This window comes from Tachysurus fulvidraco, chromosome 16, assembly GCF_022655615.1.
Source record: "Tachysurus fulvidraco isolate hzauxx_2018 chromosome 16, HZAU_PFXX_2.0, whole genome shotgun sequence".
Taxonomy (NCBI): domain Eukaryota; kingdom Metazoa; phylum Chordata; class Actinopteri; order Siluriformes; family Bagridae; genus Tachysurus; species Tachysurus fulvidraco.
Window position 1 is genome coordinate 9,804,367 of NC_062533.1, and position 226,148 is coordinate 10,030,514.

Sequence of the window (226,148 nt, forward strand, 5' to 3'; positions counted from 1 at the left end):
GAACCAGGTACTGAGCAGCTCAGTGGGATTTCTGAGCACTTCAGAATCAGAATCAGAAACAGCTTAATTGCCAGGCATGTTTTCACATGCGAGGAATTTGTTTTAGTGACAGAAGCTCCACAGTGTAACAGAATGACATATACAGTGTAGACGAAATTGTATGTACACATTTGCAGTGGGGTTTCTCCTGAAGTCCACTATCATCTCCACTGTCTTGAGTGTGTTCAGCTCCAGGTTGTTAAGGATGCACCAGACAGCCATCCGTTCAGCTTCCAGTCTGTAGGCAGACTCGTCACCGTCCTGGATGAGGCCGATCAGTGTGGTGTCGTCTGCAAACTTCAGGAGCTCGACAGAGGGGTCATTAGAGGTGCAGTCATTCGTGTACAGGGAGAAGAGCATATTCAGCAAAACGTCAGAATACGCGAAAACCCGAAAAATATCTTGTGGTGTGTGCTGCGGAATGTTCAGCAGTTCATCTCTGGTGAAATTGATTGGGTTTTCTTGACAAAGAACAGGAAAAACTAACAAAAACAGAACAAACACTGCAGAGCTAATCACTTAGGCTGCCATTCATGGCGCCATCTTGCTTATATATCTTGGCTGCTTCAGCTAATTATGTTTTACTGGAAGAGCAGAGACAGGCTGGAAAGGCTCTTAATGGTATTAATTAGTTTATGTTAAGGGGGGATTTCGTTGCTCCATTGCTGTGCCTGTTTACTCTAAGCTCATTTCAATTCAAGTTTATTTGTATAGCGCTTTTTACAATAGACATCGTCTCAAAGCAGCTTTACAGAACATAAACATAAAGCAGAAGGTAGACATAATTAATGATAAAGGAAATAACGAATAATAAAAGAAATAAGAATTAACAGAATAAAAATTCTAGATTATTATTAGATGTATATAGTTCACAGTGTGTATGTATTTATTCCCCTATGAGCAAGTCTGAGATGACTCAGGCAGCAGTGGCAAGGAAAAACTCCCTTAAATTGGTAAAGGAAGAAACCTTGAGAGGAACCGGACTCAAGGGGGAACCCATCCTCATATGGGTGACACTGGGGGTGTGATTGTAATATACAGTCAAACAAATGGTGTATTGGTGTGAGGTTTAAGGACTTCTGATCTTCTGAGTACCACAGAGTCTAACTGGAGATGTCTCAGGATTCTTAGAGTCGGCCTCGGCTGAGTGGATGTCCAAAGGCTTCGTCCCACAGAGGACGATGGGAGCTGGTACAGTGTCTGGATGCCTCGGGATGGGTACAAAGAGAAAAGCAGTGGAAAGGGATTAACATATCTGCCGTTCATAAAAATGTGCTGGTCTGATGTACTGGTGCATGATATTATGGGATGTATTATGTGTACGCCTGACTAAAGAGATGAGTTTTTAATCTACATTTAAACTGGGAAAGTGTGTCTGCGCCCCGAACACTATCAGGAAGACTATTCCAAAGTTTGGGAGCTAAATAAGAAAACGCTCTACCACCTTTAGTAGACTTAGATATTCTGGGAACTACCAAAAGCCCTGAGTTTTGTGATCTCAGAGAGCGTGAAGGATTGTAACGTGTTAGCAGACTAGTTAGATACATGGGAGCTAAACCATTAAGAGCCTTGTACGTAAGTAGCAGCAGTTTGTAGTCAATTCTATACCTAACAGGTAGCCAGTGTAGAGATGATAAAATTGGGGTTATATGGTCATACTTTCTTGTCCTAGTGAGAACTCTGGCAGCTGCATTTTGGACTAACTGTAACCTATTTATTAAAGATGCAGGACAACCACCTAGTAATGCATTACAATAGTCCAGTCTAGAGGTCATGAACGCATGAACTAGCTTCTCAGCATCAGATACAGACAGGATGTTTCTCAGCTTGGCAATGTTTCTAAGGTGGAAGAAGGCTGTTTTGGTAGTATGGACGATATGATTTTTAAAAGACAAGTTACTGTCTAATATAACACCGAGGTCTTTCACTGTCGAGCTACTTGTAATAGTACATCCCTCTAAATGGGAGTTAAGTTGTGAGAGTTTATGTGCACTGGTTTTTGGACCTATGAGTAGTATTTCAGTCTTATCGGAGTTTAACAATAGAAAGTTGCAGCTCATCCAGTCTTTTATCTCTCTAAGGCACCGAGTTAATTTGGACACTGTGGCTATTTCATCTGGTTTTGATGAGATATATAACTGTGTGTCATCAGCATAACAATGGAAACTAATCCCATGTCTTCTAATAATGTTCCCTAATGGAAGCATGTATATAGAGAAAAGCAGAGGTCCTAGAACTGATCCTTGAGGGACCCCATAATTAACTGGTAGTAAACTGGAGGATTCACCATTTAATTCTACAAAATGGTATCGGTCAGACAGATAGGATCTAAACCAGCTTAAAGCCTGACCATGAATACCTGTGTAATATTGTAAGCGATCTAGAAGAATGTTGTGATCTATAGTGTCGAATGCAGCACTAAGGTCAAGTAGAACTAATAGTGACATACAGTCTTGGTCCGAAGCTAAGAACAAGTCGTTTGTAACTTTAACAAGTGCAGTTTTTGTGCTATGATGGGGCCTGAAACCTGACTGAAACTCTTCAAGGATATTGCTCTCCTGTAAGAAGGAGCTCAGTTGAACAGACACAACCTTTTCAAGTATTTTAGACATAAACGGGCGGTGTGAGATAGGTCTGTAATTTGATAGTTCATTAGGGTCTAAGTTAGGTTTTTTGATGAGTGGCCTAATAACTGCCAACTTAAAAGACTTCGGGACGTAACCTAAAGATAACGAGGAGTTAATGATATTAAGAAGAGGCTCACCAGCTTTATGTAACACTTCTTTCAGTAATTTAGTTGGGATGGGGTCTAGTGAACATGTTGTTGATTTAGCTGTAGTAATAAGTTTATCTAACTCTTCCTGTCCTGTACTTGTAAAGCTGTGTAAAGCCTTAGGTGAGATTGTGTCACTGGTTGCTCTCATATGTTGGGCGTCACCTATTTTATTCCTGATACTTTCGATTTTATCAGTGAAGAATCTCATAAAGTCCTCACTACTGAAATGTGATGGAATAGTGTGTTCAGATTTCTGTTTTTTTGTTAAACTAGCCACTGTGCAAAATAAAAACCTGGGATTGTTCTGGTTATTTTCTATGAGTTTGCTCAGGTGCTCAGCCCTAGCAGCTTTTAGAGCCTGTCTATAGCTGGACATACTGTCCTTATACGCAATTCTAAACACCTCTAATTTAGTTTTTCTCCATTTCCGTTCGAGGTTACGGGTTTCTCTCTTGAGGGTGTGAGTATGACTATTATACCACGGTGCAAGTGTTTTATCTCTAACCTTCTGTAATCTGACTGGGGCAACAGTGTCTAATGTGCTAGTGAATATAGCGTCTATGCTGTTAGTCATTGCATCTAGGTCGTTTGAGTTTGAGGGTACATTAAGAAGTCCAGACAGATCAGGCAGGTTATTTGTGAATCTGTCTTTGGTGGTCGAAATAATGGTTCTACCGAGTCGATAACGTGGTGAGACACAGTTAGTCTGTTCTATAGGTAGTGTGTACATTATAAGGTAATGGTCTGTGATGTCATCACTTTGGGGTATGATATCTATATCAGTGACCTCTATTCTGTGTGATATTATTAAATCTAGTGTGTGGTTACGTCGGTGAGTTGCACTAGTGATGTTTTGTTTGAGCCCAAGTGAGTTTAGTAAGTCCATAAATGTGAGTCCTAAAGCGTCGTTTGTGTCGTCAACATGAATGTTAAAGTCTCCTACAATTAATGCTTTGTCAAAGTTAACTAATAGGTCTGAGAGAAAATCTGTGAATTCTCTAAGAAAAACTGTGTAGGGCCCTGGGGGTCTGTACACGGTCGCTAGAGCAAGAGACATCAGGGATTTCTTCGTGTGCACGTGCGATAGTGTAACATTAAGGACGAGCACTTCAAAAGAACTAAATCTAGGCTGTGTTCTCTGGGTAACAGTGAGGTAATCACTAAGGATAGTGGCGACACCACCTCCACGACCAGTCAGACGAGGTTCGTGCTTATAGATATATCCTGATGGTGTAGACTCGTTTAGACTGATGTATTCATTTGGTTTAATCCACGTTTCGGTGAGGCAGAGTGCAGTAAGGCTATTATCTAAGATCATTTCATTTACAATAAGTGCTTTGGGTGCAAGAGATCTAATGTTCAGAAGTCCAAACTTTAAGAACTGTTTTTGTTTGTTTCTTTGGCATTTTTCTGGTCTAATTACAGTAAGATTATTTCGAGGACTTCTCGTGTATTTACTTTTGGATCTCACTGCTCGGGGAACAGACACAGTTTCTATAGGGTGAGCTATGAGTGCATTTTCTGTGTCAATGTGCTGAGGTGAAGGATGGCTATTAAGATTTAAATTTAAAGAGTAGTTTACCAGTCAGAAGGTGTTCAGCGCCCTGGAGATGTGGTCCGAGAGGATCTCCGCTCCAACTCTGCTGGGGTGCAGGCCGTCAGCACGGAATAGCCTAGGACGCTCCCAGAAAACATTCCAATTTAAGTTCTAAACTTTACCACCAGATTTGAAAGTAACTTTTACACCCTCCTCCAGCTTTAGGTCTTGTTATAGCTGCTCTGATTTCCTGATCTACTGTTTACTGACTTCTAATTCGACTGTTTGAAGTGAACTGCTTGAGAGTTTTATCAAGAGGAATTAATAAAAAAAAAAAAAGCATGTGAAGCTCTTTTTGTACATTAGGCGCATTATTTAAGAACATTAAAATATTAAGCTTGTCTGTGTCAATGGGGATACAGTCTTTTAGAGAATACTTAGGCTATAATTGTATGGGTTTTTCAAAAGGAAAATGTTTTTAACTGACAAATAGTGTGGTTTGGAATTCACTCAAATTTTCAGACACGTGTTAAACTTCTGTTAATTGACGAGTTATGAATGTTTTGTTTATTCTTTACTTCCTCATACCATTTTCAGTTTTCAGTTGCCTGTAAAAATTCGTCAAAAAACAGAAGCCCTTTTTCTTTTAAAATATTCAATTCATGGAATCACATGAATTTCTTTCCAGATGCCTTTCCAGATCACAACTATAAATGCCACTGTACTGCCACTTTGAATTTCAGTAATACAATATACAACACTATTAAAATGTGTGGGATCACTTTTTATTTTCAGGCTTGTTTTCCACACTCTGGGTCCTCACAATCCTTTTTCTGTTCTGGTTAGAACAAGTTTGTCCTGTTCTATGAAGGGAGTTGTTCATAGCATGGTATGAGTAAATTATGTGAACTGTATAAATGATGAATAAAATAAAATAAATCACAAAAAACGATTGATTATGCATATGTATCTTTCAATATAATTAACATTAAAAGATTTTCAATAATAGACAGAATAATTTCAACAAAATCGATTTACAAAAATTTGTTTTGGAAAATGCTGCTATTTTAATACTAAACTTACAATAAAAAATATCATAATTATTGGAAACCTTCAAGAAAAGCATCATACAAAAATGAATAATAACTCTTATTGTGAGAATAAGTAATATGGTACAATAGATAAAATATCTTAATAGATAAAATGTCTTAAGTTTTGCCTCTATGCACAGTTTTTCAATAACCTTGTGGTCTTATGTTTCTTCATAGATTTCTAATAGAGTTCAAATGCTTGCAATGATCTGATCTTTTTCAACTATTTCTGTATTGACTTCTATAACTCACTGGCTACATGTATGAACATATAATTTACCACAATAATACTTGTGCTTTACCACTAAAATGAATATATATGTTTTAAGGCCATTTACTACTTTTAAATTTGTAACCTTTCTGTTTGGCCTACTTATTTTGCATAATAGAAAAATTACCTTCTTCCATCAACAACATCTTCCTGTGGAGAGTCAGCATTTTAAAAATGGGTTTTCTTCTCTGTGATTTCTAAAAGTATCCTGAACCATTTTTGGCTCCAAAATCACACACACACACACACACACACACACACACACACACACACACACACACACACACACACACACACACACACACACACACACACACACATATATATGTGTGTGTGTGTGTGTGTGTGTGTGTGTGTGTGTGTGTGTGTGTGTGTGTGTGTGTGTGTGTGTGTGTGTGTATATATAATTTTGGAGTGTGCTAATGGATATTTGTGTTCATCAGCCACAAGAGTGTTACGAAAGGCAGGCACTGATGTAGGTGACGTAGGGTGGAGTCAGCGTTCACATTCATCCCAAAGGTGTTCAGTAGGGACATATAGCAGGAAAGCTCAGGTAACCCAATACTTTTGGAAATATAATGTATACCAAGTGTATCACCAAGGCCATATCCCAAACTGTTTGGAGATTCCAGCTCTGTCCTTGAAAACAACTCAAAATTATTGTGATGTTTTACAAATGACAAAATTAATGTTAATTAAATTAAGCACTTCATGTTTTTTGGGTTGACACCAGGGGCAGTTCTAGGGTTTCATCTTTAGGGGGCTTAGCCCTCGGTGAGAATTTAAAACAAGAAGAGTTCTATATTATATATTATATGACAACTCTGGTAATAAGAATAGTGACATTTCACTGCTTTTGGTTGCAATGTACTGTATATATGCATCACGGCAAACCCAGCAATCTTAGACCCATAAGTATACAGATGGTTTATAGTTTGTTTATCATGTGTAGATCATGTAGGCAAATGAGACGTTGAACAGAGGTGATTTTGGCAATGTTGACAAAGACCCTATTAAACCTGCTTAAGTAAAGCTGTCTATTTGGGTTATAGGACAGGTAGGCTTTGAATGAGCCAAACGCCTTAACCAGAATGTATGCCACAGTGAGAGTAAAGCCAAGATCGTACATTGCCTGCTGTAGCATGCACCGATGGGGGCTTGGATTGGCAAAAAATGCTATTACACTTCCAAAACCTACAGACAGTCCAGCATGCATAAAACATAACAATATGAAGAGCTCCACTAATAGTATAATGCCTATTGCTGTTGCAATTAGAACCACAATAGAATGCAGTGCTCACCACTCCAAAATCCCCACAGTCCACTCCACACATTCCGTGGCACCAGCAGGAGACGTTCCATTTAAATACTTTGTAAAGATTGCTTGATCTGTGTGGAGAAAAAGTAGTTTTGTGTTTTTTTTGCATAAAAATTATCCCATTGCAGTGACACCTGTGAATCAGTGGCAAGTATTAGGCAACAAGTGAACAGTCGGTTCTCAGAGTTGATGTATTGGATGCAGGAAAAATGGGGAAAAAAGGTGTCAAAAGGATCAGAGTGACTTTCACTATGGCAAAATTGTGATAGCTGGAAGACTGGGTCAGTGCATTTCCAAAACGATAGGTCAAAACCTAAAAAAACCAAACTTTTGGCACACATTTTGATCAGTTGGTCTAAGATAATGCATTGTGGGCAAATGTTTCCCAGTTGTTCATAGGTTTTCATGCCATCAATGCAAGGCACCTGAGCAGATCTATGGAAGATGAAACCCTTGTGCATTGGAACACAGAGTATGGGCTGAATATCCAAGTGATGTATGCCCTCGCAACAAAATTTTGCACACCGAACTGCACCTCTCAAATGCATAATTACAAGTGCCCTTGTTGGAAAGATTATGCAAATGTCTGAATATTACCATGTCAAATAGACTGTTATAATCGATTACTATTTGGTATTGGTAAAAAAAGACTGTAGATCAAAGTGTAAAGCACAGCTCAGCAATGGCACTATATACATTACAGGATAGGCAAAATTAAAGTTGGATCCTCTACTTCATACAGCTGGACAATTCCACAATGTGGTAAATAACTTGGTTACAGTTAAATCATGGATGTGGTCTCATTTATTGACACAATGGGAATGCAATGCATGCCCAGCATGCTTCTCAAAATCCCTTGTTCAATGCTCAAGCATTATGTCATTGTTCTGAATCATAAACAAATAACTTGATGATTTATCTTTTGAATGTTTTGTGTATGTCCTTAAGTACAAAAAAATAGAAAAACCGGTAAGTATAAATGTCACTACATGTCGAGGCACCTGATTAAAAATAGCTACTGTAGCATGTTGAAGCATTTAGAATGTGGAAGTAGATACAAGGAATGGATGTGTAGTGAACACCGCAAAGCGCTTTTAATCGTGTCTAATCTTTCAGCTTCAGTAAAAGCCGTCACTGGGAGTATTGGGGATTGGTCCTCCAATACTCCCAAACACACCTTAAATGCAGCTTAAAGGTTAAAAGGTTTTGAACATATGGAGTTTTCCTTACAGTATGTTTTACCCACTATTTATCCACTATTGGAATTTTCTTTATTGGCAGCTGTATTATATTATCAATGGCAAAGTCACTTTACTGCACCAGAAAATGTACTGGAAGAGATTTACCACTGTTACAAAGGACTGAAACATGAGACTCATTTGACACATTTGATACAAACTGTTAAACATGCTGGGTATTAACTCAGCCCAGTAGATAACCTATAATTTATGCCTTAATTGCAAGGGCAAAGGGTAGCCTTTTTTCTAATACCAAGTATATACAAAGATATTTTACCTTGAGGATCCAGACATTTTAGACAGCAAACATGTGACATGTTCTATTCATCTATATATCAGTATTATCACGGGAGAAATGCCACGTACTCTAAATTAATAATGGAATTAAATGAAGCATAATGCTTTGTTGTGATGGTTTACCAGTGAAGATGGATAGGACAAAGATTGCGCTGTGCAAACAGGAAGACAAGGGAGACCACTTCCAGAAAGACCTGCCTGGGGAACAGGAGGCCAAGGAGGAAGTTGGTGGAATTGTAATAACACAGGTTATAATAATAAGCGAGATTGTCCCTATAGGGGGCACCAGGAGGAGTCATGGATAATAAAGGAAGGCAACAAATGCCTGCACCCATGCTTCAACAAACACGGCCGCCAGGAATGTAGCAAGCACCTATGGTAACACCACAAGGAGCTGGAAATTGGGCAGGCCATTGTATGGGCCCAGGATTCCAAGGACAATCCCCAGCTCCGCCAGGAGGGAGCCCAATGGGGCCAGCTCCTGGGGGAATGTGAAGAGGCCTAGAGAAGCCAGAGGGGTAGCTGGTGCAGTGTATGCAGTGTAGTCTCCTAGTTCTACCTTGTTATGTGGCTCTCCTACTGTAGCAACACCTGTGGATATGAGTCTGTGGACATGGGTTAAACGTGTTACATAATTTGATATTTCGCCTTCCACTTGTTCCAGCGACGGGTCCTTATAGGGTCCTTGCGTAAATGCCAAAGGCATTGGCCTGCCTGTCACCATCTCATGCGGTGTCATGTCCGTTGTACGATTGTCATCAGTGCTAATGGTGAAGCCTGTACCCAATTCAAGCTTGTGCTAGCGCATATTTTTGCAATTTTTTCCTTTCAACACACCTTTTGCTCTCTCTACTCTTCCTTGAGAACTTGGGTGATAAACACATCCCATTTTGTGTTTGATGCACAATGCTTGTTGCAAATGTACAAACTGAGGTCCATTGTCTGAACTCAACTGATCTGGAATGCCAGATCTAGGGATTACCTTTCTACACAAAAACTTAGATACTGTCTTAGCATCATTTCTTGCACATGCATGCTAATGCCTTAACTCATCCTCAACCTACACTTCACTATGGCAAATTTTTTAGGTAGTTGTATAGCTGCTATACAATTATCCTCCATATATATCCATATCCTCCATATATACCCTGGTGCTCCTAGGCGTCCCACCTGGTGACCTTCCTCACATCCCCTTGTTTACTGAATTTGCCCGCTATGTTTTCACCAATTTCCCCTTATTTTTCCAGCACCTTTCACCCATATGCCTATTTGTAGATTTTCCTCCCCTTATTTTGCATGACCCAAGACTAAACACCTGGGCCTTCTTCAGTCTGCACATCAAGTTGTGAGCTAAGGTCTGGGCAAACACAGTGATAAAGTAAACACAGTGATAAACAGTTGGCATTTCTGTATGATCTAATGTTCCTTAAAATATACAAATGTATATATAACAAAGTAACAAGACTTGAGATTTTAAGCGTTTTATTACATCCAAACACACTTCAGAGTATACATCATGATGTAGTTTAACAATTCAATTAAAAATAACCATTAACTTTAAATCAATATGTTAATTATGTGTCAATATGTGTCATATGTTAAAGTATACAAGTAAATATCACAAGGTGAAAAACGTTTGAAATACAAACAATAATAATTTATATGTTTAGTTTATTTGAGAGAAAAATGTATATTTATTAATGTTTTTCATCTATAAGCTGTCTCCAAATTAATTTAGAAATATTTTTCATTGTCCCCTCTCAGAATTAGCTGGAATTACAATTAGAGAGGAAAAAAGAGAAAAGCTTTAATCCCTTTTATCTGTAATCTTGTGCTCGGCCTCCTGCGAACCAGACACTGAGCAGCTTAGTGGGATTTCTGAGCACTGGGCGATTTCACCTAAATATTCTTTCCTGGAAGAGAGCAGAGACAGAAGTAAGGCTGGAATCTTGAGACATGTGGTGTTCATGCTGTGCATCTACATTTTCAGATTTGTAATTTCTAGAAAATAAGGTGTGCCTCTGAAGAAGCCTCTGTCATTTTTTTTGTATCTATCTATCTATCTATCTATCTATCTATCTATCTATCTATCTATCTATCTATCTATCTATCTATCTATCTATCTATCTATCTATCTATCTATCTATCTATTTTTTATTTTCAATGGTTTTCGCTGTTAGTTATGTCTAACAGCATTAGCTTTTTCATTAGCTGTTTTCCTGATTTCCTGATTTATACTCACTTTTAATTTGATTAAGTGCAGTAAACAGCTTCAAACCTTTATAGCATAAAGCAGAATTAATAAAGGAAATAATGCATTAGCTCTTTTAGTATATTAAGCACATTATTTAAGACCATTAAAACATTAAGCTTGTCTGTGTCAATGGGGTTGCAAACATTAAATATTGATAATAAAGATAACAATAAAGCGAATACTTAGGCCATTTTTGTATCAGTTTTTCAATAGAAAAAAATGTATGTGGTTTCGAATTCACTCAAATTTTAGACACGTGTTAACCTTTTTTCAATTGATGAGTTATGAATGTTTTGTTTAATCTTTAACTCCTTATACCAGGTTTCAGGTTTCAGCTGCCTGTAAAAATTCTGTGCAGAAACAGAAGGCCTTTTTCTTTTAAAAGATTCAATTTATGTAATCACATGACATAACAGCACTTAATAACACTACAAAAAAATGCTTTTAGGCTATTTACATATGTTGCTCTTAGTGAATAAAATGTTTTTCAACTTTAATCTGATAATTTGTTAATGGAAATATTGTAAATACATTGCTTTCAATTTATTTATTTATTTATTTGAACAAACAAATGAACTCTACTTGTTTTCCTCACTTGTTTTACTCTGTCATGAATATTTCATGACTGTAATCTTGTAAGAAATGACATTCTTGTAAGAAATGACAAACTAATTTCTATAAGCTGCTGTATATAAGTGAAAGACACTTGACATAATATGCAATCTAATGTTACAGTCAGACCAAGAAACAGTTAGAATTGTACAAATGTTTCATTTGCATTTTTAAAACAATTTTATATTGTATACATTCTATCACACAAATAAGTAAAATTAACACTGTCAGTTACAGAAACATTAAAAGTAATTTATATGGTTTTAGTAAAGGACTTATTTACCTCCCGTTGTCTAAAGTGGTAGATTCACTGTCCTGGTAGTGGGGCTCTGTGACACTAGATAGCAAGAGTTGGTGGTCAGTAAGAGTGGGCCTGAAAAGTATGCTCCTCCTGAACGTCTGTGGTGGGCAAGTATCTTGTAGTCTCTCTCTTGAGATCTTTGACTCTCCCCATGGTCTTGGTAATGTAGACCTACAGGATGGCTTGACACACTGGGAGGCTGATTGGTTCTTGTGACAAAACACAGAGCGAGCATCATAAAATGACTTTGAACTAGAGGCAGTTATGAAACCATTTTCATCATTGCGGTCTCTTGAGGTCCGTCTCTTGATTTGGGAAGTAAATAAAGCTCTGGATGTCTCCCCCTGACAATTGACAGGACAAGAATGGGATGGAGGTAAAGGAGTAGGAATTGGAACTCTGTGACATGTAGAATAACTTGAAGGTGGGAGTTGTGCTCTGGAGACTGGTAGAGTTGTTTGAGTGTAGATGCTAGAATAAAAGTTTGATGCTTCTCTCTCAGCTGAGTCCCTGTTTCCCATTCCTGCTATTTCTCCCACCCCATCAGGTAAAGACATTTTATTATGCCAATCCTCCGGGCCCAAGTTTGCTAAAATGTCAGTGGAATGACACATCTGATTGATTGTTTGAGAGTGCTGGAAAAGAACAATTGCTTCATTTTTTTCTTTGTCTTCATTTCCATTTGTCTGGTCACCATCTTTCTCTAGATGGCCATCATCATTAGTATCCTGTCCATTAGGACATGACTCTAAAATATTAAGGGTGTCCCTTGATATACTGTCCCGACTGAAGAGAAAAGCTACTGTCTTCATTGTTGCTCCTGGACTCTGGGAAACATAACACCTTGAATTTTGGGTTTCATTGCCATATACATCACTAGAATGACCTTTATTTTTTTCAAAGGAGTTCATCAGTAATTCAGGAGGAGGAGGTGGAAAGTTGTTCACATCTATATCAAGTGGATGACTGTTGGTATTCTTGTTGACAATGGAGGAAACACCCACCCTGCAATTGGTTAGCACAGGCAAAAAGCTCTTTTTCTTTCCTCTAAACCTTGAGGCCCCAATAAGTGGCTTTTTGTTAGAATTGTCACAAACCCCCTGACTAAATGTATTAATGAGCCGTTTGACAGCATTTTTGCCAGGGGGTACAGGTGCAAATGCAGTCAAGCTAGGTGTTAGCCCTGGCTTATATTGGCCATTGTTTCCATTTTGGAGACAATAGAATTGTGATGGATTTTTTCTTTTGGTAGTCCATTCAGGTTTCTGGTTATCATTTGGAAATCTGTTCTTTCCTTGTACTGTGTCATATTTCACAGTTCTACATAAACAATCTGCTGACTGTGATCGCTGTGCACCCCACAAATGAATAGGTGTCTGTTTACTTTGACAAGATACAGATATATCATCTGCAGTTTTGGTTCGTCTGATGTTTCGGTCTTTTTGTTTACTCCATTCAGAGGTCCTATTATTTGATTTCTTGTTGACCTGCCGCTTGACTTGGAATGGATACTCACTAGGGTCTTCCTGAGACCAACTAAACATCTTTTGGTCTGTCAAATCACTTTGTTCATATTTTGGCTCTTCATCATTATTGGTATTTTCAGAGTCAATATCTTTGTCAACATCTTCAACCTCATCCACATTAACACAGGCCTGGCATGATAAATTACCTTCAGGAAAGCCATATGATGACTGAGTGCTAGCTCCTGATCCAGAACAATCCTGGTAGCTGCAACGTATCACCGGACCATTTTGGAGCTCGTTCTCTACCCCAATGCCACTGTCCTCACTGTGCAGAACACTGTCTTCTGAATCCAGCTTTCTCAAGGCATATGATTCTACACAATCCAATACCTGTTTCAAACGCAATTCCACATCTCTCTTTACCCCCATCTTTCCTGCCAGCAGCTTGGAGTGTGAGCCAAAGTAGTCACCTGTTTCTTCTAAGGATGTATCTCCCAGCCTTTTTACAGAATCCCCTACTAACCTAATTTTTTTAATCAAGTCATGAAGCATATGCTGCAGCAAGTCTGAGGAACCTTCAGTTAAGTTCCTCTCAGCCTCTGGTATATCTGGGCTTAGTGGAACATCATTTTGTGCTGTTGGCAAGACAACTTGGTTAAAATGCATTTCCAGCATCTGTTCTCCCTCAGTTGCAATTTCATCTAAAACCTGGTTTATCTCCTCATACTGTAATGTTAATAACGTGACAATAGGCTGTAAGGAAAGTTGAGTCTGTGTTGCTTTTTCCAAGAGCCCTAAGAGGGACTCATATTTAGGAATGTTATGTGTCATATAAGCAGAAGCTGCCTCTTGAGCTTTTACTGTGACTTGCAGAAGATCTAAATTTGAATGCATGTAGACTGTTTTTCTTAGATTCTCTCTCTGTCTGCTTCTTTTGAATCCGTCTTTTTTCATTCTTCTGTCATTTTTGTCCTTGCTTTCTTCCGTCAGTAATTTCTCTTGTGAATGTACATTTGTCTCTCCTATATCAACACTTCCACTAACACTATCACAAACTGTAAATCTTTTACGTTGGAGCTGTACAATAAAATTCTCTTCTTGTCCTCCGGAGGCTATTGCTGTCTCTGTATGGCTCTTAATCTCTGTCCCACCGCAGTTGATTTCACATGATCCAGACTGCAGAGCTTTATCTTGGTGGGTATAGATTGCTGTAGAGAGTTTACCTTTGGAAGGTGAGCAGCCCATTACAATGATCAGAATGTTCTCCGCCTGTTGAGGAAGACAAAGAAAACAACAACACAAAAAAAAACCAAAAAACAAAAAACAAAACAAAAACAAAAACTACAAGTCCTTAATAATATGTATACTTTCTCCAATTTAAGCACTGGTTCTGTCTGCATTAGATGGAAATTTTTACAGTTTTTAGTCCCCTTAGAATAGAACCAGTGCATTCTCTATTGAATAGTCAAGTGACTTAGAGGATAAAGGAGGATTGGAAATCCTTGCTCTTAGGTTGTACAGATGGCCATGCAAAGAAAAAAAGTGTAAACGTAAGAGCCTAATCTCATAAAAAAATCAAGGTTGCTGTTGGTTTACTAATGCTGTTGGTCCTAATTATAGCTAGTATGTAATACTCTTAATACCTAATGCCTATGCTAAATACAGGAACACCTGTGCACCTGTACACATATGCAGTTGCAGTATGTGGTTGTGCATTTCATAAACAACTAATCTCATTGGATTTTCACCATTTACTTTTGAGAACACACCAGATCAAAACCCATTTATACAGCAGATTATTACATTTCCTTACACTTCAGGAGTGTAAACATCAATTTTAATTTTAGTTTTTATGTCAAATGTATAATGGTAAAAGAAATATTGTAAAAACCTATTTACAATAATTGTTAAGTAATAACTCTGAAGTAATTTATACTGACTTACGTGTCCCTTAGTGACACTTGTTTTTGGATTGCATAGGAAACCCTTCCACAATCCCACTAAGGAATGTGTCCTAGATTCAACAGGTTAGTTTTGAAAACACAAGATCAACTAGCAGAGTTCAGGTCTTACCTTGAACGCAGGTGTCATTCGAAGTCCCTCGATCTTCTAACAAAGTATCCTCTTCAAGTTCTACCTAATCTATTGTTTGAATCTGTAGATGAAGGAGTCAGACTTAGATCTTCTTGCCTTTTCAGGTTCCTCACAATGGGAGGCCTTGTTTTTATTAAAAGCAATGTAATACAGATAAATGTGTGTAATATATGTAAAATAAAAATAAAAATAAAATTACAAATAAGATCTCCTTCAAATAATCAAACAGTATTAGTATAAGTAAAAGTAATTAAAATGCAAAGATGAAAACAAACCAAGAAACACTCTCCAAGTGTAAGTTTGCGTTTGTTCTCTGATGCCCACACTATTAGCAATAACTGAGTATAACACACTAAGCTTGACTCTAGTTGAATGCACACTAATAACTGGTTCTAAAACCTTTTTATACCATTTATTAGTAAGTTTCCTGACGTCATTATGCTTCTCAACAACGTTATGCTTCTCAGCAACATCCTCTCTTCAACACCATCATGCTTCTCAAAACATCTTAATACATCTTGGTCTAAGCAAATAGCCATATAAGGGGAAATATTTGCCGTTGCTTACCATGTGTGCTTAAGCTGTGGTTGATCAAGTGGTTGATCAGATCAAGTTTCAATGTCACTCACTGTCTTGACATTTAAACATGCTGCTGAACATCATATCATTTCCCGAGCATAAAAAGATTACATAAGATCATTTAAAAGGTAAAGAAAACATTCTATAAAATGGCAAAGAAAACTTATAGCAATTTCTATAATCTTCTTTCAGCAAACTGAGTCTTTATCCAACTGTCTAGGTACATTGTCTGTTCCTCCTGTTTTTGAACCAGCTTCCTTCTGGATCTCTTCTTTACAATTTAATCAGATATTCAATTTCTTTATTTCATTCAACAGTTTCCCCATTTCCTCTTGTTTATTTTCATAGCTTCCTTCTTCCTTGCTTTCTGTCTTTGTTGTCTATTTCTATTTAGTTTTTCTCTTTTTGCTGCATTAATTTCACTTTGTCTCTTTATTGATTTGGATGAGGTTGTCACATAAAGATAACCAGATGCAAGTGGTATGGTAGTTACTCCACTCCTACAATTTCTATCAAAAACTCATATTGTGAGATTAAGTACTATGGTACTATGGGGCAATCGTAAGATTTGCGTCAATGAATGCACATTATTTCAATAAACTTCACGCATTCTTATTTTTGTTCATATAGACTGTCATTTTCAATTCACACCAAATATTTCCAATGGAGTTCAATTTCTTGCAATGATATAATCTTTGGGGAACAAAGCCATGCAGATATTTCTGTATTGACTTCTATAATTCATTAGTTACATGCATGAAAATACTATTTATCACAATACTACTTTTGCATTACCACTAAAATATATTCTTTTTTTAAGGTAATGTACTTTTTTGTAACTTTTTTGTTTGGTCTACAAATTTTGCCTAATGGACGCAACGTCTGTCCATCTGCCTGTCAGCAGAGTCAAAAGAGTGAAATTGGGGTTTCTCCTCTCTAATTTCTAAAAATGATCCTGAACCATTTTGGGCTGAAGTGACAGATCATGACTGTGTAGTTGGAGACCATAATGGCAGAGAGTTGAAAAATGTGCCGCTTATTTTCCATTAGGAAATAGAATGGAATAAAACAAAGCCAGACAAACAAATGAAAGAGCATGCTGAAGACTATAGGCTCATTCTCATTCGCTCTCCCTTTGAAGGCGAACACGAAACATAACACAGCCAGAACAGCAATGTATATATGCATCACAGCAAACCCAGCAATCTTAGACCCATAAGTACATAGATAGTCCATAATAACTGGATCGTCTTTAGATTGTGTTTTGTTAACAAAAACAGGATCAAATATAAACCAGAAGAGGCAAATGAGACCTTGAACAGCTGTAATGATGGCAATGTTGACAAAAGCCCTATTAAATCTGCTTAAGTAAAGCTGTCTATTTGGGTTATAGGACAGGTAGGCTATGAATGAGCCAAACGCCTTAACCAGAATGCATGCCACAGTGAGAGTGAAGCCAAGACCGTACATTGCCTGCTGTAGCATGCACTGATGATGGCTTGGATTGCCTAAAAAAGCTATTACACTTCCAAAACTTACAGCCAGGCCTACATGCATAATACATAAAAATATGAAGAGCTCCCTCACTATTCGGTGTTGTCTGTATTTAATGAAAAATATAATTGAGGCCACTAATAGTATAATGCCTATTGCTGTTGCAATTAGAACCACAATAGAATGCGGTGCTGACCAATCCAAAATCCCCACAGTCCACTCCACACATCCCGTGGCACCAGCAGGAGACGTTCCATTTAGACATTTTGTACAGGTTGGTTGATCTGTGTGGAGAAAAAGTAGTTTTCTGTTTTTTTGGGTTTTTTTTGCATAAAAATAATTATCGCATTGCAGTGACACCTGTGAATCAGTGGCAAATATTAGGCAACATGTGAACAGTAGGTTCTCAGAGTTGATGTGTTGGATGCAGGAAAAATGGGGAAAAAGGTGTCAAAAGGATCAGAGTGACTTTCACTATGGAAGCATAAATTTGATTAGTTTGTCTAAGATGTTAGATATAATCTAATGAATTATATAATCATTAGCTCTGTTAAGCTACTACTGTTTAGAAGGGCAGGGAGGTCTTTTGGGAAAGCTAAGCTTAGGCCACCTCCCAGTAAATACAAACAGCAGTATCATAGCAATTGCTAATGTTATAACCTTTAGAAAAACTGCCAACCATAACATGTTATTAGGTTCTGATGTCCTTCACTTTAGGAATGTTTTTATACACTTTTATGTGTACTCACCCTCCTGGTCAGAATATTCTCCAGCAGCACATCTGATACAGGTATAGCAGCATGTTATATTTAATATGTTCTTGTGTGTGCCTGCTGGACATCTCTTTGAACACCTGGATTCATGAACCTTGATGTGAAGAGAGTTGTATGCCTTTGTTAAAATATAATCCTTAACAGTTTAGTTCTTCTAATTATAAACATACTGAAGCTTTATACTCATATGATGTTGCATTCATTTTTCTCTCACCGTATTGTTAAACCATGAGATTTTTTGCTCGTAGACAGTGACACTGTTACTGCTTATAATGTATTTCCCAACAACGTCAAGTATTCTTTCATCACCATCCTTCTTCCACGTGATAAGATCATAACCATTTTCAAAATCACCTTCTTTATTAAAGAAGTATGTCTGGTTGTCCACAGTGAATTTCATGTTACGAAGAATGCTTATAAGCTGTACAAAAAAAATAAAATAAATAAAAATACTTTTAAATTATAAACAACAAAGTTAAGAGTATTTAAAGATCATATTTGTGACTATTACCTTCCAAGGCAGAAAGTTAGTGTCTTCAGAACAGAAAGTGTCGTCACATTTTAAAAGCTTCTTGATGGCATGAGCAATGGCATAAACTGCCACTCTCTGACCATACGCCTCTGTTAGATCGACAGTGTGAAGAAGGAAACTATCATCTGTATTGTTGCAATACAAAAGAAATGGGTTCTGTATTTGCTGAGTCTGAGTGCAGTTTGACCGCATTTGTTTATACTCTGTGATGAAATCATTCCTTGCCCCTGGACTTGGTCTAATGTTCTGCATGTAGTCTTCAAAACCAGGAATATCCCCAGTTATAAAGGTAAAACCAAATATCTCTCCCACTTTGTTAATGTCTTTCATCTTCATTAAGAAGCGTGCTGTGGACCAGGCATCGCTAGCAATCCAGACCCGACTAACGTTTCTCATGATCATCTCCTGAAAGATCATCTGCACAAGTTCTGGTCTTAGAATAAGCATAACAACTGTTGCATTTGAGGATTCAATTTGATCAGCTATGTTTATTATTCTTTCTTCTATATCTGCTGAACCTAGGTAATTTGGTAAGATTTTCTGGTAATGGAGACACACTTGCTCTTTCTGTGCATCCTGCACAAAGTTCTCAAGGACTGCTCTACCATATTCATCATCAAGTGTAACCACCCCAACCCAGTTCCAGGAATAATGGCTCATGAGCTTTACCAGTGCCTTAGTCTGGTACAAGTCACTTGGAACAACGCGAAAGAATGATGCATAGCGTAATTTGTCACTCAGTGCTGGTGCGGTAGACGTGCAACTGATCTGTTATGGTAAAAATAATCAATAAAAAAAGAGAAATTAGTTAATATGTTACATTGAATTGTTGTATATCTATGTTCATTCAAACTAAATTGATAAACAAGCATGTCAGGATCACATCCGGACTTTCTACTTGTGCCATGTGTTTTGTTTACGTTTGTGTTTGCTTGTCTGCCCCACCCAAGCCTTGATTTTAAACAATTGCAGTATATTTTCCAAATTGCAAATTTGAACTATTAGCAAAAAGCAAAATCTAAATATTGCAGAATTTGTGAATACATGTAAATGATTTTCCCAAACTTTAAGTCAGGTCAGGTTTACTAAATACAACACTGCAGAAAAGCTGATAAGAATAATGTTTTGTTGATTTTACCTGGGGAATCATGTAGAGACTAAGGAGTTTGGCAATAGGAATCGACAGTTCTGAGTATCTTTCACCCAAAATTGCTTTTATGGGTGAAGTGAAGTTTGAATAGTCAGGGAGGCGAGCAGGTGGTTCATTAACTGCAAGCATGCGCTCCACACAGTCTAAAGCTTTGGTACCATATACACAAGCATCACACATCAGATATCCAAGTTTAATGCCAGGAAGGAAGCTTGAATTATTGATCTCTTCAATTGTGTGAATTGCAACTAAAGATGTCACAAATGGTATTTGATCAAAGCTAAAAATGAACAGAAAAAAAATAAGAAGTTCTGGTTCAAATGAGGCATAATCAAAATCAGAAAGGTATTGGAGTATAGCTGATATTAAAAAAACAACAACATTACATTCCTCTATACTCACTCTTTGCATGTATACGGTCCTGGCCTTGTCCGATTTTCAAGGTCTTGTACTTTAGAATGAACTGATACCACAATTCCAAGGACAATGTCACCAGGCATATATGCTCCAAAATGTGACTTTATAAAATCACAGCGCACTATAGACACTAGCATCACTATCCCCAGTACATAAAGGTACAGATGAGAAACAGAGGGTGCCATGTTACAAAGTGAAATAAGTTACTTGTGTCGCACAAGCTATATACATATACATGCAGCGATAAACAGCCTCTGTTTTTCCAGAATTTGCCAGAAAACAGGTAGAACAGGTACAACAGCAAGTGACGTACTGTTAACCCTTATTGTGCAAGTACTTACTGTAAAATGGGTATTAAAAACTGTTACCTCATCATCGAATAGAAAGCTGTAAAATGTTCTGCTTCATGAGAGTTTTACGTGATGTCAGTAACGTGTATTATGGTTCATTCTAAAGTTATTGAAGCTCCAGGGTCCTTAGTTTAATTTTGAGCTGGAATTCCTGTCTATGAGGAGTTCTGCATGTTTTCTCAGAGGCACCAAAGATAAAGTTGAATGCTGGATGAATATTGGTGAATATTATAATGCAACCAAATCTTATTTTAAAACAAATAGTTAGAACTAAATTAAATAATTTCCTGCTGCAAACAATTAAATGCAGACAGCATAGACCACATTTAAACTTACATTTAACATTTAGACTTTTATGTTCATTTAACATTCAAATCTATGTTTACAATGTATCAGTTATTACACTAAACATAAAAACTGTTTTTTAACATGGCTTACTATATAAATGTATTAAAAAAAATCTGAAACAGAAAAGAAGCATTGACCTTTCACTCTTGCAATAAAGCAGTTACTAATAAAGAATGAATTCTTACACAAACGATTGCATCGACAATACAGATTTAGCAGTGGTAGTGAGAATCTGAGTCAGTTTTTATCACAAATGACAAGTGACAGAATCTTGTCACCATGCAAAACTTTGTGGAATGTAGAAGTTTAAGTTTGAATTTAAGCCACAGTTGTGATAGAAAATGAAACTTAACAGTGACAAAACTTATGTAATGAGTCTTTTGTGAGAAATGTGATCTTATTTAAATATTACATGTACCCTGCACTTTTTCTACATAACATATATTAATTTAATATACATTTATTTCTTATATGAAGGTGTTTCCTTTTACACTAATTTAATTGACTGACAGGAACAGTCAATTTTATAGAAGGCAGACTGTGGACTAGTTGGCATATACCAAGAATTTTGCTTTTCCTTACTTTTATATGTTAACATTATTAAACAAACATTTACATTTTTTTATTAAGCATTATTTATTCTATTGCTTGTCATTTTTGATCTGGAAATACTACTTTATTATTGTTTGCCTTTTGTCTTATTGAAGACAATACATAACATTCGTATATTCGTATATAACATGCGTATTCTATACGCATCTATATTTCCTCCCCTGGTCCAAAGACATGCATGGTAAGTTGATTGGCATCTGGAAAATTTTCTGTAGTGTGTGATTGTGTGAGTGATGGTTGGCACTCCATCCAGGGTGTATCCTGCCTTGATGCCCTGAGATAGGCACAGGCTCCCCGTGACCCGAGGTAGTTCGGATAAGTGGTAGAAAATGAGTGAGTATTCTATACTGTTGATTGGAATTACAGGGTTCAAGCTGAACAACTGTCAAAATGCCATTGTTGGGCCTCTTAATTGTCTCTGTTCCAGAACAGATGCTTGTATTATATGTTGACCCAGTGTTATGATACCAACTTCCTTAGCTGCAATATGTGAAGAAAAGAATTTCTTCAAATTCTTCTTTTAAATATATAACATCCACCCAGCAGCAGGCTAAAATTAAGGCTTAAAGGTGACTCTAACTCTGAACATTGGTGATAAGGTACAGGATATCAGACTGACTGTGGGACTAACAAAGCAAATGTCTCCATCTGCTGGCTACAACTACAGTATCTGTAGATTATTCTACAGGGAAAAAAAGCACCTACAGGGCATATAATCGTTGTCAGCAGTAACAAGAAGTGTATTGTGGACCAAAGTTTTTTCTATTCTTTCTGTGCAGCCAGGTACTACTACAACTACTACTACTAATAAAAACATAATGACTTATGTACTGGCAGCAGTCAGTGGTTCTAAGAGATGGTGGGATGGAGATTCAGAATGGATTTTTTACAATTATTTTGTCCACAATAACGTAAATGACCAGGAAGATATAATGGTTACACATAAATCACGGTTGAACAAAACACAGAAAAAACATACTTGCATATTAAATATGGTTGGTATCCAGATTTTCATATAATAATAATAATAATAATAATGTTAATAATAATAATAATAATAATAATAATAATAATAATAATAATAATAATAATGTTAATAATAATAATAATAATAATAATAATAATAATAATAATCTCTCTTTCAGCAGTCAGTGTTGTGATGACTGTATCATGATAATGCAGTGCAAGACACGCCTTAAAATTGTAAATTAAATAGTATAGCGCTGTATAGTGAACAGAATTATGGGTTTTCAAAATTATTGGCTTTCAGATGGACATACTACCGAATGCTTCACATAAAAAGAAAAACTTAAAAAAAAAAAAAAAAAATCAGGATTCGTCTTTTAACTTCAGACTGTTTAAACTGTTTTAAAAGTCAATAAAAAAGCAAAGTGAAAAAAAAAAAACCAGTCCATCACGTAAAACAATAAAACAATAAAACAAATACAAGAATACAAGCATGTTCTCAAACATAATGCTCTGGGAGAATAAAAGTTAAATGACATTACATTAAATTTAATTTACAATACATTACAACATTTTTTATTCTTATACCGGACAGTTGTATAAAGCATTTCACTGCATATCGTACCCTGTATGTATGTGACAAATAAAATTTGATTTGATTTGATTTTGATTTGACAATACATTACATTTAGTTGGTACAATACATAATTCGCATACTCACTAGGAAACACATTCATTACTTGTTCAGTTATTATTAGTTATGTAAAAATATTGTCCTTTTTTAATTAAAGAGGCGTTTCCATTATTTAATTTGAGAGCAGGAAGACGTTTTTACTTACTGTTTTCTTAAAGTTACAGTGATTGGTTAAATAATTAATTTCATGCCACATACATGCACACACTTTCACACACAAATGCACATATTTACATGTCAAATGTATGTCAGTCACACAGATATAAATTCGATAAAAAGAAAAAACAAAACAAATAAAGTATGTTTCAGTAGGAGTTCCAGCTTTAAGACTGCATTAAGGGCTGTGTGGGAGGGGTTTCAGAAAATCCGGAATGGGCAGTTCGTCCAGACTTTTAAAAAATTGATGAGTAGGTAGTTGAAACAGAATTCTTTGCATAGCTTTGAGAAAGAGTGTCCCTGGAATTCTTCCGACCAGGTAGTTAAATGTCTTCTCTCCCAGAACTTTGGACCAGTACTGTGGATCATTTTTCAGTGAGCTCTTCATTTTGAACCGCACTTCAGGCATGAACATGAGCAGCCTTTCCAGGCACAACATCTTGCCACCTATGTTCACTTTGGAGGTCCGTAGCTTCATGAGAATGAGATCCAGTGGTGTCATATCATTGTGATCCTCAGCTTGTGGTGAAGCCCCACTTCCCAGTAACATTATGACAGTCTCCGAGTGTGACAGCTCACATGCCAGATGGAGTGGAGTTTTGCCATCCTCCATATGATTGCATCCTCTTCGGTTCACGTAGGACTGCAGAGTTGGCATTCTATGTGCCACATGAAGAATGAGAGCCATTATGTCCTTCCTGTTGTAGCGGATAGCCATGGCTAAGTGTGGAGCAGATGATGGACAGCAGCAGAAATTCTCACCTGGCATGGCAAGAGCACCATCTGAGAACTGATTCAGCAAGTACTGTGCGTAAGCTTGGTGGTCGTGCACGATGGCATATAACAGTGCCTCAGATGGAGTGTATGTCAATTGCCGGCTGCCTTCTTCCCAGTGAAATATCTCCAGGTTTCGCATGTCCTCCAACATCTGCACAGGTCCATGGTCCCTTACAGCTCGGTAAAAACGAAAAGATAGGAGTTTGTGTTCATTGCGCGTGTCATCCATCTTGCCAAGCTACAACAGGTATTATGATACATATAGTAGAGTATTATGGAAATTCTAGAATTTAGAACAGAATTTAGATTTAGAAACCTTCATTCACTACAAATACGTGCACACATTCATAACACCTACTGTAGTTACGTGAAAAACATCACATCAGAAGTCCTTTCCAGGCATTCTGTCACTAACACAATAATGATGAGGGTGATGATTATGATGTCGCTGCAGTGCCGGCTTGGTGCGCATGCTCAGAAGCAACGTTCTTTATACACGCAAGTGTCGCTTGTAACAAATTTTATTTATTTACTATGTAGTATACTATTTTTATTTAAGATTGGCTTTTTTTTTTGTCTTCTTAACTCCGAGGGGATGATGGCCAAAAGTACGTGGACACCCAACCATCACACCAATACAGTGTGTTTTTCTCAAACTTACTGCTAAAGGCCACAAAATGCTAAAAACAATTGTGTATGTAAGCTGAAATATTTTTCTTAACTGTTGTTTTGAAATTGAAAAGTTGTTGTCGTAAGGAACTTAGTAGGAACCCTAATTGTAAAATTAAATGTGAATATCTTTGGTTTGTGTATGTAAACATTTGGCCTCTGTACACTATATGTGCATGTACAACTACACAGTTATCAGAAAAATAAGTGTATGTAGTGTATGCAAGGTGAAAGACTGTTCATTGGGCATCAGAGGACAGTAGTCACAGACATTTAAAATGGAAACCATTTGTATGTAGAAGTAGAACCTGCATCATTAAATAAATAAAAATAAATCATTTACTAGTTAAATAATACTGAAAAATGCTGGTAAACTAAAACCTGCATAATTAATCACTTTCTTTGCTGGGCCTGATTTATTGCCACCAACTGGTAATTATGTAAACATTATTTTTAAACGAACAAATCACAATTTCATACAAGTCCAATTAAGCATGCTTGATTCACGCTGTGACTCATTACAATATTATAGCCTCACATAATGGTTTTGTGCCACTGAAAATGGATTTCAGATCAGACAAGTAGAACATTCAAACATTTGCATACATTTACTCATAACTTGCTTTTATCCAGGTACATTACAAGTGTGATAAATTTCAAATGCAAACAAAGGGCAGCTAAGGATCACAATCTTCCTAGCATAAATTACTAACAGGTTTCTGTGTCATGATTGCAAGTCCATACCAAATTGTAAGTGACACATTAAGAGACAATTGTTAAAGAAGGTTATTCATCTGTGCATTTTTGGTCATTTATAACTGAAGCAAGTAATAAAACACAAACATTTAATGAAAAGCTGCAACTGCTTCTCATGCATCACATTTAACAGTGAAATGAACTGAACAAAAAACAATAACACTTAAGATCACATATGACAGATGTTAATTTTCAAGATTAACATTTTGTATTCAAAATCACTCCCACCCAATACGAATAACGCAGGCATGTATATCTAACAAAGTAATATCACTTTCAAAGATTAGGGTGAAGGGATCTTACAGTAAAGGGAATAGTATTCAGGCACATTTGTTTTTGTTATTCAGTATACACCCATTGCATATCATTATTTCAGGTTTATACACAGAATGTCTTAAAATTAAATAAATATCTATTCTTTCACATAAACAATGCCATGTTTAACAAAATTAAATTAACAGGAAATAATTCATCCCATCCTAAAGAAACCTGCTCTGGATCCATCAGACATCAGTAACTACAGACCGGTATCACTTCTCTCATTTCTTTAAAAAATTCTTGAACGCATTGTCTATAATCAACTGTCTATCTCTCACAGAACAACCTCCAAGACCCCAACCAGTCTGGCTTTAAAGTAGCTCATTCCACAGAGACATCCTTTTGGATGTCTCTGAGAAGCTACATGCTGCTAGATCAGCCAAACTGTCATCCATCCTTATCCTCCTTAACCTTTCAGCAGCGTTTGATACGGTCAACCACAAGACTCTCTTATCCACCCTCAAGAGTCTTGGGATTTGCGGATCAGCTTGGGAATGGTTTGCTTCCTACCTGGAAGGACGCTCATATCAGGTAACATGGAGGGGAGTGACATCTGCTCCACGCAGACTCTCCACTGGCATCCCACAGGGCTCAGTACTTGGTCCTCTTCTTTTCCCCCTGTATACTCACTCTCTTGGTGAAGTTATTTCATCACATGGGTTCTCTTACCACTGCTATGCTGATGATACACAACTTATCTTCTCTTTCCCACCCTCGGATGCCACAGCTTCTGACCGGATCTCAGCATGTCTGGGAGAAATTTCATCATGGATGACCAATCATCAGTTAAAGCTCAATCTTAGCAACAACTGAACTGCTGTTCATCCCAGGTGATTCATCCCCAGGACATGATCTTGCTATATCCTTGCACAATGATCTGATCTCCCCTTCAGCCACAGCTCGCAACCTTGGGGTAACCATGGACAATCAACTGTCCTTTTCCTCTCATGTTGCTAATGTGACTCGCTCATGTCGGTTTCTTCTCTACAGCATTAGAAGGATTCGGCCATTTTTGTCCACACAGGCTGCTCAGGTACTTGTTCAGTCTCTTGTCATTTCTAGACTGGATTACTGCAATGCACTGCTGGCAGGTCTACCTATGAACGCAATCCGTCCTCTGCAAATGATCCAAAATGCAGCTGCCCTTGTTTTCAACCTGCCAAAGTTCTCGCATACCACCCCGCTGCTGCGATCCCTCCACTGGCTTCCGGTAGCTGCACGCATCAGATTCAAAACACTGATGCTGGCCTACAAAGCCAAAAATGGACCAGCTCCCTCTTACCTCAAAGCCCTCATCATTCCTCGCAGTGCACCCCGCAACCTCCGATCTACCAGCACTGCTCGACTGGTTCCACGATCTCACAGGGTAAGAGTCAAGTATACTACAAGACTCTTCTCTGTTCTGGCACCAAGGTGGTGAAATGAACTTCCCCTATAGGTCTGGACAGCTGAGTCACTGGCTATTTTCAAGCGGCGGTTGAAGACCTACTTATTCAGGAAACACTTCAACTAGCACTTCTTTCCTTATCTTTTGCATTAAAAAAAAAAACAAAACAACCTTTGACACTTTTTCATTGTAACTTTGAACAAATGTTTTAAACTCATGGTATCTTAAGTATGTAACCTAGTGAACCAGCATTAATGTATTCAATGTTAGAGATTTAAGCACTTATGTATGTCGCTCTGGATAAGGGCGTCTGCCAAATGCTGTAAATGTAATGTAAATGTAAATAAATAAACTTTGAACAGTGATTTAGGCTCATGGTATTTTAAGTCTGTAGCCTAGTGAACCAGAGCTTATGCATTCAATGATAGAGACTTAAGCACTTTTGTACGTCGCTCTGGATAAGGGCATCTGCCAAATGCTGCAAATATGGAAAATGTAAATGGAAAGCTGCTTTTAGATAATGTCAATTGTAAAATGCGCTATACAAATATATATGAATTTGAATTCAAGTTAAAATTCTCATTCATGTGGCTGCAAAAAATTATTCTTTCTGTGCGGCTCGGTACCAAATAACCCATGGACTGGCACCAGTTCATAGCCCTTGGTTGGGGACCACAAGCCCTAAGAGATGGTAGGATGGAGATTTAGAATGGATTTTAAAAAAGAGATTTATGTTACTGTGGAAAAAATAAGGGTTACATGAATTTTAACCCTTATTTTTTTCATAGTAACATAAATGACTTGACATAAGAATGGTTACTCTTAATCATGGTTGGACAGAAGAACACAGAAAAAATCTCTCTTTCAGTAGTCAGTGTTATGATTGTATCATGATAATGCAGTGCAAAACACCTTAAAATGTTAATTTAAATAGTATAGCGCAGTATAGTGAACAGAAATATGGGTTTGGTATGTGTTTTAATGGCCTTTCAGTTGGACATACTATCAAATGCTTCACATAAAAAGAAAAACTTCAAATCAGGATTCGTCTTTTAACTTCAGACTGTTTAAATTGTTTTAAAAGTCAATAAAAACAAAAAACCAGAACATCAGGTTTTCCAATAAAACACATACAAGCATAAAAAACTCAAACATAATGCTATAGTAGAATGTACAATAAATAATTTGCATAATCATTAGAACCACTAGGAAACACATACATTGCTTGTACAGTTATTATTAGTCATGTAAAAATATTGTCCTTTGTGATGTGATAGGTTTCAGAAAAACTGGAATGGGCAGTTCTTCCAGACTTTTTAAAAATTCATGACGGGGTAGGTGAGCAAGAGTTCTTTGCATAGCTTTGAGAAAGAGAGTTCCTGGAACTTTTCCAACCAGATAGTTAAACATCTCCTCTCCCAGAACTTTGGACCAGTACTCTGGATCATTTTTTAGTGAGCTCTTCATGTTGAACTGCACTTCAGGCATGAACAAGAGCAGCCTTTCGAGGCACAACTTCTTGGCACCTATGTTCACTTGGGGGAGCCGTAGCTGCATGAGAATGAGATCCAGTGGTGTCATATAATCGTGATCCTCAGCTTGTAGTGAAGCCCCACTTCCCAGTAACATCATGACAGTCTCTGGTTGTGACATCTCACATGCCAGATGGAGTGGAGTTTTGTGATCCAACAAGGAAATGCATGCTCCTCGGTTCACATAGGACTGCAGAGTTGGCATTCTATGTGCCACATTAAGAATGAGAGTTATTATGTCCTTCCTGTTGTAAAGGATAGCCATGGCTAAGTGTGGAGCAGATGGTGGACAGCAGCAGAAATTCTCATCTGGCATGGCAAGAGCACCATCTGAGAACTGATTCAACAAGTACTGTGCGTAAGCTTGGTGGTCGTACACGATGGCATACAGCAGTGCCTCAGATGGGCTGTATGTCCGTGGCCGGCTGCCTGTTTTCCAGTGAAATATCTCTATGTTGCGCATGTCCTCCAACATCTGCACAGGTTCATGGTCCTTTACAGCTTGTTGAAAAAGAAAAGGGACGTTTGCGCTCCTTGCATGTGCTATCCATCTTGCCAGGTTATAACAGTTATTACGAGACATATTGTATAGTAATTACAAAATTCTAGAATTTAGAACATACGGGATGCTTGTGAAAGAACATCACGTCCTTTACATGCATTCGGACACAGCTGTCACTAACACAAATAATGATGAGGGCGATGAATTATGATGTCGTGCAGTGCCGGCTTATTGCGCATGCTCAGAAGCAACGTTCTTTATACACGGAAGTGTCGCGTTTGCCTGTAACTATGGTGACGCTATGCCGCCAATTTTAACCTACCATGTTATAACATCGTTTCATGTGGTTCATTCCATTTAGGCTCGCTGGCGTAACGAGAAGCTTGCAGAGTTATTGTGTGAGTACAGCGTTCACAAATAAGCCAACACAACCCTGTTTGTGTCATTTTATTTATTTATTACGTATCATACTATTTTTATTTAAGATGGGCTTGTTATCTTTACCTAATCATTCATTCATTTTCTACCGCTTATCCGAACTTCTCGGGTCACAGGGAGCCTGTGTCTATCTCAGGCGTCATCGGGCATCAAGGCAGGATACACCCTTGGACGGAGTGCCAACCCATCACAGGGCGCACACACACACTCTTATTCACTCACACACTAAGGACAATTTTCTAGAGATGCCAATCAACCTACCATGCATGTCTTTGGACCGGGTGGGGAAACCGGAGTACCCGGAGGAAACCCCCGAGGCACGGGGAAAGCACGGGGAGAGCATGCAAACTCCACACATAAGGCGGAGGCGGGAATCGAACCCCCAACCCTGGAGGTGTGAGGCAAACGTGCTAACCACTAAGCCACCGTGCCCCCGTTTACCTAAACAGTAACAAGATAATTAACAAATGCCTTTTTTGATGTCTGAAGGTGCAAAGTAAGAAATAAAATACATTCTTAAAAACTCCGAGAGGATGGTAAAGAAATGACTTAATAGTAACTAATTGTTCTAATGTTCTACAACACTGAATTTAACAATAAGATTAATTTTAATTAAGATTAGTGCTCAAGTGATTAAAACATGAACCCCATGAAAATACACTGTATGGCCAAAAGTACACCCGACCATCTCAACAATACAGTATGTGTTTTTTTCTCAAACTGTCTTCACAAATCACACAATTGTACTGGTTGTTTTTCTCAAAACACCACCAGCTTTTTGAGGAAATGTTGGTTAGATGAAACAAAAAAGATTAAAGAACTAATCATTGGCCATAATGACCAATGTTATGTGCAACTGTGAAGTGTGGTTTTGCTCAAAAAATGTTATTGTGCAATTCAAAAAATAAATTACAACAAGATGAAGAGCAGAAGTTAAAATAATAAAGTAAACCTAAAGACATATACTTTAATTGTACCAGCTCCGATTGTCTTCCATGCCATGAAGACTTTGGACCTCCACTGAGATGAGGCCGACTCTGTGAGGATCTTGAGGCACCTAGAGATCTAACAGCTTCAGTTAGACTGATCTGAAACCCATAATACATTTGTGGATGGAACTGAAAAAGCTTGTCAGACCCACAAACCTGACTGAATTACACCTGTTCTGTAAAAAGGAATGGGCTAAAATAGTATTGTTAGGAGCACGTGGAAGGATACACTAAACTTTGATTCAGGTTTAAAGCAATAAAAATGCTACAAAATGTGTATAAAAGATAAAATAAGTTTCTTAACTCTTGTTTTGAAATTGTGAAATTGTCTGAAATTGAAAAGTTGTCTAAAGGAAAAAAGTAGAAACCCTAATTGCAAAATTAAATGTGAATATCTTTGGTCTGTATGTAACCTTTTGGCATGTACAACTACAAAGTTATCAGAACAATAAGTGTATGTTTATTTATTTTTTACCTTTTGACCAAACCTTAAAATAAAGAAAGGCTGTCTATGCAAGGTGAAAGTCTGTTCATTGGACACCAGAGGACAGTAGTGCACCTTGTTTACTGCTTTCCTTATCTGAGTCACATTTAAAAAAAGGAAGCCATTTGTATGTAGAAAAAGAACTTGTGTTTTGCGTAATTGTAAAATAATTTTGAATGTGAAAATAAAAATACCTGTATAGAAACAAAATACATCAAAAGTGCAAAGAGTCAGTAGTAAGTAGGGAAAAGTACTGCTATAACATTTGTTGTGCAGCTTTGCAAGAAGCCCACAAGTGTGTATGTTTGGCTGCTGCTCCTTTTGTGGTCTTTTTTTTTTTTTTTTTAAATCATTCTGCAGAACAGTAGATGACGAAAGCACACAGCAAAATTTGCACTTTCATTTGTTGACTTTTAAAATATTTTCATGATTTTTTTTGCCTATTTCATTTATTTATACCCTTTATTCATAAACATTGTATAAAACCCTGAGCTTGATTTTTTTAAACAATACATTGGATCTCATTATCATTGTAGAATTAGTGCTATTCATTAACCTTTGGAGAACTTTAAGAAGCATTATTTTAAAATATATTTTTATACATCCATACATATTTTCATACATTTTCCCTAACAAATTCTTGTAAGCCACAGGGTTTTCATGTAAGTTCAGGTTTATTTAAAATTTGTTAAACATTTGGAAAGGGTTGTTCAACATGATATTCATGACTGTGACCACTGGAAGAGTAGAAGATTGGCTTTGTTTGTACTCTAAGCTTTTGCTATTACTATAACTGCAACGAAATCCCATTATTAAAAATACCCCGACTAAAGCCATTAGCTTTTGATTTATTCATATTTTTTTATGAATTCTACTCACTTTGAACCTTGAATTTTGCATGAGATTAGCTTAGGTAGCCTAAGCTTCTATGTTTTAACACAGTGTGTAGATCCGTTTGACTGAAGTTCCCATACAGTGGCATCAATAAAATAGCTGAGATGCTTTCCAAAATGCATTGATTTCCTGCCTTAGTCTGTGAGAATGAGAGAGAGAGAGAGAGAGAGAGAGAGAGAGAGAGAGAGAGAGAGAGAGAGAGAGAGAGAGAGAGAGAGAGAGAGAGAGAGAGAGAGAGAGAGGGAGAGAGAGAGCAAATACCAATATAGACAACTGGATGCTAAGTATCACCCTCAGTGCCAAGAAGTACTTCAAAGAGTCAACTCTCTTAAACGCATTGGAATTGCAACCAAGAACATTTCCATTTTACTGCAGCATTTACAAAGTCTGAAGTGCCTTACCTTACAGAGGAAGGTGTGAGAAGAATAAAATTGATTCCTAAGTGGAGAATGCTTGGCTTTGAAGTAACCTATCTTGAGAAAATTGTGGCTCAATTCCAATAGAAGTGGATAAGAATAAAGTGAGTATAATGAAATAATCACTATGTCTTATAGAGCTCTTACAGGAGCTACTGAGAAATGCCAGTTCAAGTGAAGAAAGTGGAAGACCCCAAGAAACACATGTGGACCCAACAAGAATATACTGTATTAAACACCACAGAATAAGTACCTGTGGCTAATGATTAAACCACACAGCTATGAGGTGGCAAGCCTGCCTGCTGTGCCACCATGTCACCCTGAGCTTGATTTTTTTTTAACATTACATTGGATCTCATTATCATTGTAGAATTAGTGCTATTAAGCTCAATCAAGATAATCAGTTACTACAAGCTTACCTAAATAAATCATTTACTAGTTAAATAATACTGGCAAAAATAGAAATATTGGACATGCTGGTAAACTAAAAGTGGCTTAATTAATCACTTTCTTTGCTGGGCCTGATTTACTGCCACCAACTGGTAATTATGTAAAAAATAATTTTTAACAAACAAAACACAATTTCATACTTACTTAAGTTAAATCAAGGATGTGTGATTCACGCTGTGACTCATTACAATATTATAGCCTCACATAATGGTTTTGTGGCACTGAAAATGGATTTCAGATCAGACAAGTAGAACATTCAAGCATTTGCATACATTTACTCATTACTTGCTTTTATCCAAAGACATTTACAAGTGTGATAAAATCAAATGCAAACAAAGGGCAGCTAAGGATCACAATCTTTCTATCATAAATTACTAACAGGTTTCTGTGTCATGATTGCAAATTCATACCAATTTGTAAGTGACACATTAAGAGACAAGTGTTATAGAAGGTTATTCATCTGAGCATTTTTGGTCATTTATAACTGAAGCAAGTAATAAAACACAAACGTTTAATAAAAAGCTGCAACTGCTTCTCATGCATCACATTGAACAGTGAAATGAACTGAACAAAGAACAATTAAGTGAAGTGACATACGGCTAAGTATGTTGAACCATACCCAGAATTCGTTCTCTGCATTTAACCCATCCAAAGTGCACACACACACAGCAGTGAACACACACACACACTATGAACACACACCCGGAGCAGTGGGCAGCCATTTATGCTGCGGCACCCAGGGAGCAGTTGTGGGGTTCGGTGCCTTGCTCAAGGGCACCTCAGTCGTGCCCGGCCTGAGACTCGAACCCACTACCTTAGGATTACTGGTCAGACTCTCTAACCATTAGGCCACGACTTGCCTGATCAGTTAACTTTGTACTGAAATATGTATACAAAATCACTCCCACCCAATAGGAATAACACAGGCACGTATACCTAAAAGCTTCTTGACTTCTTGACTTGACCTACAGTAACAAAGTAATATCACTTTCAAAGATTAGAGTGATGGGGTCTTACAGTAAGGGGAATAGTATTCAGGCACATTTGTTTTTGTTATTCAGTATACACCCATACCATAATAATACATATCATATCAATGCATATCATTATTTCAGCTTTACACACATAATGTCTTTTAGAATGACATAAATATGAGCAAAATATCTATTCTTTAGGATAAAAAATGCCATGTTTAACTAAATTATACATATACAGATATAAAGATACAATTAGTAATAATCTTAAAATTAAATGAAAAAACTAAGCCTTAGCGAAGAGCTTATCCGTTTGCTACAATTTTTTCAACTTTCAACTTCTGAAGCATTTAACTTTAAAATTAAATGCTAAAATTAAATGCTTTAGAAGTTGGGCTCAGGTGCATGCAGAGGTAGTTTGGTGGTGCTGGAGCTTGAACCTTAATGTCCCGATCAACAACCCAGAACTCAGAACCACTTGAGCTTCGACTATTACTAATGATAAGCAAGGTAAGAGAGAAACCAGCCAGCAATCAAAAGTGTTGCAGTATGTGCTGAAGGCAATAGAAAAAACAGTGAGTCAAAGAATTATAATGTAATATGCCACAATAATATCCAGAATAAAACTGTATTTGTTTATGCTTATGAATACATATTCTTTGTTCATTTTTACAAATAATCACAAGACACTGTGTGGAAACTTCTGATGTATATATGCAATACAAGAATAACACGTGAAAACAAAAAAATACTAAAAGCTAAAAATATCCCCTCACTGTAACATGTGTGTTTCATGTCATATGTTGAATTCTAGGTAATGTCAATGTATTGCACTTTCTCCACCTTTTGATGATGGTCTTTACAATTTCAAACATGGTTCATCCAATGTCTTGGAAATTTCTTTGTAACTCTCTCCTGATCAACACCTTTTAACAATAAGATCCAGTACAGGCTTTGTACGATCTTCATGGTCCATGACTTGAGCAGTCAGTTAAAGCCAAGAAGATGTCAAGAAAATCATACAGCACCAGCATGGGGAAGTCGTGGCCTAATGGTTAGTGAGTCTGACTCCTAACCCTAAGGTTGTGGGTTCAAGTCTTGACCTGAGCAAGGCTTCGAACCCCCCCCTAACTGCTCCCCGGGTGCCACAGCATAAGTGGATGCCCACTGCTCTGGGTGTGTGTTCACTGCTGTGTGTGTGTGCACATTGGATGGGTTAAACGCAGAGAACAAATTCTGAGTATGGATCGCCATACTTAGCCGTATGTCACTTCACTTCACTTCACTGATCTTGATCTGGAGTTAATGAGAATCACTTTATTGAAGATGGCTGTATGATTCTGAGTGTGATTTGTGAGCAGAGTCACATGCTTTATTATCAAAGAGTGTGCACATACAGTATATTTATGTTATCTTACTTTATTCTTTTTCTTATGTTTTGTTTTCCCCTTAAATTTTGTTGATTGCTTTATGACTTTAAAGGTAGAAATTGATTTATCTTGTTTTAATTTTCACACCACAGAAACCTACAATTTGAATCGGGGGACAGGATTTACCTTTTATAACCACTGTACAGTATATAGATTTTTTGATTGGGTGAGAACTGAGAATATCAGTAGATATCTAGTATCTAGTAGGCAATCCATCTTAATCAGTCTTGTTAATCAAAATGGCGATAAAACTTGTATAAGATTATCAGTAGTTTGACTGGTATAGGATGTTCAGGGAGGGAGTATCATTGATTAGTATATTTATTTCACTTTCCAATCACGTTTTTCCTTCTCACACATTTCTTCAAAGCTGCTGAACATTATCTATTCTGTTTTTCTTTTCTAAAAGGCACTGAAATATACATATGCATAGACATATAAGTAGACATAAGAGTGGACAAATCTGAAGGTAAATACAACACCTTTAGAAACTATGTAGATAAAAGACATAAAGGACACGATGTAGACATCACCATGGATTTGCAAGACCTTTACTTCGATTAGCATTATAATGATATTGGATATTGGTACTCCAGCTTCACTAAGCATCCCTGATAAAATAATCAAATCTTAACAAATGTATCGATGTATAATTTAGTTTCTCTCCAGGACCAGGAAGAAAGATCTGTGTGTTTTCTTCCGGTGTTGTTTTTTCTTTACTCCAATTTCTCAAAATATCTCTGACTACAAAGTTTAAAGAGCTTGATTTTTCTGTCTCTCTGGCAATTTTCAAAGCAGCATCCTGCTCGCTGCACAGAAGCTTGTTTACTAATAGTACTTTTTCACCACCCAATGTGGCACGGCTCAGCAAATTCCCCATAATCCCCTGTGTTGTTGCTATTTCCAGCATCAAGTGATCCATGCCATGCTTAAGTACCCATGCTGAATTTGATTACCATTTTCACTCAGGTACGGTGCTGGCCTAGCCATGACATATGGACATAGCTAAAAATAGTGCAGACCATCGACTGATCTGATGCACAGACATCCTGATTAATGTATCTGCCTTATGTTTCTTTACTGGCACAAACTCTTCAGTAGAAGGATAATGTTTACTTTCACTTTTTCAAGTGTCCTTTTTTGGGTGGATTTAAGAGACCTGCAATTTATTAATACAGAAAAACACATTTCAACCAAACCTTTACAATATTTATTTATTTATTTTACCCATAGTGATGTTTATCACTTTCTCTGTTTTCTATCACTATTTAGCCTGTTGAGCTTAATAGTTTATTGTCATTCAAGTAAAACCCGTAATCTTCTTGTTAGGGCAAATCTGAATCACTTTGTTTGACTCATATTAGAGTATAACTACTTCACCCAGCTCAATGATAAAATGTTGCTCTACTGAACAGAAAAATGTGAACTTAAATCCCAACACTGCCAAGCTGCTATGTCTGGGCCCTTGAGAAAAGTGAGATAAATATCTTATAAAAAATCACTCTGGATAAGGGCATAACTGCTGTAAATATATTTAGTGCTCATAGAATCAGAAAAGATTTGACTGCCATGTGTGTATGTGTGTGTGCATTTAATGTTGTCATGTGAGACATGATTGGCATGCTTGTTTGAGTGTGTCTCACATCCCCTTTAAAATAAACTTATTGCCTGACGTTTAGGACTTCATATGAGAAATGCACATGCATTTTTATCATCAAATAAGAGATGCCTGGTTTCATTTCCAAATAAATTATTTGAATTTCTAGTAGCTTAATATTTTACTACTCATACCTAGTACCTTGTATCAGTAAGTGCCAAATAACCTCTATACAAAAAGCTCATATTTTTACAGGTAGAATTATTTGATGAAAATGACACGCAGTCCAATATAAAGATTTGAGAACACTAGTGGAAATGCTTCTATTTTATATTCTTTTCTAATTTAATGCAACAATTTTTAATTATAAATTATATCAATGACAAAACCTTGAGTATATATCAGAGCTTCTTAGGATTTGCTTCATACCATTTTTATATAAATGTGCACTCGAGCTGACACACACTCCACATGCATATGCATAAACGTATGATCCATTTTAGGTAAAATCCTTCGGAGTGTTGTCCGAACAAATGTCTAAAAATATACAGGTAAGAGATTATGCATGAGAAAAATACTTACAATTTACGTTACCCATGACAATTGTGAAAAGTTGCAAGCAGTGTTTCACTGTTTTGACTTACCTGCTTTCATGGCAGTTTTCTGATATAGAGAAATGTTACACACACAAATACCATAAAACAAAAAATATGATCTGAATTTCAAACTGAGTTATAATTAATATTTAAATATTATCAAATATTTAGTATATATTTACTTAGATACAAGACCATCAAATCGCATACAATTGTAGATGTAAAATTATTCTCTGCTGTTCACTGTCAAAAACTAAACAAATATACAAACAAATGCTTTAAAGAAGCATAGAAATAATCTCCAAAATATTTTATAATCATATAAGTACTTTTATTTATAGATTTATTTATTCAATTGTATAATTTAGTTCCAAAACATTAGTCAATGAAATGACAGGACGGAAAGAAAGGATTTATGTAATATATTTTTGTAGCAAAATCAAAATGTGATCTGATCGATCAAGAAAACAGTCTCACACTTAGCAAGACTTGTATCAATACTGCAACACAACACAGTGAATATAGCCTTCTTTAGATATTGTGTCACATAAGAGTAAAATGCTACTGTACAATTTCCTTTTTACACACGCTCACCTATGTGTACAAAAAAACACAAGTTTTATAGTATCAAGCAGCCAGTCTGAATTATGTGTGAATGACTGTGTAATTGTGTGATTAGTGGATGATAAAAACCTGCTAGTTCTCCTAAAGTTGAGAGAAGTCTACATATGAATTCAACAAGAAAACAAAACACCACTGCATCTCAATCGTGCACAGAATTTGTAGAATTAAGGGTGTAAAGCAACAACACTATCTGCTGAGTGATACCAATGTCTGTATCTACTGTATATTTGGATTCAAACCTGGGATGTCAGGGCCTAATCAACGATTTAAATATGAACCCTACCACACTGGGGAAAAGGGCACTGCTGTCATCAGGGTCTATGAATTCTGAAGTTTTTTAAAAAAAAAAAAAAGCAGTTCTTAGTAGCATTTTCTAATACTGAATTTACTTGGTTCTATATCCTAAAACATAAGCAAACTAGTGGCGGAAGGTAAGCCAATGTAACCACCATCCAACAATATTAAGTGAAAGCAGTTTATAACTAGCATCCCTAGGATCCCAGTGATGAATCATAGCATTAATTTCAATCTTCCCAGTAAACTTTCTTAAGCAAATAAAAACAAAAAGGTGTGCACCTCCTATTCATATCGGTTTATGACAGTTTAGATCTCAATCTGTTCAATCAGCATCACTTTTTATTATTTTGTTAAATTACAATTCTACTACAGTATGTAAGGCTGATGTATGCCTATAACATTTCCAATTTATTAGGTGTACCTATCTCTATAACAAAGTAAAGCACTGGAAATGGACAGCAATTATAAAAACACAGCTGTGTATGCTATATGTATGAAGTTTGAACTAGAGCTACATGCACTAACCCAAACATAACTCTAAGCTTAAAAAGTAATTTTCTTAATACTTCCGTTTCTCTAACAATTCAATCTGAAATCAAGTAAAAACCAATGATCTGTTCTATTATTTCATATTTGGATTGTACTATATATGCTAATGTTAACGGTAACGTATATGAAAGAGATGAAATGCTTAAGTGATTTTAAAAAGCAAATTTGTATGAAATGTTATAAATGGTTAAAATGTGATATGAGTAGATATTCTTAATCCCATTCTTGTATGCAACATTTTTTTACATTCTCATTACATTTCTTTTTTATTACATTCAACTAATTTTGAATAAACTGGTACGGATCAAGTGATATGGTTTTAATAGTGTTATTAATGATGTCCGAGTCCTTATCATTTCAGAAGCTGCAGGTTTCATTAGTAAGTAAGTAGATGTGTGGTTTTAGACTACATCATTTTTTTTAATAAAAGCAGTTGTTCTCAGTCTCCATCGTGAAGATTAATGCTACTTATTGACAAATAATAAGAAATATAAGAAACATTTTTAAAGCATTGCACAACAATCCCATCACTCTGAATGTTGTCAATCAGCCAGATACTAGACAGTTCTATCACAGGTCTTTCAGTGGATCTACAATTCCAGTGCAGCTGACAAATAATGTTAGGGTGTCATATTCACAGCCTTTACAATAAATACACACTCAAAACGTCAAATACAGTATTTGATCCAACTAACATTGTTAAGCTCCATAATTTCATTTTAATGCTTCTCATTATTATATTTACACTGCTCAAAAAATTAAGGGAACACTTAAATAACACATTGGATCCTAATGAACTAAACATTCAAGTTAAACATTTTTTCTTTTATGAATTTTGTAATTCATTGAGAACAAAATCTGCAATAATTTGTCAAATACAATAAATAAATAAATGAATAAATCACTGAGGGCTGGATTCAAAATCAGTGTAAAAAATGTAAAATATAGGTTGATCCACCGTGAATTTCATCACAGCACAGATTGCAGTTGGTGTCCTGAGGATCTCCACCTAGCCCTGACCATCAGTGAGCTCCTGGAATGTCCGTGGTGCTACCTGGTGGTTTTAGATGCTCCAGTGCATAATGTGTCAGAGGTTCTCAATTGGATTTGGGTCTGAGGACTGAGTGCCTACACACTCAGGCCACATGAGGCCAGGCATTGACATGTACCAGGAGCAACCCAGGGCCTATTACATTAGCATAAGTTTTAATAATGGCTCTGAGGATTTCATGCTGTTACTAAATAGTAGTAGATTTCCATTGGCTATCACATGAGCAACCCTCCAAGGATATTATTCTCCAGACCATCACTGACCCACTGACAAACTAGTCATGCTGAATGATGTTGAGGGAAGTATATCTTTCCCCTACAGAATCACCAGACACATCTGTAAACCTGTTCTCATCCGTGAAGAGAACAGGGTGCCGTTGTCAGACCTATCAATTTTGGGCTTCTCTGGCAAATGCCAATCAAGCTGCGTGGTGCTGGCCTGTGAGAACAGGTCCCACTAGAAGGTGCTGGGCGACACACCAAACCTCCTTGTGACTGCACAAACAACACACAATATATAATGAGGAAGACTAGCAAGCAATTGTCTGTGGCCACTGTCTGCAAAACCACTCCCCTTTCCAGGTCATTCTGTTGTCTCTTCAGCGCACATGTTGTCACGTTTATTTGCAGCAAGGTAGGTACTGTAAACCTGGTTCACAATCACTGTTATGCTTCTGGACAGATTGAAAATATATACAGATTTCCCTTGACTTGGTGTTATACTGTGATAATTAATATTTCCCTTAGGTTTTTCCAGCAGTGTATAATACTAGATAAATTATTTCCGATGTTGTTTATGGATAATTAGGTTTGTTCGTGATGTAAATGAGCAAATGGAAAGGTTTGCAAAATAGCCCTGAAAGTCCACATATGCAAAATGAAGACAAACTACATTGGCATCTTTAACATCCATTTGTAATTGAAGTTGTCTTATCCTCAAACCTAAAAAAAAAATCTAACATAGGTCAACAAACATGAGAAGATTTTGAGCAAGGAGAGCATTGTGTTCACACTCTGTTAAGAGGAACAATATGTTTAAGTCATTTGTAATAGGAATAACATGTTACGACAGGAAAATACAGCAAAATATGCAGTGCATACAGTCCTCACTCCTGGGACTAAGAACCATGTCAATAACAGCATAATAAGTTTGGCATGGCATGCTAATTTCTTGGAAGCATTACACAGTTTGTTCTTGCTTTACTCCAATCCAGTGTCTGCCACTTCCAGCTAATTTTGGACTGTGACATTTTCACACATCTATCTGACACATGATTAGATTGAGATGATTTGCATTGGAGTTATATCTCACTGGCTTGTGAAGGTAACTCTAAAACATTTAATATTACATATACCAAATAATTCAAAAGCAAGATTGTTGTAGTTTTCTTGATTAAAGATTTGTCAGACATATGTAGACTTCTCAAATATATATGTGTAGCTGTGTTTATGTTCTGTTTAAATAAGAGAAAATTGTATTTGACAGGACATCACAAAAAATGTATGCACTGTGCCAGAGCTTGATATGTGTTTCTTGATTTGACTTCCTTAGAGGAACTTAACACTCTTAATGTACATAGGCATTATTTCTTATGGCAATAAGAAAATATCAGGTATTTTCCAGCTCCTTTGTACATAGGGGAACATTCATTCATTCATTCATTCATTCATTCATTCAGAGAAACATTATACTTGCTATGTGACAGAAAATGTTTTGGGACTTTAGACTTTACACTTAATCAGTATGAAATAAATGTTTAGAAATATTTCAACAGAAACTTTCAAATTCTGCTCTTTGCACATGATTGATTTAGGACATGCATTGGATAAAAAGAAGAGAAAAGGAAGTGATACAAAAAAAATGGTATGAAAGTTCTGTGACCTTTTTTTAAACTCTTCCTTTTGAGAAAGAGTGATATGACACCATTGAGATAAAAATATAAAACTTTAACTTCATTCAACTTATAAATATTATTTGTAACACAGATATATTTCTGTACAGACTGAAGTTGCAGTACTATTCAGTAGAGAAAGTGTAGGCAGTTTTTTATTCACTGTGATTTAACAGTCATGTATCTGTCCACACTATAATGACCCTGATAAATGGCAGACTCCCAAGGGTATATGACCTAAACTTTCTCAGCAGAGTATCTGCTCAACACATACTCCATGATCTCTCTCTCTCTCTCTCTCTCTCTCTCTCACACACACACACACACACACACACACACACACACACACACACACACACACACACACACACACACACACACACACACACACACACACACAAACAAATGCACTTATTCACCAAAACATAAAGCTTTTAACTGCCTGTCCAGTAAAGCAAGTTGTATAGTGGATATATGTTTTAATATTGGATGAACAGATATGTAATTCCATGCAGGGGAAAACAGAGGCTTTATTCCCTTGATTTTACTTTGACACAAGGGCAGGGTGTCAGCTTGAATGTGCTGTATCTACACAGTGCTCTCCATCACCCACTCCGAGCTCTCCAGAGTGCCCCTGCTGCTAGCCATGTCATCCTTCAGCAACATACCATTGATGGAGAGGCTACGTTTGGTCCAGACACCACTGATCGATGTTGCAAACTCACCAGCATCAAATGAGTGACTCCGCCTGAACTTGGAGTCTAATGTCCGGCCCAGCAAAGGCTCCTTATCAGTAGGGGGGTCTGCTGATGCCATAGCACGACCAGATTTGGCGTTTCCTGATGGTGCCTGGCCCTTAAGCTCCAGAGAGTTAATGGCCCCCAACAGATGGTCCAGATTTCCTCGCGGTTTGAGTGACGCTGACCTCAAGATGTTGGCCAAAGCACTGTTGGGGCTACAGGAGTGCAAGGCATTCTCAGAACCAGCAGATGAGGAGGATGAAGATGAGGAAAGGGAGCTCATACTACTCTGAAGAGAGCCACATTTAAACTCCACCACCTCATCTCGTAGACTTACCTTGGGTTTGGCTTTGAGTTTAGCTTTGGAAATTGAAGGGGGCAAAAAGACTCCATTCTGCCCCAGACACCCATCATTGGGCTGCGAATAGGTATCACCAATGTCACTTAACTTGCTAACAGGAAGCTCAGTCCCATCAGCAGTCATTGACCCACCTTCCCCAGCCTTATAGCGCACCATTAGGATGACGATGAACACAAGCAAAGTAGCCACAATCACACCTCCCACCACCAGGATCATGGTGCCACCCAACAGCTGCCCATGCAGAGAGTGACACTGTGGATACTCATCTCTGGTGAAGAACTCAACACAACCCACAATGCTAGTGGCTGTGAGTGTAGTAGCTGAGTCATCCCAGGCTGCCAAAATGCACAAATCGTAGCGGGTTCCAGAGACCAAGTTGTTCACTAGGAATGCCTTACTGGAAGCAGGGATCATCCTTTAAAAAAAGAAACATGATTTTTTAAAACCAAGTACAATAACACATTCTGTCAAAAAGAGTTTTATATTAGCATGCAAGGATGCAAAGCACTGCTGCATTAACTATGCAAAGAGGTCTTTATCTTTCCATTAACACATAAATGGAATTTCAAATGAATATACAATAGCATTAAAATAATATCTTTACAAGGTTGCCTTAAACAGCTCTGGAAATCTTTGTGAGGGGGAAAAATCTCAGAATAGAGGAATATTTGACAATATTATTTTGCTAAAATGTTTTTGCTATGTCAGTGCTTTAATGTGCTAATGTGTTCCGTATTAATATGATCTGTGGTGATTATACAGGATGCATCTTAAAAACATGAGGTGGTGACATGTAATGTGTCTAAACTGAATTTAGCTTTGCCTGAAGAGGAAGTTAGTGTCGTCTGTTCTAAGCTAGATGACCACTTTCTTACTTCAGGCCGCAGGCCACCTCCATGCAGGCGGCTGCCACTTTTCCCAGAACTCCATGCTGAGGTGTCGAGGTCTTGGGGAAATCCCTTTTCAGCACGTTTTTCCCCCCTGCCATGTCTGACGTTTTGGCCATTATAGAGCTTGAAAGTCATGGGTATGGGGCGATGCCTGGGATTGAAGAGACTCTTGCGAGCTGTATCTCTCCTTTGTTGCCCACTTTGAGGAAGCCTGCGCTTCCATCCAAGCCTTGTAGAGCTACTTCAGCCCTTGCAAGTAAGGCCTATACGGCAGCAGGCCAAGCAGGTGCAGCACTGGACACCATGGCAGTTTTGCAGGCTTACCAGGCTGACCTGCTGAAAGAGCTCGACGGGTGAGAAGCGTTGGACCCTCAGGTGGTAGCTGAGCTCCACCGAGCGAACGGCCCACTCCATAGGCTATTCTATGGCTTCGCTGTTTGCCACGGAAAGGCACCTGTGGCTAAACTTACAGTAACAGGTATTAATGATAAAGATAAGTCCTTTCACCTAGATACCACAATTTCACCTCAGGACTTGTTTGGCAACGCAGTGAGTACTGTCGTCCACAGGCAACAGGAGGTGAAACGCCAGGTGGCGCAGTTCAGGGAGTTTATCCCTCACTGCGACGAGCAGCCTGGGCCATCTTACAGAGGGGCCTTACGTCCGTCATATGATGCCCGAGGGCTGGGGCTCCTAGGAGCATCTTTTCCAGGTAGGCTTCCCCTACTGCCCGCCCCGCTGACTCCAGAATTTTGGGGAGCAGTGGAGTCTGTGCTTGCTCTTCTTCCTTAATCTGTACCCTGGGTTAGCACCTGCCAGTGGGCTGTTTCAGGGCACCTGGGAGACACCACCCTGGTTGACACCACTCTCAGACACTCTCCCATCTTCTCAGAAATAAAAGAGAATCATCCTCGCAGACATCACCTTATGTTCATAAGGGTTACGTGACATGGGCTTCATAGCCTTCTTATGTATGGAATGAACCCAAGTTCTGGCCTTGGTAATCAGTAATCACTTCGTCATGTGCCCTACGAGCCATTAAATTGGCGTGTGTGCACACAGAAACAATTTCCTCACAGAAGCATTCTCATAGTGTCAGCCATAACATAGCATCTCATTCCCTTCTTACATAAACACTTATTGCACTAAAATCAGGTGGTATTTGTAATTGTCCATGATTCCCTTTACCTTGGTAAATGCCCCAGTTCCTGCTGAAGAAAAACAGACCTAAAACACGATGCTGCATCCACAATGCTGCACTGTGGGCATGCCATTAATTTGAGGTGATTTAGCCTGCATTATTTTTTTTGAAGGCTTCCAAGTAGCCCCATAACTTGTCACATATTCATTTTATACTTTTTGGAGGGATGTCCTATACTGTACATGATAAATTTATTTGTTGATGTTCTTTACAGAGTTCTAGGGTACACCTACTGTAATGTTTTGGACCCCTCTTCTGATTGATGGCTTTCAAATAGTGAGATACTTATGAAACCAGATAATTAAAATTTTTCTATTAAAATGTTTATGATTAGAGACCACATCTCTACTTTCACAGCATAGTACTATAAGAGCTAAATAGGATGTGAAAATGCTGCAAAACTTCCTGGCTTCTGGTGATTAAATAGATAGGCTACATTCAGAATTTCCTGAATATCTCTGGCTCAGGCTCCCTGCATGGATTACACATTGATTTGTCCAGCTGTTAATTCAGTTTAATTCAAAACCTCAGACAAATTGGAAACCTGATGGGACATGTTTGGTTCCGCTTATCATACTAGTATGGAAAATAAGTGATAGTTTAGATGAAGTGAAGAAATAGCAGGACTCCAGCAATGAAAGGCAATTTTGGAAGATCAAGATTTTGGGTTTTCAGAGACTGCATGAGGCCCTAACATTATTAACAAAGAGCACAAATCTCAGCTAGCAGGAAACAGCTCATATAACAGTGAGCAAATATTGGACCACTTTTCCCCTAAGAACGTTATAGACTGCAGCACCTCTGACACCTTTTAAGTTTAATAAAACTTACCAACCAATAAACAAATCGTTCTCTTCATTTTTTCCTTCGTCTTTCTCCTTCTCTAATCATCAAACCATTTTGTGGCACAATATTACTTCCTTATTTCTTATTAGGTGATTCCAGTTTCCGACATACAGTAGCTGCTTATTACACTGGCCAGACTCCTTCTGGAGTAACGTCGTTCAAAAATACTCCTGCTGCATTGATTCCTCTATGGCAAGCAGATCTGATTGTCTTTATGCATACAAAAATAGTAAATGGGCCTGGATCAGGAACAGAGAGAATAGAAAGCATGCAGTGTGAAATAAATGGGACTTGACATTTGTCTGGTCTGGCAGATAAGCTGACCTCAAATACAGCACAAACATCACTTGACAATAACACTAATTGATTGATGGATGCATTATAAAGAAATAAGAATTTATGGAAAAGCAGGCTCTTTCTGTGTTGGTGCCAGAGTGTGTGTAATGGGTTAACCAAACCAAATAAACCTATATCAGAATGATAAACATCACAACATAGCAACAGATATTTTCAAGGAATGAATAAATTCATAAAGTTAATGGGAGAAGGTAATTTATTCCTGAGGTCGAAGAAACCTCGTAATTTAATGTCCTCCCAGCAGTAAATACCCAGAACATAAGCTGCTAGTAGTGTTTTCATGGAATAACACTTGAGATTCTTGCTTGTATGACAGTCATGCTGTATCATGCTACAACTGAGTTTAATAAAATGACATGATGTCTTTGTTTATTGTCAATCAAAAATGGGCTTTAATAAAGCAGACAGACCCAGAGCAATGAATAGCCAATGAGCAAAGTTCCCTAGACAGCATGGTGATATATATCACAAAAGGAGACAGACAAGCACACTAAATCGCGCAGTGAGGTGACGTTATTGACAATGAAGGATAAAAAAGATCATAGATGCCTTATGTCAATCAAGGTAAAACATTACTATGGCTTTCCATATAACATCTCACTTCCCATGTATAGTCTACTTATATCTGCCCACCCTATGGCAGTATGCTAGATGTAGTATGTTCCCTACTTAGCAATGTTGTGTTCTAATGACCTCAACATTATACAAATGCAATTTACATTACTGTGCAATCTGCTTTATTTACATTCTCTAAATATTTACCATAACTTATTCATTCCATCCATCTACATGTCCATCTGTCTATCCATTTATCCATCCACAACAATGGTGTTAGTTGGAAACAATGACAACACCTACTAACAACACATACTGTATATATTATACACAGTAAAATACACCTACATTATACAATTATATGCCAATTTTAACACATAAATATATAATGCCCTATGAAAAAAGTGCAGATTCCCAGGCAATGGACTTAGCAGAAGGGAGGGAGCTGTCACACATTTCTCCAGATACTAATGGATAAATGATTTAAATGCCATTAAGTAATGGGATTTTTTCTCTGCTTGGGGTTTTCTGCTCCTCTTGCTCAGATTTACAGCACTATTCTTGTATGCTGTAAAACACTTTATATCATTATCGTGGGGACCAAAAGACTCAAATGTTACTCATGAGATTTGAGGACTGTAGAGAAATAAAAGCAGAGTTGAGGAAACAGGAAAAGAAAGCAAATGTTTTTCACCAACACTAGGAAAGTGTCAGTAATAGAAAACTGCATAATGAGTGACATTGGACACAAGGGATTATTCACACTGTGCCAAGTTAGGAGGATGCCTGATAAAAAACTGAATTATTGTTAGTCAGGAAAAATAAGATAAAAAAAGCTCTATGATTCACTATTTAGAGGACCTAGCAGGGGATGATGGATAGATCGCTGAAGAATGCAACAAGGTTAGACTATCAAAGATCACACTGTTATCACCAAGGAAATTCATCACTTTCTGGTTTAGCTGGAGATGTAGGTGTTTGAGTGAATATAAAACCCTTTATTTTATAGCATACCAAACCTGGCAGTGGCTTCCTTTCCATATGAATCAAATCATAGCAAATAAACACTATTTTCCTACTTTTCACTACTGCTATTTTGAGTCTATAAGATTCTGATATTAACGTGTACTGAACCCATGATGTGCCTTTTTTAATGCTGTACCTGTAAATGAGCACTTCATCATCAGAGCAGTTGTACTGCAGCTGGTACATTTTCACTTTGGGAGCTGCTTTGCTGATGGACCATCTGATGAGGGCAGAGTCCGCGGTCACCTCAGAAACCCAAACTGGTTTTTCCTTTTCTGGTTGGCCCTTAGGTGTTGCTTTCGAGGTTCCCGTGATATCAGAGAGGCGTGATTTAGGTTGTCCTGTTCCGTTGTTAATGTGGGGCAGCTGAACAATTGACAGTTCTACTGAAGCAGTGGATTCACCAGCAACATTGGCAGCAATACAAGTGAATGTGCCAAAGTCTTTTGATGTAGTAATGGTAATAACAAGGGTGCCATTGCCATACACTACGAATCGAGAGGAGTTGCCAAGCAGATGGTCATCAGGGGCCACCCAATGAATTGTGGGAGTTGGGTCTCCAGTGGCCTCACATCTCAAGCTGGCTGTTTGACCCTCTAGAACCAGCATCCTGTGTGTGTGTTGGGTAATAAGAGGCTGCTCACATATAAACTCATCCTCCCTTACAGTCCAGAAGTAACGACCCTTCAAATTTGAAGGGGAAGCACAAGTTTCCAAGTCATTTTCACGGTCCAGCCTTCTAAACCAAAGCAGCTCGCAGTTGCAGTGCAGTGGATTGCCACCAATGCTCAGTGAAAGCTGTGGTGCAAATGGTGTAGAGACTTGCACCAATTCCTGCAATGAATCTTGTGCCCGGGCAAAAATTGGGTCTGGAGGAAGCTTCCGGAGGCGATTGGATGTCAAGTCCAGACGTGCAAGCTTTTCTAGGTCAGTAAAGGTACCTTCGGGAATGTACTCCAGCAAGTTGTGGTCCAGAGTGAGCTGGTGCAGGTTGACCATCTGACGCACTGAATCCCAGGGCAACGTCTGCAGGTTGTTGTATGACAAATCAAGATCCTCAATTGCTGGCACCAAGTCCTGGAAGGCATATTCAGAGATGTGGCGTAACTGGTTATTGTTTAGAATTAGGTATTGAAGATTTACAAGTCCCCGTAGATCATCTTGTCCCAATTCAGCCAGCCGGTTGTTGTCCATGTGCAGCGAGCGCAGTGTCTCAAGGTCAGCAAAGGAGAATGGTTGGATGGAACTGATGCTGTTCCGTGACAGTGTCAGATCTACTAATTCACTCATATTGGCAAAGTCCTGCTGCGTAATGCGTAAAATGAAGTTTCCACCTAGACGTAGCTCTACAGTGTGCCGATCGATGTCAGTGGGTACGAACAAAAGGCCTTTAGCAGGACACAGTGTCCCAAGAGACTCAGACAAGTTCTGGCACACACAGTATTTGGGACACGCATGAACAACCACCACAGTCATAACCAGGACCAGCAGCTGCCAAAGCACACAGTCCATGGTCGATTCATAAAAAGGGGTCTGTAAGAGGAAGAGAAAGAGAGAAATTAAAAATTAATAGTAATTTAAAATGCTGTAGATATAATTCCAAATCTTATCTGATACTAACAAATGACTGAAAAATAGCATTGTGGAGCAGATCTCCGTGACAGATCTTCATTTATATGGTTTGGCTTAAGCAAAGCATTGTGACAATGTAGAGTCACACAAGTGGACTAGGAGAGGAAGGATTTAAAGAAAAATGATATGCATCAGCTCTCCCTTTTCTGTCTCACAGTGACCAAGGACCATTTCTGCTCTACTTATCTTTTCATTTCTGAATTATTTTCCCCACACATACACACATCATGACTAGATGTCTGCATGAACATGCTAGAAATTCTTTAAAAAACATGAGTACATACAAAAGAAATAATTTACTTAACAAAGTAATTTGTTAGTTATTAATGTGTTAGGAAAAGTTATAAGTAGTTGAGGGTTAAAGGCCCTTTTAATGACAAAAAAGTGACCGTTTGGCAGAGAAGGAATCTGACTTCTAATCAATAGATCAGTGGCACGGAACATTGAATTAACCATTATTGCCTAGTTCTTAGAAGTTTGCTTTGTAGTACATCAATAAGTTTTCTCTTTATAGCCGGAGAAAGACTTAATGCTACATAAGTCAGACAATATATCTAAGAAGGTTGCAGCTTGAAATAACGCAAGCAGGAACTTTACAATTAAAAGTACCTAGTCATTTGGCATTTCTGTCTCTAAAGGAATTTTGCTGGCTGTTAAATGTACTTTAATGTAACATATTCTGTACAATATAATTTCATGTTCATGAATAAATCATGTAGTATTTATTAGGGGGTCAACTACTTAACTTTTACTAAATTCACTCATGTCAAAACAACATAAGACATTCAAGTTATCATGCGCTTCCTGGAAAATCATTGCCGATATCGCAGGATTAAAGCAACGCCTGACTTTGTTAACCACTTGAATGAATTAAAATGCAAATGAAATCACTTCTAACTCAGTGCCACAATTTGTCCTCATTGTGTCATTAGACGTTTTTGTTGCTAATCAACTTGTTGCTAATAAACAATGCAAAGTTCACTCGGCGATTATTATTAGCATAGCAGACTTTAGTGTCGGTAACAATGTTAGCAGTTCAATTTCATAACATAATGAGTTTACCTGTAAACTAATTTAAGTAACCAAAGTTGTTCAATGTCCACATACAGTATGTTCCAATAAATCACGCCGCTGTTTTAGATTAATAGTCATATTAGCGTTGGCTTGACTATGGCTTGACTAAACCACGCATGTGCCAAGCAGTGCCAAGCATGTGCCAAGCAGTTTTACTTCATATACATGAAACCATAACAGGAAAAATGCAATTTAATATTAGTGTAATACTACTAATAATGATGATCATAATGTTTTTATTCACTGATATTAACTCATCTGTCTCTGTTTATCACAGCAACTGTTTACTGCTATAACATTCTGATCCATCTGAGTCCATCTGCATCAGTCATACAGGTTACAGGCATAATTTGCTAAATTCAGATACTTGACTGAAATGTTTCTTTTTATTACATTTTTTTTAAAGAATGAATGTCTTTCTGAGGGATTTCAGTAGGGGACCAGAGGGAACCATTATTGCTCAGGATCAGGATGTGGAAGTGAAACGAATTCAATATATATTTATCTACTAGATATGAGCTACTAGATGGTAAATGGTTCAGATCTTATTTGAATGATCGTTATCAATTTGTAGAAACAACCTTTTCACTGTAGATTCAAATGTTTTAATTAGAATGTACATAAATAAATCATGAAAAAAAATTCTATGTGATTCAATGGCTCTCTTACAGAATTAAGAAATTTTTGATTACTTAAAGTTTGAGTGACTTAATTCAAAATAGTTGGACCAACCCAAAAAATAAGTGGAACCACACATAAATTAAATGTTGAATCAACACCATTAAATTGTGTTAACCCAGGTTAAGTAAATAAAGTTGAAAAGAACACTTAGTTTAAAAGTTAATTCACTAGGATGGATCTATCACTGGACACAATCGTTCTCACCCACTATACAACACAATACAGAGTCAGTGGAGCTCTTTGTCCAAAATACTCAATTCAGATATATTGTCACAGAGAACATAAAGGAGGTGATTCTCACTATTCACAATAACATTTTACAACCTGTGTGTGTGTGACAGAAAGTGTGTGACACTTTCACATTGCACTACTACAAACATTAACATAAATATATTCTAGATTCTCAAGGTTCTTCATATTCATTATATAGAGCCAGTTTGAACACATGTACTGTAATGTAAATAATTATGTAAATAAGGTTAAATCTACAACTGTGTTTCATATCTTCATTTCTAGGTTTAACTTAACGGGGCATAGAAGTCTTTATTACCACCACATATACATTACAGCAGAATTTTCTTCACATACCCCAACTGAAGAGGTTGGGGTCAGAGTGCAGAGGCAGCTATGATACAGCACCCCTGGAGCAGGGAGGGTTGAGGGCCTTGCTCAAGGGCCCAGCAGTGGCAGCTTGGCTGCCCTGGGCCTTGAACCCCGATCCTCCAATCAACAACCCAGCGAATTAGCTAGTTGAGCCACCACTGCCAATACTACATCATAAAAGATTATAACACTTATAGATATAAACAGCTCAAAAAAAAATGTGTGTGGGTGTGTACAGATGTGCATGTGTGAATAGGTGTTTCTGTGTACACATGTGCATGTGTGAATAGGTGTTTCACATTCAGTGCATGTGTGTTTGGGCGTGTGTTCACAACCTCCCAGGGTCATCTCTATGGCTGCTAATCCTGCTCTTCTTTGATATCGGCTGTTTCATCTTTTTTTTATTGTGTGTCTTACTGTGTGTGCTCAAAAGCCGCACATGAACCGGGGAGTTCAACAAAGCAGTGCAGCCGAGCAATGTGACTTAATGTGAGCTTCTCAGTGTAATGCTATTTTTTCACACCTTGGTCTTCGCCTTTATTTTTACCCCTAATATCATAACTGAGACTTCCACAAGCCTCAGAGAATGTGCAGCAAAGCTGAGCATCTCACAATAGCAATGCTAAAAACAACACTGGAACATTTAGTAGTGCTATACATGGTATTGCTATAGTGAGTAAACACACTGTGTGACAGAGATAAGGAGGAAAATGTCAGCATCAAATAAGCAAACTGCCCACATGGAAAAAATTGCAAAAGAGAAGAGGCAGAGCCATTAAGAGGAGAGGGTAGTCTTTCCACACAACTAGGTAACTACTGTAACATGACAAGAAGTTGCACTTACTCTTGCATCATCTCCTCACTAGAATGAGCGCATCACTGATCCAACGTTACTCTTTCAGTCACTGCACACACACCAGTTTTAGTTTTAAAATAAGTTTGAAGTGTATTTTTTTTTCACTCTTTAGATTTATGTTTTTCTCCACAATGGAAGTTGGTTGTTGGTTGGTTTGGGTGTTATAGAAACTGCTGTTCTATAGCAAATAGGGAAAACACCTAAAACATCCAGTTTGAGATAACAGGAAATCTACATTGTCTCAAACAATTACTCTTACAACCATGGTGTGCAGGACATCATGTCAGAATGTACAACAGGTCACAAATTTTAGAAAATGGACTACAAATGAAGATCACACTGGTACCACCCATGTCTGCGCTAAGGAAAATAACTTGTTGCGTTAGTCAGTTGTATAAATTGGTCTTTATCAGCAATCATTTGAAGACTTTGACAGGAAGGAATTAGTGCTGGGTCCATGGTGAACTCAGAGTTTGCAATGACCCATTAGTTCCTCAGGAGCTCTCTGTTACACTATTATAAACTGTTGTGGAAATGACATTATTTACATTTACATTATATATATATATATATATATATATATATATATATATATATATATATATATATATATATATATATATATATATATATATATGTGTGTGTGTGTGTGTGTGTGAGTGCGTGCGTGTGTGTGCATTATTTTTTTATATATATATGTGTGTGTGTGTGTGTGTGTGTGTGTGTGTGTGTGTGTGTGTGAGTGTGATATATTTTATATATATATAAAATATATATATATATATATGTGTGTGTGTGTGTGTGTGTGTGTATATATATTCTCTTCTGTTTCTGTAAAGCTGCTTTGAGACAATGTGAATTATTAAAAGCAGTATACAAATAAATTGAATTGAACGGAAGAGTTGAAGATAGGAAAAACATTGCCTGGCCTTTTTCCAAAATTCAGTGGTCCAGTTTTGTTGAGGATGTGCCCGCTGTAGCCTCAGTCACTGTCACTGAGTTCCTATTCTAATGTGTAAATTAGCTGAAGCTCTTGACTTGTATCTGCATGATTTTATACATTACACATAATTCGTTGATAGAATAAATACATTAATGTGCAGTTCTACAGGTGTCCCTAATAAAGTGGTTGATCAGTGTATGTTAAGGGTGTAACACAATGACGCTGCTTGTGTCTGTGTCTCCAAATGCCTGTGTATGTGGTTACTGTCTAAATTGGTATTAAAGGTTCTTTTTAATTAAATATAAACCCTATCATTATGGAAGACACTGGGGGAAAAACAAACTGTTAGAAATACTAGAACTGTCACTATTTTTTTTTCAGTTCATGAACGTAAAAGGAGATTTTTTGGTCTAATCATGATTGTGGATCATGATTTTTGCTTGCTATTTTTTCTAATGAATTTAGCTGTTGATTAAATGATTTATTCATTAAAATGATGAAAAGGAATTGTTATGTCTTCTTGAAAATAACAGACAATAGGGAGCAACAACACCTACAGGCATGGGGTAGTGACAAAAAAGATATGCAGGAAATATCATGAAATGTGATCAGTGAAAGACATTAATTTTTGGGTGATAAAAGTAACCCCATCATTTGATGTAGTATGTTTATAAATAAATTTGTTAAATTAAAAGTAAAGGGTTTGGATGCTGTAGAGACACACAGTGACTGCCACCCCATAATTTCTCACAACTAAATAGGTTCATTTGCTGAAAGGACAGTACAAGCCAGTTTCTGCCACCCATGTAGCATAAATCACCGAGAAATCACAGGCAAGGACACGGAGGCTTTGGCAAATGGACAAATCTCCCATGACCGTTTAATTTGAGGCCTGGATGTGGATATCCACGTGCAGACACACACACACACACACACTCCTCCTACTGGGCTGGAAGCATTTTATCAGCCACAGATAGAACAGGATCAAAAAGAGCTTAAAAGTCCTGCTCACTAGTTGAGAAGAAGCTAATCCATATAATTTTCACTCACTTTTTTATATTAAAAAATATAAACAGCAGTGAATATCTGTTACATTAAAAGTGATATTGCCAATAGAAAGATCTGTTTGCCTTTCCATACTGTATCTAACTTAAATTTCTTCTAACAGTAAACAAGTAGAAAATACAAGAGATAAAGACAGAAAACCTCACTTTTCTTCATGTTCTCAGTAAACAGGGATGGTTGATTATCATAATGACAAAATCAATATAAGTTAAGTAGCAGGTGGTGTAGACCAATAAATACAACAAAGTTCGTGCTATAACAGAGGATGAGGGAAAACAAGAGATAACAAAGGTTAACAAATTTCTCATTCATATCCTGACAAAGTGGATCTGAAGCCTATTTTTGGATCACTAGGCTCAATCACTCAACACTGAATACCACAACTAGAGGTCATTTATTTTAGCCAATACACCAACTGGCTTCTTTTTGTATGTAAACAAATAGGAGAACCCAGATGAAACCCACACAGACCCTGGGACTGTGTGATGGCAATGTTCCCCACTGCACTGGTATGTTATCACCCATTATAGTTATGTCAGCATCATCATTTCAATCCATCATCAAAACAATACATTACATCAAACTCCTTTCAATCTCTCCCAAAAATTATACCCAATGTACAGTATAGACCAGGGGTGTCCAACCAGTCAGAGACCAAGAGCCACATTTTTTACTGTGTTACCGCAAAGAGCCACATCATACACATGGGCAAACTTTCACCTTTTTTCCCTGCCATTTAGAGATCGAACTTGACACAAATTGTTGACTCAAATGATCTTGCTCCTACTGGGAAACTTTGAGGTATTTTCATCGGACTCACATGCACGTTTGACGAAAATACTGTATTGAACTCAATCGAAGCAAACACGCATATATAAAGACACACATACAAACTTCGGTTTGAACGTAAGAGCCGCATGAAACCGGGCAAAGAGCCGCATGCGGCTCAGGAGCCGCGGAATGGCCACCCCTGGTATAGAACATCTAGTCACAAGCTTTCTGTTACCAGCAGACATCACAGCCATCTACCTGAGCTCAGAACCTCAGGGTCATTAGCATCTCATCTCTTCAAAAAATTCTTGAAACACTCAGCGGCATATCTCCCATAATGCTCCTCTGCTGCCTGATAGTATTGGTTGGGAGTAAGCACTTTTGTGCTAAAAGAGATAAAATGTAAAAACGCCCCATAAAGCATCTGAGCCATGAAAAAAGTTGCTGTAAGATGTGTTAAGCTGCTTCGAAATGTCACTGAACTTAAGGAAGAACCGGATTAGAAGAGCACTCAATATCCCCACATGTTAGCAGCAGTTTGCTCATAACTCCTCTCACCAGGGAGCATATGAAATATAAAAGCAAGTGAAAACATAATATTTTGAATCTCCAGAAGGAATTAGTAAAACAATGGCATGAAATGAACTGAAATTCTGCTTTAGTGAAATGTTTTACTTCAAACACCAACATTTTGGAGTAATTGTTAGATATATCACACATGTACTGTATAGTTTTGATGGTTAAGAGGTGTTTTGCTCAGCAGTGCTACTAATTAGAGCAACAGAAACGAATGAATTCATTAATATTACAATGTGGGAGTTCACAAAAATGCTACTCTTTCCATATCCTAGCTGTATCGTGTTAGGGAGCAGGATACACCACGAGACACCACTGCTGGAGCAGAGATTGTTAACTGTGGCAACTTGGAACTGTTGAGGCTTGAATAGTCTGAACAATGGTACAGATCCTTTAAAATTTGCGTTACCACTAACACCATTGTCATCAAGATGAGTTGAGTTCCCAGACAATACACAGCCAGCTTTCTTTGTTTATGGCAGTCATGCTATAAACAACGTTAGCTGTATAATAGTTAAACTTACTAACAAGCTGAGATATGCAAGAAAACAATTTTACTGTAACGTACAGTATATGTAATAAATAAAGATGAATTCTTATTCTGAAGTTTGTGGATTTCTTTGTCTCTCAGTGGCCCTCAACTTGAGCAAACTTGAGCAAAGATCTAATATAGGACAATTGTAAAATATTCTTTCATCTTTCATGGTTTTTATGATTAATGATGTGTGTAGATCAGTTTTATAGAGACAGAATGTGGTTATTAGACATCGGGCCCATCAACGTACAGTAAAACCTGACTTTTTAAATTTTAGAAATATGACAAAGAAACACAACACACACACACACAAAAATACCTCATGTACTCTGTCAAATGTGTGCAGTTAAATATATAGTTCTATTATAATTTACAACATCAGACTGGTAAACTAATTACACATAGTTCCAACAAAAAGGCACAGTTTTTTCTTCATGAGGTAATGACGCACTTATGTTTAAGTAATACAGAGACATGTATTTGGGTTCAGTTTTCTATGTCTATACAGTATATTGCAGTGAATATGAATATATATATATATGTATGTATATATATATATATTCATATTCACTGCAATATATATATGTATGTATATATATATATATATATATATATATATATATATATATATATATATATATATATATATTTCTATGTCTATACAGTATATTGCAGTGAATATGAATATATATATATACATACATATATATATATATATATATATATAAACATATATATATATATATATATATATATATATTTATTTATATATATATACACACACACACACACACACACACACACACACTGTAACAAGGATGTGACAGTGACAAGTAACAAGGATGTATTTTATTAAATGTACTGTAGACCCAATTTTATGCAAACTTAGCAGATATTTTATGGTGAGTTAATAATATAAACTCAGCACATTCTTTTTCAATGCTATACTTAATCTATTTTCTTGAAAATCAAAAGGGAAGGTACTTATTTTGCTGTTTTCTTATCTACTCAGTGAAACAGTCTAGTTAACTGATTTTATCTATATTATTAGTCCACCTTAAATTATTTAAAACTCATAGTTTTAGACATTTGCTAAGCATATTAAATTAGGGCTACACAGTGTCATGTGGCACACAGAAGTTGGTCTGTTACTGTACAAGGCGCGTGTTTAAACACATTGATGGAAGAGCAGGTTTTATTAAACACATTTGAATTGCAAACATGTCAAAACACAAGACTAAATAGATATCCAACAATAAGGCAGTTATCAATAACAGGGACCGAGGACAAAACTAAACAAGAAACACGAAACAAGGATTGGGATCATGATCAGGATTGGGATCGATATCAGGACCCAAGGCTTAGTTTAGAGTATACCACACTGATATTTCACGCAGATGTGATACAATAGGGTTTAAATATCTTAACAAATAAAAGTGAAAAGCCGTACATGTGTGCATAATTAGGACACAATTGGGAAACAACAAATAGCTAGACAGGGCAGGAGACAAGACATGAATCATAACAAAGACACGTGACACACAAAAGAACCGAGAGGTACAGTACATGAACAGAACACATGCAGACTCTTGCGGCATGTTGCTGAATGTGTGTAAACTTACGAGTGTAAATTTAACATTTTTAAAGAATATTAGTTTTATTCTTCATCTGAGGATATTATTGAAAACGTTTTATTTTATTTTATTTTATTTTCAAAATGTCATGCAATAAAGGCCTGTGCAACCCTAAGCAAACCCACTTCTTGCCCCGATTTATAACAAAAATGTCACTACTAATCCACATGATACTAAATCTACTAAACGCATGTGTTGTTTTATTTGTATCACACTAAATCATTCAGTCATGTACCAACACATCTGAAAATTTTAATACTAAAAATGCCTAATATCCATTGTTACTGTACCTTAATGCTCTCCATGTATAAGACTTCAATTCTACATGCTATAGCAGCTAGGTATATTGTTAGCCACAGCCATTAGCACGTCTGTGCTCGCTGTCTCATTTTCACTGAGGTGCTACCTGCGTGACTGAGTGGAGTGTACTCGCCACACTGCGCTCATTTATCAGCGGTGACAGTAAACTCATTTGGCTTATTGAGTGAAAGAAAACACTTCTTTTGCTCTTCTTTTCTGGTTGAAATCACTCGTCTCCTACCTGTCTGCTGCCTCTTTAGCGCCATCTTTAAGTGTTAATAGCCTTTAATTAGGGATTAATTGGGAATGCAGAGGTGACACAACCTCTGATTGCAATTATCCACACTGGACACACACACACACACACACACACACACACACTCACACACACACACAGTATGAGGTTACATTTTAGCTGCTCAACATGTGACCCTTTATTTATTAGAGTGTAGTATAATAATAATAATAATAATAATAATAATAATAATAATAATAATAATAATAATAATGTGTGTGTGTGTGTGTGTGTGTGTGTGTGTGTGTGTGTGTGTGTGTGTATGTGTATGTGCGTGTGTAGGAGTACTTTATCAAACTATATATTTATATTAACATAGGTCGTACTGACCTGCTGGTCTGCCTCTATGAATAAATATATAGTTTGATAAAGTACTCCTACACACACACACACACACACACACACACACACACACACACACACACACACACACACACACACACACACACACACACACACACACACACACACACACACACACACACACACACCAGGCTGCAAGCATGTGGTTAAAATAATTCCAATATCTCCAGGATTCTAATTCAGAAGATTAAAGAAGAGCATCACTGGTTAAATTTTAGGTGGCTCAATATGCCAAAAATAATATTACAATACTGGATACCTAATACATTAGGGTTGTGGTACAGAATTTCATTCCAACCAAACAAGTCGTGGGAAGTCGTGGCCTAATGGTTAGAGAGTCTGACTCCTAACCCTAAGGTTGTGGGTTCGAGTCTCGGGCCGACCATGACTGAGGACCCCTTGAGAAAGGCACCGAAGCCCACCAACTGCTGCCCGGGCGCCGCAGCATTAATGGCTGCCCACGGCTATGGGTGTGTGTTCACTGCAGTGTGTGTGCACTTTGGATGGGTGAAATGCAGAGAACAAATTCTGATTGTGGGTCACCATACTTAGCCGTATGTCACCTCACCGCAACAAGGACCACATGTAATAATTTAATAAAGATGCAGGTACATTTACAGGATTTGGCAGACAACCTTATCCAGAGCAACTTACATTTAATCTCATTTTATACAACTGAACAATTAAGGGTTAAATGTCTTGCTTTAAACTCACAACCTTCTGATCGGTGGCCCACTAATGAAGGTGTATTATGCTTTAGACTTGATCTACATATTCTGCAGCACATGAAACATGCCCAGCTTTGAAAAATAGTTGTTCCTATGTGTTTTATGTAAAGGACACCAAACCTTACAACTTCATTGTGGTTCCATGTCCTTCATAGTGGTCAGTAAAAAAGGTGATTATTTGAAGTAACTCACCATACCTCAAGGAATCACAGATATCCCTGAAACCATGGAAATGGAACTAAACATTGACTATCCATCAGACTTGGTCCATAGGTCTCTGAGGGAAAACACTGTACCATGGCTGCAACAGTACAGCTGTTGAAGCTGCAAGCTGACTATCAACATTTTTATTGATGTAAAAAGTGTCAAATGAGTGTCATTAATGTTGCACTTGCTCCTTCATAGAAGATAATATGGTATCAGGCTTGACATAAACTAAACTTCTTTCAGTCTTTCTTTTTCATAAAACTGTAAAACCGTGCTCACACATGAGATGCCTGGATTTTTCACAAAGTACTGAAAAATCGTTGATCTTATCTGGCTGGGTTTTCCTAAAAAAAGAAAAGAGAGGCAAAACATATTTTCACTCATCTGATAAGTTACATAACCTTTTCATTCAGAGATGAGAGATTTGGGGGTTTCCACCCAGAGGCTTTCACTGACGTGGTACCGCATTGTCAATCAACTCCTAAGGCACAAAAAGTCCTGGCAAGGTCGCTTGCACTAGCAGATAAGACTTTTATAAGTTGAAGAAAATCTTATTTGCCTGGAGAAGATCGATGAACTTCGCAGCATGCTTTGTGATGCCTGGCTGCTTGTTAAGCTTTTTTCTTTTTTTTATGTTCCACAAGCAGCTCAATGGGAAAAAGGATACAAGAATGGCAGCATATAGTTAAAAGTTGATTTATTATCCAATAAACCACAGAAATTACCATTAGGGAACAGAAGCATACTGTTGTAATGAGTTTGAATAAATCCAACAGCGGTATTGCCAGAGAGTGATATTACTCCACTGGAGTTTGCCAATTAAAAAACTGATATATAAGATAAATAAGATATAATAAATCTGCTTAAAAGCTTAGATAGCATAGAGAATACGTCACTAAGAAAAAGAAAACAATTTCCAATGGTTAAGATACTCAGTAAAGCTGGCACTAATTTGAATACCTGTGAGCTTTTGCAGCTGCCTGTTATTTTGCTAAATTAAGTGTTGATTGTTAGTTAAAGAATGTGAGTTTGTGTTATACCAGCATGTTGTTGTGTCTGCCGTCTAGTAGAAGTCTGTTTTTTGTTCCCCCTTGGCAATCTCCCTGGCTAGTGCATTTCCCATTGCCTGTTGCTATTCTGCTACTTAAAGGTGCAGGTGCATTGTTTTAATGATGCTTCCTAAACAACTTTCTTCCTTGCCTACACAACAGTATAAAATCCCATATTATTTTATCACATTTGTGATTTAAAACTCTTAAAAGTTTAAAAATCAAGCAATGAATAAATGCATAAATAAAATTAATAAAAAGGGTTAGAGTTATGAATAGGAAAAAAAGAAATGTGATAAAAAAAAAAAGAAATTCCATACACAAGCAGAAGATACTGGTGAGATGTTTAGCTGGACTATTGTCGTGAGTATACATGATTGACATCCTTCACTCCAAGACTCCCAGCGTGTTCTATTATCTCAGAAAGAATAATAATGGCACATGTAGTGAGGAGCATGACCCAATCTTTCCTTAACCTATCCATTAATGATGGCAGTTAGTACTTTGCAAGTTATTATTCCCTGAGCTTTTGCTCACTCTTATTTGCACGTTCGCTTCATTATCAGCTTTAGTTTTAAAGTTTGAGGAGAGAAAGTCTGTTACAGAATATTGTAAAAGACTGTTACCCTTGAAAATTCAGCTAGAGGAAAAGCAGACTTTTGTATTTTGTACTGCAGCTTGTACCCACAAGACACAACTCATAAAGCAGCTTGAGTTTCCTTCACAAAGTCTGTATGTAATATGATTTTCCAGAATATATTTCACCACTTTCAGTCAATATGAACACATTGTTTGGGAATGATATTAGTGAAGACTGATGGGGTTTGTTTGACAAGTGTCATTAACTGTAAAACTAATAAAAATCAGCACTGAGTAGTGGTTTCAGACTTTCAGAGCCGACAGTATGTTTGCAGTAGGAGTGATGGAGAGAACATGGAGAGGTCAGGGAAGTGTGATTGTGTTGTCTCAGTGAGGAAGAAGAGTTATGAGGGCTGCACTTTCTATGACATATATACGATAAAGCATAAAACCACATTGCAATCCCAAGGCTCAATTGTACAGAGAAAGCAGTCAGCATGAAGTACAGTGCAGAAGTGCAAGTCTACTCACTCGACCAGGGCTTTTCAGTTAGAGGCCTTTTTACAAAACCTGACCCTTGAGCACATTTGTACTGGAATGTTTTTCAGCTAATTAAATAGAACATTTTGTAGGCCTTAAGGATTTCTCATGTAGAAGGTGACAATCACTCATCTGCCATTAGTTTTCATTAATAAGTGGCTGGTATCAGGCAGCAGGAACAACTGGAGGTGCAAGTAGAAGACTATCATTACAACAGTCAAACAGATCTAAATCATGATGCAAAATTAAAGTCGGAATAAACAGGCAGTGATCAAGTGATGAAAACATTAAGATTCAGATACCAGAGAACAAAGACCATAACCAAATAAACGATAATAGAGACTAAAGCTTGGTATGTCAGAAGACAAGGACACACTGACTAATACTTCACTCTGACTGAATGTTTAAGTGTGATTTATGAACTGTTTGTGCTTCTGTGTGTGACTGAGTTCAGGTGTGCTTACATCGGGTGTGCAGCCCATGGTACAGAAAGCAGATTCCAATACAAACATACATTCCACTAACACACTGAGGAGGTATATGTGTATGTGTGTGTGTGTTTCTTTGCTGGCTATTAAAGGAGGAAATAGAAAAACAGTCCCAGAGAAACTGGTGTTAGGGCATTAAATGACCTCCCTCTCATGGCAGACAAACTTGGTTACAGCTTAAAGGTTAGTTCCAGAGAATATAGGGATAAGCCTGATAACTGTCTAGCATCTCCAATAAAAGTCATGACTCTATCAAACATAACACAAACACTCATATACTAAGTAAGTGTACACACTTGTGCCATATACTAGCATACATCTGAAACATGGTTGCTTAGACCTGGAAGGCAATAGTGAGGAGGAGTATATAAGAATTGTTGGCAGACTGAAATTCCTGTTGTTGTGTGTCAGAAATATTAAGTCAAATCCCCTACCCTCTCGCTATCCGTCTCCCCCTCTCTCACTCATTTGCTGTTCTTCCACCCTTGCTGGCCACTGAGTAATGAGCATAGCCATCTTTCCCACAGCAATTATCCATAATTATCCTCAGCTCTTCTGCGTATGCTTGGCAATGTGCTGCGGCACAGCAATTCCTGAGGCATAAGTACTGCAGAGACTCTCAAACAGCGGAAATGTACTGCAGAAATGATTGAGAATAAATGAGGGATCACATCTGACATCATAAACAGCTCTAATAAGACAAAGTACCTAAAAGTAACACTCAACTATCTATCTATCTATCTATCTATCTATCTATCTATCTATCTATCTATCTATCTATCTATCTATCTATCTATCTATCTATCTATCTATCTATCTATCCATCCATCCATCCATCCATCCATCCATCCATCCATCCATCCATCCATCCATCCATCCATCCATCCATCCATCTGATTACTAATTCAGGTAAGTGAATCAATGGAGGAAAGGAAAAACAAAGCCAAGTACACAAGTATTAGGCACAGCAAATACAAGAATTTAGAATGTCCAGAAAAAGGAAGAATCTATCATCACCACCATATTGTGCAGCTGATTTTAGGATTATTCTTATAGGCAGTTGCCTTCTATCATAAAAAATGTGAATGTTGGTGAAGCCTAGAAGTTGCATTTTGTTGAATATTCATAGCTTTAGATACTTGTGTAAATGCATCGTTTTAATCCTCATATGGAACCGAGCCGAAATATCTCGCTTCCTTGACAGTATTACACTATATGTTATACACTATATGTGTTATGAAATGTTAATGAACCGTAAATGACTAAGTTACATAAAATCAAATGTATTATTATTAAGCACAGTGTGCATTGAGTGTGTTTGATAGTGGGTGTGATTGAAAAGCATACATAAGGGAAGCCCACTCTTTTTTGTCCCAGGATGAATAGCACACCTAGAAGAGCGAGTGTTCCTCCGTGTACTGCCACCCACTCCCTTTAACTGCTTGCATGGAGACTGAAATTACAATTGGCAAGGATTAAAAAGCACTGCACATTTTAGCACCAAGGAAAACAGTAGCTAGGAGAAAGGAGTGACGAAGCCCACACACTCTGCTCAGGGCTTCAAATAAACTAATCCCTTTTAGCAGAAGACCAGGCATAAAAAGAAGGACGATGGGAAAATTAAAGCTTTTCAAATTACACACAGAAGAACCAAACTTGTAATCAAAACGCACAAACTTTGAAAAACTGGTTAGGTTTCAGTTACCGAATATTTGCTGTGTCCCTCGGCAAAATCAGTTTTTCTGAGCAGAAAAAACTATTTTGCAGTTTATAGACATTATTCTTTGGCAGTATTTCTACATTATTCTTTGGCTATCGATGAGCATCAGTGAGAACTGTCAGTTACAGAAGAAACTAATTCAGGAGGTTGGTGGTAATATACTTTTCCTGATTCATTATTAAGGTGATTGAATCAGAGCAGGAGAAGAGAGACAAAATTGAGGCAGCAAATGAAACTTTCAAGAGAGCACGCTGTATTTCAATTCTAAACATCTGCTTTCATTTCAGGCAAAATATTTGCTATGCTAATCTTACTGCACAAAATAGTCAGTAAAATGACGTTCTCCGTGATACTCACAGGGATGTCACAAGTCTCTTAAAAAATGTATATAAAAATCTTTAAGGTGAAGGTGAAAGGAAAAGAAGTGCATAATATAAGTGCAATACAAATGCAGATTTATTTTGTGAGAATTTATTTTGAGTTCATATTTTTTTTTAATATTTAAAAGTGATTTTTCATTTTTCATGAAGACACTTAAAGCATGCTGCAACTGCAAATGCGATTTTCAAGTAATCATCACACAAAAAATAAATTTTTTAAACACCCTTCAAACCATAGTGAGGTCAACTGCTCACAAAAGAAGGGAGGTGGCAGGAGGAGTCGAATGCAATTTGTTTAACAGTGTACTGAATTGGGTCATTATGGGCTGAACCACACCCTAAACTTTTCACACTGTTCCACCACTTCTACTGAACACTTACAGTTAACTATTAAAAAATACAAACAAAAAATTTACTATCTCCTGTGAGAAATAGAAAAAGCTTTCAGGATATATAGCAATAAAAAAGCTAAGAATGGAATCAGGAAAGGAATGAGGGAAATGATCTGTGTGCTTTTCCACATTAAGATAAGCAAGTCACAAACAAGAATATAAAACAGGCGCAGGTTGAGCCTCAGACAGTCAATTCCTCACAGACGCATCGTACACTTTTCCACATGACCTGATTAATAAAAAGAAGAAAAGTAGGTCAGATGCCATCTTGTACATCTTTAAAAGGTATCACTGATTCAACACTCTGCTTGAATATTTTAATTATTTATGTATATGATACACATTATAGCAATGCTACTTGACCTGTGGTAAAATCTTTTAGATGTGATATATCCATCATTATGGAGGATACATCTCTAATCATGTATTTACAATACTATTTGTACACATCAGTTCCTACATCCAGACTCCTTCACCTGACTCTAAGCTCATATTCATATTCATTTTGACATTTAGCAAAATGGATGTTTAATCTTGGATGAAATCTCTTCAATGTTACAAAGCAGTCAGGCAGGCTTTATAGGTTAGGCTAAATATTATCAAAGTATGATAAAGTGTCTGCTGAGTTGAGAGACAGTCATTGGCATCCCTCTGGCTACAAACTCAGCCTTGTCTACCTCCTGGGACAAACACTCAAAAACACCAAACAAGACTGTCATTTTTTCCACAGAGATCCTTTAGTCTAGTAAGCTTTAGGACAAATAAATAACCCAGATTTTTTTGGCTTTAAAACTTTAGCCTAAGGTTTCTATTTTACTGTGGATGCCACTCTGAGAAACATTATATATATTCTAGCTTAGAAAACCCAAACATTAAGCCATAGGAGACACCTCCTCCTGTCTGTCCACAGTCACAGTCAGCCTCCTGGTCACACCAAAGCAGTTATGGGTTAAAACAGAAGCAGGAACTGTATGGGGCATTGACAACCCTCTAACCCCACAGTTAGAGCACATATAAAAGATGAACCAACATGGGTTCTAACAGCATATACTTTTCAATGAATTTTAGCCCAGGCTTGAGTTTCTATACAAGTTTGGTTTCAAGGAAAGAAGCAGGAACACAGGAAACAAATAATAGCCTCAGATTTGTCCCATACTGTAGCAGAATGGAGTGTAATTGTATTAGAAGTCTGAAGATACTCTTCACAAACCATACAATAAACAATACTCTTGACAGCAGCCTAAGACAATCGGTTGAATTGAAAGAATTGAAAAGAAGCACTGAAAGTTTTTCATATATTCGTTATTTAGAGAGCCTTATTAAAACAACAGAGCCTGAGGACGCACTCTTAGTGCACACTCATTCTTTTTACATCCATGTGTAAGTGATTTTTTTCTGCATTACACGAAATGCCCCTCTTTTAAAACAAAATCGATCTGCAATTACTTTTAAAGAGGAAAGCTTTAATGGAATTGTGCTGTGGATTACTTCAGCATCTTGCTGATGATATTTTCTGGAGGATCACTTTTGATGCTTTTAATCTCTCTCTCTCTCTCTCTCTCTCTCTCTCTCTCTCTCTCTCTCTCTCTCAAAAAAAAAAAACAAAAAACAAAAAGAACAAAAAACCCATCAGATATATTCATCTAAAACTGGACATGAAATGGTACATCAGGGCCAGAATGGCATAAAATTCACTTATAACAGATCGAAGATCAAGCATCCTTCCATTATAACCACTCGCTTACTTGAATAAAGGTTATCTCCAGCAGTAACTGAAAATCAATTTGAAGAAATAGTTTTTTTTCCATATAGATCATTTTCTGAGAACCTGACAGGCATTTGAAATGCTTGGAAATTATTGTAAACAGATTGCTGGGATTAAACTCCCTCAGCATTTGGATTTTGTGACTGGGAGACCACAGCCTGTATAGATCTGGATCAGCATCTTCAGGACCAACACAAGGCTCCGCCCACTGCTGTTCACTCTACTGACTCAAGACTGTGTAGTTCCCCAATGAAAAGATTATGGTGGGTTTCAGCAGCAACAACGATGAGTCTGCATACAGAGCGGAGGTGCAGTGGCTAACAGCCTACTGTAGAGCCAGCGAGGTTTTTTTAACCAAAAAAAAAAAAGTTGTTGACTTCAGGAGAGCACGTAACAACTACTCTCAAATGACTTCAATGGTTCCACTGTGAAGATCATCAAGAGCATCAAAGTTCACTTTGTTCACTTTGAGTAGAAACTCATCTGGCTCAAACACCAGCTCCACGGCCAAAACATCCAGGAAGCATCTCTACATTCTGTGAAGGCTAAGAAAAGCCTATTTCCTACCCCATCCTTAACATATTTTATAGGTGGAATATTGAAAGCTTCCTGAGCAGATGCATTACTGGCTAGTTTCGTATTAAGACCCTGTTGAGGATAGTTAGGACTGCAGACATTTACACCACATGGTGCATCTGCAAAGCCATTTTCATTGTGGATGACCCCAAGCACACCTCACACAAACTATTCCCCCTTCTGCTGTCTTTTGAAAGCTACTGAAGCACTCATGCTCTTTATGTCTCTAAGATCTATATTCCTCTCACCATCTTGATTCAAAATCAAGGTTAATTGGACCTCCTCATCATTTTTATATATGTCAATAAGCACAGTAGGGTGTTCATTTTTAATTATTTCTTGAAGAACACCTGTCTGAAAGACACAATCCTTATTGTTATTATTATTATTTTTATGTTTTTTCAAAGAAAAGACAGTTTATTAGAGATGCAGTTCTGAGAAACCAACACCCTGAACTGAGAAAGTGTTTGGACAGTTATGACTATTATTACTAATTTTAACCTCATCAGTCTGCATTTGCAGTTGATTTATAGGTCCATATTTTCTGGATTCTTTATGAAATGTACATATATTATCTGGATTCTTTATGAAATGTACATATGCTTAGTTTTATGAAATGTACATATGCTTAAATACAATATAAGATAGCTGAGCATGTTTTAATTACAAAGTGAGTAAAATGTGCTAACCAGACCATTTCTGAGAAAATTCTTAAGTCACATTTTGAATGTACTGTAAACCAGTTTCACTAATAATGCTAGCTAGCTGCAAAGTCATCACTTCTTCGCAAATTTGACCTGTTTAGACTATTACCCAGTTAGCTAACCTAAAATAAAATTAAATGATGTTTATTTCACACTGCATAAAAGCTAATAATCTTAACTGTTAACACAAAGTGTCTTAGCATTAGCTAACAGGAGGTCTGTACCCTTGTTTTGAAATATGCTGCTATTTTTGACAGACTTTCATTTGAACCTTTTCTTCTGTACGGTCATTCTAACTGGCAGTGATTCCTGTTGGGTGCAACACCACCTGTTCTGGTTAAACTGGTGAGATTTTCTTAGCACATCTACTTTATGAAGCTTAAATAACCTTTCCCTTTCCTGTACCAGATCTTTGAACAGTCTGAAGACTCTGCAGTAGGTATTAATTACGGCTATGTCAGAAGTCAGCACTAAAAACCGACAGGTGGAACTCAGCACTAATTAGAGTGAACTGTGCTTTCTTAATGACCACAGACCATAATTAGTTTTCAATCTGAATACACCTCTCACTTACTAGGATTAAACTGTAACATTTTCATTAGCACAGCATGAAAATACTGCATCCTGTAAAGTTTGGCTATCTATATAGTGCTTGTTTTAGACCAATATTACAGGATTTGCTAGACATCTGTACTCACTAGCCTGCTGATGTCTGATCTGTAAAGCACAAATGAATGGATCAGTTTCCACCATTCAACAGCCCAGACCTCTTAGGCTCCAGATCAGCAGGATTTGAAGTGAACAGGGTCAGACAATCCCTTGCAACCCCGAAGAAAAAAAAAAAGGCAAGCTCAGGCTTTCAATAAACGGATTCCTCACAGATTCGTTCTAAAACAGCAGGGCAAATTTGGTCCAAGTAAACCTCAAGACCTGGACTTTTAGGTATCAAAAAAATTGATGGGATTCTGTTCTGTTGAAAGTGCTGAAGTAGAACTGGTATGCCTCTTGTACTTATAAAACCTGGAAACGCTTCCAAAAATCCACTCTCGATACAACGGATCATCACTGCAGGATCTTAAAGCAATATTAGAGTAAATGAAACAAAATAGTCAAGATTAAATAGAGGTCCTAATGGATCATTAGTCTGTAGACTTTCTTTATAATCAAGATGGTTGTGTGAATGGATTTAATACCTTATTTCATGGAGTTTTATGCCAATAACCTGAAAATTAATGGTAGTCCTATACTCTCTCACCAACATGCTTCTTCAGTAGTCATCATACACAAGCTAGCTATTTTTAGTTTAATGACTTTAATGATCAAAATATCTTCATTCCAAATTGGCATAAAAGCAGTGCAGGTTTTAACAACTGTTAAATGCTTTTTTTTAAATTTCTGAATGCTTCTTTTTCACTGCATCTCAGAATATTGTAAATTAGCATTACTGTAATTAAAGTTTATGTATATAAAAATACATTTACCAACAATCTAATAAAAGAAGCTTACAATAGTAAATACACATCACCGACATTCTACTTAAAGCTGCTCATCTGCTCTGACTTGCAAACTAAGCATTTCTCTTGAAACACAGTCAACGTCTTTATGGGAAGCTCAACTTCACTATACATATCATGTAGTTAATACTAAACAAGGATATGAAGTCTTGGAAACAATGATAAGGAAAATCTGATATGGAAAGACACATATAGAATTAAATCCTGGCATGCTATAGAATGCTGACTATAACATTTTGAAACAAATGATATCAATCTAGACGACTAAATATCTAGCTGACCAAAATCTCATTTCTCTCTCACCTGATTGTTTGCTGGTTCACAATGCTGTCTAAAATCTGTCATGCAACTTTTTTTGTCTCCTGAGTAATCTTTTCTATTTAACAAACAAGCAAAAAAATATACAATGCCAAAAACCTTAATCATGCAAGTTGCTCCCATTTTTTAAATTCATGGTTGTTATAATGTGATGCCATTTACTGCAAAGTCAGAGCTTTTTGATTTCTCAACTGAATATTATAAGTTTGTTGAAGATTTTTTTATGTTTTTAAGTAACATAATTCTGGTATAAAAGCACAAGCGTTTGGCTTGATGAATCAGCCCTATACTGCTAAACATCTCATTGCCTGCTGTTTGAGAGCACTGAAAATTTAATTTAAAGAAATTAGACAATGCTCTAGATGTTTACCTGTATTGTACTGCTGCTGTGCCATAGGTTCAGGCTTGTCTTCAAAGACTGCCAATTAAATCCCAATTACCTCCAACCTGCGCTGTAGGATGGATCGCTAACCTTGACAAACGAGAAGAGAGAAATGTCATATCAGTGTTTTATCTGAATAAACATTCTTTACACAATCCCCAATATTGTCAGCCGATGTTCTCTATGATCTCTATCTACTCCAAAAGATCTATATCTTACTTTAGAAATAGGTATGTGACTTAATATTTTTGCTTTTGAAAATCTCAATCTGTCTATTGAGACAATGCTCTAGGCATCAGATATTGAATCTCGAACCCACCACTTCATATTTTATTTTGACCTTCAGTTATAAGCACTTCAATACTTTTGTTCAATCATAACACACTGTTTTGGAATTAACACAAACAGCTTGATTGTGGCTTATGGATTTGAAGGTCTCTGGCAGATTTTGTTTAAGATAATAAAAGCTTTTTTTCATTAACCAAAACTGTTTCATTTCTAAAACTTTGTCGTGTTCCAGGCCTTTCTGGTCCTATGCTGTTTGGGTATGTTCTCTATCAGACTCTAAGGTTGGCTTGGAACACATTTAAATTGGGATCAGCACCAGACAGGACAGACACGCTCTCCAGAGGATGGTGCGATCAGCTGAGTGTACCATTTGCACCGAGCTCCCTGACCTGAGGTCATATACAGCAAGCGGTGCTAGGCCAAGGCCAGAAAGATCCAAACAATGGATTTTTTTTCTCTGTTGCACTCAGGGAAGCACTTCTGCACCTAGAAGGTGAATGAGGAGTAGCTTATTCCAAGAGGCCCTCAACCTGGTGAACACCTAGAGCTTGGACCTCTTTCTGGACTTTTCAAGACTAGACACAAAAACCACTACCATAACCGAACATTTACACATTGCACAATTGCACTACATGTATATGTCCTGCACTTTAACATTTATATATGTCCTGTTTCCTTTTATGTTTATATATATATATATATATATATATATATATATATATATATATATATATATATATATATATATATATATATATATATATATATATATATATATATATATAGTTTCCTTTTATGTTTGTACTCATGCATATCACTGCATCACACTACCTCTGTTCTGAGCCATATGAGGCGTGAGAAAAATGGAAAGCTAGCACTTGTGGGAAGCTAGCTGACCTGTGCCTTATATTTATTCCTATATTTTGTTTATTCTTTACTATTGGCTTTTTTTATTCTTTTAGGACAGTCGCACAAAGCACTTTTGTCGTACTGAACGATTGTGTATGTGAGAAATGAAATTTGAATTTGATTTGAATTTGGATCATGTGGCACATTAACTGCACACAGGTAAACTCTAATGCCATTGTTTTTCCTTTTTTGACTCCATATATTATTTTAGGCACTGGGGTGAACACTTATGCAGCTTTTATAATTTATTTGCAAATAATTTCCCTTTAGTTTGTATACATTCATCAGTTAAGATCATTTCAGTTTCAGGTTGTAACACTATAAATGTGGAAATTAAAGACTAAAGAAAGACTAAAGTTTTGTTCAGATGAAATGTATTAAATCTTAAAATGTTATTTTTATAGTTCATATTGTTATTAAATTGGTTAATTCACTGTTTCATTTAAAACATTTTTGCAATTCACTTTTAATTATATTAAAAAAAAAAGTGTAATTCAATCTAAGCACAGACTTGTTCAGTGACCCATAAATGGCTCTCTAGCAGTCCTGGAATTGGACACACAACCTCTTGGAATCCAGTAAAGAAACGTAACGCTTGAGCTCTAAGTGCAAGTCACGTAGCTTTAATCCATATTTTGATGTAAAATATTCTTTGTTATTTATGTGTGCTCTGTGCAGGTTGTAAATAGTTAAAATTGTGTTCTTACACTTTTGTGAAGCAGAGAGAAAAAAATCCACAACCACTGGGAAACCAGTGAGTCTGCAACAACGGACCGTGTCAGATACTTGATTAATTAGGTGATCAACTGATGTCTCAAGAACACCTCTACTGTATATGTACGCATCATCATAACAGTGACTAAGTGAAATAAAACCTCCCTCAGTTGGTTGTCACTGCATTCAGACTATCATAACATTAAAGGATATGCTTTCTCCCTTCCTTATTAAATTATTGATTATTTGACAATAATTGCCACCAGACACATCTGAAATTGGTACAATATCTGGAACAATAAAATGACACAGTGACCCAAAAGACCTTCAGACATCCAACATGTGATTAAATTAAATTGACATGATTAATGTTCAGCAATGGAGATTCATTGTTTTCTAATGAATTTGATTACAGGGATAAAGAAGCTCAGAATTGATTTTCAGGCACCACGGTCACCCAGGTGGCAAAATGTGAGTATTTAAATCCTGTTTTTTTTTAAAGCTTGGCAAATAAAGGATTGTTGATAAGAGGGTGATTATGAATAACACTGTCAGCTCATGCTGTTTACCGGATCATATTGTAAGATGGAAGTAAGAAAATATGGATTTTTGATTTTAATACCCTCAGATTTTCAAGACATGTAAAAAAAACACAATCCTTTGTATACAAACAACAAAGAGGCTTTGTGATCAAATAAAATTATTACTATCTCAAAAACAATGAATGAAATGAAAACAATGTAGAATTGATTGGCTAGTAAAGCTGTTTCCAGAAAAAAATCAGAAAATATTTATTTGACTGGATATTTCGCATCTGGTTAAGCAAAGCGTACATTATGTTCATTTGATTTGTGCCTAATGACACAGACAAATCACATGAATCTTTAGTGAGGCGTGTTTAAATGGGTCATTTCCTGCCATTAACTCTGATCTGTAGCAGATCCTTATGCATCATCCACATCAGTTACAGAAAATACAGCTCAGATTCACATGCTGGTAAGGAATCCATCTGTTATTTCAATGTGATCACACATTTCTCATTTATCAGTGTCATCTTCACACTTTTAAATCTGGACTAGTTTTTTTTAACACATCAAAGGACCAGAAAAAGGAAAGAAAAGATCATGATGGAAAAAGTAATGTCTAAAATATTACTGCTGGACCCATCCCTCCTACAACATCTTTCAGCTTCTACCATCAGGAAGAAGGTACAGGAGCATCAGAGCCCGCTCCGCTAGACTGCAGAACAGTTTCTTCCCCCAAGCTGTGAGAGCCCTGAACTCAAACCTCCACTGCCACCCCTGAATCTACACAGGCCTCCTGTGACGTGACCCACCTGACTGCCACCAGTCACACTCTCCTCAGCATTAGCACACTGACACTGGCACATCAAAAATGTTTAAATGTTTACATGCTCATGTTGCACACCACATCTTGCACTAGTCTGCTACCAGCTGCTGACCTTGAATGCCTCCTGTTGCACATGTACAATATCAAGGAAGCATTGTAGTCTTCATACATATATTTACTGCTTGAGACTATATTCTTTTGTGTATTTAAATTATAAATGTCTTTTTTAATTGTTTAATGTCTGTATGGATGTTGCACCGTTTGACCTGTGAGACACGACATCTCGTTCCATTGCATGTCTCAACATGTAGCGAAAATGACAAATAAAGAAACTTGACATGACTTGACCTGTGCCAGCTGACACTATTTCCTGCTAATAATAAATGTAAAACAGTATACAGTCCAGGTTAGCTTAAAATAGTACAAGACAACATGTTTTTTGGTATACATTTTGAAGTGGCATGTTGTTATTGGTACTTATAGTTATAATGCGGCAATTGTGTTTAAGGCGGAGGTAAACAAACTGTCATGTGTGCCGACAAATAAAAATACAAATAGTAAAGAAACTGACCAACAGAGAAATGAACTGAACTACTCTCTTAACTGCTATTAACTGGCACTGGAAGCCCGCCCCATAGTAGTAGTTACATTTTAACTAGAGTAAATGTATCTGATAATCAAATAAATAGAAATATGTTCTCAAGAAAAAAAATAAAATAAAAAAACAACCAAGAAGTTGGCTGCATGGATTAGGTTTGAATACATTTGATCTAAGTACCTTATAACTGGCCTTTGGTGATTGTAACAACAGGATATTTTACATTTGCCAACCTTATACAAAGTAACTTACATTTATCAAATTTTTACTGACCAGTTGAGGGTTAAGGGCCTTGTTCAGGGGCCCAAAAGTGTCAGCTTAGTCAACCTGGGATTCAAACTCAGGTCCTTAAATTGGTAATACAACACCTTAACCTCTAGGCTACTACATCCCCAAATACATATTGCATTTTTTTGCAACTCTTTATAGATGATAGCATTGATTATGTCATACCCCACAAGTGCAAGTAAAGATTTAAATGTAGAAAAAGCTTGCCAGCTTGCTAGCTAACAATAGAAGAAAACGGGCAGATGAAATCAATCAAAGATTGCACACAAAGTTACACACAAAGATGAATAAAGCCCCAGGTGTATCCCTCCTTTACCCTGTTCACATGATCACAACCACAGGAGAGGGCTAAAGTCACAGAAGCTTGTATGCTTGTACAGAATATCCTTAATAGACTCACTTCACTTGGTGTATACTATAACATGTCAGTGACGTGACATACGGCTAAGTACGGTGATCCATACTCAGTATTCGTTCTCTGCATTTGACCCATCCAAAGTGCGCACACACACAGCAGTGAACATACACACACAGTGAACACACACCCGGAGCAGTGGGCAGCCATTTATGCTCCGGCGCCAGGGGAGCATTTGGGGGGTTCGGTGCCTTGCTCAAGGGCACCTCAGTCATGGCTGGCCCGAGACTCGAACCCACAACCTTTGGATTACGAGTCAGACTCTCTAACCATTAGGCCACGACTTGCCCCAAGAGGTCTTGTTAAGAATTAGAAAACATCTGAAGCATTATATATTTTAGTACTGGTTAATTAGAATCAAGCACTTGCTGCCCACCTACATGCTGCACGCCATACACACCAGATGGTGTGTGTTCATTGTGAAGACTTTGCTTGCACAGCTGATAAAAAATATGCAGACTGGATTTTAATGTACATACACAAATGTCAGACAAATAGGCTTTCACTGAAGGAGAACATAGCGTAATATGTTTCATCCTCAAAGCCAAAAGCAGCAACCTGCTACAATTTTACTGTTTACTTCAGAGTGCTTGGAAGGAAAAAACAAATTTGCTGTTTTACCGAGAGTTAGCCCACTGTCACTGTCTTACTGTCACTTCAACAGACCATCTGTGTTGTCAGGGCTTTAAAATGTCAATTTTGACTGTTTTGGTACATAAATGTTGAATATTAAATACATTTGGAAAATTGTTAATAACGCTAATATGTGGCATTTCAACAAGGGACTGAGAATGGAATTAACCAAACTTAAATCGCTAGCTAACATCAACAAATACTAATATATAAAGATATTAGACAATTACATGATTGTAAATAGCCATTTGGCTAACATTAAACTAAACTTTCACAGCTCCTAAAATTCAAAATATTAGACACAAAATATTTGCTTCTTTTGCACATCTGTAATCCAAATGCTGAACCTAAACCTAAAGAGCCTAATTTCCAGGGAGAGAAATCTCCATTCCACCGACTGAGAATATGCGCAGCTCCATATGTGCAGCATTTATTATGGTCTCATCTTAGTGGTAACAAAAAGGCCAACCTATGCATTAATAGAAATAGTGATACAGCAATTCCAGCTTCTTACAGATGATAGCAAAAAAAAAAAAAAAAAAAAACAATCAGTGAGTGAGCTGATGCCGAAATATTAAATGAAAATAAAAGGCAACCCCTGGAGATTTTTCTCCTCAGCAGTTGGATTATGCCTTCCTGGAAAGTGTTATTGCTCAAGAGCAAAGGCCAGAGGCGCTTCCTGCACTACTAATAAAGTCTTCCAGCTTCTCGCAAAAGGAATTTTACTTTTAGTAGCCCCAGACCTGCTCTTTAAAGGATGAAGCCAGACTCTCTGCAGTAATTCTAAGATTGACAAATAGACAACTGATCAAATATCTAAGAAAAAACACACAGAAACTCCCAATCAGACATCAGTTTGAATCAAAAACATAAAATAGTGCATTTTACTTTGAACGATACTTTGAATTTATATGCGCTATCTTGCCACAGTGTTTGAGGTTGTATGATTAATTTGATTTTAGATAAATATTAGGTTTCCTTTAAAAATGAAGATGATGAAGAATCCTGATATCCTTGTATTATACACTATGTAGATGCACGATAGTCTCTTTCAACACAATCATGTCTGAGTTACCTTTTTAAGTTTTTTATATGAATATAAAAACTCTAATAAATTGCTAATGCTGTGTGTACTAAGGCACATCAAGGACAGTGACATTGAAGTTCTCCCAAAATTTAAGTAAAAATAGAGTGGGTTGATCAAAAACCCTTACTCACTCCAATGATCATCAGAAGACCAACAGTGGCCTGCATTTTCTTCCCCTAAAATAACTACTATCATGGATAGTCATACCCAATAACCCAACGGCTTAAGCACTAAAAGCTTCTCCATGATATTATGAGGCCAATTTACCTTAAAAACATCACATACCTGTGACAACTCTGAAGTGGTAGGACATACTTTCATTTCTATATAACACAAACCTTTGGGTTTTACTGAGCAAGAGTTCTAACAGATTCAGGTAGCTGAAGGATGCTGCCAGATGCCTTGTTGGGTTTGAGAAGCCTTCAGAAGTTTGGATGCTGCATAGTAATGAACTGTATATGGTATTTCAATAATGTAAAGTGATTGTTGGTCAAATCTCCAGCAGATTTAGGATAGTGTTTGATTGAGATAGTTCTCTATAGGATTAATTAACAGAGGGCAAGATGGTAACAGAAACTGATTTCTGAACTTTATTTAGTACTTTATTGCTGCAGATTACATACACATGTCCACACTGTATTATATTCTACAATAATGGCATGTTTGCTAAATTCATTGTAGTGTGCACATTACAGTTTATATAATGTTCTCTGACAAGTGAAATAAAACGTTTCAGTAGTTCTCAGAGTTAAAGTATTAAGAATTAAAATAATCGGAAATGAAGCCAAAAAACGAAACACAGTGTGATAGCATCACATACAAGATTAAATCCATATTGGTGGTACATTTCTAGACAGACTTTTTTATTTTCCTACATGGATTAAAATCCAAGGGAAAAAAAACTATAAACCCTTCCCTGAAATAAAGCAGTAACCTTCATTTATAATGTGATTCTTTACAGTAGCATTAAATTAGGCCTTGGGAGCAGGATGCAAAAGCTTTTTCATATATAAATCAATTCCAAGGACAATTCTCGAATACAGATAAGTACTATTAACAATGTCTTAATCCTTGATATAGAATAAGACTACAGAAGGTGTCTTTAAATTTTGCCTTAAATGTTCAAGCCCTTACTCAGGATCAGTTCTGGCCTAGTTAGTGGAGGCGTGTCAACCCAGATTTTTCTGCACTTTTTACATCAAGAAGGAAAAAATAATAATAATGATTTTATAAAGTTTCATGAGAAGCACATTTAAAATGAGCAATATATCAGCTTATAGGTTTACAGAGTTTTAAACTCATAAAATTCTGATTACTGCATTGCAACTGTGTGTATTTCTTCAGACATTAAATGAACTCCATCCATCTTCTCCACAGTCCACAATGTTCCTGACCAAAATGACAAATGACAAATAACAAGTTTGTGGGAGTGGATCACTTTCTTGCATGGTTTAGTCACACTCATGTTTACTTTAAGTGAACGATAGAGTTCTCTTCTTACATGTACCAAAAATCGGCTTTCTGGACTACACATTGTGTAACCCAGCTTTCACACATGAACAGATTCAAAGCAAAGCCAGCCTTTGAAAGACACATATTTGAATAAGGATAAGCACCATGGAGTCAGGAATATTTATAAAAGGATCAGATCCATGGACAGATACAGTCATATACAGCTCAATATCACTATATAGAGACATTCATATAAGCTTCTGCACTGTAAACTGAGACACCTTGAGCTGCAGTACTGACATACTAACACATAAGAAACATCAGTCCTAGTGTCTGACCATTATGCAACTGAGGATGAAGACAGAAGAGCATGATTTGAACTGTAGCTGAAATAGACTCCATGTGTGTCAATTGATCTATGTTGAGCTGCCCATGACTATCATTTAAACCTACCACTCACTAAAACTGCTTTCAGAGTCCAGGGTCCAGACACTTACCTCTCACAATCTCAATTTTTCTGTTTCCAATACGATAACAATTTTTAATGCCTCGGAGCTGTTAACATCTTTGGGTAGACCGATACACGAGAGAACTGTCTTATAGGCTTTTTTGTTCCCCTTGACTTCCTAGTATTGATTTTGGACTGTTGAATGCAGAACAATTTCAGCCCTTTATTACCCCCTTTCCTGACATGAAGCCAATGGTTGGGATGGAGTGCCACTCTATCTTTTTTCTTAGTGATTTGATACTAGGGCAATTTCAACAGAATGACATAAAACAACAATCAGGATAGATCATGTCTTTTATATTTATATACCTTACAGATGTGCCTGACATTACAACAACGTTTATCATTCAAAGCCAAAAATTCTTTTGATATTACCAAAATATTTCTCTTTCGCATCACTGAGTGCTTTCTATGTATTTAATTTGTCTCTCTATGAGGTAAGGATAGAAGCATAAGATGCAAGGATTGAGGAATCAAGGTGAAGTATATATTCTTGAAGGAGTCATTTTTGTGCACTGGATCACTTTTAAGTCATATTGTTTGAAACTGCACGACAGTTTAATCTCCCGTTACAGGCCACAGCGAGTCTGCAAATCAGTGCCCATCACAATTTGATTGCAAACTGGACAGACTTCAATAAAAGCAATGGAGCGTGTTCATCGCATATACTGTAGATGATTTTTCCCCAAGACTAAACTCAGCACTTGACTACTAATAGGAGCTTTTATTTCAGACACATCTAAAAAAATTTCAGGATTATTTTTTTATTGATTGTTTGTAGTTCTTATTTCTGCATCATTAACCAGACCTTTATTTAAACTGTAGGCTTCTGTGCCATTCTACAATAAAAATGACTTCTATGTAGGAAGTGCATTTTTGACCTTACGCTCTCTTTGTTTCTTGATTCCTCTAAGAATGAACTGAATGCATGAATACATCCATGAAGATAGCTTCAACAGAATCCCGGGTCACAGACCTTAGCATCAAGGCAGCAATGAGTCATTAGAATATTAGGAAGCATTGTTTATATTCTTTCTATCTTTTAAAGAGTATTGTCATTAAATTATCAAGATTTTGCTAGATTTCACTTTAAGGTTTAGGATTACATCTTGGTAACTTGGGATTGCACCTTTGTGACTGTTACTTGGTGCTGCTTTACTGTAGATCCAAATTTGGTTAATTTCAGAATTTGGCTTCTGCATTCTGCTGATTTGTATTTTACTTGCTTCACTTTTAATACTCTTAATAAACCCTTTGCATATGGATCAACACATCCCTGTTGTGTCAGCATTGTAACTACTATCTTTGCATGTTACAGTATACTAGTTAATGTCAGGATCCAGCCCAGACTTTTGGCCATGTGCGTTTGTTTGTTCTGTGTCATGTGTCTGCCCCGCCCTTGTTTGCTCCTCCCCATCTCTGCACACCTGTTCCTTATGTGGTTAATTGTTGTGTCTATTTAGCCGTTGCCTATGGCAGTGTGGAATCCTTGTCGTCTTGTGTTCCAACTTTTGTCATCTCTTGTCATGTCTGTTGTCTTGTCTCTGTTCCTGTTTTGTGTCTTTTATTTAATCAACCAGTTTATTTTACACTATCCTGCATTTGGGTCTGTTTTATCATCGCATTGCTGACAGTTAATGCAAGTTGCAAAAATAATATAGCATGATTTAGGTATTTCGTTTAAAATAGCATCTGTTTAAAGATTTCTTATACCTCCCAGTTAGTAGTATTTCTTGAACTATTCAGTCACAGTTTTAATGAAAATTCTTTTTCTCACATATGTTCATAACCCTTCTCATGCACTTATCTCTATTTTGCTGTCATGTAGACAACTTGAGTTGTTGTCATAGTGATAAAATAACCTTATCCCCATCCCAGCACCTGACGTCACTACTTCTTTGGTTCCAGTCCAGCAGGTTTCAAAGCTAAATTTGCCGGCTGAGAACCAGTGAAAAAGCGTGGAACGGGTCAAGATTAGACACCTGCTCCAGCTCTGTGTCAAAGGGAAAGGTAGGTGTGTGTGTGTGTGTGTGTGTGTGTGTGTGTGTGTGTGTGTGTGTGTGTGTGTGTGTGTGTGTGTGTGTGTGTGTGTGAGATACTGCAAAGAATCAGGTGTCACTCACAGGGAAATAGATGGTAATAATTAGGTGTCCCTTTGGATCACTCTGTTGCGTTTCTTAGACTTTGCTGCTGGATTCATGTAGTAGAAAAAACACTCCTCCTACACCAACACAAATACTCAGTCGATATTATAGATTTACAATTAGCCAGGTCCTGTAGCTTTCTCAGCTTTAGGCATTCTGTTGATATCTCCATGCAACACCAGGTTCATTCCAAAAATAGGAGAACAGTTGTGCACCTGTGACAGCAAAAGTTGTTAGTCTTGGAATAAATAATATTTTTATTTTAGCGCCATTGTCACAGCCAAGGTCACTCACAAAGTAAAAAAAAGAATGTTAAGGAAAAGGAGGAGATGATGCAAAGGGAAAAAACTGCACTCAGAATAAGATGAACTCAAGGTTTAATGTGAATGATTTCTGTTTCACTCAAAATTGAGGTTAAATTAAAGGGATAAATATAAAGTAATAGTTAATTTTGTTTCATATAATTATGTAGTTGAACTTTATTTGCAAACCTTAGAAGCCTCAGTCAATATAAATAAAGCAGGTAGGCTGAGGTTTGGGATGGAGAACCTGGAAATTATTAGGCAGGAATCCAGGAAATTATTTGCTCACACTGGACTTTAGCTCTGTGTCATAATGCTCACAGTCGCAAAAATAACTTAGCTAGCACACTAATTTACGACATTCTTGCAAATATCTGATCCCATCAGTACCATCAACAACCACATGAACGCTGGAAAGCTCAGAAACGGATTCTGGAGGGAGTGAGATGCTAACATCACCCTTTTCCAAGACTCTTTTGTATGATTTCTGACACCATTGGCTAAAATTTACTAAATAGGATTTGTTATCTCACATCTGACTTATTTCCCCTCTTCAATCTGACAGGAATTAGAATGAGGGATAAGTTCAGGACAAGCTGTAAGTGAAATATGGCATCATGCAGACTCATTCAGGTAATAATGTGTGAGGTTTTACATGTGATACCAAAGGCATTATTTTACTCAAATGACTACAAAATATTTCTTAAATAATTTATATCACTTATTTACTGGTATAACACTCAAAATAACACCATAAAAAACTTTTGTACTGTCTGTCTTTCTTTCTTTTAAAAATGTGTTACAACAGTCAGAAAGTATAAGCATGCGACCTAAAATATACAAATATATATTTTCTGCACTATAAGGCGCACCGGATTATAAGGCGCAGACTCAATTACAGGGTCTATTTCTGTACTTAACCCATACATAAGGCGCACCGTATTATAAGGCGCATGCTAAAACATACGGTCTACAAAAAAGGTAACCGAAGCAAAACAGTGTTTAGTTGAACTTTATTCTACTATTTAACAACACACACATTATTTTTTAATCAATCTTCTCCCACAAATCCATCAAAGTCCTCATCTACTGTGTCTTCTTAACTTGGCGCAGTACATTTTCTTTCTTCCTCCACTTCCGAACCATAGCTACATTGATGCTGAATACTTTCAGCTGCTCTATTCCCATTACAACCGGGTAACTGATAGCCTGTAGTTTGAATTGTGCCTCGTAAGCATCTGATTTTTATTGGCGGATGGCAAACCAACTTAAGGTGCATTTACCGCCACCTACTGGACTGGAGTGTGGAGCGCATAATGGTTAGGAAGAAACAAATGTTGTTTTGCAACATACCGGTAGTATACCTACCGGAGGCGTGGCGGAGGTAAGTGTACGTACTGTACGTATTACGTAATGTACGTATTACGTAATGTCCTCTGATTGGTTTATCGCTGCCAGCCCTGTGTCAGCGGGAAATGGTCCCACAGTCAATCAAGCGGAGCGCTTACCAAAGTCACACAACATTTTGACAGATTTTTGGAACTCGGTGCACACATAAGGCGCACCGGATTATTAGGCGCACGTCCGATTTTTGAGAAAATGTAAGGCTCTTAGGTGCGCCTTATAGTGCGGAAAATACTGTACTACAGAGGATAATATGGTTAAATTGATACAAATTTTCATATCTAAATATTTTAATTGCTAAAATTAAGTAATTTCATGCTAAATGTTGATTTATTACATAAATAAATCTGCCATAATCTCAGTACATTTGCTGGTTATATGCAGACATGCATACTATATGCTATACTTATATACTATATGTAATTTCCATCCCAAACATTTCTCTGTCAAGACACCAGAGGGTCACCACCCCTGAATCCTAAACATTTTTTCTGTTGTCATTCTCATTTCCTGTCAGGTAACCACATGGTCTCCACATGGACCTAGAACCTGATGCAAAACCTTGCATTGTCCTCTGAGTTCTGAGTTGTTTGTTCTGGACAGCATTGACGTGTATGACCTTTCTTGCCTCGCCCTGTCTTTGCTTTTGCATAGCCCTTTGGATTTGATAATATATCTGATTTCTATTATTCTGATCATGCCCTGTTCTGTGATTACATTTTTTGATTATGTTTGGGATTGGAAATTTCCAGAACTTTATTAATGAATGTTTTGTCCCTGCCATTGCTATTGATAAATCTTAAGCAAAGGGATCCATATAACATGTCTAATAGCCTTTTGGTCCAAACGGCTTTGACTTGGATTGTAGATGTGTCTCCTTTTCTCAAAAGTGTCTCTATTGCCTGGGGGGTCAGCTGGTTGGAATTCTTGCTTGGCATCTCTAGCAAATTTCCTCAACATTGGTAGAAATCATCTGGGTGTGTGTTCTTGGTGAATCCTTTAACATTCGAATACTCAACCAAACATCTGTCATGTTTGATATGGAATTACCAGAAGTCTTCACCTATCCAGAATCTGGGCAAGATGCTAAAGAGAGACTTTCACTAAACCAAGATACACCATCCACAGCAGATAATCTTTTGTACTTTGGCTGCAGAAAGCAAATGGATTTAGTGGCTATTAACACCCTTTTTCAGACAAGGCCTAAAAAAAAAACTCCAATCTGAGTTGGCATACAGGAATGACTCATTCTCTTTCAGTCTGCTCAGAGTCTGGAAACCTTGTCAAAATTCCCTCTCCAGTCCCAGAAACCCAACCATAATGGTAGACACAGAATCCAGGAGCATCATAAGAGATTCTGTTGTTGTATTGCTGGAATAAAGGGCAACTTGCACTCCGAGGGCTTAAAACAATACATGTAATCAGGTGAGCCAATCGAAAATAAACATAATACTCTTCCCATAAAGCTTTCATGGTGTTCCGAGTCCCATGTGTTTCCCTGCACTAGGTTACTCTGGGGCAGCTGGTAATTTCATGGATGAAACTATGGCTCAATTACCTTATATCCCTCTTGTCCCTCTCAAAGGCTACTTGACAGCACCCCTTCAGAAGTTTAAAAAAATCGAAAATGCACACAAGCATATCGCATGTTGAAATGCTCTCATTGATGATAACAAAATCTCTAAGCAGCCCCCTTATTTTATATTCACCATAGATCTGCAGATATCCTGGAAACAAAGTGAGCTAATCACCTGCGGATAAATCTTGTTATAATAACTGACCTTCTCTATCATGGCTCTAGGTCCATACTGAAATCCACTTGCCCTTGGGTTCGCACCATAGACCCCCTGGCTGTTACTATGCCCCTAGGGTTAATGCTTACTCATTGTCACTTCCAGAAAACAAAGTTATGGAACAGTACTGTATATCTTTGAGGCACTAAAACAGACTTACATTTTACCTCAACCTTACCAGCTGCAGCTAGCTTCTTCTTTGTAGGGAAAAAAGATGGCAGACTTTCACCCTGTATAGACTATCAAGGTCTAAATGCAGTCAAGTACCGCTACCCCTTCCATGAGTTCATGACCACTGAGTTGTGAGCTGCTTATAAGCATCATAGAAGCTGATTTATCTCCAGATCACTATAAGTATTATTTAGTATGTCATATGACATTACCAGGTATAAACTTGATATGGGGAACTACTAGCCATCTAGATTCCTGTTTCTGATCCTCACAGACTATAAGTAATAAATAATAATAATAATAATAATAATAATAATAATAATAATAATAATAAAGCTGAAAAACAACTGAACCCTCTCAAAGGCAGCTAGACCTACTTTTTCACAAGATTAAACTTCAACTTTACATATAAGCCTGCTTCTAAAAGTAGAGAAGCCGATGCCTTGTCAATTTTATCTGAAAATTCCGATTAAACTAAACATAACCCTTAAGACCCTTATCATTTTTCTGTCATGCATAAGCATTCTTGATGACATCCTTAAAGCTCAACAAGAACAGAATGTCTCAGCATGCCCAAATCCACATGAAACGCACTTCTTTTCAGCTACACATTGGGGCTCTCTGAATCACTTCTGAATGACCCTGGTAGCATGACCTGGAATTTATTACAGGCTTCCACAATTCACATGGTAATACCACCATACAGATCCTCATAAACAGACAAAGGAGATGCCTCATGGCTTATCTATCCAACTGTGGTCACGGCAGATGATGAACTGATTGACAATTCTTGATAGTGTATTGTACATCAAAGAATTTGATGATAGACTGATGCTAACTGAGCCCAATCTGTCATTAGCTGAATGAGAGAAGAAGAGACCTTTAAGATTTGTAACAGGTACATTGAAAGTCTAAATAAACATGTAAGTAGTAAAATAGTGATTCTTTTCTCCTTGCAATTTGTTATTAAGTAAAAGTATTTTTTCATTAGGGACAATTGCTCAATACCTCAGCATATTAGCAAATATATTTAAGGAATTAGAAGTGTTTTATTCTCATCTATCCAGAATAAAGTGCATAAAAGTTCATTTTACAGTTATAAATCATTCTAATGTGATGAACTCTCCATACTCCCAGACTGATTACCACCCACACACAGTGCAGTAACACAACCCACTCCATCAATTTTCGTCTGTATATTAAATCATGTTACTCCATTGTGTTTTTCCTTTGCTAGTCCTGTTAATTGTATTTGTGCAAATGTAAGAGACTTTTAAACTAGACAGCTTGTAAGCCATTTCTGAGTGATGCTTTCTTGCTTGTTGGTGTTAATTCATCTAAAAAAAATAATACAATAATAATTGAAATAATAATTGAAGTAATCTTGGAAGAAACATTATTTCTAGTTTGTGATAAGCAGAGTTATTTAATCTTGTATCAATGTTGGCAAATAATATTTTATTTTCTCTACATTTTCCCCGTTTTTTTTTTTTTTTTTTTTTTTTTTTTTTACAGGGTTTTTCCACCATCTAACTGCAGGTAAACAGTTTTACCACTCCCATTCCCAGACATGCATTTAGAACCATCATATCATAAGTAGCACAAAGATTCAAACCTGTCATTAGAAGATACTGAACTTAAATCCATTTACAATTTACCAGTTACATTAAATCTGAGTACAATTACAGGCCAGTACTCATAAGATGCTCTGACACTGCACCAGTGGCTCTCAAAGAGTTGTACCAGGGACCCCAGTTGTCAATGAAGCACAGTTAGAGATTGTGTTTTTTTTAGTGGTGAGAAATCATAGGTGAAAAAGTTTTTATTACGTATTATGTAATGAATGGTTTTTTGTTTGACTGTTCACTTGGACTGAATAGGTTAAATTCAGCTCTGCATAACACAAAAACTATTCAGCGTGTACATGCCAGCTTGGATCGAACTGTGTACTGGAATAAAAACAGAAATAAATACAGGAATAAAAACTCTGTGGCACCAATAAATACCTACAATAATATAGGATATGGTCATAAATAAAGAAATTTTGATAGATTTTGGTTTAAAATACCTGGTTTTATCTTTACTTGTGGGAGTCATGGTGACTAAATTGCATTATACAACTTCAGGCCCTGTCTTCTATCACTCCTCTCTTCCACGTCCCTGTTAAAAATGATTAATACAGTAGTATTTCAACATCATCAGCTGATAAAGTTCATAATTCTTTTCAAAGAAGATGTGTTGAAAGAAAGATGTTAGTTAGACACCAGCTAGATGATGCGCTGTAAATTGAGGGTGGATCTATTTCAATCTATCTGTTTATAGAACTATTGTATATAAGCAATATTAAATGATCAAGAGTGTGGTTATACTTAGTATTGCCATGGCCATGATGAGCTGTGAGTACAATATTAATTAATTAAACACCTTCACCATACAAAGGTTTAGAAAACACACACATTGACTTGAAGGCAGTAATATATGGATATTTGAAAAGGCTGTAATTGATGTAATGGATTCCTCTTGATGTAATAATTTCCTCTTAGCTGCAGGTGAACACTGATTTCTAGATGGTGAGTTTTCCATGGCTTTTGTGTGTGTGTCTGTGTATGTGTGGGCGATCCTGGCATTATTGATGTGCCCTAAATGCCCCCTTCTCCGTGGTCTTCTCTTCTTATCTTAACAGAACAGTATGTACCATATCTCTATAACTTGCTTTCCTGAAAGACAGCATGAGCGATCATAGAGAGAATCAAACTGACACTGCAGCAGAGTGGAAAATCTTGTTAAAGGACCAAGGCATGCATCAATTACACACTGAATAACACAGAAAAGCACTCACACACCTGCAGCGTAACAGTAGCTATTATGGTTATCCCTAAAACGCAACAGAAAATAAAGTGAATAATTCCCTTATTAACTTAAATGTAGACATCATGTGACTCGGTAATATTTTTTTCTCCATGAAATAGCAAAATAGGTTTGTTGTAAAAATTAACCAAGGACTGCAGCATAGTTTAAAGATTGTTGCTACCACAGTTCTTTGTTCTGTGGTTAAAAACATCCTTTGCCCATTTTGCTGATAACAATGTATCAGTACAATGTCAAAAATGACTGAGACTTCAAGATAATAACAGCCTGATAACTAGAGCAAAGACTAAAATGCTACAGTAAGGCTTGTTTTACTTGGCAGCTACATCAGACTTGTCTTCCAGTGCAGCCTGCAGCCTGAGCCGAAGCCTGAGCCTAGTCACTTTCAGGGACTAAATGTGTGACTCAGCTCATACACACTCACACACACACACACACACACATGCGCACACATGCACACACAAACACACGCACGCACGCACGCACACAGAGCAGCCTCACTGGTGCCTGGAATCCATCCGTCGAATAGATCCGTCAATTTACTTACAATTCCCATCTGAACAAATGAAAATTAAAGTATGTGGATGCAAATGCACCTGCTCAGCAAAATATGCATCCTTCTTCATGTGCGTAAGAAGAATAGACAGAGAAATAATAGGAAAAAATCAGTATTTAGCATGTGAAATGTTAGATGAGCTCTTTCTGTGACTGGGCTGTGTACTGAATATAGATGAAGTCTTAAGAGCCTGAGATGAGGCAGGGATTTACTATGGAAGGAAAAAAGCAGAAGAGAATGAAAAAAATAAAAAAATAACTCTGGCACATATATTTTTTAATTACATTTCTAGGCATGGACTATGCAATGTTGATTGTATTATCAGAACCAAAAAATAAATACAAAAATATCAACGTTAAACACAGTTTTAAAACAACTGAAATGGCTTGACCGATTTAAAATGATGCTTTAAGCTCATCCAGTATTTACACTTCTCTGAGACACTGCTGAGAACAAAATGCACAATAGAGTGTTTTTATTTTCTCTACAACTCCAGTCAAATATGGTTTTAGTTATACATATAAGGGTCAGTGGTAAATGTGTTGCAGTTCTATTAAGATGTGAATCCATACTTTTGCCTTTCAGTATTGAATCTGGAAATGCAATATCACTAGCAAGAAGCATATGAAGCATGCACATAAATGTGTTAAAAGGCTTTGAGAAGCAGTGATGTTTAGCTGTCCCCTGTCTCAGCAATGCACATGACGAACGGATCTTTTCTACCTTTGAACTTCTGATTCACGTCTTAGATTTTTACTTCACAGAATTTCACTACTGAATCATCTACCAGTCTGTGTGATACTTCTATTGGCTTTGTGTAATCAGAAGCAAATACAGTATCTTTTAATTGTTTGTAAAATAACAACAAACAATTTGAATCAACTTAGTAAATAAGAAATGGCCTAGGCAGTGATTACCAGGGTGCCACCAATTTATTTATAAGTTGCTGATTACTTGATTATCTTTTTTTTTTTTAATATATAATTGTTCCTAATGAACAAACCAGATGCAACAGTGGCATGAAAAAACCCCTCATTTTGGTGACACAGGACAGCATGATATAAATGATCTCCTTTCTGTAACTGAACGCTACTAGTCAAGTGCAATTGTGCATCTAGAAGCATTTAAAAAACGTATAAGTATGACATAAATTCCTTCCTGCCAAAGCCACCAAATATTCCACCATAATCTCAAAGTGGTGCTATCCACAGCGGCCGTATAATATGGGCCAGTATATGAAATAGCAGTAAAACCTACAGCACAGAGATCATAGCTAGAGCATTACTTTGATCTTCTTTATGCTTTTAGTTACAGTTTATTATTACTAAATGCAGCGTACTTAAAATTGACCTACATTCATAGCTAAACAGATGTTGCCTTTTTTCATTCATCTTGGGAGTGAAGTGTACACCAGCTGTTCCCTGTGAAAATGAAGAGACAATAAATCACTAAAATAATGATGGTGGACATTTCACAGTATTCAGAATCTGGGCCAAAATATCCTGAACATAACTAACCGTATCTAATATTTTGTGTGGAATTCAAGTATAGGCTCTAAGTGCTCCAACTGTAAGTTCATGCCTCATATACAGTACGTTCATGAGCTCTGAATTGTGATTATGATACGGCAGACCAGATCAGTTGCCAAGATGAAAATGGTGTGATGTGGTATGTTTCTGCTATGCTGGAAGCAAATGAGTACAATGATGATTCTTTTCTATTTGATAGCAGGCTTTGATTAAATTAAAGAAGAGTGGGTGAAGTACACAAAAGGCTCAAAATAAACAAATAGGGTTTCTATTAATAGAAGCAGCACAGAGCCTTGGATTAATATCGGATTAGATGCTATCCCATGAGTGTATGTTGCTTGTGAGAAACTGCCATGAGTGTTTGTGATGGAGTATTTGAGGGGAAAATGGGCTAGTGAAATACAAGATCTAATTGGGCAAACACTCAAACACATATGCGCACACACACACACACACACACACACACACACACACACACACACACACACACACACACACACACACAAGCAGACAGCTCAATATGTCTTTGATCCATAAAACATGAAGTTCATTAGGTTCACACACACACACACACACACACACACACACACACACACACACACACACACACACACACACACACACACACACACACACACTCAGCACTGTGCACTAATTAATCGTGTCAGAAAATGGGAAGGAAATGTCAGCAACAACAGAGACAGTTGCAAACAACAAAAGAATGTTTTGCTGTTTGTGAACACTATACATTTTTGAATGAATCCTCATTTGGAAAAGTCAATGACTGATAAAGTTCTCCAAATTTATTAAGCTACTGTATGGAATTTAAGAGTCTTGTATTTTTGTTGGCTCTGAAGTCATTACTCAGTTGATGTCATCCTCCTCCATATAGTAATTAGCATTTTCTTTTAAGACCACGGCCCACAGAAGTCTGTATTCACAAATGACAAGACAAACCATGAACAGGTGACCCCACATTAAACAGTTTATACAGGTACAACATGTAGAGCATGATGTTTCCACACTTTTGTGACGAGATAATGAACACTCAGAGTCATCCTCTTAACCAGTCTCCTTAATAAATATTCTAGCACTTTCCCCTCACTGAATAACTTAACCCTTGACCTGCTCTAAAGTGGTACATTTTTTAAAGCGTAAAGTCCTCATATTAAAATAGAAGGTTTAAATGTTATACAGAGATGCACTGAAAACAGCTTTTACTGTTAAGCAGCAAGCAGCATGACTTTTACTTGAACCCATAAAAATCAGTAAAATGGATTCAATACATCTAGCAAAGACAGCAAAAACGGATTGCAGGATTTTATCACACAGGATGTAAACAAAGACAACAACAACAGATTAAGCTCATTGCACTAACATTTCAGATCTATGATGTGATATCTTTTTCACCAAAGACATAATTTTCTCTAGGATCATCCTAGAGGCTCAAAATTCCAAAGCACAGCCTGGTCACCTCCCATGTTTCCTTCTGATAGTCCATCTATCTCAGCTCTTGATCACTTGTATTTGTTGTTGGGTTTAGTGCTTCTGATGACACAGTGTTACCCTCATGACTGTTCTGGATCTCAACTGTTAATAAGCTAGACCTGAAATATTCTCTGCTTGCACTATGCTTACCTACAGTGTTTTGACCCTGCTGTGGTTCCACCTACTTCTTAACTTTGTAGAATAACTTGAAATAAATGCAATGATTCTTCAAGTGGACCAAATCCAATGCCAAATACTTTCATTAAAAATCTAACAAAACATCATAACAAAATCCACTTGATACTTTTTGAAGAATCTTATGAAAAATGTAAACAAGGCCAGGTTTAAACAAGGTATAATATGCTTACAGTATATAGTAAATGAACAGTATGGAAGTGGATGAAGTGATGAGTAAGAAGTAAAGTGTGTGAAGAATTAGCCTTGAAAATCCACTCCATCATAAGATAACATAATCTTTTATATTAAATAATTATTCAAATTAAAGGCAGCACTCTGGCCTTGATGTGATTTGTTAATCTTTCCTCACATCTGGAAGTTGTACATGTTAAACTCTTAACGGTTTTCATTAACGCCGTCTCCCATTTGAGCAAACTCCATACGTCCCTCTTTCCTCACTCATTTCTCTGCCAGCCCTCTCCCCTTCCTCTCCCATTAGCTATAAACATCACAACTCAATCAATGTGTCTACTGCAAACATACTTATGTATGCCCCAAATGAGTGCATTTTAAACGTTAAATGTTCTAAACTACATGCTACCATGCTTAAAAGCTGAGACGTTTCTTGCTATAAGTGAAATAAGCTGTAGAAGGCTCACTATTTTAAAAACAGATACAAAAAAGGTTCATGTGAAAAAATGTTAATGTATTGGGTCATGACAGGGTGGGGTTGGATAAATATAGAAACTGCAATTTAGGTCACTAATTTATGTAATGAACAAAATTTCAGAAGGTCATGACGATGCTATCGTGAAGCATTTGGCAAAATTCTGTCAAATTGTTTTCTTGCTTTCACAGGTCGATGTACTTGAAATTTTAAATGTTATTGTCTAGCTAGCTTTTTAGTAGGAGCTAGGCTAACACACTGTTTTTGTGGACAATTGTTTGTGCAATTTTTCAGCCTGTGTACATTTTTGCTAATGTGTTCTGTGAGGATTATTGCCCAAGTTGGATTAATGTTGGATGTTTATATTGGCTGATCTTCTTTCTCCTGTCCTGAGGTTTTTGTTTGCACTTTGCCCTCTGGCAAAAGGCTATTATTAAGCACCCTAAACCTGATTCATGTCTGGCGTCCTGCATTTGGGTCCCTTCCACTCACCTCCTATCAGTCCTGATCAGAGTCATTGTAGATCTCACACTTTAGCATAACTATCGGTTAATTTAGGTTAACCGGTCCATGCATGTTTTACGAATATGGGAGAAACAGATGAAACCCTTGAATCAGGTCACCCTCAGAGATTTGACTTTGCAATTTGTTAATAATAGAAAAGGTTTGGAAAGTCAGCATGGATAAGAACCAGAACACAATCATTCAAAAATCTGATTCCCTTGATCTCAAAGTCTCTTTATCCATATGCCAAATTTATCTACCTGCCTCTGACATGCAATCTCTCAGCTAAGAACTGCAGTAATGGAGGAGCATTACTAATCTTGCTTTCTAATAATCCAGAGCCAAATTCTCCTGGTGAAAAGCCTAAAGCACTAAAGCACAATACATTTGAATTGATTGAGGGAAAGTAGGTAGGGAAAAAGAGATTCATTCATGGAGAAGGTCGATCTTTAGCATGAGCAGATCACTCAGGTTCAGCTGCTGGCAGAGAGCATTAATAATGCAGCACAAAAGCTGTCTCATAACTGATAGTTTCCTAATTTTTCCTGTTTAAAGCTCTATCAGCATGAATAGAAAATTCACGGGGAGTGTTAGACGTGCAGGTCAGTGCAACCTGATAGCGTGCACCACTGCATTGTAGAACTTTAAAGACAGCCAATGGGGATATTTTTGGAGCAGTGAGGGCTGGTGGATGATTTTAAATTCCTTAGAAAAATCTGACTGATCAATTCAGTCCTGAACATTAAGTGTTGAGCTTGAGTTTCTAAAAGGGAAATATACTGTTCCCCATCCTGGGTGTAGTCCCTAATGTCCACACGCAGCCAAATCACACTCCTCACACGACTACCGCCCAGGTGCTAAAATGACAGTGCCACTTCATCACCCATATTGTGGAGAGCAGGGAGCACATGGCTGCAAGGCAGGGCAGCAGAAGTGCTAAAGGCCAACAACCAATCAGAGTGATGACAAAAGCACTTCAGCTTCAGTGAGAATCTGGGAGAGTATAATAGTACGCAGTGCATAAAAATGTTCTGCATCACTTTTCCCACCACCTTTCCCTTCTCTGTGTCTGTGTTCTCCACATACAGCATGACCAGTGTTCCCAGGATAGACTCTAGAACCAGTGCAACTCTGACCAAAAATTTAAATAAATAGGAAATTTAAATAAGTAAAATAAGTTTAAATAAGTAAAATTTAAATAAGTAAGATAATTTTCCAATGTATCTTATTAGTAACACTAATCATAATAATCAAAATTTCTCACTCTATCACTTTCAGCTTTTTGTAAGAACCATACATTATTATTCTTCTGCCAAAAATGTCCCGCCTCTGTTCATTTCAGGTCAAATAGTCCCTTTCACTTAAAGTGGAACAATATCAAATAGGACTTTTATGTAAAATGACATTTTAAGTACATGACCCATCTTATATTAGATGCCATATTCCACTGAAAACTGCAATTACAGCATTTAGCTACATTCTCAAATACGTGTAAGGAGGATACATTATTACAATATGTATTAAATACATGAAATATGTGCCATTAAAATGTTCAAACAAGGATTATTTATACAGCAAAAAAAAAAAACTGAATGAAAATAAATCCATATATAATTTACTATTTTGCTGCTAAGAATTCATATTATAATGGAAATGCTGGATGTTTATAAAACAACATGAATCAATCACAGAAACTTAAGGCTGGGATCAGTCAGAACACCAGAACAATACACTGTGTAGCTATAAAAATGCCTGTTATTATAAATAAATGAAAGTGTTTGTCATTATGAGATGATAACATTTAACACTGTGTTATAAATGTGCACTGTCTTACCTTTTGAATAAAATATACAGCCTCACATTTTGACAATTTGTAAGAAAACAATACAAGCAAATGCTGTAGGAGATTTAGATAGATTCAATTTTATCGTGAACGTTTCTCACATCAACAAAGAATATTTTAGTTTTAAATAAAAGATTCTCCATTAATAAGGATCAGCTGAGTATGACAATGCCTGAGGGGACTGTCAACACTGACAACGAATTTCAGTCCTCTCAGCCTTATTTTTCCTGGCCAGAAAAGGTAATTGAACTCGGGCAGGATCTGAGTCTGCTGATTAAAAACAAAGATGAGTTCACAGCTTTGATCAACCCCTGCAGCTTCCAGCCCGGCTAATGGATTCCTCCTTTAACAAGGTCGATATGAAGAAAAGAAACATTTGCTGCTAAGCTCCAAACTGATTCCCTTTTAGGCAAGTTTAACCCCTTGTTGGATTTTGATATTTTGGGATTATAATGATATTTGTTGTCATATAATCTCATGTTTAACTATTTAAAATTCCTTGGTCAGAAGGGGCAACACTGGTTTCTGACATTCTCCTTTTTACCACACTGGTTTCCTTCAGGTGATAAGGGTTTTCCCAAAAACTCCCAAATATAAATTCATGGCCTGGCTACTCTAATCTGCATTGTGTGTGTTAGTGTGTGTGTTAGCGTGTGTGTTAGAGTGTGTGTTATTGTGTGTGTGTGTGTGTGTGTGTGTGTGTGTGTGTGTGTGTGTGTGTGTGTGTGTGTGTGTGTGTGTGTGTGTGTGTGAGTGTGTGTGTGTGCAAGTGCACACATGATGCCCTGTAATGGTCTGGTCTCCCATCCAGCATGTATTTTCACATACTCACCCCACACCCAGTCAGCTCCACCATGACCTTGATCAGGATAAATCACATTTTGTGAATAAACTAATGAAAATGCACATATGAATGTATGAAAGATATATCTATTTACTTCTTAAGTTCTGTCAATGAAATAACCACAATAATACGCTTCTAATAAATTCACATATTGCATTTATATTTGTATCTCTCTCTCTCTCTCTCTCTCTCTCTCTCTCTCTCTCTCTCTCTCTCTCTCTCTCTCTCTCTCTCTCTCTCTCTCTCTCTCTCTCTCTCTCAGTGTCTATCTTATTTATATAGACCATGTCAGGTTCCCCTTCTGTCAGCCAAGAACACAAAGCTGAGCTGCAGTGAGCAGTCCAGTTTGGTGGGGGTGCTATAATGCTGTGGGGAATGTTTTCTTGGCACACTTTGGGCCTATTAAAACCAATCAATCAATGCTGCTGACCATGTGCATTCCTTCATGGCTGTAATTTACCCTTCTTTAATGGCTAATTTCAGCATGATGATGCACCATGGGAGATTCGCAGCATGATAGTGTACCTGAAAAGTCTGCAGGAATTGCTGTGATGCAATCAGGTCAAGATGAAGCAGAAGTGTTTTTTCACCAACACTGACAACATTTTATTGCCATGCCAGTTTAAATGGGTGTGCATGTGGCTTCATAATTATGAGCTTATGATCTGGATTAGGTGTGTGTGGAGGGGAAAAGTTTAAAGATACAGGTCAGTTTTCTAGCTGTACATACTGTATTTAGAGGTACTCTCCACTGTAGGTGGCCTAGTTCATAAGCCCTATAGTTTTTGAAAATATGTCTAACTCTAAAACATAGAGCAACAGTGAGTCTACAATATCTACAATATATTGTTAAAAGCTTTAGACCGATATATTGGTCTTCCTCAAACTGTTGCTACTAAGTTGAAAACATTCAATTGAACACGTCTTGCTGTAATTCTGTATAATTACAATTTCCCTTCAGTAATTCTAAAACATCTAGCCAGAGGTTATATGATTCAATGTTTTATTGAAGTGGACTGCAAAGAGCCCTGACCTCAATCCCATTAAACACATTTGAGATGAATTGGGATGGCAACTACAAGCTCCATTTGCTAACACCTGTGATTGGACAATGTCATTCTGTTCCACAGACAGAGAGAGAAGGTCGTTATTCAAATTCAGAGAGCAGAACAATCAATGTCCTGATTTTGCAGATTAACAAGTGTACTTAAATCTAAATAAAATCTACGCAAATTTTGACCACAGTCATTAAAGCTGCATTAGATTAGATAGAGCAAATAATACCAAAAATTTCAATGTCATGCTAGCCAATGTTAAGTAGAATGTTTTGTTGATGTTATACAGTAGGAATAAGATTTGTGGCTAAAACTTAAAAAATGCCATTTCCATGCTTACTAGTTCCCCTAATGCGAAGGAATGGTAACCTGTTTCATATATAGATTTTTCAAAATAAGCCCTTTCATTTGCCCCAATATAGCATTATTTGCAGAGAATGTGTCCTGTTACACTCGATCCCAGCAGCCCTGTCTACTTAAACACAGTGAAGCAGGATGTTGCCAAATGCCTGATGTTTTATCCAAATCAGTTTCACAGAAAAACATTTACATATAACTTATTTGAAGCACTTTGTGTATTATGAATATCAGTGCTCTTACAAGCACATTGCATATAAAGATTTTAAAGTTTAACAAGAAAACCCTCTAGCTCACACCCTCCACTACGCTATTAGAATTGGGTTCATATTTAATATACTTCATCCCGCTTTTTAAACATATTGAACAAAGCCAATTTATTTGAAATCATAGAAATAATCCTCATTTCTCAGCTTTATTAAGTATTCGGTATTGTATGTAGAGTACTCGCATATGTTTAGACATCAGTTTAGGATGTGTTTGTTTATTATTATGATTTGGAATAGGATCTGAGTGACTCTGATCAGACTCACTTCTGTCTCACAGCTCCAGGGTTCCCAGTTTGATACAGAGATTTGATTACTGTCTGTGCAAAGTTTCTGAGTTTGTATGTTTGAGGTTTTCCCAAAACATGCTGACTATACAAAGCTCAACTATTTTCATTCCTAAAAAATACTATACGAATAATCCAACACAAGGCAGCAGAATTCAATATGCTGTAATGTTCCACCTTGATGGCCCTGCACAAATATATGGCTGCTGGAGGCAGCAGGTATTTTGCATTTCCACTTGATAAAATTAGGGCATGAAAGATTTGTCTTAACCAAGCAGATCGGTTAGAATGTCTCAGTTTGGCTCACGGGTGTGAAATGAGGCAAGCTATCTCACACACTGCTTTAAAACTCAATTACAGAGGTGTGATGTCATTGCAAGCAAAATATGTGCAAGTTAGAGACAGAAAAGGAGTGTGTGTGCGTGTGTGTGCATGTGTGTGTGTCAGTGCCTGTATGTATTTGCGCATTAGAGAGAAAGAGAGATAGAGAGAGAGAGAGGGTAATAGAGGATGAGTGATGAAAAGAGACTGGAGAGAGTAGGAAAGAGAGAAGGGTATGAGAGTCAGGATGAAGGAGACAGAGAAAGGGGTTAAATTATGGAAAGAATAGATGGACGGAGACAGATAAGTGAAGATGGAATTAAATGAAATGGAAAAAACAAGTAGAACTTGTTGCCAGGGGTGCCAACAGTGAAGTCATGTCTACTCTTGTAAGCCAGAAATACCCTAAATATTCTTCAAACTTGAGGAAAGCTATTCTCTTACAACAAGTTGCATCCACCCCTCTCACCGACTCATCACTCCTCTCACCAACTCATCACCCTCCTGCCATCTGACAGAAGGCATGAGAACATCTGAGCCACCAGCATCTCATTCCACAACAGTGTGCTCCCTGTGGCAGTCAGATTACAATGCTGCCTCCCAGCGCTCATCTAGTCAAAAACCTAACCCAGAATAACTCAATACCTCTGCACACTGCAATTTACACAGCTGCATCAGACACTTTTTTCTTTAGGAAACTTGTTTTTGCTGCTAATTTTGCTGCTATACTTATTGCTGCTCTTCTACCCAATAGTTTACAGCTCACAGTCAATGTTATGTGCATTTACTATGCTGTGTACTTATTGTCCTGTGTATCCTTATTTTGTTTTGTGTATTTATTGTCCTGCACTTCTTAGGCTTAATTCTGTGTACTGTTATTTGTTGCACCATAATTTGGTAGACATGAAATTTCATTTTTGAAAAAGTTACTCTGACCTGAAGAAAAATTACTGCTGACATTTGACCTTGTTGTGATCTTAAGACTTGAAATGTTCATCTGCTGGTTACAATGAATAAAAATCTGAGTATAGTCTACAAACCTTATTTAACTATGGTACTCTTTTTTGAGATATAGCACAAACTACAATTTCAGACAAATGGACAGACAGACTGACATAAATAATAATGAAATAATAACATAGATAAGGAAAAGAGGCAAGCATCAGGATGACAGAGCTTGCATGATAAAATAAATAACTATAAATGTTCTCTGCTCATTTTCTTAGTCACAGTATGATCATACTGAACATCCCTTCAACAACTTTTTGTCTGTCCTATTTTACACTTATCTATTGTACTTGTTTATAATTCTACTGCCTGGTGTCAGTTAGAAGAGGGTTCCCAATTAAGTCTGGCTCCTCTTAATGTGTCTGGCTTCTGTTAGTTCTCTCAATAGTTTCTTTATGTGCTCTCAGGGAGTTTTTACTTGCCACTGTCACTACTGGTTTGCTCATTAAAGAATTCTGGATTTCTACTCAGCTGTTTTGTGACCATATCTAATGTAACTGCACGGCACTTCCTTATATCTACTAACACTGCTTGACTGGTCCTACAATCTCTTAGGGTACAAGGTACAGTAGGTCTACATCGACTCTTTTCTGTTCTGGCACTGAGGTGGTGGAATGAACTGCTTACACCTTTAGATGTCAGAACAGAAAAAAGTAAATAATTAAATGTTGCTCTGATTGTATCATTAGTCTGTAGCCTAGTGAGAAAAATGAGCTAGATAGTAATGGTAGAAGAAAAGCCTAGAAAAGAATGATTAGAAGAGAACTGTTGGGAGGATTTCATAAAAGTGGCATGAGATACCCTGTAAATTATATTGCAGTAAAACTTCACATAACCTAGCTTGTTATATATATATATATATATATATATATATATATATATCTAGTAAACACTACATGACTCTCCAGAATCGGCATACTGTTCTTATCATATAGCTGTAATTATTTCTGGTCAGTGTGCACACTATACAAGCATTAGCAGACAAGGCTCACACACTTCTAGGTATTTCACCTGAAGGGATCAAAGCGTTTCTGATCCTGCTTTCTCTTGAAAATAAACATGAGCGCTGTCTATAAGTTGATTTTGTCACAATTGAAAGTAAGACACTGTGGTTGGTTTTTTGTAAGAAAACAAGATGAAAGAGAAAAATGTGGAAGCAAGACCAGTTGGGAAGATGCGGGCAGTGAGGATGTTGTCTGCAAAAAGACCTTGAAGTATATATAGTGTGAAGAAGAATAGCTATTTTTATACTGTTTTTCACTAGTAGTCATGTTTGTTTGTTTTAATTTTTGCTCTGCCTAACAACCATTTGGGGATGGCATGACAGATTGTTTCTTACTGAAGCAATATTATTTATATGCTGACAAGAGTGGGACTCTCATTGGCTGTGGATCATTGGATGTCCTTACTACTTGTCGGAGAAGTGCTCATTGACATGACTGAAAATAACAGCGCATCAGAAAATCATACTAAACAATAAGATTTGTCTCAGTTCCACTCAATTTGTCTTCAGCCTGGAGTGGGGGAGGGGGGTTGAAAATGGAAAATGAAGTTAGCCATAGAAAGGAAGTGAGAAGAAGGGTGAGAAGATGTGGGGAAATGTGGTAGAGAGAGAAAGCATGGAACAAAGAGGAAGTGTGAGAGAAAAGAGGTGTAGCGATAGAGGCACTGTGTGTGTGTGTGTGTGTGTGTGTGTGTGTGTGTGTGTGTGTGTGTGTGTGTGTGAGAGAGAGAGAGAGAGAGAGAGAGAGAGAGAGAGAGAGAGAGTGAGAGTGAGACTCTAGGACAGAGAGTGCAATAATGAATATGAATTTCTGTTTGTGTGTTGGAGTTGTTAACTCTGCTTCCAGGCATTGAATTATAACCAGTGAAGAATAACTTGTTAACATGTCATTAACTGATGCCTTTACACTGAGTATGTGCCTACAGTATATGGAAGGTGTATTATGGCCTTCTGCATTCACCACACTCAGGAAAACACATGATTAATATATGGTTTGCTGTATTATTAAAAGCAACATCGCTAGATCATGACCTGAGTAGCAGACATATCAAGCAGAGAGGGGTGTGTGTGTGTGTGTGTGTGTGTGTGTGTGTGTGTGTGTGTGTGTGTGTGTGTGTGTGTGTGTGTGTGTGTGTGTGTGTGTGTGTGTGTGTGTGTGTGTGTGTGTGTGTGTGTGTGTGTGTGAGTGCACATGGTGATGCCTTTGATGCCTGGGTGTGTGTGAGAGTATGTGAGCAGGAAAGAATGCCCCAACCTGCATCTCTGTACTCCTCCACATTCATATGGCTTTAAGGCTCATTAAGACTGTTCAATCCTCACTTCATTTCACAAACACATCCTGATTTTTAAAGCCTCAGGTTAAATGTAACTAATCACAAAATTGATCATATATCACTACAATAGTTCTCTAACATTAGCTTGCTTGTAAATTTGCCTCCATATTATCCCAGTGCATAAGAACTCTCTCAGCGTCTATTTTCTCTTTTCTGTACATAATTCTATTCAAAATATTTGATTATATCTTTTCATGTGACAACGCTGAAGAAATGACACGTTGCTACACTGTAAAGTAGTGAGTGTACAGCTTGTATAACAGTGTAAATTTGCTGTCCCCTCAAAATAACTCGACACACCTCCATTAATGGCCCAATTTGGACATTTTCACTTAGGGGTGTACTCACTTTTGTGACCAGCAGTTTAGACATTAATGGCTGTGTATTGAGTTATTTTTATGGGACAGCAAATGTACACTGTTAAACAAGCTGTACACTCACTACTTTACATTGTAGCAGTCATTTCTTCAGTGTTGTCACATGAAAAGATATGATAAAATATTTACAAAAATGTGAGGGGTGTACTCCCTCCTGTGAGATACTGTAATTCATATTTTTTTCCAACATATGCCACTGACAGTCCAACTTTGTTATGCTAGCTCACTTTTTTATGCTTACAAAACCTGACCAGAAATGTGTTTTAATACCAAAGTTTTAACTTTTTAAAAATCTTGTTATTTTATTTCTGTTACAAAATTGAAGTGTACATACAGTATACTGTATAAGTTAAATATCAAAGGAAAAACCTTGAAGGAAAAAAACACCTCTGGGTTAATTACTGAATCAGATGTATAACTAAGAACAAACGAAATAGGCACTGTATGAGTTGTGAGGATTAAATTTGCAACCAATCATTAAAAAGATATTAAATGATCAACAGATCTCTGTCAGCTGTCAATCACAACTAGATGATCAGCAGCAAAGGCCATGGCACACGCTATTTGTAGAATGAACTATAGAACATGCAGCTGATGCTTCTAAACCAGGCCACAACCTTTTCATGGTGTTTCCTCTATGGATCAAAATATATTATCATATAGCGGATTTGTCCTTGCTTTGTACTGTTATTTTTCATTTTAATTTTATCAGGTTCCTCCATCCATTTTATTCTGTTGTTTAAAGGTAGTCCCCATGACACACCTATTTATGTTTTGTTATGGTGCTAATTTGTTGGTTGTTAGCAACTTTCTGCTGAGCTGTCATCTACATTTACATTAATAGCATTTGGCAGAAGCCCTTATCGAAAGTGGCTTTAAGAAGTTCTTTGAAGTCTCTGTCAATAAATACGCCCTGATACTGCTCATGGACCAAGAATAATATTAGTCTAAAAAAGATGGTTATGGAAGTAATATAGGAGAAAAGCAAATAGACAGCTGTTTTGTTTTGTAAATAAAGTGTTAATTTGCCACCTAGGAGTATTGATGCAAGCTTTCTTTGTACCTTGCGTGGTACAATGCAGGATGTGATTAGAGACAATAATGAAGAAAAGGGAAGGATGCTTTTGTAGTCAATGTATGCAATGATATGTTCCCAATTATTAAGACTTTCCTCTGAATATATTGTACTGCATTTTACCATAGAAATCACCCTGGTATTTTAAATGTTAGACATAAGGTTTAATTGCTAATAACTAATACTAACTAACTAATGCTTTATAACTAACTATAAAACAATTTAATTTGATTCGTTATATAGTTGTAGATATGTTGAAAACTCCACTACATTTGATGTAGGCAGCTTCATGCTGTAATGGTAAATTAGGCCAATAAAACTGTCAAAAACTACTGTATACAGTATGTCTGTCAGCTAAACTCTATTCTCTCATAACCAGAATGAGTCACACTGGAGGCACTGCTTACATAACTGCTGGAAAAGTGTAATTTGTTTGGGCATGACCCCAATCCCCTCTCAGATCGTGAAGCTTTAAAGACATGAGGTTCAGCTAAAGCTCAAAGAGAATGCTGATTACAGCCACTTGACTCATTTTTAAACCGAAGCCCTCGTGTTTTTAAATCCATTACTCATCCATCCCACCAACTCTGAACTCCCTTCCGCCTGAAGGATGTCAGATTTTTTGAAGATGACAGAAGTATTCCAACTTTACTGGCCATCTCATTTCTTTGGAGGATTTTGAGGACTTTGGGATTTTGACTCAGGCTTCATCTCAAAATACAAGAAGACTGGTCAGGGTGTCAAGTTGTTTTCTCACTTAGGATGTGTTAACGTGAGGCGGGGCAGTGGGCAATGAGAGCTGTGTTAAGAACTTAAAGGTAATAAGTTCAAATGAGTGCCATGGATGGCCTTGAGCTCTTTACCAATATTAAGACCCTTAATCATTATTGAGCCTGGTTTATGAGCCCTTACAAACAGAATTAAAAAAAGCCTTTCTGGGCAGGAGAGTGAGCTTTCAGACAGTTTGATACTGATGAGAGTTTAATACTGACTGTGTTGTCTGGCAGTCTCTACCCTTCGTCTTACACTTTCTCTATAGCTTACAGATAAATATCAGGGTTGAATTCAGAGATGATGCTAAGAAAATGAGAGTTAGCTTTGAATTGGGTGTGTAGGAAAAGAATACACACATGTAAAGTAGATTAAAGTGATATCCAGCTCCTTAAATAATTAGGGCATACAGCAAGGTCACTTCCATTTATTATTATGTACTTTTTATTAATCTGTTCCCCATTTTTGAGGGACAGCCTGCAAGATCATAAAGAGTTAAGAATCTTGCAAAACACTAACAACAAAGACTTTTGTGTAGCTCTCAGAACTAGTCCTCTATTTTCGAATGTGTTGTGTAATTGGTCACCATGGCATTTGACCACACCTTCCCTTCAAATTGCAGAACATTTACATATACAGCATTTGGAAGACACCCTCATTTATACAGCTGAGCAATTGCTCAGGGGCCCTTGGATTTGAACTCATTGAACCTTCCAATTATTAATCCAACACCTTAACCACTGAGCTGCCACTTGCCCTATAGTATGTGAGACATGAACTGCAGTCATAAGAACCAATATGTCTAAAATATCACTCAAATTGATAGTTTTCCATTGAGTGGCAAAATTCATACTGTTTTCTGTTTAATTGTAGTCAATGTGTGTTGACTGTCTTAAGTAAAATGCACTTTATCTCTTATTGTCTGTTACAAGTTTCACAAATTGCTTAGCACCAAGAATTTCTTAGCATTAAGAGGCTTAGTGCTTAAACCATATCTTCTGATCCATTTTGTGTAGAAAGAACTTTTTTACCATTTGTGAAGTTTTCACCAGTGGCAAACCACTGGCAAAATTTTATATGCTTCCACTGGCAAACCATCACTCTCCGGTGTGAACACAGACCTAGAAAGACATGCTGATATATGACTCTGCATAAAACATAATTTCCATTGCAGACTGTGCATATGTTTTGTGCTTGCATCATATGGGGTGTTTCTAAAAATTGTGAACATGTCAAAATTCTGGAGTTATTCGTATAGACCAGACTGTTGTGCCACATTGTCCTGTGCATTTGGAATGTCAGGTTCAGTCTGATAGCAAACAAAACCATGGCCTGTTTGGCCAGAGTGGTGCTATTAATAAACCAGCTGCACAGTCACACTGCAGTGTCATTCACGGCAGCAGCATTAGTGGAAAAGCTTACCGCTGTAGATTTGGCGAGTCATGCACCAACACACCCTGGCCTAAAGCATTTGTCTCTACTTTGCCTGCTGGGCCTCATTATACTGAACAGTCTGCATAAGAGTCAAGTGTCTCTATTCATGACTAACTTTTAGTCCCAGTACTTTCGAATATGAGATCAGGAGCTTTGTCTGTCTCATCACCTGCTGTTGTCTTCACAGCAGCCCAACATTGTGATAAGGGAGTATGCACAGATCCTGGCACACCAGGAGCTCTATAGTGATTTGCATAAACTTTGAGAACACACACTGTGTGCCAGGGCTAACACTAAGCAAAGGGCCTGTATTTTACAACAATTAGAATGCTGAAATGTGTTTGTCAGGTCTATAGTCACAACCAGTAATTTTTGTTCGCTGCTCGCTGTACTTCTGTAATGTCGTGGATGAACAATTTAGAATTGTCCATAAAGTTCTACACACTGCATGACATAAGCAAAATTTGTAACATAAACAAAAAGCACATCATATCGGTACATATAACATGTAAACATATTGTACATCACTTTCTAGTACCTCTTTTTCTTCTTAATCATTTTAATTCATTTTTAGCTTAGCTTTAATTTGAACTTTTTTTTTAGGAATTGTTGGGTTTTCATTTCACTGTAAGTTGTATACTGTATATAAATATATACATATGTTGAAGCATTGTGTCAGCCTAAGCTCTGATGGTGCAGATTTAACAATAACAAAACGAGCAAAAAATGATTAATTACAGCAGGATATGTAACATCTCTCAGGCCACTTGACCAGACAAAAATACTAAAAAGACAAGTGTGATGTAGCTGAAACCTTTTAGTTACTTCATAAACAATTATGCAAGCATAGTTCAATTAACCATTGTGACAATCCTAAACATGTAAGAATAACGCCTGGACTTTTTACCTGTCGGAATATTAGGGGGCGTTCTGGCAGTTGGCACACCTGTTCCTCATGTGTCTAATTATCTTCCTATTTATCCCTTTGTTATTGTGTTTTCTTTGTGGTCTCTGTTTTGTCTTCATGGTCTTGGTTTTGTCTTTGTGGTTTTTGTTTTGTGTCTCTGTCTTGTTTCTTTTTGAGTTTCGCTTTTCTTTTCTTTTTTCCAGTGTTTCCTGTTTTTTTTTTTATCGTGTTTCTTTTAGCTATCCTTGCATTTGGGTACGGGTTTTATCCTTGGAGACACCTGTCTTTTCTGATAACATAAGGAAGTTTAATTGTTATTCAGCGATTAAAGACCTTCATGTTTACAACTGCTTCATCTTCTACATTCTTTTTTTATTAATTGAATTACTTTGTTCAGAAAAAATCAACAGTACATCACTGTGATACTGTATATATCTCATAGGGCTTAAAGTTATTGATGATAACTAAAAAAAGACTGAAAGGCTCAAAATAGACTTGATTTTTTTCATATTTGTTCCTGTGGTGCATGTATAGTAATCCTTCGGGAAATAAATATATGTCTGACCTGTCTTCAGTGGATGGGTTTTTGTCAGAAGTGTCCTCACAGTTGCACATATAAACTGACATATAGTGCAGCTGTGCTGATATTTCTGGCTTTCTGTGTCACATCTGATTTCACATCAGAGATTCTCCATCTTGTGCCCTTTCTCAGAGAGAGTGCACTGAAAAGTGGCTGTTACTTCCACAGCCGAGAAATCACTCAGCGTACCCTGTGCAACGTTGCTTGCTGTTCATGGACATAGATAATAAGCTGGAAACATTGGGTCATGAACAATATTTAACATGACTGAGTATAGAGGAAGAGAGAGAGAATACCTGAGGAAACTGTAGTTAAGGTTAACACTATTTTAGGTTTTCCATTTCACGCATCAAATACTACTTCTACTAGTTATTACTTTATCTGTATGTCTGCTCCTTTCAGAAATAATGTACAATAACATTTGTGGTCCGTCTTCTACTTTGAACATGGCCTCTATTAAACTCGTTACTCTTCTTAACTGACATTCCTTTAGAATGATAAACGCAGAGATATTGAATATTAATCCCTGCGCTAATGCACATTCATTCATGCTGACAGTCTAGACAGGAGCTCCATTACACTCAGGTCAGAAGTGTGAACTGGACATGGGGAAAAAAAGCATCGGTGAAATGGAAATATGGAGACCAAACAATGAACACCGCTCCCTCCAAGGTCCACACCATTATTTAGTAAAAAGCTGAGAGTGAGCTGAGGATTTTTTGACCCCTATCGTACTAAATTGGAAAGGTGAAACAGAGATGATGAACAAGTGTCCCAATTTACACAGTGTCAGGTCTGTCAGCGGGTTAAAAATTAGATGCACTTTTCTCAGAGAAGCTGGAGAAATTAGACCCGATGCGGATGGATTGCCATCAAATGCAAATTGCACTAACAGTAAATTGGTCTGAGACCTTTCAGAGCAGAGGCAGTTATAACACCACAAAACATGCCTTGTTAGAACAGTTCTAAAGAAAATTGTTACCATGTCTCCTAACTTGTATGAAAAAGCAATATATTTCAGTATCTATTTTTGAAATTGAATCAAATGTTTGATACAGCTTATATGTAAAAATATACAGCATTAAAAAGATTTGGATGATTGTGAATGATTGTGAATACATTTTCTCAATATACAGTATATGCCAATAAATGTGATATATTTATATGTATTTATTCCAAATGCAATATTTATATTGTGATACATTCTTCTAAAATGGACTAATGTCAAATATTTGCATATAATAAACCACTCAAACAAACACACAGACACGCACACACATACACACACGCAAACCAACACACAGTATGAGAATAAGAATTCTTAACCCTCGATTGTATAATAAAATGAGATAAATTGTAAGAAGCTCTGGATAAGGGCATCAGATAAAATGCTAAAAATGTACAGGAAAATGTTATCCAAAAATCCAATAACTAAACTGCATGCTAATATGCAAATCAGCTGATTACATTCAAACACCTTACAGTGGTGTTTATGTCACATAAAATGACTAAGTATAAATAGGATGTTAGTGGAATGATACTTAGTCACAGTTCCAGACAAAAATCTTAAAGTCTCATCAGGATTAAAGAAGTATAAATGTGCTAGGTGTAAATGGAATCCAATATTCACAGATTTAATCCTGTTAAGGAATTCAGGCTTATAATGACAAAAGTGGAAAAAGGAAAGACTGCTGTGTGTCGATATAAAAAGATAAAGCACAATAAATATATTTTACAAAACTAGATGATAAAACTGTGATAAAAATAATGATTTAAACTGTCAGTTTCTAGCCCGGACATTTTGGCCATGTGCTTTTTGTTTACGTTTCATGTTTAGGTGTCTGCTCTGTCCTTGTCTTTTGTTGTCTTTTGTTTTGTCTTGTCTGGACTGTGTTTGGTTTTGTTAATAAAGCGTGGTTTTTTTTGTTTGTTTTTTTTTAACTATACTGCAATTGGGTCTGTTTTTATCTCGCTTTCCCTGACATAAATATTGAGGAAAAATTATTGTCATTGTTATTTTAGTCATCATCCCTAATTCTTGATATTGTAAACATTTGACCTGTAACCTCTATACACTGCAGATAAACATATTTTTGAAGGTATACAGTATAACATCAGGGCAAACGACTTATACTGCCATTAGAGACACATGAGATTATCCTAAAGCTCCACGCCTCATTCAATGCATATTATTGACCAGCTCGCAAGACACCATAATGATCCTGCTATATGAGAAGGCATGGGCCAATATTAAACCTTCATATTACAGTGATTATAACATTTTATACTATCATATATATTATTAAATTACTTTGTGTTTACCAGTAGTTGTTCTCAGAGGGCATAATTTCAGCCATCCTCATTTAAGCTTCTTATCTATGTGGTGGTGTGATGAGGCCTCTTTATTATTTTCCTATAATAGCATGTTGATAATTATTAAATTCCTGTTAAAATGCTAACACATTTTTAATAATTAACAAATGACAAGTTAAGGTTTTTTACTGTTTATCGCTTTATGCCTTGTTTTAAAGCAGATATTTATAGATGATCTCTTATCAGCATGTTTTTCTCTCTGTCTATGGATACAAAAAGAAAGAGCAGGTTGTCATGTTTCTGAGAAATTGCTAAATCCTCTATACTGTTTCCTGTGGTGGAAAACCTAAAGGCACAGCTTGAACGCTGACTTATTTAAAGCTTTGACAATGTAGACTCCTACCATAAATGATAAATAACATCAACTGTCAAAATTTATTTTATAATGTTCTAGAAGTGCATCACATCTTTAGATGCTACTTCAACTACAGTTACAAACTTAGTTAATGGTTCAGTTAGTGAAACGAAAGACTTTTAACATGGCTAACATAGCTAGCTAATATTAAAATAATAGCTTTTAACATGGCTAACATAGCTAAAATAATAATAATAATTATAACAACAACGACAACAACAACAACAACAACAACAATAATAATGTTAGAGCCTAGGGTAAAGGTTTACATGTTGGTTTATGAATGCTGCAACTAAGTAGGTTAAATACTGTATCTAGGTTAAGTACAGGTTAAATCATAGAAACACACAAACACATACACACACACTCATAAATACTCACACATGAGTGTGGGGTAATGAGACACATCACAGGGAACACAGCAGGTGGGTTTAAGCCACGCACTCACACACACACACACACACACACACACACACACACACACACACACACACACACACACACACACACACACGCACACACACACACACACAAATTCATTTAACGGAGGTTCCAGGCTGTCTGTCTCAGTCTAACATCCATTTTTTGTCTTCCATGTCCAGAAGGAGAAGACTGTCGATGCATATATTCTATCTCTGCGTTTTTTCTTCTACCAAACTGGGTTTCCATCATGACATACAGCATCACTGATCCCCTTAGGCTTTCATCACACATCACACACTCCTTCTCAATAAAAGCTGGCAACAACATGAGCTGTAAAATCCCACCTCCCTTTCTTGAAGAACAGGAACTGATGTTTGTGATGAAGGCAAAGCCATCCAGAGAATAAATATGAGCAAGAAACAGCTTTGCATTTGCTCAATGAGTTTTAGTCCATATTTGCATAAAATAACCATACATTTTTCCTTTGTCCTGTAATAATTTAAATGAGTTGTGGAGGACCCTCTGGTCCACAATTAGCCATATACAGTACGTACAGTGTCTTTAATACATCTGCTTAATTTGATATATGGTAAGTGAGGTTATTTCAACCCTAAAAAATATACATTTTACCCTGTAAGGTTATTTTAATGCACTCTGACCGCAATAGGAAAACCTCTATAGAAAGCATACAGCTAGAATAATATGTGAGTTTCAAAAACTTATACGTAATACATAGCAGGTTTAATTTACTTCTTGCACTTGGGTTAATTCAGGATTAATTCAAGTTTTCTCAAGTTTGGATATGATTGCTGTGTGTCCCAAGAAACCTCATCATAGAGCTACAGTACATACTGTACACCATGGTTTCAAACAAATCCTATGCAATAGCTCGTTATAGTTATACTGTTCTCACTTCTACTTCACTTCACCAGTGTAGTGTGGGCCTTGTCCCAATCGGTTCACACTGTGCTGCTATGGAGGTGTTAAGTTGCGGAATTTATTTTCTAAGTGTTATTTTGACGCAGAATGTTATCTGACTACTGTACCCAATTGCTGATTGCTACAATTCACTCTATACTAAAGGCATTTTGCAACTGAGAGGAATCAAAATGTAACATTGAATCTCTCAGTCTGTTTAATTCACCCCAAAATGCTTGCTAGTGCATTGAAAATAGCCACTGAACCAGTTGGCAGTGACTGAGCAGTGGTGAACATGTGCTTATTGTATCTGTGTCTCTCTGACAGCACACAGAGTTCAGTAAATAAACCATATCTTCCATAAAGCAACATACTGCAGCATCTTATCTGTTCTATTGATGTAACTTGAATGTTAACTTCATTCACTAGATTTGATTTGCACTGCTGGCAGGGTAGGCTCTCTGTCTGTAGATGTCAAATTAGCATTTTCAAATTCCTGCGCTATTTCATCTTGATTTTCTTATTCCTTTTATTCATTTCCTCTGTTCTTACTGTATCTATAACTGTGTGAATGGAGCCCCATGGTGTATTATGTATTCCATCCTGGGGACTCGGTATAGGTGTATATGGAAGGCATGATAATGATGAAAACAGGCTGCACTCCTCCCCTAACTGGTGAATTTCTGTATCTTTCCTATCATGTTTGCTGTGGGAGAGACAGCATGATTGCTATAAAATCTACAGTTTTGATCAAATACCCACTGGCTTTAAATGACCCAAGAAATACCTTCACTTCCATAGTGACACAATCAGTGATAACGTCTATATACTGGACAAAGCAGATAAACAGCTTGAGAGCGGAGTCAAGGACTCTGTCTATTTGAAAGTGGAACAAACTGTTCCTGAAATCAGAGTGAGGTCTTTCCATCCTTACACCTCCACAATCCAGTCTCATGTAAACCAAACAAACTGCATTAATTCAATAATCCAATCAGCCACGAGGCATCATCACAAAGTATAAAATCATGCAGATACAGGCAAGAACATTCAGTTAATGTTCACATCAAATGTCAGATAAAAGATCACAGTCTGTGCAAATTCTATACATGTTTGTATATCAATAGGCCAGAAGATCGGGATTTTATGAACTACTCACTCCTTAACATCTGTGGCACCAAATATAGCATAGTTAACTGAGATCAAATGTCTTTTCTGAGATCACATCTTCTCCCAGAGATCACATCTTCTCACTGAGATATCTCACTGAGAACACATCTCCTCACTGAGATCACATCTTACTAAGATCACATCTTCTCCAAGAGATCAAATCTCCTTATTAAGATCACATCTTCTCATTGATATCACATCTTCTCCCAGAGATCACACTTTCTCACTCAGATCACATTTGTGATGTTTGAAGTGAACATGTTTTTGTCACCTAATAGCTGTTAAAAAAAATAACACAAAAATGATCTAAATTAACTAGTTTCCTGCTGTGTATAACCATTTGTTGCGTTTAGGCAAGTGATAAAAGCATTGTTTTTTTCTTCATTGAGACAAAGGATAAAAGTCTTACAGATGAATGCATCCTCATATGTAGTCAAGGGCAAAAAATGTGAGAACTGAAAGCAATTAAAAGCTATAGGATTTTTTTTAAGGATAACAACTATGGCTGTTTCAAGGATTAAAAAACATTATTATTTAATGAAATAAAAAAGACAAAAGATAAGAGATTTGAGGCAAAATTGCATTGTGTATCGCTTATTTTATTCTAATCTTTTCAATCTTAAAGGGTGCCAATAAATCTGGATATGACAGTTCATAAACAGGTATAAACTCCCGGGTTTGCAAATGGACAAATGAATCTGACATTTAATGTGGTCTGAGAGCAGAATAAAATATACAGATTCTTTTTATAATATCTGATATGAAGTTAACCATCCAAGACAGGTTTGCTGTCTGTGATGTACCTATTCGATGTAACACTGGAGCAGAAAGGCTAGTGTAGCTAACACATTAATGCAAATTACTGTCAGGGATTTATAGCCCATACAGCAAGCCTACAATTACACATTTCTGAGTGTTCAAATTAGTACCTATGTATAATTAAGTTGGAAAAACTATATGTATATTATTGATACTGTTATAAATATTGTCATAAATTATATCACAATACAAGTCGGTATGATTGTTTTTGTTTGTTGGCATATTATTGTCTGAAGCAGCTGAGAGACATAGCTGGTGGTGAATATTTGTTTGAATAGGACTTTGTGCAGCACTTTAGTTAGCTGATTAAAAAAAAATGATTGATATTTTAAGTGTAGTTATACATATAAGTTCTTTGTCCTTTCAAAATGACACAAAATTTTTATATTCATTAAATAAAAGTATCATGAAGTTGTGCACAAAATTCTTTTGTTAATGCAACACAAAAACAGTTTTGCTCTTTGTTATCAAACCTGTTTACATGACACATATTGCATTCTGTAGAAATGTCTCAGAGTATTGCCTGTATATTCATAATCACACCCTCCAGTGTCACCCGAATGAGGATGAGGTTCCAATTGTTAAATGTGCTATACAAATAAATTTGAATTGAACTAATTTGAATATATTTTATCGCCCACAAGTCATCTACACTTTGACTGAATTCCAAATGAAGAGCGCAAACAATGAATTCAGTTTTGAATGAAATGCAGAGAACAGCTTTATAAACGTTTGGAAATGATTCAGCTCTGCATTATAAGCCAAACTGAGTCAAACACCACAGACTACACCGAGTCAGTACAGCAGATTTTATTTTTGCAATTAACATTTAGAACAGTTTTATCTGACACTAAACACTGCAGCAAACAGAAGACAAATAAGAAGCCTGGCTGTGATATATACAGTATGATAAAGAGAGTTGGTATATCGGCGCATCCTGCAAAACCCATCACCTTTCCAACTCGCCACATCATCATTTATTCAGTACACTCTGTTTCCACCCCACCTCAATGCTATAGTATTACTTTAGTTAATCCTTTTACACAAATGAACTGATGGTCTGTGCTAAAAATCTTTTACAATTAGTACAACACTGCAGTAGTGTGAAATTTTATTTACAGGATCATTTGTTGCAATCATTGTTTATCTCCCACATTTTCTCTTTCACATCTCACACCTCAACTTTTACACCTCTCTCTTTCTCTCTCTCTCACACACACAGACACACACAGTCATCTCAAACCACCTACTACTCTACGCAGCAGTAGGCCTTGTCAAAATAGTTCACCATCTGTGGTACCTTTAATATAACAAATAATGTTAGTAAGCTGAGCAGTTATCAGCATCATAAAACTCTCAGTTACTGTAAGCATTTACTCTGTGTATGGCAGTGTGTGATAGTATGCCATAATACTACACCACTACACTGCACTACAATGTACACAAAGAAATTGACTATTAATTTAGTCAATTCACTATTTACTATTTAGTCAATTTCACTGCGGTTTACAGTGAAGGAGCTGAAACCTACTGCTGCTTGCTTTTTTTATTTCTGTTTCAGCTTAAGCTCAAATCTAAAACTGGCTTTAAAACCCTAACAGAATCCAGAGTCTTGCTTTTCTTTCTCGCAAGAATGGACTGAAACGGTTCTTTCCTACATGATAAAGTACAGCAATTGTTTGCTGAAGGGAAAGTGGTTGCAGTCTGAAGTGCAACCGAGAATAAGAGAAATGTGTTATTTGAAAGCTATAAAAGGCACCTGGGAGAACAAGCGGGAGAGTAAACTCTAATTATTTATACAATTTGGCCTACAGGATATCTGGATTGATAATCATTGTGATTTGACTTAATACTGGAATTATTTACAAATCCATTCTTTGCACATTTAAAGATCATGATGGATAGATACGTTTTAGTTATGACATAAAACACACATACTCTTACATCCCTTACTGTTATCTGTTAGTTAATTTGTTTAATCACTAAAAATACTGCTTCTATATATAAAAAAAAAAAAAACAACACACATGATAGACTGAAAAATGTATGTGGATGCAGATTGCTGAGAAAAAGAATTTGGACACTCCTGATGGTGTCAACTGCATTTTAAATGAACTAAGGTAGACAGACCAAGAAAAAGAAAGAAATCATCACATCAACATGATTAAAAATCCAGGGTGTTAACAATATAACGTTCCAGGGATGTGTGTGTGTAAATTGTCCTGGACCAAAAGTGTTGTTTCTTTAATAAACATATAAACACACATCAGTCAAACATTAGACTAGAATCACTCATTTTGATCAAATATATCTGAGTTTGAAATACAAAAATATACCAAAACATTTAGTTACTACTGTATTCATAAACCTTTATTTAACTATCTATCCATGTAGCCAACTATTTTCTACACTTCAATAATAAAATACAAATTTTTTTTTAAAAAAAAAAGATATATTTAATGCATAAATAAATGATCATACTGTCTATTTCCACACCTACTTAAAGATAAACCCCTGCCACTTCTTATTTTCAATCCTTCTTTTCTTTTTTGCCTTCTGCTGCTTTCCTGTCTTGACTCTATGATGAAGTATAGCACTTGGTGTAAGTTGGGATTATTTTAATGATATATGGCCTTCCTGCGCAGATGGGGTTTGACCCTCGCTGCCAAGCTTGATTGGACATGTACAAATTTTGCAGTGTGTGTGCGCGTCTGTGCGCTCTGAGCTCAGAGATCAAACATAGGGCTGACAACACAGTGAGAAAGAAAGAGAATAAATGAAGTATACCCTGCAACACAGCACAGGTTTTTTATCCAAGAATATTTGTACTTTAAAGTGTTTGGTAATGTAGGCCACAGATTGAGCAATTGGTAGTAATATTTAAAAGATTTAAAAAAAGATGTGAAAATACAGGTCATTTGTCAGTGTACAATTTAGTAAATCTATAGCGAACAAGTTTTTGACAGAACAAAACACTGATCTATCCTCATTATACACCTAGTATCACAGCTGGACTGTGGAGAGTCAAGAACCTTTCTGAATTCAATTATAGATGATAACTTGAGGTATATCATTAAATGGGAAACAGCACATTAAAGGCAGTTTCTTGTGATAAGAAACTGTGAAATGTTCAATATTATATTGAATTCTTCAGGAAAATCCTTAATAAAGGAAACATTTTTACAGCATTTTACTACAGGACGCTGTTTCTGTTATTGTGCAAAAAAACAATTTGTTGGAAATTAACCAGTAACTAATACTTTTTAATGTTGATTTAACTGCCTGTGCACATTAAAGCTAGTGGACGCAAAGGCACTCTTCCTGTCAGCCCTAGGAAAGGAACTATCGATCCCAGTGAAGAAGGTGAAAGCCTATATGCAATCAGTCACTGTGATGCAAACATGACCACTCATTCCTGTATATTTTACTTTTTTCACAATCCTTTATTATACTTTACGTTGTAGGTCTCTAAATTATATCACATCAAGTCATAAATAAACAAAAGTCTGAAATTCTGTGATGACCCTACATGAGATGGAAAACAGTTCCTGTAATGTTGAGACTAATCAATGCCACCATGTCCAGTAAACTCAAGGAGGTCAATAAAGAACTGTGATCTAATTCCGGATAATCACATTTCATAAAACCGAACCAATCGTGATTCACAACTGGAGCATTAAGCATGTGTCTGAACTTTAGCTGATTAAATACATGAGGCTGAATCAGAGCTCAATGTGTCCTGCTGCCAATTATTATCTTAAACTCATGCAATGCAAAATGTCTTTCTATCCCTATTATCAAATCTTTACAACCACTATCCACATCATGTTATTCTCTTCCTCTTATTCAACATTTGGCGAATGCAGAGACCTACAGTGAAATTGTATTATTTTTGCTGTGTATGTGTGTGTGTGTGTGTGTGTGTGTGTGTGTGTGTGTGTGTGTGTGTGTGTGTGTGTTTTCATGGCCGAGAGACTAAAGGGAATCCCGTTGGCATGCTTCCCGATGAGCAAGGGGTCACTTGGAGGAGTTCACTGGAGAGAGCAGTCGGGTTTCCACACAATCATGCAGTAATTGGAGAGATTGGAGAGATTCTTTCTCTCATATGAGTCTATTGAGGCCCATAATGCATTGCAGCTACTGGCAGCAGACATCAGCCAAAATGTGTCTGGTAAGTGCTGTGAGTGTGTTGCCATTGCAGCTTTACAATATGAGCAGATAAAGCTAACAACGAGGAAGTAAAGCATTGTAAAGAATTTCTGTGATAAATTAAATCATATCAATGAACATTTATTATGTTTCTTGTTTATTTTAGATGGCTGTATAACAAAAACCTAACCTGAGAGAATATCTGAGAAAACGTTAGCTGGCTGAATGCAGTGATAATTCTGCATTCAAGGCCTGTGTGTGTACTCGGAAACCCTGGAGTGTTACACACATCTGTCACACTTAAAGATGCTACCTTTATGTTACTTTTTTTTTTTTTTTTACCTCATCTATTGTATTAGTTTTCTGTTTGGCAAGAGCCTTAGGAAGCAAAAAGCAATATCAGAGGACTGATGCTATGGTGTTTATAAAAAATAGCTGATAGTTCTTTAATAAAATGTAAAACTAGAAGAAAATGATGCACAGTGTGTATTTCACACCAGGGAAGGGTGGATCATTAACTCTTCGGCTCTCTGGCTAAAACTTAAGACATATACCTATCCTTAGTAGCATATTCTGCTGTACTGTAGTGCAAAGCTACTCAATTCTGTTAAAAGTGCAAGTCCAACAGCGCAGAGTAACAGAATCTGAACAACTAGACATGAATTTTAATTTTGTCTATAGTTTGGAAAGAACATTCTGGAAAATATTGGTGTTTTTCCTTTGTGGTCCATCATGCAGAAATACACTGTAATGTCACTTATAAACAGGATCATTGGCTTTACTACAAAATGACTTGATATTTATATCAGCCAGCATACTGTAGTGAGCTCTTTCCTCAGCTAGCACAAAATGTCATAGAGCATACTGGCATTTATTCATTAACACTTGGAAGAAACAAGCTTGCGGAAGAATCTGCTCCCACACAGTATATCTTTATATACATCATTTATATCATACAAGGCCTAAATGTACTGTACTATACATATAATTTATATGAAACACACTTCAATTTATGCAAGTGATGAGTAGGGTACAGAATAGTGGTACAAAATAGGGATGGATGGACTACAACAAGAACAGGAATAAGAACACAACAAGAACAAGAACAGTCTTGTTTATATGAGATACAATAACCTTAAAAATGTTATTATATCCAGTTTTTGAATATCTTTATTAATTATGTTTACATACAAGTTTAACATGTGCAATTGTGATTTACTTAAATTAACTTATTAAATTTACTTAAATTAATAATCACCCTGAGATTATTTTGATTACTTAATTGCAAACTGAAGTTTAACACACGAGTTTTATTATGTAAATTACACGCATCGGTATTTTACCATCAGATTTCACCATATTCAGCATTTCCTGTTTCTTGGCCAATTTTGTTACTGACTGGTTGAGTCTGAGCCAATCTTCTGCTTTCCAGTCACTTCATGAATAACTTCTTCCGAGTCCATGTCTGCTAGAAAGAGAATTCTACACATTCTATGCTACTTTAAGTTCCTATGCTATGCAGGAACAACTGGCAAATGTTGGTTATAATATTAGACCTCAATACTGCCAGAGAGCCACTACTGCGCTCGCACGTGCTTAGTCACTTCGGATTGAAGTTTCTGCCAAATAAATAAGTGCAAATGTCACGCCATGTTTGACTCATTCCTCAAATTTTATTTCATAACAGAGCTTTAGGTCTCGGTAGCCTTAAGCTTTACTTCTACAAGAGGCCAAAAACTGCTTACAGAACTAAAAACATGCTCTGGCAGGGACAGAGGACTGTACAGAAATATAAGGTTGAATTATATGTTACTATACAGTAGTTCAGTAGAGGAAATAAAGTAATTATGCACCATTTTATTACTGAGTAAGGATAATAATGATTACCATTGTGCAGCACATTGTGCTACGGTATGTTAAGACCTATAAAATAGATTCATTAATTCTGCTATCCTGAAATGATCTCAGTGAATAACACCTGATACTACCTAAGTTATGCATTATTTTCGCTTCCAATTCCCTTCTCTCAATAAGAACGCACCAAAATGTGTTTTTGGAATTTTGTTAAAGAAAATGTCACTGACATTGTTATTCAGTCGAAAACCTAATCTAAGTCTAGATACAGACTAAAGAGAGTACTGTATATCTTGCAAACTACAATGTCACATCATCTGTCATAATTAGTTATTTTATACTTGCACCACTGAACAACTTAATAGTTTTTCTTACTTCAGAGGACTTATAATCGAAGTCCACTTTATAAGGAGAACCTGTACATCTGCACATTCATGCAGTGATCTAATAAGCCAATCATGTGACACTGGGGCAATACATAAAACCATGCAGATCCAGGTGAAGAAATTCAGTTAATGTTCACCTCAAAATTACAGTGTGATCTCTGTGAATGTATTTTTTTGTACCAGATGGACCTGTTTGAGAATTTCAGGAGTATACACGGAACTGTGTGAAAAACACAAAATAAGATAATACTGTAGTTGATAGGACAGGTCTGAAGAAACTGTGACAGATTGGTTCAACCTACAGTACCAAGAAGAATTTAGTAACTCATAATCACTCTTTACAATCGTGGTGAGCAGAAAAGCACCTTAAGGTGGATGAGCTTAGTGGTCTGTTTAATTCTGTATAAACTCCTGAGATGGCCTATCTGGCACAGATATCACATTTCCCTTCTTATTCTGATGTGAACATCACCTGAAGTGCTTGATCTGTACTTGTATTATTTTCTGCATTGTGCTGATGCCACATGATGGCTAATGGGACAACTGCATAAATGAGCATGTGTACAGGCGTTCCTATTAAAGTGACCAGTGACTCTATAAAGGAAAGCAAGCCATAACTTATATATCGTATCAGTATTAAGCACAACCTAAATAGGATGGCATGAAGCATGAAGTGATGAAAATCCTGTTATTTTTCTCAGAGGCGGAGGTGATTTGTATTCCCTGGTTGCTCTCTGTAGCCTTGGCATTTTGTGAACTGCAGATTAAATTCTTGGAAGCTGGCTTTAATTCTGAAGCCAATAGGTCTTATACATATTTCATTGCCCCGTACGCAGTAACACGATGGCGAGTGCTCAGCTGCTGTTTTCTCAAGGCTCACGAGGGTGTAGAGGTTTGGCATTGGCTTGCCAGCCTTCCCTATCAACCAATAAGCCGTGATGTGACTAAGTAAAGAACAGAGAACTACATCAGCACTTGGGTAGGGGAATCAAAATTGTCGTTTCTAAACAGGGGGCGTGAATGATGTTATAAATTCCTGGTGTAACCCAATGTCAGAGCTTTAAGTGGCTTCTACAGCTATATATTCCCAAAAGGGAAAACAATAAATAAATTTGAATTCTTTAAAGCTGGTCACATGTAGTACTACAAGACAAACAATGATAACAAAATCAGAAATCATCTAACACTTTACAGCTTTTTGATTAGACATAGATGTTACATATTGAAGATTTTCAGTCAGTGAAATCACAACATTACATCACACAACATAATAATAATGGATCCAGAGGTACCGTATGGTGTCTAAGCTTTGTAGACAGAAGCCATAATCTTCTCTCTGCAAGTCCAGCTGTGGTCATTTGTATATGACATCTTATATCTGATTAAAGATCTGATTTATCCATCCATAAAGCATTATATGGGCACCCATGGATGTTCCAAGGTGCCAAAGACTCCTTTCTTCCTGTTTTTTCTTCTGAACATGCAGAATTCTTCTTCTTCTTCTTCTTCTTATTATTATTATTATACATTTCTCAAACATATTTCCTATTTTTTCTCTGTCAGCATTGAATAATTATGGTGATGAACAATTATGGTTTCATCAGGAAACTAAAAAAACAACCAAAAAGGAGTCTGTTAGTGACCAGAATTGAAGTTAAAAATAAAAAAAAGAATTGGGTTAAAACACACCTTCCATTTCTCACTGACAAGACCTGAGAGCATATGTATTTTTAACCTTGACTCTTATTAGCAAGTCCAATATCCAGTAACTACATGCCAAATTCACCTTGAAGTCTGAAAAACAGATTGTCTCAAGTCTGTGGAGAGACTCTTGATGTTGAAGAATATGATGCAATGCCAGACTTTATCATCAGCAGATCTGTTGGGTTCAGTAAGCATGTGATGTGCATATGTTATAGCCAGATAGAAAAGGTGCTCAAATGATTTTATGCCAAAAGATGTTAAGGTAATGGGTCTGAGGTCACTGAGGCATCATGCTTTTAGACATTTGAACCTCTAGTGATGACAAGTGTGTCTCAGTTTATTTAACTTCATTGAATTTTTCGTTATTGAGACGACCAACCACATAACCGTCTTTGTGGCCTGTTTAGAAGTGACGATGTCTGTACAGTACACACAAAGCCATGTCTGTTCAAAATGATCACAGCACTACAACTAAAATCTAAATGGCAATATTGACAGAATATACTAATAGACTATATTGCAAAATTTGTTCTGTAAAATTAATTCTAAATTATGTAGCTGTCCCTCTTTAAAGATTTCACTGAAAGATAGATGCCAGAACATTAGCACAGTGCTAAAGTGTAGAAGGAAAGAAATGATCAGGACCAGCTGCCTTTCCTGTACTTAAGCTGTCAAAAGCAGCTTTCACCTCTGCCTCTGACATGATGAATTGTGGAGACAAGTTTAGCAGGTCAGGGTCAAGGATAGCAAAGAGGTGCACCATTCTGTACGGCATATCACTGGCAGTAGTCACAAAGACTAAGAGTAGGTGATTTATAGGAAAAATAAACCAAAACAATAAAGCTCCTAAACCTGTGAGAATCATAAACATTATTGAACTTGATTCTTTGATTAATTATTGGAATTGATTCTTCGTATGCAAAACAAACAAAACTTATGTAAAATGTTGTTACAATGAAAGAAATCTTAAAATGCTGATGCCAAATTTGTTTTCTTTTAAATGTCTAGCAACTAAAAAGTAATGGATTCCATATAATCTGTGACATATGTTTAAAAAAAAAACCAATACTTTTATAATTAAATATTCCTCTCCTCACATCTTTCCTTTAAGTGACATTATTCATTAGTATTCCTTTTCTGCATTTACTGAATATTTTTTCCCCAGCAGCCAATCAGCTCTCATTTTTTTCTATTAGGAAATCCTTAATAGACATCCTGGTTAAAATGTCTCAGAAAAAGGTAGTGCCTCGTAAGAGAATTGTTGGTCATAAGAAAAAGTGTCTGTAAGTGAGGATGATCATAAACCTGTATCATTGCGTTATTTTCTGCTGAATTTTCTTCTTGTCCATTACAGTTATACTGTATATTTGTTTAGAATCCATGGTTATCATTTTTAGATAGATCCTAATCACCCATAATATATACAGAATATTTATTTGTAATAAAAATGTCTGGTTACTGAGCTTCTGTTTGTCAGTGCTTTAAATTTTCAGTTTTAATATGAATTTCAAAAAACTCTTTACAAACTGTAGACAAAAAACATTTTTGACTGCAGGTTAAGTTGTGAGGTGTTTGTTGATATGTCAAGAGGATTAGAGCACCACAGCAGGGATCTCTTAAAAGCTGACAGGACTGAAGTACAACAGGGGTCAAGAATAGTATCCTCTCTCACAGTAGGCAGTTTGACAGCCAAATAGAAATAATAGACAGGTTGAATTCCCATCAATAGCACTTTTGCTTAACAACCAGTGCAGAATTAGGAAAGGAATTCTGAACTTAGGAAATTATCTCTAGTCGGTTGCCATATACCAGTGCTTGTGTTTACCTGTAGATGTACAGTATTGTACAGTAAGTAAATAATGATACAAAATGGCTCAAAATAAAGTGGGACTGTGAATTACACTGGAAATTTATATCACAGTTAGATAGAATGTGTCCAATGCACCACTGGGTGATTAATTATTAAACAAATACTACTGCATTTGGATTGAGAGACAGGCTGGACAACCTGTCCAGTCAGTGAAGGGCAAAATCCTGTGGGGATTTACTTGAATCCAGGATAGTATGTGCTAGATATAGTAGGAAATTATTCTGGGGGACAATTTACACTATAGGGACTCTAGAATTGGTCTGCTGATTGATTATTCATGTCATTATTAATTTGCACGAAGCTGAGGAAGTCTTAAATCAAATATCATTATCATTAGACGTCAAAATATGGCCCAGTGTCAAGAACTAGCACAAGCAAATGAACAAGGCTGAAATGAAAGCAGGTGTAAGTCGTCTTCTGAATCTTTATAGCATAACAGCATATCATGTGCCTGCCAGCCTTTTCAGTTTAGAACAGCAGGGTGTTCAGTTTTCTGGCAAAAAACTCCTTAGCTTCTATCTGATGGTCTAGTTGAGTGAGAAGTTCCCAGTGATAAAAGTGATGTAAACCTATGCTTTGCTCAAATCAACCAGACAACTGTAAAAGAGACCATTAAATTCTATTATATTCTTTTAGAATGAAATTAATCTATTATATACAAGTATTGTATCCCTGGCTGACATATAATTTTCATGTTGTTTTAATTTCTTTTAAACCATTTTAGAAAAACAAATCTTAAGGTTTAAACATTCAGATTTGTTTTAGAAAAACAAATCTTAAGGTTTAAACATTCAGCACACTGCTACCTAACTCAAATGAGTTATAAACAATGGCAACTGAGAGTAGTAAGATCCCTCTATCCATCCATCCATCCCTTCAGCCACCCATCCATCCATCCATCCATCCATCCATGCCGTCTCTCAGTCAAAGCATGTCGTCATGGTTTAATATTTTAGATGCTTGCTTTATACTCCACTATTATTTATTGGTCCATATCTAAGTAGATTTACAATTCCTCCATAAAGTTTTTATCCCCAGTGATAAACATTTATCTTTTTACAGTATTTCAGCATCAGATGTAAGTATATTAGAACTAGATTAGTTATTTTTAGTATTAGTATTACTCTAAATTGGGACTAATGTGTACACATGTTTATACTAAACCTACTTGTGTCTAATTGTAAACTTGCAGGTACAATGTGGGCGATATCAGGGCTTCACAAAGCAATGAGATAAAGTTGTTATAAAGAAGTTTATTAAACGCAAGCTAAATATGATGCAACTGTTTGAAAATATATGCAAATTGTTGAAAATCTTCTCCAAGTCAAAGCTCAGACTTAAATGCAACCTTAAAAAGTTGCTGTCTACCAACAATCTCCAACTAATTTGATTTAGAGAAAACGTATACTCATACTTGTGTGATTTCTGTGTGTAAACTTTCAGTCATTAGCTAAGTGAACTCTTTTCAAGTTGCTGGAAGGTTAGGAATTCAAATCCTAGAAGTGCCGCAAAGCTGCTGTTGTGTCCATGAGCAAATGTTTGGATTTGATTCTGTCTCACTTATAAGTCACTTTGAATAAAAGCGTCTGCCAAGTGAATAAAAGCAGCCACTCTTCCATCTGACAAACACTTACGAATCAGCTTCCACTTCTGATTTTCACACCAGATGCCTCGTTTGTTGTTCTTGCCAAAGCTGATTCTGCTGGCAGGCTCCAACTGCTGAGAGCACACACTACTACACATTTTCATATCAAAGTTGTAAGTGTGTAGTCTCTCTGATCGCATATGTGTTTTAATGACAGTTTGGCAGAAGCTTCTCTGTCCTGACGCAGTATGAGCGCCAAAAGTTCCAGATCAAAAGGCGATGAGAGGTAATTTGCATATTAGACAGCGTACGTGTTTTATACTTAATGGTTATAAATGCCATTAATAATGTCTTGTATTTTCTGAATAAATAAAGTTATGTTAAGGTAGGTATGTTAAGCATTTCTCACAGGAAGCATAAAGTAGGTGCGTGTGCATGCATTTAGGCCACATATTTAATACATTGAGCTGCATTACTATTTTTGGCTCTGATGGCACAAATGGAGAAGCATTGCACATAGTGGCTGTGTTTCTCCCAGCATGTGTTGATCATGCAAAATAATTACTTTAAGTGTTGCTTCGGTCATCATTAATATTTGATACAAGCTCTGAGTGTGCAGTTATTAATACTGCAGCTCAAACCGTAAGATTATGTTGAATTATTGTTTTAATGTGACACATTGGCAAATAAAGTATTTTTTTTCTTTTACTTCTTCTCATTATTATTCTCCTAGCAGATGTTTACAGTAGGCTTGTGCATACTTTCACCTCTTCATCAGTCTCACACGGTGCTTGTCAGCATTCTTTGAACATCAAATTAATTGGGTAAGGCTTTAATGAGAACAAAATTGTCAAAACGACATCAGCATGCACAGCATTGCTCTTTATGTTTCTGAAGAAGTAGAAAATTCTCGTTTTTAATTTTTAGCACTGCAGAAATGTAGTTAAATAGCCAATTTTGCCAAAAGAAAGTGTCATTTGGGAACAATGTCTACTTACTGTAAATGTAATCAGCTGTCTGTGTCAGAGGTTTGCATATTGCACTGGAGCTGAGTCCAGTCTTCATAACAAGCCAAAAATCTGTTCTGCAAGCAAATTTTCATATACTTGATATTTCAGATTTTCAGATACCTTGATAGGCTTCATAATCAGATAACTTGATAGGCTGCATAATTTTCAAATATACATGTTTATAAAATAGCAAAGACAATCCATTTGTAATGATTTAGATTTACATCTAAATGAAGTATAAACTCTATTTTATTTTTGTGCTACAGGAAATATCCCACATCATTCTTTAAACTGCAAAAACAAGATGTGTTAAAGTGCTGCATTTGCACTTGCATGCTTTGGCAGTGTAAATTGCATCTCAGTTGCACAGTTTAAACGCAGTCTATGTGACCCATACCTTCTCTTGAAATTCCAGTACTCTACTGGCTCATCATCTCCTCTTGGTTAAATCCCTGTTATCATCTTAAGGGCTGCATGACTTTTTCAGCTTGAGTAAAGTGTTCTATAAAGGTTTGAATACACATGACTGTCAACTTTAAAGCCTCTCACTCACTTTCTGATGCTGTGGGTGGTCATAAAAGATGGCACGTCTCCAAAACACTCTCACCCTGCCTTAGGAACATAATCTCACCTGGATACTATAGGCACGTTCTTGTTGACATGAAGGGATGCTGTAATCTCAGTACTGTTTAACTTCATTGTATACTGTTTTAGTTTAAGTGTAATGATTTTTAATCTGTTACTATCCGCTGTCACAGAGAAGAGGTTCGATTTTGAGTCAGGTTACTCTCAAAGATTCGACCTCACCAGAGATGTCGAGGTGTCAAGGAACAACTCCTTGTCATCTTTGGCTTGATCAATGATCTAAATCTACATGCAGATTTCTGTAAATGTGTTATGCTTTTATGTCTACTGTTAAGAGACTAATAGAACTGAATTGAATTACAAATAAGGCATTGTTATTTTGCAAATTTCTTATTCAAAATAAGACTACAAATTATCATAGTACAATTGCATGTGTTACTGCTTTGCTTTTAACTGTGTGGAAGTAAAATAATTCTCAATAATAATAAAATAATAATAATAATCAATAAATAACAACAACAACAACAACAACAATAATAATAATAATAATAATAATAATCTCTTATTTTTATTATTCCTATCATCATTATGCAATGCTATGATTTACATTTCCATCAAATGATAGTGCTGGAGCGTTCACACTTCTCTACACGCCTCAACTTTACCCCTGGCTCTAGTGGATAAAACATTTGATTTACACTACATATAATGCTTAACAAAAAGAGGCAATAAACTGTCCCTGTGCAAAGCCTATTTCTGGACCATTTGGTGGCTTCCCGCACACTCAGCCCTGCTTTTCTTATTTAAAGCAGCTGACTGGACAAGAGCAAGATCGCCTGCTATGAATAGCAGAAGCATTATTTTAAGATGTGAAAGCTGGTATGTAGGTTAATTCCCTGTGTGACATCTACTCCACTTCAAAGCGCTTTCCTTTATTTTCTTAGCCATTATCATCTCTTTTCAGGTTGAACAATTTAATTTAAAAATGGGGGGAAAAGATCTATAATTAGAAATCTGATTAAACAAGTGCTCAAGTGTCCCAATGATCCATCCTGACAGCTCGATAAATCTCAGAATAAATATTAATAAATGTGTTTGCATTTCTTTTTTTCTTTCTCTCTGGCAACTTTCTTCATTGTATTTTACAGCAATGTTTTAAAACTCTTCCAGAAATCATTTCTAATTTTGTGACTGATTGCAATAGCAGGGTGGGTGGAAAGTGTAGTTCAACAGGTTACAGCGACACTGAAGTAAGAAATGACAGTCTACAATGCTAGAAATGACAGTCCATCATTTCAGAGCTAGAGACTGGAACAGCGTAGCTAAAGCATTCACGGTAACATTAACAAACAAATTGGCAAAAATGAAGAACATACACTACAGTACAATAAAAAGCCTGAAACAAACCATAACCTCGTTTCAAAACACATGGTCAGAAGACAAAATATGATGCTAGCCTGACTCCAGTGGCATCTTTTATCAAACTGGAGCACACATGCAATGCTAGCAGAGATTACAGAACACAGCTAATAGCCAGCTAATAGATATTTTGTCATGGGGGAACTTCAGAGTGCTGCTCATCTGTCATTTATCAGTTCATGACTCATGTTATCAGTTCATGGATACATGATTTTGTTATTCGTTTGGCTTTGTTTTCTGTTCCCTTGTAAGTAAATTTCTTTCATCCCCTTTAGTTCAGTTTATTAGTTCATGTTACCTGAGCCTAGTTTCTTGTTTTTTTTGCTTTCTTCATGTTTGTGATTTTCCCCTGATTCATGTTGTCTCATATTTATTCTGAGTCTTATATGTTGTTATATTTTTATTAAACCCTTGTCATCAGTTTTCTGCGTGTTTTCACACATCACTTAAACTATGAGCAAAGTGCCACAATTTCCAGCTTGCAATCAAAACCGCTTATAATTCAGTTTTACAAAATCCACTAATTTGTAAAACATCCACTATTACAAAATGTGGATTAAAAAACTCAAAACGATGTTAGATGTTAGTGACATGAAGTGAACATTTTATGTTTGTACCTAAGTAATGTACAAATGAATCCAAGGCATTTAAAATACATAATCAATTTTATACTGATACTGAGTCTTTCTTCCATGAAGCACTATCACACAACTAACATTTGTTTTGAAGTATGTTTGTAAAAGTATGGAAGCATGAGATACAGAGAGAAACAGATACTGTAAACACAAACATATCCAGACAGGTGGAAAATACTTTGAGAAAACAGCAGGTGATTGCCAACATTTTTTTTCCGGTGTGCTATGATGTCACCATTAGCCGCATGCAGTTCCTCAAAAACAAAACCAATCTGTAAGTAAATCTCTCCAAGAAAATTTTACACTTCGCGACTTCATCGGTTCAGGTTGCTAACGGAAACAAAATGACAAATCTGCTGTGATTTGTGAAGGATGAACTCATCTGAATGACATTTTAAATTCAGGCCTATTTGATGAGTGCTTCACAATCCCATTTGTAGTTTTCTTGTTTTTTTTTTTCCTTTTTTGGCTGCATTAACACAGCCAATGAACAACTCGATAATTAACTGTGATGATTTCATTTGAATGTTTTGGAGTCTAGAAATGGCATTTCACAAACAATAGACTGGCTGCACTATTTGTAGACATATTTTAATGTTATTCAAAATCAGATGCAGTATATTTTACATTTTATTGTGTAGTGTTGTGTTGTCTTTTTTATGACCACTATGTTTTGCATTTATGTCAACATGGACCTTCCAAGGATTTGTTTCCAACATCTTTCCAACATCTACATACAACAGACTTTACAGACCTCTGAATGAGGCATTTCATTTCACAAGTAGAGGTTTTACTTTATTATATGTAATAATGACCATGTTCATAGTGATGCATGTACATGCATAGTCCCATCTCTAGTCGTTGACATCATGCACTTTGACACAAAGTCTTTATTTGAGTTTAAGGCCTGGATTGTCACTTGTTCAAATGTAAAAAACGTTGTATTTTATGTATTATGCAGGGACAGAAACATGCTATGGATCTTTAAAAAAAAAGTGTGAAGTCTGTTTCAGATAACTTATAAATTACAGCTTTGTCATCTATTTCCATATAACTTTCTGTTGAATTGCTTCAAAACTACTTCATATTGTATCAAGTAGGTTTTCACTTGTAACAGGGGTACAATCTGTTGTATTGTCATAGTGCAATATCCTGTCCTACATCTAGCTTTATGAAATTCCTTTGGGAAAGTCCTCTAAACATCACGTGACAGTGTAGAGCTTTGTTTCTTCAAGATTGCCCCATTTATGGCAGATCTCACCCAGCATAAATCTCGTAAACAGCATCAATAGGAAATGTTGCATCTAGGGATTTATATCTATGGTTTTAAAAGCAAAGGAGGCTCCTACCCACTATTAATATGGTGCTTGTTTAGATATAAAAATCTCTAACACCCAAATCCTCATATCGTCTACACTGTGTAGCAGGTGGGAGTGTGGTTTTGCAGGTTTCTGCAGCAGGAGGATATGATTTAGGGGGTCGATGGTTGATGCCACACACCTGTATATTACATCTGATGCCCTATTTATGTTCTCTCTCTCTCTCTCTCTCTCTCTCTCTCTCTCTCTCTCTCCCTCTCCCTCTCTCTCCCCCCCTCTCTCTCTTTCTCGGAGAATGAAGCTAAGCATGAAGATAAGCATTAACTGAGGTGAATGGAATAAACTAATGAAATGGATTAACTTAGTAAACTTGAAAAAAAAAAAAGCAATCTGATTCTAAATTTGGACATGTGAAATAGATATAAATGATCATTTTTCAATTACTTACAACTTTCATCTTCAGAATTGTGAAGGCGGGGCCTATACATCAACCTGAATTTAAAAAATAATAATAATAATAATAATAATCATTCCAGTTGTCCGAAATGGCTGCCACTTTAACACTCATTTTCATTTGGTCTGTCCCAAATCACATACATGTTCACTATTTTTTTACACCATTTTCTAGTATAAATATTATAAGCAATGTGTTCATGCTGAAAATTTCAACAGGAAGAAGTGCTCTTGAAGCACTTGACAGACTGGATTATGCAATGAAAAAATTAACCGCAATCTTGGACACTTCTTTCACTCAACACTCACAACTTTGCTTACATAGTGGATTCAGCACAGAGCTACCAGGCACTGATGCTGGAGGAGAAAATAGGACACGTAACACTGAACAAAACATCTTAATTTAAAATGTCTTTTGTTGTATAATTTATTTTAAAAATAATTTTCTCTGCTAAGTCTATCATCATCAATGTGAATCGGTGAACACATCCACTTAGTAAAAAACATTTCTGACGATATCACCCATCTTAAATTCATACACAATAGAGTAGAGTGCAGAGTGTGAGTACATAATGTGTATTATGTCATTTGGGATGCAGGTGGTTTTGTAGCCATGTAAGCATATAAAATCAAACTAGTCAATAAAACTTGGCCTTTTGGAAGTGCATGGTGAAGTGCAATAATACGGATACCACATTATCCTAAAACACATCTGAGTGAGTGTGTGACATAACTGAAGCTTAAAGCAACATGGTAATTAATTTGATATAGATCAATGAATTTATAAGAAGCTATTTGGGTCAGTGGGCTTTCATTAATTCTTAGCAACATTAGCCTTGTAGCTCTAATGCAACCCTAAAGAAGCAGATGTGTCCTGGTTGATGAACTAATTTGCCCTATTCCAACTGGGAAACCAAATCAAATTGATTCACATAAGACGAAACCGACACTCTGCACTACCCAGTCTAATGAAACATCCAATTTGCTAACTGTGTGACTAAACACAGCCTCTCCGCACCTGCAGTGATGAATAATTGATTAAACAGCGTCTGGTGATTGAAGCCCTCTAGTTAGGACACATTTTATTAAATCATTTTCTACATGAAAATTCTAAAAGGATGTGTAGTGAAAACACCACAAATAAAAAAACCCCAGACATGACGTTGTATTGTGGAATAATAAGATGGTGTGATAAACAGGAACCGTCACAGATAGTTTGGAATAAACAATGACAGAGTGAGTGTGTGTTAAAGTCACACCATCAGTATGTGATTGGCTGACGCACTTTTTATTACAGACGATGAATAATAGATTAAATTGTGCATGGTTTCTAGAGCCCTCCAGTTAAATACTGGTTTTATTTGAACTGTTATGTGTAGAGTGGATCAGGTTGTCTTAGGAAAGAGCTCAGACAAGGAGAGCAGACTCAAGTCTCACAAAATAAAATTTTCTATAAGCCCTGAGTGACAGTTCCACTTAAATTTGTGCTGAACTGTGAAAGCAACAGGAGCCTGAAGACCACAAACAAACAAGCATTTAATAATACCGCATCACTAAGATGCAAATGATTCTTGATGAATTTCACAACACTCTAGATTAACGCATCACCAACATGCTCTTTTCTCTCGAGCACAAAAACAGTAAACATAAAATATCCTTTTTTTTTTGCCTTCACAGCAACAGAATTTATGCCTCAATACAGATGCCATGTTGAGTGTGATAATATTATACTGATGATCGCACAAGAAAATTCTGTCTTATCAAATATTTCATTCATTCATTTCATTCATTTTCTACCGCTTATCGAACTTCTCGGATCACAGGGAGCCTGTACCTATCTCAGGCGTCATCGGGCATCAAGGCAGGATACACCCTGGACGGAGTGCCAACCCATCACAGGGCACACACACACTCTCATTCACTCACACACACACACACTACGGACAATTTTCCAGAGATGCCAATCAACCTACCATGCATGTCTTTGGACCAGGGGAGGAAACCGGAGTACCTGGAGAAAACCCCTGAGGCACGGGGAGAACATGCAAACTCCACACACACATGGTGGAGGCGGGAATCGAACCCCCAACCCTGGAGGTGTGAGGCAAGCGTGGTAACCACTAAGCCACCGTGCCCCCCATCACATATTTATTTATCCAAACCAAAAACACACACGGTGCCATGCTTTCTTATTTGGCAACAGTTTGTAGTCAAGGAAGTGCGTGGTAGAGCGGAGAAGCTAGAGGTATGACGACATTGCAGTACCAGGACTTCCAGCATTAGTACTGTACCATATAGAATTGGTAAAGATTTATTTATTTATTTTCGTTAATGTTTGGATTTTAATTACCCGGTGAGATTCAAAGGTAACATGCAATACGTGTACATTGTAAAACTCGTAAGATAGTAAACTGTGTTGTGTTAACAGATTGTTTGTGTACTGCGCAGCTCCACTCCAGTCATATTGTGGACACGCAGGCTGTAGCACATGACCAACAAAGAAATCAACTGGAACACAGTTGCTAGTCTGAATTTATTCAGCATATTGTAATAACATGCTTTCTCGTAGCCCACAGCCCATGTTAAAATTAAAAGGCAAAATTTGGCCAATGAATAAACCTCATTTGCATTCTGGTTGCCAGTGATTACTTGGTGACAGTCTGTATAATATTGTATATTGACCATGAGCACACCTAAAAAAATCTTCAGACAAATATTTGAAGTCATGTGGATCAGTCATATGCCCAAGTAATGAATTTTAATTAAGCTTAAACAATAACATGGAAAGTCACTATGCTAATAACAATTCTAATGCAAATATTAATAGAATGTCACATTGAATTGTAAATAAAGATGAAATAATAACAAACATATTTAGATGGTATTGCCAGTACCAAGAGTCAAGACAGGTGAGTTACGCAAGTTATACAGTATATAACGTCTATAAAGCACAAATCTAGTCTAGGTGCAGTTTCTATGGATATACTGTATGGGTGGTGGTAACCCTAACAAATGCCCCTTGCAAACTGAAACATATGTAGAAGCCATTTATCTTGTAACATTATTGATGATTCTAAACTAATTCTAAAGTTTTTTTCATAGTAAATCAGATACATTTACTTAAAGCCACCTTCCACTGCACAGGTTGGTAATGGCTAATTATTGCCTTACAGCACTTGATTACTGTCCTTTGGCTGAGAGAGCACAGGTAGCTTTAAAGGTAGCTGTGGTAGGATGAAGAGACTATTTTGCATTTGCTGATCAAAGAGGGAGAGTTGAAAAAAAAGTACTCTGTAAGAGGATAATACAGTATGTTGCAATCTAACTACTGTAACACCATTCCATATACATTGAAGCAAGCTACAGTAGCTAATTCATTGCAATTTAACAATAACTATCTATACAACAAGTTACTTAAAACTTCTTTTATTTTTAATTTATATGAATTTTATTTTTCATATTTATCATATTGCTTTCATACTTTTTACTCAGTTTCCAGTTTTTTTTCTACCGTATTTCATTAACGGTACAGGGAAAAATGTACGTTTCACTTGCATAAAATTGGTTTCCGCTTGTCTGCACTACAGTGGAACATTAAAATCTCACGATAAATGATGTGTATAAGTTTTAATTAGTTACAGTGTGCATTAATTTGAGACGGTTGTTATAGCCTATGTAATTTGTTTTAATGAAACAATCCTTGGATCATAATTGCTTTGTGGATGATTGATACATAGATTAGACAGATTTCTGAGAAATGATTAAAGATATTAAATATATAACAAAGCTGTTTTCCCCCAATATGCATTTTTTTTAACTTAATTTAAAATATATCAGAAAGCATACTAATTCATACTTCAATCCCCTAATGTTCAAACCAAACCTATTCCTTAGCCCAAGTCTACAGTACATACTCTATAATCTACATCCATCTACAATCTGTGGGAAATATGGTCTAACTATATATATAGAATAGAATTTATATTTCATATTTATTTTATTTATATTAGAGAATTTTGAAAATCTCTTATTTTGTTTCATCTTCCTATGTTTTTCCTCTCTTGTGGGTCCATGCATTAAGTGCAGGCTGTATTAGTTTCTTGATTGGAGTCTAATTTACCGACAACAATATTTTATTTTATTTATTTTATTGGATAGTTGGCTGTTGTTCATATTTGCCTGGTTTCAGTGACACTTGGCACAACTCCTGCACCACTAAATAGTGTGTCAATGAAATATAAGAGCAATTGGATTATATCAATGATAAAATTGACAAAGAACCTCAGACTGGGGGTGGCAACATTCCCTTCCCATGCTTTCTAATAAAAGCATCTGGCTGAACTAATACTTGAGAATTTCTGTCACCACAAAAGTGCTGTTTTTATAGATATCAAATCGTTCACTTTTTTGAATTCCACATACTATTTGTCTGGATTTCTGCACAAAAAAAAAAACTTGCCTTTATCCCTCAGGCTGTTTTTGTTTTTGATTATTTACATGGCCTCTGTTCTGATTGGATGGTTTTACTATAGACATGCACATACCCTACTCCAAACACCTGCAGAACTGTTTAGGAGACGGTGGTGAAATGATGGAGGAAAAAATTCCTTGGAGTAAAAAATTGGCACACTGATTAGCATATTGAAAGCATTTTTTTAAATGTATTATTATAATCTGCCCCACATTCAGTGTTCATACTGAATTGTTCTGGGTATATAAAATATTAGAATGAAATAATGCTATTTACTGGTTGTTGATCTGCTGTCAAGTCCAATATTGCCCCGGCCTTCTACAGTACTGTAGCTTTTGATGTAGCATAATGAATAATGCCTATTACTGTATAACATGCACAGGGAAACCGTTACCAAACAGTAAAGTGAGTTGGATGGGGTTAATCTGCTGTAAAGTGAGTGGACAGAGTTAACCTGCTGTAAAGTGAGTGGACGGGGTTAACCTGCTGTAAAGTGAGTGGACAGAGTTAACCTGCTGTAAAGTGAGTGGACGGGGTTAACCTGCTGTAAAGTGAGTGGACAGAGTTAACCTGCTGTAAAGTGAGTGGACGGGGTTAACCTGCTGTAAAGTGAGTGGACGGGGTTAACCTGCTGTAAAGTGAGTGGACGGGGTTAACCTTCTGTAAAGTGAGTGGACGGGGTTAACCTGCTGTAAAGTGAGTGGACGGGGTTAACCTGCTGTAAAGTGAGTGGACAGAGTTAACCTGCTGTAAAGTGAGTGGACGGGGTTAACCTGCTGTAAAGTGAGTGGACGGGGTTAACCTGCTGTAAAGTGAGTGGACGAGGTTAATCTGCTGTAAAGTGAGTGGACGAGGTTAATCTGCTGTAAAGTGAGTGGACGAGGTTAATCTGCTGTAAAGTGAGTGGACGGGGTTAATCTGCTGTAAAGTGAATGGACGGGTTCAACCTTCTATAAAGTTACTGATTAGGGCTTACCATTCTGTGATGTCACGGAAAGAAAAAAGTAATCCAAACTGGGCTATAACAGTTTCCATAAAATTACTTTACAGAAGGGGAAGTTTCAGCATTATACAGATATTGTCAGGACTTTTGCTTCTGTCAGGGGAGGCGGGGATAAAAGCAGACCGGAGGGATAACAAGTTAAAAAAAATTTATTAACAAAAGAATCAGACAGGGGACATAAATTCACAAGCACAAAAAATGGCAAAAAATTATACAAAAACCGACACACAAAAGCGAAGCTACACACAACGTGGGGGAAACAAATAGAAATAATAATGAGTCCATTGCAACTGCTGACAAGACACGTGACACAAAACACACTGCTGGAATGCCCCCTAATGCTCTGGCAGAGAATGTCCAAGCAAAAAGTCCTGACAGATATGGAAAAAATATATTAAGCTTGTTTTTTTTGTGTTTCGATGATATAAATCCTATATAATGTCTGTGATTATGTAATAACACAGTGCTCTGTAATCTTATCTGTGAAGGAATGGTGTGGCTGTTGTAAACCAAGACAGACTGATTAAACAAGTGGAAACTGGCATGGCTCCTGCTTGGTTGGAATTAACACCTGCAGCCACACTGGCCCTTTGTGTATAAGATTGAAGACCCCTGCAATAACATCCAACCAATAAAGTAACAAAATGCTCTATAGATGTACAGCAAGAATAGCAAATATCCTTTATACCAGTCCTGAAATACTATTTATACTATTTTCTGTTATTTGGTACATGATTCTTTTTCAGTACTGAAATAAAACTATCATAGTATGACAAATGACACAGTAATATACAATCCTTCAGTTTTAGTGCAATGTTTATGACCATCTTCATATAAACGGCTGATCTATACTGACAATTTAGTCGTATTTATGATATATTCTTTTTTATGTATTCTGCTCCATTATGTAATTAATTTTACCTGCTATAAAGATACTGCTGCTTTATAATGATGGTGATTCATTTGATAAATATCAAAACTGTCCAATTCCCTTGTCTTATTTAATTTCTTCCTAATAGTGATCACCAAGTTCAGAACAGACAGGGGGATTTTTATTTAAATGCTACGGTTGTATTTTTACGAGAATACAATTCCTGAGACAACTGGGCACAACATGGCTAGGAACTTGGATTAAGTAATTTGGAACAGACAGGATGCAAAACTCTCTTTTCAGATCTCAGAAGGAGACAAAGAGTGATGAAGTGAACAAATAGAGTGAGCCAAAAATTTGTAATTGGCACGGCATGGGCCATTTGTGGCATGCCGACATCATCTGATACCCACTGCCTCTACAGCAGACCCGCTAATGAGAATCTTAGGAAACTTGAAATCACTTTCACACCCTCAGCCTTTTTTGTTTTTTATTGCTAAACTCTCTTGTTCTCTCTTTCACACTTCATCCATCTTCTCACTTTTTCATTCTCTCATCTGCATTCAGGTTACAAGGCACCATCTTGCTGATGTTTGTTTGGTCGCTTGTTTTTTTTATTTCAGACTTCTTCTGGCTTCCTGAAAAAAAAATTCACCATATAGCTTAAAGTTCAGGAACAACCTGACGACCATGCTCATGGTTTCTGGACATCCCAATTTAGATTTAGTTTCCCTTTGCAGTTATAATAAGCTCCACTCCTCTGAGAAAGGCTTCCCTGTAGAGTTTGTGCCTGTGAGAATTCTCCTCATTCAGCCACAGGAACTTTTGGGAGATTGGGTACTGATGTTCAATGAGATCTTGTGGTACAGTCAAAATTTCAATTCACCCCAAAGATGTTCAATGGGGTTGAGGTTAGTGAGCTCTGTGTAGGATACTGAGTTCTTCCACTCCAACCTTGGCAAAGCAAATTCAAAAATATATCGGCATATATTTTTGCACCACATCACAAATAATTACTATATAATTGACAATATTAAGAATTAATTTGCTAACGTCATCTGTCCTTTTGCTGCTTGCTAGAGTAAATGGAGGTTACTGTAGATTTATATCAACATGCTTTCATCTGGACTTTCTTATATTGCTTTACATACATACGCAATCTATGGCAAAATTCCAAGATAAATTGTGCCCCAAAACACATATGTATGCCCTGCTTTATGCCACTTTCTTGGTACACAGTTAAAAATTCTGAACAATAAACTTGGATCAGAGATAGATTTTGGGAGTTTCTTTTTTAACTTAGACTTCAGCTGGTGTTGTACTCTAAAGTGGTGTGGTTTAGACTAGATCTTTACTGCACCTTGCTGCATTACCTTGAATTCCGTTTTGAGGAAGGTAAAAGTACCATTTTCCTTCATAAATCTATTATTTTTTATGTTTGAGGGATTTTCAGAGATTACTGATCATGTTTGTATGTAGTAGCTTACTGGTTAAGGCTTCAAACTAATCATACTAATCATAAGGTTGTGAGTTTAAATCCCAGATCGACAAAGCTGCCTCTCCTGGGCCCCTAAGCAAGGCCCTCAACCCTCAATTTGTCAATTGTATGAATGTAAGTCACTCTGGATGATGGCGAAAATGCTGTAAATGTATTTGTGTTTTTTTGTAATTATCTTCACCTTATTTTCACCAATTTTAGTGTTTTAGATTTTTTAAAATGTTATTATTTAAATTAGCTCTAATTAAGAGTTAAATCTATATGTTTGTAGAATTATAATGCCACATGAGTTTATATTTAACTGCTGAAAAGAGCTGAGCTCCCACAAAAGACTTAAAATAACTTTGTATATTTGATGGTCACGCTTGTACACTCAAATGTAGTTGGAAAAATCCAAAAGCCAGAATTTGCTGTGAGAAGTGAGTTCACACTGAAAATTCCAACAAGTAGTATTACACATAAATTACCAAGATGATGCGCTTATTCAGCCTGGAAAATAAAGTGTGGAATGTTGAACATCATGAGCTTCGGTTACATCGCTAAAGAGTGGCAACGCTAAAACATGCTCATGCTGGATAAGAAAACACGGAAAAACGGCTGATGACACTGATGGACAAGACAACATAGAAAATTTTACAGTTGAATTTTACAAATGTAAGTACCGATTTTCCAAACCAACTACTACACTGCATACTGCACACTGCACAACACACTATTATATAGTCAGACTGCTCATTCGTACATACACTGCCACAGTAATTATGACCACTGTATATTTTTATACAAGCACTATTACGACTGCTCACCACACTTCACTTCTTATGGCTAACATACAGTTTTAAACCTGGCAAATATTTTCCATACAGTTAATCTGTACAGAAATCTCAGTCTATGTCTGTAAATAACTTACAAAGTGTCCATGTCCATCAGGTCTTTCTTATTTGTGGTATTTTGTGAATTTATTGTGCACATTAAGTGTTGTGCTGTTCTTGTTAGGTCGTCGTGCTACTCGTTGCTCTTGTGACACCAAACTTTCCCCGATGGGAATTAATAAAGTCAATTCTCTGAAGTCTTCTTAAATAGCCCACAATCTGTGATTTATTTTTCAGAAATGGTTAGAAATGAATCTTATATATTTATTTTAATATTCTTGTTGAATTAAAAATATTATATTATTGCTAAATGTGGATATTTCGTAATGAAAAAATGGTGTTTAATGAAAAATGTTTAATGAAATCTTTCAAAATAACCTTCTTCTGAGTAATGGTTGAAGAATATAAGGAATATATGTGTAATTAAATGATAAGCTAAGTTAAATTGTTAATCTCTATATAAATATAGATGAATATGTTTACACACACTGACTGCTACATTTATTAGGGAAAATCTAATTAATCTGTGTAATTAGCTTGAATGAGTAATTAGACAGATTGTTAATGGTATATTCAGTAATTACTTGATGTGTTGTTCATTTCAATTATTTACCATATAACTATATTATTTAATAACCCATCAGGATTGGTCAGGATTTCTCCTTAAATTCAATACTAAAGCAGATCCACCACTTCATATCACACACAATTCTCAAACTCAGACTGTAAATAACTGGGAGATTTCTGTGTATCTATATGCATTTTTTCATTTTTGTGTTATTGTGTGAGTTTATTGTGCACTTTATGTATTGTGTTGCACGTTAGTTAAGTATCTTCATCCTCACTCTTGCTGTCCATTAAAAACTCTCAGAAAAAAAAGGAAAAAAAAAAGAAAGAATATATATAATAATACAGATAATACTAAAGCAGATCCACCATTTAATAAAGCAACTAAAAATATCAAATAGTACAGACTTTTCATACAAAACACAAACCACTCAGAAATGACACAAATATACAATCTATCTAAACTTTAGTGGTAAAGTGCTGGTCCTTAAATTAGAATTCTATAAATGAGTTAGTCTAGGCAAGATATGTTAAGGTAAAAAGACAGCAACACAGTGATAACTCTTTATAATTTCTTTTCATACAATTTAGCATATTTTTAACTAAAAGTTTTTTTTATTATTAATAGTTAATAATTACTACTAGTTATTAAGTTATTGGTGACTAAATCACTGTACCATGTATTTAACAACTGATATGCGTTTAATTCAACACAGATCAAAACACAACATGACATGTAAATAAAATAGCACCTTACCTGAATCCCACAGCTTGTTATTCTATAGCTCATTTTCTAGCCCAAGGCAACCTTACCCTAAAAAAGAGAGGACAGAGTGAAATATATTGCCTTTAATAATACGCAGCTTAAACGAAAATGCAAAACCAGCCAGAAGCAAAGAAATGACTAAATCGGTACAGTGTTGTGCAGAGAGCTCACTGGACTTCATGGCTTAATTTTTGGTCTTATGTGCACTGTGAATTGTTGGACCCACAAGTGTGTGCTTTTCTCAATCATGTCCAATCAAATGAATTTGCCACAGGTGGACTCCAGTCAAGTTCTAGAGACATTGCAAGGTAATTGAAGCAAACAGGATGTACCTGAGCTCAATTTAGAGAACTTCAAGGTAGATTTACACTGTTTGACTCACAGAATTCTACAACATATAATATGTTGTTCATGTCAGATTACACGATGAAGACAGTTACTATGTTCTGCCCTGTTGGATGCAGCACAGGTGTGTTGCTCCTCATCTGGAAGCATGCAATTGTTTCACTGTGTCACCATAGTAAATAAACGTGATGAACATGATGAATGCCTGCATGCTAATTATCTACAAACTAGAAGCAGGAATTTATTCTTTGTTTCTTCCCCTGTCACGTTTTTTTTAGTCCTGTTGTGGTATAAGGGTGACGAGACATTACAGAGATAGAGTTTCTTTTAAATCCTATAGAATTTGTTTATGTATTACCATTGCCACTAGCGTATTTGTAGCCACCCTGTGAGATTTGTGTAATCATATGCCGTGCTCCTATTGGTAGCTTTTAGACAGGTAGCGTAGCATAGCTCACACACTGAGATTTTAATCAAAATTTTCTGACCGTGCCCAGGTAAAGATTATCCTTCATGTTGTGTCATTGTGTATACTATGCAAAGTAAAGCCAGCTTTAGCCAAGAGTCTGAACAAACATCCAAATAAGAGGTTTCTTATAAAAGATCTTTTAAAAATTGGTGCAAATATTTTTGTTATATTTATATTTATGTTAATATGAATTAATTAAACTTTTAACAGAAAATCACACAGTGCATATTCTTGCTTTCATCTGCTGTGTTTTCCATAAGCAAATAATTAGTGATTAATTATCTTTAGTGTTTAATTAATTTTTAGTATCTTATTTGCTGCTGTAAATCCACAGACTCTTGTTTATCATCTTGAAATAAACCAGCTGATAGCAAAGTTGCCATTGATACAGATACCCAATTTAAGAAGCTAAAATCTTCAGGTTTCTATGTAAAATAAATTTATAGAGAGTGTGAAAGTGTTCAGTTTGTGCAAAAGACCCTAAAGTTTCAATAAAAAAGTTATAATTTCAACTATATCACAACAATATTTTGCGATTATGTTTAGTTTGTTTTAAGAAATGGTGATTTGTGAATACAACAAACATTGGATGGCCTAAAACAAAGCTGTCCAGTCTCATTAGCAGAAAGCTGATGTGGCTGCCGAACCTGACTGAACATATTTAATCAATTAGTCTCGGTCTTCAAAAAGCTGATGAGCTGTACTGTGGCTTCTGCTTGGACAGAAAAAAAGGTAGCCACGTTGGATAAGTCTGGACACCTCTTCGCCAGAATTTTCCTTTAAAGCTGTAAGTGGCTATATTTCCTTGGCTCTGCACACTGTAGTGTGTTTCCTGCTTCAACACATTTGATTCAGCTCATCAGCTCAATTACACAACTGGGTGCTGTCAACTGTGTTAAAGGAGGGGTCACAGACACAATTAGGGTTGGAAGCCAAATTGGTAAAAATGCACAACAAAGGGGCCACATAAATTCATTTGAACACTTGTCATTAAAAATATCTGTTTAATTGTATACCTTTTACCAATAAACACAATACAAATAAACTGCTGAAACCTCTAGAATCATTCAAACCCTCTCTATTACTGAAACCTGACTTGGCTTTTAGAGCTGCTTTACCTGTTCTCTCTTTTTCTGCCCAATACACTTGTCATACATTTTGCCATGATTGAGTACATAGCATCTTCTAATATTGCATTCTTTAGGCACAGCCACTTGCTGGGAGCAAATTAAGATTCTGTCTTATTTCCCAGAAGAAGCATACAGTTGTCCTTTCCTCTGGGCAACTTCCATTTGGGAGACAGACATTTTTTATTTTGACTAATAATGCCAAGAATGGACATCTAGCAGGTTAATTATTAGCAGAATCTGGGTGTCAAATAAAGCTAGGTGAAGATAAACAAATAAATATATTAAAAACTGTTATTTATGTTTTTCAAATATAAAAGTGAACCTTATTTATTTTCAAACTTAAAATTGTTTATTAGCTTTAAATATGTCTTGATTATGGGCTCATTGGTCGATTGGCCTCATTGGTCGAAACAATGCTTGTGCAAATTCAATGCATGCCTTTCAGTGATAATCATTTAATAATAATAATAACAACTGATTTTCAAGAATTGAATGTCATGATTAATTGATCTATTTGCATTATCCTGCATATCACATCTCTGGTAAGACATTCCTCAAAGTGCATACGGATTAAGACAAGCACACAAAACAAACAACACATGCTAATTTGGTCATGTGAGAGACACAGTCCTCTGTAGCTCATTGCTTATACATCTTTCCACACATGTCTTTTCACACATGCAAACATGTGCTAAATCTAAGTTTGGAAGTTTATCTAGCTTTAAGTGGTGTTTCTTCAGCACCTTCTTACTTAAGCCTGTGGCCTGTTTATCACCGAATAAATTCTACATTCATTAAACATCTCCACCCCTCTAAAAATTTTTAATTAAATTTATTAAGAAAATGAATAGATTTAATAGTACTTGTTTATTCTTTTAAAGAAGAGGATACCTGCTTGGTGGTCAAAAAGCAGTTCTCTTTTCTAATATGCTGCTAAATTGAAGCAATTAAATGCACGGCAAGAAAAAAGTATTGAGAGGGAATTGGGTTTAATTATGCAAACAGCAAACGTGACAAGATTTGAGGTGGTGATTCTACAGTATAAGCTGCACAGAATAATTTCTAGCACAATCAGAGACCGGAGCCTAACATATGGCCTGGGAATTCAGTGAAATAAAACCCTGACCTTCATCACGTCCCAGTGGTCATATAAAAGCCTTTGGGCCAATAGCCTCAAGCAGGGATGGAGTAAAGAAAGATGAGAGACATAAACAGAAGCCAGAAGTCAGGAAAAGCAAGAAGTCCACCGACTGTTGGAAAGCACTAAGTGAGCATAGTAGGATTTAAGGAGTAACTAGATCTGAGTGACATATGATGTATTGTTTATAGGCAACAGATCAGAGCTGAAATTATTATACCGACATTATATGGAAATCTGAATACTCGAGCATTTATACAGTAAACAAAACAATAAAAGCCATTTGTGTCTTCAGTCTAGGGGTGCAAATATGGCGATTATACATGATACTTCTTTATTAAGGTCAGTGTTAACAACCGAACATATATCTAGATTTGTCAGAATGCTGTCAGAAAAGAGTACGGATAAATGCCTGGATTGTTATATCTCATCTAAATATTTTAGACTTCAGAACACTGGCAGATAACAAATACGTTGTGCTTTCAATGAAATGACATATACTAGCTAGAATGCTAGAATCTCAAACATATGCAAATAACAATACTGAAAAAAAAATGACACTTTCTGTGCCTAACCCTTTCCTGTGATGTCTAAAAAGGTTGGACACACTACAGTTGGGTCCAGTAGAAAACATTGCTTTAGACCTAGAATTTTATTTTCCCATTTTTTTCTTTATTTTTCCTATTATAGCACTCATTTTGCTTAATATTTTACCATATAATTTTTAATCCATCAACGCTACTACAAGACCAGTGACCTTCACTTATTCCTATTAAAATGACCCTGAGCACTGAGCCCTTTCATGTACAGCAGGATAAATCATGCCTCCCTGAAATACATTCATGTCATATCAGCCATTTTGATGTATCAGAATATACAGATGGCTGACTAAGTAAATGAAAATAGGTGTCTCTTGCAGGCATTTTGCTGAGTGGAAAGGGCCACTACAAATCAATACCAAGTTACTTTGACGGATCACCTTTATCCTGGGATGAAACATTTATAACCTAATGGGAAAACTCTTTTCCAGGATGTCAGTGCCTCTATCCGCATAGCACTAAGGCTCACTGAGGTATTTGGTGAGTGTGAAAATGATAAATCACATTCTAAGCAGTCATCATATTTACCCACATGAGCACCTACTGTATACGAGACTGGTGTGTTAAAATGAGCTCTTCACCACCATCATCAACACAGATCCTGATCCTCAATTACATACAGTATTGATTTATAAAGCTCACTATTGTTGACAAAGGGTACTTTAATATATTAGGCTTATTTATCTTTGTATATTCTATATTTCTATATGTTTATCACAGAGAGTTTTAATTCTCTCATCTGATTGGTCAGATGATGTGCATTATTTTATTTAATAACAGCATGGATCAGACCATATTCCTGAGTGGAACACGAAATATAATTATTGTGCTTGATCTAAAGCATTGTGATTTCTATAGTAACAGCTTATATAGAGTTGTAGGGTGGATGCTCCACCTAAGCTCACTTATAAGGTAATTGGTAAAAGGAACTAACTTGTCTTCCCAATATACCACATCATTAACTATTAACTATTAACTATTAAAATGTGTTATTTATAAATGAAACATTGCTGGCAAATCACTGTGTTATAAGTGGAATAACACACACAATACCATTGGCCATGACTAACTGTTTCACAAAAGCATAATATTTACCACCAAATTAAAACAAATATACCAAAAAGTCCATTCTAAAATTATAAGGAACAATATTTGCCCCATCAAGTGAATTTTGTGTTCCGAACCCATCTAATTAACCATATGAACTAATTAATCTGACCCTTGTTAAACAGGAAAAAGATTAGCACATTAAGGCTCCAATCACACTGATAACAGCAATTACACTATTAAACACTCATCTGACAATTCTGCTCCAGTCTTCATATGCAGCACTGGCTATCGCTAAACATGTTGTGTTGCTCTTTTGAGCTCAATTTAAATTTCCTGCACTTACTCGCTTTGAATCCCAATTAAGAATATTAATGCGGTTTATATAGTTTACCTTGAGCACAGTCTGAATGTACATGATACATATATTTAAATATATTTATTATAAAAACATGATAAACATGTACTCGGGTTCAGGGGTGTGTAGGCATAATAAACTTAAACTATAATGCTATTTCTAAAGCAGAAAACATTTTGAAAATAACAGCCAGTGTGGAAGTTAACAAGTAGAAAAAAAAGATTGTTTGCTGTAATCTGGTGAGATTTTGCTAAAAGAGCTTGAAATGAGGTTTTATTTATACATTATGCAGAGTAGTTTCAGATAACCGTGAGAGCAGTTTAAACAGCATTATAATAGTAATAGCCTTTTCAACCAAAAGTGAGGCAAGATAAGCTAAGTGAATCCTAACAGCACAAGCACCCAGCAGCATCTCTCTAGCAGTTGTGGGATTTCTTACAATGTTTTAGCCATGAACACAGAACTTTAATTATAAATACTTTATTATTAGTCTGTCTTTGATTCAGTTAAATATTCCAAGTCTCAAGTCTATTTTTTTTTTTTTTTAGAACCATTGCGATTTGCATGTGCTTGTTACTACTGTACTGTTTAGCATTATGGTGCAAGATAAACCTGTATAGTGTGCCATATGGCCAAAGGTCGACCTTTAAGCTGGATTTCCTAAAGCAGGCAAGCAGTTATTCCAGACAGCAAAAGAGTGATATCCTAGTGCTTACCACTTTCCACTTAGTGCTGTAGAAAAACAGTGATGTTTAATTGTAGACATGCACTAACATATCAGTAAATAACTGTAGCAATATAATCCAAAAAGGTAACTATATCTAACAGCCAAAAAAAAAAAACTCTGCCTGTGGTAGTTTAGTCATAAACAATAAAATCTATGATGCATAATTTTTTGTTGTAAACAGACAGCAGAATTGCAATTGGCAAGCTACTAAAAATATATCTAGGCACTGCTAATAAACAGAATGAAGGGTTTCTAAAAGCTGAAGCAGGGATCCCACTGAGGCAACGTCAATCACAAGCCAACATTGTAACATTAATCCATCTGGATGGCAAAACTAGTGAACACTGGCAATAATATTTAATTTATTACATTTGTGACTGAAACATTAAATGTGTTAAATTAAATTAATGCTAAATAGAGCTTGTCCTAAAACATGGAAGAAATGCTACCAAACGAATGTCCTGTACTGGCTTGCTATATGTTTTGTCAGTGCATTACTGTTTAAGGGTGTAATAAGATCATTTTTTAGTTAGATTAAGCTAGATGTTTGGAAATCAAATCAAATTAAATCTCCTCCCTTCAGCGTTCATTGCCAAGTCACTTACTTGCACAGCTTCAGTTTGAACCCCTGACGTGCTTGTTGAACTAACAGAAAATATGACTGGCAGGAAAACACAGATGCCTACTTGTCCTGAATGGTTGGTTGAATGTTGGTGGTACACATTTGTTTTTTCCTACTGTTTACAGAGTCTGAGGCACCATAGAGACCACATTCAGATCTTGATGAGATATTTTACTAAAGCTGCTGAAATGTATCTAGAATTTTGCTAAAACCGCTTCTGCTTTAAAATAGCTCACCCCACCTTTATATGGAACTGTGAACAGCCAAGAAGGTTTTTTGTCTACCATCCAGAGCAGACAGCAGATGATTCTGGGTCAAATACTGCTGCATGGCGATGGTGTATTGTGTATTAAAACTATTCTGACTTTTGAGCTGATTGAAGCGGTTTACAGTCAGGTCAATTTTGGTCCACAATACAGCCGTGCCACTCAACCATGCTGCATATAACCCAGAATTTTCTGTGCTGGACATTGTGTCTGTGCCTGAATAACAGTATAAAGATACATGGGGACTGATATACACCTCCCACCTACACAACATTGTCATAACCCAGATTTAGTGCAGAGAGGAAATATATATCGTACCTGACTCAGATATGCAATGAAAGCAATTCAAGGTGTTAGATCAGCTCTGAGTGGAAAAATAGAAAGGTATACATTTCAAAAAGGAAAAAAAACAAGTGGTATATCAGAACCTACACTATGTGGGCACAGACAATAACCAGACTGACTATTTCTGCATGGTATAATGAGTGTAAGCCTACAACCATTCTTGCAATGATAGTGAAATCTGAGCTGTGTAGGAAGTTATTGCACAGAATACAAAAGCATACCACTGACAGTAAACTATCCACATTTTGCAGGTGAAAAGTTCCAGTTGTGTTGTGCTGTTTTCTTCCCCCCACAGTGATCTGGCCATAAATCATGACCGTCGCCTTTTCGTCTCATCCAAGCAACCCAAATGAGCCTACCTCTGATCTGCCCCCAGAGCCATGATGATCCGCCGGTGCGCTCCGGTACAATTATTTAACACCTCTGATAAATATCAACATCGGCATGTTATTCCACGTCTTTTCCCAGTCGGAAGATTCAATCCATGACGAAAATGGCTGAGAGAAAGCGAGCAAGAGAGAGAGGGAGAGAGAGACGAAACCGGATCTGGGTCTGTCAGTGCTGGACCCCTGGCATCTTCTATAATAAACCTCAGATAATCACGGACCGACCACTTTATAAGAACCGAGTCGATTATTTTGCACTAGACTCTAACGATGCCTTCATATCTGCATAGGCTTCCTTCATCACCAGTTCCTGGACGCATACTGAAAATGTATTTAAAAATAAATAAATAAAATAAAATAAAAATACACAAACAAATTCTAGTCACAACCGTATCAAAAGAAATGCATAATATAACTGCAACGAGCCCAATTTCTGGTTCTTGGGAAAAAGAAAACCGACCTAGTCTGTGATATCTTGAAACAAAAGTAAATCCGATTATTTCTCGTACTGGAGAGACAGGAAAGTGCGCGGATCCGTGTGGAAAGCCATAACAGTCAGAAACGCCGAAAACGTGCGTCAATAGAACTCCATGAAACTTAACTGTGTAATGTCTGAATGTCTGTTTCATACTTTCCCCACCACGATGATTATTTGTTTGTTTGTTTGTTTGTTTTGTGCTAAAACAAATAAAGAAATAAATACAAAATTGTGACGTTACAGACCATCAAACAAGTACACAACTGGAAACTTATGCCATATCACCTTGCCATTCATCCTGGGAAATTTGGCATTGCATGGCCACTACCTGCCTTTAGATTATATAAAAAACATTAGACTTTCATGTCTTCAGTAAAACCTGAGACTTTCCAGTAAGATGTTTGGCTGCCTATTGCTTAAAATAATGCAGTGAAATATCTTCTAAAAAAAAAGTGACAATTGTATTCTCTGTCTACATTCACAATTTAGACATTGTTTGTTAGCTAAACAAATTATGTCATTGTTATGCCAAGTTATGTCGTTGAACTACTGATCGGAAGGTCTTGAGTTCAAATCCCATGTCCACCAAGCTGCCACTGCTAGGTCTCTAGCCCTTAATTACTCAGTTGTATAAATTGAAATGAATTGTAAGTCACATGGATAATGGTGTCTGATAAATACCGTAATTGTTATACAATGGTTAAAATCAAGAGGTTATATAGTGTGGGTGTCCAATTTTAACAACAATGGCTAGTGTTGGTCTAGGTTTTATTTCCAGTCAAGCAGGAACCAGACATGAGTCCATTTTTTTTAAGAACAGACTATAAAATAATCCTGAAGGAATAAAAACCTGAAGCCTAAACGGCCCTTTGTGAAGAAGGTTGGAGTGCTCTGCTATACTGATTGTGTAACTTGATGGGTGCTGAAATCACCAAGTAATTTCAACACAGACCTGTTTGGCTACCCATTCTATCTTGATAACTATGATAAGTAGTCTATGAGGACCATTTGGTTTTCCATACAGTACATGCTCTGCACTAGGTGGGATTTCTCCAGACTAATATAGTTTCCAGAGTTTCTTTTCTCCACTTCAATGCATTGCAGGTGCAGTTTTTCATCAGGACTCTATGTTCTTCATCTAGATATATGTTCTTCACAGTGTAGATAAGAAGTCATTTTAGTAGGGACAATTAACCAAAAAAACAAATAGTGGTGCAATACATTAAAATTAATGCGTAGCTCATTGTACTACCTTTTTTGTAAGTTATAAAATACATATATTTTAAATTTACTTGTGTATATGTGTGTTAGTTATGGTCATTTCTCAAAGTTCATGTCTCAAATCTTTTGATTTTGTTCACCCAAAGATTTGTTTACTGAATCGTTCAGTGACTCTATCCATGAGTTACATCATTACACCAGAGGTTGGTGCCAGAAAGTGACTTTTAAGGTATAATTAAGTTATTAAGATAAGTTTAATTTACTCAATACATTCATTTCAATATGCCAAATTTTTAAGTATCAAGTATTTAGTATTATGATTTATTGAAATTTTCATGTCAAATTATTTACTTTATTTTCAGGAAAGGCATTTTGGCCAGTGCAGGTTAGTTTTGAGTGATTGTTCACAAATAAGGATTGGAATAAAAAAAATTACTACAAAGTAGTTTTCAATAGTACAATAGTAAAACAAAATAGCAATTGTTTATGCCGATTATGCTTGGATCAGCACAACACATAGGATTTGTTTTAGTGCTACACACTTTTAAAATGCAAGGGTGGTGAACTGAATGAACAACATGCATGTATCAGCCAAGCCATCATCAGTGAGTCAGTAGATTCTTGATAATTGACGCAGTTTGTTCATTTGGTTCACAAACTAAACACACCAGTTTAAATCTCTGCATCAGATCTATCACTATTGTTCAGGCTCAAAGTAGGGGTAATCAAAGTAGAAGTAATCTTCATTCAATATTTTCAGCCAACGACATTCCCGCAAAATAAGCAGCAAAAAGCTAGTGTGTGTGTGTGTGTGTGTGTGTGTGTGTGTGTGTGTGTGTGTGTGTGTGTGTGTGTGTGTGTGTGTGTGTGTGTGTGTGTGTGTGTGTGTGTGTGTGTGTGTGTGTGTGTGTGTGTGTGTGTGATGTGAGTCAATACATGGAAGTGAACAAGAGCAATTTGCTTGTTCAAAAAGACTTGTTCACAAAAGACTTGCTCACAGTTGAAACACCGCTATTGTGTGTTTGTGTGCGTGCGTGTGTGTGTGTGTGTGTGTGTGTGTGTGTGTGTGTGTGTGTGTGTGTGTGTGTGTGTGTGTGCTTTCATGCCTAATTTAACAGTATTATTGTAGATGATTTCAGTGATGGTGAGTAAATGTAGCACATTCATTTTACAGAACTGTATTAACATAAAAATGTTATTAATGTTATTTAAATGTAACACTGAATAGAGTATATACACAATATGTGACTGACAGATCAGAATTCAATGCATATTTTTATATCGCAATTTACTGTCCAAGCACATGTCATTAATACACCATAAGTCAAGGGCTAAGGTAAGTGGACAGTTGACCACCACACCTACAGTTGTTGTTGGGAGTTCCTATTTCATATCCATGGGCATTAATACTGTGCTGTATATGCAGTTTTCAAATCGTGTGTGTTTATATCTTTCATATTCCCCTCTAAAGGTGAGCCATGGATATACAGTACATTTTTAATCAGTCTCCAAAAAGGAAAAATAAAAACTAAAACTCAATAAAATGAGTTAAACAGAATTCTCAGTTCAAGCTGAAAAGCACTACTTATCATGAAAAAATAATAACTACTGTGATATGGTTTGAAATAGAGCTTTGACTGCAATGTCAGATGACTAAATGCAATAAAATGCACTTCAGTGGGTGGTTTAAAAAAGCTGAAAGTATTAATATCACACCGGACCTTTTGCTGTTGGATGTAATATGAAACTAAACTTTATTATACATTTTTTTAATGTATTCTATTATTTAATGTATTCTTATTTAACACGTTTATTTAAAAAGTCAAATGAATATAGTGATCTACAATGTTTTGTGTGCTTCATGGTAAGAAAGTGTGTAATAAATGACAGTGTCTGTGTTTGTCATCGCAAAGTGATGGCCTATAATGGTTTTCATTTATTATTTACACACACAAGGCAATGTAGAAAGGAGCAATTTTAAAACTGTCTTAATCAAACTATTAAACCATTCTTCACCCATTGTTTCAGTACCGATGTTGTAGCATGTATAGCAGACTGCAGTGATGCAGAAATGCACATAATCCATATCAGAGCTCTAATGGATGTTAATGAGGAGCCTGGCATCATGTTAATGGCAAATTAGCTGCAAAGGTCACTTTATCCTGATGTTTAAAGAGCATTACCCATGACAAACCCTACACATGGTTAACTGCTGGCTGATGACACTGACAGCAAAATTACTACTATGAAGGTTAGGTAAAGAATGCTAGGATGAGAAGAAGAAACATGGACTTTATGTCATGAATGACATGATGAGGGCAGTTCATAGCAGGTATTTAATGTTTGACATTTCATGTACTCAATAGCCGGATGAGGAAAAGATTTCAAGATGTTTGACAACAATCTACTGGACTGAACTTGTTAAAATTGAATAGAAAATTATTTTATACATTTTTCTGAATATATTATTTGACTGTATTCTGCTAGCGACATCACTTTTTTTGGAAAACAATATTGACAATAATAAAACAATAATAATAAAACAATAATAATAAAACAATAATAATAAACAATTTGAGATGTTACACCATTCTAAAATTCATATACTAGATTTTATAGTGTAAGTGTGTAGACCTTCATTTTGGACACAGCTTTTATCTTCCTCATGCTTCAAATCACTGGGCGCTACTGTAATGAAGCACCTGTGGGCTGTTAATTACAGAGAGAGAGAGAGAGAGAGAGAGAGAGAGAGAGAGAGAGAGAGAGAGAGAGAGAGAGAGAGAGAGAGAGAGAGAGAGAGAGAGAGAGAGAGAGAGAGAGAGAGAGAGAGAGTGCGAGAGAAGACATTGTTAAGTAATCACCCAGGAAGTCCAGCAGAAAAATCAATGGAGACACATCAGCCTTCAGCTCCTTCATCCTCAGAGACAGATTCAAGTGCAAAGGCTGTTTATCTAAGCTAATCTAATAATTGCATTCGTTGTTCATACCATGGAGAACAGAGGCAAACATGTGCCCATTAAAACCACACGAGAGCATGCACAAAATCACTTTCATTAATGTACCATCATCAGTTTGTAAACCATTTGGGATACAGACATCCTCTTTGCAGACATGGCAGTACTTGATACTTAAGATCTCAAAGTAAACTTAGGAAAAAGTTCCCCAACATTGAAAAAGGCCACATCTCAGTGAGAATGCTAGAATATCACACCAAAGTGTATCAGACATTATTATGCTTGCGAGTCAGATCCAGCTACGGCCACTAAAACCTGGAGGTGTGAGATGGCAATGCTATCCTTGCTGTACCACCACCACACCAAGCAGAAGAAATAGTACATTTTTAAAATATCACGACTACAGAGTCCGACCTACAGAAGCCATTTATTTCTCTCTGATCTAAAAAGGATACTGCTGCCTCCTGCTACATTCTTTTTTACACATAAATGGGCAACTAGAAAGAGTTAGAGAGCCATTGTGGCTGAAGGAAAGTTCACTGATGACAATTACAATCATCTTCAAAAAGAGCAAAGGCTGTCAGCGTCTTACAAAAAGACTATTCTAAGTTACTGCTAATTAAATTTCATTCTCAGTTTTTCTTTTAGTTTCACTGTGTGAGTGTGTGTGCGTGCAAATGGCAGATGTCTTTTGTGATGGAGCCCTCTGGGCCTTAGTTAGTAACAATTAATCATAATCACAGTGTGTCAGCTGCAGACAGATGCAGTCTAAACATTCTGTTTGTGTGCGTGCGTGCGTGTGTGTGAGCAACTTTACCTTATACCTTGAGAATAATATGTATGTTCTATGTTCTAATTAGAACACAAAATTATTTCCTAGAATAGTTTGTGCTTGAAATAAATATAAAACAATGTATTATATATGTAAATATAAATAAATTTATGTAAATAGATATAAGTGTAAAATATAAATAATAATAAATGTAAAACATGAATATAAAAACATGTAGAAATAACAATCAGAAAATATGAAAGATGAGTTAGGAACATGTAAGTATGACTTTTTAGTACGATTGGCATCTCTGGAAAAATTGTCCATAGTGTGTGAGTGAATGAGAGTGTGTGTGCCCTGCGATGGGTTGGCACTCCGTCCAAGGGTGTATCCTGCCTTGATGCTCGATGACGCCTGAGATAGGCACAGGCTCCCTGTGACCAAGAAGTTCGGATAAGCGGTAGAAAATGAATGAATGAATGGTATCTCAAAAAATGAGAAGTAATTTTAGAGATGTTTTATAGAAAATATTTTTAACCAAAGCATTTGATTTGATAGTTTGAGGTTTGGGAAATGTTTTAACTATTATTGAATTGGAAACTGTCAATCAAATGAATCATCCCTAAGTTCTTCTGAAGCCTGAAGCGGTGCACTGCCTGATCTTAACTTTCCTTTTTTATAACTATTGTTTCATTCATGGCAACACGGTGTGCACATAATGTATGGATATTGATAAGGATGATATGGATATGGCACAGGAAAGTGAAAATATTCACAACAACAATAAATATAAAAGATGAAGATAAAGAAGCATTAGGAAGTAAAAAGAACCACAACACAAGAATCTGGATTGCGTACATCAGGAGCACACCTCCAGCTTGGAGGACCAACAAAAACAGATTGATTTTATAGAAGAATCAAACTTAGCTAGCTGAAGACTCTTCAACAATAATTGAAGAGGCAGAAGGCATCACAGACTTTAAGGCACCCTGAGACTTCAGCACCCCTTCACTCCAAGAACTTTTTTTTTTGGAGTGCAATGATACAGTGAGAACAACTTGAATGCTGCGGCCCAATATTGCTGCAGTATAAGCTTGATAATGTTGTTCAGGATTTGTTTCAACCTCGGGGGCCTGGGGCCAGTACGACCTAATGGACAGGAAAGCCCTGATTATTACAGTTTAAATAGGAGCCTCAGGAAACTTCTTTGAAAATTGAAACTGAAATGGGTTTGGCACACTCCAAAAATGTAATTGAAGCAAGTAAAATATAAGATACACTCACTGTCCACTTTATTAGTTATACCTTTAGACCTGCAAATCCGTGCAGTTATCAAAATCAGCCAATCATCTGGCAGCAGAACAATACAGAACATTCAAAAAGATACAAGTGAAGAGCTTCAGCTAATGTTATAATATCAGTCATCAGAATGAAAAAAATCTTATCTCTGCAGCATGGATGTTGAAACTAAATTGATTGCTTAGAGTATTTCAGAAATTGATCGTCAGATACTGACCATGGGTGCAGCGGTTGCTCAAACTCAAGCCCCAGCACTGCAAAACTGCTACTGCTTGACCCTTGAGCTCTCAACCCTCCCAGCTCCAGGGGCACTGCATCATGGCTGTGACCCAAATCATTCTCTGACCCAAACTGAAATATGAAAAAGAATTTCACTGTGTGTAATGTATACAGTATGTGATAAAAATAAAATCATCTAATCACCTGAAATTTCACCTCTAGTGTTAACAGAATGGTCCGAAATACCGAAGTACTTTTAACACTGTGTGTGGAAATGCCTTGTTTAGTAAAAAGTCAAATGGTAAAAATGAGGAAAATGGCCAGATTGTTTCGAGGTGCCTGGAAGAATCACTTTTTACGACCATAGTGAGCAGAAAAGCATCTCAGCAAACATAAAACATCAAACCTTGAGCTAGATGAGTTACAACAGCAGAACACATGTGTACCCATAGTGAGTGTGTACTGTATACTGTATAAGATTATTCAACCTGTTAAAGATTTGTACTCATGTTAAGCTTGACATGTTACATGATGTTACAAACCCTTTTTTTAATGGTCATTGGAACATTATGTTTTAATGGAACATTAAAACACTGAACTTGTGCTGGAAAATAATTACACACCATTAAGTCAGCAACGTTTTTGTTTATTTTAGTGAAATCCAATACCAACTAATCCAAAATATAATAATTTACATAAAGTTACAAATTATATAAATTCATTAACCAAACCAAAAATAATTCACAAAAGAACGAGAGAAACAAGAGAAAAGAACAAAACCGTACCAAATCAAAGAAAGAAACAAAATATAACCAATCTTACTAAACAGAAAACAAAACTTCTAATCTAACTCAACCTTAAAAACCCTACATTAAACAAAAATAAAAATATTCAGCGTCCAGGACGCCCTAAATACACTACACTTACTAAAACCAAAAATACAAAGAGTGGCACGTGTCTAAACTAGTGTACTATACAATGATTGATAGCTCAGTGTGGCACATGTGTATCACCTGATATCTATCTCTTTCCCCGTTTTTAGTAATGTCATTTTATCAACCAGATAACAGAAATGGCGAGAAACACCTGAGAGAAAAGATCAAATGGGCCAATAACACTGACTTATCAAAGAACACAGACTTAACTAACAAAGATTAACACAAAGATGGTACAGGGCAGAACAAATACAACCACCAAACAACAAAAGAACGTGGGGCGTGACAGAGACCTCCCGCCTCCTGCACAGGTGCGCCCTTTAATCATCAACTAGGGCGCCCTCATTGGTGAATCCACGTGTTGTCGTCAAGGTGATTGTCAAAAGAAAATTGACCACTCAGGTACCCGCATCACCCTGCTAATGAGAGTAAAGACAAAGAAAAAGAGAAAAGGGAAGAAAACAAAAACAAAATACCATTCCCAAAACAAATAATAATATGGGATGTAACATGTTTCTGTTTTAAAGGCTGGACAAATGTGTCATTAACATTAGCTCATAGCTATTTCCTGTTCAAATGCTTGGCTATATTCCTGTGTGTATGATTGACAAGGTAGCAATAAATTTGTAGTCTGGCTTTCCTTGATGCAAATGTTAAATGCCTTTCTTTTTACTTGCATATGCAGATAATCAATGATGTAGCTGATTGTGGTGAACAGTAATTGATGACATATGTTCAGATATTCAGTCATGAGGCATTGTTTTTCATTGGACGTCTTAAAGGGATTACTGCAATAAACTGAAAACATCATTAAATGCTGCCATCAGGGCAGCCTGGGGAGAAGAGGAAGCTGATTTTTTTTAATGAGTAATAACTTCACATTATCAGTCTTATCTACAAAATCAATGATTGCAACTTTGCCAGGTTAGTAGGATGAGATATGCTGGTATAATGCTTAAATATATTCGACCAATATTGGAGTATTTCATAATAACTTAAAGACAGAAGGAATATAAGGCAGGGAAAGATATCCGATATGATTAAACAGATATCCATATAAAATAACACAGCTAGGCAATACTATGAAAAGGGTCAGATGAAAGTAATGTGGATGGACTAGAGCTTAACCTAACCACAAACACACACACACACACACACACACACACACACACACACACACACACACACACACACACACACACACACACACACACACACACACACACACACACACACACACACACACACACACACACACACCACACACACACACACACTGAGTGGAGTGGAGTGAGACTTGGCAAAGAGTTTGCAGCCTGTGCTGTATATAAAAATGAGTGTTGTTTGGGTGTTGTTAGTTTTGTTAGTGATTTCTATAGGAAAGGCCGTGATATGTCCTACATAACAAGACTGAGCAAGACCTCAGGAATCAGGACAAAATACATTCTCTCCCAATAGATCAGTCCAGTTTGGCTCCCTGAATTGGTTTCTCTCAGAAAATGAGACTTATTTCCTACCTCCATTTCATGCGTTTCTTTTAACTTGTGTTGGTGTTGGGAGAGAGTTGTGGCTCATTAGGTTTAATACAGTGTGGGTGTGTAGGAAACCTTCCCAGAAGGCCTTACTTTGAGTTTTGGCTGGCTGAGCTCATGATGACTACATTATTTAAATTAGGTGGCTAATTGGATGGATGTAGATTTAATTTAATCCCCTGATATGTCAAGGGCAATTTTACATTTGGCCTCAGACATTTGTATAATTTTTTGGTCAACCTGAATATCCCATAAGAGCACCACTACAAAAAAAAAACAATACATAAGTGGTCATCATCTTGAGCATAATATCAATGAACTTTTATCATATAATCTCAAAATAGTGTTAATTGTTAGAGAAAATTGCAACAGAGCAATATCAAATTTAATATGAAACACCAAGCAACATTTCACATTTCACAGCTCAACATTCATCCTGCACAAAAATCCCCAGCTCAGGTGATTACTTTAAGACTACACGAAAACACTACAATTTCAGTGCAATGCGGCAATGAAATGTTTATCAAAGTGTATATTATTTATCAAGTTTATTGGAATTCAATTTTTGACTTCCATATCTCCACTGAATCCTTCGTCTTCATTTGATCTTCAATATTTCGAATCAAAGGAAGAAATAGCTCACTTAAATATTGCTCTGGTTATTAATCTAAACATTTCCCAGTAACTGCTTGTGGGAAAATCTCCTTTAAAGCCCACAACACAGAGCTAATACACAGCTGCTGAAGCATGTGTAGCAATCAGTGTCTATTAGTGTTTGTGTACTCGCTGTTTTAATTGGACAATCATTGGACAGCTGTATTTTAAAGCTTTATTTTGAGCTCGGACGCTCGGTTTCCCTCAGTGGTAAAGCGTGCACTTCATGATGATTGATAGAAATAGTCTATGAACATGACTGACGATTCAAAGTTTAACAAATCAACTTGAAATGTCAGGAGGCTTTGCTAGGAGGCTTTGTATGATTTGCAATATTTTAAAAACCTTAAGTATTAGCGTCAAATGCACAAGAACGTTAGAATGAGTACATTAATATAATCCAGTCATGTTATCTGAAACATATGAAACATCTTTGCTACACTATATTGTCAAAGGTTTTGTGAGACACAGTGGGAGATTTAGGCATGGGTGACATGGGCATACGCCATACGACATCTTGCTAGCGGGCGGCACAGGGCGCCCACATGGAAAAAAAAATTGTAGGCTAATAATGGCCAAAAAAACGGCCAAAACTATCAGAAGCCCTATTCATAAAAAAAGAAAAGAAGAGGAGGAAAAACACTCGAAAAATAAAGGAATGTTTAAGACTAATCATTTTGTTTAGAGTATGTAGCATGTAATGAATCCTATGTAGCTATTGCTAATGCTACTACATTGATTACCTTTGGCATATATAACAAACAGAATATTATAGAAATAGTATAGAAATTATCTTTTGTTTTGTATGTTAAGGCTGCTTATATCTTTGAAATGAAAGTAGTTCTTTTTGTGTTAGTTGATAAACTGTACAATGTGCATAAATGACATGCATTCATTGTGTATTTACAGTAATTGCGCAACAAATGCATTCAGGGTGTCTGATTAATATGTTTTAATTTGTGCAAATTCAGGGGCTCTTCTGAAATATTTTGGAGCACCTTCTGGTACGAGTCACGTTGAAGAGCCATCCACTTCTTCCTCAGCCACACAGGTGTCTTCACATATGTTGTGTCTGAACCTGCATACGAGGATCAGGATTCCACTTCTCCACGGCTCTCAGGATTTGTCTCACTCTTCCAGTGACCGTAGATGAAGTAGAGTGGTCCTTTTCAAAGCTGAAACTGATTAAATCTTACCTAAGGTCAATAATATCTCAGATGATGCCCCAGTGGCCTTGTTGTTATCAGCATTAACCACACAACTGCTGGACAGATATGCTATGATGATGTAATTGATGCATTTGCATCACTAAAATCAAGGGAGGTCATGGTTTAGTTTTCAGTTTTACAGTTAGGCTGTTGAGGGGTGCTGAGAGGGGTTGTTGCCCAAAGTGCCATTCAAGCTAGAACTACCACCCCTCCAAATGATTGAATTCAGGTGTTTCAATCACTTTCATGGCCACAGGTGTATAAAATCAAGCACCTAGGCATGCATACTGTTTCCACAAACATTCAAGTGTATTACCATGATAGGTTGCCACCTGTGCAATAAGCCCATTCATGAAATTTCATTAGTATTAAATATTCCACGATCAACTGTTACTGGTATTGGAACAAATTAGAAGCAATAGGGAACAAAAGAGCAGTGGAGACGTGTTCTGTGGAGTGACGAATCACGCTTCTCCGTCTGGCGATCCAATGTTATGGTCTAGGTTTGGCAGTTGCCAGGAGAATGGTACTTGCCTGATTGCATTGTTCCAAGTGTAGTTTAGTTTAGTGTGGTTTAGATTATGCCGTGGGATTGTTTTTCAAGAGGTTTGTGCTTGGCCCCTTAATTTCACTGAAAGAAACAATGCTTCAGCCTACCAAGACATTTTAAACAATTTATGCTCTGAAGTTTGTGGGAACAGTGTGGGGATGGCTCCTTTCTGTTCCAACATGACTGCGCACCAGTGCACAAAGCAAGGTCCACAAAGACATGGATGAGCAAATTTTGGTTTGAGTCCTGAGATCAACCCGATAGAACACCTTTGGGATTACTTGGAGTGGAGACTGTGAATCAGGCATTCTTGTCCAACACCAGTGCCTGATCTCACAAATGCTCAAATGGTCAAAAATTCCCATAAACCCACTCCTAAACCTTGTGGAATTCCTTTCCAGATGATTTGAAGCTGCAAAGGCTGGACCAATTCCAAATTAAACCACACGGATTAGGAATGGGATGCCATTAATGTTCATATGCATGTAACGGCAGATGCCCCAAAAGCTTTGGCAATATATTGTAGATTAACTGCTAGAAACGTATGAATTAACGAATTAAACGAAAACGAATTACCATGAGCGAGCTAACTAAGGAACCTAACAAGCTACTGAAACCCCAACAACATTTGGCTAAATTTCTGTAGTTGTTAAGCTAACATTACTTTATTTTATATTTTGTTGGTAATTGAAGTGAAGGTTACTTCAGTATAGCTTCATTGGTTACTTAACACAACAATGTTGTTTAAAAATGTATGCCTGAGATTTCAGAGAAGTTCAGAGAAGTTGTGTCAACTGACAACTTACTTTTTGTCGGATGAATTATCACTAAAGCAGCAGCACTTTTACTCATTGCCAGTGTGCTTTGCTATAAAATAAAGTGCTGTAGCTTCTAGCCATAAGAAGGTGGGTGTGCCAGTTTTGTATGCCTACAAAGTTTATTCAGTACCAATATTGTTGAAGATATAGTCTTTTTACCTAATGTGTAACATAATAACTTTGCACACATTACCAAATACCAATATGTGGCATTTAAATTTGAGCCATATTAAAAATGTGGTGGGAAAACAGCCCAATATTTCATTTTGTTTTAAGGTTATCCCTGTTAAAACTACATTTACAACTAGAATTCTATATTTTTAAAGCCACTGAGATATTGAAGAAAAGAATTGAGATATTCATTTAAAACTCAAGCAGTGATAAAGATGTTCCTAGACATAGTAGTCTATTAGAAATAATAATAATAATAATAATAATAATAATAATAATAATAATAATAATAATAATAATAATATCTTTAACATGAAAGAATTGTAACCTGAATTGTAACATTTTTGGACATTAAAAGATTTGTTTGATTTTCTGCATTTTGTACATTCGTGAAAGGAAAAATGTAACTACGCAAATGCTTGTAAATATTTCTTCTTCTTCTTCTTCTTCTTCTTCTTCTTCTTCTTCTTCTTCTTCTTCTTCTACCGCTTATCCGGGGCCGGGTCATGGGGGCAGCAGTCTAAGCATGGATGCCCAGACTTCCCTCTCCCCAGACACTTCCTCCAGCTCTTCTGGGGGAATACCGAGGCGTTCCCAGGCCAGCCGAGAGACATAGTCCCTCCAGCGTGTCCTAGGTCTTCCCCGGGGCCTCCTCCCGGTTGGACATGCCAGGAACACCTCCGCAGGGAGGCATCCAGGAGGCATCCGAAACAGATGCCCGAGCCACCTCAGCTGACTCCTCTCGATGTGGAGGAGCAGCGGCTCTACTCTGAGCTCCTCCCGAGTGACCCGAGTGGGCGCTCCCTATCTCTAAGGGAGCGCCCAGCCACCCTGCGGAGGAAACTCATTTCGGCCGCCTGTATCCGGGATCTCGTCCTTTCGGTCATGACCCAAAGCTCATGACCATGGGTGAGGGTAGGAACGTAGATCGACCGGTAAATAGAGAGCTTCGCCTTGTGGCTCAGCTCTTTCTTCACCACAACAGATCGGTATATCGACCGCATCACTGCAGAAGATACACCAATCCGCCTGTCGATCTCCCGCTCCATCCTTCCCTCACTCGTAAACGAGACCCCAAGATACTTAAACTCCTCCACTTGAGGCAGGAGCTCTCCACCAACTTGAAGGGGGCAAGCCACCCTTTTCCGACTGAGAACCATGGCCTCCTACTTGGAGGTGCTGATTCTCATCCACGCCGCTTCACACTCGGCTGCAAACCGTCCCAGTGCACGCTGAAGGTCCTGGTTTGAGGAAGCCAGCAGGACAACATCATCTGCAAAAAGCAGAGACGAAATCCTGTGGTCCCCAAACCAGACTCCCTCTGGCCCCATACTGCACCTAGAAATCCTGTCCATATAAGTAATGAAAAGGACCGGTGACAAAGGGCAGCCCTGCCGGAGTCCAACATGCACCGGAAAAAAGTCTGACTTACTGCCGGCAATGCGAACCAAACTCCTGCTCCGGTCATATAGGGACCAGACAGCCCTTAACAGAGGGCCCCGGACCCCATACTCCCAGAGCACAGTCAAAAGCCTTCTCCAAATCCACAAAACACATGTGAACTGGTTGGGCAAACTCCCTTGAACCCTCCAGCAACCTGGCGAGGGTATAGAGATGGTCCAGTGTTCCACGACCGGGACGAAACCCGCATTGTTCCTCCTGAATCATAGGTTCGCTTGGCCCTTCGGAACCTATCAGCTGCCTCCGGAGTCCCCCGAGCTAACCAGGCTCGATAGGACTCCTTCTTCAGCTTGACGGCATCCCTTACTTCCGGGGTCCACCACCGGGTTCGGGGATTGCCACCACGACAGGCACCGGAGACCTTATGGCCACAGCTCTGAGCGGCGCGTCGACAATGGAAGTGGAGAACATGGTCCACTCGGACTCAATATCTCCAACCTCCCTCGGGATCTGATTGAAGCTCTGCCGGAGGTGGGAGTTGAAGATCTCTCTGACCGGAGACTCTGTCAAATGTTCCCAGCAGACCCCCACAGTACGTTTGGGTCTGCCAAGTCTGTCCAACTTCCTCCCCCGCCATCGGATCCAACTCACCAGCAGGTGGTGATCAGTTGACAGCTCCGCCCCTCTCTTTACCCGAGTGTCCAAGACATACGGCCGGAGGTCAGATGAAACAACCACAAAGTCGATCATCGACTTCCGACCTAGGGTGTCCTGGTGCCATGTGTACTGATGGACACCCTTATGCTTGAACATGGTGTTCATTATGGACAAACTGTGACTAGCACAGAAGTCCAATAACAGAACACCACTTGGGTTCAGGTCGGGGGGGCCATTCCTCCCAATCACGCCCCTCCAGGTGTCACTGTCACTGCCCACGTGAGCGTTGAAGTCCCCCAGTAGAACAACGGAGTCCCCGGTCGGAGCACTTTCCAGCACCCCTTCCAGACACGCCAAGAAGGTCGGGTACTCTACACTGCCATTTGGCCCATAAGCACAAATAACCGTAAATATTTCTTATACATATCAATACATTTCAATAGTTTTTGATGTTAGACAGTAACCTTTACTTACCCTTCTCTACAATTTTGTAATGTAACTGGAAATATGGAGGATGAGTTATTGTCATTTATGTGTATACAGTTTTAATAATACAGCTCTTCTAGAATTTAATATCAGAAACTAAAAGCTCAACGTTGCATGCCTACAGATGTTATAGGTTACTAAACAGTCACTACATGCCTGCAATAGGCAAAACTGTAGCAATAAAAGAGACATGTTGTTTGATAGTGTGAACACAGAGTTAGTTTTCACTATCCTACTGTACTTCAACCACTATTCTGATAATGACTGGGACAACTGGATCTGGGCTGCTTTAAGACACATAAGATGATAAATACAGCTGTGATGTTTAGTGGCCAGTGTTTTACTGTACTGACCACTTTCCTCAATGATATATCTTGTCTGATTCTGTCAGTTACGCGAGATAAAAACGGACCCAAACACAGGACAGCTAAACGAAAACAGGGATTTATTAACTTAAAAAACCACGAAACAGGAAAGACGAAAAGACAAAACCAGACATGAAGACAATAGGATTCCGCGCTGCACAAGGCAACGCGGCTTAACTAAATACTAATAGTAATCAAGACACATAAGGGACAGGTGTGCAGAGGCGGGGAGGAAAAAACAAGGGCGCGGCAGACACGTGAACATCAAACATAAACAAAAAGGCACATGGCCAAAATCCGGGCAGAGTCCTGACAGATTCTTACACTACAATTATTTATTGTACTCATTTTCACTTGCGCTTTGAATACAGGTGACACACTGTTGTGCCATTCACATTTTCCTGCTTTTTTCAATGAACTTTGCTTGTGTACTGGCTGTGGATGACTCAGTCCCACGCATTTCCCACAATTCTTTGCAAATATTTGAAGTTGCGGGGGCCAAAGGCCTTTCTATTCCCTTTTTTCTTTTGTATGTGTACTGTACATTTGAATAAGCAGTTCACAAGCAATATGAAGGGTATAATCTTTTATCTTTATGCTTATGCTTGCTTTGTCTTTGACACAATAGATAAAGTGCAGCACTGTAAATGATGCAAACTTTCATTTTATATGGAAAAGATGCTGTGCATGACTTTTAATAGAGTTTCATGGCCAACTCATTCAAGGATTACTCATAAACCCACTGAACTAGACTTACAGAGAGATATAGTTGATATGTAAGGAATTAGCCAGCTTTTATTATTATTATTATTATTATTATTATTATTATTATTATTATTATTATTATTATTATTATTATTATTATTATTATAAAATGAACAACCAGCAGTCTGTACATTTGCATAGAATCTGTGAGATGATCTGTATCTGTATAAATCTGAATTTTCATAACAATCATGATTTTTATTTCTTGTTTATGTCACTGTGGCATTTTATTACGGAATTACATTCTGCATTGTTTACTGACAATAAAGTTGATGACTACACTTTTAATCTAAATTCTAAGTCTGTGCCAAGTTGCCTAAGAAGTGCTGACAATTTACACCTCTCTCTGCTAATAAAGCATTATGTGAAAAGACAGCCAGTGCTAAAAATAAGCATTGTTAATTAGATTGTCTCTCACACTGTTGCCCTAAATAATAAAGAACATGTCATATGCACACTTCCTTGTAAGCTGCATTTGTACTGCCTCTTTAAATGACCATATACTGTAATAACCAGTTATAGTTTGAGCTAGCAAAAAATTTAATTGAGCCGTGACTCGCTAATATAGTCGAATGAACTGAATGAGTAAAATGTTGTCTTTTTTATGGATCCCATAAGAGGTCTTGCCATTTTCTTTTATATGACATGATCTATTCTACTTTGATCTATTACACTATCTCTTCCTCCATTGTATGCAGGCTTACTAGCAAATGTGAACACTACATTTATTTACACATCACAATAGCTAGTTTATTGTTATCTTTGATATTGATATCTTTGATTATTGGTATCTTTTTAGTGAAAATGTGTACTGGTCAACTGGGTACTGGCCCGTAACATGAAGTATCATTGAGACATCTTGTGATTTGTGAGTTTCAGTGATCAAGCAAACTCTGAAAGACCTATCTATCCAAATATGAATGTGTTCTTTCAGATAAGATAAGATTAATTTAAGATAATATAAGGTTACTTTAATTGCTGCATGGGAATTTAGCGTTTCAGTGTTTCAGAGCCATGATAGTAAGAACAGTTTCTTATAAGAATATATATATATATATATATAATAGTGACAATATCTTACTGTGTACTGTGAAAAATATACAGATACAAAAATTGGAAGCAGCATGATCAGAGACTGAAAAACCAAACCAAACAAACAAGCAGGAAAACAGAGATTCAGAGTAGTGTCCATGTGCAAATTCAGGTGACAGTCTATGTTGCTTTCTAATTTCACCACTGCTACCAGATGAAATGGAAATTCTAATAAGGTTCAGCAAAGGAGAAATTCTGCAGTTATCTTGTCTTATAGCATGTTATTGAATAAATTATTTGCATTTTCATACAAAAGTTTGTTGTTATGGCTACATTTTTTCTTATTTATTTGCCATTAGCAGTGTAACACAGTACCACAAATAGTGTCTGTGTCTGTTTAGCAGTTTAATTATTCATATACACTACCTATTATTATTATTATTATTATTATTATTATTATTATTATTATTATTATTATTATTATTATTATTATCATATACAATCAGTCAACACTGGAAAGTACAGTCAGCACGGTCTAAGTATTCTGGCTCTGACAGTTTCTCGGCTTCATATCACCTGAGAGATGTATTATGTATTTATTCAGCTTGTGGGGTTATTTTATTATTATTGATTGTATCTGCCAGGGATGTATTCTAGCAAAATTAGGTTAGTTGTATTTCCCAAAATATAAACAATCTAGTGGCCTAATTTAAACCTTCACACACACACATCAGACCATTAATTAATGATGGTAATATCTACATGTTAATGACTTTGGCCTTCATCTGAGCTTCATCAACACCTGTGAATTTTTTTGTTGAATCTTAAATGTCACTTACATGCTCTGTGAACATTTATGGCAAGGATAGTGAGCTCCAATTGTTATCTATTTCTCTATTTATGTTTTTACACATTTTCTTCAATCTCTTTTCTTCAATCTCTTTTTATTCAGACTTAATGTCTGAATAATGTCTAAATCATTTTCGCCTACATCCTTACATCCACACTGAATCTTATGTTATATCGGTTGCTGGTGCACTTATGGAACATGTAGGATGACACTCTTCCTGGTTCAAGAAATTGCCTAATCTTATTCTCTTGACTCTTTCCTGGATTCCTACCAAAAAATATCAGCTAACTACTGTTGAAGAGGGTATGTTAACATTAGCAAATCTAAATTGTTTACTGGCTAATGTTGTTAATTTTATGGTTTTGCTAGCTGGCTAGCTGATGAAATGTTAATAAATGGTATATATTGTGTAGATTTGTACATTAAGCAATTATTAAGCAATATTGGTTAAGCAATATTTTGTGCTAAACACTAAGTAGTGCTACAGAACTGAAAAGATTCAAAGCTGGAGGAGACATCCATTGGTGTTATTAGAGTTGATTACCACACAGTAACAGTGTATTTATTGTGACTTATTGTCACAGCCTCATCTGCCCTGATCCCCTCAGTGATCTCCCAATGGATGTGAGCTACAATGCAGGATTTCGGCAAAATGGTATGAGAGTCTCTTTCACTGGGGTCATTCTCATGAATTCTAGACAAAGAAGATTTCCTAGACATCTGCCTTCCCTTTCTTTAGACCTAGGCAATATAGGAGTGTGAAATTGAATCTGGAAAAGAGCAAAGTGCATCAGCCCTGTCATGGGATGAGTCTCTCAGCAGCCTGGATGTAATCAAGTTTACTTGCTCTGACAGAACAATATATAAATACAGAGCCACTTCCAGCCAATGTCTCTACTGTTCCAGCGGTAGTTTAATCACCAGGTGCTTCCCATTCCCCAAGTCATAATTTCTCTCAAAGTAAGCACACAAAAAATAAACTAAAGGATCCAGGTGCTTTAACAGAATCAGTAAATATATACTTCAATTTGGATAACACCCTGGAAGTAACAGGGTCTGTGTTACATGTTAAAGTTTGCATGACCCTCTATTTTGTAGAGAAGTATATTGTGCTGCTACTATCTGAAATCTCTAATGTATGAATGAGGAAAAACGACAAAATCCAGAAATCCTTTATCTTCATTTTCCATTTGAGGCTCTAGACACTCAGCTGTTGTTTCAACCTCCATCTGTATCCCTTCAGCACTGTTCACAATTCCTAGGAAGGAAATAGTTGTTGTTGGTGAGAGAGACATTTATCAGGATTGAAAAGCAGATGATGTTTGAGTACAAATATGGTAACAATATGAAAATCTTCTCTTGGAACCCATTTCTTGTGATGGGAAGGCTTTGACGTTTGTGCTGGTGTAAATGAGCAGTCAGATGTTAAGTTCATGGAACAAATACCATATTCTTAATTTATCCATAGTAACTGCCTGGTCAGGCTTGTGATGGTTTAATTTTAGCTATGTGTTTGTTTACATTTTGGAAAACAAAACCAGTTAATTCATTAAATATTATATACTAAAAAACAGTGCTAATGGGATTTAAAAATAAACAGCACTGTAAACACTAATTATCAGCTTGTGTTATGTAAATGAGATTCCACCTATCAAGTGTTTTTCAGTGGTTCCAGTGGGTTTGTATTTAAATCAACAAACAGCACTCTCTGGTTTAGATGACACTCACTTCAAATACAGATATACATGTTTTGAACACTAAACAGATAGAGACACAGATACAGACAGTGACAATATTGCACTGTCAGGCAGGGTAACTGACTGTATCAGGATATCATCAAGGTACCCTATTAACTGCTTATTCAACACAATGCTAACAAGATAATTGACAAATGTCTGAAACACGGAGGTGGTTGTCCAGGCCATAAAACATCAACATGTAACCATAATGTCTGCTAGTGCTAAAAAATTCATTGTTCCATTTGTTGCACTTTCTTTTACTTATCCAGTTCTGGTTTGGCTCTAGACTATTGGAATAAAGATTTTCTGAGCTGCTCTAAAGTTGACAGGAGTAATAGTAGAGTATTCCCATAAGTGCACACAAAATGGGAGAATATATTTTGCTGTGATTACTTTCAAATAAAGGTAGTTAATGCAAGGATGGAGATTTCCCTGTTTCTTCTTCACAGAGAATCCAGCAGATACAGGGGCATTGGATGGTCAAATAAATCCTTGTTGGTGTGCCTCATGGAATATTCTTCCAATGGCTTCATCTCTTTATATGAGTAAAGATATATGCTCTCACCTAATGGTTTTGTGCCTTTCAATAGTCCAATGGCACTTACACAGTGAGGAGAGAATTTTATTCTTAAGATCTGAATAACATTAGGGAATTTCTGCCTCAAATAAATGAGAGCCTTCAGAGGACTTAACAAAGACAGACAAACATGGGACAGATACTGACAGGAGTAAACCCGTCTTTCTATGCGATGATAGATGTCCAGATAATGTCTTCTTTATTCTTTCATTTTATTTTGTTTGTGGCATGTGGAACCTGTATGACTGATCCTTCCCAATGGGCTTGCCATCTATTGCATGAACTGTGATGGGCATAACAACAGATTAAAAAGAGCCACTGGTTGCATTACATAGAAAAAAGGTAACAGTACCCATTATCCACTAGAGATTATTGGCTTTGTTTGCCCTGACACATACTATGCACTAGATTTGTAGTTACTGTTGGTCTAGACATTAATGAATGTCTCATGTCTCAGGAGGTTAAAGGTTATACATGTCCAGTATGTACTCGAAAGCAACTTACACAATAGTACAACAATATTTACTAAACTTGATCATATACTGTACATTAAATGATCAGTCCTTCATGAATGATGAAACCATTTTACCCATATTATAGTAAGACAGGACCTAAGGTGTAATGTAGCAGACTGGGTAAACAAGCATGAGATATTTCAAATTATTTTGTGAAATGTTTGGATTTGTTTTGGTCGTTAATGAATTTAGACAGAAAAATGTTTGTAGAGTTTTGAGAATGTGAACTCCATAGTGGAAGAATGCTTGCTAACAATTGCTAGTAATCATCAATGCCATGAATAATAGAACAGATATTCTTAAAGCCATAGCGTAAGACTACCATTTTAGCATGCGTAACACCTCAGCTTTTTTATGGCCGTTGTGGGCTACATTTGTTGTGACATTCTTCCTGCTGCTCAAACAAAATGACCTAAACTCAGCAGATAAAAATGAAAACCATCTCCAGTTGACCATTAATCTCAGCTCCTGTCAAATTCAGGCTGAATATCTGTGACTTCAGACCCCTAAAGAAGGAATACAAATAAATCTTGCAGTTGCAGAGCATGGAGATAAATTGCTCTGAGAGCTCCACAGTCATGTCTCATAACTCATAACTCCTTTTCAGTCTATCTCTACACTTCAAAAGTTTAAAACCTACAAGATGCCACTAATGAATATATTATTATGAATATTATATTACATAATTAAAAATGGAACTATTATAGTTTATTTTTCAACAAGTAAATAAGTTACTTTTCATCTAATAATAGAAATATATTATTCATTTTTTTCTAAGTATAATTTTATTCTATTACATTTTCTTAAATAAGACTAGTCTAAACTGAGTCTTTACTGGGATTTTATTGGCTGTAGTCAGTAAATCCTAAACCTAGAGTGTTTAAAAATCCCCACATGGTCATTGTAAAATATTGTAGTGGCTGTTGTGGATTATTATTGCTTTGGGGCTGTATTCCAGCTTGTAATCCTGGGTTACTTGCAAAGGCTGAAGGCACTAACTCTTAATAGAAAACTTATCACACAGTTCAGTTTTGTCTTACAAATCTTACTTAAAATTTGATTTATTCATCAAAATGTATTTGTTATTTGTGCAATTTAGCTCAAATTTAAGTGAAAAACAATTAAATTTACATTTTGTGAGAATAATCCTTGCTGCTACATGCTTTCTTCAAGGTGTAGAAATTGTTACCATGCTTTTCTTAAGAACATGTTACTCCAGTGTATTTTCAGTGTACATTTTTTTCCTAAATATTTGAAAACACTAAGGCTGAGGTACATAAATGTATAGAGCTGAACACATTAGTAATGCTGCAGTTTACAGTAATGGCTAAAGAAGGAATGGCTGATGATTGATCAGTGAGTGATATGGTTCAAAGTCTAAATGGTGTTTCTGGGGACTGAGGATATAAGTAGACTCTTTTTGGCATTCATTCTGAAATATTCATTTAGTTGTGAATAATATTGGACTATTTTAAAAATGCTATTATTGTTTCAACTGTTTAGGTGAAAATGTGTTATTTATTTTATGCGAATGAATGCGGCGTTCCTGGAATTTCTAATAAAATAGACCTCTGAAAGAATTAAGGAAAGCAATGACAGGGCAAGTAAATGTTTTTTTTATTTAACTTGACAAATCTAAGGAACTTGTTTGAATTCTTTTTCATTAAGACTTATATACCCATTTATAAGATTTATAATGCTTTTCATTTAGCAGCTTTAATACCACATTACCCAGAAACACCCCTTCCAGCATTAACTCTGTTGCCCTACATTAAATATAAATGCTACATGAATACTACATAAACCTTAATTGATGGCTCAGTTTCTTTTTCTCTTTGGCTCTCCCAAAGACATTTTTCCTTTTGTATCATCATTAGTATTAGTGTATTAGTATCTCTTTTACTTCAGTGATTGTGTCTGACCCTTTATCTGGAATTTTGATGACCCTTATGTTTTCCTTCCTATCATGTCCCAGTAGAAGGAACTACTGGTGAAGCAGATTTAATTAATCTCCTTTTAAAAGCAATCGCTCATCCAAACACTAAATATATACCCTGTCTCCGATACCCCAAATGTGTTTGATCATGAGCCGGTTGGTGGTCAGATTTGGGTACTTTAGTTATACATTTAAGCTATTAAGTAAATGTAACAGAATACTGAGGGAGATTTTGGGGCACAAGTATAGCACTGAATAAAGTGTATTGTCATCATTTTATGGTTTTCAGTATTTCATCCAAATAAGCTGTAGTGGATCTTTGGTGATCTTTGGCTGCATCGTCTTCTGCACAACTGCTGCACAATTTCCCAGCGGAGTGTAGCACAGTAAAACCAATGTGACAACAAACATACAGCATAGCCAAGTGATTTGTAACACATTAAGCACACTGTCCTAGCATTGCTAATCTTAGTGCAAGCATTGATTTGCACTCCTGCAGTACAATGGCAGCTTGTGGACATGGTGTGGTTGTGGGTGGACACTGACAGGCAGCAGCCAGGTACTGTACTGTATCTTCATTCAAAGTGAAAATGTTATGATTTGAAAATGTATTTTCATGGTAATGGCCTAAGGTGGAGTTTTCCAATTCTAATCTAGGCTGTAGCAAAGGGATGCTGATTTACCCAACTGAAAGACTACAGATGCAGACTTTTGTAACATTTACAGTTTTGGGTTGCATAGCCTTGGCAAGCCACTTTCATACATATATGATCAGACTGAAACATGACCAGCTCACTGGGATTTCGTCTGGACCTCCCAGTTTCCATTGTGAAACTACCTCACACTTCTTAATGAATGTTATACATCACTCATAGCACTTTTTTAAAGCTAGTTCAAATAGAATTTAAAACAACAGCACAGGCATACACAGAATATTAAGCACAGAACTCTGAAGCTTCTCTCACTTGTGTAATAACCTGTAACAGAGGACATTTTTGCCTTTACTGTAGTGTACTTGTATTTATCCCATGATTTCAGGGTCCACAGTAACACAAAAAGATGCTGTTCATAATACAAAATACACAAAATATCTGTATTTGATAAAGTGATTTATCTAAAGAGTAATGCTAACCCACTGTAACATAAGATGTCTGAGTCACTACACAGCAGCCATCATTATTCTGTGTGAGTTATCATGAACAACAACATCACTGAATATTGATTCGGCGGCACTTTGGACCTGGAACCTAACTGTTTCTGTGGGTCAGGAATTAGCTCTGTTATGGTGAAATAAATAGTGCAACAGGTTTAAGCTCTGGAAACTACAATACATAGTTTATAGTGATGCTGTCTATCAGCAACCCTGATATTATACCTCTTAAATTTCCCCAAATCAGTATTCAGACAATCATGGTTTAGAATGTCAATGAGGTCATGCTGTGATGACAGCTCATTCCTGCTAATATTATAATTATGGTTGCTTATAAAGCAGAAGTTCCAACTTCAGAGACAACCCTTTCTGAGATTCTAATTCATGCCACCACATTCTGGAAAAGCTGTAGTTATTTTTCAAACATGGCTTGCACATCCATATTTACATTATTTCATAGCAACACACACACACACACACACACACACACACACACACGCACGCGCACACACACACACACACACACACACACACACACACACACACACACACACACACACACACACACACACACACACACACACACACACAAACACACACACACTTTTAGGTAAAAGGGCCTAAGCCAAGATAACTAAAGGCAAGTATACATCCATTTCAAGCTGCTTGCCTTTTCTATGGCAGTTGTGTGAAATCAAGCACGGTTAAATACATAAAACCAGGCAGTGTGTAGGTGGCTCGGTTTTACTTGGCGTTCTGCCACTGACACAAGGCCTGATAGCCAATCCTGGAGAGGCTTTTGGTGTGAAGATACTGTGAGCACTTCCAAGCTGATGGCAAGAAGGCACTAGATCAGATTACTTCTGCTGTAAGAACACAAAAATGGTTATCATAAACATTCACTGGAGCAGACATGAAGACTGGCTTGAATGCCAAGACCAGCCGAAGGGGAAGAATATTAAGAATGGCTCACACACTTTGACTTATAACAAGTCAAACTTACCAGCTCAAACACGATAAGTCTTTAAAGGAGACCAGAACATCTGCTTCATCCTCTTCACCCAGCAAGGCGAGGTTTTAACATGGGCATTAATGTCAGATAATGAAGAACAAGATCCTCCTCTCCCAGATCATCATCCATGACTGCTCTCATTTCTGGTATCACTATTTTTCTTTCATTTTTTCTTAATTTTCTTGTGTAATGTAAATAATCTACTAAACCTTATGCTTTCTCAGCATAATTATTTACTATGCATACTGAGAAATAACGTAGGAAACATCTGAATACTCATCCTCATCTATCCAGCTATGGTCTTCTATATCTCTTACAGTATCTTGCACAAGATCACTGGGAACCTGGACATCACACATACAATATACTCACACATTTATTCATACACTACAGACAATCAAAATATGAACAACAGCCTACATGTCTTTGGGCTGAAGAACAATGCAATTGTTCATTTGTTGTTTAATTGATCATGCAATCTCCATCCACACAATGCTGAGACAGAAATCATCACCCAACTGGAGCTAAAGCGTAACATGCTAACCATTTTAAAAATGTAATATAAAATAATGAAAATATTTAATAATGTAATAAAGAGACCACAGTTTGTGCTGCACAAAAAATATTAAAACACTGTGTGATATGGCTTTACAAATGAGCTTTTAATGACCTGCTGATATGTGAAAAAAGGAAAACAATGTATAAACCTTTGTATGTTCTTATCATACCTAGCAAGCTGTTTGCTCTGCCATAATCTTCTGCACTTATGACTCACCTCCTGCTGCTGTGGATAATCGCACAAAGATACCCTAGAGACTTGTACCACCAAAGCGACTAACAAAATGATCACACAGACTGTTCCATATGCTTTCAATACGTTTAATACTGATTGACTTTTATGTATATTAAGCATATACTGTAATGATTTATCATCCCACAATCTGGTGTCATCCAGAAGAGGATGGGATCCCTTCTAATCTGGCTCCTCTCGAGGGTTCCTCATCATGTCGTCCCCTAGTGGTTTCTTTACCACTGTGGCTTCTGGTTTGCTCTTTAAAATCCAGGTCTAAATCTGGATTCAAATGTTATGTAAAGCTGCTAAAAACTAAATACAATATTCACAAAAATTATAAAGAAAAAGTAAGTTAATCAATTCATCAGTTCAATTCAACATCACATAAGTTATCACGCATTTCCTTTATATTTTCCACAAACTTCATAGCATGGCCATGGACACATGATTAAGAAGGCTAGCAAAAACATCAATTTGATTTTCAACACACAAACTGGAAGTCAGGCTTTTAATAAAATTAGCAAATTTTCTAAAATCAGTCTCACAGATCTGATCTCTCAGTTGTCTAGAGAGGCCAGCATAAAGACATTTCACATATATTCTTTCGCATAAAGAATTCACATATAAATAGCAGCAATCTTGTTTAACTTTATAATACATAATGCAAAATCTTAAAACAATGTACAAAACACCCTGATAAAGGTGTAGATTATGTGCCATGGCACCCAAATACAGAGAAACCTTATGTATATCAGCCAAGCAATGTTATTGCCCTTTAACTCCCCCCACATTAACCCTCAACCTCACCACCCACACCCCCACTTCCCCTGCTATTCATACCAGTATATAAGCTCTGACAGTGAATCAGCCAAGGATTTTGATATGATTTATTACAATGCATGTGTCACATGTATGCAAGGATAATTTTATGACTAGAATAGATAGGGAAGAAATAACTTGTATCTATTTTCATACAATGGAATCTTGTTGTCAGATGAATAAAATTACTTACTATCTATAATTTTTTTTTTTAAAAAAAGGACAACCACAAACCAACATGTGGGGTAAGAGCTCTGAATCTACCACTACCACATATTCTTTAGATATCAGTGAGACAGTTCTATATATATCATTTCATTACCACATACATGAAAAAAATTAATTGGGGCTTAGAGCTCTATGGCAGTTATTCATAGCCTCATGACATTTGTGGACCTTTAAAATCTTAACTTCTGGCCTCAATAAGAGCTATTATATAAAATACGATAAAGGCAACTTAACAATCTGTAGGGTTGAATTTAATTTTTATTTATTTATTTATTTATTCATTCATTCATTCATTCATTCATTCATTCATTTATTTATTCATTTATTCATTTATTTATTTATTTATTTATTTATTTATTTATTTATTTATTTTTATTTTATTTTATTTTAGTTCCCAACACATGCTCTAACGTGTTCCTGCTGTGCTAAAGCACAAAGTGTTTTGTTGTCAAAACTAAAAATCTGAGCCGCCCAAAAACACTCTTGCTATGATATGTACCGAGTGTTTACATGTACACCATGACACGATGCTGGCTGGAGAACCAGCTCAGTGCTGCAGTGAAGACACATGGCCATGATTGTGTCGCCCCCTTGTGGAGAATGTTAAGATGACTTCGTTTGTAAATCTGGTATCCTAAAACAAGCCACATTACAGCAAAAGCTTTCTAACAGGCAGCTCTACAGAACATTTACAAGAAGAAAAGGTTTTCAGAAAGGAAATGCTATACCATGGGTAAAATAGCCCTAAATGAACCCTGTTCATCAGTTATTACATAGTTCATAACTGAGGATTTAATGATGTTCAGTTATTAATTTCTAATTCTATTTTATTGAGGTGGAATTTTAAAGATGATTTTAGAGATGATTTTACAGCACTTTTACTGCTACTGCAGTGTGAGGCATTTACACTAACATTTATTTATTGTGATTAAAAACTAAGACTATTTGTAGAACATTTGGAAGATGTCATTTTATTCATTCTTATTAGGGTTCTTTATGCCAGACCCACTTCGAGTCTTCATTATAACTCTGCCTCATGCCCATGTCTCATCTTCTCCTCTGCTAGTTCCTTTTTTGTTTTATACAAAGTAATATTCAGCAGGTCTGTTACCACAATCTTCCCATTCATCTCCCTGATAGATGTTTTGGCTTCAGTTTCAGAGGAACATGTTATGTATACAAATCCTCTTGGCTTTATAAGCTGTACAAGGATATACAGAAAGCAAACAATGAGCATTACACATTAAAATATATATATATATATAACAGAACGGCTATGCTGTGTTAGTATCATGGAACTGTAACCCCCTATAGTCCATATTTACTTATCTATCTATACTGATATAAGTCATTTCATTCAGCTATACAAAAGGGGAGAGTAAGGGGAAATGAACACAGTGTATTGGGAAAGAAAGAGACTGGAGGGATCAGTAGTTCACCTTAGCTCTGATGATATTCCTGAACTGGAGGAAATCCTTACAGAGGCACTGCTCATCAATGTCCAAACCCCTAATGAACAATTCAACTCCCTGCAGAAAAGAGAGTAAAGACCAGATAACATCAGTTTGTTAAATAAGCCAATCACAAAGCTCAAAATGTGAGAAATAACACAGAAAAATAAACAGAAAATCATAAAGCAGCATGTTTAATGTGAGTAAAGCCTCTAGATTCATGATAATCAAATCACGTTAGCAGCAAGTCTCCATGTCCAGATATGGACACAAAGGCATGTCCTCTCAGGTCTGCGATTTGCATACAGACTTTAATGCTGTACCTTTGTGTTTGCATTATCTGTTTGCACAGGCTCTGGTTGAGACATGGTCTCAGGTTCGGGTGGAAACACATGTTGGAGTACAGACTTCAGGTGGAAACACGCTCTTGTGTGGATACATTATTGTTCCTCGTAAGCTCGTTGACCATAATGTCTCGGCCACCATCATTGGGGTCCTGATTTGTAAAATTGTAAATTGTGAATCTCGTAGAGATGTCTAGGTGTTAATTGTCTGCAGTTAATTTGTGAAAACACCATTATAAGAACCTTAAGCATTTTTATTGTAGTCCATTTTTGATTTCTTACCAGTGTGTATTTCCTTTCAGGTATGGCTGGTGGTTCTGTGGAGGCTGTGGAGAAGGAAGGAAGCATTCTTCTTCAACAGTCTCCACCGTTGCGGTTTGGGGGTAGAGGTACTCAGGGTTGTACTCGGGGTATTACACAGGTTTGTACTCAGGGTATGATCACATTTTCTTGTCCTGTTAACAATGTATCTTTTCATGTTAAAGCATTTTTCCTGTTAAAGATACATGACAACCACTTAGTAATGCATTACAATAGTACAGTTTGGAGTTTATGAATGCATGAACTAGCTTCTCAACATCAGATACAGATAGGTTGTTTCTTAGGTTGGCAAAAGATATTGTTCTCCTGCCAGAAGGAGTACAGTTGAACAGACACAAACTTTTCTAATATTTTAGATATAAACAGAAGGTTTGAAATGGGATTTGATAGTTCGTTAAGATCTAAATTAGGTTTCTTAATGAGGGGCTTAATAACCAGTGGTGGAAAGAGTACAGAAAAATTGTACTATTACATTGTACTAAAAAAAGTACATTGCTGTTACATTACATTGCTGAAATGATAATTACAAGTAAAAGTACTGGTGTTAAAAAAAGTACAAATTACTCTTCATAAAAAATAAAAAAGTACTAGTTACATTTAGGTGGTATTATTTATTGAATTATCAGTAATTGATGAATCCAGAAAAGATCCAGACAACAAAACGCATTTTACAAAAGACATTTAAAGATACAAAAAACACTTTTGAAACGTTGTAAATAATATTAACTTCATATGAAGTAAACTGTCGGATGTGGTTTATATACGAATCACAGAAAAACGCCCTTAAACATATTAATAAATAAATAAAACATCACACAAATAGAGTTGTTAGTCTACTTACAATAATGTCTTATTTTAGATGTGAGGTTGAAGTCTTGTAGGCCAAAATCACTGCAGATGGCAAACAGTGTTTACACAAAGCACACTAGTTTGACTATTGTTATAGTATTTTGACCGTGTTATTTTGACACTGTATAAATATTATATTTTAACACTTGACTTCTGTTAAAGGATGCAAGGCAGAGTTAGAGTCCAAAATCTTTCTTTAATCCTTACAAACCTTTCATGTTTCACATATTTCACAGTATGGGACAGGACAATATTGGCCATGAACTCTCTCATATTCAGTGTCTATATCAAATATTAGAATGTATAAATGGCCTATTTAACGTATCTTGGCTCAGTCAGTTAGGGCTCTTGGTTGTTGATTGGAGGACTGGGGTTCAAGCCCCAGAATTGACAAGCTGCCATTGTTGGGCCCTTGGGCAAGGCCCTTAACTTTCTCTGCTTCATGCACTTTGACCCCAACTTTCAAAGCTGGTAAAATGCTAAGAAGAGAATGTGCTGTAATGTGTATGTGACAAATGCAGCCTTCTAAGTAAAGTTTCAGAGAGCAGGGCAGGAATATTTTTCCGGTTTGATATTTACATTTGGATTATCTCCTGTCAGTTATTTTATAGACACTATACAGGTGACCTAAGATCCTGTTGATGGGTAGTTGTGAATATGGGTAGGAATCATTTAAACGTCTAGCCCACTTACGATTTAAAGTGCTAATCATGATAAAATAAAACTTACCTTAAAATAAATTTTAAAAATGCTGCTCAAGGTGGATCCTCACTGTGTGGTGATGATTGAAGTAGTTTGTGCAGACTGAAATTGAGACCTTCGGCCCAATGAAATACACACAGCATGAGTAATTCTCCAAATCCACTCTGTATGAAGAAAAACACTGAATCAGCATAATACTGCATAAAGAACACTGCAGCAACATTATATGAAGAGCACCGGCAGAGGACTTCGAACAAGCAGCAGCATTGGAACACTACAAATTAAAAATTATGAATCAGCATTTTGGATAAGAAACACCAGCAAATAGCTGAATGAAAAATTATTGCAGAATTATAGAGCACAATACTGTACATTAGTATATTGACACAGTTAAACATAATGTCTCATATTCCTTGGATGATCTGATTAACCAGACATAAAAAAAAGAAAAGCCATCATGTTGTTATAAAGTAGTTTATTGTATGTTTACACTTCAGAAGGTAATGTTTGTTCTGTTTCTGTGATTTACAGTAATGTACATCATCCAAAGCAACCTCTCTGCATTTCAAAGCACATTTAACAGATTTTATTTTTTATAAACAAACATTTTTATTTTGCTGGCATTATAGAGTTAATTTCTACTGTGGGCCTCTGTATCTCCCAAAGAAGAGGATGCTTTTAGTGGGGTTGTGTCTGATGAAGAACAGGAAGGGGTGATCCGCCATGAAGTGCTCCTCTCGTGCCATGCATAGCGCAATCATTACAACTGTGGCTGCTGCTGCTTCAGTGCCTTCCTCATTAACCTCCACAAAAGCTTTGTGTGCCACTGAAGACACAAAAAGACCTCCTCCGCTGCTCATGCCTGTCAGATCTGCAACATTGGCTTTGAACAAAGAGCTCATGCCCATGTTATTCAGTATACCCTCCAAAGAATATTGCTCTTCCAGCTTAAATTTTGGCAAATGGACGTTGATATCAGTCCATCTGTCCATCTTCTCTTGATTTGTCCACTCAAGCAGTTTGTCCACCGTTAGTTCACTTTCCAGCTATTAAGGAAGTAACACAAAGGCACTTTCAGGTGTTAGTGAGACTATGGTGGTACAATTTTGGTATAAGAATGATATACTTCCATAAAAGTCACATGGATAGTCATACAAAAATGCTAGTGTGAAAGCTGCCAGCCAGCAGCCACTATACATTTCAATAATAGCTTATGATCATACTAACAGGCAGTTTAAAGTTCTAGTAGATATAAAGTGTTTTCCTTTTATAATCCAGTTTTCTTTATCTTCAGTTTTATTTGTGCTGACCTTGTGAAGAGGGTCTGAGCCATCCTGAGAATCTTCAGGCAAAAGCACCACCATGCTGAGTTCCTCTTCTTCATACGGTAAATCCAGCACCTGCAGCCTGTACTCATCGACGTAGTTGTAAAGGAATTTCTTTGTCTGGTACATCATCTGCACAGGCTTTGTCTCTTTCTAATAAGTGTACACAAACAGTAATGAAGAATAAGTATACTACACAGAAAATAGGTATTATAAAGGCTGAAACACTATGATGTGAATATGTATTATGTGACTTCCACCTGATTGATCTTAAAGGGCATCTCTTTAGTGTCTTCAGTATTAAACACATGCTTCCATTTTCCCTTGAAATAAATAGCATTCACCAAGGCAAGTCGAGTCATTTCTGTGACCATCCCTGGCTGCAGAACATCTTTGATTTTACCTAAAACCACAATCAAAGAAAAAAAATTTGACCTGAACATAGCTGTTGTATTATGTGCTATATGTTATAGATTTTGAAAGAATATGTGCAAACGAATTTGGTCCGTACCCTCAGTTTTCTCTTCCACCCAGTGGTTAATGAGCTTCCGTGACTCCTCTGATGACCCAATGAAGTCTACTGCCTTCATGTCAGCTTGGTACAACTTCTGAGTGGAGTCCACAAAATCCTGCAACAAACGGAGCTCCACAATCAGGAAACAAACTTGCGCAAACACCTAAGTAAAACACCTGAGATTTTTTCTCTATATCACTCTATAAAAAATAGCATTATAATTAGATGTTGACCTTGAATAATCTGGAAAGGTAGATGGGGATCGGCTGTTTAGTATTCACTATTCAGTTGCCCCTACAAGAAAGCCAGCACTTTTGCCTCTAGCACTGATTTCCATGAATCCTGTGACAAAGGACTACAGTTCCCACAGGGCAAGAAAATCTGGCCCAGGGTTAGTGAAAGATTCAGGGTGTGAAAGTTTTGATCAGCTCTATTGTGGAGGGACTAATTTGCCAGTTCTATCTGGAAAATCACCAAGGAATTATTCAATCATTTCAGATGAACCATCAGCTTTTATCAGAAAGGCATCGGTACGTCCATAATGGGGTATTTCAGCTAGATCCTTCAGGTGAACAGACATCTAGCCAGTTCTCGAAATACATTTCAATGTGAAGCTGATGGCTAATGAAACCTGTAACACAGTTGCTGTTGGAAGAGTCTTATGGATGTTGAACAGATATAACATCAACATGCTCCTCAGTTGTGTAAATCATAGTACATGCCTTTAATCATGCCTTTAATCTTAAAATCTTAAAATATATATTATTAACTGTGTTTGAGGTCACCCTAGACCAGGTATGCATGTTTATAGTTAGCAGCCTACTTTGATTGAAACTGAGGCATGGGGCACATAGATGTGATGGCTGTGCTCAGATTTCAAAAGATTTGGTACTGGCTGCATAAGCATAATGGCATCGTGTCTCTGACTGAATGCAATCATTAGCTACAGGTCTACAAGCCAATGGCAGTGCACTGTTGTTGTTTGAGAGAAGAGCAGATGGAGGAAAATGCGTGCTCCAATTCTGAGACGGCTGACTGCTCCAGTATGGTATGTTAGCATGGTTAAACAGTGAACACGCTGAGTTAGCAGGAGATACAAGTAATTTCACATGCAAAATTTTAATGCAGTTAGTGTATCGTTTCCTTCTTTATAAAAAGAAGAAACCAAAGTCATAAAAAATGCTTGTGGAAAGCTTGACAAAAATACTCAGCACAAATACATTTGCCTCACGTCTGGCTTGAAAAACTTAAATATAGATGTAGGAAACCATTTTGTCTCATTGAATGTTGTAGCGCTGCATGTACTGTCAGCAGTATGTTAAGAATATGTGTTAGTCATGAATCTCTAGGACTTAATTTGTCTTTTACTGACAGATCAAAGATTCTAGTCATACTTTTGTAATAAAACCAAATAAAAATAAAGAAACAGCTTTGAAAGTCTTACTGATAAGAAATTGAAAGTCTTCTCTCCATAAAGTCTATTGGCCAGTCGAAGGATGTAGGAGGCTTTGGGGCTGTTTATTGCAGAGTTGAGGGTCTTGAAATGATTGTGAACATCAGGGATTGAACTGAAGGACAAGACCTGCAATGATCAACAGAACCATAAACCATGAAGAGTTCCACAATGTACAAAATATCTTCATACTCCTTAAATAAGCCTTCGACATTAATAACAAGAAAAGGTACATAAATTACCATTATGATTAATAATAGGATCTTAAACATTATATTTGAATTGTTTAACATCCCTCAAGAAAATATAATACAAAATAAAAAACACAGATTGCGTAGCATGGTATGGTTCACCGAGTGTCTAAACAGGTGTGGTCTCATTACTCTTACTGTATAACACCCTAGATATGGCAATGCAAACGTTGTTTGAGTCTAAAGTTCGTTGCCATGCTATAAATTTAATGCTTGCGGGTTTGCATAGTTTTATCTAGGGTTGTTTATGTAAAACCGACCAGCTATTATCACAATATTCAGCATAATGAATGTATGAAAAAAAATCCTGTGTACTGTTTATTATACTGTTCAATTTAAGAAATGTCGCATGGGCATTGAAATGAATGAGTCTTTAATGATAGTCACCAATGACATGATCCAAAACCAAAATGATTTTGTGATGTAGTTTGGCTTATTACAAGACAATCACATTACGTAGCATTATAGTCACCATTATGATATATATATATATATTTATATTTACACACACACACACACACACACACACACACACACACACACACACACACACACACACACACACACTATATACTGTATGTGCTTAAGATAAACTCTCATACTCTCAATCTCATAATGGTGACTATAATGCTACGTTATGTGATTGTCTTGTAATTAATATATATATATATATATATATATATATATATATATATATATATATATATATATATATATATATATATACACACACACACACACACACACACACACACACACACACACACACACACACACACACACACACACTATATACTGTATGTGCTTAAGATAAACTCTCATACCGTAGCCATTTCCTCAGCTGTAGCTCCTCGGGCTCCTAAGTAGACCATACTGAGTGCGGCGCTGATGCTCAGCGGGGAAAGGAACAGGTTTCCATCCGGGGCATCAGCGCTTATGGCCCGGTACAGGTCCAGGGCGAAGGCACTATTAGCGCGGCTCAAACTTTCCATCTTTGATGTTTTGATAAATCTACAATTCAGAAACGCAACCAGTTAATCGAATTATCCAGAGTGAATGTTTTGTATAAATTCGTGTATATATATATGTATGTATATGTATGATCCTTCGTCCTGGGCAAATGTCCGACAAATATGTATATGGATGTTACACTATGTGTCTATATTGTACCTTGTAAAGCATCCTTGAGCTTGGGAAAGGCGCTATATAAATTAAACATATTATTATTATTATTATTATTATTATTATTATTATTATTGTTGTTGTTGCTATTATGGTTTGAAATGACAAAAAAAATAATTAAAGAAAAGAAGACTTTCCCCTAGCTGCCAAAGCTGTCTATCCCACCGCCGCTACAAACATGTTTTATTCGCTTTAATACTAAACTATTCCTGTCTGGAACAACAGGCTAAGATTCAGTTGCACAAAACAGTTCCGTGTATTAAATACAGTTCACAGGAAGCAGACAGTCAGACTTTGGTTACACAATTGGAGTGCTGACCAGCGGAAGTTTACATTATACATAAATGTCGGCTCTAAATCTGTTTATCGTAACCTAGAAATCTGGCTTTTTGTTATACTTACATAAGTCAGCTTCGGGTGAACAGGCTGAATATAACAAGTGACACCACCAGAGGTTTTAAAGCGGTGAGGAAAACGCGCAAATGTAGTGTTTCCGGAAGGGAGTCAGAGCAGAGCGCAGGGGATTTAATAAGGGCGCAGCACCAGTGGGCGGAACATTCAGTAAAGAAGATAAATAAACTGCTAAGCTGCATGGTTTAAATAGCATGGTTATCTTACTTACACAAAGGAACAAAAGCAGGGAAATGTTTTCTTCTTTTTATTATTAGCTTACACAAATGTTTATCAAAGGCATTCATTTTAACATTATAACTTCAAATGTCCAGTTTAGGTGAACCAGATATAACCCTTCATTGCTCATCTTGACTGGCAGAAGTGGAAGCCTGGATGTCATGTACAGATTTGATTATATGCCATTTGCCTTAAATTTTGATGTGTGATGCAGAATATCACATGGAACCAGACATCAGCAGCATTAAACTCAAAAGACTGTTGTGATCCCTGGAGATTAGGTATTTCTATATACTCAGACGAGGCAAAATCTGACAAAAAAAACAAACAAAAAAACAAACAAAAAAAAACCAACATGGTCAAAGTCACTAGTTTCCATTGATGTAAACATTAAATGAAGCTCTAGATCTGTACATGATTTTATGCTTTGTGGTGTGACCACATGACTAGCATTTTCATTTGCAAATAAAAAAATGTTACAATTGTTGTGACTATTACATTCAGGCTAATAATCTTTTTATAATCCTAATGATACCTCGCTAGGATGTGATAATTATCCTGTAACCTGTAATCAATTTCACGCCACTCACTTTCCACAAGCCTGGTCAGGGTTGCTGTGGATCTGGAGTCTATCCCAGGAACTTATGGCTGGCTGGAATACACACACACCACACACACACCACACACACACCACACACACACACACACACACACACACACACACACCACACACACACCACACACACACACACACACACACACACACACATTAACACCTAGGCCAATTCATCACCTAACAAGAACAGAAACTCCACACCGAATTTACAGTTTATTCCAGTAATCCAAGTTCAGGATCAAACCTGGGTCACTGCAGTTGTGAGGCTTGAATGCTCAATTGAATTATACACTCAGAATTAATTCATATAAATCGGCATATAAGACTTTGAATATAAATCCAGCTGGTGAAATATTTTGACAGACATGTGAAGAAGAAGAAATGCAGAAAAGCAGGTATAGCCTAGCTCATGTGTAACTTTTGTGTTTGCTTATTGTTAGGGATGGGTGAAACTACATATTTTCATTTTGCTCACATACAAAAGCCAACAATAATGCAACACTCCTACTTGTAAAAATGATATCGTGTAGAGAAAAGGAGAGGCCTGAAGTAGTGATTAAAAAAGATGAAGACATTCCTAGTGGATTGATCAGACTCAGACTCAGACTTCTGCGTCTGCTATTTAATGACCAGATTCAGTTCTTATTATCACTTTATATCTGGATAGTGCTTTCTGTCTAAAAGACTTCTTTGAGAGGTCTCAGTTCCACTGATGAAACACCCACTAGACTCTACTTGTGTGTATCTACCTGGGTGTGTTCTCTAGTTCTGTCAGTATGACTGATAACTTGCTTTGCTCATGATTATACATTGTACTCTGTTGCAATTTTACCTTTCTTATGGCTTATTCTTATGACATATTATGTGTTATGTAACCACTGCCAAAATACAGCTCATACTTATCATCAATAATGAAGTTAAATAAAACATATTTTTTCTTTCTGCCATTATTTCCAGAGCAATATATGTGGTGGGTGAGTTTTGTAAAATCTTAGAAAACATTAGGAACACTGGTTATAAGTTATATAAATATTTTTATTTATTACACAGTATTAAGAAATGTCAGCATTAACAGTTTATCAAGCTACGCTCAGTCAATGCTTGCTCACTCAATACAACCCTCTGATCAGACTTCATCAGCAATGGTGAATGGACTGGCATAACCTGATCACTGTCAGATTTTTTCTTGCTTGTACACCCTTCTGAGAAAAAAGACACAAGAAAGCAAGATGTCTTTGAATGAATGTTTATTTATTTAGGTGTGTTGAGTCAGTGATGAGTGGTCTAAGCTGAACTGTAAATCCATTCAGTGTGCATTCCTGACTTGCTCTCAGTGTTCTCTGGCACATAAACACCATTCTAACTACACTATTAATGTCCTGCTGTGACATCAGCATGGCCAACCACCTCTAACTGCTCACAAGAATAACAAAAATACAGAACAATCTACAAATTAGCGACAGATTTGCTAAGCACATCATAAAAATGTTTCAGAGAGATTTTTTTTCATTCAGTCTACTGTTTCTTGAAAAGCTGACCTGTCAAGCTTTGGCTTTAAGTTGTCATTCAGCAGTTAACCTGAAGAACTGCAGTGCATGCACAGAAAAGTCATGTGGATACGACAGCAGGGATATTCAGAGATCAAGGCCAAAGCTGTTGGCATCCACTCGGACATCCCCCTAATTAGAGCACTATGCTGGAGAGAGACATACTTTGATTGAGTGCCAGAGATTCCTAAAGCAGCATTGACTTAATAAACATGCTTTAATCTTTAATTAACAACTTCATTTTTAAACTCTTATAAAGTTTCTTTACAGACACACGACCACTTTCAGATTTCTGTATTTGTGCTGAGGGTGTGATTAATACAAATAATTTCAGAATTACACAATACCCACAGTAAAATTTGGTGGAGGTTCCATCATGCTGTGGGGCTGTGTGGCCAGTGCCGGTACTGGGAATCTGGTTAAAGTTGAGGGTCGCCTACTCAGTATCAGCAGATTCTTGAGAATAATGTTGAGGAATCAGTCACAAAGTTGAAGTTACCCCGGGGCTGGATATTTCAACAAGACAACGACCCAAAACACTGGTCAAAATCTACTCAGGCATTTATGCAGAGGAACAAGTATAATGTTCTGGAGATGTTTTGTAAGGAGGAATGGTCCAAAATACATTCATCCAGAATCCAGACACTCATTACAGGCTATAGGAAGCGTCTAGAGCAGGGGTCGGCAACCCGCGGCTCCGGAGCCGCAAGTGGCTCTGTCATCCCTCTGCTGCGGCTCCCTGTAGATTTGGAAAATAAATATTTAATTTAATTTTTTTATTTTTGTTAGTTAGTTTAAAAAAATGTAATTCTAAATTCTAAGATCATGATGCTCTTGTAACATTAAAATAAACCGTGTTTAATTTTTTTTTTTTTTGCTCGCTCAAAATATGAGTCATAACTGCCGACTTGCGAAATCCGACACACAGAAGCAGGCACAGTTTTGGTTTGCTGTAGCCGGCAAGTTAAAAAATTTTATGTCATGCAGGGCGTTCAAGTGTCACGCATTGAAAGTGACAGTCACGCATTTGGGTCTTTTCTCACGCTCTCCCGCCGCACATCATATTCTCACGCAGAAAAACTTTTTGACTATCATATATTTAATAAGCCGCAGCGCCCAAAATGTATCAGTCCGCACCGCTGTCTCTTCCGTGGAACCGGGTAGGAATCAAGCGCGTCTCAGTTCTTAGTCGAGCCTGACACTTATCAGCCAATCATAAAAGAGGCTACACAATAGCCAATCAGATTTCCCACTATCTGGGAAAGATTTAACGCAACATCCAATGAAAAAAAGCGAGGGGTTGGAGACGTCATGCTTGCCTGTCTTCAAAACTTGAGAGCCCTGGTCATGAATACGAAGGACTCAATTATATATTAAACATTTTATTTGAAAGTAACCTTCAACCCAGCGTCTTTTTTCTTAAGGTTAGTTCAAACTGTTCAAAATATTTTTTGTTTGCCTGCAGAAATAAAATTGCGTTTAATCGGTAGCAGTTAATTGATTTCATAAATGCAACACACAACAGTTTTTTTCTATACTTTCCATAAAGGTAAAAAACGATATATGCAGTGTTATCTTCATTTTAGATGTCAAAAGGGTTTTGTGGCTCCCTGTGGTAATTTTTCTGTGGGAAACGAGTCCAAATGGCTCTTTGAGTGTTTAAGGTTGCCGACCCTAGAGGTCTAGAGTCTAGAGGCTGTTATTTGTGCTAAAGGAGGATATACTAAATATTGACGTGATTTTTCTGTTGGGGTGCCCAAATTTATGCACCTGTCTAATTTCGTTTTGATGCATATTGCACATTTTCTGTTAATCCAATAAACCTCATTTCACTTCTGAAATATTACTGTGTCCTTCAGTTATTTGAGAGATCAAAATGAAATTGCTGATCCAAACACCTAAATATTTATAAATGAAAATCATGGAAATTGTCAGGGGTTCCTAAACTTTTGCACATGACTGTATATGTGTGTAAATGTGCTCACTATAATGATTTCCCTGTCTGTGTATCATATTTTTAGATAAATTTATATACTTCCATTTCATTGAGTAGTAGTAGAAGTCTCAGCTGTGCATTTTGTGATGTAGTGCAAAATCAGAGGAAGTCTCAATAACAGCCAGAGAGTTCTTTACATTAGTTATTACTAAATGTAAGCCAGCCAGTTAGCTACAGAGACAGAACTAAAGTGACATGCTTGTATTACACACTGAGAGCACCATTTAGACTTCAGATTAAGCCCAAAATAAATGTATCATATAAGTAGGGTTTTACTGTTTCAGCACCTCACACACTGCATGTCATCTACAGGATCTGTGTCTGTCTGCTGGCAAGTGACCAGTTTCAAGTGATTTTCATATGTTTGAATGTGTTACATACACATACACATACACATACACTGTTGAAATTCCCAATGCCCTGCAATAACAAGATACACTCCTCCCTCCTGCTTACCTCCCTCTCCCCTGCCATGTAACTAATTCAGCCTTGTCTTATCGTGTGTATGGTCACTCTAACACTCACCTCTGAGACTGCTCAGACTGAGGACAACAAACACTTCGACTTAGCATCTGCTGCTGAGAGAAGAACAGGGAAGCGAAAGAAAGGTGGAATCCAAATTAAACAGGAGTTAAAGGAGATGGGAGGAAAAGAGAAGAAGATTTTAAACATTGCTAAATATGAAGTGTAAGTAGAAACTGAGTGAGTGTGGTGAGTCAGGATTTATACACAGTATTGTGGAAGTCCTTGTTGCTATTTAGTGTCTGCGATTAAATTCTGCTTCATCAGGGTACATTGCAGAGTCTTGCCCTTATTAAACTTGAGATAACAGCTGACACCGTGAATATTACAAAAACAAGACACAGACAATACGTCCAGTTTGACCTTTTTTGGGGGGGGGGGGGGTCAATGATTAGCATGTGTAAAGATTTTCTAGCTTCCTGTTTGCATTTGCATATGTGTGTTCATGTACCATGAGGGTATTCATCCAAGTGTAATTTTACACTTTGGCATTTGCATTCAAGCTGCTGCAGGAGTGATGATAATGAAAGAAGAGAACAACAGGACTGACGTTAAAGACATTCTCTCACTTCCTCTAAAATCTTTTTTGGGTGTCTGGATGTTACGCAGGAAAAAGGAATTTAATTATTGTCATCTCAATCACTGCTGATCTATGGGCACTTGCAGCTGTTGTGTTTTTCATACCTGATTCGACTGATCATTAGGTATTGAACTGAATCGAGGGAGTTGAAATTGTTTAAATAACTGAACGAATTAAGCTGAATGCATCATGTAGTAATATAATGTGATATTCAATGTGATTTGGTTTAAACATAAACTACATTTTACAGTCATGTGTGTATATATTATCTTTTTAATTTTTTTTCAGTATTTATTAGCTGATACATTAATGTGTACTTTGGGAGTATATATATTTATGACTGTTATTTCTGTAGAATGCACCTGGTGGGATTCCACTTGGTTTATGCCTGGGAGCCCCTGAGCTATAGATAGAGTGCATGCTTTGAAGTAGCTTATCATGTCTCCATGACACAAATCTTTATCCACACAGATGCTTTCCAGTATAAACTGTCAATCAAAATTAATGGCAAGGAAACTGCTCTAATTTCCTAAATGTTTTGACTGCAAACTGAGCTGCTACTGAGATGAAAAAAATCATTTTCACTGCTAACTCTATGTGCAAAAGCATCTAATATAATTTTTAATGCATTAGTCTGTTACCAAGAAGTTTGGATAAGCGGTAGAAAATGTGTGAGAGAGAGTGAGTGAGTCTAAGTTATGATTTTTTTTTTCCTTTCCCAAATAACATCTGAGCAAAAACTTATTATGTTACTCACACTATTGACTGTGCTGCATGTTGATATTTAATCTCCGGCTGATTTAAATCTCTTTCGCTGATGTTGAAGATGAAAAGCTAATACAGTGTTTAATGCTGGTTGGAATGTTGATTTATAAAATGAATAGGAATAAATTTATAAAAGGAATAAATGCATTTGTAATCACTTATCAAACAGGTAATGGTGTGAATGTAGTAATATGAAGATGAATTATAAAGGACTTCTTAAAAACTGATTGTTTTATACTTGGAAGCAATTATATTTATAGTCTTGAATAATTAAAGTCTTGAAAATGTATTTTCTGAAATCTCTTTGGAAAAGGTTTTTGCATTTTGTGACACGGTGTATGGCTGTATTTGAACATATCTTTGTTTTACAAACATGAAACAAGCTCCTATACATGCTCTAACAGAATAATGTCTGGGGGAGAGAGAAAGAGAGAGGGGGGGCAGGTAGACAGACAGAGTGAGACAGACAGGCAGAGAGAGAGAGGAAAAAAAGGAGAGACAGAGAGACAGGCAGAGAAAAAAAACAGACAGATAGAGAGTGAGAACGAAGGAGACAGAGTTACAGAGAGAATGACAGAAAGACAGACACCGACTCACCACTATTTGCTATTATAAAATAGATGTGTTGACAGACATACAGTTTATCTTTGATCACAGTGGCAAGAACAATCCAAAGACTTTCAATACTGCATAAAAAAAAAAATCAAATGACAGACATTAACATAGCACACAGTCCCATGTCTTGACCAACAAACTTTCAGGGGGTTATATTACAATAAATGCTAGGAAATAAATTACATTGAAGAATGTCAACAATGATATCCTACTTACCTTCTTTTTAAAATCACAGTATTGCATCATTGATTATTTGGCACTTTTATTTAGTATTACAGTGGTTATAAATTAGATTCAAGTAAATAGTTATTGTCTTTAACAAGCCTTTAACAAGAACAATTATCTACTAAGAATTTCTTTTTAACAACAATGGCAGCACTACATATCTGTCAGCATATCTATCTTGACTTTTAGTAACAACTGCTTAGGGACTGGAACAGTACCATTTAACATCTTTGTCATTGCTGTGGATCTCAGTTAAGTTCAGGCGCCAGAGCTGATTCAGGATTATATGGGATAAAAATAGAACATCATTCATTAAGTACTTTGTTGGGGAAGCCTCCCAGTGCACCAGGACTAGTCCATACTTGGAGTCTGAACATTGTGTTACTTGCATTTGTGGAATATTCCATTGTATGTACACTATCATGTCCCAGTTGGTACCAACTAATTAACTGGGGCTGTGTGACCTTTATTGAGGTTGTGCCTTAGGATTGCAATGTAAAATAGGGAATTTTGAGACATAGAATGCTACACTTCTTTAATTATTATAGACTTACTCTTCTGGTTAAAAAATCCCCACTTACCCTTTAACGCATGATCTTTTTATATAGTCAGTTAATACTTCAACTGAATACATATATGTAATATATTCAAGAAATGATGTCCTGGTTGATACTATTCCATCTGTTCATAGTCTATACTCCTCACCGGGCAATGGTTCACTAATCTTTCACATTTACCCTGGAATGCCGAGATAATTCTACAGTACCAACCAGCCCTATCCAGTATGGACCCAGATCTTCCTTTCCATGCTCTGTACAGTGCCTTAGGTCCATTCCTTTCCCTTTACCAGTTATTGTGATTTCTCTTTTGCTTGCTATTGTTCTGCCAGCACAGGTATTGCATTCACATTTACATTTACTGTATTTGGCAGCTGCCATTATCTAGATCAATTTACTTACATTTATCAACTGAGCACTTGAAAGTTAAGGGCCCAACAGTGGCAGTGCTGGGTTTTTAACTCACAACCTTCCTGTCACTGCCACTGCCCCTGTATTGCATGTAAAGGAGAGCAGGGGCTAACCGATGACAAAATGTTTCTGAAATTCTGTGATTCCTTTTGTACACCAGAGGTTAGCATCATCAAGTACTGTTTCCATGGTTGATGCCTACTGAGCCATATTTAGTTCCTCAGGACTTCACTCAGCTGAAACAAACCTAGTGTTAATCATGAGGGTCAGTCATCTCAGCTAGTGGAAGACATTTTTCCTATGTTACTCTGGAATCACATCCAGATAAATCAGTAATGCTTTAATAATCATCTATTTATAATTCATTAATCATTCATAATTGGTTCAATTATCATAAATATATTTCAAAACATTCACTCCTTTAACCACTAATTAACATTAACACACTGACAGGTGACATACATAACATTGGAGCAGGTCAAGGGGTGGGATATATTAGGCAGCAAATTAATATTTCTTGAAGCTGATTTGCTGGAAGTCAGGGTCATGGACAACAGGATTCATGTGCATCTATTGATTACTGTTGCATGTGAGGAATAAGGGCTAGTCTATATGTTATGATTTTAATTGCTTCATATATGGCTGCATAGCCCCAGACCCTTCAGAGTGCCCATGCTGACCCCTGTCTACCATGGAAAGAACCTACAATGGAAATGTGAGCATCAGAACTGGAATACAGAGCCCATATTCTTTTGAATCATGTGGATAGCCATGTCACTTACCTGGAGATGCAGATTGATGCTCTGGGCACCTAAAGTTCTGCTGGGAATTCCAGAGTCCTGCCATTCCTGTGGACGATACCACATGCCATCTACCAACACAATGTTGCAGACCAAGTATACTCTTGCATGGCAACTGTATTCCTCAAAGGCAGTGGCCTCCTTCAGTTCCTTTCACACTACAAAAAATGTTCAGGAATGGTTTGAAGAAATGGCTGTGTTCCAGGTTGCCCCTTTTCCACCAATGCAGTTTGAGTGCTGGTTCGGAGCAAGAGCCTAATTTAGAGCCAGTTCTTTCTTTTCGACAGCCAAAGCACCGGCTCTGAACCAGGAAAAGTGGTTCTTAAGTCGCACCAAAACGTTGCAGGTCTAGACTAAGAACCGCTTGCGGTAGGTGCTGTGGGCGGGGCTACTGTTTCGCATTTGATAATGTACTTTAAAGGCAGGGTCTCCGATTTTTGAAAGCCAATGTCAATTTGAAATCACCAAAACAAACACACCCCTAACCCAAATGGGTCCCACCCCTGTATTGATAGCCCCGCCCACACATACATACGTAACCCAGGCAAATAATGCAAAGAAATGTGTCTTTATCATAGCTGAATGGAAGAACAATACGATTGCAGATAAACAAACAAGCAAAAATGACACACAAGCATAATCATGCAAAGGACGGCATATATTAGTTCTGTGTAACAAAGCAAAACCAAAAAAGCGCCTTGGCGTCTTAAGTGAAGTTCAATTTCCTGAGTCAATAACTCCTGAGCTAAACACTGTTACTAGCAAAACACGGTTGTAGCTGCCTCTCTACATTACTATGATAGAAAAGATGTGTTATTTGTGTAGTAACAGCGTTTAGCTCAGGAGTTATTGACTCGGGAAACTCGAATCTGTGAATATGCGGCCAACTTCCCGCTCCTTCAGTTTTCTCCAGTGCTGGAAAGCTGATCCTATATTAACACAGGTCCTACTTCTTGCCTTATCGTAAGCCTTTCTCCTCTTTCTTTCTCTGTTTTTATCCTCCATGTCAATGCAAAACCGCTTTCTACTAATGTCACACATGCGCACTGAACACTTTCTCCGCTGCATATTGACAAGCCTCGCCCCTTTCTGCTCACTGGCTACACGTTTGTTTTGATTTATGTTTTGAATTTTGTTTTGATTTTTGTTTATTATTCGGCCCGACTCAGTCTTCTGAAGCATTTCTCAATAATCGGAGACCCTGCCTTTAAGTATACTAATGTTTAATACACTTTTACTTTACCACAATATGATACATTATCAGCACACATGATAGTAGGTAGCTACATGCTAAGGCTACCTTTTTTCTGTGTTAATGATAAAATAACGTTATGTACTTTCTCGATTACAACCTCCGTTTATACAGATTACATGGAGCTGCACGTACACGTTGGATTTGCGGCGTTTGGATGACAATGTAGGTTCACAAAGCCATGAGCATTAACAGTAAAGCAACAGCCGCCATTGTTGTTGTGTTTGTGTTTGCCGATGTTGCGCTAAAGTTGCTGGGACATGTGACACGTATACAGTGACGTCAGACTTGGCTCTCTGATAGATTAGACATGTTTGTTCAGTATATCCCATAGATGCTTTAATGGATTAAGTTCTGGGGAATTTGAAAGCCAATTCATCAAGTTTCTGGGCACTACCATTTCCCAAGACCTGAAATGGGAGTGCAACACAAACTCTATCATCAAAAAAGCCCAGCAGAGGATGTATTAAGGAAGTATGGTCTGCCACAGGAGCTGTTGATGCTGTTCTACACTGCAGTCATTGAATCTGTCCTGTGCACATCCATCACCATCTGGTTTGGTGCAGCAACAAAACAGGACAGGAACAGACTGCAACGTACGGTTAGAACAGCAGAAAAAATAATTGGTGCCTCCCTGCCCACTGTAATGTGTCTGTCTGTGTTTTCCCCTTGTTTCTGTCTGCCCTCTCTCCCTGATGTTAATTGTTGACCCCGCCCACCTATCTGTTACCATGGACACTAATTACATTCATTCTCTTCCCCAGGTGTTTTGTCTTAGTCCTTGTCTGTCTCTGTTTTGTGATTGGTTCTCGTTCACCATATATACTCTGTCTGTTCACTTCAATGTTGTTGGTCGTTTTTGTTGTTGGTGTGTGCATGTCCATGTTCCCGTTTCCTGTTTGTTCCGCGTTGCCTGCCTGTTTGTTTGTGTTTTGGTTTATTAAAAACCTTAAACTGCGTTTGGATCCTCACCCGCCTTTGTCTCACCGTGTCACATCGTGACAGAACGACCAACCACCAATGGATCCAGCAGAACTCCTGTTTTGCCTACGTCAGGAGGACGCCCCAGTTGAGGAGTACACGGAGGTATTCTTGGACCTGTGCAGCGAGGTCAACTTCGATGAGAAGGCGCTCAAAGACATTTTTAAGCACGGACTAAGGGAGATCCTGCGGTATTTGATGCCGTCTACCAGAGAAATAAAGACATTCTCGGAGTTCGTCAACTTGGCGTTGCTCCTGGACGGGTCCACGCTGAGCGTGAGCACTGTAGAGACGGAAGCCGGCCGTAAGTATTTTTTGGGGGGGGGGGGCAGCAAGCATCGGGATCCGTGGGCCACAGAGTGGAATCAGCCACGGACGCCCGAATGCTCCACAGTGCCTCCGCCCAGACCAGTCCCGTGCACATCCGTGATTGAGCCAGTTCCCATGGCTACCGTACCGGCGAGCTCGGCTGAGGTCCGTGCTAACCGGCTGGTCTCCAAACTGGCGGATACCCTGATGAGGTCGGCTCGGGCGGCCGGCATCCCTAAGCCGCCAGCTGGACCAGCCGGGTTGCCGGAACCAGCCGGGTCGCCGGAACCGGCCGGGTCGATGGAACTGGCCGAACCGACCGGGTCGACGGAACCGACCGGGTCGATGGAACCTGCCGAACCGACCGGGTCGACGGAACCGACCGGGTCGACGGAACCTGCCGAACCGACCGGGTCGACGGAACTGACCGGGTCGGCGGAACCTGCCGGGTCGATGGAACCGACCGAACCGACCGGGTCGACGGAACCGACCGGGTCGACGGAACCTGCCGAACCGACCGGGTCGGCGGAACCTGCCGAACCGACCGGGTCGACGGAACCTGCCGAACCGACCAGGTCGACGGAACCAGCCGAGCTGACGGAACCAGCCGAATCGGCCGGGTCGACCGAAATGACTGAGTCAGAGGACGCGGTCGACATCATGACACCCAAACTACCTGAACTCTCTGCCTGGCCTGAACCTATGCATGTTTCTGTTTCCCTGTGTTTTGCTTCGCTGGACTTGCCAGCCCTTCTACCTCCTGTCCCTGTTCATAGGCCCAAAGCACCACCCTGGCTGCCAACTCCGTTCCGGTCTCTGGCTCCGCCTCCAGCACCACCCTGGTCCCCGGTCCTGCTCTGGTCTCTGGCTCCGCCTCCAGCACCACCCTGGTCTCCGGTCCTGCTCTGGTCTCTGGCTCCGCCTCCAGCACCGCCCTGGTCGCCGGTCCTGCTCTGGTCTCTGTCTCCGCCTCCAGCACCACCCTGGTCTCTGGTTCTGCTCTGGCCTCCGGCTCCGCCTCCAGCACCACCCTGGTCTCCGGTCCTGCTCTGGTCTCTGGCTCCGCCTCCAGCACCACCCTGGTCCCCGGTCCTGCTCTGGTCTCTGGCTCCGCCTCCAGCACCACCCTGGTCCCCGGTCCTGCTCTGGTCTCTGGCTCTGCCTCCGGCACCACCCTGGCCTCCTGTTCTCCCGGCGCCGCCCTGGCCTCCTGTTCTCCCGGCGCCGCCCTGGCCTCCTGCTCTGCCGGCGCCGCCCTGGCCTCCTGCTCTGCCGGCGCCGCCCTGGCCTCCTGCTCTGCCGGCGCCGCCCTGGCCTCCTGCTCTGCCGGCGCCGCCCTGGCCTCCTGCTCTGCCGGCGCCGCCCTGGCCTCCGGCTCTGCCGGCGCCGCCCCGGCCTCCGGCTCGGCCGGCGCCACCCCGGCCTCCTGCTCGGCGGGCGCCACCACTACACGAACCCGACCCGCCCTCCCACCCTGGTTGCGCCTTCGCTCCACCCGCCTGAACTGGGTTTTGTGGACTTGGGAGCGTCTGGAAGCCGCTCGTAGGGGGGGGGGGGGCTCTGTAATGTGTCTGTCTGTGTTTTCCCCTTGTTTCTGTCTGCCCTCTCTCCCTGATGTTAATTGTTGACCCCGCCCACCTATCTGTTACCATGGACACTAATTACATTCATTCTCTTCCCCAGGTGTTTTGTCTTAGTCCTTGTCTGTCTCTGTTTTGTGATTGGTTCTCGTTCACCATATATACTCTGTCTGTTCACTTCAATGTTGTTGGTCGTTTTTGTTGTTGGTGTGTGCATGTCCATGTTCCCGTTTCCTGTTTGTTCCGCGTTGCCTGCCTGTTTGTTTGTGTTTTGGTTTATTAAAAACCTTAAACTGCGTTTGGATCCTCACCCGCCTTTGTCTCACCGTGTCACTTCGTGACACCCACTCTCTAGGACTTGTACGACACAAGAACCAGAAACCTGGCAGGAAAAATCACTACTGACCCTTCGCACCCTGGACACAACTTCTTTCAGCTCCTCCCTTCTGGCAGGTGCTACAGAACTTTGCTTACTAAAACTGGCAGACACAGGAACAGTTTCTTTCCCCAGGCAATCACCCTGATTAACAACTCACCATAATTATAATTATATTCACTGCTTCATATCTATAAGTACTGCATTATCAGGACTGTCAGTCATCAAATCATCTGTATATTACACACTACTGCTGCTGTATATTGCACAAAAAGCATAATATTGCACAATATTGTTATTTGCACTCCCACACTTTATGTAGATAACTGATCGTTCATATTCTATATTCATACTATACTCATTCTGTCTATATTGTATCTCATCCTCTGCATTGTTTTCTTGTAGTATAGTGTTATTTATGTCTGTACCTTTGAGAGTCACAAACAGCTGGAACCAAATTCCTTGTGTGTCAACACACTTGGCCAATAAATCTGATTCTGATTCTGATAAAGGCTGATCAGCATTAAAATGTATTTAAACATTAATTAACACAATTATTAACAAATAAATATAGCAGTAGCGATATTGTCAGCCACAGAGTCATCAAAATCTCTTCACTTCTTTTTCTGCAGCTGGGAAATATCAGAAGGCAAGCACAGAACATGTGGTCTCTCTGATGCAGTGAGTTCACCTGTGCCGCATTCTGCATGTCTGGGTAACCATATCCCAGTGGGTGTGGAAGGTAGGAAAACAGCCATTGGTCGCATGGATTTCTTCCGACACCTGGAAAGAGTGGAGACTCTTCGCTGCTACTGGGAGCTCAAACATATTCAGTTGGAGGGTCTGGGTCAGGTATGACTATAACAGATGAATAATCAGAAACTAACAAAAACCCATATGGCCTTATCTGTCAGTTGCTATATTACTCCTTTGTCCTGAGTTTTTTATGTTTTCACTAGTGTTGAATAAAGTACTAGAAAGCAATACTTGAGTAAAAGTACAAGTATCGTACTAGAAAAAGACTTTGGTAGAAGTGAAAGTTGCGTTTTAGAATATTACTCAAGTAAAAGTCTTGAAGTATCTGATATATCCTGTACTTAAGTATCAAAAGTAATTTTCTGATATTTAATGTACTTAAGTATTTGAAGCAGTGGTGTAGTCTAGTTTTTTGTAGTGAGTGTTCTGTAATTTTTTTCCCTCCTCCCAGCCTCATATGCACCCATCCTAGAGTGACACCCCATAGGCACCACCACACCCTGTAATGCATAAAATATGCATCTACATGTAATTTAGAGCATTATTAAAGACTGCTTACTGTACGTGTTATCAACATTCCAATTTATTATAAGCAACAAAAGACAGTCAGCTGATAAAACCTGTGCTCAAGGTCCCAAATTCATATAACATTTAAGGCTAAATGTAGCTCTTAAAGGTATAGTTCACCCAAAAATGAAAATTGTGTTATTTCCTCACCCTCAATTTGTTCCAAAACTGTATGAGTTTCTTTCTTCTGTTTAACACAAAAGATGATATTTTGAAAAATGTTGGTAATCAGACAGTTGGCAGCACCCATTGACTTTCACAGTAGGGAAAAATATAGACTATGAAATTCAATGGGTGCTGCCAACTGTCTGATTACCAACAATGTACATTTAAGAGTGAACAATAAACATTTGTTCAGTTCTATCACCAACACTCTTTCATTGCAGAATATTATGAACTGAAAGTTTACAAAGCTTTCCAGATACATTTGTACTCGGGCTGCGGGTGAAATGTCACGCGAAGCTGTTGTAGCTTTAGGCGCAGGCTTCCGAAAACACTCAAAGATTGTAGTTTGAGTCTGCTTTGGTTCAGATCTTCTTTTACATTACTTAGTTAATTTCAAATTTGCGCCAAAAAAGACCGCCAAGCAACTGATTTTCCTATTTGGTAGGTGACGTCAGATCAGGTCACAGGCCACGGAAGCCACAATGGTCCAAAAATGTTAGTGATTCGCAATCGCAACCACAGACGGGATGAATTTATGAATGAAAGTTCTGTCACAAAACGACATTGTTATGTATCATCACGCTTTTTGAGTGGGCATACGGAAATCATTGGCCTTTCCTAGTGGGTATAGGGCGTATACCTGCATCACGTAGACTACACCAGTGATTTGAAGTAAAAGTTCAGTGATTTTTGGTAGGCATAAGAGGCACTTCATCCAGTAGGAAGAGTCTTTCATTCCAATGTACAGAAACATTTCTTGCAAATACGGCCACGTGTGTATAACGTTATCTTCACCCTGTTCACCACTATCGTCGGGGTGGTCGTCTACGCCAACCCGCGGCTCCCGAGCTGCATGCGGCTCTTTGCCCGGTTTCATGCAGCTCTTACTTTCATATCGAAGTTTGTATTTGTGTCTTTTTATTGTGCGTGTTCGCTTCGCTTGAGTTCAATATGGTATTTTCGTCAAACGCGCATGTGAGTGGGATGAAAATACCTCAGTTTCCCAGTAGGAGCAAAATCATTTGAGTAAACAATTTGTGTCAAGTTCACTCTCAAAATGGCGTCATGATCAAGTTTGCGGTAACACAGTAATGTGGCTCTTGGTCTCTGATTGGTTGACCACCCCTGGTCTACGATAACAGGAGGTCCTCCAGCAGGTGCTTCCATGGCGGTTTCAGTTGTGCTTCCGCCTCCTTTTGGCAACATTACGCTGAAGTAGTGCGTGCGGAGCGTAATGCAATCTAGGAGCAGTGATTCGCCCAAACTCCCTTATTGCAGTCGCAGACATTTCTGCTGATTTTATTTTGTAGTAACGAGTTACGAAGATGCTGAGTGGAAATATAGCGGAGTAAAAGTATACATTTTATCTAGAAAATGTAGTGGAGTAAAAGTGAAAGTTGACGTAAATTTAAATAGCGAATTAAAGCACAGATAGCCTACGTCAAATTTCTACTTAAGTACAGTAACAAAGTATTTGTACTCCGTTACATTACAACACTGGTTTTCACAATGTCCATTACGGGTTTTTCAGATACTGTAAATGTGACTGTGTAAGAGTAAGAGTAATGCACTGCAATGAACTTTTAATCCCATCCAAAATGTCTTTCTATCTTATGTCTAGTATTCGAGAGATATTATCCAGATCCTTGACAAGAATAAAGTGAACTACCGAAGATGAATATATGAAATTAGGTATATATATATATATATATATAAATTGACTTCTGAATAATAATAATAATAATAATAATAATAATAATAATAATAATAATAATAATAATAGTAGTAGTAGTAGTAATAATTATTATTATTATACAAGGATTTGTTTTTTCACCTGTGTTGTCCTTTTTTACTTTTTTGTTTAAAAAATGTTTACTCTATTTATTGAATACAATACTTTAATATAAATAACTAAAAGGCTGATTAATAGAGTTCCAAAGCAAGAGAAAGCGCATTATGTGGTTAAGTTTTGTTTGTTATTTCTGGGTTTTTTTTCACTAAACGATTTTTTCAGATCGCCACTAGAGGGAGCTGTCATGCTGTTCCCAATTCAGTTCTTATTACGGTTCTTAATTCAGACATTTTGGTAGGAAGTATCAGAATACAATATATTATGAGTGATGGACATTTAAACAATTACAATTATGTGGAGTATTCATTCATTAGGGGATACTTTTGGTGCCATGTGTAAGTGGTACTACAGAAGATTCATGAGATTTGGACAGTGGTGGTTCAGGGATTAAGGTACTCGGTTAGTGTGTAGAAAGTTGTGGGTTCACACCTCAGCACTGCCAGTCTGCTATTGTTGTGTGTGTGCGTGTGTGCGCGTGTGTGTGCGTGTGTGTGCGTGTGTGTGCGTGTGTGTGTGTGTGTGTGTGTGCACGCATGTGTATGTTGAAACTGCTGAAGCAAGAGTGTTAAAGATCTTGGTTGTATTAGCAGGTCTCTCCTGATACCATATGATACCTAGTCTTGCTATTGAAGTTACCCTTTACAATTAAGTAACCGGAAAAAGAACCCAGATGTTTGCTTTGGATTTTGGCTGCTGTAGAATGACTAATGCTCTTTGGGTGTGCACCATCAGTATTTGTGAATTAGATTTTCACATTAGCCATTAGTTAGAGCCCTGTAACCGCTAACACATTTGATATATAGACACATACTTCAGCTAAAGAGTACTGACTGCCTTTAATCAGGGCCATGAATGTAGAAATTTACAATATACAGTATCAGTTTGTATAGATTGGTTGTTAGTGTGTGTGTGTGTATGTGTGTGTGTGTGTGTGTGTGTGTGTGTCTGTGTGTCTGTGTGTATGTGTGTGTGTGAATTTGCATGTGTGAATTTAAGTGCAAATGTGCAAGTGCAATGGAATGACTGAGCACTTTAAGTGCTGCGTCTAATGTTAAAGGATACACTGGGTCCGCTTCAGCACCATGCGTTCTCTCAGAGGCCGAGTTCCACCTGTCTGACACTTGTCTCTGTGACCGACACATTCTCTGCTCCTTATAGAGAGGTGGACTGGGGGGTCTGGGGGTTACTTCTGTTTCTCTTTCAGAATCTGTGGCTTGGCCACACCGTTGATGTCAACAACTAGACTACAGTTAATGTAGAGCTGAAAAAGCGGGAGGTAGGGATACATAGGGGATTAAAAGTGTCATTAAAATAGAGTTGGTGCACAGGCAGAGGCTCACCCATAGTTGGTTACACGTTGATTACCATGGAGAAACTTTTGCGTGATAAAGTGGTTTGGATTGTGGGTAGTATGTGCTTAGTTGTATCCATTTTATGGAGAAGGTTTTGGAGTTTATTTACCCACAAGAGAAAACAAGACAAGTCAACAGGAAGCACATCACTTTACTCACAGGTAACACACATGATTCATTTATCCCTACAGGAGTTTTTTACAAGTGGAAAAGTGAGCAATGAATGATAGTGTGGAGAGTTTCAATATTAGTGCTGAATAGAAGAGAAAACTGTGTAATGCACGGTCTAACAGCACATACTGTAGTATGTGAGCTGCCAGCTGTGGACAGCCTCCATGACTGCTTTGGTTACTCAGTGATGAGTCAAATAATTCAGACATTCATATGCACATTCATCATGTGATAGAGGTCAGCAGGTTTAACTGCTGTCTCCAATCAAATAATATAGTTTTGATTGTAATATGTTAACCGTTTACAGTTTACAATTTATAAACTAAATTCATGAATAATCAAACACTAGTACCTGCATTCAAACATCATTAAACATGATCTAATGAGGAGTAACAACATGTACTAATCACGAGCGACAATATGTGTATTCCGGTGTGACTGACCACCTAAGTACAGTATATGCTAGTTACGTTTGCTAGTTATGTTAATCGGACGTGATCTATAAGAAAGAATATAAATTCACTTTGAATCATGTCAAATTGTTTATTTAATTAGCCACATTCAGCTACCTCCAGGAACATCATTGGATGGCACTGCATTACTCTTATAATTCACATCGATCATTCTTATTGAACACAGAAAAACCTTTAAATTGCAAACACCAACCCATTTTGCATCATTCTCCATCCATTTCTTTTCAAATCCCACTGCTGTTCTAGTGCCTGGGGCTCTGCTCCTTTACCCAAAAGGGTGAACATGTCAATATATATTCTTTCTTAAAGAGCATGTTTAATTGAAATTGTGTTTTAATTAGGGCTGGTAAGCGATTAAAAATTTTAATCTAATTAATTACATTATGTGGCGATTATCTAATCTAATTAATCGCATTTAATTGCACATAAATATTAGTTGAGAATTTCCCCCAAAATGTCATTTAAAATGATTGTGTTTGAGGAAGATTGAACCAATATAACAAGCCTATCACTTAGGCTACAATGGCCGTAACATCGCAATTCGAAAAGCATCCATTGACCCCTTGCCACAATATTAACAGGCCTACAGTCCATTCCAATCCATTTAGATATTGCTTTCGTTAGTGTTTCTGCGGACGACTTAATTTGCGGCGATTTTCAGTCAGCGTGGTATGGCGGAGCTTGCCTGCAGCATCCAGGGTTGTGCTAACTGCAGAGCTCGCAATATGTTTTGTGTTCAGGTGGTATTTCATGCTAGAACTACTTAGATGGTATGCAAATTCCTTATTGCAGAGAACACAAAGGACTTTGGTTTTTATCAGTGGCTCCATTGGAAAGAGTTTTGAATTTAAATTTGCCCTTCAGAAAGCCAGGGAGATTGTTTGGCATCATGCTTGACTAACTCGCCACTACAGCTTATTGCAAGATGTGTAGTCGTTGGTACAGGTGTGTGGAGGGGAGGGGAGGATTAAATGCGTTAAAAATATTAACTCGTTATTATTTCTCATAAATAATTAATCTAATTAAAGACGATAAATTACCAGCCCTAGTTTTAATAAATACATTACATCACAAACATGTACTATCATATATAAGGTGGACCTCAGTTTTAGGTGTCTTGGGTGTGTTGTGTTTCATTTCTCTCTCATATTTTTGTAAAGGTGCTGTCTATACATGTAACCTGGTGTTATAAAATCTGTTCATCACTAACATGCTTTGAGAAATCTGCTTTTGAACTTTAACTTTCAAATCACACACAAGCAGAGATTCAGAGGCTTGTTCCCTAAAAGTGAAGCTGCATAAAACAATTGGATAAAATTGGATAATAAAAGGTATAACAGTGTATGAGCCCCTTGTTTTACAATGCTATTCATCATCCTTAGCCTTCTTTCCATCTAGCTGCTGCATAATAATAATGTAAATAAAAAAAAAAAATAAGAGTAACATGAAACATAAAGCAGAGACAGAAACGCAGCTGTGCTGAAGACTAGACATGCAGCATGTAAATGGAGCATCGAGGCAAAGGAAACAAAAAGGAAAAGTACTTTATGTGAATGTGGCAGAATAACAGGCCATTTTAAGGTAACTGTTACTGCAGATCTTTTTGATCTGTGATCATAATTGTATTTAATCAGGCTGGATTAAATGCAATACCACAATCCAACCAGTAAAACCACAGCTAGGTGCATAATTAACATAATTATTATTATACATAGAGATTAATTTAAAGGTATGGAGTTGAAGTTCCAGTAAAGTTAAAAATAAGAGTGAGTTTACATTACAGTAGGTGATCAGAGGTAACCAGATTTGTCATGGGTGTATGGAGTGACATGGGTTAGTGTTATACAAGTCCAGCCTTGTGATTAGTTCTTTGTTTTTTAAGGAGGATGAGGATATGGAGGCATTTGCTTATTCATAATTCTTGGAAAATAAAATTTAAATTAGAGTTAGATTATAAATTAAACTATGCTGTGAATTTACAAAGTAAGCAAAGTGAATGAAGGTATGGTTGGTTCAGAATCTATTATATAGTCTAAGGAATGAGCTGTAGGTTTGTGGAGAACATCATGTTCAGGTGTAACAGGATCATCAGCAATGCTGAGCACAGGTCTCTCACTGCTGACTGTCAGAAGCAGGTGGCCCTGTGTTATACCTTTCACTCATTTAAACATAGTCGATTCCTGCGTGCTGAAGCCTCCAAAAAACTTCAGGCAGATGGTTTATTACTAATTGCACTGCAAGCATACTGTATACCTGTATAAAAGTACTAAATAATAGTCATTATAATAAAATCATCACTGCAATTATATTAATTGCGCTTAATTGTTACTTAATTGTGAAAGGAGAGCTTTTCACATGTATGCATGTATGTAGATCTTCAAATGTATAACTCAATGAATGAATGTTTTATCTGCTAAACATATATGTAGAATTGAGATAAATGAATCATTACACAAACAAAAACATATAAATAATATGCTCATATTGCATCAAATTAAAAAAAAAAAAATAAATAAAATAATAATAATAATAATAATGAAGAAAAAATGGAATATTAGTAACATGTTTATGCACTTTTGATAATTCTAATACAAATAAAATAAAATAACAACAAACAAAATACATCCGGAAATAAAAATTAACAGATTTTTCAATATGTAATTCTGTGTAGGTTTATGGAGGAGACACCATCAAATAATGAAACTGAAACTAATAATGTATATTTGCTTTTAGAATACTGTCTAGCCCTTATAGACTACTAACTAACTGCAATCTTGTAAAATCACACTTGCAATGTCATAATTGGCAGAAATATTATCAGTACTGGCTGCAGTACAGTCAGTGGTGGCGTGTTTACCACCTGTGTGCCAGATACCACTTTCAGTGCTGGACAAGTGTTTGCCAGAGTTTCTTTGGGACTCCCTCCCATCAGCTCATACATTTCTACACTACAGCCCTGCACATGCCCACTGTGTTTTTGCACAGAGGACCTGGTGCCTGTCAGTGCACATATCAGTTAGAATAAATAAATTGAGCCCAGTGAGATGTGTTGAGGGGAAAAGACAGGAGGAGGGGGGGGGGGTGGAGCAGATATTTAGTTACCATCATCTACCCTCTCAAACACTAAAATAGCACTTGACCTCTATGTACGCATGCTTGGACCTTTACCAACCTTATGCAAACAATCACATTCTCTAAACATATCACATTCACATACACTTCTATCCAGAAACTCTATACAGTTTACAGGCCTTGTAAAGTTTTTAAAGGAGGTTTTTAAACAGGCTGAATTAAACATAACATGACACACTCAGTTCAACCTCCATTGCTACAGATATTCCTCCTTCCTTCTGTTACTCAGTATATAGTGTACATTAATTTGTCCACTGGTTTGGACCCTGAATCACTACAACATTAGGACACAGATCTCCTGTTACATTTTTATTTCCATATCAGTAATTGTAAAAACTCAAACAAATGAAATATTTAATTACACTTAAGAACACGTACGAGTCTTAAGAATACTCAAACAAACTGTATATAGAACATCAAATAAAGTTATAAACCGTTAAATTAGGTAACCATTTAAGAGCTACTACAGTGATAACGATCTAATTACACTTATACATGAAGATGGCTGAGACATTTTTTGTGAGCTGTTTTAGGAAAACATGACATCATTTCCAGTACAGGAACATAGTTCCATCAATGTGCCCTGTTTTTTGTGGTGCATTAAGGGAGAAAATACTCCCTGTCTACTGAACAGAAGAGCTGATTAAGACGGACCCTAACCCTACATGTAGATCAGTGAATGAGTGCCTGAGTGACACTGAGTAGTGAAAGAGCTATTTAGTACCACACCAAGTTTATAGGGTGGCATGGTATCTTGTGTGTGTGTGTGTGTGTGTGTGTGTGTGTGTGTGTGTGTGTGTGTGTGTGTGTGTGTGTGTGTGTGTGTGTGTGTGTGTGTGTGTGTGTGTGTGTGTGTGTGTGTGTGTGTGTGTGTGTGTGTATCTGCTGCCCTCCACTGGTGAATCAGTAAAAGTTTAGTGTTTTGCTGAGGACATTAAAAACATGATTTTATCTACATCAGGAATGTCCGGTCTTATCCGGAACGAGTGCAGGGATGTGTGTAGCTTGTCAGTCTACTGAAAGTTAAGATCAACTGAATAAACAGGTGGAATAAGGTGTGGCTCTTACTGGATTGGGATAAAAACCTGCACCCACACTGGCCCATGCAGATAAAATTTTAAACCCCTGAACTAGACAAATGTTCATTTTGCAATTCCTTTGACATAAAAGATTTTCTTTCAGTTGGTACATAACCATTGTTTATTTATTTATTTATTTATTTATTTATTTATTTATTTATTTATTTTTACAAGACAAGACATCATGTTTCACATCAAAACAACCAAATCATGTTTTTCACATTCAGTTAGTGGCAACTTTAATAGGAATAGCTAGAGGTCTAGAGTAAGAGACTTCTGCTGTTGTAGCCCATCTGCCTCAAGCTGCCAAGTGTGCTGTGCTTTCTGTGTCTGGGTATAAACAGCATTTGTTTGCATTACTGTAGACTTCCTGTCAGCCTGAACCAGTCTAGTATAAGTTACATTATAGCAAGAGGGGTGTTTATTGCCTGGACTGTGTCTAAATCTGGGCAGATCAATTTAAGCTCCTGTACAGAGGTGGTAAATGACAGACAGACTCTGCACCTTCGCAGTATGCTGTACATTTATAGCATGAATATAATTCCCTGATTGACTTTCAAAAAAAGACATATGATTTATAATATGAATAAACAAAGGCCATTTGGTTGGGCATGAAAGTTGGTACAAATGTACAAGTATGAGACCTACAAGTTATAAGTGACTAATGCAAGTAAACATCCTTATTGAATTTCATCTAATCGGTTCACAGTAAATTTTTCCTCACTTTGCAATGTAACACGCCTACCTCGGTTCTCTAACAGTCACACTCCTGTCTGTGTGTTCAGCAACAGGACATGGGTCCTGTCCTGAATCATAACAACATCCTGGTGTAACACACACACACACACACACACACACACACACACACACACACAAGAACTTATAAAACAATAGACACATATGTGTGTACAAATGAACTAAGGATTTAAAAAGAGTTACTGCACCTGATATTTATATCTATATCTTTTTACTTAAAGCACATTATCTGTTCAAACCAAATAATGTACTGTTTCTTAGTGTCTGTGACTGTTTCTTCAAATCCATGTTCTGCATCACTCTGGTTACAGAGGTGTAGCAAAGGGAGCTATAGTGACAATGGAGGAACTAAAATCCTTACTGAATGCAGAAATTAAATAATATTTGGCTGAACCTTTTTTGCATTGACAGAAAGAGAGACTGAGCAAACTCACACCTGACTCCTGGCCTCAGGCACAGGAGTCTCACATGATCCACTTCAACACAGAACAATCAGCAGCAGGCAAAAGATGACTTTATAAATGTTAGGACTGTGGGGTTGAGAGTTGATAGAACAAAAGGAAATGAACAGGGAATGAATAAACGCTATAGACAAACAAGTTTTTACAACAGCATTCCTTAGGACAGGTATTTCTTGCAGCTGCAACATCTTTTGTACTGTAAGTGCAACTGGAAGTTGAGCTCAAGTTTTATAACATCTCCAGCCAAGGTTTTTGACCAAAATTCCCGTATGCACTCTAAAACACTACAGCAATGGGAGCAATAGTGGCAATGGAGAAACTAAAAATCCTTGTTGTCTGCAGAAGTTAAATTATATTTGGCTGAACCTGCTTTGCATTGGCAGAAAGAGAGATTGACGCACTTAGTTGGCCATAAGCTGTCTGGACACAATCGGTTGTGAGGATTCATCACTAATGGGAAGAACATACATCATGTCCACATTCAACATTAAATTTCTTTGTCATGTCACATTCCAAAGTGGTGGTTAATGGCTTACATTAAGTTAGACTATAAGTTTTCAAAAGTATTTCTTTTGTTAACTCTCCTACTATGGACAATATCATTATAGAAAAGTTAATATATGTGTTTCACATGTATATATCTTCTAAATAAATGGTGAATCAAACCTATTTCTGCTCTCTGAGATGAAGTGCTTGTTCATAAGCATCTAAAATGTTTTCATATTGATTCTAAAAATATAAAATAACTCATTTGGTTATAATGATGGAAAATGTCTGATAAGTCAATTTCCATTTTGTTGCTGCACTGGAACACTAGTGTACTGGAGAAAACATTTTAAGTAGCATAGGGACAATGAATAAACAGACCAATAGGACCAACTGTCACGAAGTGACACGGTGAGACAACAGGCGAGTGAGGATCCAAATGCAGTTTTTAGAGTTTTAATCGGCCAATACACGAAACAGAAAAACAGTCAGGCAGGCAACACAAGGCAGAACACAGAACGAACAGGCAATGGGAACATCAAACAGAAACACACAACATACCAACACCAACAACGACCAACAACATTGAAGTGAACAGACAGAGTATATATGGTGAACGAGAACCAATCACAAAACAGAGACAGACAAGGACTAAGACAAAACACCTGGGGAAGAGAATGAATGTAATTAGTGTCCATGGTAACAGATAGGTGGGCGGGGTCAACAATTAACATCGGGGAAAGACGGCAGACAGAAACAAGGGGAAAACACAGACAGACACATTACACCAACAGTCTCAGAGACTAGATAGATTGGAAAGTTATACATTTTTGGAAGCTAGTTGCACAATTTCATCTAAGGACATGGAGTTTATGTTTATAGTGGATGAAATATCTGCAACGTCTAGGGAGAGAGCTGAGCAGATTAACTGTCTCACAGTGGCTCTAAATTTACTTTTACAACACTCCATACAATGGTGTGTACTGTAGCTTTTAATTGCAATAAGCCTTTCCCTCCAACCTTTCTACATTTTGTAGTATTATGGCTTGGTATCAAAAAAGAGATTCATTTTTGGGGAGAGGATTTTTTCATGATGATCATTTATCATGACTTGCCATAAATTCTCGATAGGACTGAGGTCTGCCACTGCATCAGTTTTAAATTCTTCACTTCGAACCATTCCAGTGTAGCTTTGTAAGTGTCTGCCTGCATTTAATGTTCTGTCAGTCACCTATTTTTCTATTTCCTGAGGTTCCTTTTTCATGTTTGCCTGTGCAATATATGGATGGATTAAAATAACTAGTATTATTAGTTATTAATATAATTATATAAATATGATTTTATGTGAAAATAAAATTGCAACCTTAAGTACACATATATGTGTTTACATAGTCTGACATATGAAAAATGTGCCTCTATCTTTTCTCCAAGCTATTTTAACAAGTCTGTGGTTATAATTGTTATTCCTTACTATATTTTATCATTTAGTAAACAATAAATTATCCTGTCATTATTTTTATAGACAGCAGAAGAGTGTCATGTATGAAATTATATTTTGTATTTTTTTGTTATCATTTAACATTTGGAAAATGGCTAAAGTAGGATGTATTCTGACATCTACTGCTTTATATATTTATATACAGTATAATCTATTGCTGAAAACAGGATAGATAAAAACAAAAATAATTACATGATAATATTATTTTTCCTGTTCTTTCTCTTCTTTGTCCCTGTGCAGCTGAAAGAGAAAGAATGCACTGAGAAGTCAAATGTTTGCTTAAAGCTGTTGAAATCCCAGAAGAAGAAACCTCCAGATGTAACAGGTAAATGCAAATCCAACTTCTATGTGATTCATGTTGTTAGGAAATTTAGGATTTGATGTGTAATTGAATGTTGAATCTTCAGCATATCATTATAAAACTTCTGTTTTTATATATTTTAAGGTGCAGCCCAGAATGACTTGGAAAAGGTACAAACACTCAATCAACAGAACTCCAGCCTTCACTGTGGCAATGCTGAAGCCAATGCTAGCGTAACAGGACTTTTGGATTTTATCCAAGATAAGACAGAATTACAAACAGAAGAAGAGAATGACAAAGAAGAGCTTCAAGTAGAGGAAAATGAGGCAAGCAGTAAGGAAAATAACGATATTCCTATAGAATCCAAGTTAAATGAAAAAATAGAGACCAGCGAAGAAGGAGAGCATCAGAGAACAGAAAGAAAAGATGGTTTGACTGTCCCTAAGGTGCCATCTTTACTCCTGTCAACCTGTGACTTTAGTCAAGAACATGCAGTGCCCCAGGAAAGGTACTAAAAGATCCTATATTAAACACCTTTAGTAAACACTTTAAACTAATTGATGATACTATTTAGAAAGTCAGAATAGTCTAATGCATTTGTACTTTGTGTTTGTAGCTATAATGATCACACAGAGCCACTTTCTAGTACTAAGAGACGAGTCGAGAATCTGGAGAAAGATGATCTAAAGAAAAGCAGAGTGGAGGAAAGGTCAGAGGAGGTGGAAAAAAGCGAGGAAGAAACACAGTATAGAGAGGGAGCGGCAAAAGTGGAGCCAGAGAAACCTGAGGAGGGAATGAAACAAAGAGAACTGATGCCCGAAGAGTACATCATAGGTAGAATGTTACAACACAGTCACCAATGGCTGTTTATTTGTACAGTTCTTTCTCAGTCATTTCTGCTTATTGCTATGTCCTCCAGATTGTTCACCTCCTCCTCCAGCACCCTTTGACCACCGCGTGGTGACAACCAAAACCAAACATATAGCTGCCTATTATACCATCAACAGAGAAGAAATGCTTGGAGGGTAAGCTACAGAATTGGAGATAGACCATATACTATTGTAATTAATCTTTCTGGATGATTAAAGGTTTCTGCTTTTTCACCAGAAGCAAGATGAGTGAACAGTCATGACACTAAAAACCAGGGTATAATTTAATTTATTGCATACATAAGAACAGCCTGAGCACCCTCTATAAAGAGTAAGCAAAAATCCAAGCAAATCATAACCTTGCTCTTAAATGATTAAATCTTGTATCTTTCATCATAAACAATGAACAATGAACAATGTGCAGGGAATCTTCAAAGATCAAAAAGTTTTCAGTAAATGAACCTGACTTTAATATGGTACTCGTGCATTGTTTAATGCAGTACTCTACGAGATCTACTCCTCTAGATCGCTAAGCAGCTGAGTCACTGCCTGTCTTCAAACAATGATCTACCTCTAAAGTAATAACTAACTAGTTTGTATACTTTTCTTGTGATATTAACTCCCAACAGAGTTTTTAGACTGATTGTATTCTTAGTCCGCAATCTAGTTTACTAGTATTGATATCGAGCCATTTCGACAATATATAGCTGATGCAGTACACAGTGAAAAGGAACATGGTTCCTCCAGGACCCAGCTACATAAAACAACACAGAACTAAGGGCTTAAGTGTTAAAAATTACCTTTTGGCTTTCATTTATTATAGACTTCAAAGCACTTGTGTAAGTCTCTCCAAATGCCATAAATGTAAATGTTTGACTAATGAGACATCAAAGTATTCCATTGGGTTTGTTTACAGGAATCCTAATTACACTGCAATATATCCTGAAGTATTAAGGTCAGTTATTTGTTGGAGCAAGTGACGTGTCTTACAGTTAGTTGTCTTTCTGTCTCTGCTTTTGAAAACCTAGTTTGAAAGTCTTTTGACTCCCTTTTTGGCATGAATTTTAGGTCCCTTTAACTCTTTTAGGTTAAAGAGTGGTGCTAAAAATGCCAGTGTCTTGGATTTGAGCCCCGAACGGGACACGTGTTTGGGTGGTGTTGGCTCAAATGGTTAAGGCTCTTGGTTTTTGATTGGGGTCTTAACCTATGGGGTCAGAATTGTTTCATTATTCTGAATAAATATACTATGATCCACAAATAAATATAAAGAGTTTCACAAATATTTTTTAAATCAACAAATGACCAACAAATTACAAATGACCAACAAATTACAAATTTCACAAAAAGAAATGAACTTCACAAATAAATAAAATGTGAATTGTGAATCGCGTTCTGTGCAATTGTGGATTTGAAACATTTAACGCCAAGACGTGCACAGGAATCCACAAATAGGTGGACTCCGCCCACCGTCTACTCCAGCCAATCGGACAACGGTCTCGTGGCGCTGACCAATCGTGGCACGGTCTACCTCCAACCAATCACGTGCCACGATTGGTCAACGCCACAAGACTATTGGTACCTGCTAAATGCCATAAATCGATATGTTTTATGCCATAAATGCTATAAATCTAAATGCTTCTTTTCAGCATAGGTCTAAATCATTACACCACCTATGCATTATGGATGTAATAACTGCATATTATAGTGATTTAATCCCTGCTAATTGGCATTATTGAGGGATTTTATTTTCTACTTCTGAATTCTCATGTTGAGTCAAACTTCCCTTTTTGAATACTGAGCACGAAGAGTTAGTAAAAAATTTTTTATTGTTGACAAAATTATTGATATTAGAGTTAATTTTTAAGGTTCTTCCTCTTGTGTAGATTTTTCCTCCTATTCCCAATGATACATGTTGACATGGTCTACCTCCAACCAATCACGTGCCACGATTGGTCAGCGCCACGAGACCGTTGTCCGATTGGCTGGAGTAGACGGTGGGCGGAGTCCACCTATTTGTGGATTCTTGTGCACGTCTTGGCGTTAGAAGTGTTTCAAATCCACAAATGCACAGAACGCAATTCACAAATGCGTGCAGTGATACAATTAAATATATAAATGTATTTAATATATAAATGTATTTTTTTTATTTGCAAATCACATTTTATTTATTTGTGAATTTCATTTCTTTTTGTGAAATTTGTAACATATATTTACGGTTTGCTTATTGTGCATTTGTTGATTTAAAAAATATTTGTGAAACTCTTTATATTTATTTGTGGATCATAGTATATTTATTCAGAATAACGAAACAATTCTGACCCCATATTAACCCTCTCTGCTCCAGGGGTGCTATAGCAGGGCTGACGCCAGCTTCCAAAAAGTTGGTATATGTGAAGAAAGAATTTCACTGAGCTGTAATGTATATGAGACAACTAAAGTCTTCTATTTATTCTAACCCATACAGGAGGCTGGTGTGTACACAATGTGGTGCGGTCATAATCCTGTTAATTTGTCTTGATATCTTGTGCATTTCTTTTCGTATATGTTGAGGGTTGCTTGCAGTGAAATTACACTTCTTGGGATTGAATACTTTCCCTGGTCTTTCAGTGCTCAGGACTTGTTGGTAGAAGGTGTGTCAGATTATCTTCCCAAAATCTTAGTGCAACTGATAAGGAAAGCTCAGACTGATGTCTATGATGTTCTATCATGAGGTTGCTTTGTCTATTGGATATCTTGTTGCCATGTTTTCCTTTTCTTATTCATGAATTACCTTTTGAGTCACCATTTATCTTTTTTATGAACTGGTATTGGGCATATATGATTGTGAGCTGTTTCTTCCTCTGTTCCCTCAACCTGTTTGCATTTATTTGTTTTACTTTCACACCCATTTTATTATAGTTCTGCAAATATGTCAGTGTATTTCAGACAATGTCAGTAGCAAGCCAGGGAATCATTGGCTACAAAGAACAATTTGGGGAACCCTGGATAAGCAATCCCTCTTGGATACTAAGGAAATTGCTGTTATAATTCTTGCTTCTCTTAGCTTTCTCAGTATCCTCTGGCTGTGTTGAGTTTGCTAGAAGCACAGGCCATCTTACTTAGGGAATTCTAAAATGGGATTCCTGTGACCTACTTGAATGCCTGTTTTGCTCCATCACTTAAAACAAAGGCCAAGGCTTTTGAATTTTTTAACAACATAGCTTGAAAAAAATTACAAAGTTTAAAATTCAAGTTTATATTCATCCCTAATACCAAGGCTAATTGTGGCAAGGAAAAACTCCCTTAGATGATATTAGGAAGAAACCTTGAAAGGAACCAGATTCAAAAGTGAACCCATCCTAATCTGGGTGACATCAGAGAGTGTGATTAATTCATTTCCGTTCTACAGCTGTATATGGTCAACTGAAATGTAATGTCATTTGAAGGTGAAATGTCAAGTGAAATGTAAGTGTAACCTTAAACTTTTGACAACTTTAGTCAAACATTTTTTGACAATGATAGACAAGTCTGAGCATCAGCATCATTTCTGAATTCATGAACATTTGTTTAACATAAATTATTTTCTGTTAAAGCAATCAAATGTTCAATGATGGACACTGCATCAAACCACCATGTTCAAACCACTATGCTCTCTAACTGGTACTGTCCCATGTATCTCCAGGCTGTCTAAATAGGACCATACTCAGTGAGCATCTCCAAATAATGAGACTGCAACCAGAAGTAGGGTATCAGGAAGGATTAGGTAGTCTGGAGAGCAGAAGCAGTCAGGAATCCTGGAAACTCAGGAGTAGTAGCTTTAAGTGGAGAGAGAGAGAGAGAGAGAGAGAGAGAGAGAGAGAGAGAGAGAGAGAGAGAGAGTGAGAGAGTGAGAGAGTGAGTGAGTGAGTGAGTGAGTGAGTGAGTGAGTGAGTGAGTGAGTGAGTGAGCGAGCGAGCGAGCATGCGTGCGTGCGTGCGTGCGTGCGTGCTTGCTTGAGGTCATGTATTGGTTAAGGGCAATACATTGCCTGCCGAGTGCAAGCAGTGGACTCCAGTCAAGACTAGTTACTGTATAACAGCATAACAAAAAGGGAGAGCCAGAAGGTGAAACAGATAATAAATTAAAATACAGAAATGATGCAAACTTTTTGATAAATCTTTGACTTAAAATTTGTGTCAAATTTGTTTGGTGTTGCTAGTGGGCGCTTCGGAATGGTCCATAAGTGTGTGGAGAATACTTCTGGCCTCACACTGGCAGCTAAGATCATCAAAACCAGGAATCAGAAGGAGAAGGTGATTCTATAATACTTTGTAATTGTATATTTGTGTATTTACTATGAAATATTGTTTATTTTGAAATTTATTTATTTCAGGAAGTGGTTAAAAGTGAGATTGAGGTTATGAACCAGCTGAATCATGCTAGCCTCATTCAGCTCTATGCTGCTTATGAATCTCGCAATGATATTACTCTCATCATGGAGTAGTAAGTAAATAAAATTTCCTAGTTCTCATGCTATGTCTGTTTTTCTATGTTACATGTAGGTGTGTACGGTATTTATTTGTGTGTGTGTGTGATCTCAGTGTTGAGGGAGGAGAATTATTTGACCGCATCATCGATGAGAATTACAATTTGACTGAATTGGACACAGTGCTGTTAATCAGACAGATCACAGAAGGGCTGCAATATATGCACAAGATGTACATACTGCACCTTGACTTGAAGGTAACACTTACTTACCAACCAACTTAGATGCATAAGTTATTATTAATGAGATGCAAATGAATCTTTCTTGTTTTTCCAGCCAGAAAATATACTGTGTGTGAGTCGAGAAACAAATAAGATCAAGATCATCGACTTTGGTTTGGCCAGAAGGTTAGTATACTGACAGGAAATATTGGCTACTATCAATATCATCTCTCTCTCTCAGTCCCCCCCCCTTTCTCGCTCACTCATCTTTCATGCTCTAATTCTTTTCCTTCATCAGATATAAACCAAGGGAGAAGCTCAAAGTGAATTTTGGCACACCTGAATTTCTTGCACCTGAGGTGATCAACTATGAGTTTGTTTCCTTTCCAACAGACATGTGGAGCTTAGGAGTCATTACCTACATGCTGTGAGTCCCAGCTCTCAACATATTGACCTACTTATTTCTAGTAATTAAAGTGCTTTATTTTCTTTTTGTTTTTTGTTTTTTTGGAAACTGAAAAAGATTATTAAGTTTGCCAAGTGTGCACTGTGACAGGGGTATTTGCTTGGAATTGGCACAAAATTGAATATATATTGACACCATGCACAAAACATCTCAGCTTCAACAGCCTTCAGTTTTTTGATGGAAAGAAATCTTGAAGACACATTTTCCACAGCCAATCAGGGAAGAGAATGAGCAATAAAGTGTGAATAACAGAATGAGTCAGGAATCAAATAAGAGAAAAATAGAATTTAAGCATAATCACACTGGCATTCATATAGTATGAGGGCATATCCCAAGGTAGTGTGTGGTGGAAATGTCTTGTTACTCGTTTGTTACTGGTCCCAGAGCTATAATCACCTGACCTGGGTTAAAAAGACTCCCAAGTCTATCTAAAAATAGTTTTTTTCAAGTCTACATTTTGCTGGATTCTTTCATTTTAGATGTAAGTTATTGTCATTTTCTTATTATGCTTGTGCTTATAGGCTAAGCGGTCTCTCTCCTTTCCTGGGTGATGATGACAATGAGACACTGAATAACATCCTTGAATGTAAATGGAGCTTTGAAGAAGCCGAGTTTGCAGATATTTCTGATGAAGCCAAAGACTTCATAACACACCTTCTCATTAAGAGCAAGAGGTAAAGTGTTTTGTTTGTTTACAGGTGTGAGTGGTATTGTTAATTTTAGTGGATGGTTCATTACAGTGTAATGCTTGTGTTCAATATAGCTGGCGGATGAGTGCATCTCAATCACTTAAACATCCCTGGCTGTCTGATCGATTACTTCACAATCGTCTGCATCAGAAAGTAAGCACCAATACCTCATCTCACTATTTTAGACAGTAGTATAGACTGATAGATATATAGAGATAGATAAAGACTGATATTTTGAGATTTCTACATTTTAGATTTAGCTCCATTTCAATAAAAATTTAGGGGATATAAGTTAATAGGTTTTGATATATGTTTAGGGGCTTGCCATCTAGTGTTAAACCATTTACTTGTGCTTTGTAGCATGTGTTTAACACTCATAAATGTATTATGTCTGCAGAGGAACAAATGCCACTCTGCACATGCTCCTCCAGCAGAAGGCTAAAACAGGTAACTCACTGTTCTTCAGAAATCTAAACACATGAATGTCTTTCTGCAGACCACATACTGAAGTTTTAGGCTGGGATAAATAGATACATGCTAATGATAACAACCCTCTTCAATTATAATAATATTTCAGTGATATCTAATTACAAATGCCATTGAGATCTCATATAAAGTAGGTTCATTTATTCTATTGAATTATTTCTTCCCACTAGACTATATGGACTCACTGTATGAAACAAACACACACAAAATCGTTTTCTTTTATTATCATTTGGTATTAAGTTAAAATTGTTTCTTCTACAGAAAACCTTTTTATCCCTGTGAAGAACTGGACCAACAACACCGCACCACAGCTGCTATCTAACAATATGTATCCATTTCTTAACTACTATCAGTAATGTACAACACAATATAAATTCTTCTTTGTAACAGTACCTGAACAACAGCAGAGCATTACGGTCTTTAGAATCCTCCATTTGCTGTAAACAGCCTGCGCACAACCCTGCTGTTGTACATAATTCACCTTTTACTAATCAAGTCTTATTTCTGTGATACTCTTTATTCTATTGTTTGATATTTATACTGTCATAAAAGTAATAAAAGATTTTGATTTTACTATATCATTATGTAACAATGATTACTTTCCCTCCATGTCACAAATCCAGCATTTTCCTCATGCTTTTTTCTTGGTTAGATTTGGGAAATACATCTCTTTTGTCTTATTTTGCATTGGATTATTATTATCACAAAATGTGCCTGAAATAGAACATTTAATTTAGACATTAAGAAGATGTTCATCAAAAAAAAAAAAACACAGTTCCCCTAAAGTAGTTATGAGATATGTTTGCCATGTAACAGTAGCTTCTTTAACAAGCTTTAATGTGCTGTAACAATGCAAAGGCTGATTTGGACAGTGGTGGTTATCATGTATTATGTTCAAGATGGCAAAGTTGGCAGAGCAATACAACAGAAACATTGCTTAGAAATGTCATTATTGCTAGCTACACTTGGCTCCAGTGTGAAGAAAAGATCTTTACACCACCAAACGTTTATAGGTTATAAATATACTGTCATACTGGCATCCAGTTTAAGGCTGAAAATCGAAAATTGCTAGATCATTTAAACTCATAACTCCAGTACAAACAAAACAAAGTTGTCCTGAATGATCAACTATATACTTTAATTAGAAATTGTCTAAACTGTAAATCATGTAAGTTTTTATAACACACAGAAATTAGGATGCCGCTGCCGTACATTTTCCTACTCTCTTTGCTGGGTTTATAACTCGCCTTCCATGAAGGCAAACCCAACAGTAAACTACCTTTTGTTTTATATTTATTTGAATTTTTTTTATCTGTTATTTCTGTATTTGTATCCTAAACTTACTTGAAGTTCAAGATTGTAACATCATTGTGTATTAGTAACATTAGTTATAAATCTGAATCAGGTGGGATTATGGCAGGGCTCAAAACTAATGCACATATTGCTCTTGGATGAGTATTAGAAGTGTTAAGATGCATGCTGAGTGTGTTTAAAATTATTACATAATTAAATGTTTTTGTCAATATGTTATTGAAATGTTTGACACTACTGATTATTTGCCTGTATTGTCATAGTCTGAGATGTTTCCTGCCTGGTTTGTCATACATTTAAAATAAGATGTTTAAGCCACTATATTAAATGAGAAATAAAGTTAACAAAGCATTAATTACAGATCATTATAATTAGAGTTTATTGTATTGTATTTTTTATTTTTTACCATTGTTGATGTTAATGATACTAATATTATGAGCAAGTTGTGGCCTAATGGTTAGAGAGCCTGACTCGTAATCCTAAGGTTGTGGGTTCGAGTCTCGGGCTGGCCACGACTGAGGTGCCCTTGAGCAAGGCACCGAACTCCCAACTACTCCCCGGGCGCCGCAGCATAAATGGCTGCCCACTGCTCCGTGTGTGTGCAATTTGGATGGGTCAAATGCAGAGAACGTATTCTGAGTATGGTTCACCATACTTAGCCGTATGTCTTTTCACTTTCATTAATGGACTATTATACAAGTACATGGCTATTGTAACAGGTTAGACAAATCACATTACTCTTATACTTTGTTGATCTCTTGTACTTTAGGCCAGTGTTCTGGATTTCTCTGATTATTTCAAGCAAACAGAAACATGGGTGTATTTTGTTTTCTTTTATATTGTGCTTGACATTCCAGTATTACAGACAGCAAGCCTGTGGCAACTTGAGTTTAGTGGCAGGGATACACCATATATCAGCCGTTCACAAACATCAATCTCCACAAAGTCCAATACTCCATACATTTTAAATTCCATTTGGAAAAAGGATCTGCTATATCAAACCCAGGTGAACAAGCATAAGTTTAAAACTGCTCAGAACAAATTGTAGACTGTATGATGCTGACTCTTAAAAGCCTTTTACAGGGTTACTCTGGAAAAAAAAGATGAGATTGTAAAGAACAATTCACAACATAAAAAGAAAAAGAACGAAACAAGAAAAAAAAATTAGCTATTTCTCATCAAGGGAGACTCCCTACTGGATTTTACCTTAATCTAGCAAATGTTTTACTTGGAGATGTGACCCAGGTTTAACTAGGTATAAAAAACTTTGTCATTTAGAAACATGCTTCTCGTTTACTTTTAAGTGCATGTCAGAAAGCTCCAGAAACAGTAACACTCATCACACACACTTCACACATCTGATACAGACTGACCTGTTAATCCAGAAAAATAATTTCATCTCAGTCATGTTCATTTTACACTACCGGTAATTCTGGGGTTTGAGTTTCAGAATACTTTAGGTACGTCATCTTAAGTGTGTTTTTAATCCAGAACAGCTTGTTAAACCTGTCCCAGTTTCATCATCACTTAATTGTCAAAAAACGAACTCACTTCTTCTTTCCCTTCAGGGGTCGCCACAGCGAATCATCTCTCTCCACCTATCCCTACCTTCTGCAATCCTCAACACTTGCACCCATTAGCTTCATATCCTCATTAATTACATCCATATACCTCCTCTTTGGCCTTTATCTTTGCCTCCTGCCTGGCAGCTCCTTGTCCAACATTCTCCTACCAATATACTCTCTCTCCCTCCTCTGAACATGTCCAAACCATCTTAATCTGGCCTCCCTAACTTTCTCCCCCAAACGTCCAACATGAAAACAGCTTGAATCCTGCTCCTATTCTACACCCTTGCTACCCTTCCACTTGGTCTCCTGTACATGAACTCACTATCGTAGATTATTGTATTATTAATGTGAGGTTTAATACACTTACAAACTTGAAGCTAAGTGCAGTTTAATACTTAATCTTTGGGGAAAGTGTTGTTCATATCACAAAAATGTTTTATCTTAACATTTGAACATTATGTTAGCATCCTCGCTGCTGTGGGTGTGAAAGCCAGCTACAAAGCTTACAACATGTAGTTGCTAAATATATTTCCTTCCTAAATGTGAAACGTGGCATTGACGGCAAATCTGGTTTACTTTTCGGTCATCAGGATTTCATTAAAGAAGCTCAGTGTCAATGTTTACTATACAAATAAAATAAAATTGCCTGAAATTGCCCGGTTATGTACTATAGGGGGCGGTGTGCAATTCAGCCAAACACTCTTTATCTTCCTTTGTAATTTCTTGTCCTTACGACAACGTAAAGCGTCATCGCCGGGCGTGCTTCCTGATTGGCTTCGTGTTGCGTGTCGATGGTGTGTTTAGTCTGAATCTGCCGCTCCGGGAAGAAACAAAAACAACCCGGAACCGAGACGGAGAGAAAGAAGCTCATTCATTATTAACCCGAACCGGTAGACGATGGCTCAGTGCGCAGGAACGACCTCCAGTTCTGCCGCTAACGGCTGTAGTAACAAACCCAGGAAAGTCGCCATCATCACCGGCATCACCGGGCAGGTAAGAGTGAGCTAATCACATCAACCTGGAGCAAAGGGACAGGGCGGCACCTGTATTATACCTGTTAGCCATTTTACACCGTCACGGAAGTCAAGAAGATTCGTTTGGGTCTGATAAAGAGTTGTAAATCCCCCCAGAGGGTAGGTTTAGACCGAGGGGTTTTACAGCCCTGCTGTCAGACAGGTGGGAATAAAATATAATTGCTATAGAACAAGGAAGAAGTCACCCAGATGAATCATACAGGCAGGACTACATGCTGGAGCCTTTTATTCTTATATTGAATCCATAAAAGTAAATGATAAACGAGAAACGATAATATGGGATATGGTAGACTAGTCGTTAAGGTGTTGAGCTGCACTTCATAAGGTCATGGGTTCGAATCCCACGTCCACCGAAACTGCCCCTGAACAAGGCCCTTTATATTAACCCTCGATTACTCAATTTTATAAATTGAAATAAATTGTAAGTCACTCTGGATATATAAACTTTAATTTGCTCTTTAATAACTAGTTATTTTCTGGTAAATGAAATGCTGTCATGATCGTATTGTTTTTTTATTAGTAGCTTGTAAGCAGCGTGCTCTACTGAAAGCTTCACTGCGAGAGAAACAGTCAGCTTTATAAAACATTAAAGGGGTTTGACTAAAGTGAATATACTACCTTGTCGTCATGTGTTTCGTGTCACACTGAAATGCAGTCACTGTACAATCAAAGCCCGAAGCTGAGTTCTGAATTATGTGCTTGTAAAGACAAAAGCTTGAAAGTCTATCTTCCTTATAAAGGAATAAACAGCCATATTACTTTCCCACTGAAGCATTGTTTGTTTATTCCTGCTAATAAACATGGTAAAGGTGACTTTTTTCAATCTTGTTATAGAAGGAAGATTTGAGAAAGGTTGATAATTGTTCACTTTGGAAAAATCCAGTTTTTTAAAGACTGGTTTTAATAATTTGGGTAAAATTCCTGGTGTCAGTGAGTCATTAATTATTTGTTCCAGATGAGCTGTGTGAAAGTTGAATACATTTTTGAAAGTCAACTGGCACAGTATCAAGACAGCATGTAGACGATTTAAGCAATGTATATTGCTTGTAAGATGACCTTGGGTGTTCTGAAAGGCGGCATGAAATAAAATGCATTATTATTATTATGATTATTATTATTATTATTAAGATGCTGAACTATTTCCTTGAGTGTTTCGCTGTTGTGTTGAATTGTGACCTCCAAACCGGGTTGTTTCTCAGTGATCGTGGAACTGGTATATTCTCAAGTTCTCACTTTTTTGAAAAGCTTTCCTGCACCTGGTGTTAATCAGTGGAGCTGCTGGAACTCTTCTTAATCCTCGCCAGTGCAGCATCCATAACATATATATATTTTTTAAATTATCCAAGAATTCATCAATGTCAACAGAATCTGCCCTTATAGGTGGTGACATAGTTATGGCAGCCATAAACTGAACCCTAGTGCTCTTATGTATTTAGTTCGCTAATTCATTCATTCATTCATTCATTCATTCATTCATTCATTCATTCATTCATTCATTCATAATTGTGTATTGAATATCCCAAGAGCCAGTAATGGCCTATTCTTTTTTTAATCTAATTTCATTGTCAGTCTATCCGGGCTGTTAGGGTGTATTTTACGTAATCAGTATTCTTATGCTGGCTTCTTTAGAGGATTGTGTTGTATTTCTATGTTGGAGCAGATGAGTATCCTGTCAAACTATGATGTATTTAACATGCTGAGTATCATTCTGAACTTCTTTAGAATGGGATTGAGTTAACTAGATATACTGCCATTTTGGGCCAAGTCATGTTAGACTTTTTGTCTCCTCCTTTGTGTATGTGGTTGGCTTTGGTTATTATGTCACATTGTACGTAAGTGTTGACTCACGCCTTTGGTTGTGCATAAAGCAAGTTTACCTGCTTTAATGGCTGTTCCACCACATGCCAATGGGGCACGAAATACCCCACCCCTTAAGGACCTTTTTTTGTATAGGCATGAAAAAATGCATATGTAGGCTAATGTAAACATGTCCTAGCAGTCAGTTTGGAAATAATTCCAGGTGTACAATTATAAACATGAATTTATCAGGTGAGCATTTTCACACCAGGGTTTGTGGGAAGAGCAACAAGCTGAAATTCTCTTTATTAAATATTTTATAATACTGACACAGAGGACTCCGAGCTAGAGCTTTATCCTTAAAAACAGAATAGAACAGATACTAAATACAGACATGACTGTCATGTCAAACTTTTCTGTCTTTTGTGTAATGTATTTTTTTTTACTTTTTGTATTGTCTTGTAACTTTTTGTCCTGCACTGTCTTTTGTCCTGCACTGTCTTGTCTATCTTGTTTGTCCTGTCCTGAACTGTTTGCACCACGTTGCACAGATGCACTTTATGTGGCTAAGACTACTTACAAGTCCTTAGCTCTGTCTTTGTTTCATGTAGCATCATGATCCTGGAGAAACGTTGTCTCATTTCACTGTGTACTGCAACAGCTATATATGGTCTAAATGACAATAAAAGCTTCTGACTTGAAACTGGCTGATATGTGAATAGAGCACAGATGAGGTCTCTGTATTTATCTGTAGAAGAAACACTCTCATGAACATTATTTTACGGTGTTATTTCACACAACCATTCAGCACATCACACCGTATCTTCTCTTTTGTGCATGAAGACAATCTGTCAGTTTGGGAGTGTATTGTTGCTCCAAGGTCCTTGTTTTGATCCTGGTCTCAGGTTCCTTCCTGTTTGGAGTTTGACCAGTAGCCCGGGCTCTACAGGTTGTAAACAAGTTTAACCACTAAATAGTATCTTGTTTCCTATTCTTAGTTGTAATATCAAAACAAGAGCCAAATATTCTCCCTTTTTATGAACTACAGAAAGACAAAACATTCCTCGGTTGCTTTTGTTTAAACTCCAGCCTTACATCTGTATTACAAGTAAAATGAAAGTTGGCTCATGATTAAGAACCGGGTGTGAAAAGAGATCCACTCTTATTCTCCTCTTCCTCTTTCTCCATTTCACAATCCTAGGGATGCTGCTAACAGGCTGGAAACTGAACACGTCACAGTGGCGTGTGTGGCTGTTGTACATGGGATCAGCTGCTGAAAAAAATGTAAACTCTTTGTATAGCACTGTTTCAGCATGCAGCAGTAAATGGCTGGTAGAGCAGGCGTTAGGAGTTAACAGATGGCATAAAAAGTGGAAAGTGGATTCTAGAATATAATTTTAAATTCATGGTATTTGGCAGACACCCTTATCCAGAGCGCCGGACATTTATCTCATTTATACATCTGAGCATTTGAGGGATGGGGGCCTTGCTCAGGGGCCCAGCAGCGCGTCCTGGGATTTGAACTCACAACCTTCAGTAGCCCAACGCCTTAGCCACTGAGTTACCACATAATTCTAATAATTATTATATTCTAACAGATAATTATATAATTGAAGTAATTATTACTTTTAACTCATTGTGCTTTTATTTATTACACATTTCCTAATGATTATATTATATGAATTATTCTATCACAACATTTAAAGCTAGTTCACATTGTAACTAAATCACCATCAAAACTCCATCTACACATAATTTCTGCTGATTCCAGTGCAGATGATTTATTATTATTATTATTATTATTATTATTATTATTATTATTATTATTATTACATGCATTGTAATTTAACTAAACTTCAGGAGTATCAGGCAGGACGTCAGGCATGGTGGACTGTATTTCTTTACTTTTAACATAACATAGAACAGATGACTCCTTTTTCCACTTCCATTCGGTGCTGAGAAGAAAAGTTTTGCCACCCCGGTGCACATGTTTAATGGTATAGGTTCGGATAAGCGAAGGAAAGAGAAATCCAATATTATGTATATGTGGCAGAAATAAAATGTTCCTCTTCTAGCATTAGTGTTCAGTTTTCTCTTTCAACCAGCAGAGGGCAGCATTAACCTGTTGATAATTAATAAAACCCTCAATCCGACTGGTTTTACTGGTTATTATTTTTATTTTGCAGCCATGGCTTGTGTCTGTTTATCCCTTTACATAAAATTACACCAGTTTATTTTCTTGTAAAAGTTTGGATAAACAACTTGGCTGATTAGGGACTAGAGCTACCTTTTAATGCTTAATAAAATGTGATTAGTCTTTGGATTTAAAAAAAAAGAAAAGCTAAAATTAAACATCCTGTTTGGAGAGATTTTGAATATAAAATTGACCAGTCTGTATATGCATCATAACCTACAAGATAAAGAATGAGTTGTCGCTTCATATATGCACAAACGTAAACCTTTCTCAGCTTTGTCTCAATGCTGGACATGGTCACATCCAGCTGCTAACGAGCCACAGTCGCTCGTTTCTCCTGAAGTGGAGCTCTTATTGAAAGAAAAGAAAAACATTAAGAAAATCTCTGATCACTTTGTTGCTGCACTTGGTTATATGTTTGAACATAGCATTAAACAGAACTTTTTACCATCATAATCATCTAAACACTGATTCAGTGAATTTTTTTTTTTTTTGGTAGAACGGTAATCCTTCCCTGCAGTACAGTTCCACAGACATATCGGCTCATTAAAGCTCTCCAGGCAGCATTTATGATTTATGATATTTCTTTGTGGATTTCTTTAATTGCTCTCACTTTACACTTTCAGGCGCAGGCAAATACTTGAAGTCGATTTCAGTTATGTTGCTTTGAGCAGACTTAATCTTTTCTGTTTGTTTCATTATTACTCAAGTGGTCGAACTTGGCACTCAGATCAGCTTGAGAGCGCTGTTGTTACTTGAACATGTGTCTATGTGAAGAATTAATTCACACTTCCAGGGAATTTACGTGAGGTGATTATGATTACATTTCAGGTGTCTTGGCTCTGATTATTATTATAATGATTATTTTCTTTGACAGCATGGCGTCACAGAGAGCGAGAGAGACAGAGAGAGTTAACCGTGGATTAGATGAGAAACGGTATCAGAGAGAGACGTGTGTGCTTTGATTGGAATGCTGTGACTGGATTGGTTTCCTGTCTGAGTCTCTAATCGGGGGGAAACAGACCACATTTCCCAAAAGTCCCAGCGTGCTGATAAAGTTCATTTATTATAGAGGATCATGGGTCCACACTGTAGTTTGCTCGTAACTCACAAACTCTCAGATGTGGGAGAATGCTGAATACTGAACCAGGGACTGGTGTGTGTGAGATTTGTGTTTGAGTTCTCATTCATCATCTGCTTTTAAAGCTTTACACACACACACACACAAACTGTGGTGGTTTAAATATTAATTCTTTTAGTCGTTTAATCAGATTAATATACGAGTTATGAATGCATTCTGACAAGTTGTGTTTAACTTTTTGTCTTCGTTTGCTGTGACATTAAGAGTGCACGTGTCCATTATGTAGTAAGCACAAGAGGCTCTCAAAGACCTTGCAGATATCATGTAGATATGAGCATTATATTCAAGGCTGTTCGTGTTCACCATGCCTTGTTTTCGTCTTTCACACAGAACTCTGTGCTCCAGGAGAAAAGTTCCCTGCCATATAGAGACGTATCTGATTTATTCCTGGAGAGAAGTTGAGATCTTTGTTCTCTTTGTAAATGAATCAGAAATTCTGAGATGCTACAAAAATCTCTTGTAATCTGAGGCACGGTGAGATGCATGCAGCGGGAATCTTTTCCAACTTAAGGCGGTCTCCTGAGTTTGTGATCTTAAGCTTAATGAAACTATCTGGCTGATTTTGTGTAATGTCTATTTGAGGAAGAGTCTGTTGAAGTTTTAATTCTATCACAACGCACACATGCACACAGAATATACACACCCTCTGAAATGCCAGATCCTGCTAATTTTTCCCAGAGGCCTTTGGGGCTGTGTCTGTATCACCCCAGCAGGAAGCAGGGGTGGAATGCCACAGCCAGAGTGGAATGTTCCACAGTTTTACAAAGTGCAGTTGGAAGTCGATGAAGGAAAAACAAAGGGATGAGAGAGAAGGAGCGAGAGATGGATTAGGGGAGGAGAGAGTTTCCTCTCACACATTTAAAACGCAACCAAGGTTGTCGTCAGTAGGTCTTTAATACAGAGCCACACTGGGCTGTCATTTTCACAGATTGAAGGTTTACTTTTATATTGTTTATTCCTAATGTTTGTTGTGAGATTTTATTCATTAATTCATTCATTCAGTCCCAGTAACCCCTTCCTACTGATTAGTGTTCCTGTGGAATCTATTTTAGGAGCACTGGGAATGAGGGATTAATACATTCTGTTGTACAATGTTGTGTTGGGCAGCGGTGTGGTGTGGAGTTGTGGTGTTGTGTTGTGTTGGAC

The 226,148-nt window shown here is 37.1% G+C and overlaps 6 protein-coding genes, 2 long non-coding RNA genes and 1 pseudogene across 17 annotated transcripts in view; 3 read left to right on the plus strand and 6 right to left on the minus strand.

Moving 5' to 3' along the window:
- Positions 1-15,515: 15,515 nt before the first annotated feature.
- LOC113644522 (G-protein coupled receptor family C group 6 member A) lies at positions 15,516-20,497 on the minus strand. The gene is made up of 6 exons (XM_027149442.2): positions 20,225-20,497; positions 19,811-20,102; positions 18,652-19,440; positions 18,355-18,561; positions 18,117-18,234; positions 15,516-17,651 (listed from the first exon to the last, which is right to left on the minus strand). The coding sequence occupies exons 1-6, from the start codon at positions 20,422-20,424 to the stop codon at positions 16,810-16,812; spliced, it is 2,448 nt and encodes an 815-aa protein (XP_027005243.1). The 5' UTR covers positions 20,425-20,497; the 3' UTR covers positions 15,516-16,809.
- Positions 20,498-22,666: 2,169 nt separating this feature from the next.
- Positions 22,667-24,541, minus strand: zgc:112001 (uncharacterized protein LOC550384 homolog). The gene has a single exon (XM_027149470.2). The coding sequence runs from the start codon at positions 24,369-24,371 to the stop codon at positions 23,544-23,546; it is 828 nt and encodes a 275-aa protein (XP_027005271.2). The 5' UTR covers positions 24,372-24,541; the 3' UTR covers positions 22,667-23,543.
- Positions 24,542-28,130: 3,589 nt separating this feature from the next.
- On the minus strand, positions 28,131-29,370 carry LOC113644540 (annotated as a pseudogene).
- An 11,194-nt stretch (positions 29,371-40,564) lies between these two features.
- lrfn2b (leucine rich repeat and fibronectin type III domain containing 2b) lies at positions 40,565-146,957 on the minus strand. Of its 6 annotated transcripts, none has more exons than XM_047801984.1 (6): positions 146,417-146,957; positions 139,003-139,059; positions 89,467-89,533; positions 70,621-70,722; positions 48,099-49,495; positions 40,565-43,502 (listed from the first exon to the last, which is right to left on the minus strand). In XM_047801984.1, exons 5-6 carry the CDS (start codon positions 49,472-49,474, stop codon positions 42,575-42,577), a joined length of 2,304 nt encoding a protein of 767 aa, XP_047657940.1. In that variant the 5' UTR covers positions 49,475-49,495; positions 70,621-70,722; positions 89,467-89,533; positions 139,003-139,059; positions 146,417-146,957; the 3' UTR covers positions 40,565-42,574. The 6 variants fall into 6 exon arrangements, with proteins under 6 accessions (XP_047657940.1, XP_047657943.1, XP_026989037.2 ...); XM_047801987.1 differs by lacking the exon at positions 146,417-146,957 and adding an exon at positions 139,183-139,226; XM_027133236.2 differs by lacking the exon at positions 89,467-89,533.
- Positions 80,384-84,356, plus strand: LOC113634337. The gene is made up of 4 exons (XR_007138207.1): positions 80,384-80,545; positions 80,783-80,884; positions 81,886-81,953; positions 83,242-84,356. It is a non-coding gene; the product is annotated as an uncharacterized LOC113634337 (long non-coding RNA).
- A 30,747-nt stretch (positions 146,958-177,704) lies between the features above and the next one.
- Positions 177,705-182,529, minus strand: LOC113634335 (leukocyte elastase inhibitor-like). Of its 2 annotated transcripts, XM_027133235.2 has the most exons (8): positions 182,374-182,491; positions 181,960-181,991; positions 181,614-181,800; positions 180,530-180,667; positions 179,083-179,200; positions 178,832-178,974; positions 178,557-178,724; positions 177,705-178,292 (listed from the first exon to the last, which is right to left on the minus strand). In XM_027133235.2, exons 3-8 carry the CDS (start codon positions 181,779-181,781, stop codon positions 177,885-177,887), a joined length of 1,143 nt encoding a protein of 380 aa, XP_026989036.2. In that variant the 5' UTR covers positions 181,782-181,800; positions 181,960-181,991; positions 182,374-182,491; the 3' UTR covers positions 177,705-177,884. The 2 variants fall into 2 exon arrangements, with proteins under 2 accessions (XP_026989036.2, XP_026989035.2); XM_027133234.2 differs by lacking the exon at positions 181,960-181,991 and having other exon boundaries at positions 182,374-182,529.
- A 4,734-nt stretch (positions 182,530-187,263) lies between these two features.
- mylk4b (myosin light chain kinase family, member 4b) lies at positions 187,264-216,535 on the plus strand. 3 transcript variants are annotated; one of them, XM_047801319.1, is made up of 15 exons: positions 187,264-187,447; positions 196,366-196,585; positions 208,722-208,806; positions 208,927-209,290; positions 209,399-209,616; positions 209,702-209,807; positions 213,829-213,922; positions 214,003-214,112; positions 214,211-214,352; positions 214,432-214,502; positions 214,615-214,743; positions 215,304-215,456; positions 215,546-215,624; positions 215,869-215,918; positions 216,219-216,535. In XM_047801319.1, the coding sequence occupies exons 1-14, from the start codon at positions 187,266-187,268 to the stop codon at positions 215,911-215,913; spliced, it is 1,998 nt and encodes a 665-aa protein (XP_047657275.1). In that variant the 5' UTR covers positions 187,264-187,265; the 3' UTR covers positions 215,914-215,918; positions 216,219-216,535. The 3 variants fall into 3 exon arrangements, with proteins under 3 accessions (XP_047657275.1, XP_047657277.1, XP_047657276.1); XM_047801321.1 differs by lacking the exon at positions 187,264-187,447 and adding an exon at positions 196,205-196,263; XM_047801320.1 differs by lacking the exons at positions 187,264-187,447; positions 196,366-196,585 and adding an exon at positions 200,365-200,586.
- LOC113634334 lies at positions 190,157-196,205 on the minus strand. Its single transcript, XR_003438491.2, has 3 exons — positions 196,162-196,205; positions 191,218-191,283; positions 190,157-191,137 (listed from the first exon to the last, which is right to left on the minus strand). It is a non-coding gene; the product is annotated as an uncharacterized LOC113634334 (long non-coding RNA).
- Positions 216,536-219,598: 3,063 nt separating the features above from the next.
- The window catches only part of gmds (GDP-mannose 4,6-dehydratase), a 73,461-nt gene continuing 66,911 nt past the window's right edge, over positions 219,599-226,148 (plus strand). Inside the window, exon 1 of one of the 2 annotated variants that reach the window (XM_027133244.2) lies at positions 219,599-219,829. In XM_027133244.2, the coding sequence (XP_026989045.1) occupies positions 219,734-219,829 (96 nt within the window). In that variant the 5' untranslated portion in view covers positions 219,599-219,733. The remainder of the gene's footprint in view (positions 219,830-226,148) is intronic. The other variant, XM_027133245.2, reaches the window with a different exon arrangement.

Bases quoted from the DNA above. Each gene is read 5' to 3' on its own strand.
- mylk4b (XM_047801319.1), top strand. From the start codon at position 187,266: ATGGTCACTCTAACACTCACCTCTGAGACTGCTCAGACTGAGGACAAC. The intron at 209,617-209,701 runs GTAGAATGTTAC...TATGTCCTCCAG, and splicing joins GCCCGAAGAGTACATCATAG to ATTGTTCACCTCCTCCTCCA. The intron at 214,744-215,303 runs GTGAGTCCCAGC...TTGTGCTTATAG, and splicing joins GGAGTCATTACCTACATGCT to GCTAAGCGGTCTCTCTCCTT.
- LOC113634335 (XM_027133234.2), bottom strand. From the start codon at position 181,781: ATGGAAAGTTTGAGCCGCGCTAATAGTGCCTTCGCCCTGGACCTGTAC. The intron at 179,201-180,529 runs GTAAGACTTTCA...CGTTTGTTGCAG, and splicing joins AGACTTTCAATTTCTTATCA to GATTTTGTGGACTCCACTCA. The intron at 178,725-178,831 runs GTGGAAGTCACA...TACACTTATTAG, and splicing joins TGCCCTTTAAGATCAATCAG to AAAGAGACAAAGCCTGTGCA.
- LOC113644522 (XM_027149442.2), bottom strand. From the start codon at position 20,424: ATGGCACCCTCTGTTTCTCATCTGTACCTTTATGTACTGGGGATAGTG. The intron at 19,441-19,810 runs GTAAAATCAACA...TTACCATAACAG, and splicing joins GTCTCTACATGATTCCCCAG to ATCAGTTGCACGTCTACCGC. The intron at 18,235-18,354 runs GTGAGAGAAAAA...CTTCACATCAAG, and splicing joins TCTCATGGTTTAACAATACG to GTTCATGAATCCAGGTGTTC.
- lrfn2b (XM_047801983.1), bottom strand. From the start codon at position 139,035: ATGAGCTATAGAATAACAAGCTGTGGGATTCAG. The intron at 49,496-139,002 runs GTAAGGTGCTAT...TTCCTCTTACAG, and splicing joins TAACAAGCTGTGGGATTCAG to ACCCCTTTTTATGAATCGAC. The intron at 43,503-48,098 runs GTACAGCATTAA...CTTTTTTTAAAG, and splicing joins GATGAAGTGCTCATTTACAG to GATGATCCCTGCTTCCAGTA.
- zgc:112001 (XM_027149470.2), bottom strand. From the start codon at position 24,371: ATGGATGACACGCGCAATGAACACAAACTCCTATCTTTTCGTTTTTAC.